A 278,733-nucleotide genomic window follows, 5' to 3' on the forward strand; every position below is an offset into this window, starting at 1 on the left:
TAATCTGGTTCACGGAAACCTGTTTTTTTCCTTGCACGTAAAAATTAAAAAGGTTCAACAAAAAACCCCATGCGCTGAAGTACTGAAGTGATACATTTCGCCAAAAAAATATATCTCTGCATAATTATTACTACTTACAGATTTTTTACAGCAATTTGTAGTTTATCTGTCCCACGCGTCGAATGACGCATTTTAGGTTCACCTTCGTCAACGTTCCTTCAGTTGTTCACCGCTCTGAGGAAAGGTTACGATTCTCTAGGGCAACTTTTAAAAAGGTACAACAACGCATGAATTTTAAAACGATTTTTTGTTTTCAAACGCATGAAAATTGTTAACGCGAGAAAAACCACTTTAACATACCTTCCTTGGTATGTTGTGTTGTTTATGTTTGTCATGCTGTGACGGATGAAGTTGTTTTTTTGGTGCTTGATTGTAACAAACAAGTGAATTTGAATGGGAGTAACAAGAACGTGATACTTTGTCGCGGTTGGGCCATGCAATGAGGTAATAAGTGGTTAATTAGTGTTGTTGTCGCTTGTTGAAGAATTTTATTTCAGTTGAGAATAGAGATTTTTGTGGTTGTTGTAGAGATTTTTTGATCCAAAATCGATATTTTAAGGTAGAAATTAGTACAAAGATTTTTTTATTGAAAATTTGAGGATATTTTTAATTTTATTTTAATTATTTTAATAAAAAACTTTTATTGCATTTGATCTACAAAATTTGAACATGATCATCAAGATTGTCAAATCAGCCTGTTTTAGACCATGGATAATTTAATTAATTATCTTCTTAAAATGTTAAAGGTTCCTTGCTAATTTTAAAATAAATGCTTTTAAAATTTTTATTAACATTATGCTTTGAGCAAATAAATTAATGTGAGGCACACATATCAGTTTTTAATAAGTCACATATCTTAACTTTTCAAGTCAGTCAATATACCTTAGTGTTATTTTTTCCCTTAAAATGAAGCTGTGTGGTTCAAATGAGATCAATTTTTATTCCAAAATTCATTACATTTTTGACAGGAGACAGAGAAGAAAAAAATCAACTTAAGTCACAGGCCAGGAAGATATTACTAATTTTTCTTGTTTTTTGCCGCTCGCATTTCATGAACTAGTAAAAAATAAAAAGAAGCGAGATAAAAACATAAAAATTAGCAAGATGACTTCTGATAACTCAGAAATTATCTAAATTCGACATCTAAGTCGTCAAATTGTATCAGCTTCTCTCCTTCCTGTTCGCTGCTAGTCGTCAAGAAGTACGGTGCGTTTTCGTCGTACTAGTAGTTCGTGCTCATTATTAATTTTTATTAAATTCTTCCTCCTCATCATCGACTGCTTCGACGTCATTTCTAAATTTCATACCAGCAACAAAATATGAAAATTTGACAAGTTGCAAACAACAGCCACAAAAAGGGCTTAGTAATATCTAGCTCGTCTAGATCCGCAGGACTGTTATATTTGTATTTGCAAAAACTTTGCTTTCCCAATCTCTAAAAAATTCGTTACTCTCTTGGATAACCTCTTTGAAGTTATATGAAACAGTAGTCGATCGATATCGGAAGCTTTTCCTAAAGGAAGGTTTTGCAATAATTTTTATGTCATAAGAAGTTTCTTCCAGACTTAATTGATTGAAGTTTTTGTCCCAATTATCAGATAAATGACACTAAAAATTAAAAAAAAATGTACTTAATCTTTTTGAGTTTTTCTTGTTGCTTAAGCAAGTATGTTTGTTTTATACTTTTTAGTTCGTTATTTTTTTTATTTTTTTAATTGTTTTTTTTATTTAATAAAAAAATAAATTTAAATAAAAATTTTATTGAGATTTACTTGATTAATTTCTTCTCATCTAACATTTTAAAATCCAATAACTTTATTTTTTTTAATTATTTTTTAATTTGATGTCTAAGTTTTTTGAATATGTGAAACAAGTTCAAAAATTATCTAAAATTAAAAAAAAAAAAGTATAATTAAATTATTTTAAACCGCACTTGTTAACAGTAGCAAACAGTAGTTACCTCGTGCCACGATGAAAAATTGCCCGTGATTTACTTTTACGTCTACATCAATATTTAATCCAGGTTAACAATATTTTGCCACCATTCCCATTTAAAATGCGATCAATCATAATTTTGCCCATTTATTGTTCGCCTTATCTGAACATTTGTTAAATACACTTTTTTTGTTCGTTCCATAACATGTCCGTAGCATGTTCCAAAAAAGTCACATTTCCTCGAAATTAAAACATTAATGGTGCCAAAAGGTTGATTAGATCAAAAAAACAAATTCGTGACTTTCAACGAAGACAAAAAAAAAACGTCAATCCTTGCATGGTGTGAATGACCGTCGCTCGCCTTCTCCTAACCCAGTATTTGTTTGATTATGTCATACAAAATGTAATAATAAAATAATAAAAAATTAATTGCAACAAATAAAAAAAAAATGAAAAGTTTTAGCAAAGACATTTTAAACGTTGTGAACTACTTTAAATTACTTACCTTTCCCCAAAACAAAAGTTTTTTGTTGCAACGGGTTATGCGGTTCGTTAACAGCTGGCACTTAGACATGCATCAATTGTTCAAAAGTGGATGGATTGGGTAACTTGCATGCGTCATATGATGTCTCCTTTTTTTAATTAATTTGTGTCACTATGCAAAAAAAAAGTCAGCAGTACATTTTTTTTTTCAATTTTAATTTGATGAGAATTCCAAGAAATTTTTTGATTAATTTTTAAAATTGATGGGAATACGATGAAATTTTGATAGACAATTTTTTTTATCAATATTAATTTCCTAAAAAAATAATAATAATGATAAACACAGTCTACTGAACATGAATTTTCACATCAAACGAGATTATGGTAAAATTGACATTGAACACTCCCACTTTGATCGTGGTTCATTGTAGTTCATCTTTTGACTGCATCTTCAAGTCTTTTGTAACAAAATTGTTTTGAATGGAATTTTACCATTTTTATATAAAAATTTGATACTAAACTAAAGCCATAAGTTAATAAAATAATTTCAACAGGTAAAAATTTGACAAAGGTCAAAAGTAATTTTATTAAATTTTTAAACTTTGAACAGTTCTCATATTTTATTTTCATAAATAAAAAAAAAATAAAAAATTTTATAAAATAGCTAATGAAAATTTTTTTAAAATAAATATTAATATTAAAAAAAATTATTAAAATTTTTATTTTTTTTTATTAATTTAAAAAAATGTTTTATAAAGCAATTATTGATTTTAAACTTATACCTAATTAATTATTAAATAAAAAATAATTTAATTTTTTTTCATCCATAATTATATTTGAAAGACGAAAATATTCTTTTTTTATTAAGTTTTAATCAGATTTAATATTTTTTTAAATAAAATAAAAATCTTTAAATCTTTAAATTTATTAAATAAATCTTTTTTGATTAAATCTTATAATTTTTCAAAATAAAATACTAAAATAATTAATATAAATTAAATAATAAAATAATAAAAAAATAAAATAATAAAAAAATAAAATAATAAAAAAATAAAATAATAAAAAAAACTATTTTAAATAAAATAAGTTTAATTTTTAATATAATTAATTTAATTTAAACATAATTTTAAAAATTAAATAATATTTTATTTGATTAAATTAATTTTTTTTATTTAATTAATTTAAATTAATATTTTTTTTATTTTATATTAAAAAAAAATATAAATTAAATTAAAAATTAAAATTAATTAATAAAATTAAATATGAAAAGTATATTTTTTTCAAATTGACAATTTTTTCTTTATTAAATTTACTTTACTAATAATTTTTAAATTGAGACACAATATTCTAACAATAATTCAAATAAACCGCCAAAACTCGTTTTTTATGTAATTTTTACTCATCCGGTTCAAAATTTGTTATTTTCATACTTAATTCATTATCATTCATGATACTTTGTAGAGCAAACATTGTTGAAAAAAGATTTTTAACGTGCACCATAAATTAGCATAAACGTCTCTCAGTACTTATTATCTCATCACAAGTTCTATAAACTTGACATTGAACATAAAATAAACAATCAATATTGAATAGGGCTGTAAATTGACTTAAAAATTCACACTCAAAAGTACAAACCACTCGAAAAAAAAAATCTTAAAAAGGTACAAAATTTTATTGAAATCTTATCGTAAATTTTTTCGACGTATTTAATTCAAAGAAACATATTTTCAATGATTTTTTTGCTTTCAAATTTATTCATTTTATTGAATGCCTTTAGAAAAAACGTTTGAGTAAATTTACACGTGTTACTTCCTCAACAAAAAAATTCTTTACTTTTAAACGAACAAAAAAGTAAATATTAGTTGTCTACATTACTCGTTAGTAATGCTTCACAAAAAAAAAATTGAAATTTATTGACAAGGTTCGAATGCGTCCCGTAATAATTCACCATTCACCAGTTGTGTGATGGATATTGACAAATATCTAACCTGATTTAATTTTGTCGGGCCTTATATGTCACGGGTGACGTACAAAAAATGTGTCAATTCACCCTGAAATGTTTCCATTGTAGTGTACGCGAGAATGGCGCAACAAAGTGCAAGCCAAATCAAATAACGGCCGATCTGTTTCAATCAAATGTTGTTCTAGGGAATCAATATCACGGAAAAATTGGATGGAATCAAATTAGTTTTGTGTAAAAGTTTTTTGTTTGTCTGATTTTTTGTCAAGAGATTTAACACGTTTCGATTTTTTTTTGTGCTAAAATTTGATGGTGAAAATTTTAAAAGGATTTGAAACAAAAGTGGTTTTCTGGTGAATTTTTACGAATGATAGAAATAATTGACAGAACGTTCTCGAAAGCGATTTACGAAGAAAAATTGTCGATGGTTGACAATCCGATTGATGGTTTGTGTCAATTAAAAATCCAGAAAAATTGAAAGGTATAAATGAAGCAAATTCAAAATCAGCTTTACGAGAAAATTCTTCTAATGGAACTTGTGAATGACGTTTTCGTTTCGTTTTTTGTGAAGGAAGTTTTTAATGGTCGAGCTTGATTTTTTGTCTGAATAGAAGGCATCGGTTTGGGGTAAGTTTTTTTTTCCTAATAATTTAAATTATTTTATAACTTTTTTATTTTTCTAAATCATTTTTTTTTTTTGAATTGAATGAATTTTTACTCAAAATTTATAAAAATAAATAAAAAAAAATTAATAAAAAATATAGGTAATATCACTCCTGAGGAATAAAAAACAATATTAGTTGAGAGTTAACTCATTAAAATATTTCATACATCAAAAATTATATTTTATTTTTTTTTGTTCTGAAAATTTTACTAAATTTTTTAAAATTATAAGAAAAAAATTAATTAATTCATTAACTTTTTAAAAATTTGGGAAAATTCTTTAATTTTTGTTAAAAAAAAAATCATCAAAAAATTTAGGGGAAGATGGGGTACATTCAGACAGAAAACTTTGACTGCGTAGAAATCATAGAATTCTATAGATATTCAAACAATTTTTAAAATTCTAAAAACTAAGAATAAGTGGACAAGACCAACTTATGATTCCAATTCACAATTATTTTTTCTTTGAAGTTTTTATATTTTTCCAGTTCATTTTAGTAAAAAGTTGAAAATTTTCAAAAAACCATCAAAAACACTTTTTTTTTAATTTTCTCAATATTTAAAAAAAAAATCAAAATTTGTTTTTGGGAGCTTAAACAGTTAAAAATCTACGTTATGAAAAAATTTTGATTTTTGACCGAAAATTTAATAATTGCTTAAAAATCATGAAAATCGCCAAAAATCGAAGTTGAGGTGAAATTTTTTGAAAAAAAAAATTTTTCACTAGAATTGTTTTTCGTCTCAAGTAGATTAATTTTTCGCCAAGAAACATCTGCTCGCAAACCTACCTTTGTTTCAGAAAAGCCAAAAATATCAATTTTTCTCGTCTCGCACGGTTTTTTACTGTCATTTTGACATTTTTAAATTTTTGGCTGTTTGAACATTATACCATGTCTGAAACTACCCCATCTTCCCCTAATTTTAAAGAAATTTGCTCTTTGGAAAATCGACGTTTTCCAGTTGGAAGGTAAAGGTGGATGAAAGATTTTGAAATTAGGTTTTTTTGAAAGCTTAGGTCCTAACGAGTCTAACGATACCAATTTAAGCCATTTAGCATTCTTTTTGATGAAAAACGTAATTGGAGTGACATCAAGCTCCAAGTTGAGGGTTTACGAAAGAAAAAAATCAAAATTTTCATTTTTAAGTTTTAATAACAACTTTTTTTTTTACAAATTGCCTTTAGCTGCTGTAAAATATTCAAATTTTACTTATTTTTATTGTTAAGAATTTTTAGGAAATGTAACCTTATATTTCAAGTGATAAGAAAATTCATACTTTATAAAATTCCTACTTGTTCAGTTTTTCAAATCCAACCTCTCAGTTCAGAAAAGTTTGTTTGTGAATAGTTATCGAAAAAGCAAAGAATTTGCTTTCAACACTTTTTAGATTGAAATTTTTAATTGAATTTTTCATACAATTTTCTGACAATCGATATTGAATTCTGGAAAACATTTGAAAGCTTTTATTGCCTTTTCCAGTGTAAAAACAGCAGGACATTTTAATTTAAAAGTGTCCAACAATATTTCTTTGATGTAACTCAGTTGTCACTTCATCCTTTTGTAAAATCACAAAAAGTTATTAAGAGAGCCTTTGGTTTCACAAAAGAAGAAATTCATTCGAAATGTTTTCTATCACCTCTCAAATTACGTTACATGCCAAGTACTTTGCATATCTCCAGGCGATTTAAAGGAACTTGTTCAAAAGTTTTGTTGTTTCGTCTGTCTATAAAAGTTGGCAAGTGCCAAACAACAAAACTATGTTTGTAATTGAAACCATAAACTTCAAACTGTTCTTCCAACAAGATTGGCCACAATACCTCAACCTTTTCACAACGAAAATTCCTCAAAACTCTTAAATCACAAAGGAGCAAAATAATACATGAGAACAAGTGCAACATAACACAGGCACTTGTCTGTAATTACACCTCATTGTTTCCCGAAATTGTAGCAAACAAACAAACAGGTACTTTTGCCTTGTTCCCTTAATCTCTCCATCCATCCATTGTTGACACAAAATTTCATCTTACGTACACTTGTTTGCTTATGTATTATTTCCAAACCTTTTTTCTCTCGCTCGTCATCTATGTAAAAGCCCTACGTTACTCACACAAACACACACACACACACGGGCACCTACGGACTTTATGATAATTGATGGTGAAATGGTGTGCAACGCCGTAATAAACATAAAAATTTGTCGAAGAAACAAGAAGAAAGCTGATTACCTTGGTGCGGTACGGTATTTCACAACGAGTAAAAGTACTTTCAATGTCAATGTATTGCGACAGGTTCGTGGCTCCCAAATGCGTTTTATTGCGACGTGATGTCACGGCTAATAACATTTTTTAAGGAGAGATCATCGGGCTATTTAAAACTTCATTAAATGGAATTAGCATGGATTAAATTGTGTGACATTTATTCGCCTTGCTTGCAATTCCACCGCAGTCTGTATATGAGATAATCGTGAATTTCATAATAATTCGCATAGCGGTTTTGTCGTTACAAATTCTACATAAATTCAGCACAAATACATGCAAGAAACACACGCGAATTATAGTTAAAGAGATATGTTCGAGTTTTTTTTTTCGTAAACCAGAAAAAATCTATCAATCAATAATATTTGTCAATTTGAATAATACTTCATCGTTAAATAATATTTATGTACAGGGAGTTTCATTAAAAAAGACTCTTTAATAATAATTTAGTGTCAAAATTTAAAATAAATGTGAAAAATATTAAAAAAAATTGAATAACATCAAGGTAAGTTCTGAAATAACTTTTGGCGGGATATTATAATATTTTCAGAAAAAATGGCGGGAAACTTTATATTCACATTGGTAACCTTATTTAATAAAATTTTTTTTTTATTTTTTAAAAAAAATTTAAATTTCTAGAACGAAGGCCTAATTATTTGTCACAAACTTTCAAAAAATTCAGGTTTTTTTTTTAAAATGCTTATTTAAAATTTTGGTAGTCTTTTTAATTTTTAAAAATTTTTCAATTATTTTTTTTTGTTACCGCATTTCGAAGAAAAAATGCGGTATTAAACTCAATTTTTTTTTGAACAAACTTATTTTGGATTAACTTTTAAAAAAAATTAAGGTTGCAGTATTCGACAAGGTCAAAACTGAATTTCGTACGTGGAAGGAAGAGTACATGAAAAATATAAACAACTTTTTCCATCAGACATTCCAACCAATTTATATCCTATCCAAAGTTCGGTTATTGCGTTTCATTCATAAAACTCAATTCGGACTAACATGTTCATGTTACATGGACTTTTGTTTTGGAAATGATTGGATTTCATAGTAAAAGATTAAAAAACTGAATTCTAGGAGGAATAAATACGTTATTGAACTGGGACTAAGACGTAAATTCGATACAAAAACATAAACTATATGGATCGTTATCAGTTTGCTTAAGAGATTAATTTTAACAGACTCCAGAGATTTATTTCATACCTCAATAGGATAATAATTCTGTCTATCAATAACGATTTGAAATCAGAAAATCTCCAATATGAAAAATTCTAGATTTTTATTAAATTTAGTTGAAAGATTATTTAGTATTTTGAAAATTTCATTATAACAACTTTTAATCATTTGTGCAATTTGTTAAAGTTCTCACTAAAATTTAAATTTTAACTTTATTGCCACTTTAATTAAATTTTTTAAAAAAGTTTAAATTTAATTTATTTTTGAATTTCAATTTTTATTTAAATTTATTCAATTTTAAAATAAATTAATTTTATTAATATTTAATGAAAATTTATATTAAGATTAAAGACCAATTAAAAAATCATTTAATTAAATATTAAATCATAAATTAATTATTTATTAATTTTTAAGTTGATTTTTTTTAATCAATATATTTTCAAAAATAATTTTAAATGTCAAATACCCTGTACTTGACAAAAAAATAATATACAAAACAAGACAAACATTTCATTTATTATATACTCCCGTCCGACTCACTTGACTATACTTACTTATTTTTTTATGTATGTGTATATTTTTTTTTGTTGATTTACGATCATTATTTACTCATACACATCATACACTAACAAGATACCGTACTGGAGATCGCAGTTTACCAAGAGACAGTGAGTAAGAAAGATCGTTCCTCGATTTAATAACAAATAATAATAATAAAAATATTCGCAAAAAAATATTGATAACAATAACCGGCGGAAATTTCAATAAAATAAAATGAAAAATTATCAGATCGACACCGTGAAAAGGACTTCCTAAAAAATAATATTTATGTGAAAATAATGATAACGATTGATGTGAAAATATAAAAAAAAACAACTTCTGTGTGAAAAAATTTTTTCGTGACTTATTTTTAACAACAATTGAATAAATATTGGATTAAATACGTCATGATTTAAAAAAAAATATCAAAAAATAAAGTTGAGAATAAACTAGAATTTTCAATAGAAAATTAACAAGAAAAATGTAAAAAGGATCAAAAATAATAAAAGAACGTAAAAAAAAGAACTGTGTCGACAAAAATATATAAGGATTATATATAACCAGTTAATACGTACTGTACACGAAGATTTCTATAGATACACGAGAGATAACAGAGCTGACTCAATATGATCATAAATAGCAGACATTCAATGCATCTATTACTATTACTAATAGCCTTTACGATGGTAAGTCTCTAAAAATGTCTTCTGCTCAGATATTCTTTCGTGACATACTTACGATTCATTAGATACCACGAACGACGAACGCATTCAACAATAAAAATCAATATTAGACGACAAAAAGTTTAAAGTCACGTTTCGTATTACCAAAGTTTTAATTCTGTTACCGGAGCAAAAAACGAGATTTTCTCTTAAAAATTGAAAGGAACGAGGAAAAAGATAAAGGATGAACTTTAATTCCGGGAAAATAGTCTTGATTAAGTGAAAATTAGAGAAGATTGCACAAAATGTCATTGAGAAAAAAAACGACGATTACGAGTCACGAGAAATTGCGATGTTCCATTTTAGTTTGTAAATTAATATGTCATCTTGTTATATAATGGAGTTAATTTGGAAGTGAAGCCACCCACAAATCGATTGTTGATTTCGTGTTTATTTTTGTGTTTGTACGAGATTCGTAAGAGATGATTTTGAATCGCAAATTGATTTTTTTTATGATTTCGTTGGCGATAAACGTTGAAAAAAGGTGTTTTGGAAATTAGAGCTTGAATGTTTTTAGAGCTTTGAAGGGGTCTCAAAATATTTTTTTAGTTTTCAGAATAAGTTCAAAAAAAAAATAATTTTAATTTTATTAAAAAATATTTTTATCTTTTAAATTAAGACCTTTTAATTATTTTTTTGTTCGTTTTGCGATTTATTTTGATGAAAAAATTAGAATTTTTATCAAAAATTGAAGAAAATTAATTTTTAAGAATTTTTTGGTATTTTTTAAAGATTGGATAAAATATTTATTTTTATTTAAAAAGAGTCTTTACCAAAAATAAATTAATTTGATAAAATTTTAAAAATCAACAATTCAAAAAAATTAACTTTTAATTTGAATCATAAAAGCTTCATAAAAATTAAAATTTTTGATAATTTTTATTTTTTTTCTATTTTATTTTTTAATTAATTTATTTATTTTTTTTTTTTAATTTAATTTAAAATTTCAAAAATAATTATTTTTGAATTTTTTAACGACCTAATTTTCAATTTAATTTAATTTATTTTAATTTTATTATTTTTTACTTCTAAAAGAACTTTTTTGAGTTTTTTTTGAGCTAAAACTCAAATTTTGAGTAAAAACTCATTTTTTTTTACTTCTAAAGAACTTTTTTGAAATTTTTGAGTTAAAACTTAAAAAAGTTCTTTAGTAGTAAAAAAAAAAAATAATAAAATTAAAATTAAAATAAATTAAATTAAATTGAAATAAATTAAAAATTATAGGTCATTAAAAAATTCATAATTAAAAAATAATTATTTTGGAAATTTTAAATTAAATTAAAAAAAAATAAATAAATTAAAGAATAAAATAGAAAAAAAAAATTATAAAAATTTTAATTTTTATGAAGCTTTTATGATTCAAATTAAAAGTAGATTTTTTTTTTGAATTATTGATTTTTAAAATTTTATCAAATAAATTTTTTTTTGGCAAGAGACTCTTTTTAAATAAAAATAAATATTTTATCCAATCTTTAAAAAATATCAAAAAATTCTTAAAAATTAATTTTCTTCAATTTTCGATAAAAATTCTATTTTTTTCATCAAATTAAAGTCGCAAAACGATAAAAAAAATAATTACAAGCCGTTGACCGCTGCTGTCAGACACAACTCATCATTATTTGAAACCAAAGTTGTCACACAGATGTTTCGATAAACGATCCGAGTAAAAATGTATAAAATTTGAATAAATTTACCCTCAATCGCTTCGTTCCTAACCAGATTTAACTGGAAATTCGTTTCTCGCTGAGAAAATTTACATTTTTCGAGTTCTATATCCGCGAGTGGTAACGAACGCTCATCGCATTGCAACCGAATGCACTCTCTCGACGATTAACGGGATTTATTATTCACGTGGATAAATTACCATAAAAATAAAAACGCGAATGACTGATAGGTGATTCCCCAGCTGCTTTCGTCAAAAACAAGTTTTACTTTCAATATTTACATTTTTTTTTACAATGATTGATTGGCTCTCACTCTCATCTCGTGTTTTTTTTTCTTTATTTTTAGTGTCACGCAAAGCCGCAGTTTCTCATCAGTCGTTTCGACGAGACGGCTCGAGAAAAGTTTTATGACGACGTCTCGGATTCAGCGCAAGAGGAAAGCAACGACATTTCCGAGAATCATAAAAATAATCATATTTTGCCGCAAATTTCGTTTCCAGTGAGTAATTTTTGCGATTTTCAGCTTTAAATGGCATGTTAATTATCAATTTTTTGCATTGCAGCTACGTCCGTTGAACGTCACGACGGACATTAAGGGGGAATTTGGTGTGCAAAAGGCACGCAATCGCACCATTCATTCGTTCTTGAAGCTGCCTTTTGCGAATTTGGCGACGCCGCTGATGAAACCGGAGCAAGTTGAGATTATTTCGCGCGACAAAATGGAATTGGGACCGAATGTGCAGACCGAAAATGATGTTGTCGTGATAAAACCCAAAGCGGCGATTACTGAGAGATCCAGTCCTCGAGGTAAGCGAGGTAATATTACATTTCCTATTTTTTCTACAAAAATAAATAAAAAATTTAAAAATAAAATAAATAAATGAGTAAAATATAAATAAAATAAAATAAAAAAAATTAAGTTAATATAATTAAAAATTTATTTTTAATTAATTCAATTAAATTTTATTTAAATAATTTTATTTTTAAAATAATTTAAATAAAATAAAAAAAATAAATTAAATTAAATCAAAAATAAAAATTATTTTAATTAAATTAAAATTTAAAAAATTGACTAAAATTTAATTAAATTTCTAATAATTTTTTAAATTTAATTATATTTATTTTCTATTTAAAAAATCTAAAAATTTAAAAAAAAAATTAGATAAATAATATTATAAAAAAACAATAAAAAAAATAATTAAAAATTTATTTTTTTTAAATCAAATTTTTATTTAATTATTTGATTTTTTTTTAATTTTAATAATTTAAAAATATAAATTAAAATAAGTTAAAAAAAATATTTAATTAAATAAAAATTTAAAAATTTGATTGACAATTAGTTAAATTTAATTTTTTTATTATAATTTAATTTAATTGAAATATATTTTATTTAACTTTTTTTTTTATTAAAAATATAAATTTTTTAATATTAAAAATATTTTTAAAAAATTAAATTAAAATTAAAAAAAAAAAAAAAAATTTAAATTAAAATTTAAAAAACTGATAAAAATTTTCAAATTTTAATTTAATTTTTATTTAATATTTTTTAAATTAAAAAAATAATTTTTTGTTAAAAAAAATAAATAATTAACCTCAAAAATTAACCGTAGAATAATTAAAGTTTTTCGTTTTCCAGACACGGATCGCATAATTTTCCCCTCAGATTTCGAAAACATCGCAAACGGTTATCAAGAATTCCCCGGAAGACAGCCGGAAGTACAACAACAACCAACAATGGATGTTCGTTTCTCCGAAAGTCGGTTTGTGCCGCGCGGATGTCGTGATGGAAGTGTCGTGTGTTCCACGAAGGACGATTATCCGACGGATCACATTAACAAAGTTGTGGCAAAAAATCGTGCGAGGCTCGTTGAATTCTTCGGGGATGATATTGTGCCGCAAGTGGTGCAGCGCGTAGATTATCCGGACGAAGAAACGTTATGTCATTCACGAGAATTGGTTTTATATCCGACAATGGGACAGACAAAGGACAATAAATGGGCTTATATTATCAATAACGGGAATTTCTCGCAAGGTGTTCGGGTGGAGCAATGCATGTAAGTTTTTTTTAAAATTAGGTTTAAGAATTTTGACAGATGACAGGTTGATAGGTGTCAAAATTTGAATTAAAGTAAAGTTTTTTTAAGTTTTTAAGAAAATATTATTTAAATATTATATTATTATTTTAATTATAATATTATTTAAATTAAATATGAAAGAAAATAATTTAAAAAAAATTGAATATAAGAAATTTGGCCTTAAATTAGAAATGTCAATATTGACAGCTGTCAAAACATTTTCGAAATTGTTTTTTTTTACTATTTTCAATTTATTCAATTTAAAAATGAAGTTTTTCGTCTTAAAATTTAATAAAAAATACATAAAATCCGCTTTTATATTAATATTTTTAAAAAACGTCAAATGTCAAAAATGACAGATGTCAAAATTTTTACAAAAATCTCAAATTTTTTAATAATTTTTTTATCTTAAGATCACAAATTTTGCATAAAAATATCAAATAATTAGATAAAAATTGTTTAAATTTGAAATTTCATTTAGTAGAAGTTCAAATTTCAAAATTGACAGCTGTCAAAATTTAGTTACAAAATAAATTTTTTAAAACAGTTTTCAGCAGAAACGCAAAGAATCGATTTTAAAATGTGAAAAAATTAAAAAAATCTATTTTTCATTTGAAATTTTCGGCAGAAAAAGCAAATGCCAAATTGACAGCTGTCAAAAATTTCTCTGAATTCTCCACTTTTTAATATTTTTCTATAAAAAGCTCAGATATTTTAAATTAAAATGTAAAAAAATCGATTAAAACTGCAAATTTGTCCATCAAAAGTCATCAATTAACATCGACAGCTGTCAAAATTTTGCTTTAAATTCTTTTTTGAAACTATTTCAAGCTTTAAAATGAACTATTTTGTATTAAATTGTCAAAAATATTTAAGAAATAAGCTTTTTGCTTTAAGATTTTTGAATAAAAATTAAATGTCAAAATTGACAGCTGTCAAATTCTTTTTTAAAATTTTAATTTGTGAACAATTTAAAGTAATTTTTCGAGATATTTTATTAAATTTTCAAAATATAACCTCAAAAATTATTCAAAACTGAAATTTTAAGATAATTTTTGACATCTGTCACATTCTCAACTGTCAAAAATTATTTTTAAACTTACCGTTAAAAAATTTTCCCGTTCAAAATTTAATTAAAATCTCTTTTCCACAGCAACGAAAACCGTCCATGTGCCTACACCGAAAGCTTTCCGTACGGCTACACCACAGAATGCAAGCAAAAATTCATCTACAGACACCTGTTGGCGTTAGACGAGAATGGCGACACCGTGAAAAATCTCTTCCGTTTACCGGCATGCTGCAAGTGCATCGTTCGCAGCAGTTACGGCGGCAACATTTTTAGTCGGCATGCCTCGCTAAAGCGTGGCGTTACCAATCATCCCGATGTGGAGATGGAAACGACAGAAACAACCACAAAAACAGCAACAACGACCACGAAAACGGAATGAAAAAGCGGCTGAGCCATTTTTTGAACGCCCCGAAATCTCCCCGTATTTTTAGGCGCCTTTTTTTAGAAGACTAAAACAAAATGTGTAACAGGATAAAATGTGATTTTTTAGCATTTAGTATTTTTTAATTAAAATTAAAAATTAAAATTATTTATAAAAAAAAAAATAAAAATTGTACAGCGGACTTTCTCTAGATTTTGTAAGAAAAAAAAATGTAAATATTTAAAAAAAAAATTAAAATAAAGAAATTTTAAACGAAAAAATTGAATTTCCGGTCATTGTTGATCGTGAATGGCTAGTTTTGTGTACAGAATATTCTATGAACGTTATCACTTAATGAACGTCGTTCATCGTCGATCGTCGTTCATGCATTCAGTTCGTCTTCGAAGCTCGATCGGTTCACACGCGATTTTTTTTTCGCTAAAATTCTTTAGATTTCTCATGGAAAAGTGACCTAGAAAAAATAAATTAATCTTGAAGGCGAGTCATTGTCGAGTGATAACCCGGTCAATAATTGATTTAAACAAGAATTAACACAAAATAACAAAAAAATCAAGGAACTCAAGTGAAATTTCTATGATTTTTAATTAAATAAATTTTTTATTAAAAAAAAAACAAGAAAAAAAAATCGAAAATGCTGATAAGAAATCAATTTGCCTGGAGTTGCTGCTGTTTGTTGTTATTTTTAGTGCCAGAGGTGAATTTCAACGTTATTTAATTAAAAATTGTTGACAAATGTTGTAAATAGGGACGGAACTAGTTTTACATCAAATGCGATAGATGTTGGCATTGACAACCTTATGTAACGTGTTTTTATTTAAAATGAAATTTTCAACAAAAAAAAATTTTTTTTAACAAGAAAAACAGAAAATTTTCAACCGACCTTGACAATGACACGAGTGAGACAAAAAAAAAATCGTTTCCGGTACTAAAATCGCAATCAACACTTTTGTTCGTGAATTTAATGATATTTTTCGCAATAAAATAGAAAAAAAATTAATGGTTGGCAATAATTTTTTTTGTGCAATTTTATTGAATTCAAGCCAGAGTGTTAGAAATTTGAAACAAAAGAAAAGGGACATTAACTCGTTTTTTTTTTTGTGAGATTTTTCATGCTTGACAGGCATGGGAGTTTCATAGCAGTTTTTTACTTGATCAGCAAAAAAACAGACGACTCGTGCAATGGTTGGTAATTTTATTTAGCGCACACATGTTAATGTCATATTTCAATAGATTTTTCGTTAGATGGATTGAGTTGTGAGATGAAGTTGTGAAATTCGGTAGTAAATTCTGCTTAACAAGTTCAATCGTATGAAGAAATGCATTTCTTATATAAAAACTTACGAAAATTATAGCTAAATTTTTTTTTCTGAAATTGATTTTTAATTTTTTAAATAATTTGAATGAAGTATTTATTTAGATGTTTATCAAAAATTAAATTTGTTTTAAAAAATTTAATTAATTAATTTAAACTTTTTTTTGTTTTAACAGTCGAAAATATTTTATTAAAAAATTCGTTGATTAAAAATGTTTTTAATATTTTTATCAGATAATAATTTTTTAAAATAATTAACTATTTTTTAAAAATTTAACTAACTTTTTTTAATTTAATATAAATTAAAAGTCACTTAATTTTAAAACTGAAGTCAAATTTAAGTGCTTAATTCTCAAAATTAAAAAAATAAAAATAGAAAATTGATTGAAAAAATAATAATTAACTTCTTGGCCTAGTTTTAAATTGTTTTCAAATTAATAAAAAAATTTTTATTAAAAAATTTAATTTTACCTCACAGAAGTCATTATCTAAGAAAAATTAATTTCCATTCAAAAAATATTTTTTGAAGATAAGTTATTAAAAATTCTAAAACTCCATAAATTTTCCTTGAAAATCAAATTTAAAAAAATTAAATTTCAATTAATTATTTAAGAGTTTAAAAAAAAATCAGTAAAATTGTCTAAAAAATTTTAAACCTCTTTTAATTAACGATTTCTACAAGAAAATGTTTATAAATAATTTTTTGAAATTTTCGACTGTTAAAAGTAAAATAAAAAATTAATTTAAATTTTTTAAAAAATAAATTAAAATATAAAATTAAATTAAAAAAAAAATTGGTAAAAAAGTTAATTAAATATTTAATTCAAATTAATTTTATATTGAAAATTAGATGTTGATTCAGATTTATTTTATTTTTAACATTCGAAAATTAAAAAAAAATCTAAAAAATAAAGAGTTAAAGAAATTCATTAATTTAAAGAATTTTTAATAATTTTGCTGATTTTTAAATTTTTCAAAAATTTATTTAAATAACAAAAATTTTGAAAATTAATAAAATTAAATATATATACATATATTTTTAATTAAATGAATTTTTTTTTTCATTTAATTTTTTAAAATTCAACACAAATTAATAATCGCACTTTTTTCTAATTCAAGAACTTAAATTATAAATTGAAAAAAAGTAGAAATTTTATCAAAAATTTGACCAAAAAATTTTTGATTTTTTTTTATTCAAGTGTAAATAAATCAACAGATAATTCTTTTTTCTCTCAAGTTAAAATTTAAAATATTGAAAAAAAAAATAATAAAATTTAAAAAAATAAAACAAATTTCTTTGGTTTCTAATTTTTAATGAGAATTTTTTTGCCACAATTTTTTTCGCTAAATATTTTAATTTTATTTTTCTATTTAGGAGTCACTGCCCATAAAAATTTAATTTGAATAATTTTAATTAATTTTAATTTTTTTGACGAATAATTTATTAAAAATTCACGAATTCCATAAATTTTCCGTAAAATTAATAAAATTAAAGAAAAATAAAATAAATTTTAAAAAATTTAAATTGAATTTAAAAAAAAAAATAAATTATTTTTTGTTTAATTCTTTTAACTTTTTGATTAAATTTATTTCAAACGATTTCAATTTTATTCAATTTTTTTTATTTTTTATAACTTATACATGGAATTTTGTCGCAATCCCTATCAAAACACGAATTGACAAGTAGACAACCAAAACAAGTAGAAAGCATTGAAAATTTTCCATAAATACCGACTTCAAATTAAATTCAACAGAATTTCTCTTTGTTCCCAACTTGTCTCGAACAAATGTTTCAACGGAACTCTAAAATCTTACGAAACGATAATTATTACTTCAAGTTATGTCGATAGCCATCAACAGCAGATTTCGTAGCTGCAAACCAAGGAAATGCATTTATTTCAAGTGTTCCTGGAATTCGTCTCCTTTTGAAACAACTTTTCACGAGAATATCTCGTTCCGTTCGTCAAAATAAAAAAAATTACGATCGGAAAGAGTTTGACTCACACAAAATTTATGTGTCTAGCATGCCTTACTGAAATTCTTTGCGCACATTAAAAATTCATAAATTGTCACGAAATTCCCCTGTGCGGTTAATGTTCTTTCATGCGCGCACCATAAAATAATGACAAGACATTTAGATTTATTTTTTTGATTAGTTTTTACGCCTCGTTCGTTAATTTTATCTTAAAAACTTTTTTTTCAAAGATTTTTGCAGTTCAGTGTTTGGATCCGCCGCACTGCGAAAATGTCAGGGGATATCCGTTGCAGACGATTCAGACGACGGTGAATCGCGAATTTGACAAATATGCAGCGTTTTTTGGGGAAGATCCGATTTATACGACGCCAATGGTGATAAATCGCTTCAATCCGGGGCCATTTGTGGATCCGAAAAATGCAGTGGTCTCTTCGGATGACTCGCATTTGTGTAATTTTTCGATTTTGACGAAATTTCCGAAATTTGGAACGACAAATACGAATGAGGAATTGTTGATTATTAATGATGGGCAAAATTATCGGCAAGGGGTGAGAGTTGAGTTGTGCCAGTAAGTATTCGGATTTTATTTTAATGGGCACTTTAATTTTTCTTTAAACCTAAAGCACTAAGAAAAAAATAAAATAAAATAAATTAATAAAAAAATAAATAAAAAATTAAAAAAAAATAAAAATAAAATAAATAAAAATAATTTATTTTTAAATATTAAAAAAAAAATTAATTAATTTTTTAAATTAATTTTAACATTAAAAAAATATATTTTTATTTTATTTTATTTTTTTAAATGAAATTTCACGGAAATGATTTTAAAAAAATTATTTCAAAAAATTTAAAAAATTATTTAAATAAAATTTCCTTCTAAAATTCTTATTTTGACTAAAAAATTCATTTTTTTCTTTATTTTTCTAAAAAAAAAAGAAACGACAACAGCAAATGTTTGTACAGCGACAGTTTCCCGAATGGCTATGAATGTACGTGTGAGCAACAATATCATTACCGGTATTTGCTGAGTTATGACAACAATAAAGTGGTGAAAAAAGCTTTCCGGATGCCAAGTTATTGCAAGCCATCGATCAAGACGAAGGATGCCACGAGATATAATTAAAATATTTTCTTTTCTTCTCATATTCTTTTTATAATAAATGTGATATTTTTGAATAAAAAATGAGTTTTATTTTTTTCAGATTTATATTGCGAAAAAAATAGAAAAGGCCAAAAGGTAAACTTTATAAAATTTTTAGTTTTAGTTTTAGTTTAATTTTTTATAAATATATTTTTGTCATTAAAAAAATTAATTTATAAATTTATTTTTTTTAGTTTTGAGTTTTTTGAAAAAATTTATTAAAATCGTAAATTTTTTCTAAATCAATAATAATTTAATTAATTAAAATTTAAATTTATTTAAATTAATTTAAAAAATTTATTAAATTAAAATAAAAAAAAAATAAATTTTGTAAAAAAGTTTAATTAAATAAAATTTTATTTTTATTTTAATTTTAATTTAATTATTATTTTTATTTTAAATGAACACAAAAGTCAAAATTTTTTCAAAAAAATTTTTTAAGATTTAAATTTCATTTTTTTTAAATATTTTTAGGTACAAAGTCAAAATTTAAACATTTAAATAAATTTAGAAAAAAAATCTTTAAGAAAAATAACTTTTAAAAAATAAGCTTTAAAGAAGAAACAATAAATGAAACTGAACATGAAAATGAAACTGAGAGAAACTTGAACAACAAGAGAGAAAATAAAAATAAGTTGAAATTTTCATTGCATGCTTTACGGCAAAAAAAAACTTCAAATATTCAATATTTAAATTTCATATAATAATGAATCGAAAAATAAAAGAAAATTCTTATATACCTGAAAATTCGCTGGATTTTCGACTGAAAACTCCGTTAATAAACAAAAATAAAATAAATTGCCCAAATAAAAAAATAAATTACAAAGTAAAAAAATCGCGCGTAAAAAATAGCGAGTAATTAAAGCAACATACAAAAAAGAAAAATAAACTCACATTGCATAAATTCCGGATCAATTATTTTTATTTTATTACAAAATAAATAAATAAAATATGAATTAAAAAATATTCGTTCATAAATAACTTTATTTACGGAAAACATGTTGTCTCACATTTTTTTTTTCGAATAAATAAATCAATTTGTGGTCGATTTTTAATAAAAAATAATTTTTCACGACACTTTGATTAACAATTTTTTACTTTACTCACCAGAAAAAAAAATCACCATCAGCGAAAAAAAATGATAAATAAATTTGGTAATGAAGTTGGATACTCCAAAGTTGATTTATTGCACATTTCAAAGGTTAATCCGCCTCTTCAATTAAATAATAAAAAAATAAATGGGATTTTTTTATGTTGTACATTTATTTTCAATTACAATTAATTTTTTTTACAACTAACATATTTATTCAATTTTTCATCTCTTTAACAAAACTAATTATTAATTTTTATTTTTCTTATTAATTATTTATAATTTTTTTAAAAATATTCAGTCATAACGGTGATCACTTGCACCACTACTAGAATTTTCGTAAATTTGCGTTGTATTCGAGTTGACGGGCGTGAGAATTTTCTTCTGTTTCGTCTTGTGCTTCAGCTTGGCTTGGCGCATGCCGTTGCAGCCCGCAGAGTTATCACAAATTGACAGGCGACTGTCACCGTTAAAGGTCGTCGTCTGCATTTGGTAATTCTCACGCGCGGTCCCGTATCACCGTAAAACCGTTTCCGCTGATGTATATGGAATCTGTGGAATTTTTAAAAAAATTAATTAAATGTAATTATTTGAAATATTTATAATTAATTAATGTTTTAAAGAATTTCGAAAATTAAATTAATTTATTAAAAAAAAATTTGGTAAAAATAAAATTAAAAATTTTAAATTAAAAATAAATAAAAAAAAAAATATTTTTTTCAGCTAAAATATTAATTATTTAACATTTTATTTAACAAAAAAAAAATTCGCAAAAAAACTTTCAAAAAATTTTGAAAAATAATTTTTTTGAAAAAAAATTAAACGAAGAAAATTCATGTTAAAATACGATTTTTAATACAAAAATTCTAAAAAATTTTTAAAATTTAAAAATTAATTTAAAAAAAAGAATAATTAAATTAAAAAGCTTAAAATTTAAAATTTTTTAAAAAATTTTGTAAAAATCCTTTAAAAAAATATAAAAAAGACCACAAAAAATCAATTTTGATGAATTTTTTAGCTTTTTTTTTAAATAAAATAAAAATTTTAAAAGAAAAATAATTTTTTAGCTTAAAAAAATATTTAAGAAAATTTATTAAATAAGGTAAATCAAAATTTATAATTCAAAAAATAATTTCATTTTAAATAATATTTATTTTTTATCATAAATTTTGTTTTTTTTTTAAATTAAAAACAATTAAATTGAAAATTTTATTTAAAACTAAATTTTATTTTATATTTTACTATTTTATTTTTAAAAATAAAATATGGAAAAAATTAAATTAAAAAAAATAATTAAATAACCTGTCAATTTTTTTAAATGTCATATTTATTTTAAAATAATATTCCAAGAAATTTTATATTTTTTATGAAATTTATTTAAATTTTTTTAAAAAAGATTAAAATTAATTGTCAAAATTCTTTTATAGAATAAAATTGCAAATTAAATTGTTTTTAAATGTAAAAATTAAAAAAATCTTTGTATTTATTTAAGAGATATCAAAAAGGTGAAACTTATATTTTATGAAATTAATTGTACAATAAAATTTTTATTGAAAAAAAAACTCACTTGCGCGTTCGAAGTCTTTGAGATCCTCTTCGTACTGATAAACGTTGTGCATGTGTTGTTCCGGTGCATCTGAGAAACTTCGTCGATCCCTAAAAAAATAAAAAAAAATATTTTTAATTAATTCCAAAAAAAAAAAAATAACTTTCTACAGTCTAATCTAGTCAAAAGCAAATTTAGGTAATACTTAAATGTTCCAGACATTTTTTTTTTTCGAAAATTGAGGGCGAGGCGATTATTATTGAATATTAAATAAAAAACGGTAGATTTCAATATTATGACCAAAATAAAAAAAAAATGACGATGATTAATTTTTTGTGATTTGATGAAGATTTGAAGATTAGCTTGACAGTTGATTGAGGTCGAAAGAGAGGAAAAAAAAACATAAAAGGTCAAATTACTTAATTGTCACTCGAAGAAAGTTCATGGATAAATTTTTTTGATGGGTTATTAAATGTCATGCAACATTTTTTAGGTTTTGATAAAATTAAATTTAAAAAAATAAATTTTGGTGCAAGAAAATAGCATTTTGTGCGTTTTCTAAACTAATATCGAAAAAAAGGACGAAAAAAATGGAAAAATTATGAAAAAACAGGACAAGAGAGCTTAAAGGCACCTAATGCGTATTCTCGATTTCCGTCTAAGAACATCGTCTCGACCAAGCATCTCACCGGTATGTGCGAGGTGTGTTGCATTGCTGCCGCTTCGTTGTCGGGCACTGCATCTCTGGAGGCATCCGCATCGTCCGAGCAGCGGCACCGTGTGCAGAACTGTGATAAAACCGCTGCGGAACCGAGCATTCATGTAGCAATAAATGATGGGATTGTAGCAACTGTGCGACATGGCGAGCCAATGAAATGTGAGCCAAAAGTACGGAAGCAGTTCGCTGTCGCCCCCACTCTCCGCTACAATTATCTGGAAAAATAAAAAAAAAATTAATTCCATTTTTTTATTGTTCTCCAGAGGTGACTTCTTCTTTTTTTTTCTCGGAAGCAACTCGAAAGCCATGCGGAACAGACAAATCATAAATTTTTAACTACTTCTGGCATGACACGAATATTTATTTAATTAAGTTATTATGATGGCACTTTTACAGCCCATTTTATTCGTTTGTGCTTTAAAAGCGGGTCGGTGTTTGGACAAAAGTTTAGAAAATGGACAAACCACAATTTTAGGAGCAACAATATTTTTATTGCAAGTAAAAATTTTATCTCTAACGGATTGAAATGAATGCGGAAAACAAAAACTGTGATAATGCTATTGTATGCTTTAATTAAAATGCAGTACAAGAACAGGTGAGGTTTCTCACATCAAGCCATCCGAACAAGCCATTCAGTAGTTTTATTTATTTTTTTTTTTTGTTACAGGAATGAGAAGTTTTATGTCAAAATTAACTAGAATTTTTTACAAAATTATTTTAATTTTATAAATTTAATAAAATAATTTTTTATTTTTAGTTACTTTTAATTTTCAAATAAAAATTTAAAAAATTATAGTATAAAAAAATCTTAAAAATTTCAAAAATTATTTCAAATTAAAAAAAAAACAAATTTTATTTTTTTTAAATAAAAAAATAGGTCGATCTGAATAAAAATCAATATTAAAAGTCGATGATCCTTTTAAGAATTAACAAAAATAAAAAAAAAATAAATAAAAAATACAAAAAATTAAGAAACTCCTAAAATTATAGCAGAGATTATTAATTTCACTAAATTTTCTAAATAATATTTTAAAAACTGTTTTTGTTGAAAAAAAAACTAGAGTCAAAAAATAAAAAATTAATGAATTAAATTTTTATAAATATAGTCATTATTTAATTTTTTTTGAAGTGATATTTTAATTATTTTTTTTAATTTTATTTAATTTTATCCTTTTTTACTTATTTTTTTTTTTTATATTTTGCCTATTGCCTAACAAAAAAAAAATTTTTTAACATGTTTTAAATTTATTTAAAAAATAATTTAAGTTTATTATTTATTTTTTTTTTTTTAATTTTTACTTAATTAAATTTTCATAATAATATAATTTGTTTTAGGAAAAAAAATAATTTTTTTTAAAATTATAGGATTTAAAAAGTTTTTTAAATAGCAAATTAATTAAAAAAAAATTATTGTAAAATAAAACATAAAAATTTTTTACTTTTATTTTTGAAAGTCGAGAAAGTTTGATTTTCTTAATAAATTTCTCAAGCTACCGTGATTTTTCAAAAAAATTTCAATGATAATTTTTTTATATTTTTTGATATTTTTTTAAACTTTAAAAGTTGAATAAAAAATAAAAAAAAATATTTTGAAAAAAAAAAAATTTTTTTTCGTTTTTAAAAAATCATAACTAAAATTATTTATTTAATTTAAATAAAAGATTAAATCAAATAAAAAAATAAATTAAAATAATTTTTAATTCTTTTAATTTAAATAAAAATCTTCAATATTTGATAATTAATTTTTCCATCAAGCAATAATTTTTATTTAATTTTTTAAATTTTACCTTTTTTTACTGATTTTTTAAAAAATATTTTGTCTTTTATTTTACCTTTAAAATTTTTGAAACCAAAAAAAAACATTTTTTTAAACATGCTTAAAAAAACTTATTTAAAAAAAATCAAAAAAATTTTTATTTAATGTATTTTCTTAATTTAAATTAAACATTAAATCAAATTTAAAATTAAATTAAAATAAATTTAAATTTAAATAAAAATCTTCAATATTTGCTAATTAATTTTTCCTTCAAACAATAATTTATTTTATTTAATTTTTAAAATTTCACAATAAAACTCCCCATTTTATTACAAATACTAAATCAACAGCAAAGAAAGAACAACAAAAGAGAGATAAGGCAAAATCTTAATCGGAATTCATTTTAATTGCAGACGAAACCATTGTGCCCGGATGAAATTCTGCCACACCAACACAATTGTTGTTATGGCAAGGTAAAACTGTTCCAATGAATAAATGAATGAATAAATTTTTATGTCTGTATCAAAGGAAAATACAAAAAAAAAAAACGAAGCGAAAACAATGAAATTCCTCCTTCAGTGAGCTTTACTTACCCCTAGAATATTGAATGGAGCCCAGCACATTGTAAAGACTATCACAACTGTTACCATCATTTTGATCATCTGAAAATTAAAAAAAAAAGAGAAAAAAAACATGAAATTGATTGGTTTGCATTGTACTTGACTTTGAATTGAGAAATTTCCATGGACGAACAAGTTTGATCCTTTTTTAATTGGATTTGAACAAAGAAAGTGCGAACGTCTGGTATTTTGTAATTTTTTTCATCCTTTTGTGCGTTCAGTTGCAAAATTCAAGGAAACACCTGTTACCACACAAAATATGCAAAAAATCAATTTTTACAGACAAAGAGAGAGAAAATTAAGCAGATTTGTCAAAAAATTCTCATGAGTCATCTGTTTTTTTGAAGCAATTTACGGAGGACCGAAAGTTCAATGAAATGTGATTTATTTCCACTATTTGTACTGGATTTACGTTCAAAAAGCAATTTTGGAAAATCTGTTGCGAATATTTCTCTTGCTCAAAAAAAATATTTGAAATGAAAATATTGACATTGATCCATCGAGCTTCGAGCTTCGAAGCAATAAAAAAACGGATTCAATGACATTTCTGACGATGAAAAGATTTATGGCTCGATTGTTTTTTGATTCGTTCATTGATTGATTCTTCAACATGTCATGTTGGCTGTTATTGCGTGAGGAAAATTGATTTCGGAATTGTGTCTCAATGTAGGTTGACAGTCGAAATCTAGTCTCTAGTTTCCATTTGGTTGCTTGGTTGGTTAGTAAACATTATCTTACAATCATCCTTTCTTGTGTTGTTGGTTGTTTTGTTGTCAGCCCATTTTAGCGTAACAAGCACTCTCGTAACTCAGAGAAAGGAATTTTGGGATGGTTACGAGCAAAGATTAAGTGTATCTACACTTTTTGAAGAATATAAAAGAAAGAATGTGAGTGAAAAAGTTTTCATGTTTAAAAATTAACTTTAAAGCGTTTTTCAGATATTTTTAAATTTTTCTAAAAAATTTCTTAATTTTACTTGAAATATTTTTTGAAATTTTTCGATTTAAGATTTAAGGTTTTCCTTTATTTTATTCTCTATTTTACGATTTTTGCAAGATAATTTTTTAATTTATTAATTAATTTTTAATTTTTTTTAAATATTTTTCTAAACTAAAAAAATAAAGAGATTAAATTAATTCAATAAAAAATTTTAAATTATTTTAAAAAATTTAGAAATTTTTTTTTTAAATTCTTTTATTTATTTAAAAAAAAAATTTAAATTTTTTGTAGATTTAAGATATTTTAATAAATTAATACTTTTTAAAAATTGTATAAAAAAATATATTTAATAAAAAATATTAAAAAAATTCATTAATATATTTTTTTAAAGTTTTTCAGATTTTTTTCCAAAACAAAAGTTTTCCAGTTCTCATCTTTCAAAGAAATTTTTACAAAAAAAAATTTTTTTCAATCTTACTTTTTTTTAATTAAATTAATTTTAATTTTTTTAAATTTTTTAAATGTGTTTATTATTATGAGTTTTCTAAGCTTTTCACTAATTTTATTTTATTTTTATTAATTTTTTTTTGTATTCTTAAAGGATTTTATATTTTACTTTTTTATTTTTATTACCTATTTAAAAGTATATTTTTCAAAGTTTTTAAATATTTAAAAATTTTTTAATACTTTCAAAATTTTTTAATTTTTTTAAAAATTACTTTCTTAAGATTTTTTTGACTTTAAATTTTTTTTTCCATGGTTTCCAAAATTTTTCAAATAAGGCAAGTACAATTTCAAAAAATGTTTCACATTATTTTGGACCTCAAAAAGTAAGGAGGTGGGAGTAATCCGATGATAATTTCAAACAATGATATTGATGATTTTTCCATCTTATACACTATTTTTAAAGAGCTTTTACATTAAATTGTGTGCTTTGAAGACATTTTGCATCTTTTGTTTTAAAATTTTAACAAATTTTCGAAAAAAAAAAATTTCAAGAAAAAATTAAAAAAATTTTTAACGACTTTTTTGAAATTTAAAATTTTTTTGGCAAATTCCAAATCATAAATTTTTTAATTTTTTTCTGTGAAAATTAGTCTAACCCTTTGAAAAATTGCAAAATATAACAAAATTTATAGATTTCAACCAATTTTTGATGATTTTTCGTATGTTTTGAAGGTTAAAATATTTCCCTTATTCCATTATTCCCTCCTCGGATTTTCGGAAAAAGTCAGGTGGGTGGACATCTGAAACATTTTTTGAAATTGCACTTGCCTAATTTTAAAATTTTTATGAGAATAAAATTTCAGATTTATCCGAGATTTTTAAACTTGAAAAATTAATTTTAATAAAAATTTTAAAATTTTTTAGAAATTTGATTTTTTTGAAATATCTTTTAATTTTTTTAATGAAATTCTCATAAAAAAAAAATTTGGTCAAAAAATTTTTATTTTTTTTCCAATTTTCAAAGTTCTTTTTTGTTCAAATTCATTTCAAAGACAAACAACCCCATTTTTATGACATAAAATTTTATTTTATTTCTCCATGAAAGAACTATTTATTGTTGTCATTCACCTATTGTCTGAGCAACAAATTCCTCGTCTTTCACAATTTTCTTTTTTTATCTCCTTGAACCCATTCATGCTTTGTTGTCGACCGAATTGAAACACTTGAAACGTCTTGTTAACTCGGTCATACAACCCCATCACATAACCGCACACTTGCTTTTGCTCCGTTGCATTCCAATCAAAGGCACACAAACACGTACGCACCTTGCACGAAATCAAATTAAATCCGAGATGACAAATTTCTTTCCCCGGAACAAACACGCACACAATCAAAATCAATTAGAAGCGGATCGGATTTCTCGTCAACGAAGCAGATAATATTTAACGAATGACGTTTTGTTCTCTCGGTGACGACAGCTAATCGATCGAATCCAAACAAAGGAAAACGCAAGAAAGTGCCACAAATACGCGCGCAAAATGTAAACAAGTTGAGCGGAAACCGCAAATGCGGTTTATATTGTTTTTCGCACCCATTCGATAAACATAAAATTGATTAGAAACATGCATGTGCCCGAAATTCGCTGACGATTGATTATTATTATTATTAATTATTTGTTCGGATTTTCTTGCGTAATGAACTTGTATCACTTTCTATCGTTCTGTGGTGATTCAATATCGAATTAATTGGTCGTCTCATGAAATTGATTAGTTTTATCTCGATTATCAACTGTTGCTGGCAGATTCAGAACATTTTAATGAGTATGCGCTACATAATAATTTATCGTAAATTTGATACTTGTTGAGGCAATTTGGCATTGAAATTGAGTTTGTAATGATTTTCCTATGGATTTAATAGATTTTGCTATTTTTAGCTGAATTTGGTTTATTTTTGTTTGAATATTATGGAAAACAAGAATAAATTATTTTTTTTTTCAAATTTTTTAAAATAAGTATTTAAGTTCAGTTATTTAATTCGTAATTTTTTTAAATTTTTTTTTCAATTTTATAATTTTTAAAAAATTTTTTTTTTTATTTAAAATTTTAATTAAAAAATTAAGATTAAAAATTTAATTAAATAAAAAGCATTAAGCTTAAAAAACTTTAATTTAATTATTAATTTTAATTTTTTTTTTTTAATCCGTTACTTGATATCAAAATTTTTTTATTTGGTTACCACAGGATGAACTACAAAATTTAAACGTCAAAACTTATTGAAACTTATGACTTTTATTTTTTTTAGAAGCTCAAAATTTTTTTACCAGTAAAAGTACAATTTAAATCAAAACTTTTTTTTATGACTTTAAAGCTCAATTAAGTAAAAGTGTAAAAATTTTCAAAATTATATTTTCCCGAAATTTGGTCGAAAAAGCCAAAAAATGATTGATTTGTAACTTAAAACTTATTCTTAAACTTTATCTAAGTAAATTCGGACAAAAAAGTCAAAATGTGCTTTGGGGTGAAATTCCAGAATGTGTATTGGGGCAAAATTTTTGAATGTGCATTGGGGCAAATATTCTGAATATGCATTGGGACAAGTATATTTCATCCCAATGCATATTCTAAAATATTGCTCGAATGTACATCAAATTTTAGCCCAGTACACATTCTGGAATTTTACCCCAAAGCACATTCTAATTTCTTGCCCCAATGTACAATTAATAATAGTCGATTCCTAATTTACCTAAATTTCGGGTATCCAATTTTACAATTTTTGCTTCCTTCTTGATTTAATACCGAAAAAACCCTTTTTCACATTTTTTTCCTCATCTTTAACTCCACGTCATCATCCGATTTTTGTTTAATTTTATTTCCAGCAATAATAGTTACGCAACAAAAAAAAAAGACAAGGCAAAAAAAATCAATTTTCTGAATTATTATAACAAATTGTCCATTAACACGATATCCAATGCTTTTATGGAGTGAAGACTTTAGAGCAACAAAAAGAGATGATGGTATTTCCGATACGCCGCAAGAAAACAACAAAAGCAACAAAAAAAGTTGAAATAAATACCAGAAGGACGTACAATACACATTACGCTACAACGTTATGTTTCTTCTTATGAAACGATTTTATTTCTGGTTAAAAATGATGTCCATTATTTTTTTTAAATTTTTTTAATGACATCGTTGTATGGGTAAATTTCGGGCGAACATCGTAACTTCCTACTATGGTAACAACAAGTACTCTGTCATCGCAGCATAAAATAAAAACAAATTATTTTATGGAATGAAAAAATACTTTTTAAAAATTAAGTGTTTCTTTGTTTTTTAAAAATATTAAAAAAAATCGAATGTTTAAAAAAAAGTTAGTTTGTACCTATTGCCAATATTTATCATTCTAAAAAAACAATTTTTCACCGAATTCCAAAAATTTTTCGAAATTCGAACACGTTAAAAGCAAAATTTTCGAAAATTCAAGCAGCTTCAGTTTCTCAAAGTTTGAGTAAATATTTTAAAAAAATTTTTGAAGAATAAAAACAAATGTTTTTCGAAAATTTGAAGAATTTTAAACTAGTTTTCGAAAATTAAAGCATTATCAAATATAACGAGTTCGAATAGTTTTAAAGCATAATTTCGAAAATTTTATAACTTTCGAAAATTTTAACAATTATTTACCAAATTTTAAACGATTTAAGATTTTTTTTTAATTTTTAAATATTTTTAAAACTAATTTTCGAAATTCGAACAACTTTAAAGCAAAATTTTCGAAAATTCGAACAATATAAGGCAAAATCTTCGAAAGTTTGAATAAAAGTTTTTAATAAATTTAAAATTAATTTTTTTTTTCGAAATACCATGAAATATAAAATTATTTTGGAAAATGTGAACATTTTTAAAACTAAAAAGGTCGTTGAAAGTTCGAAAAAAATTAAATTAAATAATTGAAAAATTAAAAACTTTTCAAAAAATGTAATAAAAAGGTTTTCAAATTTTAACAGTTTTAAGAATTTTTTTCGAAAGTTTGAACATTTTGTAAATAACGAGCTCGAATTTTCGAAATAATCGAAATTTTGATAATTTTTAAAAATAATCGAAATTTTGATAATTTTCGAAATAATCAAAATTTTGAAATATTTCGAAAAAATAACAGATTTACTTATAAATTTTCGAAAAATAAAAAAAAAACTAAACCATATTTCGAATAAAAAATTTTCGAAAATTTTAAACTTAAAACTTAAAACAAAAAAAAAAATACTGAACTCAATAAAAAGCACCGAAAAAAAATAATAACTGGATATGTTTGATCATTAAATGCCATGTTATTACTCATAAAAAAATTTATAATTTTTCAAAAGTTTTTTGGTGCCAACAACATGACGATAATTTACGATTGTCTTAATCTGTAATGGAAAATCTCTGAAGTACTTCATTAAAGCCTGTTCTTGTTATTTTAATTTGCATTATGAGCAGTTGGTTGGCGGCGTCAACAATTTATCTGAAGCAATAATCAACTAATTAAACACAAATAATTAAGCAACTTTCGCAAATTTGAACGCGGCGAAGAAAGGCGAGCCCTTTCCTCAAAAAAAGCAAAAAAAAATCGTTACGTCAACACTTTACATTGTAAAACATGAGAAAATCGGTGTTCACTTCCTACATCAATTACCAAATTAAATAAACTTGAAATGAAGATGATATAAGTTTAATAACATTTTAAAACGATTCAATTTCGCCGTTCAGTCGAGAAAACTGGCATTTCAGGTAAAGTACGAAAACATGTTTCGAAAAGTATTTATTTGTGTAAAAATAAATAAATAAATGTGGAAGATTCATTTTGCCATTGCATCGTACAGCTCTGTACTACAAACAAGTGAAAGGTCGTGAATTGTTCAGTAACGAAAAAAAAAGTGAAGCTGAGTGAGGTTTATGATGATATAAATATTTTGCATGGCCAGCACGAATAACACTTTCACTACACACAACACAGTAGAATCGATTGTTTCGATTTTTATTTTTCGCTCGTTTTCGCGGTACAGCAAAATTGACAAAAGTCGTGCATGGTGCATGCTGCTCAGTATGGATGGAAGTCACACACATGGCTTGATAACTCGAATTTTGCATCCCAGAATTTATTGTTGTTTAAACGATATTGGACATTACTTTCTTTTTCGTTTCATTTCATATTATTATTACAGCTGTAGTTGAAGTAATAAATGGCAAAGTCGGTGGTGGTATGGATGGCATAGTGGAAAATATCGATATGCATTTTAAATACGTGATGATATTTTATTTTGTGCGATGAGTTCCATGGAAAATTGGTAAGAAATTAATTTTTGTTTGAAAAAAATATTTTAAAGGTAATTTTATGAAAAATTGTACTAAAAAGTGTGAAATAAGGGTTTTAAAATTTTTTATCAAATTAAGTTTTTTTACTTTTTTAAAATAATAGAAAATTAAAATAAAAAAATTGTTTAATTTTAAAAAATTTCCAATTAAATTTCTCTAATTAAAATTAAATTTTATTGTTAAATAAAATTTATTGTTAACAAAATTGAATTCAATTTATTTCAATTTTAAATTTATTTTTTTTAATTTTTTTAAATAATTTTAAGCAAATTTATTTAATTTAATTTTTTTTAAATTTAATTTTTTTTTTAATTTTTTCTTTAATAAAAGTACAAAAAACATCTTTGATTAATAAGCAAATTTTTTTTTTTTTGTCCCAAAAAATTTAACTTTTAAAATTTCATCGGAAAAATTTTTTTTATATATTTTTCAAGAAATTAAAAAATAAATATTTTTTTTAAACTTTAATTAATTTTCTTTTTAATTTTTTTTTCGAAAAAAAATAAATTAAATTAATTAAAACTTAAAAATTTGAAAATCGGTTTTTTGTTAATTCAAACTTTAAATTTGAAAATCGCTTTTTTGTTAATTCACACTTTTTAATATTTTTTTATTTAAAAATATTATTTAATTAAAAAAAAAGTTAAAAACTTTTAATAAATTTTGTTCATAACTTGAAAAAAAAAATTGATCGAATTTGTCTTGGAAATCATCAAGCTAACTTTTGCATCAAGAGCAATAGAGAGAGAAAAGAAAAAATGAGAAGTCATTGTTAATTTTCGTTTCAGGCAATCCGATATTCCTCTTCCTCCTCCATATTTTTATATTATTTTCTTTTCTATTGTGTTTGCTTTTTTTCTTAGCTATATGCGCTATATTTGTCCATAAAGATAACCACCAAACAAATATGTAATAAAAAAGAAAGAAAGAAGGCTTAAACCCATAAAAAGTCGTCATTCTTCCGATTTATTGAATACAAAAATGAAACGAAAGATAAATTAATAATAAATCAGACGCGTCGCAGGAAGAAACTTTTGCATGAGATAAAGGCGTTAAACGATCACACGCACACGGCAAAGTAAGTAGCAGACAATGAAACGTAAAACTTTTTATTAAAAGTTATGTAAGGAATCACGACGGAACGACGACGACGACAGGAACAAGTTTTGAGACATACATAAATAAATAAATGAAAGCAGTCAGAAGAAAAGAAGCACAAGAAAAAAAGAAGTTTCGTTATGATGTGAAAGAAAGACAGAAACAGAAGTGATATAACTGGATGCGAAAAAAAATTAAAGAAAGGAATAAAAGGTAAGTAAAATGTTTTTATGCAAAAACGTCACTTTTAAAATTATTTTAACAACTTTGTATCTTTTGTTTTTCAGTTTTGTAATTTTTTCTCAAGTCTTAGTGAAAAAGCTTCTTCTTTTCATTCACTAAGTTAATTCAATTCAGAAAATCTAACAAAGATTATCTTTTCGTTCTACGTTCTGAAGACTGACTTCCGTTTATGAATTCATTAAAATGTGCCTTATGGATCAAAAAAGGATTATTTTTGGATCTCAAGAATAATTGATTAAATTTTTTTCTTCTAAATTAATCTTACGAAGAGTCTTTTTTTAATTTTCCTCTGAAGTATTTATTCAAAAAAAAAAAAAAATTAATTAAAGTTAATCTTTTTCAGGGAAGCTTAAAATCTGGATCGAGGCTGCCCTTAAGATGTAAATCTTCAGGTTCCTCAGAACAAGCTTAGGTGAAATTAAAAATAATGTCACTATGCCTATAAAACGGAAACATTATTCTTAATCTCTTAATATCACTCTTATCAACGAAGAGCAATAATTAACTATAAAAAGCGAAGATATTACGTTCATTAGTCTGGTACACTGATTTTATGATTATGCAAGATGAAGTCAATGAACGAGTAAAAGCTAATGAACATTTGGGACAAAGAACTAAACTTGAATAAAAATCTGAAAAGGTGATAAAAAGACTGTAAAAAAGATCGGCTTTTTAATTTGACAGAGAAATAAGATTGGCAGAGAAGAAGTGAACATGAAAAAGGTTATTAAGTTCTTCAACAGTCTCGATGATTTGAGGAAGAATCAGAGGTACCAAAGGTTGGAAGATAGGAAGGTTGGAAACATAAAAGATCAATTTGGCGTCGAAATGCAAGAGAAAATACTGATTCTTTACAAATCCATGATTTACAAATCGATCGTAAGTCGATTACTGCAGCTCTATTTTAATCTTAAACAATGAGACTGATTTAAATGAATTACAAAAGGTGCAAAATCAACCATTCACATCACCCGATATCAGCATTTCTTCAAAAAATAAATGGTATGAGATTTTTTGATAGTTTTGTATATCTCTTAATATCACTCTTCATAACGAGTAGTTAGGCCTAAAACTGAGGTCCAAAAAAATTTAAATTTTTTGGATCAAAATTCTGGAACGAACCAAATGGATTTTAGATATTTTTTAGTGCATTTGGTTATATTCAAGTACCTCTCAGACATACCCGATCTCACTAAAAATGCATAGAAACACTGAGGTTCGTTCTAGAATTTTAAATTTAGGTTTTTTGGACCAGTTTAGGTCTAACTAATACAAAACCATCAAAAAATCTCATGCCATTTATTTTTCGAAAAAATGCTGATATCGGATGTGATTAAGACTACTGACAAATTTAGCATTGACATTGACTCAAATCAAAAAAAGCAAGCCAAGAGCCAAAAGTTTATAAGCTCCTTAAGTTATTTACTATCTCCCAGTGTCTTAAATAAACTCCATTTAAGACCACAGAGCAATCTTACTAGAAAAATAAATTTACAACAGGATGAAAGGTAAAAATATTTACATGAAACAACTTTTTTTTTCTTGAAGTTGAGGAATTTATGTGGTAAATATTTACACTTTTTTTTCTCGTAACCGCAAGCTGTCTAGAAGAACTTTTACAAAATTGTAAATAAAAATTTACACAAAGATGCCACAAGAAAACATACATTATTGCACTTCGTTTTTTATAAACTGAACAAAAAATTGCAACATCAAAAAATAGCAACCACATTTAAATGCAAAAATTAATCGCATTAAAAATAAATTTGCATCTAGTTTATGTGAAAAACCACCCACACAGAATGTTTTTCCTCACACACACACATAATTTTCATGGTTTATTGTTGTAAAGTTAATTATCGCCATTATTAAAGGATATAAAATGTGTGCCACACCATTGAATCCACCCACCTATTTAGATACGGTTCAGAAATTATATTTTGCTATACTATCTAAAATAATTTCGTTTTTCCAAGCAAATGTCAATTATGGTCATTATTAAAGTATAATTTGGTAAAAATTCGGGGGAGTATTAAACGACCAGGCAAGCAAATGGACAAAGTTTCATAAACAAAACAGTTTGTGCATACAAATTGTTATTAAACTTTTTTCGTTGTTTGTTGTCTGTGAAAAATTTATTTTTAGTGTTCTAACTTTACAGACAACCGTAAATTATTGTGATGTTACTATGTCGTTAGATGTTTTTGAGATAAAAAAAAATGATGAATGAACTTTGTTTTTTGGAATTTTTAATAATGGCAATATAAAGTTTTCATTTAATTAATGAGCTTTTACCAGAAACGAATGAATAAAATTTTAATATTTTTATGAAAAATTAGCAATATTTAGTTAGAAAATTTAAATTTCTTTACCTTTTAAAGACTAGACAATATTCGGCGAATTTTTAAACATTATTATTTTTGTTAGACGTAAAAATATCTTATTTTTTTACTATAATATAATAATTTAATTAAAAAGTTTAGTTTTTGGTTAATTTTTGCAATTATTATTATTAATTAATTGAAAAATTTAAATTTTTTAGGTTTTGATAAAATATAATAGGTATAAAAAAGTTATGCGACACAAAAATATTAATTTTTTTTAATTATTAAAATTATTTCCTTTTTTTTAAATTTAATTATTATAAATTAAGGGCTTATAGATTTTTTTTTATTTTGATTATATATTTTTTAATTGTTTTATGCCACTATTTAATAAGTAATTTTTTAATATTTTAATTTTATATTTTTTTAAAGCTTTTAAAAAATTAAAACAAAAAATATTTAACATATAATAATAAGAAAAAATATAACTTTTGAATAAAATTGTATTAAAAATTTAAATAATGAGTGTGTTAAAAAAATTACAAAAAAAAAAAATTATTGTTGAAATTTATTTGTAAAATATTTTTTTTTATCTCCAGCTTACCATTATTTCCTCACAAAATATAAAAATTACCTTCTTAAGGTCATAAACCACCATTTAACTGTAAAACTTTATGTTACTTTTTGAAAGTTTTATTCCTCGACTTCGAAAGCATGACCTTGCACTCATCTCATTAAAAATTCAACATCGTGGTGATTGCTCGAAAATTGTTTAATTATCCCCAAATTAGGTCTGAATTGCTTCACTTTCCAATTACAAGTCTAATTTCGCAACAAAATCAGCAAAAAAGTTCAACGGAAATAGCCAAATACGCAAATCCTGTCATCGATTTCCTCTTCCAAGCAAGTACCTTTCAACATCATCTGCATCTTACACCTGTCACTTTCAATTGCTTAAGTATGCGCAAGCTCACACACGTAATCCAATTCAAATTAGATCACTTACCGACAACGTCGACGTAACACAAACAAACAAAAAAAAAATTCAGTCATCCATCAATAAACAAGCGATGCGAAATTAATTTTAACATGTCTTATACATGTGTCAAGGCATCAAGACAAGAAGAAGTCGCGCGGTGTTAATCTCGTTTCATTTGTTTAACAAAAAAATGAGAATTAAGAGCATTTGTTGAAATGAATACCTTAACCGCATTTTGAGCTCATTGAAATTTTCGTTTGATTTTTCCAACGTTTAATTTTTTTGAAATAAATATTGAATTCGCCTTCTGCTAATTCATACTTTCTGTCAAATTTGACCTTTAAAAAAATTGCCTTCCATATAGTTAATAATTATTCCACTAAAAAAAGTTTGAATTAGCAAAATGACAAAAAGACACGACATACGGACAAACGGACAGACAAGCGTAACTACGGACACAGTTCCAATTTTTCTCTAAAATAAACTTGAAAAATTGTTCATTTTCGCATGACGTTCGTCGACAGATGCTACATGAGAGCAAACAAAGTCGTTCGATGACACAAAAAAATATCAGAGCAAAAAAAATCGAGAGTAAAGCCATGTCAAACTATTACAACAACAACAACAACAACTGAACAATGGGCATAGGCAATAATTACCTTTTCTTTTGTGTGTCGCTCTTTTTCGCGCTCGACGCTACAAAGTGTAACAACAATTTACAATGCGACAGGTTAGTTTAATAATAATAATTATGAAATATATTTTAATGAGGTTAGTTTTGCATACAATTAAATTGAAGTAACTTCTTCTTCTTCTTCACTTTTTCATCATTAAACTTTTTTTTTACAAATTTTTTATAATTTCAGATTTTTCTCACGTGTCATAAATCAATACGGCTTTACTCTCACTTTTCTTGTCTTTTTATTATTATGAATTTTATAATACTTAAAAAGAGAGGAAAAAAAGAGGAGTTCTTTGTCTGGCAATTATAGATAATTACCGTATTTATATAATACGTCAGACGAAGCGATTTAAATAACATTTCTAGACAGTACAATGGCGTGCGACGGTAAAAGATTTGCCAGATGGTGACAAAATTTATGATATCGCGCGGAATGTGAAAAAATTATAATCTTATCTTTTTTACGTTTTTTTTTTTTGTGTTAAACAACGGAAAATAAATATGTTCAGTTAATTGCGCTGTTTATGTTCTTGAAAATTGTAGTAAAAATTAATTTATTTAAGTAATAAAATAAGTAAATGAATTTTTTATTATGATTTTTATTTTTGGCTTGTTAATTTTTTGATCTTTTGGATAGAAGATGTTTTTAATAATTTGAGAGGAATTTTTATGTTGATTATTAAATTTTCTTTAAAAAAATTATTCAAAAAAAGTAAAAAATATTATTATTAAAAAAATTTAATATAAATTAATTTTTAATTAATTAAATTAAAATAATTAATAAAATTTAAAAAAAAAATAAACATTTTGTAAAATTAAATAAAATTTAGAAAAAATCTTTAATTTTTAAGTTAAATTTTAAATAAAAATTAAATTAAAATAAAATGAAAAAATTAAAATAAAATAAAAAAAAATTTAAAGATTTTGAGCGTTTTATCTTTTTATTTTTTTTTATCTGAGGCAGTGCTGGAAAAAGTGTGAAAACCTGGAAACCTCGTTCCCGGGAAATTTACAAAAATCACAAAGAAATATTGAATTTTTAAGAGAAAAATGGGGAAATTTTATAATTTAAAAATTAAAATTTGTAGAATTACTTAAAAAAAATGTATAAAATTGACTAAATTTAGGATTTTTTTCATTATCTTGGGATAAATATAATTTTGGGAAATGAGTTTGGTTCCCGGGAAAAAATAAACTTTTTCGATGTCTGATCTGAGGTCTTTGTTTAAAATATCTAACAAATTTCGGATTTTTATTTTCATAAATTTTTATAAAGAATTTTTGCATTTAAAAAATGTATTATTATTCAACTAAAATTAAAATTATTTTTATTTTTTTTTAATGAGCTAGAAAGGCAAATAAATAAAATAATAATTTGTAACAAAAAATTTCCATGAAAAAAATTCCTTTTTTTGGGAAACTTTAATTTTTTTCAATAAAAATCTCAAGATATAATGAAAGCCCAAAAATAATTAAAAAAAAATTACTTAAAAAATTAAAATTAAAATAAATCTAAAAAAATTTTACAACTATTACTAAAATTATTATTGTTCGGTTAAAAATGATAATTACGCTTCTCGAAGATCTCAAGAAAAAAAAATCATGATGACCTAAGAGCAATTCAAATAAATAATCCCCACTTGAAAAATCTTTTAAATTATCGAAAATAAAATAATAATCCATCGACCAAAAACTCGAAACCAAAATATCCAATTTTTTTTCTCTCCTCAGATTTCATAACGATAATTAATACATTAAACCATCGAAAAACAATTGAACAAACGCACAAAAAATTGTTACAACGCAAAAATAATATTTAATTAAATTTGAATTACTTTGTGAGGAATTTCACAATAAAAGCACCGCGCATTTAACCCACAATTGCTACTTAAAGTGCAATCATCAATGAAAAATAAAAAAAAACGTAGCAAAATTCATACTCGACTCATAATAATAATAATGATTCAACAATAATAAAAAGACAATCAACTAAACAAACACTTGGCTTTAAAAGTTTTTCCCGTCTATCGTTACTCGTCTCGCGTATTAATGTGACATCGACCAATAACGACCTTTTTTCTTGCGTTTGTCGTGAAAAAGACACAATTTTATTGAATTTTGCCATTCAATTCATTTTTTTTTTTGCATCCATTAGAGCGACCGAAAGGCATCTTTGAGTGCATTTTGATTGTCTTTCAATATATTGCGCATATTTTTATTTTTTTTTACATCATCGTTACAACAACAACAAATATGGTCAACATTTTTTTTAGCGTATCATGATCTTTGGCAACCAGCAACATTCCAACCTGATTCAAACAATGCTCGTCGTAACATGTTCATTTAAATGCGATTTTTCTAAAAAATTACAAAAACAAACTTTTTTATGGCATAAAAGCATCACGACCACACATCGTTCGACTATGATGGACAAACAACAACTAGCATGACATGCAGCGACAATTAATGCACTTTTCGAAAAAATTTAGTGAGTGAGCGTTTTATACGGTTTTTTAATTTATTTATGATTTCGTGACTTTTGACATCGATTAATTGGTGGCCGGCACGCAAACCGCAAGAAGATGCAACAAGAAAAAGAGAGTGGATGAGATGACATAAACGATGACAAGATTAAAATATTTAGTGAAGGATCGTTAAGTCGTCAAGGATGATCCGATGGATAATGCGGGGAGAAAAATGCAATGTCTTCATTGTTAGTTTTTTTTTGGCTTAAAATGGTTTTATAAGCATCACAGGTCATGTTTCATTTTTTTCTTGCATCGAAAGGTATGCGAAACTGTTGTCGTCACCCTCGTACGTGAGTCATAAATTATGATCGTAATCGGCTTTTTGTGATACTAGTGGAATTTAAGAGATTTGCAACAATGTAATGAAAAATCACAGAGCAGAAAATGTTAGATAAAATTAAGTTTTTTTACATGTGCAGAGATTTTTCTTTTAAGGAGTAACAAGGCGTCTCCATTTTTGAGTCCTTTTTTACCGCATTTCGTAGAAAAAATGCGGTATTTGTTAGTTTTTTAAGAAAAAAATTAATTTTTTATCAATTTTCTTAAATTTAGTTTTTTTTAAAATAATAAATATTGAGTTTAAAAAATTCAAAAAGTTTTTAAAACATCCATAAAATATTACAATTTATTTATTCTATTTATTTTAAACTAAATTTTTAAAATTTTAAATATTTAAAAAAAATTCAAAACAAATTGAAAGCATGTTTTTTTCCAGTTTTATTTTACATTTTCCTTAACAAACATAAAAAATTTTAATATTTAGAAAAGTTTAAAAAAAAATTACTGTAAAAATTTGAAATTCGCTAATTCATTAATTTAAAAAAAAAATTATTCTAAAATAAAAAAATTAATTAATTAGTTGAATGAATTAGTTCAAAGATTCCAAAAAATCGTTAATTTTTTTTATTTTTTTAGATATTATCAGATATTATTTTAAAATATAGATTAAAAAGAATTTATTTTTATGTATTTCGTAATTTTAATAAAAAAAAATTTAATAATAAAAATTTGTTAAAAAAATATTTTTCTGAATTCACTCAATAAAATTTAAATAAATGAATTTAAAAAAAAAATTCTTAAAATTTCTATTAAAATAATTTTTAATTTTTAATTTAATTTTCTAATTAATCTTAAATTTAAAATTTATTTTAATAAATTTACCAAAACTTAAAATAAAATTGAAAAATAAAAAAATAATGAATTAAATTTAGGAATTTTTTTTTTTTTTGATCAACTTCAAAAAAAAAAGTTTGACATCCCAATCAAAACAGCACAGCGCCACGCCGTTGAATAAATTAACCCTCCGGGCGGATTCCGACAATAATTGATTACCAATCCTCTTCCTTTCCATACGTTAATGGACGTCATTTGAACAATGATGGGGTCGCGAGATCATTCAACCTGATAACCGTTAAGCACATATTTAATACCAACAACAATTTAAAAAAACTGCAATAACTTGATACCCATTTCAATCAAAAAAGTGAAAAAATTAAATAAATAAAATCCGCAAAAACAATCCCTACTTAATAAAATTTAAACGGTGCTACATGAATAGTAACGCGTCGTTCATTTTTTTTTATTTATATATTAATTGATAATCAACAAAAAAAAAGATCGTAAGCGTTATGTAACAATTCACTTTTGATCATGTAAGAAGATATACCAGAAATTTTGTGAGAGATGTTTCGTTGCATATATCGCCTCTTTATCATACGAACAAGCAACATAATGTAATGATAATTATTAAATTGCGTGTTTCGAGCCGTTTTAGCATAACGGCATGGCACAGCAGCGGTCGTTATGCTGAAAGAGTTAAAGAGTGATAAAAGTGATGGTGCATTATTGAGGAAGAGGATTCCAAGACAGACAATCGTCGTCGTCGTCGTCTGTGCCGCGATGGGATTAAGTAATAATTTGTTATTTTATGGCGCGTTCAATAAAACCGGTCCATAATTTATTAGATGCATTTCTGATACTATTGGAATTCTGCGCCAATATATAATTGTTCATAAATAATCGTTTTTTGACTCGTTTCGTTACATGTTCACCTCTTTGAATTGTTTGTTTCTCGCTGAACAAACATTTTTTTGTTGTTCGTCATGTCGAAGCTCGACGAGAAACAACATTCACCCTCTTTGCTTTTTGACATGGAAAAACATGATTCCACTCTTCAGCTTGTAATGTGTCATGTCGCGTTGTATTTCTCAGCAAAAATAACATTTTTCGAACGACACAACATTTCAACACACACTCGAAATGTCTCCCTTCTCTTTGACGCGTCGCAACATCTCAATTAATGGATTTTTTTTTTCAAAGGTCACGTTGAAGCATCTTTCACTCGGTGCTTTTACTAAATGTGGCGCAAAATGAAACGGATCAAGGCGTGCTTTGTTTTAATGGACTCGAAAATTTTTTATTTGTTTTCATTTCAATCCAATTTTCGGGTTTATTTTAATATGTTAAAGGAGTTTTCAGGTGGAAAATTTGTTTTTTTAGGTCTGTCTGTCAATAAATTAAATTTAAAAAAAAATTTAAACTGTTTTAATAAAAAAAATGCTAAAGAAAATTTTAAATTTAAAACTTAAATTACATTAAGACAAATAATTTTTTTTTTATTTTTTTTTAATTTCTAAATGATTGAAAAATCAAAAATTAATTGACTTATTTTTGAGCTCAAATTCTTGACATTTTTGCTCTGGCTTAAGTCTCATAAATTTTTAAGTTAAGTTTTTTAATTATATTTCTTTAATAAAATTGAAATTTTGTTAAAAAAAATATTTTATTTTTTACTAAAATTAAAGTTAAATTTTTTTGATGAAAAAAATAAAGTAATTAAAATAAGATCAAAAAATTTTTCTGCCTGAATTTTGGAATTTTTAAAAAATCGAATAAAAATAATAAATAAAATAAAATTTAAATAATAAACTTAAAAAATTTTTTTTTAACAATTTAAAAAAAATAATTAAAATAAAATTTAAATAAAAAACTCTAAAAAAATTTTTAAAAATAATTGAAAAAAAAAATAATTTTAAAATATTTAATTTAAAAAAAAATTAAATTTAAAAAAAAATTTTTAATATAATAAATTAAAAATTTTAAAAACTTTCTAAAAATTTGAAAAATAAAAACAATTTTTTTATAATTAAAAATTTTTTGTGAAATTTAAAAAATAAAATAATTAAAAAAATAATTAAAAAAAATTAAAAAAAAAATAAAATTAAAAATTGAATTGACAAAAAAATAAATATTTTAAATTTTATAAAATTTTAAAAAATATCACAAAAAACGAATAAAATGCGCTCAAATATTTAATTCCACATCAAAAGTTTCGCTCAAATTTTAGACAGACATATAAGGATATATTTTCCACTCGGCACGACATGTCATATCGATAACTTTAACTGAGTGGTTGTGTAACCATGGCACTGCTAATGGAATCAGATGGACGTGTGATGGACCAAAAGCAATAAAAATTATCCTTCAACATTCAATCGATGTCATCTCCTTGAAATGATTTGTCAGCCCAACCCACAATTTGATCAGTTTGAACCCACCTGGTGTTAGTGACCTGGTGATGCTTTGATACTTAACGCAACTCCAATCAAACGAGAAAAAAAAACTAACAATAGAAAAAAAAATTAACTCGACCTTACACTTTTATTTCTTTATTTGTTTTTTTTTTTGCGTTATTGAGCCAAGCGAACAATCAAATTGATGATTAATAACGTCGTCCATCGATAAATTGATTAAAATGAAGGTCAATGTTTTAATAAGACCGCATCTCACTCTCTCTCCCTCGTATGGTTTCGGTTTTGTGGCTCATTATGTTCTAAAGAGTGCACGAGCAGCACAGTTGTTGGTCCGTTTGCATTGTTGTCATCGCTTGACGGCTTAATTTAATCAAATTGCTCAAAATGTGAGCGTGCGACTAAATAAATAAATTAATTAATTTCTCTTGTTCAATTTGTGTGTTAGAAAATGAGTTTGAAGCGATTTTATTGGATTTTGCGAGATTGGGAGGTGTGATGACGCGATTCTGTCAATTTATAGTAAATTGTTATGCTTTTGATGTTTTTATTATTTATTTTGAATTTAGTGTTACACAAAAATTGACAAAAATTATGTTCAACTAGTATTTGCTTCTTATTTCATTTTTTTATGAATTAGCGAAAAAGCGACTTTCAAATTTTTCCAGCAAATTTGTTTTTTGAATTTAATTTTTTTTAACTTTGCAAAACAATAAAATTTTGTAAATTAAGGCGAAAAAATTTAATTTCTTCATTTTTTGTGGCATAGGGATTTTCATGAGCGGGGGGGGTAGAAAATGAAAAAATAAATATTTTTTAATTTTTTGTTTGTAATTTTTAACGTTTTTGGATATTAAATGTTGCCTTTTAACATTTCATTAATTTAATATATTATTTTTTTTTAATTTTGGAAGGTTCCAAAATTAAAATTTTTGAAAAATAATTTTTTTGGTCACGTGAATTAAAAAAAAAATTTATCTGTATTTAAAAGAAAAAGTCTTGTTTAAGTGAATTTGGTTTTTTTTGTATATTTTTATTTACACTTTATGATATTTTATTCAAAAAATTCCCAAAAATGTCAAAATAAATTTAATTTTTCCCCCTGAATTTTTTTACAAAATCGGAAGGGGGGCAACAAAAAATTTATATATTATTTAAATTTATTCGTCTAAGTATGTTTAATTTTTTAAAGTAAATTTTGTCTGTAAAGAAAAATATAAAATAAAAATAGACAAAATACATTTTAATTTTTTAAAATATAAGAATTTTTAAAATTTCTTTAAATTTTTAAATTAAAACTCTCAAGTAAATAAATTCAACTAATTAAAATTTTTTAATATTTAAACTTTGTTTATTTTTTTTTAATCAAAAATTTCCTTAAAACTCAGAAAAAAATAAAGAACTTGTCAAAAATGTCAATTCAAAAATAACCGTTAAAAATTTGAAAATCGCCTTTTCGCTAATTCATTAAATTTTTATAGTAAAATGTCAAGAAATAATTAAAAATGTTTAAAAATAAATATCAATCGAATAAAAAAACATTGAAAATCCTTCTAAAAACTTAAAAATCTCATTCAGACAATTTAATGAAGGAATTTTTTGCTATCTAGAACCAATCATTCGTATAAAATTTCTCCTTTTTTATCAATTTATTTCAAGCAAACCTTTTCAAATAAATTTTTTTCAAGTGCTTTTCATCACACACTTTACCACAAATTTATTTGAAACTACATAAAATATTTTTTTCAGTATCGCACATTCAATTTATCTCGATCGTGTGTGTTTTTTTTATTTTATTATTTTTTAAAGAGCTACTTGTTTTAAACACTCCTCGTTTTTTTCTTCTTCTTGTCACTGTTTCAAATAAATTTCTGTCTGCAGCACGTGAAAGAGAAACAGAAGAAGAAAAAAAGTAAAAGTCTTCTTGAATTTTTTTTTTTGACCAGTTCACATGTTCGTTGATGTGACTTGTGGTAATTTTTCAAGTGTCTTGTTTTTGTTCGTCTTCATTTTTTTTTCACTTTCAAACAAAATAGAAAGGCCAGCTGATGATTATATTAGGTCATACGTTATTATTTATTGTTCGAGAGTAAATGGGAATTGAATTTAATTTTCGACTCGTTTATCACTTGCATTATGAAGACTCGCATTGTACGTCGCTCGATCATTATCTCTCGCGGGAGATGAAAAAAAAGTGCTATTAATGCATCGCATTGTCTTCGCAACATCATCAACGCTGGGGCTAGACAAAACGGTAATTTATGAGCTATTAAAACGCATATTAAACAATGCCGAAAAATCTCTTGCAATCGATTAAAAAACCCATCAGTCATCCCTTTTTATTCGATGGCACGTCGATCAAATGAAAAAAAAAATAATCATTTTCGAGCCAAATTAAGTAATCGTCATTTTTCATGAGAGACCGACGACGACGACGAAAATCATTATAAAACCACACAAACAACGTCGAGTCTAACCAAAAAACTCATTATGTGCGCGTCTAAATAAACAACATGATTTTATGTCATTAGGAGAATTGTTGCTGTTGTTGGACCAAATGTCAGTCAGACACAATTTTAAACAATAATTCATCTATTTTATTAAATTTGAGGCAATTTATTTAATTGAATTACGTGTTTTGTAAACTTTTTTCGTCTCGTGGGATTTTTTCTTTAATATTTAAATTCCTCTTTTTAATTTTTTTTTTTAGAAGGGGATTTGTTTGGGGAATTTTGGCGATTTTTGATTGAAATAAATTATTTTTAATTAACCAACGTTTTTTGGTCCGTGAGGCTTTAAAAAGGGAATCCCACCTGATACTTTGAACTTTTGAACGGAAAATTATTTTTCCGCGAATTAGAGGAAGTTTTTATTTGTTTGAGATAGAAAGGTATAATTTGTAAACTTTTAATTGAGTTTTCCTTGAAAATTCATTTAAAGTGGGAAATTTATTAAAATTTTTAAATATTTTTTTAATTTTAATAAAAAAAAATTAATTTAAAATAAAATTTTGATTAAAAAAAATTTGAAAATAAATTTAATTTAATTTTAAATAAAAATATAATTAAAATTAAATTAAAAATAAAAAAAAAAAAAAATTAAATTAAAAATTAAAAAAAAATTGAGCTAAAATAATTATATTTTCTACTTTCAATATTTTTTTTTAAATTTCTTCAAATTCATAATTTATTTTAAAAAATAATTAAATTTTTTTGATTAATTAATTTTTTATTTATGAAATTTTATTTTAAATTTAATTTTTATTTTAAAATGTAATTAGTTTAATGTTTAATAGGTCGATTTTTAACTTTTTAAAATATTCCATTAATTTTATTTTATTTATTCTTTAATTTAAAAATTTTTTATTTAACAAAAATTCAGTAAATTATTTTAAATTTAATAAAAATTCAATTTTTAACTTGTTCGATTTAAAGTTCAAAAATAAAAAGAATCAAATTTAATTTTAAAAAATAAAATAAACTTTGAATTAAAAAAAATAAAACATAAAAAATAAAATAAAAAAAATAAATAAAAAAATTATTTTAAATAAATTTAATAAAAAAATTTCTTTAATTAAATATTAAAGGAAAAATTAATTTTAAAGACAAATTTTTAAATAAAAAAAAAATTAATTTATTTTTAATTTAAAAATTTCTCAAAATTTGAAAATCGCCTTCCCACTAATTCAAACCTAAAAAGTAAATTAAATTCATGCAAGAACATTCCCATACCACGCAAAATAAAACCAGTTAACATCATAAAATCCGTAACAAAGTCATTAAAATTTTCGCAATAGACCTGCAAGCCACATCAATATTTGTTATTAAAACCTTGCAACATTCTAATTTGCGTCATATTGCCAATATTAACTCATAAATGTTTCCAAAAATTTCTCGTTATCAAAAATTTTCCATTCCAATAACCTCCTAAAAACCTCAAAAGCTGTCTGTCTCAGCATAATTGAGTCGCACATCAATCAAACGAATAAAATTTGTCGTCAAATTTGCATAAATCCGCCCATTTATTAGTTTTTGATGCGCTTGAATTTAGTCATTTAGTTAACCGATATTTTGTGAAATATTGCACCTACGGCACGAAAATTTGCATTTTGAGTATGTCATAAAAATGTTTTTTTTTTGCTTTGTGAATTTTAGCGCCGCAAAATTTATGACAAGTTGTTAGGTGTCGTCGTTAACGATGCAAAAATGTCACTTGTCGCTTCCATAAATTTTGATTTGATTTTAATTGTTTTTAGCTCGTAAATTTGCAGTTTTTAATGAGATTTAAGGGGAATTGACCACAAATCAGTTCCTGGTGTGGGAGAAAAAAAAATTAAGCAAAAAATGTTTATTTTAAAATTAAGCGCGCCAAAGGTTAAATGGATCTTCTTCAGCGGCGCATTCATATGATAATTTGAAGAAACATAAATTTTTATTATGAAAGGAAAGACAGCACGCTGTGATATCTTGTTTACGTTTATTTAATTTTTTTTTAAATTTTACTTGAGCGCATTTTTTTATTTTTTTTAATTAAAATTAAAAAATATTTTATTAAATAAAAAATAAAATAAATAAATTAATTAATTTAAAAAAAAAATAAATAATTAAAATTAATAATTAATTTTATTAAAAATTAATTCAAAATAATTTAATTGAAATAAAATTTTTATAAATAATTTTAAGCGCATTTTTTTAAAAAAAATTTTTTTAAAAATAAAATAATAATTAATTAATTATTAGATATTTAATTAAAATTATTAAATTTAAAAAAATTAAATTAATTAATTTTATTTAATTAATTCAAAATAATTTAATTTATTTTTTAAACAATTTTTAATTTTTTTTTTCAAAAAATGCGTTTTATAATTTTTAAAAATTGATTGATTGTCAGTTACGCATATTAAACTTTTTTTCGACAACATTTATTTAAATTATTATTGATTTAGGCATCATTATGTCGTTTTTTTTTGTTCACTTTCAAACAGACACTCTCATTATAATGAGCCAGTGAAAAAGATGAATTTAACTCAATTCGAATGTGAATAATCGTAAAAAATGCAAATTTTTCACACTTTTACGAACGCGCACTTAATTAAAATTAATAAAAACAATTTTTCATGCGTTTGAATGGTAATTAGGGCAAGGACGGTTGCAATCATTTATCACGTTGTTTTTGCGGAATTGGCAACAATGCATATTGTGATGATGATGCGGTTGAATTAAGCACTATTCTGGTGAATTAAATTTTACATGAGCATTGTGGGGAATTTGTATTTCGTAATTTTAAACGATTTTAAAAATTTATTTTTTTTTATTTTAGAGAATTTTTTGAATGATTGAGTTGAAAAAAAAAATTGAAATTAATTGAATTTTAAAAAATAAAAAAAAAATTAAATTAAAAATAAAAAGTTTTTTTTTTAATTTTTGAAAATTATTTTAAATTAAAAAAATTAATTTAATTTACCTAATAAAAGTAAAATTTTAATATAATTAAATTAATTAAAAATTTAATTTAATTAAATTAAAATTTTAAATTTTAATTAATTTTTTTTTTTAAATTATTTAATTGCCTATTTATTATTTTAATTATTTAAATACTCATTTATTTTTGACACCTTTTTACAAAAATATGAAAATGTTAAAAATATATTTTTTGAAACATTTTCCTTCTGAAAAATTTAATTTTTTAATTTAATTATAATTAATTATTAAATAATTTTTTATATTAATTAAATAATGAATTATTTTTTTAAAATATTTGCATAATTAAAATTTTTTAAAAATGGTGCATTCCATTCTAAAAAATACCGAAATCCCGGATTTTAAATTTACCTATAAAAGTACAGATCTTATTACCCTATCTTGATGTCCATCCGAAAATAAGAAACTTTTGCTAAGACAACATTTATTTTCGACTTATTTTAAAAATTTTTATCAATGGTTCAAAATTTTTTAAAAACGCAAAAATATCACATTTTTGGCTTTTCTGACCAAACAGTTCGTTTCCAACCATATGTTCCATAGCAAAAATTTATGTACTCGAGATGACAAACAATCCTGGTGAACAAAAATTTTATAATAATAAAGTTGAAATTTTGACCTTTTTTTCGCTACACGGATTTTGCGATAAAAATTTTTTAAAACTATTATAAAATTTTTAAAAATAAGGGTAAAAAAATTTCGCCAAAGCAAAAATTTCTTCTTTTTTGATGGACATCACGATAAACTATTCAGTTTTTCATTTCTATAACTGTTTTGTGAAGAAATCGGTAAAAATCAAAACCGTGATTTTGGTATTTTTTAGAATGGAATGCACCAAATATGAAAAAAAATTATTGATTTCAAAAATTAATTTTTCTTTTGTTATTTTTCTATTTTATGAATTTTTGTATAAAAATAATTTTTTTTTTTGAAAAACTACTAAAAATATTTTTGAATTAAAAATCTTATGAAAATCCGTCAATAAATTTTTTCCCGAAATTTCTTAATTCAGATACGCAATTATTCACAATGCCTTCAAATTATCGCCCGAGGCATTAATTTTTGTGTTTATTTATTTATTTGAGTATTTCTACAATTCTAAGTAAGTCTCTCTCATCAACAACGAACACAAAACAAAACAAGTGATCATCATTAACTCCCAAAAATCTTCCGTATTTGTTTTTTGTTGCAAGCCAAACAACAAAAAAAAGAATCGTAGGTAACAATCACAAAAATAACAACCACTTGTTACACAATTCTCCAACCATCATCACCATCGGAACAAGTTTCATTGTTAGGGAAGTAATTTGAACGCCCGATTGTCCTTGTTTTGTGTTTCACGACTGAATGATTCTCCCCATGTGGCAAATTGAAACATGAAGCATCGCCAATAACAATTAATCATCTTTTCGTCGGAATCTTCGCTTCCTCGCGCATTCATCAACAACGAGGCAACTACACATTTGGGAAATGTGACAACAACAAAAACTAGGACGACGACAAACTTTTCCCATATTCATAATGATTTGCGTTAAAAGGAGCTCCAAGTAACCGTAAACTAATAAAACCTTTAGAATATTTTAATTATAATTTGTCTTGCAACTGACATGCAAGGCCTCGCGGTGCAGTAAATGATGGAAAGTTTTGCATTCTATGCAGTCGAGAAAGTAAAGTGAATTCTTGTATTTAATAAAATTTGTTGCATAAGTGGGAGAGACATGAGGCTGCACGGGAAAATTTATCGATGAAATTTATAATAAATGAAATTTTCCTCACAATTAAGTTTACGATACCACTTTTCAAGATGGTTTCTGGGAAAAAAGTTGAGAACAATTCATGTAATTTTATTGTCCTTTGTTCCATTTTGCTGCTCTTTGAATTGGAATGAATTAAAAATGTGCATTAAAGTGCATAAGAGAATTTTTGTGATATAGATTGAATTTCAAAACTCAAGGCTCCAGTTGAAGACCTCATGGTGTTTACAGTTTTTATTTCAGACCTCAAGGTTTGAATTAAAGACCTCAAGATTTGAATTGAAGACCTCAAGGTTTGAATTGAAGACCTCAAGGTTTGAATTTATGACCTCAAGGTTTGAATTCAAGACCTCAAGGTTTGAATTGAAGACCTCAAGGTTTGAATTGAAGACCTCAAGGTTTGAATTGAAGACCTCAAGGTTTGAATTTGAGACCTCAAGGTTTGAATTGAAGACCTCAAGGTTTGAATTTGAGACCTCAAGGTTTGAATTGAAGACCTCAAGGTTTTAATTGAAGACCTCAAGGTTTAAATTGAAGACCTCAAGGTTTGAATTGAAGACCTCAAGGTTTGAATTGAAGACCTCAAGGTTTGAATTGAAGACCTCAAGGTTTGAATTGAAGACCTCAAGATTTGAATTGAAGACCTCAAGGTTTGAATTGAAGACCTCAAGGTTTAAATTGAAGACCTCAAGGTTTGAATTGAAGACCTCAAGGTTTGAATTGAAGACCTCAAGGTTTGAATTGAAGACCTCAAGGTTTGAATTGAAGACCTCAAGGTTTAAATTGAAGACCTCAAGGTTTGAATTGAAGACCTCAAGGTTTGAATTGAAGACCTCAAGGTTTGAATTTGAGACCTCGAGGTTTGAAGTTAAAGTCTTAAGGTTCGAAATTGATACCTCGAGGTGTAATTTAAGACCTCGAGGTGTAATTGAAGACCTCAAGGCTTAAATTTCAGACCTCAAGCTTTAAGGACCTCAATTTTTTGTTATTTCCAATTAAAAAAGGACGTTAGTGACAAAATCGTTCATGATTAATTTATTGCCTGACTTTTTCACAAACTTTTTTCCTAACTTGTGCCTTCATGCGAAAGACTTTAATATGATAAAAGGTAATTAAAAAAAAGTCATTGCAAGTCCTTGTTCACAGCAAGCAAAGTTAACAAATTGGTCAATGTTTTTTTGTGTGTTTCAAAAGTTATAAATAACTTTGTAATAAATATATTTTTGTTATTATATTTTAATGGTTTCCATTATTTCTATCGCAGGAACAAGAGGAAGTTTGCTGCACGTTCCTGCCATAACAAAGTTAAAACTTGGTCATTTACCGAAAGCCTTTGCAAACGACATGTAGGCGTGTACGATGTAATTCCGATAAAAACAAGTACAAGGGAGTTCATTTTCATGAAGGTGAAGTGAAAGGATGGCAAAGTGCAAGAAATAGGCCCAGCGGCAGTTTGGACCGAGAGTTGGCACATGTTCTCTTCTAATTTGACCAATTTTATGTTTTTCATTGGTTTCAGGGATCACTTTCAAAGTTATTTGTTTTTTATGGAAATTTTCGATTGAAAATTTGTCTCAAGAGACACTTGACACAGGAAGACCATCCCATAACCTTTTTCTCTTATTTGACTACAACAAAAGTATCTTGTCGCTACAACAGAGTCAAGGTAGAAGCAAATACAAGTAAAATCAATTAAAATCTCAAGTGAGAGAACTTCAAACGAGAAACATGATTGATGAACTCGAATAATGTGCGTCAAGTGGCGGAGATGTCAAAAGTGGTGTGAATGAAGTGTTGATGAAGTGATAATTGGCACGCATAGTTGATACGCATTTGAATAAAATGTGCGTGCGAGACAGTTAAATCGTGGCAAAAACGTGAAGCATTTGAATAATTTTTCGTCGTTAATTTGAGTGTCTCTTGTGAGTATTAGGTTTCACACGGAACTTGTTGAGATTGATTTGTAACAAATTTCAAGTATCCTAATATTAAAATTTATTGAAGTGACAAAATCTTAAGGTTTTGTGACAGTTGAAGTTTTTTTTAAAATTTTGATTTTTATTGAAGTTCAAAGAAATTTATTAATTTTTTTTTTATTTTCAGTCATTAACGGTTTAATTTAATACGAAAAATTATTTAATTAATTTTGACACTTGAAAATTTGACGTTTCATAAAATAACGGTTTTCTGACAAATTTTTAAAAAATTGACAGCTGTCATTAAATAATTTTTTAAAAATATAAATGACACCTCTAAATAAAATTTTTTCAAAGAAATCTATAATTTTTTTATTGTGAGTTTTTTTTTAAATCCATGTATTGAAATTAATTAGTAATGTCAAAAATAAATTTTGACAGTTAAAAAATTTGACAGATGTCAAAATTTATTCTTAATTTATTTAATTAAATTTTTTATAGTTTTTTATTACATAAAATTAAAAAAATTAATTAATAAATTAAATTTAGAACCATCAGAATTTTCGAAGAGAAACTAGGTCAGTCAAAAAATATTTTAATAAAAATACTAAAAAAAAATTTTCAAAAAAAAAAAAAAAACAAAAAAAATTTAAATTATTTATTTCTTTCTTAATAAAAAAAATATTTTTTTAATATTTATTTTATTTTTAGAATTTTTTTTTTAGTAATTAATTTTTTAATTTGATTGTTTAATTTAATTCGATTTAATTTAATTTTAATTTAACTTAATTTAATTAATTATCTAAATTTTTATATTTTTTAATATTTAATAAAACTATTTATTTATTTTAAACAAAAATATGTTTATTCAAAACTTATTTTATTAAAAAATAAATTTTAAAGCCAAAAGCTCAACAACAAAAAAGAAAAAAAAAATCCAACAAAATAAAATAAAGTTTCAAGACTTCCCACACCAATTTTCGAAATATGTAAATAAACAAATTCCAATAATAAAAGTTTAACATATTTAATAGGATTTCCGTCTAATTTTCCTGTTGAACGTTCAAAACAAACAAAATAAAATTTTAGTATGAAAAAAAGTTTTCTTATTTGTCAAACCACTTGTTCAATGCTACCTTCTAATATTCTCCTTCTCTTACCCAATTCTAAACAAATAACAATAAAAAGTTATCTCTTGTTGTTTACCCTTCCATCAATACCATTTCTGCATTTTCCCGACACATTTTCTGTCTTTTAAAGTCAAACAAGAAATCCTAAACGACATATTTGCCAAAGAAGAAAAGTTTTATGCATTTCCGTTCAAACAAATGGTATTTTTCCACTTTGCAGACAAATTTTGCGAATTTTATCTCGATTTAACATCAGATTGGAATGAATTGAATCGAATCGTGAAATATCGCCTTTACATAACGTTTTTCGTCAGAAATTACCGCGCCTGTCTCGTTGTTTGCAATGTTTCCTTCGAAAAGAGAAACAACACAGCATCTAACGAACATAAACAAAACAAGCAACAAGCGTGCGGTCTGAATTTCTAATTAATTAACATCAAGAGGAATTAAGTTCATTTAATTATCACGACAAATATTTTCGAACAAGTCCGTTGTTGTTAGATAACACTGAACGACAAATCTCGTGACTTGTTGCTAAAATTTTTTGATATTTAATTGAAAATTATCGAGGATTGAAAAATTTGCGACACGTAATTGGTAAATTTTTTATTAAAAGAGATTTTAAAATTTTTGAAAGTTTTTTTAAAATTTTTAAATATTCGACTGAATTAAGCTTCTGAGGAAATTTAAAGAAAATTTGATCATTTTTTGTAAAAAAAAAGTAAAAGCAATTTAATTAAATATTTTTATAAATTCATCATTTTTTTAAAAATTATAAATTAATTATTAATAAACTTCTTGGTAATTTTAATGAGATTTTGAGAAAAGCACAAAATGGGAAAAAAAAATAATTAAATAAATTATAATTTTAAAAAATTTTTAATTTAAATTATTTTGTTTTTAAATTAATTAAGGCCGCTCCAAATTTATTTCTCCAAAGCAATTTAACTAAAAATTGAAAAAAATTAAAAAAAAAATTATTAAAAAATATTCTAATATAATAATTCTTGTAAAACCAAAACATTTTCAATACAAAAGGTCAAAAAATTTATTTAATTTTTTTTTTTAAATTACTTTAAAAACTATTAAAATAGGCCAAAAACAGTTATTTTTGATGAAACTTTAAACTGTTTTTTTTTTTATTTTACTCAATTGGCTTTTGAATGGGACATGAGACAAAAAGTTAAAAAAAAAATTTTGTAGTGGCCTAAATATTAAAAAAAAATAAATAAAATATTCTTTACTTTATCAATTAATTTTGAGTTAATTATAATAATATTTTCTTTAAATCTCACACTAAATATTTTCCAAAAAGTAAGTTTTTTAAGAAAATAAACAAATTAAAAAAAAATAATTAAATAATGCAATTTTATTTTTTTTTTTCCAAAAATTGATTAAAAAATAATTTATAAAATAATATAAAATTATTAAATAAAATTAAATAATTGAAAAAAAATAATTCATTAATAATTTTTTATGGAAAATAAATAGGTAAATTAATTCATTAATAAATTAAATTAATATAAATAAATAATAAAATTAATTTATTAAATTTATTTAATAAATTATTTTTATAAAATAATAATAAGTAAATAAAAAATTATATAAAAGTTCTTTTTTTTTACAATTTTTAAATTGTTTCACAAAAAATTATAAAAAATCTCTTCAATAATTAATTTATTAAAGCTTAATTAAGCACAATTACATCAAAAAAAATTTACAAAAATTAATTTCACAACTTTTAAAATTCCTTTTAAATTAAATATGTGATTAAAAATTTGACTCAAGCAAAAAATTAACTTTTGAAAATTTTTGTCCTCTATTATTTCCATTCAATTCCACAAAATATTTAAAATTTGTCAAGAATTTTTGTCGCACAGTATTTTTTTTTTTTTTTTTTTTGTAAAATATGCTCTTTCCAGTGGAAAAATTTAGTGTTCGCGTCAAGTCCGCATTACGTAAGAAAAATATTTTTGTTTTAATTTTGTGTTTAATAATAATAAGGATGTGATGTTACCGCAACAACAGAAGCTACACAAATAAGCTGAAATTAAATAAAAGTCATTCGTACGTATTCGCGGTGTACTGATCATCCCCACTGAAGATTGTTTGTTTTTTTTTTCGTTCGTTTTTAAATAATTATCAGATTTTATACGCGAAAAACAATACAAAAAACCACAACTTCGTGCATGACTCGACCTGAGAGCAAGTCTTTCTTTTCTTCGTCTCTACGTTCCGTAGCGCCATGGACAGCAGCAGCAGCAGCAGCATGGAAGGAAGTACAAGACGTTGTCAAGAGACTCGATGATGATATTACGAACTTTGTGTACGTGAAAGGCAAGTTACATTCAGATTCGGCTGCGGTACCGTGTGGTATAATAAAATGTTGCTATTATTGTTTTTTGTTGTTGTTGTTGTTTCGGTGTAACCCGTGTACGTACGCGAGACGAGTCGAGTGGCTGATGATGATTGTTGCTCCGGCACAGAGTTAAAAGGTAGTGTTGGTAAGTTGTAAGTAAGTAAAAAAAAAAAAAAAAAAAAAGTGAATCTGAATGCAATACGTACAAAATACCTCCGTACACCGTCAATTTTTGGTGTTGGACATCCTCGAGCGCAAGACATATAAATTGAATTGGCTTGAATGAAAGTCGTCAGTCATTCACTAGATACCGTTCCGAACATTACATCCCAAAAAAAAAAGAAAAAAATAATTTTTTATATTTTTTCTTCCAATTTTAATCTCTGTAAAAAAAACAAATTTTGTGTGTTAGAATGAAATTCTTCGTCTTAGCAGCTTGTTTAGCTTTGGCTGCCGCTCGTCCTGAGCCACCAAGCGGTTACTCGTACTCACGCCCCGGTGGATCCGGCGGACACGGAGGTAGCTCAGGCGGATTCTCCGGCGGACACGGAGGCGGCTCGGGAGGCTTCTCCGGAGGCGGCATCTCAGGAGGTGGCTTCGGCGGAGGCAGCTCTTTCGGAGGCGGCAGCTCATTCGGTGGCGGAAGCTCTTTCGGAGGTGTGTTAAAATTCGAAAAAAAAATTAAAAAAGTGAAAAAGTGCCAAAAAAAATTAAAGGATAAATTACGAAAAAAAAAATTATTTAAAAAAAAAATATTTTTACAGTGCAAGGAAACAAAAAAAAATATTAAAAAAATTTAAAATTAAATTTTCCTTGAAAAAAAATTAAAGAGGAAAGAAAAAAATTAAAATTACTCCTTTGAGTGCCATTATTATTACTAAAAGGATATTAAATGCTGCACAAAATTGCTCAGTGACAGACAGTTAAAAGCGATAAAAAATATTAAATTAGATTTTGTCGTGAAAAAAATTATAAAAAATTGGCAACTAGGGAGCTCATTAAGAAAAAAATGCAAAAAAAAATGAAAATTCAACAAAAAATTTAAATTAAATCCATTTTTCAGGAAGTGGATTCGGTGGAAGCTCATTCGGCGGAAGCTCAGGAGGCTTCGGCGGTGGCAGCTCCTTCGGCAGCGGCGGACAAACCGTTGTCCAAAAACACATCTACGTCCATGTTCCTCCTCCAGAGCAAGAAGAAGTCCGTGTTCAACGTCCTCTTCCCGCTCCAGTGAACCAAAAACACTACAAAATTATCTTCATTAAGGTTTGTTTGATTTTTTTGTTATTTTAAGGAAAATATTTTTTGATGAAAAAAAATTATAGGCCCCAAGCCCACCTGCATACCAAGCACCAATCATTCCCCCAGCTGCCCAAAACGAAGAAAAGACCCTCGTCTACGTCTTGGTCAAGAAACCCGAAGAACAACAAGACATCGTTATCCCAACTGCTGCCCCAACACAACCCAGCAAACCCGAAGTTTACTTCATCAAGTACAAGACCCAAAAGGATTCTGGTAAGAAAAAAAAAATTTTTATTTAAAAAAATATTTAAAAAATAAAATTTAATTTTTTAATATAAAAAAATTATTTAAAAATTTTTTATTTAATTTTTTAAAGTTAAAAAAATTAAATTTCATTAAAAAAAATTAAATTAAATTTTTTAAAATAATTTTTTAAATTAAAAATTAAATTTTACTAAAAAAAAATTTTTTAAAATATTTTTCGATAAAAATTAAAAAAAAAATTAATTAAAACTTTAAAATTTCAGGCTCAAGCGGTTCATTCGGAGGCAGCAGCGGCGGATCATTCGGAGGCTCTAGCTCAGGCTCATTCGGCGGATCTGGATCAAGCGGCTCATTCGGAGGTCTTGGCGGAGGTCTCGGCGGTGGATCTTTCGGAGGATCTGGACATGGAGGTTCTGACATCTCTGGTAATTTTTCCTCAAAAACAATTCTCATGAAAAAATTATTTTAACAAAAATCCTCCCAATTTAGCTCCATCCGGTTCATATGGCGCCCCAGCTGCCAGCGGTGGCCCATACAAGAAGAAGTAAATGTTCACAAATGCGTGTTTCCAACGAATTAGAAGAATTCAAACGAAGAGAAGATAAGCAATCAAATGCGACCACAAAAATAAAAACAAGAAAAAGAAGAAGAGCAAAACCAACAACTAGTCTTCAAACACACAACACATATGACTCTCTATGTGCTCATCATTATAGAAATGACTTTTGTAAATATTTTTCATTTCTTCACATTTTCACACATTTCCCAAGTGCTATAATTTCCATAATTTTTCTCACAAATTTTCGAGTCTATCGAACAAGTGCACACTAGGCATCCTAGTTCGTAAGCAACATTTTTGTACGATATAGTTTTTTTTTTACCAAGATAAACATAAAAATAAATACACAATGAATGCTGATGATGAAAGCTGTAATATTGTAGTAAATAAATTGAAAAAAATATGTTATAAAATATTTTTAAATAATAAAAAAATGAAAAAAACAAACGACGGTGACAAATTAAAAAAAATGTTTTTTATTTTTTTTTCCTTTCAAATACTTTAATAAATTTTTTTTTTTACAAAATACTAGAAAAAAAAAATATTTTAATTTTTAAAGTATTTTTTTTTTTTCATAGAAAAATCACAAAAAAAAATTATTCGAGTCGAGTTTTAAATTAATTTAACTAATTAATTATTTTTTTAAATCTTTAGAAAAAAGTAATTTTATTAAATAAAAATTTGAATTTTTTACCAAAAATTTAAAAAAAATTAATTTAATTTAAAATTTAACAAGATTTTATTTTTCGAAAAAATTTAAAAAAAAGTATTTTTATTAAAAAAAATATTAAATTATTAAAAATATTAAATTAAAAAATTAAAAAATATGTTTTTTTACTAAAAATCTACTAAAATCTTAAAAAAAAATATTTTTTTTAAATTAAAAATTCAATATTTTAAAAATTTAAATTTTAATATTTTTTCATTTTTAGTAAAGAATATTTTTTTAAGAAAATTTAATTTTTGATTTTAAAAATTTTTTTAATAAAATTAATATTTTTTCATTTTTAGTAAAGAATATTTTTTTAAACAAAAATTTAATTTTAATTGAGGAAAAAAAATTTTTTTAATAAAATTAAAATTTTTCATCTTTGTGGATCTCAAAAAAAATCACATTTTAGTTAAAATAAAAATATTTTTTTTATCAAAAATCCACAAAAAATATTTTTAATTGAAAAAAAAACACAAAATAAATGAATATTAATTTAAAAAAAATTATCAAAAATTCGCGAAAAATCTGCAATGTCAACGTCCGACGAGACAATAAAACGGAAGAAATTTACACAAACATTCATCACGAATGAACATCAGAAAGTAATTTTTTGTATATTTTTTTTAATTCTCACAATTACCACGTATTGTGCATGAATGTTATTATTACATTCTTCACTTTTACCATTCACCCACAATGTTACATGTTAATTTTTTTTTATAAACATTCATTTACAAGATTTTCAATTTATTTAATTTTTGTGATTTTTTTAATGAAAAAATATTTTTTGTGGTCACGGAATTATTTTAGTCCTTAGAAATTTTCAAGCAAAATTTTAACAAATAAAATAAAATTTAATAAAATATGATATCGTGATCCAAACAAAAATTTATCGCACATAATTTGCTCATCATAATGCTTATCTTGGGGTTTTCTTTGTCTTTCTTGCTGGCCATTTAAGCAGCTAAAAACGTAATAATAAAATAATGATAATTTTTCGTGAAGTGAAAGTAAATATTCAGTTTTTATTATTATTTTGTATTTACTTGTAAATTTATTGTATGCGATTCCGAATGAATGCCAAATGAAAGAGCAGTCGAGAACATAGTTCACAGCTTGACAATCAAGAGATGCTCGTGGTGCTCGTGGTGTTGCTTGCAGGCATATGCGAGACAGCGAAAGAGATGAATTTTGCCACAACATGACTTTTTGTGTGTGAGAAAGAAATTTTTTTGCATGGAAACGGAAAGATATGTGACTCGTGTGTGGTTTATGACTCGTTTTATGTGGAACATGGAAGGAAATGGGAAAAGACGTGAGTGTATTTTGTGGTAAGGATTTGAAATTGCGAGAATGAAACGTGACGATTTTGAGGTAATTTTTTATTTAATTCTACGAAAGTGAAGGAAAAATTGAATTAAATGAGAAAAAAAATTATTTTAGGTCAATTTTTAGTTTTTTTAAGAAATTGAAAATTTGGAGCTAAAAAGAGAGCTGAGAGTTGAACGGATGTTTTTTTTAAGTAAAAATTTTTTTAAAAGATGATTAAACATAATTTGCTCAAGATTTTCCAAAAACTAAAGTTTTTTCTGTGAGAGCTGAAAAAATAGTTTTTTGGCCTGAAAATGTCCTAAAAATTAAATTTTCAGTTATTTTAAAGTTAAAACTATTTTCTTTGGCAAAAATTTAAATTAAAAGAAAAAAAAATTAGTTTTTTTTTAAAGATTTAAGACTTTAACTGCTTAAAGATAAGAGCTGAAAAAGGTTCTTTGCTTTAAATTTGTTCAAAAAACATATTTTCTTGTTTGAATTGTAATATTTTTCAATAAAAATTAAAAATCTGAATTACTATCCAAGAGCTGAAAAAAGTTAGGCCTAAGAGTAAAAAAAATTAATGTTTTAAGAAATTTTAGAAAAACTTGTGGAGCTAAATTTAAAAGCAAATTAATAATTGGATATTATATCCTGAAAATTTTAAGAAAATTTAAATTTACTGCTGTTAAATATTTATTTAAATTTTTTTTTTATCAATTTGCAATGTGTGACATTTTTAATTAATAATTTTTTTAATTTAATTTATTTTTAATGTTTGACATTTTTAAATAATTTAATTTAATTAATTTATAATTAATTATTAATTTTAATATTTTTTTTATAATTTTGCATTAATTCAATTTAATTAATTAATTTTAATTTAATTATTTATTAAAATAATTTAATTTATTTATTTAATTAAAAAAATTGATTTTAGGCATTTTTAGACCCAAAAACTAATTTTTTAGCTCTTACACTAAATTCTTCAGGTTTTAAAAAATAAATAATTTAATTAAAAATTTAATGAATTAAGAAAAATAATTTAAATAAATTTTTAAAAAAAAATAAATTAAATTTAATATTAAATAATATTTAAAAATTTAATTTATTTTAAATAAAACACTTAGAATTAAAGAGCTAAAATTTAGGTTTTAAAGCTGAAAATTCTATTTTCTCCGAACATAAACTGAAAATATTGCCAAAGTTGAATCTTTAAAGTCTGAAAATCGAAAAAAAAAATATTTTCATCCATAAACGCCTTAAAAAGATCAACCACAACAATAAAAGAAATGATTCGGAATACATAAAAAAATAAATTTTATAAAAAAAATAAAATAACAGAAAATGTAATGCATACTGATGTTTTTCATTTCGTTGTACGATGCATGAAAATGATGATGATGATGATGTGCCAGTAATTGACTCAATCACAACAAACGAGAAAAAAAATCAAATGAAAGTAAGAGTGGTCATCATTGCTTAAAGCTTTTTTCATGACATGACTCTCAACTCTTCATTGATGGATAAAAATTTCTCGAAAATTCAGACGACGGACAAAATTTCCAATTTTCGCTCTTCTTTCATTTAAAACACGAGCAATAATTAACCTTTCTGCATCAAAAACTGAAATTTAATAGAAGCGCTTTGTTCGGAAGAATGTCATAATTTTAATAATGATGAACGTTCCTCCCTCATTTTGCAGCGCGCTACCTTGTCATCAGTGTGCCTTCCTTTGTGCCTTCGTTGTTTGATGTCAATCAATTAAAATCACGTTGAGAGAATTTTAATTGCTTTCCTTTTGTGAGCAGCTCGCACTTGAATCACGATGCTGGGTGTGATTTTTTCACATGTTCAAAGCTTCTCTCTCGTGCTCGTTGAAGTGTAATCTAAGCCGACATTTATTGTAATTTTTTGAATAATATTTTCTCATTGTACTCATTGCCTACTGGGCTGTACGGCACGTCGTATACGGAAAGGTGTTGATGAGTTCAACCAGTAATAAAGCAAAGTAAAATTCAAAGTGAATGTTGTTGTGCTTTAAAATATTATGATTATTATTTTTATTATAAATAACTCCACATTCGTAAATTTACGTCGAAGGATCGTTTCATTCTAAAAAATCTGAAAATTCAAGATTTATTAAATTTTGCAATCAAAAATTTATTTAATTTAATTTTAAATTATTTTATAAATAAATATTAAATAAAATTAATTAATTAAATTAAATTAAATTAATAAAATTAATAAATAAAATTAATTTATTTAAATTTTAATTTAATTAAAATTAATTAATTTAATTTAGTATTTATTTATAAAATAATTTAAAATTAAATTAAATAAATTTTATTTAAAAAAATAATTAAATTAAATTTTTTTTAAACAATTTAAATTAATTTATTTATTTAATTAAATTAATCAAAGAATAATTTTTTAAATTTTCATCGAAATTTGCGGAAGGTAAAAAATTATAAAATTATGACGACAAACAATCTTGTTGAAAAAAAAATAAAAAAAAAAAATTTCTGAGTTTGTTTGATTTTTTTTTATTTTTCAACAGATTTGTTTGTCATCTCAAGTTTACAAATTTTCTCCGCATATTTTTTGCAATTTCTAATAAAAAAAAATTATTTAAAATTTTTCCTTTAAAATTTTATTTTTAAAACTTAAATTAATTTTTTTTTCAGATTTAAATTTTTTTTTTTCAAATTAAAAAAAAAATAAAATTTCTTTTTAATTTATTGTATCTATTTTTTCTTTATCAAAAAAATTTTTACAAATTTTTCTTTAAAATTTCATAATTAAATAAATTTTTGTATATTTCAGAACGAAACGACCCATTAACGAGGTGTATTAAAACACATTATCGAGTAAATCCTCTTTTTTGCGTCGTTTCATGTATGAACTCATCTTTTCTTTCGTATATTTTTTTTCCATAAACACACGTAAATAAATGGCTTTAGGTAGCACATCGCACACATGATTACCGATTATTATTACTTTTTTATTATTATTATGTAAGGTCATGTCATATTTTTGCAATAACGGAACTCAATTCGCACAAAAATAAATTACGAAGACGCACGACAACCGCTTCGCAGAAGAAAATGAAGGGGATTAAGTTCCATTGATTTCTCTTGCGTATTTGGCTCACATTTTGTGTCGTTTTGCGAGCAAGGTCGTGTAATTGAAGGGAAAATGAACGAAAACAAAATGTGCGGATGATGAATGAACGTTCGGGTATGAAAGTGACATTAAACTAGATAAGCCACGTTTTTTTTTGCGGTAACAAGGCTCGTGGAAGTGACAGGTGTGACGCGGATTTGCAAGGATCAATAGTAAATATTGGTTTGAAGGATTAACGGGTGTTAACTGATGAGGCGTGACCGACAATTTTTTTGTTTGAGACACAAAGAAGAATGAAATTTGATGAAAATGTTTTCTCTTAAGAATTGCCTTGAATTTTTCTCTTAAGATCTCAAAATTTTATCTTGAGGTATTAAGTTTTTCTCTTAAGGTCCTAAATTTTTCTCTTGAGGTCTAAAATTTTTCTCTTGAGATCTTAAGTTTTTCTCTTGAGGTCTTAAATTTTTCTCTTGAGGTCTAAAATTTTTCTCTTGAGGTCTTAAATTTTTCTCTTGAGGTCTTAAGTTTTTCTCTTGAGGTCCTAAATTTTTCTCTTGAGGTCTTAAATTTTTCTCTTGAGGTCTTAAATTTTTCTCTTGAGGTCTTAAATTTTTCTCTTGAGGTCTTAAATTTTTCTCTTGAGGTCTTAAAATTTTTTCTTGAGGTCTAAAATTTTTCTCTTGAGGTCTTAAATTTTTCTCTTGAGGTCTTAAATTTTTCTCTTGAGGTCTTAAATTTTTCTCTTGAGATCTCAAATTTTTCTCTTGAGGTCTTAAAATTTTCTCTTGAGGTCTTAAATTTTTCTCTTGAGGTCTCAAATTTTTCTCTTGAGGTCTTAAATTTTTCTCTTGAGGTCTTAAATTTTTTTTCTTGAGGTCTTAAATTTTTCTCTTGAGGTCTTAAATTTTTCTCTTAAGGTCTAAAATTTTTCTCTTGAGGTCCTAAATTTTTTTTGAGGTCTAAAATTTTTCTCTTGAGGTCTTAAATTTTTCTCTTGAGGTCTAAAATTTTTCTTCTGAGATCTTAAGTTTTTCTCTTGAGGTCTTAAATTTTTAGGTTTAAAGCTAAAATTTTAACCTCTTGAGAAAAATTTTTCTTTTGAGGTCTTAAATTGAATAAAGTTTAGGAGATAATTTAAATTAAATCAAAGAGAAAAAGAAGAAAATAAAAATTGAGACAATTAAAATCAACTTCTTCCTTTAAAGCTCCAAATTTCATTTCCATCAAAAAAAAAAAGTTAATTTATTCTCTTCCAGACTATTTTTTTTTATAATTTTAATCATCTTATGTCATCTTTATTCCCATTTTCTTCTAATAAAACTCGCAAAAAATAAAAACTTTTTCACTCAAAAGAAATTGATTGCAAAAAGCCACAAAATCACATTTCATCTTGTCTAATTTTTTTTTGTTCCAAGAAAATTTTTCTCTCAAAGAACAAAAAAAAAACTTAATTTAAACTTGAAAGCTTTTGATGTGATTCCTGTCGACGAACCTTATTTCCTATCCAATTTCCTCCGTGTGTGCATGTTTTTGTCTCATCAAAGTCAAGCACATCTAATGAACAAGCAAAATGGATCAAAGTGCAATCAAAATGCATTTTTCACATTTTTCTCTTTTTTTTCAACATTTTATTATACAATTCAGACGAATTTAACACGCAACACGTAATATTAGCCCAGAATTAACACAATTTTTTTTATAATATTACGTGAACGTATGCTAAATTTTATTTTTTTTTCGTCTATGCTGCCATGTAGAAATTCAAGTGTTTCCGCTTATTTTATTTTATGTACCTTCTTTATCGTTTGCTGAGATGCCGTATTGTTATGCTATAATAGTAATAATTTTCAGCCATCACCGCGAATGTAATCAGTGGCAAGCAGTCAAATGCAGCGTGCAGACACAAAATAACAAAACAACGAAAAATATTTATCTAGATTGAATAACATTAAAAAGGTAAGTCCATCTGCCGCTGTCGTTTCAGTTCAGACAAAAGCATGTCATGTCAGAGCAAATTTTTTTCGCACACAAAGCTATGTTTATTTGAATGCGGAGAGGAAAGAAGTCACTTCTTTTTTTGTAATTTTTTTTTTCGATTGTCATGTTGTATGCAAATTATATTTTTTTTATGTTTATTCACAATTGTTGTTCTTATGTAATAAAAAAAAAATAAATAGGACGATCAAATTTTTTTATTTTCAATTTTTATCAAATAATTTTTTTTTTTTTTTTTGGTTAAAAAAATTAAATGAGAATATTTTTATTTTTTTTTTTTCATAAAAAAAATTAAAAAAAAAATTATGAAAATTTAATTTTTTTTAAAACAAGCTGAAATTTCTTAAAATTCAGATGAAAAATGTAGGTCATGTGACTAAAATTAAATTTAAAAAATTGGGATATTTATATTAAATTTTTCTTAAATTAAAAAAAAATATTTAAAAGAAAATAAAATTAAATTAATTAATTAAATTAAAAATAAAAAAAAAATAAAATTAAATTAAAAATTTAAAAAAATAAATAAAAAAAATATTAAAAAAAAAAATAAAAAAAAATTAGCTACAACACGCTAAAAAAATAATTTAAAAAATTAAAAAATAAAAATAAAAAAACAAAAAATTAAAAAATAAAAAAATTAAAAAAAAATAAAATAAAAAATAAAAAAAAAAATATTTAAAAAAATTTTATTAATTTAATTGATTTAATTCCATTAAAAAATAACGAAAAAAATTAAAATATTTATTTTTCTCTCCCTTTTTATTAAAAAAATATTAAAACAAAAAATAAAGCAAAAACAAAACAAATAAAAACAAAACGAAATAATCAAAAAAAAAATGCTGAATGTGAATTTTCTAACATTTTTTTCATATAATTTTTTAGGATTACCTGGCGCCACAAAAAACGGACCACAATTTTATGGATGAACGGATCACTGAACAGCTCATTCTACAAAACGTTAAATAAACCATGACCAAGATTTTTTTTCCAACGAATAATAAATTAATTAATCAAAGTAAACAAAGGACGTTGCGCATCAAACTTTTTCCCACGCTTCAACCGCACGATGAAAGCTATCCATTAAAAACGGAAAATGTGTCAAATAATCAGGAAATTCTTGGTATTTTATGATTTTCTCTTACTTACTTAATACTTTACAAAAATACGAAAAAACAACAAAAAAAAATAATAAGAAAGGAAAACATTGAAAGAATACTTTTATTATTACAGGAAAAAGGTAAAAATTTTCCCTTTTCCTCTTTTATTTTATTTTTTTCGGTAACAAACGGACCGAAACCAACCCAAACCAGAGAAAAGTAAAAAATTGTTACAAGAGATTTTTCTGAAAAGATTTATGGATAGTTCATGTTCAAAGTAATAAATTGCTTGTTTAATAATAAATATGATGTTGGATTTTTTTTATTTTATTATTTTATTGTTATATGAAGTTCGCAAAAATAAAGAAACAACAGTAAATAAATATTTTTTGCATCTACGTGTGAATGAATAAGCACCCATTATTTTTATGGTAATATATTTAAAAGTGAATAATGAATGCAAAAAAAAACATTACCTGTTAATTGTCTTAGTAGAGCAGAGCAAAGTGGATTAATTTTTGTTATGTGTTATAATGTTTGTAATTATTTTATTATTATTAGGCATCGTTAATTTTAAAAGTATTTTTTTGCTTAAAACTTTTTTATTAAATAATTTATTATTTTAAATTAAAATTAAATTTAAATTATCAAAATAAATTTTACATTTTATTTTATTTTATTTAAACTTTTATGTTTTTAGTTAAATATTTTTTGCCATTTTTGTATTAGATTTTATTTAATTTTTTTTTTATTTTTAATTAAGTGATATTTAAATAAAAAATTATTCAAATTATTTACATAAAACAATTAATTAAAATAAATTTATTTAAAAAAAATATTTTGTAATTTATTTTTTTTTATTTATTTTTTTTAAATAAATTAAATAATAATTAATTATTTTTAAAAATCAATATATATCCTGAAAAATAATTAAATTAATTTATAAAAATAAATTACAATTTTTTATTTTATTTTATTTGAATTTTTCTATGTACTTTAATTTTGTATATTTTAATTAAAAATAGTTTTTATTTAATAAAAATTTTTCAAAATTATTTTGATAAAAAAATTGAATTAATTTTTAAAATTAAAAAATATATTTTTAATTTAATTTTTTTTTTTAATTTTTATATTTTTTATAATTATTTGTTTAATTTAAAAAAAAAATTAGTTCAATATACATAAAAAATCAAAGAGCTTGAAGATATTTTGTTTCTTCTTTTTTTTATTTAGTCAAAACATTATGGAATTTTCCTATTTTTTCACTTTCAATAAAAAAAAATATTGTCAGTATCTGTTATAGCGATATTTTTTTGAGTTTGACATGTCATGCTGAGATAATTTAGGCAAAAGGACAGTCATAATATTTAAATATCTGTTTCATTATTTGACAACTTGTCATTCATGTTTGGAAAATTTCTAGAAAAAAATATTATGTTTTTTACTTGTCAATTACACTCATTTTTTTGTAAACAAATTAGGTCCATTTTATGATGATATCCTGTCTTAAAAACATCGAAAAGTGGAATAATAAAAAAAAATGATATAAAATGACAAGAAAGACTTCGGGGACTTTCTTAGGCTTAAAACTTTCGAATTTCTAGTAAAAAGTTATTAATTTTTCCTAAACTTTAATTTGAATATTTTAAATTTCAAATTTCAATAAAAAAAAACCTAAAATAAGTTGATAAAAATATTTTGACAAGTATCTGTTATAGCGATATTTTTTGAGTTTGACATGTCATGCTGAGATAATTTAGGCAAAAGGACAGTCATAATATTTAAATATCTGTTTCATTATTTGACAACTTGTCATTCATGTTTGAAAAATTTCTAGAAAAAAATATTATGTTTTTTACTTGTCAATTACACTCATTTTTTTGTAAACAAATTAGGTCCATTTTATGATGATATCCTGTCTTAAAAACATCGAAAAGTGGAATAATAAAAAAAATGATATAAAATGACAGCAAAGACTTCAGGGATTTTCTTAGGCTCAAAACTTTCGTATTTCTAGTAAAAATATTACTAAATTTGTCCTAAACTTTACATTGAATATTTTAAATTTCAAATTTGAATAAAAAAAAACCTAAAATAAGTTGATAAAAATATTTTGACTTTTTATTTTATTTTATTTTATTTTTTTTTTTTGCTTTTTTGGATTAAAATATTTAAAAATATAAATTTTTTTTGCCAATAGAAATTGTATTTAATTTTTTCTAAAAATTTTGAAATATTAAATATTTTTTTTTGGATTTTTGACCAATTTTTGCAAATAAAATTTTTTTATTTAAGAAAAATTTTATTAAGTTTTTTTTAACTTATTTTTCAGACATAAAAAAATATTTATTTTTAAAGAAAAAAAATTTCTTCAAATTTCTTTTAATGAGAATTTCAATAATATTTTTAAATGGATTAAGAGGAGCAAAAATATAATTTTTTAATGATAAAAAAAATAAAAATTCGACTATCTTCATGATTTTTTTTTATCTTATAACCCTTTAAAAAAAGTGAAAAATAAAAAAAAATAATCCATGGACGGTACTTTGGAAAAATTTCAACTTATCACCTTCTATTTATTTAATATCCCAAAAAATTAATTAAAAATCGAATTTAACAGATTATCTCATAAAAATCTAATAAGATAAAAAAAAATATGGAAAATTTCCAAACAATACTTCTCTGAAGTAACTCTTCATAATCCAACCTTTTTTTTTGCTCAAAAGAGATTACAACCTTTGACTTGAGCACGGTTTGACATGTTATGATGACATGTGAGTTCACGCCTCCACACCTCGTTATTAAAAAGAGATCTTTTAATTTTTAACCCGAAACAAGGTTAAAAGTCTCTTTCATCAAACATAATTCACCAGCTAATGAGCGAATTTCTCAAAAAACATTTTTTTTTATTACTCCACCAAAGCTCTTTAGCATAAATTCCACGATAATTATGAAAACTAATTTAACTAATTACAAACTTTTTGATAATAATCTACGAAAATTTTCATACCTTTCATAACAGATTATTTCATAGCTACGGTTGTAAAATATCTTTTTTATGTCCTTTTGTTCGCAGCAAAATTTTCCTCTTGTTTTATCTCTCATTTCTCATCTTTTGTCTTCGTTTGACGTCATTTCTTGTAGCAACAAGGCTTCGATCATCATCTGACATCTTCATCAAAGTCTTATTATTAATAATAATTTTTTTTTTGCACAAAAAATTGACCAAAGGCCAAAAAAAGACGCACGTGGCAAAATGTAATGACAGAAAATCCGAAAAAAAAAAAAATAACGGACGGCGCTAATAATAAATGTTACGTGACAGTGCGCGATAATTTGACACGGAGAGACACTAAATCAAAACCAAAAGTGGATAAATTAAGAGAAAAACAAATAAATGTCAAGAGTTTTCGAAAACAAAAAAACCTCTTCTGTCCATTTTTACTCCCGTTAATGAATGGAAATTGCTTGATAATCTTTTAATTTATTTTGCTGCTGTTACTGACCTTTGCCTCGTACGCCTTTCAGGCAATTAAATTCAGATTATGTAAAAGTTGATTAATGAACGCCGTGAAGTTGCAAGAAAGCTGCATCTTTCTAAGACGCTTTTTTTGTGTAAATTAGATTTTAATATAAACATAAAAGAGTCGAACAAAGAGAAATGAAGAAGAGAAAAGACAAAAGAAGACAAATGGCAAAAACCATTAAAAGTAAGTAATTTCTCAACAAGACACGATGTTGCTTATTTTTGTCTTATTTTTCGATTTTTATCGCATTCCAAGTCAGTTTGGTGTTTATTTATCCATTTATTTATTTACTTGAGCTACAGTTGCAAAATGCTTAGAAGAAGAAAAATTGTCTGGATGACAAATTACTCCGATGTCTCAAATAACTTTCTTAATGAGATTAAACATGAGCAATAATGATTTAATTGTTTGCCATAATAGATCGTTGATGATTTTTTTGTCCATTAAGAGGTCGTTGACGAATGTCCTTTTATTGGAGTGAAATGGATTGGAAATGTGAATGGAAGTGATGATGATTCGTTTTTGTTGCGAGATAATCATTCATCGGAGTTATAATTTGATTTGTTTTTGGTTAGTGAAGTGTTAAGTGTTGAAAGGGGAAGAGATCAACAGTTGAAAATATTTTTAGCTTAAAGAATTTAAAAAAAATTATTAATTAAAATCATTCATCATTAAGATCATAAAATAATATTTTTTTTATTCGATTTCCTTTTAGTTCATTTTTATTTATTAATTTTTTTAATTTTATTTTATTTTTTTTTTATAAATTTTTATTTTTATAAATTTTTAGGAGTATTGATATTTTCGAATATTTCAAATAAAATAAAAATTATTTTTTTTATCAACATTTTAAATTAATCATGTAAAAATAATTAAAATTTTATTTGAAAAAATTTAGATTTTAAACGATAAGAACAGAGCTAGAAACTAAAAATGTGCATTGGGACAAAAAAAATTAAATATTAACTGGGATAAAAATATTAAATGTGCATTAGGTCATAAATTTTATATGTGCGTTGGTTAAAATCTTTTAAATGTACATTAGGACACACAATATTTTGAAATATGAACTGGGTCAAAAACTTAAATTTGCATTGGGATAATTATTTTAGAATGTCAACTGGGTTTAAAAAAAATAATTGGCATTGGGACAATTTTACTAAAATGTCAACTGGGTCAAAAACTTAAATTTGCATTAGGATAATTATTTTAGAATGCCAACTGGGTTTTAAAAAAATTAATTTGCATTGGGACAATTTTACTTAAATGTCAACTGGGGCAAAAATTAAATTTGCATTACTTAATTATTTTAGCATTGGGACAATTTGGTACAAAATTATCAACTGGGTCAACTGGGGCAAAAATTAAATTTGCATTAGGATAATTATTTTAGAATGCCAACTGGGTTTTAAAAAAATTAATTTGCATTGGGACAATTTTACTAAAATGTCAACTGGGTTAAAAATTAAATTTGCATTTAAAATTCTTTTAAAATGTCAACTGGGTTAAAAAAAATTAATTTGCATTGGGACAATTCTATTAAAATGCTAACTGGGTCAAAAGCTTTTAAACTGGCATTGGGACAATCAACCTAAAATGTCAACTGGGGCAAAAATGTCGAATATACAATGCTACAGAAACTCAAAATATGCAGTGGGACGAAAAATTCAATTTTATTCTTTTTTGATGTTTGCTATTCAGCAATTTTTCAATAGAAGCCGATTACTTAAAGAATCCTTAGAAATTAGACGTAATAAATACAGGAAAGATAAAAAATAAATTTTCTAAGATTTCCTGAATTAATTTTCTAGTCATTCAATAAGATTCTTGATAAACTTTCAAAGTAAAATTTCACAATCCTTTCCATCTGGAAAGACTTATTTCCTTTCGCAATAATTTTAATATAAATTCTTCCGTTATTACTGTAAGTGTGTCATATTACTCTATTTTAAATATCTTACATGACTAAAAATGCTCATTGTTCTATTTTTGGATTGTTATTAATAAATGAAAGAGACACCTAACAACAAGGCAACTGATTAGTAGAAAGAAACTAATTTGTCTAATGGAAATAATGTGTAACATTTTATAATCATAAAATATATGGATCACTATTTTTTTTTGCGACATGTAAGTAAGTGCATGGTGTGAGATTGACACGGAAATTCTAGTTAGTGACGATTGTGTGAGTTTTCTCGGAAACACATTTCATTTCGCATCTAGATGAAACTTTCGTGTTTCGACTTTGAACAATATCAAACATCAAGGTCTTATCTCGAACATTTTGTTACGTGATATATTAGAAAATGTTTATTCGTGTTTGACTTTTGAATATGCCTTTGTTCATATTTCTTTCTTTTTACGCAAAAAAGGTCATCGTGAAATGGTTGTATTCAAATACCAGGAAAAAGAAGTACACGGCATATGTAATCAATATGAATTGCTAAATCATGCCAAAAATATACGGTCGTTATCAATCATATTGTTTCCCTTTGAAGTGGTTCGTACATTTTTGCAACATGAGTTTGGCTAGTGTTGAGGTCTGTCTGATATTTGAGCTCTATGGACGAAAAATGGGTGAGATTGATTCCTTCTAAGAGATCAAATTGACCTCTAAGGATTTAAATTGACCCCTTTGAAGTCAAATTGACCTCCTAAGAGACTCCTTTAAGCTTAAGAAAGGACCAAATTGATCTCTCTTGGAGTTCTGTATCCGCAGAGTCGAAAAACATTAATCCCTTCAAGAGCTTAATTTTATCCCTGAAGTCTTAAGAGGTCAAATTGATCCATTTTCTATTCCTCAAAAAGGATCAAATTGACCTCTCAAGGGATGAAATTGACCTCTTGAAGTGATCTGCGGATAACCAACTTCAAAGGAGATTAAGTTGATCTTTCTAAGGTCAATTTAAGGGGTCAATTTAGCTTTTAAGAAGTCAATTTGAATCCGCAGGAGTCAATTTGAATCCTAAGGGGTCAATTCGACTCCCAAGGGGTCTATTTTGACTCCAAAAGAGACAATTTGAATCCTTTGAGGTCCATTCGACTTCTAAGGGGTCTACTTTGACTTCAAAGGGGTCTCTTTGACTCCAAAGGGGTCAATTTTAAATCTTCTAGGGTCAGTTTGGATCCTCAGGGGTCAATTTGAATCTTCTAGGGTCAGTTTGGATCCTCAGGGGTCAATTTGTATCTTCATGGATCTATTTATAGCTTTTAAGAATTCAATTTGAATCCGCAGGAGTCAACTTGAATCCTAAGGGGTCAATTTGACTCCCAAGGGGTCAATTTGACTTCTAGGGGTCTATTTTGATTCCAAAAGGTTTGAATCCTTTGAGGTCCATTCGACTTCTAAGGGGTCTACTTTGACTCCAAAGGGGTCAATTTTAAATCTTCTAGGGTCAGTTTGGATCCTCAGGGGTCAATTTGAACCTTTAGGGGTCAATTTTTACCTTCATATGTCTATTTGATCTCTTAAGGAACCAATCTAACTCGTTTTTCCGTCAGCAGAAAAACTTAAGAGAAATGCTTTGTAATGGTCGTTCCTTCATGCCAATACAACTTTTTACCAACATTGTATGATGAGGAGGAATAATCGGTGTTCTCTACGCTCGATCACGCTCATAAAACCGTAAAATTCAATTTAGCAGAGTTTTAAAACTTTTTTTTTGTTTCTCTAACTCACTCTATGTGTCTGCCATTTATGCCAAAGCATTAATAGAGCTGTCATTGTGAATATTTAGCCGAGTGACTGACTCAGCGCGTTTCACCACGAGAGAGTTACATCAACGAGTCTAAGCTAAACTTTTTGCACCGCAATGTTGCGGTAAATGCCATATCCAATAACGATCTCGCAGAAAGTCGTAGAAGGAATCGTGCCAAACTCTCTTCTCCGCTTGTACATTGTTTCAATGTTTTGTAACCATCCAAAGAAGGTTCGATTAATAAACAAGACGACCGGTAATGCACACAGACAGTTGTTTCTACGAAGAGTGTAAAGTTGAAAGGAAAAAAAATTGTTGTACAAAAATCGAAAGTTAAGTCACATGCATGCCGAGCCACACACACAGCATGAGCATGAAACGTTGAACATTTTCTTGCGGAAACACATAAATATCTTCACTTACAATTGAATTCACTTTCGATATCATCACAACTTACATATAACAAGTTTTTAAAGCTATAAACAAATCAACTCGTTCTTTTGTGCTTCTTCTTCTTCTTCTGCTTCAACTGAATCGACTTACGTAAGAGACATTGTCGATGTAAGGCAATTTAGCTTGAACTCAAATAAAAACCATCAATTGACAAAGGAATAAAATTTAGGAAGTCAATTTCTTATCGATTTGATAGACTTTCAAGTAGGCACTTTTTTGTATAAATTTTCTTTCTCTGAATAAGTGCCCTTATTCTCCTTGCATTAAGAGTTAAAATGTTTCCCTTCGGCAAACATGCATCTTCTCTTCTTTGTCAAGTAAACAATATTTCAAATGCAACAAATTTAACATGAGACATAAATTGCTTAGACAAGTCTCAGCTTTTGCAGTTGGCATGTTGGTTGGTGCACTATTGGGATGTTATTTTTTTTCAGGTGATGCAAAAAAAAATGCACATAAATAGCTTCTCGTTTCATTCTATGAAAAGGTACTTTGTGAGGATTTTGATGAATTTTTCTCGGGCATTTTTTGTTGGATTTAAAAGTTGCTGTGAAATTTGATCGCATCTCATTTCGTAGGAAATTTCATCAGATTTTTATAAAACGATGTTAAAAAAAATTCAAAAAAAAACTCGTTAAAAATGAAATTTCCTACAAAATTGGATGCGATCAAATTTAACAGAAAATTATATTTTTTTGCTTAACAAAATATTTAAGGCTCAATAATACAAAAAAAAAATTTTTTCAGTATTTTCAATATTTGCTAAAAATTCAGTATTTTAACTTTAGAACGAAGCTTGAATTGAATTTCAAAGAATTTTGAAAAAATCGCTTAAAGATTAGAGCCTGATTTTTTGAAAGTAGAAGACCCAATGCACAAAAATTATCATCAGAATTGCAAGTTTGATTAAAAAAAATTATTTAGACCCCAAAGAACTAAAACAAGACCTCTGAAGATTTTTTTTTACTTTTTTCTAATTTTAATAAAAAATAAATAAAAAATGCTTCAGAGGTCTTTATTTTAACTCAACATTTTTTTCTGGAACTCAGCTTTTTTAAAATGCCCATTTTTTGCCCACATGGGCAACTTTTGCCCTTTTGTTACCCAATTGTTCATCTCATTTGTTAATTTTAATCTTTGAGAACAAATTTTAAGGATATTTGAATCAAAAACTATAATTGCCCATTATTGCCCATTTATTGCCCATTACATTCAAATTTAACCCTAAAAGGGTAATTATCAAGAAATTTTATTCACAATAATAATTTTTGATTTTTATTTCATTTTAGGGTAAATTTTCTTGTTTGAAACAAGTTGTTTCATAAGGTTTTGCATTTTGACTGCCCTTTTTGAATTAAAATTTTTATTTTATTGCCCATCTTTATGGGCAACAAGGGCGGATTCAGAGGGGGGCAATTGCACCCCCCTTTGAAGCTCAAAAAGCACTAAAAATCACAAAAATGACACAAAATTTAACAAAAAAGGTGATTTTATATAGATTTGCACCCCCCTTCGTGGTCCGCTGATAGCCCTCTGGATCCGCCCTTGATGGGCAAGTTTTTGAAATTCTCGGTAAAAAAATATTTTAACTCTTTCAGTGCTCATTTCATTAAATTTTGTTTAAACTTTCGGGGTCTTAAAATTTTTTTCCCCACTTGATATTCTGATGACATTAAAATTTTTGTGCATTGGGTCCATTGTCAAAATGACAGACTCCAAAACGTTTCAAAAGCGATTTTTTTTAAATTCTTTAAAATTTTATAAAAAAATGTTTCTTGTCAAATTCAAGGAACTAACATAAATAAAATGCCAGTCCAATTTGTTGCCATAAGTTGGCAAGATACTTCAAATATGCAACATTAACAACCCTCAAAAGGATTTTAAATGTTTTTCATGACCATGACTGTCAGTTTATTCTCTCTTACTTATTTCCCACACAGATCCTTGTTTTGAATTATTTGAGTGAATAAAGTCACAAAATTCTTCCATTTAGCTTGAAACAACTGCAATAACTTTAAATAAATAAAATTTTCTGTTTCAAGGAAACTCTTTACGGTCCCTTTACGGATCTTGTCTTTGAAGGAAACGTAAAAGTCAGGATATTTCCTTTTTAAAAAATTATGAGATGAAACTTATTGACACAGTAATTTATAGGTAGGCGAAAATTCATCTTACCAAAAGCTTAAACTTTTCGCAGGAAATTACATTGTCGCCTGGTAATAAATTTAGTCCCATTAGTGTCACATAAATTTGTTCCTTATGTGAATCACGGAGAGAGAGAGAGATACGAACAGTCAATTAACGATCATGTAGTGAAAGAAAAAGTGCAAGTTGTGACATCAACACCTCTCCAAACAGTAACAACATCCTGTATAACCACTTTCGATTATCATGACAATTTATTGTCGGAATTTTTGGGCAATTCTTAAAATTTCTCACATGTGAGTGAGAAACTGTAACGCTCGCAATAAAAATTAATAAGTGATGTGAATGAACTGATCATGAAGTGGATTTTTTTTCACTTTTTACTTTTTATTGTTTATTATTATTTCCTCTTTATTCATCCATTCTACCTCGTGTTTTATTTACTACACGAGCGCGCGGGAATAACTGTATCATGTGTAAGTTTTTTTTTTTTTTTTGATCAGAAACTTGTTTCTTTATTTATATTAATTTATTTAATAACAAACTTTTTTTATTTGTTTAACTTCTGCGTCATAGTGAAATTACGTAAGGAACAGAACGCTGCTAGAGACGTGACTCGTTAATATGCTTTGTAATTTTTATTCTGGTAGTAATGGAAGGCGACACGCGGTATGTTAATGGAGAACAAGAATAAAGATGGATTATTTATTGATTGAAAAGCTTTGTCCAAAGACGTGCCGTATATAGCGATGTAGAGGAAAGAAAAATGTTGCGAGTCACGTAACGTTTGTTGTTGGTTAATGCAGTTTTTTATAGCATTTTCGCTTGGATTAGTTGTAAGTTTCTTTTTTCTCTCTCAGCATCGTAATAATGTAAATCTATTGACACTTTGAAGGACGATTTTTTTCTTCGTGGCAAGAAAAAAAAGGAAAGAATGTTTCGTGCAGGAATTTTTTTTAAATTACTCGTTAAACATTGTAAATCTTCGCTCTTTATTTCTAATTGCTTTCTTTGTTTATTCCGGGAATTTTTGCTTTGCTTGCTGTCATCCTGCTCTCTTGTGGCAGCTTAGCAAAGAAAGAATTTAATTTTATCTTTTCAATTAAAATAACTTAAATGGTTTTATCTGTGCAGTAATGCAGTTTAATTTGTAAGTCGGTCGTTTATCTAAAAGGGAAAATGTTATTATTGCAATCCACGGGGATGCCGATGAAAAGTGCTGATACTGATTTAATACGCGGCACGTGGCAGATGTGGGTCAAGACGTTAGATAAGGGGTAACTTTTATTAACTTTTTATTAAAATGAGAAAAGTCAATTTATGTAAATTATTTCACTCAGTGGCTTAAGAGTCTTGAATCCATGAATTTTCGATGGATTTCTACGTAGGGGGAGGGGGGTGAAAAGAAAAATATGACGTCGTATAAATTCTCTATAGTTAAGATTTTTGTTTCAATTTGTCAGAAATAATTAAGCGCTTTAAACTTTTTTGTTCTGTTTTTAAACTTACTGAGTAAACATGTACAATTTTTCACAAATTTCTATTTAAATTTGAGCTAAATTTTAAACAATTTTTCTTAAAAAGGGGGGGGGTATATTTTACTAAAAAGTACGTCGTAAATTAGGGGGAGTCTTAAAATTCCGACAGTTTCCGATTTTAGAGGGGGTGGGGGTCAAAAAAAAGTCCTTTTTTATCCGACGCCGTAAATAAATGACGCCTTAGATAGTTTTGCAATCTGAAATCGCTTCTACTTCGAAGGCCGTAAGGTTGTGCCTCGCCCACTGTTGTTAATATTTCTGTCAAGTATTCCGGGAGCAGATCATTCTTGGCTTTGTCGATAAGTTTCAGAACGTTAAAGTAAACTCTTTGCTTCACGTCAAGTAACTCCGTGTGGTTCAGCATAGTCTCTATATTTTTGTAGAATTCAAAAATCAGGCCCTACATATTTTTATTTATTTTTTTTTACCAACTTTTACTTTTTTTTTGAAAAAATTAAAAAATATTTTTCTCAAAAAAAAACATAAAAATTAGGAAAAATTTCTTTTATAAATTTGGTTAGCTGAATTAATTGATCCTAGACAATTTTTACTACCCGGTTTTCGAGTCCGAAAATTGCGAGTACCCAGATACCCGATTCCGAATATCTCATAAAAAATGACGTTACCACGTAATTACATTACCACAAGCTTCGAAAATGTTTTTTTTTTAATTTTGAGTTTTTTCAATGAAAAATTTGTGGATTTGATAAAAAAAATATTAATGAGAGAAAATTTAAAAATTTTTTACTCAAACCTTTAAAAGCGAAATTTCTAAAATAATGACAAAAACATTAAAATTTTGTTGAAAATAATTTTCCTCAAAAATGTGAAAAATAAGACTTAACAGCCTTAAAATTGAAAAATAATGCTTTGAAAAATTACATTATTTTTACATACTTATAAATTAATTAAAAAATGAAAGAAAAATTTCTTAAAAATTAAAGTTTTTAGCACCGATAATCTTTACAAAAAAGACGTATTGCATCGATTTTGCACAAAAACTTTTGTTAAAATTCTTAAAAACTAAAAATTTTGCAAACAAAAGTTAATTTTTTAAAGTATTTTCCAATTTTTTTCTTAAAAATTACTCGACTTGAGTAATTTGAGTAATACCCGGTTATCGAGTCTTAACAAAATCCGGATACCCGGGTTTCGAGTACCCGGTTCTGGAGTCTCTAATTAATCCACAAGACTTTAAAAAAGTCCTGTTGACCCATTGGGTAAAATAGAGAACCCAAACTGAGAATATGAATCGCCTCCATGATCGCTGAAGCTAATCGCCTTAGGTTGCCTGATGACATCTTTTAACGGAACTAAATAAGACCTTCATTTGACCTTCATGAAGTCAATGTGCGAATTCGTCAATGGATGTTAAACTAATCAACTTTTGTGCAAATTACTTTTGAAATTGACAAAAAAAAACTTTGTTTTAAATTGCAGCACAAGGAATTTTCACTAAGCAATATTTGTCAATTTCACCTCGAATCTTCCACGATTCGATAAAAATAGTTTCACCAATTATCATAACAACACAAATCTTACTAATGGATTTCTTCATCAACCTGTAGAGATAAAACAAAACAAAAACGTTAAACAATGATTTTGCACATTTGTGACATGACACAACGATCTTCGGTAGTAGTTCATTGACTTGATAATATCGCATCATCAACACCATCCAACATGTTTTTATGTTTCCAGTGTGTGTGTGTAACTGGTTACTTCTGCTACTTGGCGAGATAATTGATTACATCTTAATAATAATTTAGTTGGTCATACATCACTGCAATTATTTATCGACAATCGTTATGCATCTTGTATCATATATTTTATTTATTTACAGAGACAACTCTCGCAGACTGCGTTTGAATGAGGTACGTAGACGAAGTTGAAAGTGCAAAAGTGAATGGAAAATCATAATTATATTTTTCGAGTTTTGTCTCTCTTTCTGTCTAGCTTCTATGGCGTACGTTATAATGTGTGGATAAATGATCATGGTCTTCTACGTACAGTTAGAGCATCATCATCAATCTCATCATTAGTTGCATAATTGGTAATGTGATTGTAACTCTGGCTGGCTGGCTAGCTTGTCTTGTTTTGTATATCTACGCAATGTTGTTTCATTTTTTTTTTCAAATAAATATTTTTAAAAATATCTTTTATGACCCTGTTACAGCTGCTTAACTAGAAGGAAGCAAACGATCAGAAGCATCTTCATTTGGTAAGTAAATGATTGTAATTGCTGTGAACTTTTTGTGTCAAATGCAAAAAAAAAACTTTCAAGATTTCAGCCTTGATTCGAATTACAGCACCATCACAGCGGCAGTATACAAAAGGTTATGAAAGAGACGTAACAATGTATCGTAGTAATTTTTATGCAATTATAGTTGCTGCCATTTAATAGAAGACGGAGAAGGTGTCTAGACCAGACAAATTTACTGATCTCCGATATAAAAAAGTTGTTAATGAAAGACACTTGCAAGTAATCCACAAGTAATAACGGTACATTTATTAACTTGTGTAAGAGTTGCAGATTGAAACAAATCTTTGTTTCTTGACATACGATTTAATTTTTTATCATTTGTGTTGACTCTTAGTTGACTGCAGAGACATAAAATGCGTTCAAAAGCAAAAAATGGAACTTGAACAGAATATTTGTCTGTCTGTGAAATTATATTTCATTTCGAATGACAATCAAAGAGGTAAGAAATTTATGCTTCATTTATAATTTTAGAAGTCAATAAAACGGAAATAACCCAAATTAACATAATTACAGGATAATTGGGGTAAACCATAAATCATAAAAAAATCAATGAGTTTCAAGGAATTATTTTCATTTGATACAAAAACATTGTATACGAAAATATATCACAAATAGGACCTGGAGTCAAAAGTACCTGATCTTGACCAAATACTTTGAGCTGCCACGACATTATCGAAGCCCTGATGTTGCTCTTTGTTAATTTTGTGTATTTATTTATGTTTCCGGTGGCCGTCGCAAGAAGGATGACGAAACCTTTACTCTGAGAAGGATGACGAAACACTATGAATAAATGTTTTTTGAAAAGATGGGTTTTTTATGACGGCGGATTCTCCAATGGCTTTTTCGCCCCAAATGAAAATTAGTTTTTATGTAGCCAAGGGTTTTTAAACCTGTTGTTGCAATTCCTTTAAACAATGTCATTATTCCAGTAGAACTACTTAAACCCTATCAACAAATACGCAAAGCATACAAAACGAGGAATACTTTAGTTAAGACCTGCGTAATTAAAAGAATGTAGAGTAAGGACTTCGAATTACAAGTGATAAAATATTTTAAGAATCTTAGAGAGTTAAAAAAAACGAATAAGCATGGACGAAAAATGAAAATGGGTCACAAAATGATTCTTATTTATTTAAGAATATCAAAAACGGAATTGTTTCAAGTAATTGGAGCCTTTTAAAATATAGGAATTTCCGTCGTTTTTATGATTCAAAAAACCAAAGACAAAAATTTATGAATGAAACAAGAGCTGCAAAATTGTGAAAAAAAATGTAAAAGGAACACCTTTTTTATCTCTCTTTATAAAACAATTCAAGATTAAGATTTGGTCAGAACTTGACTTCAAAGAACTAAGTATAATATTTCATTTAAAAGTAGAATTTGTTTTCCACAAACAAACCTGAGTAACCAATCAACTCTATTACTAATGGTTCCACATCAATAAAGCACAATCAAGAACGAGGATCAAATCAACTAAAATCCATTATCAGCAGAATATTACTTATTCATAAAATTAATGAAATTGACACAACGCACTATTTCATTGAATTAACTCCTTGTCAACGTTTCAATAGAGAATTATTAATCACTTTATTGAATGCGCTCTCATCCCTCACTTAGCAGTCTACCGACAAGTTTTCACCTCACAAAAATGACGACAAAGTTTCTTATGGTTTAGTAACTTGAACAAGTATTTATCTATGTACTCATTTCTATGGAAAAAGAAAATAATTTAATTACATTAGCTCATTAATAGCAAAAGTTATCATCGCAGTAAAAGTTGAAAGCTGAGCCAACACAAGCCAAACTGTAATTGGATATAATATTTATAACTTTTGTTATCCTTTCTCGTGTTTTAAAGCAATTTAATGAATACACAGAACTTGTCAAAAAAATAAAACTTTGCTCGAAACTCATTAAAAATGCACAAAAACACAATAGAGAGAATATCAAATGTAGCACTTTAAAACTTGCAACAATGAACCTGCAATTGATACATAAAACATTATATTTATTTACTGGATGATGATTCTTACTTTTTCCAAAGGCACGCCGCCGTCATTATATTATTTCTTTTTATAGAAATATTTCCTGCGAATAATAATGCAGAAATAAAAATCCATAATTTACGACGTAGAAACTCTGTTATCGCGCTGCAAAGTGGCAAACAAGGATTATTGTCATATACGTGCGCCTTTTTTTTTGCAAACAAATAATGAAAACATGATAAATGTATGTCTGCCAAGTTGCACATCAGGTGTAGAGTAAACATCTAATCGTATCTCATAAAAGTCTTTCATTTTTCTACTCACGAGCATGATAATAAATTACATGCTAGACGTTTCGTTTGACTGCAACTTTTATGAGAACGCTCTCACTTGAATGCATTCCAAAGAATTTCGTCTGCACCTCTTCTTAACGAGCTTAATAAAAGTTCACTCGTTAACTTAATTAATGGATCAAAGACGGATTAATTTAAAAAAAAAATTGAAAAATGCGATTAATTTTTTTTTATCAACGAAAACTTTTTCTTTTGGAATCCCTCAGTTAGTAACGTGACACTTGAGGCGGTGGAATGGCACCAATAAAAAATGAATAATCACATTTTTTTTGCCACATAAAAAATATATTGATCAAACATTTTTTATGCGGTCTAGAAAGGACAAAAAAAAGAGTCGTTAATCAATTCGTTACTGTTTTGCTCGCATGATGAACAGAGAAAAAAAAAACTACGAACGATATTTATCTTAATTATTTAATAAAAAGTTTGCAAACGGAGATTATCGTGGCAACGTGCAGTTTTTCCGACAAAAATGCATCATAACACGAAGGCGAGAGCGTGGTAACAGATTACAGCAATTTAAAATATGTCACGATACTAATAACAAGCACCGTATAAATCTTGAGTATAACAATTGTGTCGTGTTGTGTCGTTTGGCAAAAGTGAAAGAATGAGAGTAAGAGGATTACTTTACTTGCTGAGAAGGATATTTATTATTTTGAAACTATATATAAAACTATTTAATGGCGCATTATAAAGAAATTTGTTTGTTTAGTGATAAACAGAAAGACGTAAATCGCTTTTAAAGCTTCTTCTTCTTCATTCTTCTTCCAGTTCATTGTGACAAAAATAACGTTTTTCGCGAAAGAGACAAAATTTTTCATCAGATTTCTGAATTTAATCAAGTTGATGCTCTTAATTTAACGCCTTTTGCCTGTCGCAATTCCCTCTGATGTTCTTTTGCTGTGCTTTTATAAAGTGTTTTTCCGCGAAACACAAAAATTTAAATAAAAATATCATATTTTTGACGTGTTTCTTGCTGCCGACATTTTGCTGTCGACACGACCCCAAGCCATTTCTGCCATTTGTTTTGCGGATTTATTGTTTCAAACTCTGCCTTGGAAATAAAAAAGAGATTTTTTGTCTCATAAAAGTTTAGAGTGGCGATCTCTGAGGTAAATGTCGTCGTTGAAATTAATGACCGATGGAAATCTTCGCTTTTTTCATGCTTCAATTGTGTTGAGCCGAGAAAAGTAAAGCAGGGATTTGAGTAAAAATTCTTTTCATAAAATAATTTAAAGATTTTTTTTCTAAATAAAAAAATTCAGATCACGTGGTTTTAAAAGTTTTTCAAGTCACGTGGTTTGAAAAACATTCATAAGTCACGTGGTTCAAAAAAAATCTCAGGTGACGTGGTTTGATAAATTTCTCAAGTCATGTGATTTGAAAAATTTCTCAAGTCACATTGTTTAAAAAACTCTCAAGTCACGTGGTTTGACGAAATTCTAAAGTCAAGTGGTTTAAAAATCATTTTTAAGCCACGTGGTTTGAAAAACTTATCAAGTCACATGGTTTCAAAAATTTATCAAGACACTTGGTTTGATAAACGTGGTTTGAAAAAACTTTCAAGTCACGTGTTTTGAAAATCATTCTTAAGTCACGTGGTTTGAAAAAATTATCAAGTCACGTGGTTTAAAAAAAACTCTGAAGTCACGTGGTTTGAAAAAAACTTTCAAGTCACGTGTTTTGAAAAAAAATTCTTAAGTTACTTGGTTTCACATATTTCTCAAGTCACGTGGTTTAAAAAAATTATAAGTCACGTGGTTTGAAAAATTGCTCAAGTAATGTGGTTTAAAAAATTTCTCAAGTCACGTGGTTTGAAGAAATTCTAAAGTCACGTGGTTTGAAAAAATTCTCAGAAAAAACTGTCAAATTTGGTTTTGATCATCCAGCAAAATTTTCTGAATTTAAAATTTTAATTAAAAAAAAATTTTTCAGCTTAAAAATCTCGGTCCAGTTACTGATATTCGAAACTGCATGCAAATGACAAAATTAAATACAAAAAACATTAAATGCATTTCTTATCGCACCACTTACGAGACAGCCTCAAGGTGTCTAATGTTATTAAACGCAAGCAAGCAACGTTAAGTCGGATTATTCATTTATGCTATTATATGCACAATTCACATTGTATACGACTTGAAGTTGTTTGGCAAATAGGATCAGAAAGATTTTCTGCATCGTCGTCGTTGTCGTCGAAAAATGGAAAATGAAAGCAAAAGACAATAAAATCTTGATTGTTTTTCTCCTTCTCTGCTTTGAAAAATTCAATAGACTCTAGCAAGAGACAAGAATTCATACAATGCAATTCCATTTTGCTCTATTTTTTAAATTAAAATTAAGTTTCGAGATGATACTTTTTAAACAAGATTTACACAATTCACCATTGCGGATTATCTTGCCATACAATAAAAACCTTTCTTTACGCGGCAAAAATCAACGAAGGGTTGTAATTAATTTAAATTTTCCTTTTTTCTTGTATCACTGTAATCTCTTTCTTTGCTTGTTGCGATATTTTTCATTTTAACTGAATTTCTTCGAATCCCAAGACAGAAAGATAAATTGTCATTATCGCATCTCAATTTGTTATTTCTTCATTATCACTGGGTAATTTATCGTAATTTATTTACTTACCTTCCGCTTTGATTTATGCATTCGCTGGTCGCGGGAGTTTTCTGCTTCGCCAGGCGGACGTTTTCCCCAAACAGCGACCGCGATACGAGTGTAGGTCGATACGAGAACGCACAAGGGAATGATGAACTGAAGGATCATTAGTGCGGTTGTGTAGTAACGGTTTAGTGTGGGATCAGGCCAGTCTTCGCCGCAAATGTATCTGTGGAAAAATGTGAAGAGAAAAAACTTTAATGACATCCGGATTTTTCGTTAAGTGTTTTAAAAATTGCTTAATGATGGTTTATAAGATGCTTATGGGGGATAAAAATGGGTAGGAGTTTTAAAATTTAAAGTTTTTTTCAAAGTTTATAAACTTAGGCTTGAAGTCTTAAAGTCCTAACTTCTAATGTGTTAATTCGCCAATAATAATATAAAACGATCGTAGATATTAAATTGGCATCCCGGGTATCCTCTTCTTCCCGCCCTCAAATTTTACTCGGTGCTCGTAGAATTTAAGTAAAAATTTGAGCTGAAACAGAACCAAAAGAAAATCTGTTGCTCTGAGTCGAAAACAATCGCTCGATCTGCGAATCATCAATGCGGCATCTTAACCAACTTCTCTATATCGGATGAGATTGGTCCTCTTAACCTTGAAAAAAGTTTCCTGATCCCTTAGTTAAGGGATTATTTTAACTTTTTCATTAATCAATCAGAACCTTTAAGGCAATTACTTATGAAGTGTTTGATTTAATTTAAAAATATTAATCACTTTATAAGGGATCTCTTAAGAGCTCAGATTGATTCCTTAAAGGATCAGATGGATTTAAACGATCAATCTTATCCGTTTTTTTATAGATTCTTTATATTCGGTCAGTACCCTATGGGCAAAAAATGGGTCAGATTAATCCCTTGAGGGAATTTTAAAGGGTTTAATCTGATCCCTTCAGGGATCAACCTGAATCCCTTTCGAGTTACTTATTCGCAAACCCAAAAATTTGAATCTTTCAAGAGATCATTTTGATTCCTTAAGAGGTCAATTTGATCCCTTCAAGAGGTCAATTTGATACCTCTAGGAGGTCAATTTAATCTCTTAAATGATCATCTTGAAAGATTCAATTTTTTTGGTCTGCGGATGAGTAATTCGAAAGGGGATCAGGTTGATCCCTTAAAGGATCAGATTAAACCCTTTAAAATCCCCTCAAGGGATCAATCTGATCCGTTTTTCGCCTATAGGGTATCGTCTAGGGTGTATAGACGATAGACTATAGAGTTTCGCCCGACCCTCACGCCTTTCCCTTAACAAATAGAAGGTTAATTTCTTCTACAGGTCATACTTATTTTGCTTCATTTAGGTCCATTTTGTAAAATCAAGGCATGATCCCAATGCACAAAAATTTTTCTCCATATAAGAGTTCGAAATTATAACGAAAAATCAACAGAAAATTCAAATTTAAATCGAATCCCAGTGCAAATTTCAAAAATCTAATGATTCAGTATTGATATTTACTCTGAAATAAATTTTTTATATGCAGATTTTTGTTCTAAAAAAATTTTGTAACTTTATTTACTTGGCAATTTGTGTGACTTTTTAATACAAGGCTCTTGTTTATTCCTTTTTAGTTCGCTTTTTTTATTATATTTATTCGTAAAGAACCTCATTTACGTTTAACAATTCTTATTTTGTAGATCACAGATTTTCACACATAGAATATTTTCAAACCTATTTTCTTTAAAACTCAGAGTACAATATTTTTCAAGACGACAAAAATTTCAAAAGGAAGCTTTTATACAGAGTTTTAATATTTTAAAAGAAAAAGTACCAAGATTCCATTCCAATTACATCGTTATTAAATTTTTCTCCAATCTGTTACATTTTTGCCTCCATTATTGCTTAAGAATTTAATTTACTTGCATTTGTTCATTATTTCATTGTGACTCTTTTTGTACTGAGTAACGGATAAAAGATAACAAAAAAGGCAAAAAAAAAGGAGAAATAATTTTTTAAAATCTTTTTCAAAGATTTGAATCACTGCAAATTAATTTCTCACGATTATCCTTAACGAAAGAAAAAGGACAAAATTAATATTTTGATCCTCGATGAAATACGAAACGATTTAAAGTCTCGATATGACCTTGTGTCACTCTAAAATTACTACTTTTTAGCATGGAAACGACTTCAACTTGATAAATTTGTTATTCCGAGAACGACACGAAAGTCTTTATGGGAAAACATCAAAAGAAAATGTGTCGTCCCTGTAATCTTCGTTCTCGGATGTCTTCGTTCTCTCCTTTTTGCCAAGCAGCACCACGATGAATGTCAATGGAATAATTTCATATCTCGAGGCAGTTTTTCACTTGAATATATATTTTTTTCCTTTTTCATTGCGAGGAGTCTGATTATTATTAATGGATGCCCATACCAGGTTTTTTTCCCCAGATTTTATGTAATACAAGTAAGTACAAGTTTATTGTCCTATTCATTTAATTTTACGTTTGACAAGATTTTTTTCTCTCTTTTGGGTTTCTTTTTCATGCATATTTTTGAGTGATTAATTTCAAGACATTTCCCTTCGTGAATGACGTCCGTCATCCACTTCGTTTAATTTAAAAGATGATATTTAAGTACAAAAACGAAAGCGGCATTTAATAAGGGAGGAAAATACAGAATAATTAAATAGTGGAGAAAATTATCATAATTTCTTTTTAAACACGACGTTTTAACAAGGTAATTTCACCACGTTGAAACCGCGGGATTATTAAATAATCGCACGTTTAGCCGCACTTTCGAGAAAGATTTAAAGAAACGGTTTCGTGTCCGTAAATATTTCTCAAGGGTAAGGTATTCCTTCTTGAAATGCAATCATTTTGTCTCGTTTTTTCTCGGAAAAGCGGATCGTCGTGGATAAGTTTTTATTGTCTACGACTATTTTTTTCTTTCTGAGACATACTTAAAATATTTTGCTAAATAAAAGGACTGTTTCTTGGGAAATTTAAATGTTATTGCTTGAGGATATTTTGTCTCCGACTGTTTCCTATTTTTTTTTCAAATGCAGGACTGCAAAAACTTTTTAAAAATTAAGTTTGTTTGAGATGTGTCATTTATAGCTCGTCGTTAAAAGCATCGAAAAATCGTTTTTTGGCTCTAAAATCAAATTTTCCCAATCCAGGATTTAGAAGTTTGGTTTTTTGAATAGCATTTGGCCTCCCTAACAACTTCCTATACTCAGATTTTCTGGTGGTGGACTTTTAAAAATTTCGTGGTTCTGGCCTACCGTGTTTAGGAACCCTTTGGGACCTTCTTGGGAGAGAACTGAGCGAATTTTGAGGGCGCCTGCTTGGGATGACAGGTAAAAAGCTAAGACCCATTCCTCGGCGTTAACTTAGAAAACTTACGACTTACCCTACCCCTCATTTTTTTTTGAAATTAGTATAAAGATTGAAACTGAAGTGACTTTTTCTCAAACTAAAGTAATCGTTTAAATAGTTTTGACTTAATACGACTTAATGTTTTGCAGCCCTGGTTAAAAACCTTTGTAATGTGTTTTAAAGAAAGGATCGGGAAACTTCCAGGTGACTTAATCTGGGAAATTGACTTCATTGATTTTTTTTGTTTTTTTTTTATCTTATTCATATACAAATTTCGTTGTAACCTTCCGGAAATTAAATTGAAGAGAAAGCCACCTTGGTTAAATGAAGATCAATCTTTCAATTTAAATGAAAAATGGAGAAGCGAATAGATCAATTACTCTGCAATAAATAGCCATCTGGTTTTGGACCCAACAAAAGAATTACCAGGTTTTAGAGAAAGAAGGCACATTTGGACTACTATAAACAGAATAAGGTGCGAAAATGGCAAATGCAATTATTTGTTGTCTAAATGGGGAAAGAGAGAAGATCCCTTTTGCAATTGCAGACAAGTTGACCAAACAATAAAACCCATAGCCGTTAAATGTCCCTAAAACGTCCCTAAACGGGATTTCCTGGATCGATAACTGATATCCATAATGCCAGTAATCAAACAAAGAATTGGATAACGAATTCTAATATTGTTTTATAAGTTTAAATTTAAATTGATTTATATATGTACGATAATAATTCTTATCAATATACAATAAAAAATATTGAAGACCAATGAGCCAATGGTGAAGGTCCAATGAAAAGTGCCTTTCGTTCAATCAATTAAATGTATCAGTGTAAGGTGTGGATTTTGTGAGAGTTTTTGAAGTGCTTGAAAGTAATTCTTTCTCGTATTTTGGGTGGTAATTGATTGTATTTTGCAAGGCCGGTCATTAGTAAATTATTTATTGATTTGATGTATCTTTTGCAGTTGTTCTTTTGCTGCAGTTGATGTTTCTTATCTTCACCTTGAATACCTTTCTGCTTTTTTAATCCTTGTAAAAATGAGCAAAATGATTCAATGTTCTATTGATGGGCTCATTGAAAGTGAACTGGCGGTCATATAATGGGACATATAAAAATTTACTTTGTCTTAAGTTGTACGATATTTCGTGATAAGTTAAACTTTGTATTCTAAAAGTTAATTAAGTCAAAACTAAAATCTTATCTTTTTCGAAGATTTTGTATCCGAAGATTTCTCTGCGTCATTTTTTTTAAACTTTTTTATAATCTCCCAGGAACATAAGAATCTCCATAACACAAAATATCGTGAACACTTGACATTCCAGTACGAGTCCGATTACTCAATGGATCGAGATCAGCAGCTGTTTGAATTCCCTTTTCTACTAAAGCATCATAAATCGAGCTTAATTTAGTGCAAGTAAAGTCATTGTCATTGATGTTAATTAACTTCAAACCAGGTAATGTATCTTTGTACGAATAAACATTCAGTCTCGTCAAACGATTTGATGAAAGATTCAAATAATTCAGTTTTTTCAATCCTCTGAATGCTCTTGCAAAAATACGATGTTCCAACTCATTTCCAGGTAAATGCAACTCCTTTAAATTTTCACAATTGGAAAAAGCTCCGTCTTCAATTTCCGTCACGCCGCTCTTCCACAAGAAAAGTCTCTCCAAATTGGGAAAATTGTTGCAAATTCCTTTGCGAACTTTTGGCAAAGTGGTTTCTCCGCGATAGAAGAAAACATCCACGATAGATGATGGGTTTTCGTCATTCAAAATTAGCTCTTCATTTACCTCGCCGGCTTTGACGTAACAAGTTCCTTCTTTGTGGCCTGACTTGCACCAATGTTCAAGCGCAAAGGCACTTGAGAGGCAGATTGCGATAAAAGTGAGCAAAAATTTGACCATTTCAGTAAGAGAGCTTTTCAGTTACAATGAAGTTTTCACTTCAGTGTTTGAAGAGTAGTTTGCGATAACTGACTTTAGATCGAACTAGACATTGACTTTTATACTAACTGAACTTCCTGTTTTAACGTCTTACTTTTGTAGAATGATTTCCGATTCTGAGAAAGAGTTAAAGCTCAGTTTTTTCCGTGTACGAAGTTTTTTTTTAAGAAATGCAGGAATTTTCAAAAAATAAATTTTATTTATTTTTTGCCATTTTTTTCTAAATAAAAAAAACAAAAATACTAAAAATTAATTTTCTAAAATAAAGTAATTAAAACAAGTTCAAATTAAAAAATGTTAGCTTAAATTTTTTATTTTGACCTAATTTTGTAACTTTAAGAAAATTAATTTGATTAAAAATTAAACTTAAAAAATAAATTAAATTAAAAATTAATTTAAGTTAATTTTTTGTTATTATTTTTTTTACTTAAAAATACCCTATTCAAATATTTAACGTAACAAAAAAAAAATTAAAAAAATATATTTTTTTAAAATTCCCGCATTCTTTACTACGTTAATTCATTTGAAGCTATTATCTATTATTCTAATTTTATTGACTATATTCTAATTTTTAACGATTTTTAACTTGAAAATTGTAAACAAGATAATAAATCTTGTAATTAATGTCTAGTTAATGATCTCATGTCTAATTTTTACTGTCATCAATTTAAAAAAAAAAATTAAATAAAAAATTATTTTAAAAGAGACTCAAAAGAGGCACAAAAATCATAGAATTTTAAATTGGAAAGATTAACACATTCAATTTTAAGTTTTCAATGGTTTTTATAAAAAATTGCTTTAAAAAAATTTCTATCGATGAATGTTTTTTTGAATGAATTCTTGAACAATTTTAATAAGAAATTCAAACTGTGATTTGTGAAAATTTCATCAGTTTTGATTTTTTAGTTTGAATTTTTCATTCAAATTGTTCAAGAATGAAAATTATGTTATAAAAATACGAACACTCATCGTTATGAAACTTTCTAAAGCAATTCCTTATCAAAATAATTGAAAACTCATCTCATCAAGTGCAGCAATAATGGGTGAAATATTGATGAAAAATGCACTTACCTATCACACTGTTCATGCCACGATCCCGGTTGTATCAATTTTGACATGATGGAAATTGGCAGCGCCGTCAGGAATGCAAAGAACCACACAAAAAATATGATACACTTGGCATATCTGCAAGAAAAATGCAAAGATAAATAACAAAATTTCAAAAAAAGAGAAGAAAAGGTAAGAAAAAAAAGTTTAATAGACAGAATGGTACTTGTTGCACCAGTTTATCCCGTCGTAGATAGATGAAAATTTCCAAGTCAAGGCAAAGTTTTTGTCGGTGAAAAGTTACAAAGACACTTCGTCGTTGTCAGTGGAGGAAAAAGGAGGAAGTAAGTAGGTGCGCGTCCCCTTTTTAAAAATGAAAAAGTTATTAAAATATTTTCATATTGGATGTCAAAGGCAAACAGACAAGCGAACAGTTGCAAATTTGCAATCTGAAGATTGAAAAACTTTCCTTTTTTTGTTGACGGGAATTTTAATATCCTCCTTTAGATATTTACATTACTTTTGAAGGAAGTCGGGAAAATTTTCACGGAGGTAAGTTTGTTTGACTTTTATTACGGAGTTGTAAATATTGTGATGCCGTAATAAAGGTTGAAAAGTGACCGTTGTTTATGGAATGCAATAAATTCTACTCACCTCTTTGTTATCCGAGGCCTGAGCGGCCACATAATTGCGATATATCTGGGGGAAGGTAAGAGAAAATTTATTTAAAATTTGTTGTAAAGTCACACTGTGAGACACGAAAGGGTCAATTTGAGTTTTTAATTGGAATTTTACCTAATAATTTAAATTGACTAAAATTAAAAATTCAAAGAGACAAGAACAGGCTTTATATCCTACGAAGTTTTCTACAAGTATTGAAATTTATATTTTATGAAGAAGATATTTTTCTTCGAAAAAATTTTTTACAAGATAAGAAACATTTTTTTCCTTCTTGGGATGTTAAAATTGACTTAAGGAAAAATCTGTAATATTTTCAGATGAATAGTTTGAAATGTTAAATTAACTTCTTTAAAGAATAAAAATTTGATTAAGCTTAAATAAAAGTATTCAATTAGTACCTTTAAGCCGCTCCAATTTTTTTTTTAACTTTTTGTCCCATGCCCCATTTCAAATATCGCAAATCCAATGGGGCAAATTTAAAAAAAGTTAAAAATTTCATCAACATTTACCGTTTTTTGGTCTTTTTTCAAGGATTTTCCCTCAAATTTAAAATAAATATCTCAATTTTCAAGAATTTTTGTTTTAAAAATCGTATTTTAACATGAATTTTCTTCTTTAAATTTTTTTTTTAAAAATTATTTTTCAAAATTTTTCGATAGTTATTTTAACGAAATTTTTTTGTTTAAATTTTTATCTTTTTAGATAAATTTTATATTATCAAATCTGAATGAATAAAATCAACTAAAATATTGATTAATGACAAAAAACTGTTAAAATTTTGTCATTTTGTATGAAAAAGTATTTCAAAATTTGTTTTTTATTTATTAAATATTTATTTTTATTTAATTTATTTTTATTTATCAAATTATTATTTATTTTTTTTGGGGAGCTCTGAAGGGAGGGGGAGCAAAAAAATTAAAAATTGTCTTTTTTGACAATTTTCAGGTCATTTTTGTAAATTTTTGGGTCTTTTTTGTAAATTTTTGGGTATTTTTGTTATTTTTAGTATATTTTGAGCTGAAAAGGGGAGGCAAATGCCTCCTATGCCCCTCCCCTGGATCCGCTTTTGCAAGTAAATTAATATCTTTTAACTTTAAAGAGTTAGGAGTATAATCTCTGCTGAATTCTAACTTGACAATCCACAAAAAAAAACTCAAAATCACATCAGCATTTCATCGAAAAATAATGGCATGAGTATTTTTGATGGTTTTGCATTATTTAGGCCTAAAGTAGTCCAAAAAACCTAAATTTAAAATTCTACAACGAACCAAACGGATTTTAGACATTTTTAGTGCATTTGGGTATATTCAAGTACCTTTTTGACATACCCGATCTCACTGAAAATGCATAGAAACACTTTGGTTCGTTGTAGAATTTTAAATTTAGGTTTTTTGGACTACTTTAGGCCTAAATAACACAAAACCATCAAAAAATCTCATGCCATTTTTTTCGATGAAATGCTGATATCGGGTGATGTGAAATTGATGAGCTGGGAAGGAGATGAACTTGAAATCATCATGTGGCCGACGTAATTTTCTCCTCAATAAATGGCAAATTACACCTTCGCTCAAGGGCGGATCCAGAGGGGGGGCAATTGCACCCTCCTTTGAAACTTAAAAAGGACTAAAAATCATAAAAATGACACAAAATTTAACAAAAAAGGTGATTTTATATGCTATGTGATTGCGGTGAAATACAATATATGCAACATATAGTCGAAAAATGCTCAAATAGAAGGACTTTCAACACTCAAACTTACAAATATAAATTTTGAAAATCCATAAATTTATTGAAAAAAAAATGTCATATAATCTTCTATTAATTAATGTGTTAATTTTCAACACTTGAAAATCTCAAATTGACCATTTTTAAAATCACAGAATTTTTCATATGACTTACCTATCTACACTGATTGCCACAAGAGTATATGCACTCACGAACACCGACACCGCCTGCGAATAGTTGACGACACGACACAAAATAGCCCCAAATGGCCAGTACTGCAGAATGAACATGGAAATAAACGTAAAGGGGACACAAAAGAACGACATGAGGATATCGCCGACAGCCAAGTTGGCAATAAAGTAATTTGTCACTGTTCGCATGCGAGGCGATGATTGAACGATAAAGCAAACGGTGCCGTTGCCCACGAGCGCCAGCAACAAAATTGAAATGTACATGACATAGATGATGACTTGGAATAATGTGGGATTTACGCCCGGCATCTCATAGACTGTGTCACAACTCTCGATTGGCACACTGGCATTGTAAAACGTTGCATTTAGCGCGTCAGTGTCGTCGTTTGTGTTTGTGTGCGAAAAATATCGCGTTGACACGTTCTCGTGATACGGAAAGTTTGGTGCATATGCAGCGGCATTGTTGCCACTGTCATCCGTTGGTTCCACATAAAATTGTGCGGAAAACAGTTTTTCATCGTTTTTGAAGAACATTTTGCTCACTTTTTATTCGTTTTTTTTTTTTTGTGAAAAACTATTTTTATCACATTTATTCACACATTTTGTGCTGTCGCTTTACAAAAAAAATCCTGATTTTTATTATCTGTCGCATAAAGCATTTTTTAAATGCGATATTTGAAGCAAACTGTGTTCTACCATTAATCGCTTCTGTGACATGTGTCACGAACAAAATTCCTGAAACGAGAAAAAAATACATTACATTAGAAAAATTTCAAAGAAAAATTGTAGAAAGGATTTTTTTCAAATAGAAAAGTAACAATCGAGATGGGGATTTTTTTTTCGCACTTTTAACAATTAAAAAATAACTACAGAGCAAATTTATCCTGAACAATAAGCCAAAAAGCCATCACGGCAATTAGAATCCTGAAAATGCTTTTTAACCAAAAATTTACTCTCGACATCAAATAAAAAAATCTGCTTGTCGATATCGACTCTCAGACTCTAGATAGAAAATTCTATAGAAAAGTTTTCTATAGAAAAGAAAACAAATTTTTTTACCAACGCCATCTTGTGCTGATTTTTTTCAATACAAAATGATATTAAGAAAATCAGAAAAATATTTAACTTATTTAATTATAAATTTCATACCAGTGTATATTCAACATTTTTAACCCAGTGCACATATCGAATTTTTGACCCAATGCACATTTAAATTTCTTGACTCATTGCATAAATTAAATTTTTTACCCAAAACACATTCAAAATTTCGTCCCAGTTTACATTCAACATTTTTGGCCCAGTGCACATATCGAATTTTTGACCCAATGCACATTTAAATTTCTTGACTCATTGCATAAATTAAATTTTTTACCCAAAACACATTCAAAATTTCGTCCCAGTTTACATTCAACATTTTTGACCCAGTGCACATATCGAATTTTTGACCCAACGTTATGCCTATACAAAATTTATATTCAGTTATTGTCCCAAAGCACGATTTAAAAAATTTAACCACGTGACCACGTGCTTCGTCAGACAAAAGTCAACCCTTTTTATAACATTTTTTTATGTATTTACAAAAATGCGATAAAAAAAATAAAATCTACATTTTCCCTCTATATTTTAATAACTGTGGGAAAATCCAACATTTCTCATTAAAATTATGGAGGTTTTTCGCATTAGAAAATTCCTGTAATTTAAATAATAAAAATTAATGACGACCGTTCCTTGTTAGTTTTGCGACCAAATCATTAAAAAAAATAATAATCTTTTTTTTTCTAAAAAAAAACTTGTTTTCCCTCTCTTAACATTAACTTTAACAAAACCCATAAATTCAACATAAATTAAATTGGAATTTTTCAAATAAATATTTTTCCCATTAAAAACCTCGCAACAGTAAAAAAAAAGTATATTTTTTTCAGTTAACCTCAAATAAAAACAACTTTTCGTGAAAATGACTAACAATGAACAGATGTTGAGTTTGTTATAATTTTACTATTTTTGTTCGTGTTCGAGGTTTGTACGCTACAAAGAAGAAACAAATACCTAACTAGTTGTTGATTATTATTATATTTATAAAGGAACAAGATGGGAAATTTATCCAACATTTCTCATTAAAATTTATTTTTTTTCCTGAACTAGCAGGCACAAACAAAAAGAATTATAATAAAAATTTAAATAATAAAAATTTATGACGTTGGATCATTTTTTCCTTGATTTTCCGTTGGGTAATAATAGTTTTTTTTTCTAATTAAAAACTCGGTTTCCATTTTTGTTTCATTTATTTTTGTGTCTCCTGAACTAACAGGCCAAACAAGAAAAATTATAATAAAAATGTAAATTGGAATTTTTCAAGATAAATATTTTTCCCAAACAAAGTTTAATTATCATTTTTTCAGAAATTTAATTTTTTTTGTTTAAACTTGAAATAAAAACAACTTTTTTTTTGAAAATGACTTTTACAATGAACAGATGTTGAGTTTGTTATAATTTTACTATTTTTGTTCGTGTTCGAGGTTTGTACGCTACAAAGAAGAAACAAATACCTAACTAGTTGTTGATTATTATTATATTTATAAAGGAACAAGAACGGGGTATTTATCACTCCGTTGGGTATAGTTGACTCGGTTTCCATTTTTGTTTCAATTTATTTTTGTGTCTCCTGAACTAACAGGCACAAACAAGAAAAAGAATTATAATAAAAATGTAAATGAAAAGCAGAGAACAGAAATTTATGACAAACAAAGTTGGATCATTTTTTCCTCATGAAATTTCAATTTTTCGTTGTTTAAACTTGTAAACATAAATAAGAATAACTTTTCAAGAGCAGAAGCATTTTTTTTGTGAATTAAAGGTTTAGATGACAGAAAGTTTTGAAGAAATTTTCTTCTACTTTTTTTTTAAATCATTTAATTTACATTTTTAACAAAAATTATAATCTAAAGAATTTAAAAGAATTAAATTTAATTTAAAAGAAAAGAATTAATTCCCTAATTTTTTGATTGAAAATTGATGAAAATCGTCAAATAGGGGAAGATGGGGCATATTCTGACAGAAAACTTTGACTGCCTGGAAATCATAGAATTCTAAAGATTTTCAAAAAATAAGTTGGCCTTAAAATGCCGTCATTTTGACATTTTTAGATTTTTGATTTTCAATCCGGAACATGGAGAAAATTGCTGTTTGAACATAGCCCCGTGTCTGAAATTACCCCATCTTCTTCTACATTTTTAACAAAAATTATAATCTAAAGGAGTTAAAATGATTAAATTTCATTTAAAAGGAAGGACATAAATTCCCTAATTTTTTGATTGAAAATTTTCTGATTTAAAGAAATCGTCAAATACTTTTAAACTAAACCGACATTTTCTGTCAAAAATCTTTCAAAGAAAATTTTCTTTAAAATAATCAACCAAAACTTTTCTTCGCGCCTGGTTGACTGAATTTCATGCACCAAAAACGCGATAGACAAACTTTCTTAGTTTCAAGTGGTTTTGAAATAAACAAATAGAAATTCGCCAAAATAATGATATCCTTCTCATAGAAATGCATTTTCACATGAATCATCCCAAATAATCAAGATTCAAACTTTTCTACTTCAAGTTGTCGTTATTTTGTTTATTTTGTCGTCTTTTTTGTGTTCAACCGAGACGCAATTTCATTCAATCAGAAAACTTTTTTGTATTTTTTCATTATCCTTAAAAAAAAAATTAATCCAGTACCCCATTCTTAGTGTTTTCTTAGGATGGGATTTTTAAAAACAAATGTATCAGACACATTTTTTTATCTTCGTCGTATTTTGTCTATCCAAGGGACAATTGCCTCGTGGTCATTTATGTAGAAAATCTTATCAGGTTTGACATTTATTTGAGCGATGAACCGTAAAACCGACACAAAGTCAACAACTCATTGGCCTGATAGTCAAATATTTGTCGACCTAAAATTATGTCAATGTTTCTTGCTATCGGCTTAAAGAACTTTTTCGGGTGTGAGACAAAAAAAAACGATATTCGTAGACAACTTTAACATGTTCTTTGCACTAAAAACGATGTTTATGAATATTTCCCCAAATTTTCGTACGAGATACAGACATATGCTCGAAAAACAATGAAATGTAAATAAACTGAGTTTAATTTACCGTGCGAGGTGAGAAAACACGAGATATATACCAGGCGCTTCCATTCGCCATATGTGTTTACTTTACGACTTTAATGAACGTTAGTCACGACGTTTTACACAATTTTTCATTATTAATGTGCCAAAGTACAGGAAACGCTTGGGTTTGATTGAAAACGTGCGGAAAAGACGAACCTTTTGTGGTGGCTTAAAGGAACCTGAATACAAAAAAACCGCAATAACCCAACTAACAACACACACAGAGAAAACGAATATCCTTGATGATAAAAATATTCATAGCCTGCAGCAAAGGAAGTGTTTTGTTATCTTCTTTGTTGTTAGGTTGTGCGTTGTGATTGATTTTCGTAAGTTCATCTTTCGCTCAACATCATCATCATCATCACCATTAAATAGTTTCGCAAGAAGCAACATGTTTTCCCACTTTTTCTTCTCACACACGACAACAAAGGAAGTAAGTAACCGTCTCTCTGAGGCATGATTTGTTTTAAAATTCAAATATGTATATGAAGCACTAATAAGGCATATTTTTTAGCAGAAAATTCGGGTGAACTTTGACCTAATTTTGGAATGCGAAGGGGACAATTAATGGAAATTGGGAAAAGGGTGAAATTTTAATGTGCAAAGAAGTTTGTGATGCTGATCTTTTGCGTATTTTGACGACTTTTTAGTTTGACAAATGTTTGTTACTTATCACCCTTTCTTGAGACATTGTGAAGATTTATGTCTCTCAATACTTTTTTTTGTGCGAGAAGAATTTTTATAGAGCAGGTAAGTGAAACTGATATTTCAATTAACGATAACATTTTTTTATTTTCAGCAATCCCAGAAGTTGAAGAAGAAAATCAACTCTGTTTTTTATTTAAAACACTCAGAGGTTCTAAACCTGGTCTTTTAACTCAAAATTCTAACTTAATATGATTGTTGAGAAATGTCTTTTGCAGAAGAGTTGAACTCGTTAATTTCATATCTGATTCCTCTAATAAGAGTATCATTTGGAGAATCTAGATGGTTACACAGATAAACACAAAAGATTTTGGAACAATGTTCCCGACTTGCCGATCCTGCTTCCATAAATTTAAGGTTATTTTGCAGATTAAGCTAATTTGTAGATAAAGACAGATTCGTTTTAAACTTATTTTTAAATAGCAACCTTTTAAATTTCACAGAAAAAATAGAACATATAGTAGAATTCAAATTGAATCAAAAGAAGTCGAAATCTATCAAATATGTTATATGCAAAAACAAAAAGCATTCAGACATAATCTTACTCTTCCTGAGTTCAAAAATTTTTTCATCAAGCTAATAAAATAGAATATTACAAATACAATTCACTACTTTCAGTCGTGATGCTAGACGATGACCTAAGAAGTCGAAACATGTAGCTCGTAATAAATGTTTTTCATTGAGGAATTAAAAAGGTGTTTTTAAGTGTTCTCTTGTAAGAGAAAAAACCCCTCGAACTCCAACAAGCAAAGTTCTTTTTTACTTCCAAAGTGTACAATACACTACAATATTACAAATCTATGACTCTACAATTATCTCCTAGTAATACATTTTACTGTCTTCTGCCAAGGATGAAAAATATTCCTAAACAATGGACCATATTGCATTCGGATGCCAATTGACTGTCTGTGGTATCACAACCGAAGAGCTGCATAGATGTCTGCTATAATAATAATAATCTGCCAGGGTCTGTTTATAATCTATTCGATAAGAAAACTAAAAGCTGATACGGATAACAATTTACCAACAAAAGGTAAAAGGTTCAGAGAAAAGAGATTTAGAGTACCTGCTCCAAATATCTTTTACCACAGAAATTTAGGTACAACTAACCAATCGAGTCAACAATATATTGCAAATTAATTGAAAATCGATTAAAATTAAATTATATTTTACCATTACCGATTCTGTCAAAACTAAATTTTTGTCTAGAAAAGCATTACTTATGCATCATTTCGTACTCAGATTTCAATCGTACTCCTTTTAAAATCGAACCTAATACATCATTCACGTTGCGACACGTCAATTTTCCACAATGTAGTTAACATTGTCGTCACATAAGTGCAATTTTCTGTTCGTTATCTTTCCGAGTGAAATATACTCGCTCATTATTTATTCCACTTGTGTCACTTTTGTCAATGGATTTGTACTGAACTCGAGAATTTTTATGATACATTTTGCTTTTAAAATCCTCAAGAAATTGAACAAAAAGAATTTGTTACAAATTTCCCTTTGAACATCTCTTAAGCCGACATGAACCCATGTTCCTTTCGTGTCATAAAGACATAAATTTGCACCAAGATCGAAATGGTTGTAAAAAGCATGCAATTCAAGAGTTTTTTATGGGGCACTTCTCTTTGAACTATTTCTATGGCTTTAAAGAGATTTCTTCACACTTTTACCACTTCTTATAATTTTTTATGCATCTATAATTTTTTTTTCTATTTATACGTCAGATTATAAAAAAAACTAAACACTTGACAGAAACAGCACATAATTTATCTCGTTCAAGTTCGACACGAACAATCAGATAAACAAACAAAAGCAAACGAGCGGAATACAATTTTTATAAAAGGTTTTTCTGCAACACGAGTCAAGTTGCGCTGAGAATACGGGGGAAGCAGCAGCAAAAAAAAGCTGTCATGAACACAATAACAAAAGGACGTTCGTAAAAGGGTGACATCTTGTCATATTTTAATGGCGAAAAACGATAAATAATGTAAAATGTTGTGTAAACAGCAAAAAAAAAACGGTCTTGACATAGTATTTATTATTTTTATCCATTTTCAAACAGAATATGTTAATTTTTTGCTTTGTTGACGAATGCCACTTGTCATCACATGGCTTTTTTTTATAAATCTCGTACGTACAAATCAAATTCGATGCAATAAATCAAAGTTGTGATATACGATTTTTTTTGTGCCGTTATTATGAAATTTTTATTGCTTTTCGGTTTATTGGGCCATAAAATTAGAATTGATATCACCTATGGTGCATCATAAAAAATTGACAGTCAGTTGATAGATAAACACATAAAAAGTCTGGAATAAACTCCCTCACAAGTTTTGCGTTGACAGTTGAAACATTTTTTTTTAAATTGAGTTTATGAGATAACGATAAAAGCAAAGAACGAATTATTAGCGTTTCTGAGAAAAATGTTATTTTTTGGTTAAATTCTCGAGTCTCAAGGATATTTTATTGAGATATAACGTGTTCGCTGTGAAAACCCATTAATCAGAATTACTGCCAAAATTTATCGAAAAAAAATTTGGATGTTTCTCTTTAAAAGATATAAATAGATGAAGCAACAATTTTTCACACGATAGGAAGGTCTGTAAAAAATGCGGAAATGATGATTTATGAAAAAAATTAGTTAAATTTAGCTTTTATTTTTTAATATTTTTTCGAGCTTTAAAGTTATTTGAAAACTAGAAAATATTTTCAATTTTTTTTAAATATTAGATAAAATATTAATAATATTAATATTATTTAAATGGAAATTAATTTGAAAAATATATAAGAAATTAATGATTAAAATTTAAAAAAAAAATTAAATTATAAAAAAATTTAAAAATAATTTGTTCTTAAATTAATTAATTAAATTTACCAAATTAAATATCAAAAATTATTTTTTTTTAAATTAACTTTTTTTTCAAAAAAAGAGTAAAAATAAATAAAAACTACAAATAAAAAAATTAATAAAAAAAAATAAAAATACAAATAAAAAAATTAATTAAAAAAATAAATAGATAAATAATTGAAAAAAAAATAATTGAATTTAAAATAATAAAATTAAAAAGTATATTTAAAACGATTTAAAAAAATTAATTTCAATAAAACTTGGATAAAAATTAATTTAATTTTTTTCTACTTTAGTTTAATTTTTTTTTATCTCATTTTAAAGTTATTTTGTTATTAAAAAAATAATTATTTTTAATTAAAAAATTTAAAAAAAAATCCAAAATATTTTTTTATATATTTTTATATGTTAGAGCTTTTAATTAAAAATTTAATTTTAATTTATTCAATTTTTATTTTATTTAATTTTTTGATAATTAATGAAATTTTAAGAATTTTACTTCTAACAAAAAATTTTATTTTTTTTTGTATCTTTAAATATTAAAATTAAATAAATTAAAAATTTAACCCATAAGAAATGCATTTCTTCCAAGTCTTTTTTCCAAATTTTTTAAAATTTTATTTATTTTTTTCTAAAAAGTATGAAGTTTTTTAATTTTTGGTACATTTTTGACCATACTTCTTTTCAAGAAATCAATTTCAATTAAAAAATTAATAAAAAAAATAAAAAAAAATAATTTAAAACGATTTAAAAAAATTAATTGCAATAAAATTTGGATAAAAAATAATTTAATTTCTTTCTACTTCAGTTTTATTTTTTTTTTTGTCTCATTTTAAGGTTATTTTGTAGCTAAGAACTGTTCGAGATATTTCTAAGTTCAAACTCTTGAATAACTTTTAAGTGTAACAAATAAATATTTTATAAGCGATTACGAAAAATCGCATCAAATATCAACAAGTCAAGCCAAAGACCTTATGAAAACCCATGACATAAGTTTTTGAAAATTTCTTTAGAAAAAACGTTATCGTCATATGAAAAAAATTATAAATAGTGGAAAATTAATTTTATCGATTTTCTTGTTTTTTCTTTTCTTTAATTTTTTGTAAATAAGCAAATACAAAATAACGTTTAATCTCTATCGATTTTCGTACATGTACTGTCATTGACTGCTAATTTTTATCGGTTGTCTTATTTATTTTAATTTAATTAGGAGCATTTGTTTGCAGTCCTATAAAAAGGTGCGCAATTGCAGTCTATGGTTTCGTTACCATCAGTCCGTTACACTAACTAACATCTCCTCTAATAATAATCTGTGATAAATAAATTTCAGTTGAGTTGCCCATTATTTATTATAATGAAAAGTGAATAAAATTAAATTAAAAAAAAATAAATAAATTCAATAAAAATGGGTAACGATAAGAAAGACCCAGGAGGGGTAAGAAAATCTTCTTTAGTTACCTGTAAGAAAAAAAAAATAAAATAAAAAAAAATATTTAGCAAGTGAAAATTGATTGCAATTCGCCAGTGCCCGATCTTAATAGCCAAATGGCAGTTCCGAATCTTCCGACTCCGCTAACGTTGGAAGAGAAAAAGTACCTTTTGGCAGTGGAACGTGGTGATCTTTCAAGTGTTCGTCGAATGCTTCAACGTGGATTTCGAAAACGGACAATTGATGTAAATTGCGTGGATTCGTTTGGTCGAGGGGCAATTACTTTGGCAATTGATTCGGAAAATTTGGAGATGGTAGAGTTGTTGGTGGTAATGGGAGTTGAAACTAAAGATGCTTTGTTGCAAGCAATTAATGCGGAATTCGTGGAGGCAGCGGAACTTTTGTTGGAACATGAGGAGTTGATTCATAAAGAAGGAGAACCTTATGTGAGTTACAAATTACTGAGAACTGAGAAAGTTGAAATTTATTCAAATTAAAAGTTTAATTTGTTCAGTTTAAAATAAACTAAAACAGTTTAAAATTTACTATAATTTAATTAAAAAAGTTAAACTGATTTAGTTCAACAATTAAATAAACAAATTTAACTTTTTAAACTGAGTAAATCTAAACTTTTTGTGTTAAAACAGAGCTCTGTGGAATTTTTTTTATGATTTACAGAATTTTACGGACTAAAAAATATTTCGATTTGTCTATAGAACTTAAAAATATATTTTTTATCAAACTCAATTGAACCTGAAATTGACTGTAAAATCGATAAAATAATTTTTAAAAAAATTTAATTTGCTTTCGAGCCTAAAAAATATGATTTTTATTAAAAAACTAAATTTTAAAAAAATTTGACCATAAATTATTTTATTAAAATAAAAAAAAATCCAAAATATTTTTTTATAAATACATTTTTTGATTATTTTATCTTAAAATCATATAAAGATTTTAATTAAAAATTTAATTTTAATTTATTTAATTTTTTTTTTTTTTGATAATTGATGAAATTTTAAGAATACCGTAATGTAAATAATTCTTATGGAAAAAAATAATTCGTTCTATTAACAAAAATATGTTTTAAAATTTGTTCTATTAATATTTTACGTAAAACTTTTGACTTTTTAACCAAATTTCAAAATTTTTCAATATTTTTAACAAAATTTTTACAATGAATTTTTTTTAATAAATTTTTGTTAATTTATTTTTTAATTTTGTGAAAAATAATTTAAAAATTGTCTAAATAATTACTATGAAAATCAAAAAAAATATGAAAAATGTTAATCTATTAACTGCAAAATTGAAGTTCCATTAATTATTATCATTTTTTGAATTTGTAACGGATTTTTTTCCATAAGAATAATTACATTTACATTATATTACAATATTACTTTTAAGCTTTTAACGAAAAATTTTATTTTTTGTCTTTTTTAAAATTAAATTAAATTTAAAAAATTTAAATCATAAAAAATGCCTGCAATTAATAAGACTTGCAATTATTTACAAATTTTTTAATGTATTTTTTACAAAAAGCAGAAGGTTTTTTTAATTTTTGTTACATTTTTGACCATACTTCTTTTCAAGATATTAATTAGAGTTGAAATTTAAAAAAAAAATAATATTTTAAAATTCAATATTAATTTTGGACTTTTTGTCCCATACCAAAAGTCGAAAATCCAATGGGACAAAATAAAAAAAAAGTTTAAAATTTCATCAAAATTGGCCGTTTTTTGGTCTTTTTCATATTTTTTCAAGGTATTTCCCAATTTTTTTTTTTTTTTTTAATTTTTAAGAATTTTCATATTAAAAATCGTATTTTAACATGAATTTTCTTCTTTGAAATTTAAAAAAAAATTTTTGACAGTTTTTTTACGAAAATTTTTTGTTTAAATTTTTATCTTGAAATACCCTGAGATATATTTTAAATTATCAAATCTCAATGTAGATACCATAAAATCAAATAAAATATTGATAAATGACAAAAAATTGTTAAAAATTTGTCATTTTGTATGAGAAAGTATTTCAAAATTTTTTTTTAATTATTTTTTTTACAAAAAGTTCGAAATAAATTTGGAGCGGCCTTACTAATTAAATAATAAATATTTTAATTAATTAAAATAATTAAATTAAAATTCAATATTAATTTAATTATTTTTAAATTTAATAAATTTATAGTGAAAATCTATCAAATTCCAATTTAAAAAATTTTTTAATTAAAAAAAAAATTAAATTAATCAAATAAATAATAATTAATTAAATTAATTAAATGAATAATAATTAATTAAATTAATTAATTAATTAAAATAAAAAAAATTGTACTTTTTGATACAACTTCAGTCTACTAAATTAAAAAAAAAATGATTTTTGTAATTTTATCCACTTAATCCCATTTAGAGTTGGCAACGCGTCGATATTTGCACATCGATTTTCACACCAGAAATTACTCCCTTGATGTTGGCTGCGCATAAAAACAACTACGAAATCTTAAAAATCCTCCTGGATCGTGGCGCTAATCTCCCGATGCCTCACGACATCAAATGTGGCTGCGACGATTGCCTCCGTGACTCATCCGAAGATTCTCTCAGACATTCATTGAGTCGCGTTAACGAATACCGAGCTTTAGCAAGTCCCTCTTTGATCGCTTTGAGTTCAACTGATCCGCTCTTGACAGCCTTTCAACTGTCCTGGCAACTTCGTGAATTAGCTTTCACCGAACAAGAATGCAAAACGCAATATTTGGAACTGCGGAAGCAATGTCAACAATTTGCCGTGGATTTGTTGGATCAAACGCGAACGTCCCAGGAATTGGCAATCATCTTGAATCACGATCCCGATGCTCCGCCTTACATGGATGGCGATCACATGAATCTCGCGCGATTGGAACAAGCGATCAATTACAAGCAGAAGAAATTTGTCGCGCATCCAAATATTCAGCAATTGTTGTCGTCGTTGTGGTACGAAGGTGTTCCGGGATTTCGGAGAAAAACGGGAGCGCAAAAGTTGGGAATTTGTGTAAAGGTTGCTGCGCTGTTTCCGTTCTACTGCTTGATGTACATGTTTTTCCCGCTTTGTGAGTCAGCCAAGTTGATGCGGAAGCCGTTTATGAAGTTTTTGATTCATGCCTCGTCTTATCTCTTTTTCTTGTGTAAGTAAATTTGATTTTTTTTAACGTATTTTGAAGAAAAAACTTAATGGTCACGTGGTTAAAATTTTATTTTGAGACATATTAGTTGCAAACGCAAATTTTAGGAATTGAATCATTTTGAATAACAATCCCGATGCTTTAAATGGATGGCGATCACATGAATCTATCAATTGGAACAAGCGATCAATATCCTTTAAGTCAAAAAGAAATTCAATGAAAATTTTAAATTTTACTGGTCACGTGACTTATTAAAAAACGTGGTTGAAATTTTATTTTGGACATTTGCTTAAATTTTGAACTGCACTTTGATGTAACAAAGCCAAGTTGATGCGGAAATGAACCCAAAAATCTATCAAAAAAGTCAATTTAAAATTCAATGAAAATTTTAAATTTTACTGGTCACGTGACTTATTAAACCACGTGGTTGAAATTTTATTTTGAGACATATTAAGCTTAAATTTTAGAACTGATCATTTTGAATAACAAAATTCTTTAAAATGAACCCAAAAATCTATCAAAAAAGTCAAAAAAAATTTAAAATTCAATGAAAATTTTAAATTTTACTGGTCACGTGACTTATTAAACCACGTGGTTGAAATTTTATTTTGAGACATATTAGGCTTAAATTTTAGAACTGATCATTTTGAATAACAAAATTCTTTAAAATGAACCCAAAAATCTATCAAAAAGTCAAAAAAAATTTAGAATTGAATGAAAATTTTAAATTTTACTGGTCACGTGACTTATTAAACCACGTGGTTAACAAAATTTTGCTTTATTTGGGGTTGCTTTTTTGGTTTAAAGAACAAATTTTTGTAATGGACGAAAATTGAGTGCAGTCAAAAGTTGTAAGTTAAGAATAAAACAAAAGAAAAAAACTTAATTGACCTATTCTTAAGTTGACGTAAGCTCTTAAGTCGATTAAGTCAACTTAAAAAAAAAATTTGTAAAAAAATATTTTTGTTTTCATTATTTTTTTTATAATGATTTTATATTTCAACTAAAAAAATTATCAAAAGCCAAAAACTAGTGACTTAAAAATTAAAAAAAAATTAATTAAAAAAATATAATTATTTAAAATAAATATTTAAAAATAAATAATTAATTTAATTTATTTAAAAAAAATTAAAAATTATTAAAAAAAATTAAATTTAAATTTTGACTGATTTTTTTTTTTAATTTTTTGGCTTTTTTATATTTTTTTCACTAATTATAAATTTTTTTTTCAAAATTTTCTTTCAGTTATTGTAATTTTGGTCTCACAACGAGCGGAAATCCAAGCAGTGTTACTTTTCGGTACGGACGATATGAAACGTGCAGCGCAAGAGCAACTCGCCAAGGCACGTGGCAACGGTCCAACGCCCTTAGAAATACTTCTCGTAATCTATGTCGTGGGTTTTATATGGGAAGAAACGCAGGAAATCTTTCTGGATGGTCTTCGAAGTTATCTGAATAACATGTGGAATTTCATCGATTTTGCACGAAATTCGCTCTATGTTATGGTCATATTTCTCAGGACTTATGCATATGTCACACAAAATATGGAAATAAGTCAGGATCCGGCAAAAGCGTACGTTCCGCGAGAGCAATGGGATGACTTTGATCCGCAACTTATCGCGGAAGGTCTTTTTGCGGCAGGAAATGTCTTTTCGGCATTGAAATTGGTGCACTTGTTCTCGATTAATCCGCATCTTGGACCGTTGCAGATCTCGTTGGGACGAATGGTGATTGATATTGTCAAGTTCTTCTTTATTTATTCGTTGGTTTTGTTTGCGTTTGCTTGTGGTAAGTAACTTAATTTTTTTTATTTTTTAATTAAAAAATCAAATTTTTAGCATTTTTTTATACTGAAAAATTAAAATTCGAAAATTTTGTAAAATAAAATTTAGACTTAGAAATTTAATTTTAAAATAATTCAAAATTTTTTAACAGTTTATGTTTGAAAATTAAAAAATTTGAAAAAAAAATATTTTTTTTAAAAAATCTTTTTCTTTTTCTTTAAAAAATTTTCAAATTATTATTTTAATTTTTTTTTAAATATATAATTTTTAAAATTAAATTAAATTTTAAATTAAAATATTTCAAAATTATTTATTCAAAATTTATTTAATTAATTTTTTTTTAAATTTAAAATTTTTACTTTGAAATTATTAAATAAATATAAAATTATTGAAATTTTGAAATATTTTAATTTTAAATTTAATTAAATTTTTAAAAAATTATATATTTATTTTAATTTAAAAAAAAAATAAAATAATAATTTGGAAATTTTTTTAAAGAAAACGAAAAAGATTTTAAAGGAAAAATTAAAAAAAAAAATTTTCTTCAGTTTTTCTTCAATTTTTTTAATTTTTTTTTTTTATTTTAATTAATTTTAAAGTCTAAATTTGTCTCTTAATTGTTCAAAATTCAACAGGTCTCAACCAGCTTTTATGGTACTTTGCGGATCTCGAAAAAGACAAATGTTACAGTTTACCTGGCGGACTTCCCGATTGGGAAAATCGCGAAGAAGCTTGTATGAAATGGCGTCGATTTGGAAAGTACGACTCTCAAATTTCTCAAAAACTTCAAAATATTAAAATTTTTCTCTATTTTTTCAGCTTATTCGAATCCTCACAATCTCTGTTTTGGGCTAGTTTCGGTATGGTTGGCTTGGAAGCCTTCGAATTGACCGGCATCAAGTCATACACTCGCTTCTGGGGACTTTTGATGTTCGGTTCTTACAGCGTGATCAACGTTATCGTCTTATTGAACCTTCTTATTGCCATGATGTCGAATTCGTACTCGATGATTACGGAACAATCGGATACCGAATGGAAATTTGCAAGAACTAAGCTGTGGTTGAGTTACTTTGAGGAGAGTGGAACTTTGCCACCGCCATTTAATATTTTCCCAACAATGAAGAATTTCCAGAATTTGTGTGGACGGAAGAAGCGTAAGGCGATTAGGAGACAAAATACAATTGTAAGTTTTTTTTTGCAAGTTTATTATTTTTATTTTTTTAAAAATTTTTGAAAAAAGTAATTGATAAAAAAAATAAATTTAAAAAAAAATAAAATTTTTTTTTAAATTAAAAATTTTTAAAAATAAATTAATTCTTCAAAACTTACAGCAAGAAAAAATTTAAAATATTTTGTTTCATAAATAAAATAGTATCTTAATTACTTAATTTTTTTTATTTATTTTTTTCATCCTTTAATTTATTTTAAGAACAGAAATTAAAAAAATTAAAATTAAAAAAAAAATAATTTTTTTTAAATTTAAAATTAAAAAAAATTAAAAATTAAAATTAAAATTAAAATTAAAATTAAAATTAAAATTAAAATTAAAATTAAAATTAAAATAAAAATAAAAATTAAAATTAAAATTAAAATTAAAATTAAAATTAAAATTAAAATTAAAATTAAAATTAAAATTAAAATTAAAATTAAAATTAAAATTAAAATTAAAATTAAAATTAAAATTAAAATTAAAATTAAAATTAAAATTAAAATTAAAATTAAAATTAAAATTAAAATTAAAATTAAAATTAAAATTAAAATTAAAATTAAAATTAAAATTAAAATTAAAATTAAAATTAAAATTAAAATTAAAATTAAAATTAAAATTAAAATTAAAATTAAAATTAAGATTAAAATTAAAATTAAAATTAAAATAAAATTAAAATTAAAATTAAAATTAAAATTAAAATTAAAATTAAAATTAAAATTAAATAAAAATTTAATTAAATTAAAACTTTTTGAAGTTAAAAATACTAAAAATAATTTTTAACAAATTTTAATAAATAATTTCAGCGACGAAAAGTGGAAGAAGAACGCGTAAATCGATACACGGCAGTAATGCGAGCTTTGGTATGGCGTTATGTGGCTGCCATGCATCGTCGATTAGATGACAGCCCAGTAACTGATGACGACATTAACGAAGTTAAGAATGACATTTCAGCGATGAGATGCGAAATGCTCGATATTTTCCAAAGATCTGGCATGGATTGTTCTGGCGTTGATAAACGAGAAAAAAGTAATTTTTTTAAATTATTTTTTTTTAACTTTTTAATATTTTTTTTTTTTAATTTTTTTTAGCTGTTTTGGCCAAGAAAATGAAAGTCTGGGAACGCCGCTTGATGAAAGACTTCCACGTGGCTCCGATTGACGTTGAAAATCCCGACGACGAAGAAATTCCCGAAGGAGAGACATCTATCGCCAGGTTTAAGCGAATTGCTAAGAAAGTTGCTTCGGAAACTACTTCCGGTAGATGGAGTGAGGTGAGTTTAATTTTTTTTTAATTTTTAAAAATATTTTTTAAATAATTTAAATTTTTTTTAGGTTATGCGAGGTGTTGGTATCGAAGATGGATCCCAAATTGGTCGTTGCCGCAACAGACAAAGCTTTAAAAATCAACAAAATCTCCAAAGAGCGATGGAAGAAGCTCGCAGATTGGTGATGCGAAGTCCTTTACCCGGATCTCCCAGTTTTTCGCCCAACATGGATGCCTTAGATCCAACGACGAACACTTTAATGCAGTTATTGCGCAATATTACCGAAGAAGTTGGCGACGACGAACGATTATCAGTGACTGTAAATGACGGAAATGGACCTTCACCCTTGCACCAGCTCGGAGCTCAATTGCAAGCTTTCATCAGCAAGAACCCGTCACCTTATCAAACAACAAATTTGGGAAAACCAACTCCTTGTGGCACGAAAAAGAAGTCTCCTAAGCCCGGAAGTTCACCAAAACTCCCCCCAAAAGAGCCAAAAACCACACTTTCGCCCACAACTCTTTCAATTTCCGGCATAAATTCGCCTCCGCCGAAAACAGACGCTTCTGAAGAATCCGAAGTTGCTGTCGTTCGAAGTCCCACACCGAAATTAATTTCTCCCGTGGCATCGCCCCCGCCTCCAATTCACATCAGTGAGCCATGTGAAGTCCAAATTTCCGATAACACAGACCACTTGGTTGACATTGACCTTGAAATTCAAAAGGAACCTCTTCCCTCAACCGCCAAATCTCCTCCAAAAGTCGTCAAACGAAAAGCTCCCGTGCCATCGGATGCCGTTCAACGTCCCGTTGCTCCCAAAAATGTTGGCAAGCCAGGAATGATTCCGCCGCCGCCATCAAAAGCTGATGAAACTCTTCCCTGTTTGGATATTCCTCTGGTTTCGACGACTCCAGCAACTCCGATTCCAGCGAAAAATGAGGAAACAGAAACGACTTCCATGGAAACAATTAAACCCGAATCGTCAAATAATAAAGAAATTCCGAAAATAACGGAAGAACATGTTGAACCAGCGGTTTGTGGCGTTGGAGTTGATGTAGCGAGTACTAAAGATAGTGGGACTGAGCGATTGATAAACACGCCAAGTCCTGCAGGTGAAAAGCCTCCAGCGTCTCCAATTTGTCTCAGACCATATCGCAAGATAGAGGATGTGAATACGGTTAAAAGACAACCGAAAACTGGTTGGTTGTAAATTTAAAAAAAAAAATATGAGAACATTATTTTTTAAAAGGAAAAAAATCACAAAAAAAAATTAAAAAATTTTGAAAAAATAAAAAAAAAAGTTTTACCTGAATAAAAAATTTATAATTTTCATTAAATTTATTTATTAATTTTTCAATTAGGCCGCTCCAATTTTTTTTTTTTTTTTTTTTTTGAACTTTTTGTCCCATGCCCCATTTCAAAAGTCTAAAATCCATTGGGACAAAAAAAAGTTGAAAATCTCATCAAAATTGACTATTTTTTGGTCTTTTCTCATATTTTTTCAAAAAATATTTAAAAATTTTTAAAAAAATTTCAATTTGAAAATAGTATTTCAACATGAATTTTCTTCTTAAAATTTTTTTTCTAAAAAATTACTTTTCAAAATTTTTTGACGATTATTTTGATGAATTTTGTTGGATATAATTTTTACCTTGGTATTAATCAATTTTATTTGAAAAAATTTCTCCCCATTTTGAAAAAAAGTTCTTGGGACAAAAAGTTCGAAAAAAATTTGGAGCGGCCTTATAATATTTAAATTGTTAAAAAATTGTATTTAAAAAATATTTACAATTTTAATGTCTTCTTTGTGACTTTTTTAATGATGAGATTAGTGAGAATTGGTTTAAAAAATTTTAAGTTTAACCGAATCTAAAAGTGCCTTAATTTTTATTTTTTTTTTTGTTTTCAGAAATTTTTAAAAAATTAAAAAAAAAATTGATAAAAACTTAAAATATTTAGTTGAAAAATTTTTTTTAAAAAAAAAATTTTGGAAGAATTAAAAAACTTTCAAAAATAATCCAAAATTTTATTTTTTATAAAAATTAAACTTTTACATTTTTCTTTTGGGAAATGAAAATTCACTTTTGTGAAAAATGACATATTTTTCAAGCCTCGTTTGAAGCTCATAAATTTTTTTTGAAGATTATCGAATTTTCTAAATTTTTCTGAATTTTTCAAAAATATCGATTTGTAACGTTTCTAACGAAATTCCTACAATTTTTTTTTTAATTTTCACTTTTTTTCGATATTTCTTAAATTTTTCACAAATTTTCCGAGATCTTTTCACAAATTTCAAGAATTTTTCAATTTTAATAAAACTCCGACAAAAATTTTCAATTATTTCAGATGTTTCACCAATTTCCAAAGATTTTTTTTCAAAATTTCTAATTTATCGTTCGAAAACTTTTATTTTGCATTTTTCATCAAACGATCGTATTTAAAGTAGAATATAGAAAACGGATAATGTGATATATGAATGGCGCCAAAATTTGAATTAGTAAAAGCAAATTTACTTATACACGACGGACAAGTAAGTATAGGACACTAAGTAGCTTAAAATCGATTTTTTTTTCTCAAAAAAATTTAGAATTTAAAAAATGTTATGAAATAATAGTCAAAATGCATCGAATTTTCTCACACGTCTTTTAAAAGCCAGTTTAAAAATTTTTATCAAGTAAAAAATCAGCTTTTGAAATATTTTTTCACTGTCCGTTGTTTTGAAAATTAATAAATTTCTAATCCGGGGACAACTATCAACAAGGACAATCTCCGTAAATCTTTAACATCTGGTCACCGTATCAAACAAATCAAAATAAACCCGCTAAAAAAGTAAACAATTTTCCACAAAAAATTTGTTAAAATGGATTCTGACCTCGTCAACAGTATCAACATTGCCAAAGAACTGCTTGAGAACTCGGTAAAGCTCATCGCAGACACAAAAGAACTCACCAACCACGAAGATTACTTGGAAAAATACTCAAAAGTAGCCGAGCACTTGTTAGAAACGGAACGCCGGCTATTTTTGCACAAAACCACATTCCAAAAGACTCGTGGAGCCCAAACTATTCCGGATTTTGACACGCAGTACAAGAACGAGCTGCTCAAAAACTCAAAGCAAGATGTCAAAACTTCCGGTCAATACAAAGAAATGATGGAAATCGCAAATAATTACTTCAATATCGCGGCCGGAGACATTATGACGACAAATTCCACAAATGTCGATGACGATTTAGCGATTGAGGAGAACATTCCAACGGTAGACCCGCTGACAAAGTGTCCTCTGGAGAATCCGGTTAAGAATAAAATTTGTGGACACATTTACGGGAAAAATTCGATGGAAGCAGCAATCAAACAAGGACATATTCGGTGTCCTCAAATGGGTTGCAACAACAAGCAATACGTTCAAATGAGTCATTTGGTGGTCGATAACGTTTTGAAGATGAAACTTGCAGCATTGCGTGCCAAAGAGCAAGCCGAAATGGAACAAGATGAGGATTCTGACTCGTAATTAAGTAAAATTTCCTCGAATATCAATTAAATTAATAAATGTTAAAATTACTGCTGTGAAAATAAACAAACCGTTCTTAAATCAATTAATTAAAATAAAAGTAAAAAGAGAGAAAAATATTTTTTTTTGTTGAAAATAAAAAAATCAACTCAATTAAATTTTTTTGCTTCAAATTTTTCAAGTTTTGATTAACTTTTTCGACAAACGAATTAATTTACAAAGATAGCAAATTAACAAAAAATAATTATTTTTGATAAATAATTTTTTGTGTAGTCAGATAAAAAATTCGAAAAGTAGGCGTATTTCTTTTATTAATTTTTACACCCTGGCACACTCAAAATTCAAATCTATGGGACAACCATCTGATAAAAAAAATTATTAGGCTTAATTTTTGGATCTATAAGGCCTTAGGAGGCTTTTCGTATAAATTTATTAAATTATTTCGATTTTTTTTTGCATTTTTTTACATATTTTAGTCAAAAATTTCCATTTTAATTAAAATAAAAAAAAATACAAAAAAAAAATCGAAAGAATTTTATAAAATGTATACGAAAAGCCTTAATAGATCCTGAAAATTAAGCCTAATAATTTTTTTATCAGATTTTTTATCTCTTGTCCAATGGATTTGAATTCTTAGTGTATCGGAGTGTTATTTATTGGTTGATAAATTATTTGTTTTTTTTTCAAACAAAAACATTAAATTTAATCGCATTTATACATGTGTCATATTTTTAGCGCATATTTTGCGTAATTTGAACATAATATTGCATATTTCTTGCAAAAATTTTATTTTTTGAAAACTTTTAAGCCGAAAAAATATTTTTTTCAAAAAAAAAATCCAAAAATTAAATTTTAGATATAATTTTTGACCGTTTTTCGACAAAGATGAGTAAAACTTAAATAATCAAATTTATATGGGTTCAAAAAATACTGTTTAATTAAGTTTTTGGAAAATTTACCTATTTAACTGTTTGAATCGACTTTTGAATCTTTTAAAAAAATTTTACATTTTAAATATTTTATTTTTTTTCTAAGCCGCAAAATACTTAATTGTTGAATTTTCGATCATGGGTTTCTGGCAAAGTGTTTTGTAAAATTATCATGAGTTTTCCATTTTTTGTTCTTTTTCATTTTTTGACAAAATTTATATTTTTTGCATATTTTCCAATTTTAAATACATATTTTATGCACATAAAACGCTTTTTTAAACGCATATTTTTGCCAAGCTTAGACTCATACATATATGTATTGTATAAAAAGAACACATAAATTTTTGATTTGAGTAAAAAATTTCCCTAAAAAATTTAAAAATTCAATCAAATATTACCAGTTTTTGGTCTTATTTCATATAAATTTAAAAAATATTGTAAAAACTTTTAATATTTTTTTAATTTTTCAAAAATTTTGTATTAAAAAACGTATTTTAGCACGGATTTTCTTCTCTAAAAATATTTTAATTTTTTTGCTGTAATTTAAAAAAAAAAAATTTTGAAAATATTATGATATTCATTTTTTTTAAATTAAATAAAATGTTCTTAAATCCGTTTTAAATTAAGAAATATCAATGCAAAAAATATAAAAATAACACAAAAATATTGATTAACGGTAAAAAATTGTTTGAAATTTGGCATTTTTGTATGAAAAAAAGTATTTCAAATTTTTTTTTAAATTTTTTTTGCAAAATTTTGAAAAATTTGAATACTATTGAAACGATTGAAATTTCGAACTTTTTTTTTATTTTAAAAATAATTTTTTTTTAAAATGGGGCATATTAAATTAAAATCTTAAAAATCATTAAAAAAAAATTTCTTGAACGTTTTCAAAAAATCTTACTTATAAATACCTAAAAATTTAAATTGTCTAGTTTTTTGTTTAGATAACAAAAACTTACAACTTCATTTGAAAATAAAGCTTAAAAACAATCAAATATTTTGGTCAAAATTTTTCAAAATAAAAATCAAATTGTAAAAAAACGTTTTTCCGAAAAGGATTCAAAAATATTTTTAATTTATATGCAAAAATTTTAACTTTAATTATTTTTACACAAAAAACGTTGAATAATCCCATTTTATATTAATTTCACACAAATTTTTCCAATGAATATTTTGTTCAACTAATTTATTCCTCTATTAAATTGCAAAATTTTCATTTTTCATACAAATTTATCCTTTTTCATGCGAATCGAACATTAATCCGATCTTAATTAATTTATTGCAAATTATTACGCCAACAATTTTGTTTACACAATTTTCCACAAATTCCACTATTGACTCATTTTTATTTTAATTCATAAATAAAATTCTCTTGAATAACAATTATTTTCTCACATACAAATAAATAATATTCTAGATCATTTCATTGTTTCATTATATTTATCGAAATATGTCACTACCACACTCCCCTTTCATTGACGATAATTTTTATTGATATCGTTGAATTTTCATTTAATTAATCATTTTATTTATTTATTTACCTGTCTCAATAAATTTATTATTTTAATCACAATCCATTGGGTCAATTTTCGATTAAATCACTTCACAAAAAAATTATTTCTGTGGCACGAGTCTATTTTGTTTGTTTTTTTGACGTAATTACCATTAACGAAATTTCGATTGAAATATTTATTTTTTTTAATAATATTTATTTATTGACCATTAAAGTGTGTTTAATGCTGATAATAAATAAAAATAATTTTACTGATGAAAATTAAAAGTGACGAGACATCGCATTAAACTTTATTTTATAATAAAATGGGGAAACAAGGTGAAACTGAATGGTAATCATTGACTAGAGAAAATACATCGAAGAGATAATAAATTCATCCTTGTCGTCTTTTTCACAATTTCTCGTAATTTCTCGTGTTCTTGTATTTGATATGCTTCAGATCTCACACTTTGATATATATTATTATTTTATTTTATATTAAATTCATTATTCTTCGACAAAGTGTCTAGGTCTTTTGAGACGAGACAAATTTTTTAAATTAATTTTATTTAATTTAAAGTTGGTACAAAATATTTCAATCACTTTGTGCTGAATTTTAATTATGGATGATGTACACTTAATTAAAATTTTTTATTTAATTATTTTATTTTTTGGAATATTTAATTTTGTTTTTCTCACTTTTTGATTTTTCTCCTTTAATTTTTAATTAAATTCATTAATTTTTATTTTTTTACAATTTTAATTTTTCACATTTTTTTCTGCTTCAGTTTTTTTAAATGTTGCTTATAATTATTTAAAAAATCTTTTTATTCAATAAAATATTTTTTTAAAATAAATAAAAATTTATGCATTTATTTTGATATTTTTTCTTATTAAAATTTATTTTATTGTTTTAAATAAATTTTATTTTATTTTATAATTCTTTAATTTTCATCTTTTATATTTTTAAAGATATTTTCAAATATTTTTTCTTTATTTTTTTTTCTCTTAAAAAATATTATTTTTTTTTATTTTAAAAAATAATTTAATTATAAAAATAATTAAAAAATAATTGTGTAATTTTTAAAAAAAAATATTTTTTTAAATTTATGCAATTAATTTTTAAAAAAATTATGAAATTTAATTTTGAATGCTTAATTTTTAAATCACCTTTTTTTTATTTTTTCTCCAAATTTGTTTTATTATTTTTTTAAACTTCTTTTATGTATAAAATATTTTTTTTCAGAATTTTTATTTTATTTTTTTTTTTAATTTTAATTTTTTTTTAATTTTTTTTAAAATTTTTATTTTATTTTATTTTTTTATGTTTTCAGAATTTTTATTTTTTTTATGATTTCAGAATTTTTTTTTCAACTTTTCAGATAAAAAAATCCAACGAAACCGATTTTCTCGCAAGAGACAAGTAAACGTTCTAACGGTTCCCGCTAAACTGATCCAAGAATAACATTGTTGTCCATCTGATACGTTTTCCCTTGAAAATCGAGGTTCGTCGTCGTCGTCGTCGTCGTCATGTACAGAACATAGAACAATTGTCTGTCGTATGTTTCGATTCATGTTATTTCTTTATCACACGCGAATTGAGTGCCTTTTCGTGCATGTCGTGCTGGTGCGTAGTGTTTACAAATTTCCTTGCATGCGCAGTGCGATTGTTTACGAAGCAACACATGGTTTTTGTGGAAATCTCTACGTGAAAATGACTATGCTGAGTGCCGTGTGAGTGAAAATTGCACAATTATCAATGAAAAACGTTATTGAATGGACACGCGTTTTTACAACATGTCCCGTAAAACGGTATAAAATGAGTAGATTTTGTTGAAAATGAAGGAAAAGTTCCGCAAACTGAAGGGAAAGTAATTTGCCGTTAGGACATATTGCTCTTTTTGACATTGGCGCAGCATCAGGAGGAGCTTGCGACGCAATTTTGGTGAGAAACGATACCATGGGACGCTGTACATCAAGTCACAAAGACGGGAATTGCTTTCGTTGATGCGCTCCGAGAGGAAATCGAAGATGAAACGTTGAAAAATGCAAACAGCCAAGTCGAAATTGAAGAGATATTGAACTTTTCCAGCACCTTCCTACAAAAAAAAAGTGATTAATTTTTGTTTTTTTTTTCAAATGTGCATTAGGACAAATTTTCAGAATGTGCAGTGGGTCGAAAATCACAAATGTGCATTGGGTCAAAAGATTTAAAATGTGCAGTAGGTAAAAATTTTTAAATGTGCATCGGGTGAAAAATTTAAAATGTGCAGTAGGTAAAAACTTTTAAATGTGCATCGGGTGAAAAATTTAAAATGTGCAGTGGGTAAAAATTTTTAAATGTGTATTGGGTCAAAAATTTAAAATGTGCATCAGGTCAAAAAATTTAAATTCTGCATTAGGTCAAAAATTGTAGAATGTGCATTAGGTCAAAAATTTTAAAATGTGCATTGGGCCAAAAATTTTAAAATGTGCATTAAATCAAAAAATTTAAATTGTGCATTAGGTCAAAAATTTTAAAATGTGCATCAGGTCAAAAAATTTAAATTTTGCATTAGGTCAAAAATTTTAAAATGTGCATTAGGCCAAAAATTTTAAAATGTGCATCAGGTCAAAAATTTAAAATGTGCAGTAGGTAAAAACTTTTAAATGTGCATCGGGTGAAAAATTTAAAATGTGCAGTGGGTAAAAATTTTTAAATGTGTATTGGGTCAAAAATTTAAAATGTGCATCAGGTCAAAAAATTTAAATTCTGCATTAGGTCAAAAATTGTAGGTGCATTAAAAAATTTTAAAATGTGCATTGGGCCAAAAATTTTAAAATGTGCATTAAATCAAAAAATTTAAATTGTGCATTAGGTCAAAAATTTTAAAATGTGCATCAGGTCAAAAAATTTAAATTTTGCATTAGGTCAAAAATTTTAAAATGTGCATTAGGCCAAAAATTTTTAAATGTGCATCGGGTGAAAAATTTAAAATGTGCAGTAGGTAAAAACTTTTAAATGTGCATCGGGTGAAAAATTTAAAATGTGCAGTAGGTAAAAACTTTTAAATGTGCATCGGGTGAAAAATTTAAAATGTGCAGTGGGTAAAAATTTTTAAATGTGTATTGGGTCAAAAATTTAAAATGTGCATCAGGTCAAAAAATTTAAATTCTGCATTAGGTCAAAAATTGTAAAATGTGCATTAGGTCAAAAATTTTAAAATGTGCATTGGGCCAAAAATTTTAAAATGTGCATTAGGTCAAAAAATTTAAATTGTGCATTAGGTCAAAAATTTTAAAATGTGCATCAGGTCAAAAAATTTAAATTTTGCATTAGGTCAAAAATTTTAAAATGTGCATTAGGCCAAAAATTTTAAAATGTGCATCAGGTCAAAAATTTAAAATGTGCAGTAGGTAGAAACTTTTCATTGTGCATCGGGTGAAAAATTTTAAATGTGCATTAGGTCATAAATTTAAAATTAGTATTGTGGCAAATTTTCAGAATGTGTATTGGGTCAATTAAATAATTTCGCGTCAAATCGTTAAAAACTCACCATGAACGTTGACAATGCGATCGCAACAGCTTGAACAATACACGTCATAGCATCAGATCCCGTTCCAATGGCCAATAAATTAGTGATTTTCCCTACAAAACTGCTTTTAAAAAAAAAATTTAAATTTTAAAATAAAAAAAAAATATTTTACGCAAAACTCACGCAATACTATTGTGATGATAATCGACAAACAAGCGAAATTCCTCGTTAATGCGTTTGTCATCGACACTACCTTCCACAATTTGAGCCACGGACGACGCGTCAATCGTGAGAAATGTGTCGCGAAACACATTTGCTGACACATCGAACAAACTGGCTGCCATCAAAAAGAACAAAATCGACAAATTGACGTACGGACAATAAATTATCAGCATTTCGAACGTCATGGAAATCTGGAAAATGAGATTCGCCCAGTATCCAATGCCTTGCGTATCATCACAGGGACACCACGTGAAATATAAGATGCCAAAGGAATAATAGCCGATTAGCATTAAAATTGTTCCGGCAATCCAGCAAATCAGAAGGTTTAGTTTGGAGATTCGATTTCCGATGAAATGCTGGAAAAAATAATTCTGTCTGTCATTTTTTTTTCATAATGGATTTTTTACGATTTCGATGCATTTTTTAACATCACATGATGTTTTCCGATCATTAAATTTGAACTTGATACATTTGATGGAAAAAAATACAGAAAAAATTCATGACTTTTAATTTTTTATTAGAAAAAACTTACATTTTTTTCAAGGACATTCTTGGCGTCTCCAACACCATTTTTCAACAAAACAACCTGTAGCTCGTGATAGTGTTGCAAAAAATCAAAGAAACGTTTGCGATTGATTATAACGAACAACATTTTAACAAGGCATGTTGATATCATAGTGAGGGCAGAAAGTGCAATAGCAAAGATCTGAAATAAATTTTAAAAAAATCATTATTTTCGATTAATAAAAATCACTATATTTACTTAAAAAAAAATTTGATCATATTCAATTATTTTTAATTTTTTTTAAATGATTCATTTAAATTTATTTAAAAATTTAAAAATTTATAATTAAAAAAATAAAAATTTAATTATAGTTAGATTAATTTTTTTTTATTTAATTTTGATTTAATTAATTTTGATTTAATTAAAAAAAAAATAATTATAATTAGTGATTTTTCTAATTTTTATTTTAATTTCTTAAATTACAAAAAAAAAATCTTAGAAACTAAAACTATCTCAAAAGTAGAAAAGAAACAGAAAAAGTAAGTTAAAATTTAAAAAAATTAAACCGAACACGAATTTAAAAAAAAAAATTTAATTATTGAATATTAAAAAGAAAAACTTAATACCGTAGGGAATGCTAAGAGAAACAAAACCGTTAAAATTCGAATGAAACGAAAAAATGTAGATAAATTAAGAGAAGACTTATTTTGAAAATTAAGAACACAATTTCTCTTAAATTTTTGAATATTTTTTTTTCAAGAATTTTTAATTGTATTTTTAAATGTTTTTGACACAAAATTGATAAGTTTAAAATAAAAATATATAAAAATACAAAATTAGTTAAAATTTCGAAATTTTTAGTTAAAAATTTTCAAAAATTAGAATTTGAACCAAAAAAGTTAAGAGAACGGATTTTGACTTCAATTTTCGTTAAGAGAAGAGTTTTTAAAATTCTCTTAGCATTATTTCAATTACGGTATATAAAAAAATCAGGAGTTTAAAATTACTAAAATATTTATAAAATTATTGAGATAGCATTTTTATATTACTCAAATTTTAAATTAAATAAAAATTGAAAATATTGAAAAATAAAATAAAAATTAAAATTTAATAAGATTCAAATTATTAAAAATACATTTTTTAAATTCAACGATTCAATTTTATTTATTTATTTATTTTTATTTTAAAGTAAGTCGAAATCTGATTTTTAAAGGACTAAAAACTTACCAGCCTATCAATTTTCACCAATTCCGCACTCATTTGAATTATGAGAACAATCGTAGTAACAACCAACACGACAACTTGTGGATTAAAAGATTTTTCCCTAAAAATTCCAACCAGGTTTAATTGCCACAAGCACATTTTTAAGTCACGATTTTTAAGAAACGGATATTTAATAAGAAATTCTTTGCTATATCCCAAATCAAAAAAAGATTTAGCTTTTTTAATCACTTTTGAACTTTTCATTTTTTTTTTTTTGTTAATTCACAATGAAAAGCTTTAAAAAACTACAAATATTTTTTCCAGCTACTCAGTATTTATATCTTCTTGGGAAACATATTTAATTTTTCATTTTCCAATACGTAGCGACTCCTATTTAGCAAAGTACAAATGTAAATTCGTTATATTGGAACCATAGTCGATATACTAAACAGAGAAAAAGTTATTAAAATTATGAATTCGCCCCATTAAACAGTTTTTGATTTCGCCCCAGTGTGTATTTTAAATTTTTACCCAGTGCACATTTAAAATTTTGGTCCCAGTGCATATTTCAAATTTGAGCACAAAGTGTATTTATTGCCCTAATACACATTTCGTAAGTCTGACCCAGTGCATATTTTGACATTTTTAAACAGCGTAAATTTAAATTTTTAGCCCCAATACACATTTTGAACTACATTGTATATAAAAACTACGTTAACTGGAGACGTAATAGCAAAAATAATAAATTAATCAAGTATCATTAAAAAAGATGACAAGAAAAAAAAATAAAACGATACATTTCTAATTATTTATTTATTTCTAAATAAGCAAATAAATAAAAGCTATTTTGTTTAAAAATTAACTTGGACTAGTTCGTACACTACATCTATGATCGAGTGTCTCTATTGTGCATTAAATGTTTGTGTTTTATGTGCAATTATTTGTGTTTCTGTATGTGCAAGTAGATTAACAGCCTTCGCATTTATCGATCACTTTACTTTTTCTTGTGGTATGGGCCATCAGGGAGTCCTCCATTGTGACGAGGATCGACATGTCCATGCAACAAACCTTCGGCAGCGCTAGCGCCAGCAGCAATAGTACCCAAATCAACGGGTCCATGGGATCCGTGGAAGTCATTTCCTCCGTGATGTTGTTGTACCAAAACTTGGGCAGCGGCAGCAGCAGCAGCTTGATTGAAGTCAGCTCCTCCGTGGGAAGCGCCATGGGCGGGGGCACCATAAGCACCTGATGGAGCTTCGTTCTTCTTGGCACGGTACTTGATGAAGTAAACTTCGGGTTTGCTTGGGGTATGAGGGACAACTGGGGCATCGACATTTTCTTGGGCTTCGGGTTTCTTGACCAAAACGTAGACAAGGGTCTTTTCTTCGACTGGAGGTGGCAAGGCAGGCGAGAATTGTTGACCGCCGCCCGATGAGGGAGCCTTAATGAAGATGATTTTGTAGTGCTTTTGGGGAACAACGGGGGCGGGGGCAGGATGGTATTCTTCCTCAGTATCTGGGGGAGGGACATGGACGTAGATGTGTCTAAAAAGAAAATCGTTTAGCACGAAAACCGCTTGGAAAAAAAGGCGGGAAACTCACTTTTGAACGACTTGTGTTTGGTGACCGCCGCCATGTTGTTGATGATGTGAGGGGGGTCCATATGACGAGGAAGGTCCTTGGTTGTGATTGTGATGTTGTTGCAATTGTTGTTGTTGCTGGGGCGTAACCAAGACAGTAATTGGTTGAGATGGTTGGAAACCGCCTCCGTTTCCAGTGGCGCCAAAGCCTCCTGGATTTGTTCTTGGGGGACCATAAGCTAAAAATTGACAAAGAATTTCGTTAGAATCACTCTTCGCCTTTAACAATTTTTCCCGGTAACGAAAGAAATTCCCTTCACACTTGACTAAATTCAATATTTAATAAATCTTCATTGAAATTCCTCGTGTCACTTGTGCGTTCTTTGAACTTTTTTCATCTTCTTTTTTTTTCATTAATAAATAATATGAAACACTTTCTAACCTGATGGTGGCTCTGGTCTAGCAGCAACAGCTGCGATGCAGCACACTGTCAAAACTAAGAATTTCATCGCGTAATCCAAATTTTTTGTTAAAATTATTTTTTGTCACTATTCCAATGAGCGATGTCCTCTGCGCTCAAAACTAAAACTCAAACTGCTTCAAAAAATCAAATTGATATCTTTTTATAGGTTCCAGTGATATTTAGCTGATAAATCTATTCATAAATTCACTTTCGTTGTGTTTTGAGCTTTCTTTCTTTTTTTTCGTTGATATTTTTTTTTTCTTTCGTTTTCTAAACAACATCCGTGCGCGATGGCTCAAATTTTGAATAATTTTTGAATAAATGACGGCGTTTATTAATAAAAATACTATAAAAGTTTGTCTGACACTGCAGTGACGACATATTTATCGTCGGATGAATATTAGATGAACGTCGAAAAGAAATTTCGATATATGTATTTTTTCACTACCGGTTCAATTTAAAGGTTTTTGGGAGAAGATTTGCATAAAACTACGTTAATCACTTTACATCACATTTACATCAGAATTAATTTATTACTTTTGAAATTTTCGAGTTTCACATCGTAAACAAAATAACAAAAAAAAAAATGTTTAAAAAAAAGTCGCAAGAGATTCATATTTTTAATCTATCATTTTTGCATATATTTTCACAAAAGCATTTGATATGGAAAACTCGCTTCATTTTTCAGTTTTTCTCTTTCTCTCTCGTTAAAAGAGCTGATAAAATATTGTTTTAAATTGAATCGAGCATATGATGCGAAAATATTGCCGGAAAGCATGTGTATGTGAATGAACAGAGATAGATTTTTTGTTCTTTATCTCTCTTTTTTATGCAATGTAAATTCAAATGTAATCTTTGTTGTGTTCATTTTCATTTGATATGCAAAATAATCCGAGAATCTTTACATCAAAAAAAAAAACCTTTTTGTGTGTCGAGTCTTTACATCTTTTTATTCAGCTTTAATGATTTTCAGGAAAGTCAAGCAAGCATTTTTTCGTTGCATGATTTGGTCGTTTGAATTTTGGATGTGTTTCATATGGAAAAAAAAATCTGACGCTTGAATGGATGTCTGTCCGTTTGATATAGTCTTAAAGTATAGTAAGTATATTTTATAATGTAATGTCAAGGGAAATCATAACGCTTGAGCACAAACAAATATGTGCCTTTTTTAGCTTTGTACGATACAAAAACGGTCATTTATGGTAGACACTTTGACCTGAATATTATAACATAGCTTTAAAATAATCGTTTCTTGGGTTACATCATAAGTAATATAATTTTAGCACATTTTAATTTGGATGAAAATCAAGCAGTTTGATATAATTTGTTTGGTTTTACGAAAAATTTTAATTAAAAATCATATATTCATTAATTACAATCCATTTGTTTGTCTCAGAATTTTTGTTGGACATTTTCGTAAAAATATTATGTTATTTATTTAGTTAAGACTTGGTTTCTTCAAAGTTCAAATGACTTTTTTAGTTCATAGAATAGAATCTTTAACCATTTGTATCATCATTATCAAACAGTTTTTATTAATTTAATTTGCTTCTTCATAAAATCTTCGAAAAGTTTGATTGAAATACTTTTTAAATTGCAGCTCCATCTTTGATACAAATTACTTTTTGATTTTAATATTTCTAAGTAGCTGAGCGAAATAGAAGTTGATTCCACCGTCAGAGTACAAAAATTTCACGTTGTTTCTTCAATCGCAGAATTTTTAAAGCACATTAGGAAGGATTCTGTGTTAAGAGAGTGTGCGAGTATCGCTCGTGCGGTCATACACGTAAAAATTCATCCCCATCTCTTTTCTATATGTCTTCTCACTGTCACTTAGAAGGGCCTATTTTGTATTAGCTATTAATGCACAATTTAACTTCTACATTAAACATTTCATCAAGAATATATTTTGTCCAACTTCTTGGAGATATTATTTGACTCTTCAACACAAGCTGCTATTACCATAACAGTACATTGGAAGCTTCGATAACATCCATATGACCAATCACCTTGACATTTTGAAGCACCTTAGTTGTTAAATTTTTAAGCGGCTTGCATGACATCTATTGAATCAGATAGAATATTTATAAACATTGATTTGTTGTTCAGTTCAGCTTATTTAGACATGGTAAATACTTACTCTATCACGAAAGTCTCAGCAGGATGGTATTACTATCTGTGGGTCTTACAATTTCATTTCAAAAGGCCGAACTCATAATATTCTAATCAACCTAAAAAATCACACAAAAAAAAATTAAAAATTAAATTAACTTTTATAAAGTTAAACAAATTTAATATTTTTCACTTAAGTTTTAAAAAAAAAATTAGAAATTCAAAAATGCGCTCATGTACTTACCATCTAAATTTTATGATAATTTTCTTGTTCATTCACTCGAATTTTGTCTATGTCAATATTGTCAAACATTAGCTCCAGACTAAAATATTTCCGGTTGAAAATCTCTTTCATTTCGTCATGTATAATAGTCATCTTTTAAGCTTAAAATCTCTGAAACAAAAGAAGCAAAAAAATGTTAGCAAATAAGTCTTCATAATAAATTACTGATGTGAGTTGATTTTCTTCCTTTTTTTTCTCTTCAACAAAATTTTACATGTTTTTACGTACACATTTAAATTATTTACATGTGTGAAAAAATTTCCATTCGCTCGAAAACATAAAAGGTATCATTATCAATTTTCCATGGATTTTGTCTGGTTTGATTTATTTTAAATTGTTTCGTGATTTACCGTAAAAAATCATGTAATGTTGCGCGATGTTGTAACTAAAAAACCCTTTCACAGCCACCTTAGTTACGTTTTTCGATAAATTATTTATCGAATTATGCTGTTTTTAATTATTATTAACCCACTAATGAAACATAAATAATAACTTTACATTAACCCAGAAACATATGAAATTATGCATTGTTTTTACATTTACGGTAAACGGGGGAGACGCCACCACTCTTTGCGGGTTTTATTGTCGCGACAACTTGCTTTAATGAGGCAGACTAATTGGATGGAAATTTACATAATTATAATCACACATATAAAAAATATATTTTTTTACGTCGAATTCACTCGAATTTCGAAAAACTATGTGAAAGTCAGGTTGATTTTGGAAACAAAAGATGACAAATTGATTGAACAATATTGAAAGTTTTTGGAAATCCTTAAAGTTTAACGAACTATTCAGACAATAAAAAGGATTTATAAATATTTATTATTAATTAAAATTAAAATAAAATAAAAATAAAATTAAAATAAAATTAATAAAAAAATTAAATTAAATTAAAAAATAAAATGAAAAAAAATTTATTTTAAAAAATAAATAAATAAACTTAATTAAATTGGAATTTAATTTAATAAAAAAAATTTGAAGCAAAAAATAGTTTTATTTTTAATTTATTAAATTAGAAAAATAAATAAAAAAATAAAAAAAATTACAAAAAAAAATTAAATGGAAAAATTAATTAATATAATTAAAAAAAAAAAAATAAAATTTAATAAAAAAATTTAAAAAAAAATAATAAATCATTAATAAATCTAAATAATGAAAAAAAATTAAAAATCTAACAATAAAAAAAGATATTAATAATAAAACTTAAAAATTTAAAAAAAATAAATGAAAAAAAATAATAAATATTAATTAAATTGGAATTTAATAAAAATTTTTCAAAGCAAAAAAAAATTTTAATTTTTAATATAATAAATTAAATTAAAAAAATTAATTAAATAAAATAAAATTCAATTAAAAATAAATAATATAAATAAAAATTAACAAATTAAAATAAAAAATTAAAAATTATTTAAAAATTAAAATTCGATGAAAAAAAATATAAATTAAATAATAAGTAGGTAAATAAAAAAATTTTAATTATAAAATTTAAATTAAATTTTTATTAAAAATATGATAATTTTCCAATAAAAATTAATTATTTGTAAATAAGTTTCAATTTCTTACAATTTTTTTCTCAAATATTCGACCAAAAAATGTTTCATGGACGCTTTCACTGATTATTCGTAAATTATGATATCGAGTAAACATTACGTTCCAAAAAAAAAAAGAAAGAAAGAAAGAGAGAAAAAAGTTTATATGAATGACCATGACATTGTTTATTATTGTATAAACTTGACTCAAATATGGAAACATACAATAAACAACGAAACGCGAATATATTGAGAAGAATATATGATATCGCTGTGGATAAACACAAAAAAGCGGCATATTATCATAATTATTATAATAATGAAAGTAAAAGCGGTTCTCATGTGAGAGATTCTCTTTTCACGTTTTTGTGAAAAAAAGTCGATTTAATTTTTTTTCTCAAATTTTTGTCACGTGAACGCATTTTAATGGAAATTAATAAATTAAATAAAAGACAGACACAAATTTGGAGCTAAAAAATTAAAAAAATGCGTTAAAAAGTTGAAAAATTGTTCAAAGTTAATAAACGTGAATTTACATAATTTTTGTTGTTTACGTGACTATTTATTCACTTAAAAAAAATACAAGAAAAGTTTTTATCGTTGCATTTTTATTCTACTTTTCTCGAGAGAAACGAAATTCGAAGGAAAATTCATTTCCTCGTGTTTTTCTACAATTCCTGAATGTGACGTCGTCAATTAAATTATTTGAATAGAAGTTGCATGAAAAAAAACCGTTCTACCTTTTTATAATCTTTTAATTCAATTATAAGATTGCAATTCACTTTTTTTATGAATTTTCCTCGTGCAACAAGCAAGGAAGCATGAATATTATGCAAATTGAATTGGAACGTGGTTTTTGTATGAAAGGAACTGGAAGAAAAGCAAATATATGCACTTTTGTACGAATGAATGCAAAAAACCACAAAACTAATAATAGATTATTATTATAACATTTATTCAATTTTTAGATTTCAATAGAATTAATTTTCTGAGGAAAAACATTTTTTTTTCTATTGAAATGTAAGGAAGTGCAGAGTCATGAACTAATAGGATAAAAATAATTTTTTTTCATTTTTTTTAATAATTGTGGATTGAAAATGCATCGAGCGTATTTTAAATTATTTTTAACTTTGTGAAAAATATTTCAAGAAGCAATGAATTAAATAAATATTCATTCTAAAGTCATTGGAATTTAAAAAATTACAAAAAATAAAACATTCTACTCATAAAAAATATTTTTGGAAAGAAAAATCAACATTAAAATTTTAATTTCTTCACAACTTTTTTTTAATTGATTTATAAAATGAATAATAAAAATTATTTAACACAAAATTATATTTTTAATTCAATTTATATTTTGAGTTTTTTTTTCTTTTGCAAAAAAAAAAATTTAGAAATAGAAAAATTTTTTTTACAAAGTAATTTTAAATTTTTTTTTTTCAATTCGTTAATTAATTAATTTTATTTTTATTTTAAATTTTGTTTTTGAAGAATAAAAAAAGTTTTAAAGGGTTTTTTGAATGTTAAATATTCCAAGAGAATTGTAAAGAGTTGAAAAAATACAAAATAGTAAAAAAAAAACCAGAAAGTACAAGTAAAAATATATTTAATTTTTAATGATAAATAAATTAAATAAGAAATTTCAAATAAATAAATTTTTGGCCTTATTTAAATAATAATTTTAATGGTCTTAATTGAAATTTGACATTGAAATAAATTTTTAACAAGAATCATACACCATCATAAAGTTAAAACAAATCGCTCAAATGATTATGAAAAGGAATGCAAATATGTATTTTATATTTTTATAAAACTTTGTGCTCTTATGAGCTTTCCAAAAAAACATAAATAGGTATTTATTGAAGTACTAAAAAAATATTTTCATGCAGTAAAAAATGTCAAATAAATAATAAATAATTTATTACCTAATTTATAAATTAAAATAAAATATTTTACTCTTAGTCTAAAATTTAAAAAAAAAAATTTAAAAAACTCGTTTGGATAAAACTGATTTGTTTTATCTTTAAAAAATGTACCAAAACTCATCTAAGGCAAAATATTAAAAATATATAAATTTTTTTCCAATAATTCTTTAATAAATTACATATATTAATTTTTTTTTGAATTTTGTAATTTTTTGATTGAAATTAAATAATTGCAAAACAATTTTTGGAAAATTATTAAAAAAAAATATTTCTTTAAAAAAAACTCAATAAAATTTAAAAAAAAAAATAAATTTTTATATTAAATTGCCACTTTTTTTAGTTAAGAAAATAATGAAAATAATTTTTTCATTTTCTTGATTTTTTAATTTATTTAGAGCTAAAATTAAATTTCCAATTTTTTTTCTTCATGCATTTTTTATTCCGTCGCCATTGGTTCAACTTCCTCCACGTCAGCGGGCATTTCCAGGGGTTTGGGTCCGTAAATCAAGATATACGCACAATGCCAATCGCCTCCGCCCGACAACCGCAAATATTCCTCGAAAGTCACTTGCGACACGATATCATCGTCAAATTTCGCCCAAACGTCGCCTTTTTGAAGCGCCCAACCGACATAATGCCCCAAACTGCTCGAACGTTCTTGATGCGTCAAAACCGCCTCCAGTTGGGTTTTCTTGAATTTTTCGCGTGCCAGCGTCAATTTTTGCTACAACTCGGGCGAGCAGAGCTCAAAAGCGTCAAATTTTATTGTGAACCTTGAAGAGCATCAAATCCTCGTCCGTATTCACGACGACTCTGTAGTTCTCCTTGTCCCATTTCACTTTGATGTTGTAAGTAGAAATTTTTCTGACTTTTTTTAATTAAAATTTTGTGTATTTCAGCTACGATTTCAGGTATAAAAACAACGACGGCCGAACGAACGATTCAAAATGACATTAATGACAGCGAATGAGGCGAGTGACGGGAATGTTCGTTTCCGAACACCGGTTTTTTCCATTCCGATCACCGATTTTTCCAAGGACGCCAGCGCCATCTCCGCCATTTGATCATCGCTGTTTCTTTTGATCGGTTTTTTTTTCTTGATCCAAATGCTAATTTTTTTTTTTCATCAAATTTTGACCTAAAATGAATAAAATTCAACTTTAGAATGAATATTTTTTTAATTTTAGGTCGAAAATTGACTTGAAAAAAAATCAACCTTTGAACCAATTTTTTTTCGTCGAAAATCTATCAAATATTAACAAAAATGATCAATTTTCAGGCTGTTAACAACTCAGTGCCCACTTTTGTCGTCACTTTTCGCCAGTAATTTCTTCTATTCAAGTGTTAGCAATCAATTTATATGAAAAAAAAACTTAAAAATCTACAAAAAAGATCGAGTTAGGAACTTTTTGAACTAAAAATGAAAAAAAATTACCTTTTTTCAATTAAATTCAATTAAATTTGGATTATTTTCCACCAGTTTAGCCTTGACGAATCACAAAACGTCTTCGGATGTCCTTAAATTCCAAATTTCATAGCAAGCCAAATCCATCAACTCGTTCTGCGGTGTCGGTTCGAATTTTCGGATGTCAACAAAAATGTTTTTCTGGTTGTAAACAAAGAAAAATAAGAAAATTTTATCGTGAATTTTTTGGTCTTTGAATGAAATAAAGGGAAACTTTCTGTTTTGGATTCATAATAACCAGCAGCTGTTAATGAAAACGACCTCCGGCTTTCTCAATAAAATAAAATTCGTTTGAATCTTCCAAAATTGTGATGTAAACTCGTGTCGATCGGCTTAGAGACGACAAATTCAGCAAAAAAAGTAACCTGTGAGAGAAATTTCATTATATTCGGGTGTGACTTTACTGGAAAATTGAAAATTTTTGTTTATTTGACCTAAATTACACGAGCAAGAGCATCCAAAGATGTCATCCGCATTGTTTTTGTTTTTGTTGCAGTCCAGATTTTAACTTTTTTCTTTGTTTTAGATGAATTTTTTGCCGCTTTTTGGCTTTAAATTGCTTTTGTTTTTAATTTATTTTTGTTTTTTGATATTTAATTTAATATTTATCAATTATTTTTTGTTTTTAATTCTGTTTTTCATTGCAGTATAGTCTTAACACCTTAACAATTCGCGAGCAACTGACAAACGGATGCCCAAAAATATCCGGCGTCGCAAAGTGAGGTGATAAAAAAAGTGACAGCAATCGTTCCTTGCGAGATTTTTTTCAAGCCTGAAAACTATCAAGCGTTTTACTTTTCACTTTTTCGCCATGCATCACGCAAATATGCCTACGTCTTCGACTCCTGCAACGTCAAGCCGTGTCCCCGGACCGGCACGACGTGAAAACCAGCCTGGTAAGTGAAGTGTTAGTGATAAAATTAAAGTAATTAATTATTAGTGAATTTGTGATTGATTGTTTTAACTGAAAATTTGTGTTCATTTGTGTTAAACAGCTATTGCAATCAGCATAAAAATTTGAATGAAAATTAATTAAATAAAAAGAAAAAAAAATATTAAAGTAAAAAAATATAAATAAATAAAAATAAATAAAATAAAATAAAAAATATAATAAAACAAATAAAAAATAATAAAATAAAAAAAAATAATAATATAAAAATGAAAAATTAGTGAAAATTATTGGATGAAAAAGAAGATTCAAAAGCGTGATTTATTAAAAAAATATGTGAAATTCCCTTTTAAAATTCAACTTTGTATTGAAGTTGCACTGAAAATTAAAAAACAAAGTCCAAAATTTTTTAAAATAAAATGGTAAGTGGGGCAAAATAATAAAAAAAAATTAAATACTATTTCATACAAAATGACAAAATTTTCACAATTTTTGAATATAAAATAATATTTTTGACAAGTTCGAAAACGAAGTAAATGTAATAAGTCAATACTCAAGGGGGTGCGGCGATTTGAAAAAATGCGCCTTTTTGGTTGTTTTTTTATCAAGAATTTCTTAAATTTTTTGCTTTCAAGTTAAAATTTCTGAACTCAAAATAGAAAAGGCAAATTTGGCGCTCTAAAATAAAATAAAAAGAAGAGAAAAAAATAAAAAATAAATTTGTTTACTACTTTTTTGAAGTTTTTGAACGTTGAAACAGATTAAACTAATTTTTAATATTATTATTTTAAGTTTTTAAGTCAAAATTTTAATAAAATAAAAATTTAAGAAAAAATAAAAAATTTGGTCACGTGACTCAAAAATTTTTTCATCAAATTTTCGATAGATAATGCGTTTTTAAAGCAAGTTAAGTTCATATCTAATATAATTTTAATTTTTACTGGACATTATTATCGTTTTTCAATCAAAAAGTACCAAAAAATGTCAAAAATTTTCCTTTTTTTCTAATTATTTTTATTTTTCCCCTTGAATTTTTTCGGCAAAATCGAAATAATTAAATCGCGAATTAAGGGGGCGAATCACGTTAAATAATTAAATTTAATGGCCTAAAAAAGTCAAAAGTAAAACCTTAAAAAACTCATTTACTTAATCTTCTTAACTTAAGATTAAGTCAACTTATTTTAGTTCCTTTTTCTGAAGTTTCAGATTAAGTCACAAAAAGTAAAAGTCAAAAGTTTTTTGACCCCGATTTTTGATGTTCTTTCAACTCTCTTCTTTTAGAAAATAGATTTCATAATATTTCATATTGAAAATTAAAGAAATAAAATCATAGAAAATAACTGCCAAAAAATTTTGAAAGTTAAATTCAGTAACTTTATGAGAATTATTAATTAAATACGAAATTAAATTTTTTTTAAAGAAAATTTTTGAAAATTCATTGAAAAATTATAAAAAAAAAATACACAAAAAAACGGTAATTTTCGATAAAAAATTTAATTTTTTTATTTTATCCTATCGGATTTTAGACTCTAAAAATGAGAAAAAATCAAGAATTTAAAATGAAAAATACTAAAAAATTGGTTAACAGTCAAAAATTGTTTAAAATTTTGAATTTTGTATGAAAAAATGTATTTCAAAATTTTTTGTTTTTTTTTTGCCACTATTGATTTTCAAAACTTTTGGACCACATTATTAAGTTTCATTTGAAGCAGCCTCAATATTTGTTGTGAACCTTTAATAAATAAAAAATTAAAGCTTTAAATTTATATTTAGCAAAAAACAAGTTCATTACAAAAGGGGAACAGATCAAATTATGATTTTCTCGCTAAGGTCTTCAAACTTTGAAATTAACATAACTTATTTAATTTGTTTAATTTATATTTTAAAAATTTATAAATTTTTTGAAATTATTTTTGAAAATTGAAAATTGTAATTTTTTGTGCTAAAAAAATTAATTGAAACACTAAAAGACGAAAATTTATGGAATTTTATCTTAAAAATTGTTTAAAAATCATTCAAAATATCTTAAATTTGCAAGAAAGAGAATTTAAGAAAATATTATCATGAATATTGTTGAAAAAAATGAAAAATTTCGTGTAATAAAGTTTAGCTATTTCGTTTTGGATTTTTTGTCGAAAATATAATTTTTAAAGTTAGGAAAGGTTCAAAGACCATCTAAACACTAAAAAAATTAATTAAAATATAATTTAATTTAATTAAAAAATCTGTAAAGTTATTATTATTCAAAATTTTAAATATTCTGATAAATTAGCTAAAAAAAAGTTTAAAATTAATGATTTTGACTTCTGAGTACAAACTCTCTTGAAATAAATTAATTTTTCTTGAATTTTGGGCTGTTCAATTTAGGAATAAAAATTCTCTAATTGGAAGCTCATTGGAGATTTCACTGTATATTGGTAATGACAGCACACGTATACTTTGTTAAAATAAATGCTGACAACTTGTTAAAAAATTTTCCAAAAAACTCAAAAACTTTGTTTTTTTTTCTGACTATTTCGTAAATGTGTGTGTGAATACTTTTCAAAAATGTTTATGTTACTTACAATATATTTGTCTTTTTCAGCTGTTGCGAGCTTTCCTTCACCTCCAGAAGGGATTTCGCCTGATGCTCGGTTTTTGTACTCCTGTATTCAGCCGCTGTATCAGGAAGTCGTCACTCTGCGCCAGGAAGTTGCTTTGGCAAATCAACGTTTGTCGGCGATGGAGCAGAACCATCAGGGGCCTGCAGTCATAGAGTCGCCAGGGGTGTCGCCGATTGTGGCCGAACCGTTGTTTGTGGCAGAGCAACCGGAAGCCCAGTCCCGGCACTCCGTAGAGGATATGGCTGTGGAGCCCTCAGCTGTTGATCCAGTTTCGGAGAATACGCTGCCTTCGCTTCGTCGTTCGCAACGTCAACGCCAGAACGCCAACGCTGCAGTGCCTCCACGTCGCCCTGAACCGCAACCATCGACGTCGCGCCAACCTCCTCCTCAACGCCCGGAGCCTGCCATCAGCCCGTCGTCTGTCGAGGATGATGAAGATGTGCCACCGCTTGCTCGCCCGAACCAAGCTCTGGACTACGTTCGTCGTCAATTCCCGATTAATTATCGGATGATCTTTGGCAACGTTAATCGGGACCTGAAGATCACTCAAAGTCAAGAGTGGATGCGGGTGTACGAGCACGTCAACCATGAGACCCGAGACATCACCCCGGCAAGTGACAGAAACTTCGTCTCCAGAGTGTATGGAGCCCTGTTTGGTGAACAGCTTCAAGGAGAAGTGGCTTGGAGACCGCAGAAGGGATCTGGGTATCTCCAGTTCAAGGACTCCCCCTTGTTCAAAGTGGTCGAGGCAGTGGTCGTTGATCGGGGTCTGATGACCGTCAAGGATCATCAAAAGAGATGGAGAGAGCACATCAACCAGATGCGAAGTGCGCTGCGACGTCACCGACCCTAGTTGACAGTAGCCAACTTGACAAGGGTCATCAATAGATGATCTGCTAAATTTGCTTAGTGTTTAAGGCGTCATTCATTAATAACGTTAGAGAAAAAAAAGGCAATTTCTGATTAATGGACGAAGCCTTAAACACTAACCAGTCCCAAGCCTGGATAGAAAATGAGGGGCGGAGAATCTATTGAATTTTGGAACAAATAATTGTTCAAATTAAGCCTTAAAATTCATCAAAAAATGACTTGCAAAAAAAATCAGAGTTTGGATGAATATCGACCCAATATGAACAAAAATCATCTTTAGAATGAATATTTATTCAATTTTAGGCTTAAAAGTGATCAAAAAATGACATGTAAAAAAATCAGCGTTTTTACTTCCAAACGCTGATTTTTTTGTTTCGTCAAATATCGACCCAATATGAACAAAAATCATCTTTAGAATGAATATTTATTCAATTTTAGGCTTAAAACTGGTCAAAAAATGACATGTAAAAAAATCAGCGTTTTTACTTCCAAACGCTGATTTTTTTGTTTCGTCAAATATCGACCCAATATGAACAAAAATCATCTTTAGAATGAATATTTATTCAATTTTAGGCTTAAAACTGGTCAAAAAATGACATGTAAAAAAATCAGCGTTTTTACTTCCAAACGCTGATTTTTTTGTTTCGTCAAATATCGACCCAATATGAACAAAAATCAACTTTAGAATGAATATTTATTCAATTTTAGGCTTAAAACGGGTCAAAAAATGACTTGCAAAAAAAATCAGAGTTTTTACTTCCAAACGCTGATTTTTTTGTTTCGTCAAATATCGACCCAATATGAACAGAAATCATCTCTAGAATGAATATTTATTCAATTTTAGGCTTAAAAGTAATCAAAATATGACTTGCAAAAAAATCAGCGTTTTTACTTCCAAACGCTGATTTTTTTGTTTCGTCAAATATCGACCCAATATGAACAAAAATCAACTTTAGAATGAATATTTATTCAATTTTAGGCTTAAAAGTGATCAAAAAATGACTTGCAAAAAAATCAGAGTTTTTACCTCCAAACTCTGATTTTTTTGTTTCGTCAAATATCGACCCAATATGAACAAAAATCAACTTTAGAATGAATATTTATTCAATTTTAGGCTTAAAAGTGATCAAAAAATGACTTGCAAAAAAATCAGAGTTTTTACCTCCAAACTCTGATTTTTTTGTTTCGTCAAATATCGACCCAATATGAACAAAAATCAACTTTAGAATGAATATTTATTCAATTTTAGGCTTAAAACTGGTCAAAAAATGACTTGCAAAAAAAATCAGAGTTTTTACCTCCAAACTCTGATTTTTTTGTTTCGTCAAATATCGACCCAATATGAACAAAAATCAACTTTAGAATGAATATTTATTCAATTTTAGGCTTAAAAGTGATCAAAAAATGACTTGCAAAAAAATCAGAGTTTTTACCTCCAAACTCTGATTTTTTTGTTTCGTCAAATATCGACCCAATATGAACAAAAATCAACTTTAGAATGAATATTTATTCAATTTTAGGCTTAAAAATGATCAAAAAATGACTTGCAAAAAAAATCAGAGTTTTTACCTCCAAACTCTGATTTTTTTGTTTCGTCAAATATCGACCCAATATGAACAAAAATCAACTTTAGAATGAATATTTATTCAATTTTAGGCTTAAAAGTGATCAAAAAATGACTTGCAAAAAAAATCAGAGTTTTTACCTCCAAACTCTGATTTTTTTGTTTCGTCAAATATCGACCCAATATGAACAAAAATCAACTTTAGAATGAATATTTATTCAATTTTAGGCTTAAAAATGATCAAAAAATGACTTGCAAAAAAAATCAGAGTTTTTACCTCCAAACTCTGATTTTTTTGTTTCGTCAAATATCGACCCAATATGAACAAAAATCAACTTTAGAATGAATATTTATTCAATTTTAGGCTTAAAAGTGATCAAAAAATGACTTGCAAAAAAAATCAGAGTTTTTACCTCCAAACTCTGATTTTTTTGTTTCGTCAAATATCGACCCAATATGAACAAAAATCAACTTTAGAATGAATATTTATTCAATTTTAGGCTTAAAAGTGATCAAAAAATGACTTGCAAAAAAATCAGAGTTTTTACCTCCAAACTCTGATTTTTTTGTTTCGTCAAATATCGACCCAATATGAACAAAAATCAACTTTAGAATGAATATTTATTCAATTTTAGGCTTAAAAATGATCAAAAAATGACTTGCAAAAAAAATCAGAGTTTTTACCTCCAAACTCTGATTTTTTTGTTTCGTCAAATATCGACCCAATATGAACAAAAATCAACTTTAGAATGAATATTTATTCAATTTTAGGCTTAAAACTGATCAAAAAATGACTTGCAAAAAAATCAGAGTTTTTACCTCCAAACTCTGATTTTTTTGTTTCGTCAAATATCGACCCAATATGAACAAAAATCAACTTTAGAATGAATATTTATTCAATTTTAGGCTTAAAACTGATCAAAAAATGACTTGTTAAATTTATCAGAGTTTTATCAGAGTTTTTACCTCCAAACTCTGATTTTTTTGTTTCGTCAAATATCGACCCAATATGAACAAAAATCAACTTTAGAATGAATATTTATTCAATTTTAGGCTTAAAAGTGATCAAAAAATGACTTGCAAAAAAAATCAGAGTTTTTACCTCCAAACTCTGATTTTTTTGTTTCGTCAAATATCGACCCAATATGAACAAAAATCAACTTTAGAATGAATATTTATTCAATTTTAGGCTTAAAAGTGATCAAAAAATGACTTGCAAAAAAAATCAGAGTTTTTACCTCCAAACTCTGATTTTTTTGTTTCGTCAAATATCGACCCAATATGAACAAAAATCAACTTTAGAATGAATATTTATTCAATTTTAGGCTTAAAAGTGATCAAAAAATGACTTGCAAAAAAATCAGAGTTTTTACCTCCAAACTCTGATTTTTTTGTTTCGTCAAAAAATCGACCCAATATGAAAAAAATCAACTTTAGATGAATATTTATTCAATTTTAGGCTTAAAAGTGATCAAAAAATGACGACCCAATATGAACAAAAATCAACTTTAGAATGAATATTTATTCAATTTTAGGCTTAAAAGTGAAAAAATGACAAAAAAAAATCAGACTTCCAAACTCATTTTTTTGTTTCGTCAAAAAAATCAGAAATCAACTTTAGTTTTTACCTCCAAACTCTGATTTTTTTGTTTCGTCAAATATCGACCCAATATGAACAAAAATCAACTTTAGAATGAATATTTATTCAATTTTAGGCTTAAAACTGGTCAAAAAATGACTTGCAAAAAAATTAAGTTTAACTTAAATTTCAATTCAAAAGAACAGATACTAAATTTCATCCGATTTTTTTCCGTAAACATATTTTATTTAATATCAAAGTAAAAAAAATCTAGTTTCGCCAAAAAGTACTCTTAAAGTTAAAAGCTATCGATAAATTCGCCGTGGTAAGAATTAAGCGATATTTGAGATTTTAATGTGATCCGTGGCATGTTGACAGTGACTGTTGCTGTTATTATGGAGCAATTTTGTGTGCGGATGCGGCGGCAAAACATCGATGTTCGCGTCGACAAATTGCTTTGCTTGCACTTCACAAATTCGTTGTTCCGCGAGAATTTTGTGCAATTCCGCTTCTTGACGCTCTTTGAATTGTTTTTGTTCCAGTTTTCTTAGCTCTTCTTGCTCTTTGAGGGCGCGCGCATATTCCTTGGCAGCTTGACGTTGACGCCACTTTTCCGCTCGAACGTGCGCTTTGTGATCGTAGCTGGCACGTTCTTCGGCTACTTTTTTGAATTCCGAGTCTTCCATGGCTTTTTGGAGTTCTCGTTTTTCTTTGATCTGCTTTCGTTGCGTTTCGTAGACCATCTGAAGAGGGAAAATTAAAAAAAAAATAAATCTAGTTAATTTTTTTTAATTAAAAATTTTAAATTAAAGTAATAAAAAAATAATATAAAAAAAAATAATTTTTGCTCCATAATAAGTTTTTTGCCTTGCAAAAAAATCAATTTTTCGTTTTTTTAATTTTTTAAAAACATAAGTATGTTCGAAAATTATTTTCTAATTTTTTTCATTTTTTTTTTTTTATTTTTTAAAAGGGTTATTTTTTTTATTAATTGTAAAAAAGATTTAAAATTTTTTAAATAAATTAAATATTTTAATTTTCTAAATTTTTCACTATTTAATTTTTTTAAAACATACGTTGGAAAATTTAAATTTTAGGTAAATATTTTTTTTTTTATTTTTTTCTAAAAAATATTTTTATTTTTTTTATTGACCAAAAAGTTTTAAAAAAAATATTAATTAAATTTTATATCAAGTAGAATTAAATCTAATTAATGCGATTTTCGAATTAATTAAATTAAAAAAAAATAATTAATAAAAATCAAATTAATTTTAAAAAAATAATAATTATTTTAAAAAATATTTTAAATTATTTGTGAAGAATTTTCTAATTTTCTTTAATAATCTAAAAATTTTTTTTTTAATTTTAAAAAATCAATTTTTCACGGACTTTTCTAAGGTTTTCGACTTTTTTGTTAAAATTAAATTCAAAAATAATTTCCAATTTAATTTTTAACAAATTTTTGACACTTTTAGCAGAAAAATTAAAAATTCCTGAACAAAACCGCATTTTTTCTTCGAAACCCGGTAATAAAATTCCCACTTTACCTCATGAAACGCCCTTTTCTTCGCAATTTCCGCACGACATTTGTCAATATATTCCAATTCTTGCTTAATCCGATAATCGTCCACCAATTTATCCTTTTGCGCTTGTTCCATCAACTTTTCCTTGCGAATTTTCTCCATGTAGTTTAGATAATGCAACGTTTCTTGCTTCCAATTTTCCTTGTGACCCTTCTTCGCGGCAATTTCCTGCTCGATTTCCTTCCGAATTGTGTCGTTAAACAACTTGTTCAGCGCATCTTCGTTCGCTTTTCGGACAATTCGCTCCTTTTCCGCCTGCAAAAGTTGCTCTTTCAGGTCCGCCGCGAGCTGCATCCGTTTCTCGAGCGCCACTTTTTTCTCCAGCAGCGCCAATTCGTTCTCCTTCATCAGACTTTCTTCGTTGCGTTTTTGCTCTTCCGTCATTTCCGCGTATTTTTGCAGGTTATTTTGCTTCTCCAGCATTTGCTCCTTGAGGAATTTCGCGGTGCAGTTGTCGTAAAGCTTGCGGGCGAGACGTTGTTGCTTCTCTTTTTCGTGCAAAGCCTTGTTTGAGCGACTCGCGATCTCCAACCACAAATTTTGCGTTTCCTTGGCGGCTTGTTTTTGTTTGCGATGCTCCTCCATTTGCATGCGTTGGCACGCTTTGCTGTCCACGAGCAGTTGTTTCCGCAAAAATGGCCGGATTTCGTCGCAATTTGCCCTGAAAAGAGGAAATTTCAGCAAAAAACGACAAAAAATGAGGATTTTTCTCACATATATTGCTGAATTTTCTTTTGTTTCAAATAATCGTGGTGCTCCTTCTCCTTCGCCTGCTTCATTGCCAAAATTTTATTCCGTCGATCCAACATTTCCGCCTCGATTTTCGCTGAAAGCTTGTCTTGCGACTCTTTTCGGTAGAAATCATCTTCGACGTTGAACAAATGTTTCAACCTGAAAACGAGAAAAAGTCAAAAATTGTCGAAAAAATTGGAAAAACTCACTTTTCTCGCTTTAAATTGATTTCGCGATCGCGGGCCCGCAACGATTCCTCCACTAATTTGTCAATTTTGTTCTTTAGACAGGCTTTGTCGACGCGTTTTAGTAAATCCATCTTCTTGGCGAGGACTCTAGAATTTTAAAACGGACCGAATGCAAAGGAATGAAAAATCAACAGTCAAACGTTGCTAGGGATTTTGTGGCATTTGTTCCTTAGGGAACGCGTTGCCAGGCGAATTAAACGATATTTGGGTCATAAATGCAAACTGCGTGCACAAATTCAACGTAAATTGCGGTTTTTGTGATTAATTAAAGCTTTGAGAGTTGAGAAATCGATATGACAAAGGCATTTTTTGTTCAAAAGACTTTAAAATGTGGTTTTTAGTTAAAAATTTAAATTTAAATATTTTAATTTTCTAAATTTTTCAAAAAATTTTCGATGTTTTTGTCCCAAAATAATTTTCAAGAAAATGTTTGAAAAATTAAAAAAAAAATTACGAAAATCTAAAGTTTGGATTAAAAATTTTAATTTTTTGACTAAAAATCGACTTTTGAAGCCTTAATTTTAAAAAATTTGACCCTTTAAATAGAACTAAAAGATAGAAAATCCACAGTTTAAGACTAAAAATCAAGCTTTAGAAAAAATTTTTTGAAAAATTTGAATTTTTTAATTTTTTTACGGTATTTTTTTGACCTCTGATGCTAAAAAATGCCCCTATAAGAAAAAACCATGTATATAGATATATCTAATTTTGTGTATAAAGCTATACTAAAAGTTTATGTATATTTAAATTTAAACAAAAGGAATTTTGATATTTTATAAATGATTTCATATTTCATAGTATGGTTTTATACATTTATATACAATGGTTTTGTCTGGATGGTTTTTTGGGCTCCTTTTGCAGGTTTTTTAGGTTTTCATGCAATTTAAATTCGTTTTTCACTTTACTTAAGTTCATTTATTTATACAAAGTTTTTTTAATTTTTTTGAAAATATTTTTGAAATCCTTTCTTAGATTGGGCTGACTCGTCGTTACAATACAATTCATCATAACTTATGCCGGTAACTATATTTGTATAAAAATAACTAAATTTGCAAAAAAAGAAAAAAAAAAAAGTAAAATAAAAATTTAGAAAATATAAAAGTTTACTTACCATACGAGAGCCCGAAGTTTTTCCATTTTTGAATTTTTGAAAAAAATTTGGATAAATTCTTACCTTTTATGTTTGTCCTACAAAACAGGAAATTTCATGATCAGACAATTTTTTAATATTTTCTTTTTTTTTTTTTTCAAAAGTTGCATACCTATTCTTACATTTTTAAAATTTTTTTAAAAACTTTTTTAAACTCAAAAAATTTTTTAATTTCACATTTTTTTATTCAAAAAAAGCTTGTCCTCTCCCTTTGAAAGTTTCCCAAAGACTGTCGGCAATTTGAACAACTCTGTGTATATTACTATGTATATAACTATAGTAATATACATGGATATATTATACACATTATTGTAGTTTTTCAAAGTTTAAATATCCCCGTGTATAAAACTATATCTAAAATATGTATTTATACACCTCGATATTTACGAAAATTTTGGCTCAAAATTACCATGTATAAAACCATATATAAAACTAAATACATTTACACAATGAACTTAGATATATCAATTTGGATTAAAAATTTTTACAAAATTATATTTATACATGAATTTTATAGTCAGTATTTATTTTTACATAGTCCATATTTCCGATGCCTTAAAATGGCTTCTGGATTGTAAATTTAAGATAAGAATTTTTTGAAATTTTATTTTAATATTCAAATCTAAAGTTTAAGATTTTAACAAATTTTATCATAAAATGAACTTTTAAACTTAAACTTTAACTTAAAAAAAATTGTTTGAAAATTTCATACCGAAGCATATTTTTTTAAATTTTTCTAAGAAAATTAAGAACAAAAGACTATTTTATTTATTAAAATTGAGACTAAGTTCGAAAATTTTGTAGTTTTAAAATAAAAATTGGCATTCAAAGCCCAAATTTCTTTGAAATTTTATGAAATTTAGTTTCAAAAACGAGTTTTGAGATAAAAATTTATAATTTTATGACCTAAAATCGACTTTCAGATCTTCATTTATGAAGAAATATCAGTCTTTGAGTAAATGTTTTGTAAGAAAAGTTCTAGAAATTGACTTTAAAAGTTCAAACTATAAAAAAATTCAATAAAAAATTAAATATTTTCACAAAAATTTTGAGCTTCAATATAAAAAATTAATTTTAAGAACATACATTTTAAAAAATTTAAACTTAAAAACGCCAAATTAAGAGAAAAAAATATGTTGATATTAAAAATTGGTTTCAAAAACTTAAAAATTTTAATGATTTAGGGTTAAAATTTGATACTCAATCCAAAAATTTTGTATTGTCAGACCAAGATTTACATACCAACACCTAAAATTTAATAAATTTTATCATAAAAAATTCCAAGTTGAAATTTTTTTTGAAGTTTTTGTCTAAAAGTTGTCTTCTGAAGCCTAAATTGTTATATTTCTGAGCTAAAGATCGAGTTTTGAACTGACATTTCGTATTTTGAAAAATAAAATTTGAGCTCTTAAATTAAAATTTTACAAAAATTCCACCAAAAAATAATATTTTTTAATGAATTTATAAGAATTCATGTCAAATATTGACTTTCTAGGACTAAATTTTTAAGCAAAAGTTAAAATTTTAGAAAAATCTGTACAAAAAAAAAATAAATTTTTTAAATAAATATTTTGAAAATGTTAAAAAATCCTTGAAATTGTTGTAAAAGTTTACTTTATTAATTAATTTCGTTTAAGATTATTGAGAGTAATTGTATAGTAAACTGTCGATAGTTTATAAAAAAGTAAGCCTTATCAAATTAATTAACACCTACAATGTTGACAATAACTTTTAATTTTTAATTAATTTCTGCCTTACATTGAATACGAAACAAAACAAAAAAACGTCAACTTTTACTCTGAATTTTTCTCGTGAATTTCTTATTTCTTGGATTTCTTGCTTTTGTGGTGGTGATGTGACGAGCTTTCCTCGCGCGGGCGCTTCTTGCTGCTGCTGCTGCTCGAATGGTGGTTCGACGACGACGAATGTTTGTGCGAGCTGCTTGAACGGTGCTTGCTCGAACTGCTGCTATGCTTATCGTGACGATGTTTGTCGTTGCGATGCGACTTGCTCGAACTAATATCGACATTTCGTTCACGTTCGCGATCTTCCTCGGCTGCCTCGCGTTCCAAGTCGGACCAATCTTTGCCGGATTCCTCGTCGGAACCGAGTTCGTCGGACTCGTCTTCTTCGTCGCTCTCGGAGGCGTCGGAATATTCCTCGTCTGAGTCTTCCGTGACGTCGGTTTCGGCATCTGTGGGCTCGTACGCGTCGTCCTGCGGGAGATTTGAGAAGTTAATTTAGGAAAAATGTTTTTGTTTTATTTAGATTTTAATAAAGAAATTAAAATATTTTCGGTTTTTAAGATTTTTTGAACATTAAGAAGGATAAAATTGTCAATTTTAAATTTTTTAAATGCTAAGAAATTATTTTTTTTAGAAATTATAAAAATTTTCAGTATTTACACAAAATTTGATTTAAAAAAAATTATTCAAAATTTTAAATTAAAAAAAAAATTAAAAATGTATCAAAATTTGAGCATTTTCTTACTCAATTATTTAAAAAAATATCATCGATTTTCCAAATAAAAATTTAATTTTTTTACGACTATTTCTTAAGTTTTCATAAAAATTTTTGAATTTTTAAGATTTTGAATTTAAAATTGATCTCAGAGAATTAAAAGTTAAAAATTTAAGAAAAAAAAATTTTGAAATAAATTTGAAATTTTGAAAAATTATTTTTTTGAAAATATTTTTAGAGAAGAAAATTCATGATAAACTTAGTTTTCCAATACAAAAATTTTTGAAAATCAAAAATATTTTAGAAAAATTTTGATAATTTCTTGAAAAATTAGAAAAATTTTGTAGATTTCTTGAAAAACTATGAAAAATTTTGAAGATTTCTTGAAAAAATATGAAAAATTTTGAAGATTTCTTGAAAAAATGGTCAATTTTGATGAAATTTTTAACTTTTTTTTTTATTTTACCCCATTGAATTTTCGGATTGGGGCATGGGACAAAAACATACAAAAAATTTGGAGTGGCCTAATTTTTAATTTATAAAATTTAATAATTATTTTTTTTTTTTGAATTTTCAGTTTTTTTCACCCAAATTTCTTTTTGAAAACTTAAAATTAATTTTCATTGAATACATTTAAAATTTTTTATGACAATTTAAAAAAAAATAATTTATTGAAAATGAATTTTTTCGGTCAAAAATTGAAAAAATATGAAAATATTGACTTTTGAACTGATTTTAAATGAAATTCACATCTTTTTTCAAAAAATTTGATCAAAAATTTCTAAAATTTGAACAATTTCTGACATTTAAGGTACGAATTTTTAGAAAAATTTGCAAAAAATTAAATAGGAGAAAATCGAAAATATTTTTGATAATTGTATTAGGCCCAAAAACTCACCTCTTCATCTTCACTATCATCGGCAGCTCCGTTTTCGGCATCAGATTCGGGATCCAAGAAGGACCAACCACCTTTTTAAAGTTAAAAATTCGTTTAAAAAAATTTAAAAAATTAATTTTTCATTAAAAATTTTACCTTGCTCAAAGAATCCTTCGGGATCATCGGTGATAGTCTTCATAATTTTCGCCCAATTCAAGGACTGAATACCTTCGGCATACCGAATATCGCACGAGTTCAGCCATTCCTTCACGTGATCCAACATATTCATCGGGATCGCATTCACTGCCGCCACCTTCTTGCTGTAATCCTTAAAGACAAAAATCATGTCAAAGTTCTTCAGATGGAATTGGACACGTTCAAAGTGCACCAACTCGATGTCTTCGAGCATGACGACGAATGGCGGCCATTCTGTCAAACAAACCAAACTTCCTGAAGTCGGTTGGAGCAAAACGGTGCTGCGGAAGGGCGCTCCCGGGAATCCCAAATCTCTGAAGGGCGTATCGAACTCGAGCAGTTGCTTCGTCATGCCTTCGACCTTTTCGCAGAAACTCTTGAAAGCCGTTTTCAGGCGATGACGGAGTTCGCGTTCACTTTGCTCCGCTGCCAAATCGTCTCGATCGTGCATGTGTTGATGTTTTCCGAGATCTGTCGTGATTTCGCCGACTTCCGTGTAGAATTGCACGTCAATGTGCTTCTTTTTGCCAAACATAATGGCGTGTTTCAAGTGGAAATGGAGCAAAATGATCATTTCGCCGTCGCACGGTTGGAAGAACGCACTCCGGATGTTGTTGTACAAAATGTCGACTTTATCGCCGCGCACCGAGGTGTACCGAAAACCGTTTGTATGCGCTTCCAAGGAGCCCGTCATGCGTTTTTGCACGATATTGGGACGAATGTAAAGATCTTTGAGTTTGGGATTGCCCTTATTTTGTGACAAAACGAGCGTATCTTGCTTCACCAAGTCCTCTTTTTCACGTTCTTCGGCTTCGCGGGTCTTGAAACGCTTTTGAACCTCTTTGATCAAGCGGAAAGCCGTATTAAGATTGGATGACGGAGCTGATAATTCGCCCGGTTCCTTGGTATTCGTGCTGCGATACGTGACTTCTTTGAGGAAAGTGGCATCCGGGTTGTTGTACATGCCAGCTTCGTTGCGTCCCATGGTGGCGCCCGGATGATAAAAGTTAATACGGAGGTAAGTGTAGTCGCCTTCGACACTTTGCGAGATGTTTTTGATGGTGCTGATGTGGAATGGTACTGGTAAGCCGTAAATTGGCATGATGATTGTCTCGTATTTGCGGTCGACGTACAGCTTGAGCTCTTTTACTTCGTCTTCGCGGGGCATTTGATTAATACCTGTGAAAAAAATTTGAAAAAAAATGATTTAAAGTAGAAGTTTTGGTCAAAAGTAAAAAAAAAATGGAAAAAAAATGCAAAATTGAAGTAAAAATTAATAAAAAAAAATTTTTTAACGCAATTATGATTTTTTTTAAGTTTGAAAAATTTTCAGCGATAAAGCGAATTTTTTCAAAAAATATTTTTAACAACTTTTTGAAAACTTCTTGAAAAAAATTATAAAGAATTTACAAAGAATTTTCTTAATTGAATTTAAAATTTAATTCAGTGAGAAATTTTTAAAAAAAATTATTCAAGAAAATAAGATTAAATAAAAAGTAAAAATTTTAAATTAAAAAAAATAAATATTCTGGAAGACGGAAGCCAAAAAAATAAAAATTTTTAAAAATTTTTTCATCTTAAGAAATACTTTTTCATACAAAATAAAAAAATTTTAACAGTTTATTGTCATTAATGAATATTTTAGTTGATTTTTTGGTATCTACATTGAGATTTGATAATTAAAAATATATCTCAGAGTATTTCAAGATAAAAATTATAAAAAAATTAATTAAAAAAAAATTTAATACGAAATAATATTTCTTAAAAATTCAAAAATCTTTTAAAAAATAATTAAAAGCCTATTTTATTTTATTTTTAGGTATTTAAAAAAAAAAACAATTTTCTAAAAGTTTTAAATTTTTAAGAAACTTGTATTTATTAGCAGAAAATTTTGAAAAATAAATTTAAAAAAAAAATATTTTGTTAATAAAAAAATTCAAAAAAAATTTGGAGCGGCCTAAATAAAAAATTTAATTTTTTCTAATTTTTTTTTTGTTTTAAAGTTTTTACTTTGAAACTTGCTAAATTTAAAAAATATAATTCAATTAATTTTAAAGCAAAAAATCTAAAAAAAAAATTATAAAAAAATTTTTTGACTCAATTTGCAAAAAATAAAAAATAAATTTTATCAAATTAAATTAAATTTTGAGCAGAAAATTTGCAAAAATTAATGTTAAAATAATTAAATTTTTTAAATTTCTATTCGAACCATTTAAAAATTTGAAAATCGTTTAAAAAATTTTGTAAAAAAATTTTATTTTATTATTTTATTTTCTTCAAAAACATGTAACCTTTTTGACAAAAAAAAATCAATTTTCTAAAAGTTCGAAAATTTTAAAGAAACTTGGATTTGCCTTGTTTTGTAAATAAAAATTTTAAAAAAAAATCAAAATTGAAAGTTAAAAAATAAATTTTATATAAAATCTTAAAAATTTTAAGAAAAGCTCAAAAAACCAAAAATTTTCATTAAATTTTGAATTTTTTTCTATTTAATTTTTGACTTTTCTAATAAGAAAAAAAATCAAATGAATGAAAATTGAAAACCAAAAAAAAGTGTTGAAATCTACAAAAAGCAAAAATTGAGAATTTGCTACAAATTTGTAAAATATTCGCTTTTTGCCAAAAATACTGGTAAAGAAAATAATTTTTCAGAAAAATATTCTTAAAAAATTAATTAAATTTTAAACATTTTTTTTTCTTTTTTTTTAAATGACAAATTAATTCCACACAAAAAACTTCAATTTGCAAAAATCAATTAAAAAATAATTTAAAAAATTTTTCTCACCTTTATAAGAAACAGTAGACTTGCGAACCTTCTCCGACTCCTTATTGTTACTCTGTTTGGCAAGACGTTCCTTCGCTTCGTCATTCAAACGTTGCGCCAGCTCCTTTTGATGTTGCTTCCGTTTCTCCTCCGAACTATGTTCCGAACGTAATTTCGAGTCCAACACTGCATTCCGACGTCCTCTTCCAATAATTTCCTCCGTTTTCGCCTTATCATTCTGATCTTCTTCCTCTTCCTCATCTTCCTTCAAGAAAATCCCAATATTCTTAATTTTCTTCTTCGAATTGGTCAAAACGCTCGCCGGCGACTCGTCATTCACGAGAACCGTGTCGCCAATGAACAAAGCGTACGTTTTGCCTTCCTTGTCGCTCGCTTCCTTATTTTCGATGCCAGAAATTCCCACGTTGACGTTGAAAATCATGCCTTTTTGCACGATCGCACTGCATTTGGGGCCAATTACGAGCGAATTTTCGCGAAATTCGATGCCCATGCCAAAGCCGTAGGTCTTCGTAAGTTTATCAATGAGCTTCGGTTGTTCCTTTTGTGCAAATTTGTAAGCAGCTTCGTAAATGTCGGATAATTTCTTGCCCGGCACCAAATTTTTGATGATATCCTCTTCCATGTTCAACAGGAAATTGTAGTAATTTTGGATCGTTTCCGACGGATTGACCAAAAGGGTTCGCACGATATTCGAGCAATACGATTTGTAACGCGCGCCCAAGGAACAAACGATCGAACCGAAGTGCAGGACATTTTTGTCGCTCGATGCGTTGAATTTCAAGCTGTAATTGCCGCCGGACTGGATAATTGCCGGATAGCACATGTCCAATTGACTCGTATCGACGCCACTGACGTATTTTTTGTCCGTGAGTGCCGCTTCGACGCCTTCCGCCAACTTTGAGTGCTTCACTTTCTTGTCGGCATCGATAATTTCCATAATTGTGTCCTTCAAATATTTCGTAAAGACATCGACAGTAGCTAAACAGGCTTTTTTCACGGTCAAAACCTCGGCGTCGTCCTTCGAAGCCATCACGAAAGCCAAGGGAGCTGAAACATCGACCGATTCGAAATTGGCTTCCTTCAACGCTTTCTTCCACAAGTCGCAGAAATCGTTGGAAAAACTATCTTTGGCGAAAATTCCGATAGTTTTGCCACTTTTGGAACCTTTGATCGCTTCAATGAGCTTTTCAAAGTTCGCCTTGTCTTTGTCGTCTTTTTGGCGCACGAGCAATTTAATCTCCGGAATGCCTTCTTCCTTGCTTGCCCCCTCAACTGGCTTCAAAAATTCAATTTTTTTCTTGCTCGCGAGGAAAACGATGCAATTTTCGGCAAATATGCTGATTGTGTCGGTGAGCTCGTAGCCGAAAAGCCAAGTTTGCAAAGCGGTACTTTTCGAATAAATCATGTCTTCGTCGTTGCCAACCTGGAAAAATCACAAAAATTAGTGAAAAATTTCGGAATTTAAGTGAAAAATGGCAAAAACTTACGGTTGTCACGATACAATCGACTTTGGACAAAGAATCATCGTGTTTGATACTTTTGCCATCTTTCCAGGCGCTGTAAAGTTGCTTTATCCGGCGATAAAAGACGCTCTTATCCAACTCTATGCTGCCCATTTTGATGCGTGTCTCATCGAAAGTTTTTCACAATTTGCGGATTTTGTGTTACTTTTCACTTTGGCGGCGATAAATGTGTTTTTCAGGTGCCCAAATGAAGCTTTGAGCGGCAAACAACGCAGATTGTGACGTTTCCGACTGTCATAACAATGCGGTGACGTGATGGTTTGGAACGGAATTGGGGACATGCAATTTTTTTGAATTTCGCAAAAATTTGAAATTTTGAATTATGAGAAAAAAGTAAAAATTTTGAGATATTTAAAGAAATTTTAAAAAAGAAAAATTTTAATTTGAAAAAATTTGACGAAAATTTTAAAATTTAGATTTTAAATCACTCGAAACTCTCTCGAATTATAATTTAGTGTTATTGTTTTATCAATTCCGAAAATTAATTATTTTTAGAAATTCTAAAAAAAAAAATTTCAATCATAGGAGGATTTTATTTTATGGCTGCCAAACAGAAACGCATACAGGCAGATCCAAATTACATACATTCTCATATGCTAAACAAAAATGAATAAGAATATCATCATAAAGGAACAATCCAAGAGAATACGATAGAACCTCGAAATTATTGGTCTCTGAAGCAATCTTCTAAAATAATTGATGACTACATCGACACGACAGCGTCATGCTTATGATTATTTTTTATGAAATTCACGGCGTATCGTAATTTTGACATGAATGCACGTTCGTTCAATAAAGGCGCAGTACTTTTTGAGTGAAACAATCTCGCGTTCACCTATTCCGTCAGTGATGTATTTAGCTTTTTTGTCAGTTCCACAAAATTTGCAGCGAAATACGTAGGTGAGCAGTTTTTATGTGATTTGTAGTGAAACCCATCAACCATGAACTTCTTGCATCGAAAAATGTTTGGGTATCTTGCAAATTCTTGGATTTGCCATAAAAGAAATTTCAGAATTGTATTGGATTATTAACTGGAGTTCAAAACATATTCAGATAAATTGCATGCGTTATCGTAGTATATTATGTCTGGCATTCTATTGAAATTAGTAATGAGAACCTCCATTACCTGGCGAGGTGACTCCTCTTTGTTGAAATAACGAATCCAATAATTTTTTCGTGTGCTATACAGTGAAACACTAATAGTCCTGGTCCTTTTTTCCTTTTTCATGAGGAATTTTCGCACAATGTTTTAATTTTTCGCGGTTGGTCTCAATATCGTGAATTTTTCGTTGAAACCTAAAATAAACATATTTTTCTTAAAATAAATTATAAATCATACAGAAATTGAAAAAAAATTGTGGAGTCACTCCTACCTTACATCTTTTTATGAAACTATTTTTAAAAATTTTAATGGATGCTTTTAGATACAAAATTTTTCAGATGTGCTTACAAGACCAAATTTCCGCAAACAAAAAATAAAAATTGGTCGAAATTTTTACCAAAAAGTACAGTATAGTGTACATCTCTTACATTCAAAGCACATTTTACAATAAATGAAGATCTAATTCCTTCTAAATTGTTTCAAATAAATTGTTCGAACAAAATTATGCAATTGAGTAGGAGGAAAAGTATTAAAAAAAACTATTTATTGTAAAAAAATTCGATGTAAATTTCAATTAAAAAAATTAAAAAAAAAACACTTTAATTTAAAAGTAATCAAAACAAAATGTTTCAAAAGTCAGATTTCTTCCAAAATTTATAAAATCTTAACAAAAAAGTTCTATTTCATCATTTAATAGCATTATTATTCATATTTTCATAAATTTAACCAAAATTCACGCAAATTTAAAAAAAAATGTCAAATTTTTCTCCTTTTCTCAAAATAAAAATCAAAAAACCATATGGTCACCGCAACAACGTCAAACATTCCGACACATTCAAACAAAAGGCGGTTTTTAAGTTTGTTCTTGTTTTATTAATGTATATTTTTATTCCGTGAAATCGAATCGTCATAGGAACCTTTCTCAGACAATTTCGAATGTTTGTCCTGATTTTCTTTCTTTTTTCTCTCACTGGGTCCCCCAAACAAATGAAAATATTTTAAAAAATAAAAATTAAGCTGAGCTTATCTCTAAAGTAGGGTTTTTTTTTGTTTTCTCTCTTTCTTCCTGAATAAATTCGAAGCAGATGAGTAAAAAAATTGGGTTTTTTATATATAAATACGATACACGAGCTTAACGCATACGATACTGATTAACTTCGTGAACATCACCGAGCTCCCCGTCAAAGTCCACCTTGATTTTGATATCGAGATCGCGAGTATTTTTCGCGTTTCGCTTAATTTCGAATGTGCCGGAGACGTCTTCGTTCTGCTTGATGGTCAGATAGTCGTCGAGGTAGAAGACGGTTTGTTTCCAGTGCGTATGGTGCGAGTCGGGGGACGTGCTGAAGCCGAGTTTCTTGTGACATTTCGTGAATTCGACCGTGAAAAAGGTGACGAGGGCTTGCATGTAGTCGTTTCGCTTGCAGACAAGTTGAAAATCTGCCTTAAAGTCGAGTTCTTCCTTCTTCACGGTGTACAAATCGATTTCGATGAGTTGCGCGTGACTTGTGACGACCTGTTTGGGATCGACGACATCGACGAGTGGCTCGTGAATTGCCGTATTTCGGATCGCACTCATGTTGAAGCCATAAACATCGTTCCACCAATTGATTTTTTCGTCTTTGTATTGACGATCCTCGATGCCGCAAATGTACAAACTGCACCGATCCGGGAAAAGGAGACCGTCGGGCTTGAGCCACTTGTCGCGCGCATACAAAACCGTATCCAACATCGATTCGTAGAACAGGCAATACCCCATCCACTCACTGATGATGATGTCAACCTTCTCAATGCCCTCCGGCAACTCAACTTCCTCGACTTTTCCCTTCACGAGCGTCACGATGTGGTCCAACTTGTTGTCTTTGACAATTTCCTTCGCGTAATCGATGATCGCCGAACAGTCGACGGCAATTACTTTCGCGGCGCCCGCCTTTGCCGCAAACATCGAGAGAATTCCGGTGCCGCAACCGATGTCGAGCACAATTTTCCCACGGAACAAATGCTTGTTGTGGTAAATCGAGTTCTTGTACGTGCACGTTCGCACCTCGTCCTTCAACATTTCCTCGTGAATCCCGAAATGCGCGTACGAATCGAAGTAATAATCTTTGGAAGTCATGTCTTTGGCGGCAGTGCCATTTGGTGTCGTTCCCTCGTGACCTTGAACGGGCGTACTAACGTCCATTGCGTGACTTTCGCCGTTTTGCTTCAAGTGATCCTCGGAAACATCCTGAAAAATTTCCGCAAAATTAAACAAAAAATCGAAAAAAACGCAAAAACCGGACTCACCATGTTCGTAAAATGCGATTTTTGCTTTGTTTTTGTGTGTAGCGTATGTTCGTTGTCTCGTTCAAAATGTCAACCGGATCAATAATTCGCACAAATTTTGAGGGTATTTCGCTGTTATTCACCGAAATTTGAAATTTTGTGGTGTTAGTACGAGCTAATTGGCATTTCTGGCAGGATTTGAAGGGTTCTCAAGGAGTTTTTGTCTGGCTTTCAATGCGGTTGCGGGTCTCTGTCGAGCGAGTCTGCACCAAAACGTGTGTGGGACTCGTTCACTAATGACGTTTATCGATTCGGATGCGGGGCACGTTCATAAATGACACAAAGTTTGGATTTGGAACTCGAGATTTGATTTTCGAGCTTTTCAAAATTTGAAATTTTTTAACAAAAATTATTGAAAAATTAATTTTTTGAAAAATAATTTTGGATTTTAAGGAAAAAAAAATTATTTCATCCAAAATCGTAAAATTTTTCTCATTTGAAGTTTTTTCGTTTTTAAACTTGTCAAAAATTTATGTTTAAAAAATTTATGAAATTTGATAGCTTAAAATTATTTAAAAAATTATCAAATTTATTGGTTTAAATAAGTTTATTGCCATGATAGTTGAAAATTGACTTTTTGAGGTTAAAAAAAATTTCAAAAAAATTTTTAATTTTTTTTTTTTTTTGAAAAGTCAAAAATCCAATAGGATAAAATGTAAAAAAAAAAATTAACGGTCGTTTTTTAAAAATAATTTTCAAAAATTTTTTTTAAATCAATTTTTAAAACTTTTTAAACCAGAAATTCAATAATGAATTTTTTTTTATAAAAATGTTTTTTTATTTTTTGGAAAATTTTTTTTAACTAAAAAATAAAATTAAATTTTAATTAAATTTCACATAAAATTGATATTTAGGCCGTTCCAAATTTTTTTTCGATGTTTTTGTCCCAAAAGATTTTTTTTTTGAAATGGGGGGTGGGCAAAATAAAAAAAATTTTTGAAATACTTTTTCATACAAAATGAAAAAATTTTAAAAATTTTTGATCATTAAATAATGAATATTTTAGTTATTTAGTTATATGTTTTAGGTATTTACATAAAGATTTAATAATTTAAAATTGATCTCAAAATATTTTAAGTTAAAAATTCAGACAAAAAAATTTCATAAAAGTAACTGTCAAAAAATTTAAAAAAAAATTTTTTTTTTTTTTAAATTAAATATTTAAATAAGAAGAAAATTCATGTAAAATATAATTTTTTAATCGAAAATATTATAAAAATTTTTGAAAATTTCTGGAAAAAATATGGAAAAAGATCAAAAAATGGTCAATTTGGATGAAATTTAATTTTTTTTATTTTGCCCCTTTGGATTTTCGGCTGGGGAAAATGGGGTTGAAATGGGGCAGGGGACAAAAACATAGAAAAAAATTTGGAGCGGCCTTAAATTAAATTAAAATTATTTTTTTTTAAATGTTTTTAATTTAACTTATGACAAAAGCTTAAGCATATAAAACTTATGTGATCTAAACTTAAGTTTAAAAAAATTGACCAATAAAATTTTTGACTTAAGTTTAAGTTTCAAATAAATCAAAAGACATTTTTAGATTTTCAACCAAATTTTTAGACAACTTTTTTTTTTGTAAATTTAAAAAAAGATTTGCAATTCAAGCCAATTAATTATGAACTTAAAAGCAAATAGTTAAGCTTAAGTTATTTATACATTTTAAGTCAAAACTTTTATAATTAATTGGCTTAAATTACGATTTTTTTTTTTGAAAATTTAAAAAAAAATTGTTAAAAATTTGGTCAAAAGTATAAATTTTGATTTTTTCAATTTTTTTTTTAATTTAAAAAAAATCTAATTTTATATTGAGTGTGTTCAATAATAGTAAATTTTGTTAAAAAATGTGAAAATATAAAAAAAAATTGAAAAATTGGAGAAAAATTTAAATATTTTTAAAAAATTGAAAGAAAAATGCTTGAAATGTATAGGAAAATCCCAATATTCAGATTTAAAAAAAAATATAATAAAACGTAAAAATGTCTAATATTAAAAAAGTTCGACGAAGTTATTTTATTAATTAAATTTATGTTTTTTTTTTTTAATTTTTTGACCAAGGAACAAGTTTTAAAGAAATGAAAATTTCAATTTTTAGCACTTTTATTGTGAATTAAAAGACTATTACAAATTTCCGTACATCAATACGTGATTTATCTTAAATTTAAACAAAATGACTGAACACCACCCGACTAAGTTGAAGTTGAAATGTGTAATGCAATGAAGAAGGCTCGTTGTTCGCTGCTTGCTTTTTTTCCTTTTTACAGCAAAATCAGACCAATGTCTTCCGGTACCATGTTCGGACATCGCCAATTGTACAGATAATATTGCAAATTTCCGTCGCCAATGCCAAACTTGAGTTCCTTCAGGAACGTCTTGTTCTCCATGAGGTCCAAGGCATTAAAGACATCAAAGTTCAAATTTTTCGCGGAAATCAGTGCGTCATTGATCAAATCGAGCAGCGACGTTGACGTGGCGACATTATAAAAGGAGTAGGCGGCCTTTAGCTGTTTATGCGTCGGATGGTGCATCACGGTCGACGGAAGGCAGTAATAACTCACCAAATCCGTAATTTCGCCATCCTTGCTTTCGACGACGAAACTATCGATGATGTTGTTTTGCGGCAAGAACCAATGCCCGAACTCGTCTTCGTCGAAAATCGGTCGGAGTTTGTAGCGGGCGAGATATTTGGTGAGCAAGGCGTGTGCCTTGGGGACATCTTTCGCCGTTAATTTACGGAAACCGGGCGTTTTTGGTTGATCAGGTAGTTTATACAGCTTAATAGTACGTTGCATCGTCATGTTGCGCGACAAATGCGAGAATTTGATGTCGATTAGCTTGCGGGGGTTCAAGCTACGATGCCAGTAGCGACATGTAGTGACGGGTTTGGGCAACACCACGCCTGCCGTGTACACCGCTTGAAAGATCCCCGTGACATTAACACGACGCGTAATCTCTCTGATGAGCACGGGCGCCAAACGTTTCGACCGAATTTTCTTGTGAACGCACAAAAAGTTGATTTCGACCATTTTTATCGTTTTATCGATGACAGCCAATGTTCCCGGAATGGCAGAAATGAAACCAACAAGACGTCCCGATTTCACCACGCGAACGCCGCAATGCCATTCCTTCAACCAACCCGGCGGTTGAAGCGCCCACTTGAGAAATTCCGGCTGATAATCGAAACGAAACATCGCGTCGTCGTCCTCCACGTAATTCTCGTTCAGCAACGTGTACAATTCCTTCAGCACAAGCGGCTCGTTCAAGTCGAGCGTTTCCCAGGCGAAACCTTCGGGCAGGGAATACGGTTCGGCACGAATTTCCGACACCGCCTTGTCCGGCTCGATCGCTTCGTTCGTCTCCGGCTTCTCGTCGAGCTGCGGCACGGGCTGCGTCGACCAGAATTTGTGCGAATCTTTCATACTTTACGGTTTTTTCTCTCTCTCTCCACTTGCGAGCCTAAAAAGGAAAAATGGTTCAAGGTACAATCGCGTAAAATCGATAGATTAGAATTCGAATGCAAGTTTGGGCTTACTCGAGTTATGATGCTATCATGCGGTGCCTTTGCGGTAGCAAGAGTGACTTGGACACGCCAAATACGGGTTTCGATGATAAATTTATAGATAAAATGCCGACCAAAGTGCTTTTTATAACAACATCGTGATATTGCTTTTTCACGATATTCACGGATTGAACCAGCAAGTGCTTTGACAGCTACGGAGGCAGGGGCAATTATGGAAAATGTTTCATGTTGGGTCTTGAAATTTTTATGAAAAATTTATTTTTTGAGTGAATTTGAACAAATGTTTCTTAATTTTTAGATTTTTACTCTTTTTAATGGAAATTCAAGGGCTTTTTTGATATTTTTTAATTTTTTTTACGAAAAAAAAATTATTTTTATTGATTTTCTTGTGTCTATTTTTAAAATTAATCGTAAAATATCAAAATTATTTTTTCTAACCTAAAATTCTAAACAATAAAGCATTAAATTCATTAAAAAATTAATCAAACTGGGTCTAATAGCAAATTTTACTATAAATAAAATTTCAGACACATAACGTGACCAAAACCGATTTTTTCATACAATTTTCATTCTAACACTTTTTATCAATTAAAGATCTTTCTTTGATGCAAATTTTCAAAACAAATCGTCAAGATATCAATGTAAATAAGCTTTCAGAAGTTTTTCTTTCATTTTAAGCTTTGCAAATAACTAAAATCCTATTAGATGAGAAAAAAACATTTTTTCACGTATAACCAAATTTAAAAGAAAATTTCAATTTTGAGCAAAACATTTTTCATTTTTTGGCAGTTTTGAGTTAAAAAATGATTAAAAATGATAAATTAGAAAAATTTTTTGCTTTGACAAAGTTTTTTAAAGTTTTGACTTTTGACTTTTTGACACAGTGAAGTTTCAAAAATAATTTTTTTTCAAAAGAAAAATTAAATGATTCAATTTTTATTTTGGAGCAAAATTTGACAAAAATGGCTTTGAAAGATTTTTGAATTTCAAAAACGTTTTAAAACAAAACTATGTCAAAGAAAAAATTTTTTTTCAGTTTAATTTTTTGGCAGTTTTGAGTTATAAAATGATTAAAAATGATAAATTAGAGCCCTCTGACAAATTTTTATCCATTTGGAGCAAGATTTGACAAAAATGGCTTTGACACAGTTTTTGATTTAGTTTTGCTCTTGATTTAGTTTTCAAAACAAAACTATGTCAAAGAAAATTTTTTTTTTCAGTTTCAATTTTTTGGCAGTTTTAAGTTATAAAATGATTAAAAATGATAAATTAGAGTGCTCTAATAAATTTTTATCCATTTGGAGCAAGATTTGACAAAAATGGCTTTGACACAGTTTTTGACACAGTTTTTTTTTTTGGCAGCTCTTGATTTAGTTTTCAAAACAAAACTATGTCAAAGAAAAAATTTTTTTTTTCAGTTTCAATTTTTTGGCAGTTTTGAGTTATAAAATGATTAAAAATGATAAATTAGAGCCCTCTGACAAATTTTTATCCATTTGGAGCAAGATTTGACAAAAATGGCTTTGACACAGTTTTTGATTTAGTTTTGCTCTTGATTTAGTTTTCAAAACAAAAGTATGTCAAAGAAAATTTTTTTTTTCAGTTTCAATTTTTTGGCAGTTTTGAGTTATAAAATGATTAAAAATGATAAATTAGAGCCCTCTGACAAATTTTTATCCATTTATAGCAAGATTTGACAAAAATGGCTTTGACACAGTTTTTGATTTAGTTTTGCTCTTGATTTAGTTTTCAAAACAAAACTATGTCAAAGAAAAAATTTTTTTTCAGTTTCAATTTTTTGGCAGTTTTGAGTTATAATGATTGAAAATGATAAATTAGTATCATTCTGTTAATTTAAACGTAAGTAAAGTTTTTAGTATTTTTACAGTATTTCGTCTTAATTTATTTTGATAAGGAGAATTTTGTTTTTGTATAAATTCCCTATTTTTTTACGATTTTTCATATTTTTCAATTTTCAAGCTTAAGAACCATCAAAAAGACACTTAAACTATTTTTGTTCAATTTCAAGCTTGAGAATCATCAATACAATTATTATGAAATTGTATGCATTCGAAAATTCTTACTTGAATTTTACGAAAAAAATAAAATTTTTTAGAAAATATCAATTTTTTTTTAATTGTGAAATTTTTCACCTTGGATGATTGAAAACTCATTGAAAACAATGAAATATATCAAAAATTTAAGTTTCAGCAAAATTTCAAGAATTTTCATCAATTTTCAACCAAAAAATGTCTAAAAATATATTTTTTGAGAAAAAAATAAAAAATATGATAAACTTTTCAAATTTGCAATGACCTAAATTTTATGTCAATTTTTACATGAATTAGCGAGGTAAATTCATTTATCACTTCAATTCGTCTCAAAGTGTATCGTGGAAAAACCGTAGCAGTATTCCCGCAAAAACAAACCCCTTTCAGCTTCTGTACGAGCAAAGACATCACAAACAACTCTCGGACTCCGTTAGTTTACTCCGCATAGTTATTACTGAAAAACACGCCGTTTCAACTGCATTCCTCGTGAATATTATGCGAAAAATAGCTGGAAAGCCCAGAGACATGGAGAACGGTGACAAGGTAGATGCGGTCGATAGCGAAGCCGAAGAACAGAATGGCGTCGAAGAAGATGGTACGTACACTCTTTTTTTTCCGAGGCAAACGCTTGGGCGTCCATCTTGTTTACTGATAACTTTTTTTTTGTCGTCTCCTCATAGCTGATCCCCTAGCAACGCCCGACGAAAATGGCGAAAACGAGCCGGCCGCGGACGAAAATAACGACAACGCCTCCGACGAGGGCGAGCAAGATGGCGATGACGACGCCGACGACGATGACGAGGAAAAACCCCTGAAAACGACGAAGAAAAAGGCCGCCAAGAAGGAGAAAAAAGAGAAAAAGGCCGCAAAAAAAGCCGCCAAGAAGAAAAAGGAGAAGAAACGTGTCAGCTTGAATGTGCCCGATGACGACGACGATGACGAGGAGGAAGCCGAATATGAGGTCCAGGATATCGTCAGTCACAGATACGTTGGCAAAAAACTCGAGTACAAAATCCGCTGGAAGGGATATTCCGCGAAAGATGACACATGGGAGGCGAAGGCGTCCCTCAATTGTCCCGAAATCATCAAAAAGTACGAGGAGAAGCAAAAGAAGGCACCGGCAAAGGGCGGCAAACGCAAAGCAGGACGTCCTCCAGCGAAAGCGGCGAAGAAATCTCGCAAAAATGCCTCGGATGGCGAGGAAAATGACGACGACGAGGAGGAAGAAGGTGACGAAGATGCCGAATATGAGGTCGCCAAACTCCTGGATGTGCGTACGCGCAAAGGCAAACGCGAATTTTTGGTGCACTGGAAGGGCTGGAGTGCGCGCTACGACAACTGGGAGCCCGAAGACAATCTCAATTGCGACGAATTGATTGCCAAGTTCGACAAGCAGCAGGAGAAGACGAAACATGTGTCGGCGAAAAGTTTGCGCGCCTCCCCCAAATCGACAAAACGCTTGGCAGTCGAGACGAGCAAGGGGGCACGCAGCTCCAAACGTGGCAGCGCAAAGTCCCGCGTGACCTATTACGATGACGAATAAATGGAACCTCCCCCCTTGCCCCTCCCTGAAGTCACGAATAATCATCCAGTAAGCAAAGTTGACGTCAAATTTAAGTTTTAAGAGAGAGAGAGTTTTTTTTTTGTTAGTCAAAAAGTTATTTTATCATTTTTTAGCTAAATTTTTAGCTATTTCGGTTGGATTTTTATTAGCAATAGCAAAAATTTGGACTAAAACGTCAAAATTCAAAGTTTCCCGGAGTTGTAAATGAAAAAATTATCAATTTTCGCGGGAAATTCATTCTTTAAATCTTACTATATTAATTATATTATACAAAATACAAGAGAAAACTAAAATAGATTTGTCAAAATAATAAGTCGAAGGCATTTTCAGTCGGCGTCGTCGTCGCCCGCCAGCGTTTTAAGATGTTCCATGAACGCTTCCATGCTCACTTTCTTCAGTTTGTGCGCCGAACCAAAAAGTCTCTTGATCCGTTTGCGACGCGCCTGCACTTTTTGCTTGTCTTTCGCCAGATGATCCTTAAAATTAATCGCGCGACGGAATTTTGTCGCACTCACGTACGTCACAGCTCGACTTTTCCCATTTTCCTTGGGCTCCTCGAAAATTGTCTCGAGATTCGTGGGCTTCACTTTTGTCAATTTCTTGTTTGTGTAGAGCTTTTCGATCAGTTTTTCGCTCACATCTGACGCGAGCGTCGAGGGATCCAGGCGTCGTGGTTTCGCGATCGTTCGTCTTTTGATTTTGTGGAGTTGAGCGTCGAGAGCTTTTGTGGCGTTGCTCGTTGTGGCACGACTTGAGCGGCGAATGCAATTTTCACGTTTTTCAGTGCCAGCTGGGGAGTGATTGGGCGTTGAGGCGGCCGATGAGGAGGAACTGTTGAGTTTTATGCATTCCATGTCGCTCTGGAGATCGGGCAGGGAATCGTTGGAACTGAAAAAATTAAAATTTGTAAGAAATTTTTAGAGGTAAGTTTTGATGGAATTTACCTGGATTCTGTCAGAAGATCGATGGTTTCGAATGAGGAGTCGGCAGATATGTCCATTTTTGAGGGTTTTAGGCCAGAAAAGGGGCCATGCAACGAGAATTTGTATCAAAAAAGTAGAAAAATGTGAAGTAAGGGCACAGCGAGCAAGTCTTTTGTTGTTTATTTACGTAGTACGGACGGTTTAGTGTTCGGGGATCGTTCATTGATGATGTTAGTTGTTCGATTTTTGTTTCAAAAATATTAATTTTTTAAAATTTTCATAAATTTTTTAAGTTTAAAACAATTTTTATTCAACAAAGTTGATTTTCGATACAAAAATATTGATTTTTCTTGGATTTTTCAGTTAACAGAAGTTTTTTAAGAGTTTATCTGAACGAAATTTGATGAAAGCTGAGACAAACTTCTCGTTAAATCCTCATTTTTTTTGTAGAAAATTTGCAAAAATAAGACTTGAAGTCTTTTACGAGAGAAATTTTACAATTTTCTGTTATTTTTTTGTAAAAAATTTAATTTAATTATTAAAAAATAATTTTTTTCTGAAATAATTCTAAATAATTTTGAAAATCGCTCTATAACTTTTTTAAAATGTAAAAATTTGATAAAAATAATATAACCTATGAATTTTATTTTATTTAAAATATTTATTTATTTAATTAAATTTAAAAATAAATTTAGAAAAAAATTTAAAAACTCATTTTTTTATAAAATATTTTTTTTACAATTTTTACAAAGCCTTAATTTATTTTAAACTTCAAAATTTGTATTCTCGTATTTTTTGATAAAAATTATATTTTTTTTTGTTGATAAAATTTCAATTTTATTTTATTTGAAAAAAGTTTTTAATCAAAAAATTCTTGTAGCTTTTCCTTAATTTTTTTAGTTTAATTTTATTTAAATTATTAGTTTAAATTATTTTACAAAATTACTGAACATATCTTAATTAGGAATATTCAAAAACTGATTTTTTTTTCTAAATTTTAAAAACCTTTTTTTTATTTTTTAAAGTGTATATTTCAAAAAAATTTGTCGGAACAAAAAGATAAAAAAAATTTTTGAGCAAAAATAATTTTAAGTTTATTAAATTAATTTAATTTTTTTTATTACCTAATTTGAATAAGTTAATTCATTTTTAAAAAAGACTCAAAAAATCATGTAGAAAATTATAAAAAATTCTCTTGATTAAAATTTTAAAAAATCTTACATTTCCCCAAAATAAAATTAAAAATAATAAATAAATAAAAAAAATACAAATTCTAAAAAAAATTAAATAAAAAAAAATTCAAAAATAAATTAAATAAAAAAAAAATTAATAAAAAATTATCAAAATTTATCCCAAAAAAATTTACATCATTGACAAAAATTTTTTCGCTCCAATTCCACGTCGTGTCAATGTCATTTTTATCACCTACTATCAGAACATCTATTCACTTTGCATATTAGCTCAAAAATATGTGAATAATTTCACGTACACGACCTACAAATAAAGCGATTTATGCAAAAAAAAAATAAAAACTGTGAATTTCGCTTTCTTCCTTTTCTTTCTTGTTGCAAAACTGCTTAGACTCGAAAACCACAAACAATTTTATTTTCGTTTTGCATTCCTTGTCGATAATTTTGCTTTAATTTAAATAATTCAATAAAAAAAAATGAATGCATCAATCAATATTGCACCCGGTAATTGATTTTCTCTACTTTCAATCGAATTTCAAATAAATTGTACGTCACACGTGTAGACCAAAATAATAGCATTGACCTACATTTCGCGGCGTGTGGAAGAAATGAGAGAGAAAAAAAGCAGAAAATTTCTTTCAAATTACGCACCAATTATTCACATTTTTCTTTGTCATGACTTTTTTTTTGGTGGAAGAACTTTTGATTTCGTTTCGTGTTTTTTTTTTTAATTCAGCAACCATGAGACAACAATAAAAAGAAAGATGTACCGTGAAAAGTACTTGGCGTGAATTAACACACAATAGAAGATTAGATGAAATTAATTATCTGTCATTATTTTCTAATTTTATTAAAAAACATTAAAAAATCTTCTTGTTCCCCGTAAATTTCACTTTTATTACGATTAAAAGTTTTTTTTCTTCTCAGCTCGTTTAGTTGATTAGATTTATTTTAGATTTATTGATTCAATAACTGTAAAGTTAAAAAAAAATAATCAAGAAGTAACGGATCGTCGGTAATTTATGCAAAGTACATATTTCGTAATTAAACATAAAAAATAAATAAATATTTAATTAATTGAATTTTAAAAAGTGTTGAGTGCTGTTTATCTGCGCTTTGTTGAACATTTTTAAATATCTCTCTCGAAAATTTCTTTGCATCACGAAAAGTGAGATATTTGCGAATGTTGTTAAATTAACAAACGAACTTGCACAAAAATTGCTATTTTCTCTCTGAAGAAGAAAAAATCCGTCGTTTTATTCAAGTTTTATGACAAATTAAGCGCTTTTTGTTGCTTTTAGAATTTAAAATAAAAATTTAAATAAGTGTCTAACTTGCTGAATAAAAATTTCTGATTTGCTGAAAAAAAATTTGTAATTTGCTGAACTTCAAAAAATTCGCTGAATTAAAAAAAGTTTTTATTTTACTGAACGCTTTTTGTTATTTTTAGAAATTTTATAAAAATTTAAACAAGTTGCTGAATTCTGAAAAAAATTTGCTGAATAAAAATTTGAAATGTGCTGAATAAAAATTTGTACTTTGCTGAACTTGAAAAAAATTGCTGATTTCGAAGAAAATGAAATTTGCTGAATCTATGATTTTAGCTGAGATTTTGCTGAATTAAAAAAGATTTAAAAATATGAAATGAAATTTAAAAAAAAATTAATAATTTTGCTTAATTTTGAAAAAAAATATATTCAGCCTAAAATAAAAATTAAAATTTTTAAAGAATTTTATTGGAAATTAGTTTTTTAGCAATTTTTTGTAAAATGTACAATATGCTGAATAAGTTGATAATTTGCTGAATTTGAAAAAAAATTAATATACTGATTCCAGAAAAAATAGAAATTCGCTGAATTAAATTTTAGGTTGCATTCTAAAATTTAAAAAAATATTTATTCAGCTGGTACCTAAATGAGTAATTTTTAAATTATTTTATTAAAACTTAAGCTTTTCTTTATTTTTTGCTTAAAATGGTAAATTTGCTGAATTAAAAAGAAAAATTTGCTGAATTTAAATATTTTTGTTCTGCTGAAATACGAAAAAATCAATTTTTAGCAATTCAGCAAATTATTTAAAAAAAAATTTGATTAGCCGTTAAATATAAAAAAAAAAATTAATAAATTTAATTAAATATTAAAAATATTTTTAATCAATTTTTTTACAAAAAAAATCAAAAGACACCCAAAAAACCTCTTAATTGCACATTTTCTTATCTTCTACGAAAAACACTACAAAAGAAATGTTAACATATAACAAAACAATGCTACATGAACAAGTTAACAACACATGAGCGGAGTAGAACATCATCTACCTATCGTCATGTACTTCATACAGAAACCACAAAAAAAAACTCGCGCGCCAGAGAGAAAATACCGTCTCTACGCTTCAAGTAACTTCTTGTACTACAACACTCGTGAAACATAACGCAACTTGGCTTCAAGTCATGTTTAGCACTAATTTGTGAATCAGTTATAAAACGGACAGTAGACGGTCAAGTTCATTGAATTGTAAGAAAATTTTAAAGATTTTTTTTATTAAATTAAAAAAAAAAATTAAAAAAATTATTTGACGGTTGAAAAAAAAATATTATTCAATAAAAAAAAATTGACGATAAAAAAATCGATTTAATAAATAAAACAAACAAAATATAAAATTCATAATAAAGTATGAATTAAATTGACCTACTTCTGAAAGGTTCGTCACTTGTTCAATTGGAAGTGTGTTAAAGTCTTTTGTCGCGAAAAGTACTTATGAAAGTTAACAATTGTTTAAATTAAAGCGGATCCGCAATTTCTTAAGGTGTGAATTTTGCAAAAAAAAAAAATGATTCATCGTTACTTTATGGAAAACAATAAAAAAAAGATTAAAATAAAGAAATTTATTGATTTTGGATAAGTTTTTAAATTCCAAGAAATTTAATGCATTATAAAAAATTTCTGTTTTTTTATTGAAAAAAAATTAATAAATGATGCAATTTTGTGTGAATAAAATCAAATATTTTTTCAAGTAAAAATATTATTTTCGAAATAATTTTTGTAAAGATTTTATATTAATTAAAAATTTTAAAAAATTAATTTAAAAAAAAATTAAAATTTTATGATAATTTTTTTTTTAATTATTATAAATATCTTTGGGAAAAATTTCCTAATTTTTAAAATTTTTTCTTGGATAAAAATATTAAAATAAAATTAAATAAAAAAATAATTTTATGTTAGTTAAAGTTATAAAAAATTATAATTCAAGTATAATTTTTATTATTAAAAAAATTAAAAAAAAATAAAAAAAAAATTTAATTAAAAAAAAAAAATAATAATCAAAATAAATATAATAAAAAATAATTAACAGTAAAAAATTTTGAAATCAATAAAAAAAAATATTTATTTTTTTTAAACAATTAAATCAATTATTGAAATTTTAATTTAATTAATTAATAATTATGAATTTTAATTCAAATTAAATTTTATTTTTTTAAGAAAATCTATTAAAATATTTTTTTTTAATTGATACTAAAATATTTTATTTTAAAAAATAATATTAATTATAAACTATTATTATTTTTTTAGAATTTTGACTCATAAAATTTAACTTTTTTATGAGTTTTTAATCAAAATATGAAAAAAATATAAACGAAGGAACATAGAACAATTTTTATCAAATCAAGGTCAACATATTTTCAAAAAATCCACAATTTTTACCACAAATTATCAAATTCCCATAATTTTGTCTGCCATTCAAAACAACTTTTTATCGAGTTAATTGCGAATTAATTCATCTTTGTACATAAAAATTACACGAAAAAGTACAAAAACATGCAACAATTTAACTTTTACCACACATAGATTAACCTAGAAACGATTCAAAAGACACTTTTTCATGTCATGAAATAGCAAAATGCATAAAATCAGCCGTCAAATTATTTTTTAAAAAAGTTAATTTAATACACACGACATTAATAAATTTTCTTCTTCTTCATTTTTTTTTGTTCAACGCAATTTATTAAAGCCGATCAGAATATAATTTGCATAAAAAATTATATTGAGCGCAAGTGAAGAATACAAAACGGTGGTTTATTGGATTATAATTTTCTGTTTTTAGCGGCACACAAAAAGTAGAACGATGAAGATTTCGTTTTTACTTGAAATACTGTTAATTCTGGCGTTGGTCGCATATGCAGCACAAGCGAGAATAATTAATGGAAACGGTAAGTTTTTTTTCGTTCGTTCGATTTCCTGCATTAAATCGATTTGTTTGAGTTTTTTATTTTATTAATTTAAATTTTTAATTTTTTTTTTTCAAAATATTCATTTTAAATTAATCAATTTTTATTTTTTAAAAATAATTTTAATTAATAAATATTTTTGAATAATTTTTTAATAATTTTTTTAAATAATTTTTTATTAATTTTTTTAAATAAATTTTAAAAATTTTTTTAAAAAATATTTTGAATTTTTTTTTAAATTTTAATTTTTTGAATAATTTTTTAATAAATTTTCACAAAAAGTTAAATTTTTAAATTATGAATTTATTATGATTTTTAATTTATTTTTTTTATTATTTTTTTTAATATAATTTTTTTATTTTTTTTTTCAAAGTTTAATTTTTTTTAAATTAATTTTATTTTTTTTTAATTTATTTTTTTTTTTTTTAATTTTATTTTATCAAATTATTTAAATTTTTTTTATTAATTTTTTTCAAAAAAATTTTTTTTTTTTTTTTTATTTAAATATTTTTTTTAATATTTTTTAATCATTACCGTTACAGAATCCCGCAAAATCAGTCGTCGTCCCCCGTTGCGTCAAACACAAACTTCCGGATCGGCATCTGGCTCCACGGAAGACATTGACCATCTTGTCGTAGTCGAGCCCGATCTCTTTGACGAGACAAATTTGGAAGATGCCTCGACGGTGATTGCTGATTCGGCCTCCATCGAAGCCACAACAGTCGAAAATACCGATGACCAGAGCACAATTAATCGTTATTGCAAGTGCACGAGTTACGAGTGCAATTGTTGTCGGGAGTTCCGTTTGCCAATTGCGGGCATCGGAAGCAGCGGATGTGCCACCGTGAATTATTTGAGTGGCGAACGGATGTCGGTTGGTCTCAAATTTGGCGATCGATTGGTTGCTAGTCGCGTCATTTCAAGTAAGTACCAAGAAAGGGTCAAGGTTGGAATTCTCTCACGGTGTTGTTGACGTTTTTTGTTTTGTTTTATTTTTAAACACGCGAGATACGAATCTTCGGAGGAGAGAAAGTAGTCACGCAACTATTTTTGTCTATCGTTAGTTCCCATTTTGAATAATTAAAAAAAGACAAAAATTCTTCTCATTAAAGTGTCATTAGGAAAAATATGCATTTTTGAAACATATGCTCGGAAAAATAGTGAAAAAAAAATATTTGAATAAAATAATAAAAAATCTGGTAATAAAAATTGTTCAAAAATTTTTTTTGATCATTTTTTTTCGCGCTAAAATGCGTTAAGTCATAAGAATCATTTTTTCCAAAACATATGCTCGGAAACGCATAGTTTTGGCGCTAACCCGTCATCATTTTTGAATTTTTATAAATCTGGTAAAAATAATTTTAACTAATAATTAATTTTGAATAATTTTTTAATATTTTAAAATATTTTTTTTTTATTTTTTAAATAATTTTTTTTTATTTTTTAATAATTTTTTTTAAATTTTTTTTTTAATTTTTTAAATTAATTAAATATTTATTATGATTTTTATGAAAAGTTATTTTTTTAATATTTTTTCTTATTTTTATATATTTTTTAAATTTTTATTTAAAATTAAATTTTTAATATATTTGTTTTTTTTAATCAATTTAATTTATTTATTAATTTTATTTTGATTTTTCAAAATATTTTTTTTTTAAATTGTATATTTAATTGTTTTAATTTATTTTTATGAATTTTTTTAAAAATATTTTTATTAAATTTATTTTTTTGGATATTTATTTTTTTTTAAATTTTAAAATTATTTTATTTATTATTTTAAATAATTTTTTTTTTTAAATAAACTTTTTACATTTTTCTTTTATTTTTTTAAATTAATAAATTAATTAATATTTAATTTAATTTTTAACAAAATTCATTTTTTTTTTATTTTTGATTTATTTTTAATTTTTTAAAATAATTTTTTAATTAATTTAAATTTTTACCATTCCAGAATCCCGCAAAATCAGTCGTCGCCCTCCGTTGCGTCAAACACAAACTTCCGGATCGGCATCTGGCTCCACGGAAGACATTGACCATCTTGTCGTAGTCGAGCCCGATCTCTTTGACGAGACAAATTTGGAAGATGCCTCGACGGTGATTGCTGATTCGGCCTCCATCGAAGCCACAACAGTCGAAAATACCGATGATCAGAGCACAATTAATCGTTATTGCAAGTGCACGAGTTACGAGTGCAATTGTTGTCGGGAGTTCCGTTTGCCAATTGCGGGCATCGGAAGCAGCGGATGTGCCACCGTGAATTATTTGAGTGGCGAACGGATGTCGGTTGGTCTCAAATTTGGTGATCGATTGGTTGCTAGTCGCGTCATTTCAAGTAAGTACCAAGAAAGGGTCAAGGTTGAAATTCTCTCACGGTGTTGTTGACGTTTTTTGTTTTGTTTTATTTTTAAACACGCGAGATACGAATCTTCGGAGGAGAGAAAGTAGTCACGCAACTATTTTTGTCTATCGTTAGCTCCCATTTTGAATAATTAATAATTAAAAAAAAAAAGACAAAAATTCTTTCTCATTAAAGTGTCATTAGGAAAAATATGCATTTTTGAAAAAAAATATAAATTAAATAAAAAATAAAAATTGTTCAAAAATATGACTAAGAAGCATGAAAAAATTAAGAATTAAATTAAAAATGAAGTCGAAAATTGATTTTTTTAAAATTTAAGTCAACTCTTAAGCTTGATTTTTTTTTGTAATTTTTTAACCTTAAAAATTTTTTAAATATTTTCGAATTATGTTTTTACTAAATTTTAGATTTTTGACTTAAACTTAAGAATAAAGCGACATACAAAAGTCAAATACTAAAAAAATTTGAATAATTTTTAAAATTAAAAAAAAAAATAATTTTTAACATAAAAATGGTCGAAAAGACTTCTTAAGTTTTAAGTCAGTTCTAAAGTCAAAATATTTTTATGACTTTACTCAAACTTAAACTTAAGTTACATAATATTTTTATTTTTTTATGAAATTTCAGTTTTGACCCTCGAAGAAAATATTTGAAAATTAGGAGATTTTAAAATCTTTTTTTGAAGTTTTCTAAAATTTTTTAAGTCAAAATTAATTGAATTTCAATTAAGACGATTGAAAAAAACTATAATTGATATTTTTTTTTAATTTTTCAAAAAAAAAAATTTTTACTAAAAAATTGGTTGAAAATCCAAAAAAATTAATGTTCAAATCTTAAATTTGAGCTTAAGTCAAAAGTTTTAAGTCGCTTAAGTTTTTTTAAGTTTAAATTTTTGTTCTTTAAGCCTAAAATGGGTTTTTAAAGTTCAGATAATTTTTTTTCTCGGCACAAAATTGATTTTAATTGACAATTTTTTACTCGTAAAGAGCTTAAAAATCAAGAAAAATTTTTATCACCAAATTTTACAGCTCAAAAAAGTGAAAAAACTTAAAATCGTAATTTAAAATTTTTCAAAAACTGCACATTTTCGATTAATTCTAATAAAATTTCATCTCTTCCGTTAACAGGTCGCAAACCAACTCCCATTTGCCTGCCCTTGCCCGGTGGTTTCTCCCGTTTCTGCGGTCGCATCTACGGAATTCAACGTCGTGCCGATGACTTCCAGGCTTGTCTTGGTTTGGAGCTCCGTGCCGATGACGAAGTTGAAGCAGCTCTTCGGGTTTCTTGCTTCAAATTCGGACCTCAGGGACTCAAAATGACCGAAGCTCAACCATTGCCGCCCGTCGAAGCTGATTCCGATGAAGAGGACGACGACGATATCTTCGGAGGACTCTTCGGGGACGACGACAGTGAAGAAGAGAATGATGACGATGCCGAATATGGACTTATTGATCCAGCGGCAGAGTTTGATGATGACGATACAGCAGCTAAAAAGACACCGTCGCGAGATGTGGCAGCTGTGAATGTCACGGATTTGGCTTCGGCAGCAACGACAGCGTTGAATGGAACGAAAGTGGAGACGAGCACGAAGAAGAATAAGGGAGACGATGACAGTGATGAGGATGATGATGATGACGAGGACGACGTTTTTGACATTGTGGAGACCATTGTTGGGAGTCAAACGAGTGTAAGTTGATTTTTTAAACATTTTTAGGCTTTTTGAGTCAAAATTTTGTTTTTCTAAGGGAAACTTTACATTTTTTGGGTTCAAAAGACATATTTTTGAATTACTTTTTGATAATTTTTTGTCTAAATTTAATTTTAATGTTTTAAATGACAAATTTTAGACTTTTTTTAATAATTTTTCCATTCCCAGAGGTGAATTTTTAAAGAAAATCTTCTAAAATGGGTAAATTTCCTTAAATTTCAAAAAATCCGTTAATTTTTTTGAAAACACGTCAAATTTTTATATTTTTTTCCAAGAAATTTCTTTTGAAGCCCATTTAAATCATTTTTTTTTTACAAAATTAGGAGCTGGAAATTGACAACATTTAAAAAAAAAATTCGTTCAAAGGACCAAATTTTGTCAGATTTAATAAAAAAATTCAAATTAAGGATCAAGCCAGTGCTAATTTTTGAGCATTTTTAACAGTTTTGGTTCGAAATTTTAATTTTATAAAAGAGACTTTAAAACTTGAGCTGGAAATGGAAAAAAATACCTCATTGAACCAAATTTTTACCATTATGTGCCTTAAAGCTTTCTCAAATTAATTAATTGGTCAAGTTCTATGTAAAAATTCAAGCTAAAGAAAGTCCGTGTTGATTTTTTGGCATTTTTAACAGAAAAATTTTGATCATCAAAAAAAAATGTGCAAATTTTTAAAGTGTGCAATTAAAAATTGTGGTAAATTTTAATTTTTTTAGGCTCTAAAAAATCATTTTCAGTCCAATTTCACATAAAATTTCTAAAAATTTTCAAATTAAAGGACAATGTTTCAACAAATTTTTATTTTTAGATGTGAAAAATAATTTTGAGATCAAATTTTCAACTAAATTCATTAAAAATGTCATGAAGGTCTTTTAAAAATTAAAAACTTAAAATTCAAGTTTGACTTTTGATCCGAATTTTACTAAAATTCCTTATTTTTGATAATTTTCCGCAATTTCCAACAAATTTTCGCAAATTTTCGTAATTCTGATAAAAAATTTTATTGAATTCCCTAAACAAAAAAATTACCATTTTAATAAAAAAAAATTATTCAATTTTTTAATAAAATCCCTTTAAAATCAAATTTTATTAACATTTTCTTCACATTTTTAGTCAGATGACGACGACGACAACGAAGTCGACGAAGAAAGCGAAGAAGATGACGAGGAAAAAGATGCTGTAACTGAAAAAACTGACACCGACAAGAAAAAGAAAAAGGACCCCTCAAAGAAAAAGAAGGAAGAGACAGCCACAAGTATCTTTTCGAAGCTCTACCGATTCCTGTCGGCGCGAAAATTGAACTAAATCTCACTTCAAAACCCTAAAATTCATCGAAAAAACAGCATTTAAGCCTAATTTATTTATTTTTAGCAATTAACGATGTACATATCTCACTCCGGTCCATAAAACTTTATTTATTTAAGATATTTATTTATTTATTTTTTTCAATAAAAAAATTACTTTTTAACAAAAATGTCACAGTCTCGAAGATGTTCGACGTACAAAAAAATAATTTTATGTAAATTTTTTCGATGGGAGGCAACGTCGTTTCCGCTCAACTTTCATGAGAAATGTCGCAAAAGGGCTGCCACGACAGGTTTGCCATACAAACATCTCTCTTTCCTACCTGTGGCCCATTATTGCGCACTTCCATGCCATCCATAGACAAGATAATAATAAAAAGGGTTGCGCGTAATAATTATACTTGTTGCATATTAATCTTCATTTTTCATCGAGATCCTTCAAATTTCTCATTCAGTGTTCGTCGTTCCTCGAGTGCGGATCAAAAAAAAAAAAATTTTTTTTAATTTTAATTTTTTTTTTGTTATTTAAATTCTAAAAAAATGTTAAAAATGTCCTTCAAACCGATTGAATTACGAAAAATTCGCAAGCCGTTGATGGAAAAGAAGCGTCGAGCGCGCATCAACGACTCCTTAAACACTTTGAAGCAGATTTTGCTGCAAAATACCGTGGCAATTCCGACATCCGGTGGTCGCATTGCGAAATTGGAAAAGGCTGACATTCTCGAGATGACGGTTCGTTATGTGAAAAATCTCCATCGGCGACTTGGAGTGCCCGTGGACCCCATGGATACGGTTTCTTCCACTTCCGAGAGCACTGATGAAGAGTCTTTTGTGGTAAATCGTGAGATTTATAAAAATTTATTGAATGAAATTGATCGACCGGTGGGTTTGAGTCACTTGGCACGAGAAAATGTGCCGAAAATTCGAAAAAATTTAAAATTGCCGAGATTTGAGATACGCGAAGATTTGCAAGATAAGGAAAATTTGGTGCCAGAAAAGGAAAAAATGAAGAAGGAGCAGAAAGGAAATGAGAATAAAGGATTTAAAAGTGAAAATGAACTTCATTGGCGACCATGGTGAAGGCAAAATTTTGTTATTTTTAAGTTTTTAATTGATTTTAATTTAATTAATAATTTTAAATATTTTTTTTTTAATTATTTTAAATTTATTAATTTTTTAATTTATGAAATTAATTAAATATTTTAATAATTTTAATTAATTAATAAATTTAAAAAATAATTAATTTAATTATTTTTAATTCAGTTAATTATTTGAATAATTTTTAAAATTATTTTTAATTAATTAAATAATTAAATAATTAATTAAAATTATTTTAAATAATTTAATTTTTTAATTAATTAATTGTTATTTTTTAAAATTAATAATTATTATTTTTTTAAAAATTATTTTAATTAATAATTTGTTAAAGTTAGACAAAAAAATTACGAGTTAAGTTTATTAAGTTATTTATTTTTTTTATGTTCAATTTTTATTTTTCTCTTTTTTTGTTAAAAAAAAATCGTTCGTTACAATTAAATAATGTCAATAAATATTTTTTTCTGAATTAAATAATTTCTTTTATTAGGATTTTATAAAAAAATGGCTCAAATTTCAATTTTTCTCACAAAAAAAATATAAAAAAATTAAAGTTCATTGCACTTTCGTTATTGATCTATATTCTGCACTCATTCATACAAAAAAAAAAAACAAAAAAAATTCTCACATAAAAAAGGATACCTGAGAACAGGCGGAAGTAAGTAGTTCAATACACATTCAATAGACGTGTGATTGATAATATCTTTTAAATAATAAAAAAATTGAACAAAAAAAAAATTTTTTTTAAAAAGGATAAAAAAACTAATTTCAATAAGTGAACGTTCGTTCGTTAAAATGAACATTGCGCCAAAGAAGTAGGTCAATCCTTTCTCTCGTGCTTTGTTTAAGATTTTTTTTTGTCTAAGAAAAGATGAAAAAAATATATCCGCCTTCTTTTGCTTTGTGCGCGATTAGAATCCTTTTCCTGCTTTTTGCACCAAATTGTGTCAATTGGAGATGCGATCGATGATATCAAGATTAATAAAAAAAATTATAAAAAAAGAAACTTTAAAAATTGAAAGGATATTGAGAAGAAGGAAGAATGCAAGAGACAGAAAGTCTGGTTTTTTATGAGTTTTTTATGGACTTAAGAATTTTTTTTAACAAAGTTGTTTTTTTTCTTGAGTCAGTTTTTTAAATTCTTTTTTAAGTTTTTTGTTAGCACTTTTTTTTGGAGAAAGTTATTTTCACTGTTTTTTGTAGATAAAAAAGTTTAAAAAAGATAAAAAAATATTTTTTTAAATTTTTTTTTCATTAATTTATCAAAAATTGCAATAAATTGAACTAAAATTATGATTTTTAAGTTTAATTAAATATTTTAATAAATTAAATTTTAAATAAGAAAATTAAATTAAATTTTAATTAATGCAAATTTTTACAAAATAAAATTAAAATTTGTATTGAAATACATTTAATTAATTATTTAATTGTTTCAAAAATTTTACAAAATTTTACCGAAATTTTAATTAATTTATTTTCACTATTTTTAAGTGAAAATTTTTGATGAAAAATAAAAAAAAGCACAAGAAAAACTATAAAACTAAAACAAATTACATTAAAATTTATAAGAGAATAAATTTGAAGAGTTTTCAGTAAAAATAGTAATAATTTTTGAAAATATGGCATGAATAAAAATGGCTAAAATAAATAAATTGGGCAAATAAAAAATCAAATCACCACATGAAAATTACTTTCTGGCAAATGGAAAAAATCAAAAATCTATAATGAAAAATAAATTTGGCAAATATAAAATGCAAAAAATTTTCAAAACTGATTTTTTTTTGAATCTGATTTTGATATTTGATTTGATTTTAAACTAGATTTAAATTTTTGAATTTTTTTTTTTGATTTGATTTGAATTAATTGAATCAATTTTCAATCAATTAAATCAAATCAAAAAATAAAAAAAAAATCAGTTTTGAAAAATTTTGCAAATGAAAATCAAATCAAAATTCAAAACATTATTTGATTTGTCTCTTAAAAAAATTAGATCATTTTTTTATTTTTTGATTCTTGATTTTGATTTAAATCATAAAAGTCTGTTAAATATTTAATAATTTTTTTAAGGAATATTCCGATAAAAATTAAACAATACCTGAATTTTAAAAAAATATACTTGGATACCTATATTAAAAAAATATTTAATATTATTTTTAAAAATTTAAAAATTTCACCAATTATTTAAAATTAAGAAAATTACTGTTTAAATTTTATTTTTTTTTATAATTTTAAATAAAAAGTTTTTTTTTTGTAAATTTTTTATTCGAATATTCGTTTATTTTATTATATATTTTTTTTATTTTATATTTTTTCCTTCTTTTTATTTTTTATTGAATTTTTTTATTTTATTTGTTTTATGATGAAATTTTTTAATGTTTAACAAACTGTTAAATTTTTTTAGGCAAAAAATGCGGTAAAAGTCAACATAATTCAAAGCAAATTACATAAGGCGACATTGAAATGCAATTTCTCTATAAAAATTTAATTCTTTCCCATTACAACATTAATTTCAAAATTTTATTCTCATGAATCATCATCGACACTGAACGCCGAAACACGTCACTCGTCCTTCTTTTGTCTCGCTTTCGTCGCTCCATTTTTAGCGTGCACGTGAAAAGAGCGCGCTTTCAAGTATGATAAATAATTTTTTTTCAATAAATTACAACAAACACGTGTGAGAGCGTTCAAGTATTCAAAAAAATACTTACCGGAAACGAAATTTGTTCCCTTCTCACTTACGAGTACGATGACACAACTCGCTCCGTACATTGTCAAAAAAATCTTTTTTTTCTTTATTCAAATAGGTGGCTTAACAATCGTGTGTCTGTTTCTCTTAAAAATTAACGAACTTACAAACCTAACAATAGGTGAACCCGTTCCCGGAATCGCGAAAAATTATTTATCTCGCAAAAGTTGCGGCGTTGCTCGAGTTTGTCTTGTTTGAATTTCATCCATTCCAGTTTGTTGTTCAAGGCTTTGGGGCCCCATTTGGGCGACGGTTTCAATCCAGCGAGGTACGTTTCGAACAAATCGTTCTCGTAGCGGTGTGCCAGGAGGTAGAAGAACCACACGGGAACTTGAATTATGCCGATGAGGAACAGGCACCAACCGATAACTGCGGATTTTGAGGAATTTTAGATTTGATTTTACGCAAAAAAAAAATATTAAAAACTCACCATAATACTCGTCAGGGAACAATTTATCGGCATAAGTGGGATTTTCATATTTGATCAGAGCATAGACGAAGAGGAAAATCATGCAAAGAGGTGTAATGATGCCCCAACAAATGCGCCAATAGAAGCCGATGCGACGTTTCGTCATAAATTCAATGTCCAAACAGATGTTTTCCAAGCCGTAAATCCACATTATTGTCACAATTTCGAAAATGGCAAGTCCTAAGACGAGAAAAACGCTGCCGTATTCATCCACGAGAGTGAGCATCCATTGGCCGCCCTATAAAAGATATGAAAAAAAATTTTAAAAAATTATTTCATGAACTACAAAATTTTTTTTTCAATTTGAATGATTTTTTTTAAAGCTTTTTTTATTTAATTTCTTTTTATTTTAATTTCTTATGTTAATTTCGAGTTAATTTAAAAAAAAATATTGAATTAAAAAAAAAATTTTTTAGGAACAAAATCCAAACAAGATATTTTTTAATATTTATATTAAAATAAATAATATTTTTTTCGAACTCAAAATATAAATAAAATTTTTTAAAATTTATTAATTGATTTTAATAAAATTCCAAATTAAAAAATTAAAAATTATTAATTTATTTTAAAAAAATTAATATTTTTTAGAAAAATATTTAAATTAAAATTATTTTAAATAATTTTTTTTACTAATTTTGATTTAAAAAAAGGGAAATTTAAAATTAAATTAATTCAAATTAAATTTATCATTTTTTTATCAATTTAAAATAATTATAATTAATTAAAAAATTAATAAAAGTCTTGAATTAAATTTACATAAATAAATTAATTAATTTTAATTAAATTCGTTAAAATAAAATTTAAATTTTTGTTGACTAATTTATTTTTTTTAATTTAAAAACTTTATTTTCAAATTTTTAAATATAAATAAAAAAAAATTAATAAAATAAATATTTTGATAAATAAAATTTAAATTTAATCAATAATTAATTTATTTTAATTTAAATTTAAATAAATTTAATTAATTAATATAAAAATTATTTTACTTGAAAAATTTAAAAAAAATAATTTTTAAAAAATTAAAAAAAATTTTTTTTATTTGAAAATTTTTAAGTTTAAAAATATTATTAGAACCATTTAGGAATTTAAACAAAAAACGACTAAAATTAAAAACTTACCGGCGTAACGTACACCAATCCCGACAAAAATCCAATAATACATCCTCCCAACGCGAATTTCCAGTACTTTTGTTTCGGATAATGGTCCCAAACTGCTGTCACCGCTGCGGCATGCATTCCCACGCAACTCCCGATACCCAAAGTGAGCAACATCACAAAAAACAGCACGGAGAAAAATTGCGGCACATGTTCAAACTTGGCAATTGCATCCGGATACGAGATAAAAGCCAATCCAGCTCCATCTTTAATGACATTTTTAATTTCTTTTCCCGTCGTCGCCGCCAAGGAGCCCAAAATCCCAAAAACTGTGATGCCCGCCAAAAGACTCGTGAAGGTATCCATGATAGAAACGATCGCTGCATCGCGATAAATGTTGTGATCGAAGCGATTGTACGAGGAAAACATGAAAATCGGTCCAAGTGCGACAGATAACGAGAAGAAACACTGTTCAACTGCCTTGCGCCATACCCTTGGCTCTACTAATTGGTCCCACTGAGGTGTCAAGAAGAATTTAATGCCGTCCCAGGCACCGTCGAGAGTGATTGCCTTCGCAAGTAACGTAAAAAGAATCACGTACGGGAACAATGCGAGGAAATATGACGCTTTTCCGGATGATTTGACGCCTTTTACCATCACGAGGAACACCAGCGTCCACGAAATGAAGAGATAAAAAGTCAACGAGAGACTCGGCAAGCCAATTCCATCCACAATCGAGTCTTTTTCGTGCAAAACTTCCCGATTAAAGTACAATTCCGAGCTCGAAACGCGATCATCTGTCGCATTAGTCGTCAATGCATCAAGCGCCATCGTGGATTTGTTCACGACAGAGTCCACACAGTTCGAGCCCCACTCCGGAAGACACGTGGCCCATGGCAAAGTTGTCGAAAATGACGCCACCAAGTAATGAAAGGCAATCGCAAGGATGACGGCGTAGTACGAAACGATAAAACACAAACAAATCGTCTGTCCAATGCCGATTCCCTTCATAAAAGGCGCCAATTCCCAGATTTTGACGTGACCTTTACTCACAAATTGCCCAATCGCCATCTCGAGATAGTACATGGGACGTCCGATCACCACGAGGACAATCAAATAAGGAATAACGAACGCACCGCCGCCATTTTCGTACGCCGTGAAGGGAAATCGCCAGATATTTCCGATGCCGACACTCAAGGAAATGCAGGACATCTAAAAAAAAAATTTTTTTTTTTAATAAAGAAAAAGTTAAAAATCCGAGAATTACCAGAAATTCCACGCCATTACCCCACGTGGGTCGTTTGTGGTCCTTTGTGTGTTTCTCAATCTCTGAAATGTCGTGAGCGGGAGTTTCGGTGGCATTGACATCGTTATTTACTTCAACACGAGCAACTCCTTTCTCAACGTCAATCGTTATGATTTTCTGCGAAATGAGATAAAAATAAAAAAAAAGTTGAAATTATTTTTATTTAATGCAAAAGTGTCAATTAAAACCCTTTCAATTACAACTACGAGTATGCTAATGAAGTGTGTAAGTAGTATTTATTAATCAAATCACTCATCAGACACATGTCTTTTCTCAATAAAGAGTAAGTACAGTGGGTTTTTTCTTTAAAATTTAATTCAATTAATTTAATTATTTAATTAAATAATTTAATTTAATTAAATAATTATTTAAATTATTTTTTTAAATAAAATAAAAAAATTTAAAAAAAATAATTTTATGGATAAATTTCATCGAAATTTGGTTCAAAATTAAATTTTTAAATAAATAATAAATATTAAAAAAAAAACCAAAAAAATTAAATAAAATTTTCTTTTTACACAAAAAAAATAAAATTAATTCGTAAAATCTAAATTTTGTTTTTGAAGAAAAAAACATTAAATTAAAAAATTAAATGATTCTTTAAATATTTTATCATTTATTTATTTTTTTTTTTTTTGACAAACATTTTTTACTTGAGAAATTAGAAATTTTTCAAAAAATATTAAAAACGATTGAAATACGTTAGAAAATAATATTTTTTAACTTTAAAAATAAAAAAAAACTTTTTATAAAAAAAACTTCACCATTATGAAAATTAATGAAAAAAATATAATTTTTTCTTAAAAATATTTAAAAAAAGGCAAAGTAACATCTAAGTAACAAGAATTTTAATTATTTTTACCGCATTTCAAAGAAAAAATGCGGTATTAAAACTTTCGTCTGTGTGAGAGTGTGTGTGTCATGTAAGATTTTTTTTTGTAAATCTTTGATATTTGGAAAATAAAAACTGTGGGCATTCCTTGGGTTTTGAATGGAATTATTTTTTTAAAAAATTGAAAAACAAAATTAAAAATTTAATATGGATAAATTTTTTTTTCAAAATATTTTTTTAAAATAAATAAAAAATATTAAAATCTAAAAAAAAATAAAAAATAAAAAAATCTTTGTAATTGATAAATTTTATTTTTGATTAATTAAAAAAAAAAATTTAAGTTTATGAAAAATTAAATTTTTTTTTAAATTTTTAAAAAAATATTAAATTAAAAATTAAAATTTTAAAATTTTAAAATTTATTAATTTAAAATTTTTTTAATTGAAAAATGGTTTAAAAAATCTAAATTTGGTTAAAAAATACATTTTTTCATTATCTAATTTTTTTTTTTGCATTTTTTATAAACTTTATAAAAAAATTAATGAAAAAAATAAACATCTACTTTAATTAAAAAAATTAATTTTTTAATTAAAAATTAATAATAAAATTGTTAAATATCAATTTTAATTATTTTTTTTAATTTGTAAAAAAATTGTAAAATTTTTCGTAAATTTATATCAAAAATTAATAAATTTTATTTTTGATTAATTTTTAAAAAAATTAAGTTCATGAGAAATTAATATATATTTTTTTTCATATTTTTAAATAAAAATTTATTAATTTAGAAAAAACAGTACATTTTTAAAATTCAAAAATAAATAAAAAATCATTAAATGGGTAAATAATTGAAAAATGATTCAAAAAATCTAAATTTGGTTAAAAATTTAATTTTTTCATTATTTAATTTTTTTTTTGCAGTTTTTGATAAACTTCATAAAAAATTTAATAAAAAATGAACTTTTAAAAGTCTTTAAAACTTTAATTAAAATCTTTAATTTATTTATTTAATTAAAAATAAAACAAATCTTAATGAATTGTTTATATCAAAAAATTTATCGACAAAAGTATAAAAAAATTGTAATATTTTGTAAAAAAAATAATCTAAAAAGAATAATTTTTTCCTTTAAATAATTTGATTAGATACTAAAATGAATAAAACAAAAAAAAATACTAAATACTGTAAAGATTTAATAATTTTAAATAAATTTTAATTTATAATATTAATTTTTTTACTGTTTAAAAATTGACGAAATCACTAAAGATTCGTAGGCATTAAAAAATTTGACAAACAAAAAATTAAAAATTATTTTCGAAATTTTTTAATTGATTTTATTTATATTTTGTTTTTTTATTTATTGTTTTGTTTTAATTTAATTTAAAGAAACTAAAATTAAATAAAAAATCTATTTAAATAAAAATATTAATTAATTTTCAATTCATTTTTTTTTTCAAGATATAATTGAATCTCAAATATTGATATTTTTTTCTTGAATATTTTTTTAAATAAGAATCTTTTTTAATAAATAATTCTTTAATTAATTCTAAATTTAATTTAATAATTAAAAAAAACAATTTTAATTTAAAAGTAAAAATTAGGTTTTATAAAATATATTTCTCCAATTTTATTACATTTTTTAATTAGAACCCCCTGTACTTCAAAAATTATTCAACAAGCAATTAATCCCATTTAAACTTGTGTTCAAACAATTTGTAAGTTGTATTAATTTGCACTTAGCTAAATCGGAAATACCTTCGAAACTTTCCATTGTGACAACTTTTATGACAATTTGTCTGTCTGTCGTCTGCTAAAATCCTACTCTAAAAATAGAACGGAACCTACGTCAATACCAAAACCATAACGAACCGGTCAAATTTCTAATCGACCAGACACTAAATGAATTCACATTCACGAAAAAAATCGAAAGACATAAATAAACAAAAACACAGAAAAAAAACTCAACCAGGAAGGAAAGTTGTCGATCAAGTTGCGCTCTCAGGAACTTAAAGGCGCATTTTTTATGGAAATATTTTAAGAAAATCCAGCTGGTTGTGTAGTGAATGTCCTTGTAAAAGATCAACAATTGAGCAACAGGTTTGCAATAACTGTACATGCGTCTTTTGCATGGACGGTTTTTTTTTATGTGGTTTACCACATCGCGCGATTTTTTTTTGTGATCGTTGATTTATTGTGCGAAATTTACATACAAAAAAAAAATTGTTAGAAATCCCCGAGAAGTCAATCAATAAAATGAAATAATTGAAAAAAGGGGAATTTTAATGAAAAAAAAATTATTTACATGTGATAGAAATCCATCAAAATTATTTGAAGGTGGATAATGTTCATTAATGATAATTTTCAAGTTGAAGGACGTCGTTAATCGATTTTGTTATGCTTATTGTGTTGAATCTGCGATTTTTTTCCGCTGTTCTTTCAATTTGAAATAAATTGTTGTTTTATGCATCGGCGCTTTTAATATTTGTTATTGACATTAACTCTCAAGCGCTGAAGTGACTGACTGGCTAATCAACTACTTTTTTTCTCTCTCTCATTAATTATTATGAAGTTATGAATTAATCGATTTTTTGTGCTGTTTTTGTGCGTTCTTCTTTTGTGTTTGGACTTCCAAGGCCTCTCGAGAATTTCACGAAAAGAAAGCAGTTAGTTGAGTCGTAAATAAAACGAGTTTTTGCATCGAAAAAAATTTCAAGTTTTAGCCGAAAAAAAGTGAACGGTCAAAGTGATGATGAGAAAAAGAGGCTTCAAAGTCGAAAAACTAACCGAGAAAAAATTATGAATTCATCATCTTTTGTTACAAATTAAACACAATCAATTTGCGCCGGTATATCGCGTGCTCACAATTGTGTAAATAAATGTTTTTTTGAGGGAATTTTTTAAATGAACAATATGGAAATTTTAAATTAATATAAACCTTGGCATTGTTATCGGGTTTGTTCTGATGGAATTCCTCGTCAGTGGTCTCGTAAGCGGGGTTATAGTTGCCTTGGATGTCACCGTTATGGGCATCGTTATCACTTTTTACTTGTTTTTTAAATACCATTTTTTGTTTATTTTTTTATTTAATTTTTTTTTTACATAAAATCGATAATTTTTATTTTTTTTTATTAAAATCACATAAAATCATTAGTTAGCACAAGTTATTTTTTAAAAATATTTTTTTTATTCAAAAAGTACAAATTATCATGATTTATTTTGTCTTGTTTATATTTTCACTATTTTCTATGTATATTTTTTAAAAATTTAAATTTCAGAAGATCCGCAACTGTTGGTTGTCGAGCTCCAACTGAAGAGTTTATAATTTACTTCGGATATATTTAAAAATTTTTTTTTGCAATAATATTACCTACTAACAACAATCACATTGTAGTGATCGAGACAAACTACAGGTCTATCGTGTAGCAGCATATCGTATCGCCATGTAGCGATAGTATAGAGGATAGAATGAGGCACCTGTTTGTGTGTGATTAGGGGCTGGTTTGATATTTCGTGACCCTGAGATTTGCATGTTGTTGGTACATAAAGCGAGCAAAAAAAAGTAAGAGTGAACGATTTTGTGTAGTAAAAGGATTGGATGGTAAGATATTATTATCTGATAGTAAGAGGAAGAAAACGAAAAATTTGGGTTCCTTTAATCTATAGAATAAATTAATGGTTTGATCGAGGGAACTTGTTCTTCTTTATGTTTAAAATATAGTTCGAAAACTAATAAAATTTGTTCAAAACTTGCAAAATTACTTAATGATATATTTGTTTACAAACTTAGGAATGTGATAACTGCTTAATTTAGTGAAAAATCGTTATAGTTTATTTCCATGTAGGCATTTTGTAAAAATCTGAGATCCAACGAAATGTTTCTTTTTAGCGCCATGTTCATTTAAAATTGTTTAACTTTGGAAATGTAGAAATGGTAAATTCATCTATGTATTTTTTGTTAGTTGTTATTCGCAATGATGATCCAGTAACTTTAAATTCCATTAACGTTTTTATCATATACTGCCTGGTTGTTAATGCATTCTATGGCCTTCATTACTAAGTTTGTGTTTTGTGGTTTTTCAGAGAAACGTTCGTCCAGCTCGAAATCAGGATGAGTTTATCTTTTTTTTACCACACAGGTTCATTTGAGAGTGGTTCTTTTAGTTTTGTTGGATTTGTTTGGTTTCAAAAGTTGTTCGTAATAAGTAAAATACTTGAAAGTTCAGTCACATCTATAATAAAGTATACTTACCTACCTGTAGATCAAGTAATGAAAGGAATTAAAAGTCATCATCATGATGCAAAAATTTTATAATTACCAGAATTCACAAAACCCTTTGTTCTGAAATAAAATTATGGGAACCTGTTCTGAAATATGAAAGAATTGACGTCAGAGAACATCTTTGATGCAGATTAAGCCGAAAAATATTGAGATAGGACAAAAAAGTTGTTTTGTTTGGGTTTTGTTGATATTTTTGTATAGTAAATCACAATGACATAAGAAACTTACCAGATATTGAGAAAGGTCAAATTCATTCATAAAAAATATACAAAGCTTCTACTATGGAAAAATACCAAGTATTTAGTTAGAACGTTATGAAATCCTCAACTCTTCCCTTATAATACTCAATATTCATAACGCAGTTTGGAATATATTTATCAATTAAACGGGAAAATACCTCTGTTGTGGTTTCGTATAGAACTTTTTGGTTTTCTGTGTTCACATTTAAATTAGCTTTCATCACCGTATGACTTAATAGTTTTTTTGTATGATAAAAACAGCTGTAATTATTCAATATAAACAATAGTTAAGTGACGTCATAGTTAACTGTTTTGTGATGATATTACTAATTATTACTTACACTGAGCGTCTCTTTGTCTGATATTTCTCTCTTTTTATGAGAAAAAAATATTTTGATTTCTAATTATTCATTTTTTTTAATTGAATATCAAATATATAAAAGAATAAATGCATCTCTAATACTAAAAATCACTAAAACCTACAAAAGGGTTCTGCTAATTTTTGTTTATGAATCACCTTCTAGTATATAATATCTTGAGAATACACAATTTTTCTGCTATTCTTTGCAAGCATGATCTAAGAATAGTTTGATACAAAGTTCTTTTGATATTTTCCCAAGAAAATATTCAAAACTTTCCTCCACATTGAATGATTCTGCTCATAGGTTTCTTGATGACGATGTTTAATGATTTCATCCTTGAAACGCAACCATTCCGTTTTGATTTTAGGACTTTTGGGTCCCCACATTTTGTTCGGGTGGAAAGATTTCTTCAGGGCTGCCAAGAAACCGAGTTTACGACTTCTGTAGATGCGCAAGGCAGCAAATGCCGGAACGAAAAATACGCCAACTGCGAAGATCATCCAACCACAAACTGGAAAATTATTCATTTAATTAAAGTTCATGAAAGCTTTTTAAATGTTCTTACATAAAATAACGAATGGATATTCTCCTTTTCCATGTTTCGGGTTTTCCAAAAGCACCAAGTAGTAGATGAAGATTACCAACATGAGAAGCGGTGTCAACAATACCCACGTGAATCTCCAGTAGAACGAAACTGTCTTACGGATCATAAATTGCAAGTCAATTGTCAAGTTCTCGATGCCATAAATCCAGAAAATGGCTCCGATCTCGAGAATAACAAGAGCGAATATCAAGAAAGTACCTCCGAAGTGATCAACCAAGTCAAGGATCCACTGACCTCCAGGCGTGATATAGAAAAGTCCAATAAGGAATCCCGCAGTACTAACACTGCCCGCGACTTTCCAGTATTTCACGTGATTCATTTGATCCCAAATCACAGTATTGATGGCACTTTGCAAAGCTACGGCACTTCCGACGCCCAAAACGAAAAGCATGAAGAAAAATAGCACTGAAAATAGTTGTGGCATCCAATCGAACTTGGCAATGGCATCTGGATACGAAATAAAAGCCAAACCAGTGCCTTTTTTAACAACATCCTTAATGTCCTTAACTCCCAGATTGTGAGCCAAATTACCGAGAATCGCAAAAATTGTTGTTCCAGCAAGAATACTGGTGAAAGTGTCCATTAGAGTAACGATAAAGCAGTCCCTGTTCAAGTTTGAAAAGCAAAAAAAGCGTTAAACTAGAGTTTTTTCTAAAAGAACCAAAAAAAAACGCTAACATTGAACGTGCAACATTCTAATCTAATCTGCAAACTATCAGCAATATCAACTCAACGTATCAAAGCACAACAGCCTCTTACCTCGAAATATCATGAGTAAATTGATTGTAAGATGAGAACATAATAATACTCCCACAGCCAATACTTAAACTGAAAAAGGCTTGAACAGCAGCTTCAAACCAAATCTGAGATAGAAAATATTTGTATAAAGCAAAAAGGTTTGTAAAGAGCTTTATGTACAATAATGAGGTGAATTGAAGTGTGCGATAGTTCCCCTTAAACCGTTGGCCAACACAGAATATACGAAACCCTTATAGCACTCACCTACTGATATTATGCGAAAATTTGTTGAACGACGCAAATGCAATCGTACAACAAAGCCCACAATTTAGACTGAAAAAGCACTGTGAGGCCGCTGCAAACCATACCTTTAAAATTTTTGGTTTTTATCAATTTTTTTTTGTAAAGAGGGAATGAACCTTTTACCATCAAGAGAAGAAGCAACGTTACAGAAAGCGATAAAAATTTAAATCATAAAAAAATATATTGCCGAATTATGGCTTTCTGTAAACTTACCTCGTTATATTGTGATTAAACTTATTGAATGAGGAGAACATGATGATCGTACCCATGCCAATATTCAAACTAAAACACGCCTGTGTAGTTGCTGAATACCATACCTTGGTGTGTTTGTGTTTTAAGGATTAAAAAGGGAAATTTGTGTGAAATGATTGGAAAAGGAAGTAGTGCAGGGGAAAGGTTTGGGGTTTGGCAAATGAGCTTATGAGAGTCAAGTGGAAAAAGACTCACCTTTGGATTCAATAATTCTCCCCATTGGGGCTTAAAAAAGTAAATAATTCCATCGATAGATCCCTCGAGTGTACAGGCACGGACACTGTTTTGAAAAAAAGGTTTTCATTAAAAAATCTGGATTTGAAAAGTTTGAAAAAAAACTTACAGCAGAATAAATAAAACCAAATATGGAAACAGGGCCAAAAAGTAGGAAGCTTTTCCTGAACTACGAACGCCACGAACGATAATCAGGAAAATGACGACCCAGGCAATGAACAGGTAGATGGCAAGGACCCAGCTTGGGTAGCCGATACCATCGGTGAGGTCTTCTTTTTCTTTAACGACGACGTTCCTGTTGAGAAAAATTAATTATAATTGAATTATTCAAAATTTCCTTAAACTATCAAATTTTTTGAGCTTTTTGGGTTATTTTAAAGAATTTTGTTCTACAGAATGATCGGGGTCTAAAACGTCAACTCTATAAGCCTACAGCTGTAAATCTATAGCTATCTATAGTAAATCTTTAAACCTATAGCTGTAAATCTGACACTGTTCACATGGCTCGATTTTAACATTATATCAGAAAAAATGTGGCATGAATTTTTTTGATATTCTTGTGATATAGTTTGATCTATGGCTGCAAACAAGCCGGTGCTACGTAGTATAGTTTTCTACGTAGCAACGGGCTAAATGCGGCAAACTACCGAAATTTAGCACAACTATGCTATCAAAATACAAACTGAACTACGTAGTACGGGATAAATGCGTCTTGTGCTCATACTAAGTTTTATTTTCACGAAATTTGATAGAAATTTAGAATTTTATGAAGTTTGTTGAAGTAAAAGGCTCAAATCTGAGCTTAATGAATCAAATTCGATAAAAATTTCAAACTTTTTCAGGAAAAAATTAAATGTTGAAATCTAAATTTTTAGTCAGGTATGCTAAAAACAATCGATAGTAGCATACGGCTTAATGCCAAAATAAAATTTAGTAACATTACTACGTAGCACCGGCTTGTTTGCAGCCTATGATATTCATTTAAAATTCAATTCAGAATCCTGCAATGAGCTTCTGAATTTCTAGACATTTTTAATGAGTTTAAGAATGTTAACTGCATGAAGAAAGGTATCTTTAAATTTACTAAAAAATGTCTAAAATCTTAGAAGCTCATTGCAATATTTTGTATTCACTTGTATACTACAGAAGATCAAACTAACACAAGAATATTATGAAAAAGATTCATGCCACATTTTTTTATGAAATGCTGAAATTGAGTGATATAATACTTCAGAAATGGGTCCTATACACATTTTTACGATCATTCAAGACGATTGTTTAAAATTAGAACTTCTTAAAGAGACATTTTAAGTATCAACTATAAGTTTTTATCTGATATAACTAGTTTTGTCTTAAAATAAAATTTTGTCTTTACCTTAACATTGAAAGTACTTAAAATGATAAGAAAGTACTTGAGGTACGATTAAATTGATTATAAAAAACTACTGATTTATAGCAAAATTTCGATACTTACAAGAAATAATACTCAGAACTGCTCATTCGTGTAACATTGCTCGTAATATTTTCACGATCAGCAGCTGTGAGTGTCGAGTCCACGCAATTCTCCCATCCTGGTTGACATCTTGCCCATGGCAGCTCCGACGAGAAAGACGATACCATGTAATGTAACGTAATGGCGATCAACGAGGCGTAGTAAGTGACAACACATCTGTTCAAAAATCAATCTTAATAAAAATGTCTTAACCAAAAATTTGAAAAAAAACTTACGTTGTCGCCAAAATTTGTCCCACGCCAATTCCACGCAAAATCGGAATCACATCCCACATTTTAACCGCTCCATTTGACGAAAATTGTCCCATTGTCATTTCCAAATAGTACATCGGCTTACCGATAACCAACAAAACAATTATGTACGGAATAAGGAATGCTCCGCCGCCATTTTCGAATGCCGTAAAGGGAAAACGCCAGATATTCCCGAGACCGACACTCATCGAAATGCAGGACAAGAGGAACTCGATGCTGTTGCCCCACGTGGGACGATCATGTCCACGTTCAACAGCAGTTCCCTTTTCCAACTCAGCTTTGCCGGTAGCTTGACCGTTACTTGTTGGTTTGGCGCCAAATGACGCGGTTTTCGGTTTTACTCCATTTGAAAGGGAATCGCTCTGCAAAAATAGAAACGGCGGAACAAAAGATTAAAATTTCTTTGTTGAAAGTATCGATGATAACACAGACGATAAGATTAAATGAAATTTTCGAAATTTGTCAAACAATAACAGACAATGTCTTATCTAATCTATACGAAAATTTTTCCCGGTTTATCATAGAATTAATTTATCGTAGTTTTTTACGTACGATCACTTCCTTAAAGGGGTTACAAGAGAAAAAAGTACTTGACAAAAGTTGTCCTAGTTTGTCTTATCTTGTTTACACCAATTTAGCAAAGCTTGTTTGTTTAATTTTTAAATTTCTCTGAACTAGAAATCGTAACGTGACAAATCACGAATTAGCGCAGAAATTGTTCCGAAGGTCTTTTATTTGTTTATTTTTTCTATTGAGACACGTTTCTCATAAAAAAATTCTTGGAGATAAAAAAAAAGTAAAAAAATGCAATAAATCACACAAATATTTTAATAAGTTGCAAATCCAGGAACTCATTATCGATGGGCTCCGAAGCACTTTTTTGTTCAATTATTTATTTAAAGACTTCATTTACGCGTTCAGCGAATCATAAACTTAACATGTCTGTCACATTTTTGTGTATTATTTGACAAAAAAAAGTACTGATGGATTCATTAATTCATTTAATTTTGCTTGAAATTAAGTCTTTAAATAAATTTGTCATTTTTTTTCTGAGAATTAAAGTTTATAATGGTTTCGTTCTTTTCAATAATTTTCATTATGTAGATGTGTGACAAATATTAAAGTTACAAAAAAGTAAAAAAAAAATTGAAAAAAATGAAAAGTAAAAATGAAAAATATTTTTTGGTAAATTTTATAGTGAAAACTAAAAAATTTAGAAAAATTCAAAGAATTAAATTAATTTAATTTAGAATTAAAAAAAAAAAATATTATTTTTGAATAAGTATAAATTTTCATATTTTTTTTTTTCAATAATATTTAGAAAAATTAATATACTAAATTGAAAAATTTTTTAAATTTTATTTTTTATATAATTTTAATATTTTAAATCTGAGTTTAGAAATCTAAAATCTGAGAAAAAATAAAAAGATGAAGACAAATTGAAAAATAATCGGTAATTAAAAATCGTAAAAATATTCTTTAGCAAAAAAAATCAGAAAAAAAAAATTAAATTTGAAGAATCTTTTTTTTAGCTATTTTTTTTTTGTTTTTTGAAAAGTTTTAATCTAGTAAATACTTTTTTATTATTTTTTTTACAGATGTGATAGTTGAAAAAATCATAAAAAGACACTAATTTTTTAAAATTTTATTTTAGGTACTCACCAAATCCCCTTCTGTATTCTCAAATGCGACATTCACCTCTCCCCCGTGCCTGTTACTCATTTTCATACAGGATCAGTAAGTAAACTAAAAATTCTTTAAAACTTATTCTGATTCTTAATTTTGTCACTTAAACTTTTTTTTTGGCTTTAAAGGTTTTGTCACAGATAACTTTTTTTTGCTTAAATTTAATTTTTAGTAACTTTTTTTTCGTCTCCTTCGACGCTTTCGTAAAAGTCTGAAATCTTTGTGCACACGTTTAAGCCTTATATAGAATGACTCCGTAGTAATGATACATTGATAACAGCTAGTTGGAATAGTTGGTGATGCAAAAAATATTCATAAAATCCGGCTTTGTCGCGGCTTGACGATGAACCCTGCAAAGAAAAGTTAAAAAAGGTTAAGTAAATATTTGAATTTCTTTTTTATCTTTTGTCTAGATTTTTGAAAGTCTGTCGTCTGACCTTTGGAAGGCTGGCTCACTAGCTTAGCAAAAATGTAAGTTTTTTTTTATCACACTTTCTTATCGCTTCTATTGTTTCAGAGAATTTTTAAAGTAATCTTTTTCGTGACAAGTGAACCTTTCAGCCGAACGAATTTTCACAAACTAACTGTCTTGTCACTTGCACGCCACTTCTTATATATAAACGAAGCTCCGATAAAGTTAAAAAATTAGCTTTAATTGGCGCAAATATCGTACAAATATACACTTTGTACGAAATCGAGACACATTCCTTAAATATATATCTCTCTTTAGATAGAGACCTAGACTAGCTACGACATGGAAAAAGACAAGTGCAATTTGCTCATTCATTTCTGTGGAAGTCTTTCTACAAAACATCTTTTTGTATTTTGTTGTTATTATTGACATTTTTTTGTGTTTTTGATATCATTTTCCAAACAAAATATAAAGATAACACCTCACTAGTGATGCATTCATTAATGAGCATTATCTTTATTAGTCGACAAAGAGGCTAGCTTTGCATAATTTGGCGAAAAAGTAACAAGGCGTCTCCATTGTTTACTTAAAAACAACAAGAAAAGGTCAAAAAGTCGATTTGTTGATACACACACTTCAATTAAGTCATTTAAGACAACCACAACTTAATTGAATGTCGATCGTATAGCGCGCGAAAAAAAACCAGTTTATTGATACTTTTCCAACATATGTACGAATATGAATTCCGTTTTGTTCTGACTCAATTTATATGCAATATTTCACGAGACATTTGAGTGCTCGAGATGAGGAAATTGACCGATTTGTACTCTCGACGGTTATTTTTAAAACACATGTTTTTGTCGCTGTTAAAAAAGTCACTTGGCATAGAATTTGGTTTGATCTTTGTTGACAATTTGTCATCATCATCATGGGACATCGGAATCGACTTCAATTCTGCGTAATTTGCAATCAATTCAATATATATTTTTTTTTTGAGAAGATTAATTGTTCTTGTTAGACGCTTTTAAGTGATGCACATGTTTTGTCAAAGGCAATTGTTTATTTCGTGTCAAAGCTGAAACGTGATCTAAATAAAAATACTTTCTTCTATGATTGATGGTGATTTGAACTATTTTATGTTGAAGAAAGGAAGTAAGAAGACTTAAGCGCAAATTTGTTCTTAAGTTTAATTTTAACTTTTTTTCATTTCAGGTTAGAATCACAAGAACTTGATGAACATCAACTTGTAGGAATCTGAGTTTTTTCATGAGATTGGATCAAAGTTCTTATGAACTTATTTATGACATTTGGTAAGTTCAAAACCTCTTTCTTATTTTTGAATCAACTGACCTTAACGCCTTTCTTTTCGCGCCATTTCGTGGGTTACCATGAAAGCCAGCGTCTGGCTCTTATCAACAGCTATCTTTACTTTCTAATCTTCGAGAAAATGTATGAATGAATGATTGAACGAACTGAATCACATCACAAGTTGTGTGGAGAATTTGGAATCACGAGGGAGGAATGTCACAGAGAGTTTTTAAGCCAGAGATTAAATAAAATTGTCACTCCACTTGAGAGGCTTCATAAGCCACTGTTGGTTACTCACTCTTTTTGTAATTGTTAAAAAAAATCTGTTTCAAAAGTCATCAACATCTACTTCCTCACCAACTTGAACATCATCTTTAATCATGGAAGCCTGAATTAGCAGCTATTGGCTGAAAAGAACTTCTTTCTGAATTATTCTTGACTGATTTTCAAAACTGAACTCATTTCTTCAATAAAGTATAATTCAAGGGATGAATCTCGATAAAGACACAGGAAGTTAGCTTAGTCCCGTTGTCAGCGATTTGAACTTAAAATGATGAAAAATCTCTTCAATGCCTCTTGGGAGATCTAAGTAAATTCTATCAATAGAACAAGTGACCAAAGGATATCCTGATCAACTAAAAAATCAACGAAAATATCTAAGAAAGTTTATTTCATGACTCGAAAGAAGAAAATGCTTGATAAAGAAACGAAAATACTATTGTACTCAAAAACCTCATATTTAAACCTCAAACTGCATTTCGATACTGATGCTAATGAACGAAGAAAACTTGAGACCAAATGACGCACAAAAACTGAAATTTCACCAATCATTGGATCAATGATTGAAGATATCCCAAAAAACGCAATAAATGTATAAAATTCAAATCTTATCTAACGATCCGTCAGAGATTTTATGGTTTTAAGACCAATATAAAAGGTATGTACAGTACATATCGTAATTATATGGTAGTATTGAAAAGTCATTCCACTTTTTTCAAGCCATTAAAACGACATTGACAGATGCAAGACAAACACAAAGTCAAAAAAAAATGTTATTCATAAAGTTACGACGTTATATAAGTAGCTAAAAATCACAAAATTTTTATTACCAATGTTTACGTCAAGAATTTCTTTTAAAAACTTGATTTTGATCTTGACAAACTTTGAAAACTATAAAAAAAACTTGAAAATATTTTTTTTTTCAAATTTAAAGTTGACTGAGCTTAAAATTTTAACTTTTGTAAAATTTTAATATTTGAAAGAATTTTTTTTAAACTTTTAAACCCGATTTTAAAATTTGAATAAATCTCCTTATTTTATTTCAAAGGAAGTTTTTTTAACAGACAGACTTCACTTTTGTAAAGTTTTCGTTCACAAGAATCACGAGAGAATTTCTAAAACGTGTAAATATTTTTTACGAGTTATGCACTGATTTTTATAGTTTCATTACAACTTTTTATTATTTGTTTGTGGGGAAATACCTTTGGTAATTTATTTTCATAAATATAATTAATATTTAGCTGACCTTCACATAAATCTCTTCTAATTAATTTACACTTTATTCTTTTGACGTCTTTTACCTTATTCCGTTTTTTAAATCTCTTTTAGAACAAATGTATTTTTAAACGATTTATTAATAAATTGTAGATTTTTTTCCGTTTAACTCAGTTAATGTTGAACCGCCAAAATTCAAATAACAACTAAAGAGTTTTCCTCGTACAAGGTCTCTTTTAAGAAGATCATACCTATTTGGCTTTTACAATGCAACAGACTCGTTTCGTCACTCAAGAGAGATATCATCGCGTTCTTATTTGCTTAGCGAATCCATTTATTGCCCAAATAATAACACTCTCTTACATAGAAGTATTTATAGACGGAACGATAAGAAATAAAAAAGGTCTGCTGTTTCTGTGTCTGGCGTGCCAAAATCACGCCAAAATTCAGACCATGTGTTCGCGCGAGAGAAACCCTTTCAAGATCAGGGACGACAGACAATTCATCACGAGATGCAAAAGTGAGCATGAGCAATACTTGGCCAAGTCACACGAGAGGGTATTCACACCGATTCAATGCGATTCGTAGAAAAATTTCAGATTTTATCATTGAATGTCTTTCACCAGATTACGAGACACCTGTCTTATCGTACATTTTTAGCACTTATCATAAAGTTACTCACTAACACTTAAAAAGAGGATAATTTCGGAAGAAAAAAAAATCTCAATTTTTAAATGTAAATGACCTAGAAAGTGTCAATTAAATTTTATTGAAGTGATAAATGACTTGGAAAGCCACTTGAACTTTTTATTTGTGAAATGTTCGTCAATCACTGGGTGACAAAGGTTTGTTGACAATTTTCTTGGCCGGTGTCTATAAAGATAACAAAGTCACACGTCAACGACGATGCGCAAGAACGTCAAACAACAATTATGTTCAGATGTAAGTTTTAATTTTAAAATGAAGGTCAGTGGATTATTTTTAACTAAATTATGTATTTTTGGTGTAAAAATAATTAATTCGTTATTTTATATTAAATACTCAAAGAATTTTTCTCTTACAGGATTAATTTGTATTTTATGTTAAAATCGGTTAAAATGTTTTAATTTTAGGAAAAGAAATTTTCATTTGTAATTTCAGTCTTTGTATGTATTTACATAAATCTGGGCGCAAAAAAGTAATAACGGAATATGCAATAAATATTACTTATGAAATTGTATATTTTGCCGTTATTCAAATTCAAATTGAAATATAAAATTGAAGGTAAGGTTTAAGTAAGTTTTAATATTTTATTTATTTAATTTTATTTTTTTTTCAGAAACCCAATTTTTTTTGATTAATAGGATCAAATAATCTGGGGAAATTTAAAAATTTTATGAAAATTATCGAAATTTGGAAAAAAATAAATTGCAAGTATAATTTGTTGCATTAATGCAAAAACTAAACCAAAAATTTAAAAAATCAATATTTTTAATAATATGGCGAAAATGGTTTGGAAATGTTCATGGTTAATAAATATCAATCAAGCGATTAGTTAAATCTTCTTCATCGCTCTCAAAAACGTACATCTTAAAAAAGCGAAAAATTATGGTCCTCCAGCAAAAAAACATAAACCGATCGAAGAAATACCAGACATGCTTTGAGAAACCATAAACTTTAACGAATACATACTTCGAGCCATAAACAATGATCGAGAAAATTTGTTGTTTCCTTTGATGAATTTACAAAAGAAGGGAAAAGAACAAATTTAAAATGAGTAGCCCTCGATTCCATGTTTACAAACCGAAATGGAGTAAAAATTTATCGCTGTTGTACATTCCTAAATAAAGGCGTTAAAAATGGCACTAACAAACACTCGCAACAAGTATCGTAGTTTTTAAAGGAAAAATCAAAATGTTTTAAACAAATTAAAACAAACAAAAATTTTATAAAAACATTAAACATCGAGAATCCAATTCAGCCATAAAAAAAATTGATGATGATCTTATAACTTGTAGAAAAATATTTAAGTAAAATTATTTTTCACGTATACAAACCTTTTTTTCAAAAATCACAAAAAAACCCAGAGAAGCAAAATAAAAACAATCATAATTTTTTTTACAATATTTTAAAATTTTTATTTGATTTTTTTATGTATTTTTATTCAATTTTTATAATTTATATTTTTCTTGCAATGTTATGTCCTATGTAATCAATTGTTTGTATATCATATATAATAATAATATAATAGTAATTATAATATGTACTTTTTTTAAATTTTTTTTTTGTTTGTTTTATTAATTTCAACTTTTATTTAATTTTTTTCTTAGTTTTTTTCCTTCTTTATTATTAATATATCAAAAATACACTAGTAAATCAACTTCAATAATCATCATTATTATTGTTTGTAGGTAAACATTTTTTAAACTTTATTTATTATTTTTTTTGTAGGATTTTATAAATTCATATAATTATCATTTTTTTTTTGTTTGTTTTTGTATCAAGAATTAATAAAAAATAATAATAGTAATAAAATATTTGATAAAATCAAAATTATGCATGTAATAACTGTATCTTGCTTTGTTTTCTTTGTATCTTGTAGTAATATAATTATTTATTATATATATTTAATAAGTGTTGTTGTGTAATGTTCTCTAGATAATGTTTGTGTTTATTCATATATGTTTATATGTTTTTATTAAAAAAATGTATTTTTTTCTTAATTTTACTTTATTTTTTTCTTCTAAGGAAGTGTTTATGCATGCAATTTATCCCTTTTTCATATTTTTTATTCAATATTATCATTTTATATGATTTTTTAATGTCACAAGATTAAGTAATTTTTTTTTGTTTTTTTTTGGGGTTTTTATAAATATTTACAATGTTTACTTTTTATCAAGTGGATTAATTTGTAACCTTAGAATTTGTATCATTGCTGCATCATTACACGACAAACATCATTAAAAACTACTCGTCTACAGTCTCGTTAACATAAAAAGGTCAAAAGAAAAGTTTAAAAAAATAAAAAAAAACAAGTGAGCGTCAACATTAAAAAAATATATAATTAAAAAAAATTATTTATAAAAAAAGGTCAAGTCGGATTTTTTTTTCCTAATATTTACATGTCGTCAAAGTTCTTTTTTTTTCTTAATATGTTTGTATATAAGTGTGTATGTATGTTTATGATAGTATGTGAAAGTAGATATTCTAATATTTATTTTTTTCTAAAAAATTTAATCACAGAGCAATTAGTAGGTATACAACATTTAATTTTTTAGTGAGTTTTTTAAAGAAAAATTTTCTAGAAATTAAAAATTTAAAATTTTTTATTAATAAAAAATAAAGTGTGGGATTGTCAAATATTTTGCTCTGTATTCAATTTAAAAAGATAAAAACACAAAATTGTGCATTATTAATTATTTATTTATTTACTTATTTAAAACAAAAAGTGAATTGAATACTAATTGTTTGTAACTTTCCTAACAAAATTTCAGTCTCAGTGGACCAAAGACAGTCCAAAAATACAATTTGCTACGTAAAAAAAAAATATTTAATTAAAAAAAAATTAAATGGCCTGTGTGATAGTTTAAAAAGGTGTCAAAAGTAAATTTATTTATATTTCAAGAAAATTTATTCAATTTCTAATTATTAATACATATTTTCACAAATTATTTAAATTTAATTACAATTCTTTCGATATTTTTTTCTAAGGAAAAAAAAGTTATTTCAAATAAATTGTCAAGTAATAATATAATATATAATAAATTATTTCAAGGTATAATGTTGTTCAATGAATGTCAAAAAATTTTGTTGGATTGCTTTTCTTTGAAAATGCAGAATGGCAGTCAATGTCCGGTTCTGCGGGTAATTAATTAAATAAAAAAAAATTGAAAAATAACTAATAATAGTACAAGGGATATTCTTGCATTACTGGGTAAGTAGATGCTCAGTTCAAAAAAATAATAAGTTTAAATATCTGAAGCGGTAATGAGGCATTTAGGGCATTTTTTTACAATTTGTAGGCAGTTACTTCCTTTTTTCTCGCTGATGATTCTTGTACAAAAAAAAAAGAAAAGAAAACGTTTATACTTAGACAACATCTTGTTGTTGTTGTGTTGGTACCCATTCTGCGAGTCCACGAGCAACTAATTCTTGGTTAATAAAGACTACGTTCTGTGGGGAGAGAGAAAAAAATTGTATTAGTATTTTTTTGACTAATTTTTTTCATTTAATTTTTAAAAAATAATTTTAAAAAAATTAAAAGAAAAATTAAAAAAATAATATTTTCTACAAAATTTTACATAAAAAAGAAATTAAAAAACATTTAAATTATTTTTAAATATTTTTGAATATTTTTAAAAATTTAAAATAAAAAATATTAGAGAAATAGGTAGAAATTAATATTTTTATGAAATTTATAATAAACATAAATAAAATAAAAAATAAATTTAAAATAATATTAGAAAGATTTTGAATTTAATTTTTTCACGAATATCAAAAAAATAAAATTTAAAAAATAGAAATAAAAATAAAATCTAAATAAACTTATAATTTTTCAAGAAATTTTAAAAGAAAAAAATTAATAGAAAAATTATTTAAAAATTTTAAATAAATAATTTTCTAGTGAATTTCAAATGAAATTATAAAAAATTTAGTAAAACAAAATTTTTGATTTAAATTTTGTTTTTTTAAATATGTATTTAAAAAAAACAAGTTAAAGAAATTAGTAAAAAATATCTCAAAATTTTAATTTAAATTAATTTTTTTAATAAATATTTTGCTCTTATATTCTCAAAAATATTCAAAAAAATCAATTTCAATAAAAATTTAGATATTTTTGAATTTTTAAAATTATTTAATTCATAAAAAAAACTTACATCCTTAGCGAAACAAGCATATAAATACACTTCTGGAAGTCCATCCTGGGAATATCCAGCGACTTGTGCTTGTAACACAATACCTGATGTTAAACTATAAAGTACTTCACTTGCTTCAGGTACCCATTCCAAACCTAAAAATTTAAGGAAAAAATATAATAATTTATTTTTTTTAAACAAAATTAAATAAATAATTTATTTAAAATAATTAATAAAAAATTAATTTTTAAATTAATTTTTAAATAAATTATTTTTTTTTTTAATTTATAAAACTTTTTTTTATTATTTTTTTAATAAAAAAAAAAAACTAAAAAAAAATATTTTAGGAAATATTTATTTTCCGAGAAAAATATTTAAAAATATTTATAATTTTTTTTTTATTCTGTGTAAAAAAAAAATTTTTAAAATATTTTTAAAAACAAATTAAATTTTAAATAAACATATTTTAAGAAAAAAAATTAACAACAAGAAAATAATTTTTTAATATTTTTCTAGAATTTTTTTAAATTAAATTTTTTGATTTGAGAAAAAAAATTCTTACCAGTTGGTTTGATATTTGACAAGAGACATTCGGTTGCTTGAAACGGTACCGTCATGAAATCAGTTCTAATTTGTCTTAAATCTTTAGCATATACACTAACATAGCCGCCATAATCTAAATATTTTACAAGACATGTCTCCGTCTCCGGATTATGTGAAATAATTTGTACACGATACCAGTTTGTGGTGTTGTCGGGTGCGAGAATGGGCGCGGCACACACCGCATCTTCCACAATATTTTGCAGTAAGTTTGGTGTCTCAATCACTGAGTAGCTTTGATTCATGCACATTTGCAGGACATTTAGTTGCGGGTACGACGGATGCAGCGGCTGCTGGAGGAACACGTGCCCGCCCGACATGATGCTACTGATGACGACGTCGTTGTTGATGCCCTCGATGAGGTGCATGTGCAACAAGCTCGTATCGATGGCAGGCAAGGGGATGACACTGTTGGGGTGCGACAAGAAGACCCGTTCCAACGTCACTGTGGGATATCGTTTTTCCGGCAACTTGGCACGAATCATCTTCAGTGCGGCATCAATTTCCTTTTGCGTGCCTTCGAGGGAGCAAATTTTCTGCTTGTTAATTGTGGGATGTTTTTTCACGATCAAATTGACACCTGTCTTGCTTTTCAGTTGGTTCACGTAGTTGCCCTTGCGTCCAATGAGCTGCGGCACGGCATTAACTGGCACAACGAATTCGTAGATGGAGGTTACGGCACCGCCGTCGCCCTCAGAGTGGGGAGGCGAAGATCCTTTGCCCGAATCGGTCGATCGGATGCTGCACAAGGACAAGGGGGGACTTGCCACAGGGGTGTTGCGTGCCTCATTTTCATCGTGATGATCCTCTTCGACGCCAATTTTCTCGTCTTTGTTGGCATTTACGTCGACGGGACTGTCGTTGCGCACGATTCCGTTGTTATTGGACTCGGCGAAACTGCCTTTGGGCGAAACTTTGGCTGTCATGCTGGCTTTTATGACGACCGGTTGTTCGGGACCGTTGGCGTTGAACGAAGTTTGATAGCGGCGACGACGTTCAATCGTTCCTGGCAAATCTACAGGCGACTCAGTATCGGAATCGTCCTCTAATTCCTTGATCGCGAGCAAATTTTTGTAATCTGACTCTTCCAACTTGAGTTTTAGAATCTCGCTATCGAGTTGCGTCTCCGTAACTTTAATAGGGGGACTGCGCGGATTGGGGGCGATCGCAATTGGAGCCGATTTTCCGGTTACCCGATCGGCAGAGTCACGTGAGGGGGATCCCTGGGGGGCGCAAGGCAACGATTGACTACGTTTGAGGTCTTGTGCGTGAATTTCCTCCTCGAAAACCTCTTCGCGGATGCCCTGTAACTTGTTGGGGGAGGCTAATTTGGCAGTTTTGTTGTTGTTAGATGGTGCAGCGATGCTGTCCTTTAAACGTCCCTTGTTATTATTTCCACCGGTGTCACAATGTACACCAGATTTCTTGCGTCTTAGCCAGACAAAGCCCAAGATCAACGCTAAACTCGGTAGAGTAACCAGTAAAATTGATCGATTTGGAACCATATCGTGCCAGATTGATTATTTCTGCAAGTGGAAAGAAAAAAAAAATGCATTAGTTAAATTTTTTTTTTGAACGAAGGTAGGTCATGTATCATGATGTGGCACGCAAAAAAACATTTAAAATAGCGCATTGCGAATTTTCGCTCTCTTTGACATTCCGATCAAAGACATTCACTCGCGACATTAATCAAAAAGTTATTAATAAAGATCGGCGATTTTTATAAATTGCACGGAAACCCGTAAAAAAAATAATTTTTCACCTCCAAGTGATAACCTCAACAACGCACGCAAGCAACCTAACATCAACTGCACACACTGACAAAACAAAAATATTTTTTTTAATATGATTTGCCACATAAACACCTTTCAGTTTTAATTTTTTGCATTTTTTTTGTTCGTATCTATTTACTAACAAGCCGTCGATCCAGTAGGTAATCATAGACAATGCACGAAAAAAAGAGACGATACCGGCATCGAAAAGGCGCTTCAAGCATGCACAAAAATAAAAATTCAAGAAACCATAAAACTGTGAAAGGTTATTAAATGTTGTTGTTAAGAAAAAATCTATGGAAGCAACTTATGGACATGGATGATGATAATTATAACGAGCAGTCATATATGACACAGAGTCGACGTCAAGTTTTCGAAGAAATAAATGAAGAATGTTCGAAAAAAAAAAAATAAATAAATAAAAAGAAAACACAGAATAAGAGCGAAGAAAAAGGTTCACAACGAAGTGAAAAAAAAATTGAGAAGAAGTGGTAGAACAACTTTCAAATTTTTTTTTGTTACTTTTCGCGTTGCTTGTTACACAGATTATTCATTCATTTACTTCTTCTTCTGTTTTTTTTTTTGTTTTACAGCGTTTTGTTATAAAAAAGACGCTTTTTAGGTGGATCCGGGATGGTTGCGATAAAATTTAATTTAAAAAATTAAGAAAAAAATCTTTAATTTAAAAAAAATAATTTAAAAAAAAATAATTTTATTTTATTTAAAAATTATTTATTTAAGAAATTATTTAATTTATTTATAAATTTAATTAAAAAAAAAATATTTAATATTTTAAAAAATTTATTTTTTTTTGTTCTTGAAAAATTTTAAAACTTCATTTAATTAAAAAAAATTAAATTAATTCATTTAAACAACTTTAATTAAAAAAAATATTTTTTTAAAAAATTTTAATTTTATTTTATTTAAAAAATTATTTAATTTTTTTTGTAGAAGAAATTAATTTAATTTTTTAGTTTAATTTAAAAAAAAATTATTTAATTTTAAAAACATTTCTAAAATTTCATACAATTAAAAAAATTTATTTAATTTTTTTCTTCTTCGAATTTTATATTAAAACCTGACAAAAAATTATTTTTAAACCTTTTTTTTTAATTAAAAAAATATTTTATTTGTTTTTTTTTTTTAATTTTCAATAATTTTTGATCATTTTATTTTTTTTATTTATTTAAATATTGATGAAATATTGAATAAAATTGAGAAATTTAACCAAATTTTTTTACAACCGGCAAAAACTCAAATCGTTATTATTAATAAATTAAATTATTTCAAACCTTTTTTAATTTGCAAAATAAAAAAAAATATTTAAAAAATTTATTTGGATTAATTTTTTAATTTTTCTGTGAAAAAAAATTTAAAAAAATTATTTAAATGAAAAAAAAAATTAAATTTTAAATAAATAAAAAAATTAAAATTTTAAACTTTAAAATAAATTTTATTTAAAAATTATAAAAAGTGAAATAAATGCAAAAATTCGTAAAAAAAACTGAAAGCGCTCTCGTTCTTCACAAAAAAATTAACGAAGTGACTTTTTCTTTTACTGATTATTTTTTTTCCAAAGGGCGTTATTACACGATCGTCTGTAGGTAAATAACTCTACATTATTTTTTAAAAAATATTTGGCAAATCACTCAACATTTACGTGTCTTTCTTTAATTTTATTTTTTTAAACATGGCAGTTGTGCAACTCCTATCGACCTGATCGACCCATATCAAAAAAATGTATCAACTTTCGGGCAACTTGAGCTGCAACTTTTTTTTTCAAGGAAATTTGGTCAAATCATTAAAATCGCATAAAACCAAAAAAAACGAAACCTTCAAAAAACTTCCTAATAATAATTTTTAATGCCATTTAAATCTCGTTTCGAATCAAAATGTAGCAAAAAAAAAATCAAATTTTTATCACCTCATTCGATCAAGCATCACTAATTTTTGTGTTATCGCGCGCGCTAGTTTGCCTCTGAAACGTGACATTGACGATGAGAACACAAGCCAAGTTTTTGTCAAGTGACATTTTTAGTCGTTCTTAGCAATTTTTCGTGTTCCGTACTTGATAACGTGATAAGATGTTACAATCAAAAAAACATGTCCATCACACGTAAATGTTTTTCTTGGAAAAACAAAAAAGGCAAATAATGGACAAATATTTGATCAAATGTTCTTTTATGATGAAAAAAAAATTTAAAAAGTATCACAGGAAATTGATGCTTTTGATAAAATTTATTGTGACGTGTTAAAAAAATCAATTTTTTAAAGAACTTTTAAAAATTTGGTTTAAAAAAATAATTTTTTTTTGAGATTTGAATTTATTTCTAATTTCTTTAAATATTTTCATTTTTAAATAATTCATTTAGGAGTTTTAACAAAAAAAAAAAAATAAATAAATTAAATTATTTTTTAATAAATTAATAAATAATTAATTAATTTAATAAATTAATAAATTTTTAATAAATTTTTAAATATTTTTTTTTTTACAATTTTCGTTAATTTAATTAATTAATTTTATTTTATTATAAATTAATTAATTTTTTTTTTATGTAAAAGTTAATTTTATTTTTTAATAAAAATTAATAAAATACAAAACTTATTCGTTAGACAAAAAAATTAAATAATAAAGAATTAATTCCTTTTTTTTATTCGTTAAAAAAAATATATAAAATTTAACTTATACAAAAATTAAAATTGAAAAAAAAAAATTAAAATTAAAAAATTATTAAAATTAAAAGAAATTAAATAAAAATAATTATTAAAAAATGCTAATAATAAAAAAAATTTGGATGGAAATTTATCAAAATATTTTTTTTTAAATTCAAAGAATTTCTTTTAATAATCCCTTTTTAAGAAAATTTATTTTATAAAAATTTTTTAATTTTTTTTCTGTTAAAAATTACTCAAAACTTCAATCTTTAACATTTTACGCTCAATTTGACCAAATAATTTCACAAAATTATCATTAAAATTCATTCCAAAAAAATAATTTCCTTTAAAAAATTTCCAACTGTCAAAAATTTATATTCTAAATACGCACTTAATCCCCATAAAATAGTCGTCACTGCTGAATGCATAAATAATAATGTGATGGGGATGACCGGTTTTTGTCAAAATTACATTTCTTTCATTCAAAGAACGAAGAATTTTTTGTCCGATAGACGCACTTTGCTTTCGTCATCGAAATTTCGTCGTTTTTTAATGACACAAATTTATTCTGTGTTTCGAGACTTTTAAACTTCTTCAAGGGTAGACACGTTCAAAACTCAAAAATATTTACCACGTGGACAACAACAAAATTACAAAAATCCACACAATTTTTTTTTATTTACGTATTAATTTTATCTGGTACTTTTCCGAAGGTCGAATCTTGTATTAGATTGAAGAGAAAAAAATGAAATTGTTAAAAAAAAAACTTACAAAAAGCCATTGTGGTTGCTTTGTTAGTAAAACAACAACAACACACAAAAAACATTTAGTGACATAATCTTCTTATCAGTGTTCTAGAAGTTTTTTTTTGTTTTAGAGAAACCTCTGAATTTCCAATCAATCCAATTTTTGTGATATTTATCCGTTGTCTCAATGATGATGTGTCAAAACTTGTTTTTCTTTATCTTTTTTAGTTGAATTTTTACATGTAATCAACTCTTCTCGAAGGAAAAAAAAGAAGAGTAGCGAAGGTTTAGTGAACCGTTAATGTAAAACAAAAAATGTAAAAATAGTTTTTTTGATTCAATGTCTTGTAAAAATTTGTCTAAATTCACGTACGTTCAGTGTACGTTTTTATTTTGATTTTATTATTTTTGTTATTATTAAACTACGCGTACAGGCACACGATTATTCTGATGTGTCGTGTCGTCGTCGATGATTTTATAACTTATTTATAAAGAGTTCTCGTTTTTTTAATTGTTAATTTTTGAATTTTTTTCGTTCGTGATTACACGCCGACGGTCAAAATGTGACTGAGACCGCATGTGAGCACAATAATAAATGAATTAGCGTGATGGCGAGTTGTGGTACGTGTACGTATGTGGCGTACTGGGTGTAGTAGTAAGGTGACCAGGTGTAAAGGATTTATGGAGAGGTAAGAAATGTTATTAAAATTTTAATTTTTGTAAATTTTTTTTTATTTTTACTAATTTTCAGCCATTTTTAATTTAATTATAATTAAATTAACTAAATTGAAATTAATTATAAAATAATTAAGTAATTAATAATTATAATAATTAAATATTTTAATATTAATATTAATTAATATCAGAATAATTAAATATTTTAATTAAATTATTGTAATAATTAATTTTAATAAAAATTAATATTTTTTTATTTCATGAAATATATTATTTGCAAAAATTCAGCAAAGAATTTAATTTTAGAGAGATAATAGTGGATTTCACATATTTGAGTTAATATCCCACGAAGGAGGTATAAAAATCATGAATTTAGTGGTCAGTGGATTATTTCTCTTTATAACGAAAGTAAATTTTCTAGGTCAAATAGGATTGTTCTCTACTTTAGAAATTTAGATAAGGACAAGTGTGAATTCAAGCATTGCATATGATAATGAAACACTAATCGACCTTTAAAGTTAATGAACGAGAAGATTAGCCACTTTGATGAACTCTTAAGTGCTTTAAAGTTTTTCACAAAAATACAGAGTTGATTACAATAATTTATTTTGCTAAAAGCGTTGCCTCTGTTTAAAAAAATCAACTATGTGATACATGGGACACCATATTAAAAGATCTTCATTGCGGTCCTTCAAGTATAAAATTAACAACTTCTAGAATATTTTCTTAATAAAAGGTTTAGAGTAAGTCTTAACGTTGGTTTGTTATACCAGCAAAAATCAACCAAAAACTCACTACAATTAAAATATTAGAAGGAAATCAATTTAGCTCTTAGAATTTCTAGTAATTTACCAACTTTGGTAAAAATACTAATTTTGTAATTATGAGTTCAAAAAGTCATAGTATTAATACTAACACTTCAATTTCAGTGGCTCCTATCATGAAAATATTTGGTGGAATCACCTTTAGATTCGCCACTAGTGGTTAGACACTTAATTGACATTTAAACACACGAACGATTGTCATATGTGGCTTAATTCTGAGTTTGATAAAAAGATTCGGCAAAGAGGTCATAAGCATCCAAACTGTTAAAGTACTTCACCTTTTGGTGGCCCTTTGCTTTTTTCTTCAAACATTTGATTGAATTAAATTAATCTTTATTAGACGAGGATTAAAAAAAAGCTTGACCTAAGTTTTAAAACTTCTAAAAAGCTGCAATCGATTTTTTTTTCTTTTTGAAAATATATTTAAATTTTTCTATCATTTATTAATATTTGATTAAAATTTTGGTTAATTTCACTCAAATATGTACCTTAAAATATGTCAAGTAATATTCTTTAAAAAATATCATGTCCCCGGTTCATATCGAGAATTTATGGTTACCATAATGTAACAACGTAACCTCACCCGTAAGCTATTCACCAAAAATTTGTCTTCGGGTTACCGGCTTTTTAACGTGAATTACCTCAACGGCAATTTTGAACTTTCGGTAATTTTCGGAGGTTATCGGCTCAAAATTCCATCAAAATATTATTTATTAATTAGACAATCTTTTATATTTTTTTCGTAAAGTGTCTTGTTATGTATACTAAAATAGGTCAAAAATGATAAGATTGCGAAAAAAGAAGCTGACAGCAATGAATTTTTCGTTATGGTTGTATTTGTTGTCGATCGTAAAATGTCTTCAATAACCTTGAAATGCGCGCTACAATGTTGTTTGACGTTACGACGAAATGCACGTGCATTTGTTCGAACATTCCAGTAGTAAAAACCGGCATTCGTAGGCAATAAATAGAGAATGTACCAGAATGCGAAGAAGAAAATAAAAAGCAGAAGAGAAAAGTTTGTAAAATGATCTCGTGTCTACTTTGTTATCTTTTAATTTTATTACGTGTGTGCAATTTTTCTGTAACATTGCATAATAATTTAACAATTTAATTGTTTGTGCTGCAATGTACTGATAACCCAATTAGGGCATTAATCCAAAACGGTCACCTTTCTTTTGGCAATCATTTGACAACAATGAGTAGACAAAATATTTAATAAAACATTTTTTTTTTTTGATTACTCAAACGGAAAAAACACGAAAATTATACATTTTTTGTTTAAGTTTTTTTTAAAAAATTTTTTGCAAGCAAATTTGTCAATTCACCAATTTTTCAAATGAAACACGAGTTGATAATCGGTGCATTTTTTGATAAAGACAGGAAATGGTTGTTGAATAAAAAAGATTTGAATTTAGACATAAAAAAGTGAAAACGTGTTTATGATGATTTTTTGCTGTCAGTTTTTTTTCAAGATTTGAAGGATATTTTTGGCAATTCAGAGGTTTTTAAGTCTTTTTTTATTTAAGATTTTAAAGGTTTGAAGGCTTTTAGGTCATCAGGAGCTTTTGAGAGCCTTAAAAGGGCTTTCAAAATTTTTGGGACCTAAATTTAAATTTTTTAATAAAAACTTTTAATGAGACTTACCTCAAATTTTGAAATTTTTAGAATGATTTTTCAATAATTCTTAAAATCATTCTAAATAAAAATTAAAGATTTTGTGTCTTGAGCTTTTTAATTCAATCGTTTTGAGGCTTATTTTTCATTTTAACGACTTTCTGGCAAATTTTTTATTTAAATTTACGTTTTTCGAAAACTCTTTGGTCGAAAAACTCAATTCAAATAATTTTTTTCACTCAAGCTTGTGGGTTTTGTCACTTTTTTTAAGATTTTGATCACAAAAAGCTTTTCAAATATTTTTTTTAAATTTTGAAACGCTTTTGAGATCAAAATCTAACGGCTTTCTGTCATCATCCGCTAATATTTGAGACATTTTTAAGCCTCAAGATCTTTTATTAGAGCTCAAAAGTACAAAAATGTGTTCGTTACCTTTATCAAACACATTTTTGCTGCTTCTTAAGCAACCGACCATTCCACAAATGCTCGATAAAATTTTATTAAGCCTACACTTGAAGAGCTCTTCAAAACCACTCAAATCCGGATTACAAATTCCTGTTTTAATTTAAAACACCGGCTGCCTCTGTTCTGACCCACTTCAGTATTTATCTCCTGCCAACACAATTCTGTCCACATAAAATGCAAATTTTATTCCTTTTTCTCATCATTATTGCATAAGAATTCTGATATAACTTTAATTTGCACCAGAATTTATTTATTTTTTTATTTCTTATGTCATTTGAGTCAATAACAAAAACATCATAACTTTTGTCGTTCTCTCTTTCTTTATCTCTCGTTTCTTCGGATAAAATCATCTCTCGAAACAGGTTTTTTTAAAAAGTGACAAAAAAAATATCAAGATTCATTGGCCTTTGCTAGTTTCTTTTTCGTATCATTTTTTTTGGTTCATTTGAATAATCATTTAATGAAACAAAAAATCGATAGAAAAAAATTATTTATTTATTAATTCTTTCTACGCATCTCTCGTAGTATCATGTGGTTGGGAAGAGAATTCTAACTTGGTAGCAAAGTACCAAACCTGTTCTCTCCAAAATATTAAAAAGAAAATGTTGTTTTGGTTGTTGACTCTCGTTTTTATCTAATTTCGGCTGATGCAATGAGAGAAAATGTTTCACATGAAAATTTTTAAAAAAAAAATTTTTTTTTTTTTTAATTAACAAAAAAGCGATTTTCAAATTTTTAATAGAATTTTTTCGGAGCTTTATGAAATTTAATTTTTTATAATTTTTGTTCATGTGAATTTCTGATTTAAATAAAAAATTAGAAAAAAATAATAATTTAATTTAAAGATAAAATTTTAAATTTTTATTTTATTGAATTAGCAAGAAGGCAATCTCCAAATTTTTATTTAAATTTTTTAAAGCTTTAAAATTTCAGAATTTTCGGTTTAAAATTAAAATTTAGAAGTAGAAAATTAATATTTTCCGATTTTTGAATAATTTAAAGTTAAAATTTTCAATTCTCATTTGATTGAATTAGCAAGAAGGCAATCTTCAAATTTTTATTTGAATTTTAAAAGCTTTGAAATTTCAGAATTTTTGGTTTAAAATTGAAATTTAATTAATTTAATTAATTAATTAAAAATAAATAAATTTAGATTTTTTTATGATAAACGAATCAAAATTTTTCAAATAATAATTTTTTTAAAATTTTATATTCAGAATTTAATTCAAATTTCATTATTTTTTTTTTGCAAAATAAAAATTTAAAAAAATAATTTTAACAAATTTTCATTAATTTTTAATTAAAAATTTCTAAGGTTCAAAATAAACTTTATTTAAAAAAAAATTTGTAAAATTTTTGAAAAACTTTAGGCTATTTAGACATTTTTAAAAATCAACATTGAAAATTTTATTCGAGACTTCGTCATAAAATTGAAAAAAAAAATAAAAAAATTGAGTAAAATTTAAATTTTTGAAAATAAAGACATAAAAAGTTAATAAAATTAATTTGAAACATTTTCACTCCTTGCATCCGCCTAACTTCTTTATTTTTGCGCCAAGTTCGTATGCGAAAATGGACACGCACACCGGCTACCTTCATTCTTGCCTTCGTGCCGTTGCGAAATCATGTAATAATAAGTGCGAGTAACTGAGTGACATACGCTAGACGGCGTTCAACGTAGAAAAAAAAATAAAAACAATAGAAAACTCCGTCAAAACATCACATGAACGATTTCACAATAATTTCATAAATAAATATTACGTGGCGTTGTCTCGGTACGTTCGACGATAATTCAATTTATTATTTTTTTATTTATTGTGAATCGGAAACCAAAAGACTTGGTTTGTGCCAATCATTAAGCTGCGAGAGAGGAAAAAAAAATAAATCGCTTCGATAAGTAATCAGAAAGCCGTAAAATAATCTCTCAATGGACTTATCTGGCGTCTTGTTTGTGTCTGAAACTTCAAAGAGAGTAAGGTTGAGTGGTTTGGAGATAAAATTTTTCTGTTGCTTGTAAATGCGTTGGACAATTATTGTGCGTGGGTGACTTATTGTTTAGGTTTAGGAGGCAATGCCATGACCTTTTGTCGTGGTTTAAGTCTAGCTTTTGTGAGTTTTTTAAGATTTTTGATTACTTTCACACGCTTTGACTTGATTTTGAGGCAGAAGTGGGCCGGTGTTGGCATGAAATCGGAATTTTTTGAGGATTTTCAGGCATTTTTGAATAAAAAAGTGCTTTTTTGTGATCATTTCGATGTTCAGAGGTCTTTTTGAACATCTTTTGAGGTGATTTTAAGGAACCCTTGAGACTTGAAGGACATGTGAGGCAGTCATTTATGAATTTTTTATAGCTTCAAGTGGCTTTAAGTTCATCGGAGACTCATAAAAACAATTTTAAGGCGAGTTTTTCTGAGCTCAAATGAAATTTTCTACTAAATTTTCAGGTAATTTCAACATTTTTATTAAATTTTTACGAATTTTTTTATTTTTTTAAATTTTCTGAGTTAAAAAAATTTAATTTTTGTATGTTTTCTTTAAATTTTTAATAATTTTTATTTTTTTTAGCAATAGTTTTGTGAGTTTGATAACGAAAATTTTGAAAAATTCATCAATTTTGATAAAAATCTTTGAAAAAATCGCTCAAAATATTATTTATCACCAATAAAAATCATAAATTTGTATAAAAAAGACCAAATTTAAATTTTTTTATTGACTTTAAGTGTCCTTCACTCAATTATTAATATTTTATGGAGTATCTTTAGCACTTTTTTGCTAATTTTTATTTCATTTTTCGATCAAATCACAGCCATGAGAGTTATTTTGAAGGAAAAAAATTAGCTCACTCGGTAAACCACGGAAGTATCAAAGACGTCAGCAGCATTTATCTATTAAAAAAACTCTGAATAGGCGCTTTTGATAACCACTACATTTAAATATTTTTATCAGATCAGATTGCAGAAATTACTGTTATTAATTTTTTTGTGTGTTTGTTTATTTATTTTTATGAAACGCAAATAAAAATATTTTTTTTAAAGAAGAGTTCTTTAGAAAATTATGAGCGCTTTTTGATAATTTTTAAAGAATTTTTTTGGATTTTGTGATTTTTAGTTCGAAATTTCAATTTTGGAAATTTTTAATTATTTTTTTTTCAAATAAGTTTTTACATGTAAAATAAATAAAAAATTTAATTAAAAAATATATAATTTTTTAAATTTTTTTAAATTAATTTTTAAAATTAAAAAATTCTTAAAAATTAAATTATTTAATTTGTTAAATTTTTCAAGCCACTAAAAAATTTTCAAAAATTTTAATTTCATTAAAATTAAAATTTGAAATTATTTTTTAAAAAAAAAATAAATAAATAATTTTAATTTAATTTTTTTAAAAAAAAAAATTATTTAAAAATTATTTTAAAAAAATATTTTTTTTTAATTTTAAGAAATTTAATTTAAATTTAATTTTATTTTTAATTTTTTTCTATTTTTTTGAATGAGTTTTTGTTAAAAATTTCATGATTTTTTATAGTTTTAATATTTTGAAGCCTAAAATTTTGCTCAATTTCAGGCTTTTTCAGTCAGTTAAATTAATTATTAAATTAATCAATATTAAAAATATTTTTTTTTATTAAAATTTTGAATTTTAAAATATTTTTAAAAAAATAAATTTTAAAATATTTTAAATTTTTTTTTTATTTTGAAAATTGATCAAAAAATTTTTTTTCATCAAAAAATATTTTTTTTTAAATGTCAAATTAATTTTTTCTTTAATTTTAATCAAATTTCTCATGAAACTTTCACACCGGACCGACAGACCAAATGACGCCTTTTATCCTCAATGACATGCAAAAATTTGTCACCTCACACTCGGCAGCGTGGAAAAAGGTAAACAAACGAACATTTTGTTTCTGTCACAGAAAAAGAAAAAAAAATAAATAAATAAAATCATATTGCGCAATTTCATGACCTTTATTGCCGGTTCGGTCGGTCGGCGCGGCACGATGATCGTTCATGTAGAATCGATGGAAATTTTCTCATTTGATTACGTTTAATGACACGGCACACACAATTAACGAAGGAAAATTGATTTTTATTGTCCGTGAGTCATTCTTCAAGAAGTCCAAAAATTGATTTATTGACACGGCACGACACGTGTCTGTGATAATTTTATTCTGTGACCTCACACGAGAGTGATTCAAAAATTTTTCGGCCATCGGCAGTCGGTCAGGTGTTCTTCGTGCATCGTGCGTCGTCTTCGTGAACATTTTTCAAGACAAGAAAATTATTTTTAGCACTTCTATTATTATTTTTGGTTGTTGTTGTTGCTTTTTGATGCGTGTGTGTGAGAACTCGTGAAGGAAAAACTTCTACGCATTCTTTAAAAAGAAATTTAAAGAAAAAAAATTTAAACGATGAGTGTTTGACCCAAAATATCATCACAACTACACATCTAATGTCGCATTACGTGCGAGATGTGCACATAGGAAAAGATTTTTCGTCTCTGTTTATATAAAACGATGGCGGAGAGACGTGCCGAGGGGTGCTTTATGTTTGTTACACGCCACGCAAGTGGGCAGAAATGACCTAATTTGCCATTTTTCACACGTTTATGTTAGAAAAAATCTTTTAAAATGTCAGTTTTTTAATTTTTCCGGGTTCATCGTCACTTTTTTAAGTCTCAAAATGGCCTGAAATTATTTAAATTTTAGAAAAAAAAATATTTTTCTCCTTTTCTTTACGAAAAATCTTTAAAAAATAATTTTTGAGTTAAAATATAGACCAAGATTTGTTAAAAAAATAATTTTTTTGAGAAAAAATTAAATATTTTAGACTTAAAATTTTTTGAATTGTTTTATGTAAAAAAAAATTAATTTTGGGGCTCAATTCGAAAAATTTTCATTAAGATCTTCAAAAAAATTATTTTTTTAGGTCCATAAGTAGTTAATTTCATTAAAATTTGTAAAAAAAAATCAATTTTGGCCTGAAACTTGATTAATTTGCTAAAATTTTAAGAAAATTGAATTTTTTAAATTAAAAACTGCCTAAAATAAATAAAAATTTTTGAAAAAATTAAATTTTTCAGCCACAATTCTTTAAATTTGTTAATTTTTGTGACTCAAAAATGCCTAATTTACTAAATTTTATGAAAAAATTTACAATTTTAAACCAAAAATAGGTAAATTTGCATTAAAAACTTCAAAAATTTAATTTAATGCAACTTAAAATTGCCTGATTTGACTGAAATTCGTTGAATAAAATAAACTTTTAGTCTTAAACTCTTAATTATTAAATTTCAATAAAATTATGGCCTAAATTCGGTTAAATTGCGAAAAATTTATCAAAAATTCAAAATTTTTAGAATAAAATATTTTTAACTTGACTTAAAATTGTAAAAAAAATCAAATTTTTGGTCGAAAACTCGAATTCTTCAATAATAAAAAAAAAATTTTTTTGAGACTCAAAACAGTCTAAAACCATTAAAATTAATAAAATGTTAACCAAAATTCGGTTAATTTGCGAAAAAATTATTTAAATTTAAAATTTTTAGACTTAAAAAAATTTTGATTTGACTGAAATTTATGAAAAAAAAATCAAATTTTTGATCGAAAATTCAAATAATTAATTAAAAATCTCGAAAAAAATTAATTTTCGAGACTCAAATCACTTCAAAACGTAAAAAAATCACATTTTTGGGCGCAAATCCGGTTCACTTTGCCATGTCGTCATCAAACATATTCGCACGGTAGTCTAACCAACTCCGCATTAGCAACAACTTTATATTCACGACGTCAAGAGACAATCGGAAGTGAGTGACCCTCAGACACCGGCTTTCATGCGCGTGTTTTTCCTATCGTTACGTGCACGCAAGAAATCCTGTATGAACCGCATGACTGCCTCAACACATGTCCTTTTGTCTTTTTTTTTTTTGGGTTCCATTGTCGTGCCATACTTTCTTCTTCTCTTCTAAATAATTCAAAAAAAGGTAAATAATTTTTTTTTTTAATTTTTTTCAGAAAAAGGAAGAGACGAGAAGAAAAAATGGAGGCCATACTTGAAAAAATTCCTTGATTTTTTTTTATGAAATTATTTTCGTGATGATTTCACGAATTACAACAACAACAAAAACATTTTTTTGGCACTTGGACTCACTCTCGCTGCTTTCTACGCCACGAACGCGACATTCATGTGTCGTCGTTGTCGTAAAATGGCCACAAATTGCGTGCACAACACTTATTTTTTCACGTCTAGAATCACATTTTTCCGCAAATTATCACCTCACGATCACTTTTTTGCCCGAAATCTTATCACTTCTGTCTCGTAGCACTTTTTTCATGTAGCGTCTCTGCCGTTTTTTCGCCGAATTTTGCGGATTTTTGCGAAAATATGATGCCAGCATGGACTTTGCATGAATTTTTTCCTTATTTTTCTACGTATAGCGAGTCGCGGCATCGAAATATATAAAAAAAAACACATACACACACGCGCTTCTTGCCGATTTCATGCCGTGTGCTACGATTGCATATGTATTAATGAGGTATGTGTGGCAGGAAAAAAATTTTTTTTTTTTGGTTAATTATTTTTGTGCATTTTTACCTTGTTAATTTATCAAAGGAAATTGATTTTTTTCTTGTTCTGTTGAATTTTTCACTTGCGGATGATTTTTTGGTATTTTTAACGAATTTTCTCCGGGTTTTTCACAGGATTTTCCTGCCGATTGGCAAAGCACATGTACCAAAATCTGCGAAAATTGTAGAATTCTGTCAAGTTGTGGCTGTCAAATGCACAGAACACGTGCAGCATACGAGCGGCGGGCCAGTGCGTAAATTACGGTGCCGGTAATTTGTGACGTAGGACCAAAAATGAGCCAATCAGAGGTTTTTGAGAGATAAGAAATGGACCAATCAGCGAAGAGGCTTCGATTGAAAGCCATAAAATGTGAAAAGGGCTCGAATCCTAAGGCACACTAATGAGATTTTGATGAATTTGAACGAAATTTCCGTTAATGGCTTCGGATTTAGGCATTTTTTGACCATTCTGAGCCTTTTTGAGGCTTTAAAAGCCTAAAATTAAATTTAAAAAATATTTTTTAAATTAAATTTTCAGGTAAAATCCATTTTTTAGGGAATTTCGTATCGATTTTTACATGTGGCACAAAATATTCTGTGGTTCCAGTCATTAGCAAGACAGTTGCGGGCAGGGCCGTTGCTAGAAAAAATTTTTTAAAGCCCCGTTGGATCTGAAAAAAATTAATTTTTAATTAAAAATGTAAGTTTTTGTCATTTTTTCGTTAAAAAAATAATTTAAAAATTAAAAAAAAATTTTTTTAGATCGAAAATTGCCTTTTTTCCGTAAAATCCCGTGTCACACCCCTGAAAGTAGAAAAATAAAAAACAATAATCGAGAAAAGAAGCTTCCAAATCAATTAAATTCTTCATTTTTTACGTAAAAGACGCAATCAGCCACTTATCCAGCGTTTCTTCCGTGCATCTGGCCAACAGTCATGGCAGAAATGGGTGACGCGAACCTTTTTTCGCTCAAATGGAATAATTTTAGTAAAATTGTCTCGACGCAATACGAGTTGCTGCGGGATGCCAAATCGCTTACGGACGTGACTTTCATCTGTGACGGCTCCCCGAAGCGCATTGAGGCCCATAAGCTCGTCCTGTATGCGTGTTCGCCTTATTTCAAGGGCTTAATTGAGGAAGATTTGAACACGAAGCATCTGGTTTTGTTCTTCAGCGATGTTAAATACGACATTATGAAGGCACTGTTGGAGTACATGTACTTGGGCGAGGTGAATATCCGCAACGAAGACCTGAAAGAGTTCATTCGGGTAGCGGAAAAGTTAAAAGTTCGCGGTTTGGACTCGTCTACAGACGAAGAGGACAGCATGGAACAACTGGCAAAGTCAGCGGAACAGAAAAATTCGATGGAAATGGCGGAAAAGAAACGACAAATGGCGAATTTGGAGGGAAATCCCATGAAAAGGGTCTGTTCCGAGGATGCGGCGATCATGACAGATCACGAAATGACAAGTTCGAATGTGGTATCGATGGATGGCGAGACAACGACGGACAAAATTTGTACTTTATTGGCGAGTAAGACGATCACAGGGCACGAAATTCAAAGTATTGAAGTTGGTGAGTTGACAATTTTTTACAATTTTTTCAAAAAATGAAAAAAAAATGTTTTTAGATTATTCACATCAAAATCAAGGATTGCAAATGGCGAATGAGTTCAAGACAGAAGACGCCTGGATGGATGACCAAATGCAAAGTCCGATGCCGCAAAGTCAACATAACCAGCAAAATGACGACAAAAGCCCAAAATCGGGAAAAATTTCGGCACACAATAAACGATTATCGCAATGCATGACACCAACGGCTTGTCAATTGTGCAGTCGAGTGTATTCGAATGTCTCGAATCTGAGACAACACATGAGGCTTATTCATAATCCGGCTCCTGTTATCTGTCCAGTTTGTAAGTTTTTAAAAATTTTAATGAAAAATGTTTCACATTTCAAGAGATTTTGGTAAAATTTGATAAAAATTTGCTGGTTTTCTAAAAAAAAAATTATTTTTTTTAAAATTTACTCAAAAAATATTTTTTAAATTTTAACGGAATTTTTTTAAATTGACGTTTATGAAATTTTTTAGCAAATTTTATTATTTTTTTTTGAGATTTTTCATAATTTTTAAATGAAAAAATTTTTTTTTTTTTTTGAAAATTGACATTTTCAATTTTTTTTGCAAATTTTTAATTTTTGGATATTTTTTTTCATAATTTTTAAATGAAAAAAATTTTTTTTTTGAAAATTGACATTTTCAAATTTTTTAATTTTTGGATGATTTTTTTTTCATAATTTTGAATTTAAAAAATTTTTTTTTCACTTTTAACTGTCAAATTTCAAATTGACGTTTTCAAAATTTTTTTATCTAAATTATTGAATTTATCAAATTTTTAAATAAATTCAAAGTTTTAATTATTTTTTATATCAATTTAGATCAAAAAATTGCTTTTAAAGTATTTAAATATTTTTTTAAATCAAATCCAGATTAAATCGGATTTTAAATTTTTAACGGTTAATTTTTTAAATTGACATTTACGAAATTTTTAATAATTTTTTAATTAAATTCAACATTTTCTTTTTTCACAAGTTTTCATTAATTTTGAGTTTTTTTTTTATAAAACATTTATGAAAAAAATTTATGAAAATTTTTTTTTAAAAAATTTTTAAAATTTATTTTCAAATTATTTTTTTTAAAGAAAATTTATTCTTTTTTGCCAAAATTTTTGAAATTTAATTTTTATGATATTAATAAATTTTATAAATTTTTGAAAATTAAATTAAAAATTTTTTTTAATTTAAAAATTAAAAAAAAAACAGAAAAATTAATAAATTTAAAAAAAAATTATTATAACGGTAATTTTTTTTGAATTGACATTTACGAATTTTTCATCTGTCAAATTAAAAAAAATTGATTTTTTGAACAAATTTTAGTAAAAAACCCTTAATTTTTAAAATTATTCGAAATATTATTTTTTTTTTTTGAAAATTGAAAACACTTGAAATGTGAAACATTTTTCCTCATTAAATCAGTTTAATTCAAAATTTTCCTTCTTTCCAACAGGCAAAAAGCATTTCAGTTCGAATCTCTATCTCAAACGGCATTACAGCTCGATTCATGGCGGCGGAACGGGAAACAGTAGCGGCGACGAAGGACTCTCAAAGCCGGATAACGCTCCCACTAGTCACAGTGATTGGCACATTTACGATACCACAAAGCAGTAATTTATTGCATTTTACTGATGAAATTCTCTCTCAAGAAGTTTTTTTCGAACAATTTCTTTAAAAAATCTCATAAATTAACATTAACGTATAAATAATACTACCTAGGTGAATTGAATTAAAATTATACTTAAAAAATAAAAAAAAACCTTCCAGTACAGCAACGACAACGAGTCGCACGAGATTTTTCGTACTGCAAAAATTGGTTTTCCTCCGTATTTTAAGCGATAAGTTATCCATTAAGAACCAAAAAAGCAAAAAAAAAATGAAAATAAAAAGTTAAGGAATGCAATTAATCGCGAAGTTTTTGTTCTGGCTGGATAAAACCCATCATTTTGCCCTTGATGAGTCCTTTGATGAATTCCCCGATGGACAGCGGTTCGTTTTGGTTGATTTCTTGTTGGGCATCGAAGAGACTGGAGCGCCATGGTGTCGATGATTTTGGCTCGATCGAGAGCACGGTGACGCAATTTTTGGTACTTTTGTCTGCTTTGAGGGCGTAAGTTTCGAGAACGTTGAGTTCCATGCAATCGGGGCACGCGTAACGACCACGAATCCACTTGATGAAATTGTAAATCGGTAAAACGATTATTTTCTTGCGGAACACCATGAGGAGGTAAGTGATGCAATAAATGCCGAAACGGAGCTGGAATGGGAAAATTTTTGGTTAAAAAATTTTTTTCAGGTAAATTTTTTTTTGAAGGGAATTCTTCGAATTTCCGGTCTAAATTTGGTTTTTATTTTCATAAAAAAATTTTTTGAAAGAAATTTTTCGAATTTGAAAATTTTATCTTAAAAATTGGTCTAAAATTTGATTTTTAAATATTTTTTGAATTTATTGGAATGAAAAAAAATTAAAAACAAAAATTTATCAAAAATGGTTAATTTCAAAAATCTTTTTAAAAAATATTTTAATTTAAAATTTAATGTTTTTATTTAAAATTCTGCCAAAAAGGTTCAATTTATTTAAATAAATTAATTAATTAATAAAATAAATAAAAATATATAAATAATTTTTAAATAAACTAAATTCAATAAAATTTTGATGAATTATTGCGAATTTTTACGATTTTTGGTATTTAAAAAGGATTTTGGCGAACTTTTATTTAAAAGAGGTTTAAATCCAAGTTAAAATTTGAGTAAAAATATTTAAATTTCTAAGAAAACTTGAATAAAATCTGATAAAAATTGTCAAAATTGAACTAAAATAAAAATTTTCAGTTATTGAAAAGTCATTTTTTAGACTAATTTAATTTTTTGTATGTCTAAAATTATCAAACTTGACAAAAATTTTTAGTTTTTGATGAAAATTGATTAATTTATGATGAAATTTTTTTAAAGATTTAAGAAAACGATCCAAATTTTAGACAAATTTCGATCATTAAAAAGCAAAATCGATTAAAAATATGAATTATTTTTTTTATTGCAATTCACGTTTTTAATAAAAATTTACGAATTTGTTATCAAAATGTTCCAATATTAAATAAAAATTAGTAAAAAAAATTGATTTAAAAAAAAAATATTTTTCGAATAAATTTACATCAGTTTTAGTTGAAAAAAAAAAGAAACTTGAATCAAATTTGGAACTTTTTAACAAATTTTTAAATTAAAAAATATTATTTTTATGTCAAAAAAATGTTAAAATTGACAAAAAAATTTAATTTTCAAAAATGTTTTAAGCCAAAATTAATTTTAAAAAATTAAAATCTGAGGCAAAAAAAAATTAAATTGAAAAAAACTAATTTTCACTTAAAAACAGTAAAAAAAAATTTAATAAATTTTAAAACTGACCAAAAATTTAATTTTTGAAAAAAAAAGCCAAAAAACGACAAAATTAATTTTAAAAAATTAGAATTTTGAGACAAAAAAATTTAAGTTTTTAAAAAAAATAATAATTTTCACTTACAAACAAAAATAATTAATAAAATTTCAAAAAACTCACCGAAGCAAAGACAATATAATACACGAGAACCGTCGGCGACAAGAACAACAAACTGGCAAAAATCATCGTTGCCAGAAACAATTGTCGCGACATGTACTCGTGACTTTCCACACGATTCCGCAGGACATTTTTCCTCCTGCCCAAAACGACGCGCCACAACGCCTGAATCCCAATGACCTCAATTTTGTACAAAACTGCCGCATAAATGTAGAAACAATGCGCATGCAACGTGATTATTGTCAAAATATCGCTCAGCAATGCCAGCTGGAACGAAACTCCGAGCAAGCCCAAAGCCGCCAACGGATACGAGAGATACTGAATTGCCGGTGCCATGACGACTAAAAAGGTCCACCAAAGGTCCACGTGATAAATAAAGCAGTCGAGAAAGAAGTTATTTAGCAGAACGTTGAGTTTCAAGCCCACCGGAGATCCCTTTAGGGCGATCAAAAGTGCTCGAAGGTTGTTGATGATGAATTTCGTGAATTGCATGAGATATTCTCCCAAGTTTCCGAGCTTCAGCAAGAGTCCCAGGAGCAAAATCCCAGCTGACATGTCGAAAATCAGCGTCCAAGCCTTGCCATTGTCGAATCCGTAGTTCCGAACGCAGACAATCCAGTCGGAAAAATGCCGAAAAATTGCCGTATGCTTCAAAACTGGCTTCAATGGCGACATAATCCACGACAAAAAGTTAAAAACCAACATAAAATAGAATTTCAACAGTTGCCGCAGCTTCACGGAACATTCCTGGAACAAAGTTTCGCGATTGCGGTGTGTCAGGTCCAGCAGAGTCGAGAGGTAGATGATGTCATAACGTTGATCGTCGCTCAACGAGCCCGTTTTAAATTTCGAATCGATATTTTCCAAGCCGTCGTACGTCGTGAGGTAGATACTGTTGAGTTCACCAATCGCCAATCCATTCAAAATTATTTCTTTGACTTTTAATTTTCCATCTGCTGGATCTTTGGTGAGTTTGACGACATTTTCCGCGAAATCTTCGCAATCCACGGCACCGATATTGTCCAAGTTTTGGTGTTCGACGCGAGAAACGATGAAAAATTTGATTGTTTTCTCATGTTGAATGCATTTTCCGTACAAAAGACCGGCTTCGGGAGTTGCGAAATATTTTTTGGGAATGAAAATTGTGATATTCTCTACGGGAAAATTATCGATCGAAGTCATGTCGTCACTTTTTGATGAATTTTTTCAACTTTCCGATATTTAATTCAAGATTTCTTGGCACTAACTACGATGATTAAGGAACTTTTGAGCAATTCATGATGATTAAGAGGACTAAAGATGCGGAAAATGATGAAAATTCAAAGAAATCCGATGACTGTAGTGCGATTTGTTTTGATTTTTTTTATCGCATTCCCGGATTTTATTTACGAAAAAAATGCGGTATTGTGCGGTGAAGGGTGTCTGTCCGTTTATTCGTAAGACGCCCTCTATAGTTTTAATTTTTAAGTTTATGATTGGTTATCGGACCACAAAAAGACGAATTTTTATTAAGAGTTAAAGTTAAAATTTTTTTCCTAAAAAATTAAAGAATTCTTGAACTTTTTTTGTGAAAAATTATAAAATTTTAGAATTTCCCATAATTTTTTCACCTGAATTTTTCTAATGATTTTATAAAATGTGTTAAAATTTTTTCTTAATGATTCTTAGTGGAAACTCTTGTAAAATTTAAGGAAAGTTTGAAAATCTTTTAATGTTTTTGAGGTTTGTCTTTAAAAGTCATGGATAAACCAGAGAAAAACCGGAAAATTGTGAAAACATCAAAGTCTCTTAATTTAAATCCTTGATTCAAAACCTTAATTTAAATAATCAAATTATCAGTTTTCGAATAGTTTAACAAAAAGTCAACTCAAAAGTAAAAATAAAATAATATTTTGACTTGAAAGGATTCTTAAGTTCAAACTAAAGCAAAAGTCAATTAAAATTTGGCGGATGGTGCAAAATCGAAAACAAACAATTGAAGATTCCTTATTTTGACAAAATCTATCGTTCATTTCAACCACTTTTGAAGCTTTAATATTTTGAAAAAAATATAAAATTTTTGCAAAACGATTTCTTTCAGGTAGTTTAGCATTTTTTGATCATATCGACTACCATTTGTAATTTTTATGAATGAAGATTGAAGAACATATAAAAAGTAAAATAAAATTTTGTAAGGAAAGAATCAGGAAATTTTTAAAAATGAAATATATTTAAATCAAGTCCAAATCTGGAATAAAATGTATGAACCCATGTTTTTAAGTATTCAAGATTTTTTAATTTCACAAAATCATATGCTTGCAATGCCTGCTTTTCTTTTTGACAATTATTGAATCATCAACCTGATAAAAATTTTGTAAAATTCTTATCATGAATTGAAGTTAAGCTAGCACAGCCGATTTGAAAAACTATTCAATTTTTGTGGAAATCGTTACTTGCATAATCCTTTTATCCACGACCACGACCAAATCCTTTTATCAATTAAGCAGAGGTCAATAATGTTTTTAAGATAAAATTTTTAAATTTTCAACAGATTTTGACGAAAAGGGGAGCGAGGTAAACCGCAAAGTTCGATGTAAAATGTTTTTGACACAGTTTAAAAATAGATCTTAACATGGTTTTCATAAAAAAAACTAAATTAGGCGAATAAATTTATTATATACATTTTTTGTCTCCCCCCCCCTCGGATTTTATCGAAAAAATTCAGGGGGAAAAATAAAAATTAAATATAGAATACAAATATTTTTGACATATTTTGGAATTTTTATTTTTAAAAATCATGAAAAATTACTGTTAATGGTAAAATCTTAAAAAAAATTTAAAGAAATTTGCTTAATTACGACATTTTCTATAATGTCGAAAAACAATTTTTTGAAAGTCACGTGACCAAATTTTTTTTTTTTCAAAAATTTTTATTTTGGGAGAATTTGTTGTTTTTTCTTTACTTTTATGTTCAAATTTTAAAATAATATAAACTAAAATTAAATAAATTTTAAGAATCAACGTTTAACGTCTAAAAACGTTAAAAAATTACAAACAAAAAATTCAAAAATATTTATTTTTTTATTTCCCCCCCCCCTCGAGAAAATCCTAAATCTTCCCCCCTCGAAAATATTAAATTTATTCGCCTTAGAGGGATTTTTAGTTCTTCTGTTCAGTTTTTGTTTTTTCGTAATTTTAAGCTTAAAGCTTAAAATATGACAAAAATAATTTTCTGAATTCATAGATATTATATTAACAATAAATTAAATATTTTCAGATATTTTTGGGAATAAATTTTATGTTTTTTCGACTTTTAAAACTATTTCAAATAATTTTTTTACATTTATTCAAAAAAAAACCCACTTTGCTTTAAAAAACTTAAAAATGCGCTTAAGCTTCCGTCAACGAATACTTTTAATTTATTTTTTGCGATTGCGCCATGGGTCACTCGGTCCAGTACGCATTCCCGGTTCAACTGTCAATTCCCTTTGACAACTCGTTCGGATCTGCACGTGGATTACGCTTTCAAAGATGGTAATTTAATATTAAATCCTCTTAAATTCCTACAAAATTACGCTCAAAATGTTCCGAAAGTGCCACATTTTCACTAAAACATAAAATTCCGGAACATTTTGTCGTAATTCAAGGCAAAAATTGTAAATTAATTTTTCTCTCTTTACACGTCGCTCGTCCATACAGAGTACTCTATACACCTACCCGAAGAATTTCCGTGCCTACAAGGCCTTGATTGCTGCCCAATATTCCGGCTCCAAGGTCACCGTTGCCGCTGACTTTGTCTTTGGCGAGACAAACAAAACCGAGGGCTTCTTGAAAAAGTTCCCAAATGGAAAGGTGAGTGTTGCGGCGACGTCACACGTTGAGGTTATTCGAGTTCAAGTGATGACGTGCGATGCACTTTTGCCAAAAAAAAAAATTTTTATGTAATTTCTTTGTTTTCTTCAGGTTCCAGCTTTGCAAACGGCCGACGGAAAATTCTTGTTTGAGAGCAACGCGATCGCTTATTACTTGTCGAACGCCCAGCTGAAAGGCGCCAGTGACTTTGAGAAAGCCGAAGTCTTGCAATGGCTCGAATTCGCGGAAAATGAACTTTTGCCCGCTGCCTGCGCCCTCGTCTTCCCCAGCATCAGCATCATGCAATACAACAAGAACAACTTTGAAGCAGCCAAGGAAGACCTGAAACGTGCGTTGGGCGTTTTGAATGCGCGTCTCCTCGAAAAGACATATTTGGTCGGTGAACGTGTGACGCTCGCCGATGTCGTGTGTTTCTGCAACTTGCTCAACTTGTACGAGCACGTTTTGGATCCGGCCTTCCGTGCGACAGTCGTCAACGTCAATCGTTGGTTCCTCACGATCCTGAATCAGCCGCAAGTGAAGGCCGTTGTCAAGGATTTCACGTTGTGCACAAAGCCGTCGCAGTTCGATGCCAAGAAATTCGCCGAATATCAAGGCAAAGCCACCGGTGGACAACAACAACAACAACCCAAGGAAAAGAAGGAAAAACCCGCGAAAAAGGAGCAACCGAAGAAGGAAAAGGAGCCAGAAGAGGAAATGGATGCCGCCGAAGCTGCATTGTCGTTGGAGCCGAAGACAAAGGATCCCTTCGATGCCATGCCCAAAGGCACTTTCAACTTTGACGACTTCAAACGTTGCTATTCCAACGAGGACGAAGCCAAGTCCATTCCCTACTTTTGGGAGAAATTCGATCCGGAGCACTATTCCATCTGGTACGGCGAATACAAATATCCCGAGGAACTCACCAAGGTCTTTATGAGCTGCAACTTGATTACCGGCATGTTCCAGCGTCTCGACAAGATGCGCAAACAGGCCTTTGCCAGCGTTTGTCTCTTCGGCGAGGACAACAACAGCACCATTTCCGGCGTGTGGGTTTGGCGCGGACAAGATTTGGCCTTCACCTTGTCGCCCGACTGGCAAGTTGACTACGAGGTCTACGACTGGAAGAAATTGGATGCCAAGTCCGAGGAAACGAAGAAACTTGTTGCGCAATATTTCTCCTGGACCGGCACCGATAAGGCAGGACGCAAATTCAATCAAGGAAAAATCTTCAAATAAACTCTTTTTTTTTATCGAGATTCAATTCTACAGTGTTAAGTTTAAATGTTTTGAGCCCACATAACATCCGATCAGATTAAGAACGACTAACAGTGGCATCCTGTGTACTTTCAGTTTTTTCCCTGGAAATGATTTATTAATAAAAAAAAAATAATTAAAAAAAATTTTTTTTTTCACATCTTTAAAAGTCCTTTAAGGCCGCTCCAAATTTTTTTTGAACTTTTTGTCCCATGCCCCATTTTAAAAGTCGAAAATCCAATGGGGCAAAATAAAAAAAAAGTTAAAAATTTCATCAAAAATGACCGTTTTTTTGTGTATTTTCATAATTTTTCAGGATATTTAAAAAATTTTTTTTTTTTAATTTTTCAAATTTCAAAAAAATTTTAAAAGAATTTTCAATTTTTACTAATTTTTGTGTTGAAACCATATTTTATCATAATTTTCTTCTCTAAAAATATTTTTCATCAAATGAAACTTGACAGTTATTTTTTATGTAATTTTTTATATGAAATATACTTTTTTTTAAATAAAAAATTTCAAAGTAAGGCAAATGCAATTTCAAAAAATGTTTCACATGTCCTCCCAATACTAACTTTTTCCGAAAATCCAAAAATTGGTTGAAATCTATAAATTTTGTTATATTTTGCAATTTTTTAAAGGATTAGACTAATTTTCACAGAAAAAATTAAAAAAATTACAATTTGGAATTTGCCAAAAAAATTTTAAATTTTAAAAAAATCGTTAAATTTTTTTTTAAAAATTAAAAAAATTTTTTTTGTTTCGAAAATGAATCAATTGTTAAAATAAAAGATCTAAAATGTCTTTACAATTGAGTATTAAAACTTTTTTAAATTGAAAAATTTGCAATAAATCATTGATATTATTGTTTTTCTTGATTTTTGCAAAATTCCCACCTCCTTAAAATTTGAGGTCACCAAATAATGTGAAACATCGGTATTTTTAAATTTTTTTTGCCCCATTGGAAATTAAAAAAACATCAAAAATATTATTTAACGATCAAAAATTGATAAAATTTTGTCATTTGGTATAAAAATAGTATTTCAAAATTTTTTTTTATTTCTGAATTTTAAAATTTTTTATTATGGATTATTAATTGTATGAATTAATTTTATATTCTTAATTTTAATATGTAATTATTTTGAAATTATTTTAAAAAATTTGTCAATAAGATAATTTTCATTTGGAAAAATTTTTACGAAAAAAATTTTTTTTTTTTTTATTCATTTTGTAAAGAAAATTAAATTTGAAATTTTTCAAGTCAAGTTTTAATCAACTTTTGATGGATTTCAAAGCTAAAATTGAATAAATATTCATTCTAAAGATGATTTTCATCAAAATCTCCTTGATTTTTGAAGAAATAAAAAAAAAAAAATTTTCAAGACCGTTTTTTCGAAAAAGAAGAAAAACGGTCATGAAATTTTTCAAGTCAAGTTTTAATCAACTTTTGATGGATTTTAAAGCTAAAATTGAATAAATATGCATTCTAAAGATAATTTCTATGCATATCCCCTCGATTTTTGATGAAAAAAATTTTTTTTTTTTGGAAATTAAATTTTTTAATTTTTATCAATTTCTCACATAAAAAAAATTGAAATTTATGATAAATGAATTTATTTAATATTAAATATATTTTTTTTAATTACACATGACAACATAAAATTACAAGCAAAAAAAAAATTAAACAAAAAAATAGAAAAATTCTCGGAATGTGACTTTTCAATCCTCGTGCTGAATAAGATTTGGATTCATTTCCATATCTAGCATGGGATTACTGCTTGACGAGCGTCTTCCGAGTGCCGCCATCAGATAAATCACAAAAACGAAGAACAAAACGCCCGCTATCACCTTGAACGATGTGCGCTTGTAGAAGGGACGCGATGCGGGAGCGTAAAATCGTCGTGACCATCGGGAAAAAATTTCGCGCGGCGTCCTTCGTTGATATTTGTTGTCATCGCGATCCGACGAACCGATTGGCGGTTCACGGGCGAGCAGTGGTCGACGACTTTCTCCTAAAAAAATTAAAAAAAAGGTAAAAAAAGATTTATTTTTTTTTAATCGAAAAACGGGACTTACGGATATCACTTTCGATATTCAAAATACTATGTGAGACTTCGGGTCGCGGAATTGCCTCGCTGCCGACGATAAAGTCACTCTTTCGACTTTGAGCCGCGCTTTCTTTTGGCATTGGCGGCGTAAAAGATGCCGTTAGTTTCTCGTGTGAGAGCTAAAATGCAAAAAATCAACAAAAAATGTCAAAATTTCGACGAAAAAACGTCTTACCAAAGGCAATCCGAGCTCATTTCGTCCCCAATTGACCTGAGAAAGTCTATTTCGCAGCGCCTCACACACGGGCGACACGAGATTTGGCGGCGGAAATATCGGATCCGAGCACATGGGGCATTTCCGACCTGACGGCGCCGTATTTGAGGGCAGCGAAAGCTGAAATTGGTTCAGGCAGTCCCAATGAAAAACATCTAAAAGCAAAAAAAATTAAAATTTGCCCGAAATTTGGGTGTGGAAAGGTCTCACGATAGCAAATTAGTCGAACGCAATCCTGTTCGTTGTCTTCCGCTTGCAACGCATTCCCGCAAAGTTTGCACGAGCTATCATAGTCACTGTCTTTGAGCCATTGCAGGTAGGATTGAATGATGCACTGATAAAAAAAACGTCGAAAGTAAGTAAACAATCGAAGAAATTGACGAGAAATTCTCTTACCTTGTTGTGCTGCCGGACCATGCAGTGCTCGCAGACATTTACGCGATGCTCGAAGCAGAACTGGTTAGTCACTTGTCGCTTTGGACACTTGCAAAGACCCATTTCTGTTGGAAATTCAATTAAATTTGTGCAGAAATTTCAGGATGATACCCGTGAAATTTTTCTACAGACACATCATCATTAGGGTTCGGAATGGATGACAGGTATTTGTCAAATATTTTAGAAAAATTTAATTTTTTTTGTAAATATTTGGATTTTTTCAAGCGGTTTTTTGAGAATATTTTATGAAATTCTTTAAAATTTATTAAAAATTGAAAATTTATTGATTTTTCATACAAAATTTTAATTTTTGGTGAAAAAAATTTTTACTCTGAACCCTATTTTTTTTGAAAAATCAGCTGTTAATAACAGTTACTCAGATAAATTTTGACGTTTAATTTCTTTTATTTTATTTAGAAGACCTGTTAAGAACTCAAAATTATTCAAAAATAAAAATTTTCTTCTGAAAAACTGAATAAAATTGAAGAATATAAAAAATTAAAAAATTATTTAAATTTTATTTTTTTCAAATTTCTTAATTTTTATTTTAATTTTATTAAAAATTTAAGGTTCATTATAAAGAATAAAAAAAAAATTAGAAAAAAATTAAAAATTTTCAAAATTGAATAACAAAATTCCAAATTAATTTTTTTTAATTTAAAATTTTAATTTTTTATTTAAATTTTAATTTATGTCAACATTTTTAATTAAATTTTAATTTTGATTTTAATTTTTTTAATTAAATTTTTAAAAGTAAAAACTTTAAATCTAAATGTTTAAAATAAAATAATTTAAATAAATATAATTTTCATTTTAAATTTAATTTTTCATTTAAAAATGTATTTTTTTTTTGTTTTTGAAAATTTTGTTTATGAAAAGAGTAAAGAAGAAATTTTTTTAAAAATTTAATAGAATTTTTCTTTTTAGTTTCTTATTTTAGTGAAACTCTAAAGTTTTTTAAAACCTTTTTTTAATTTTTTTTAAGTTTTTGAATTTGAAGATAAAAAATAAAATTTTGGTAGAATTTGACTAAAAAAAATAATTTTTTTAATTTTTTTCGTTATAGATGTGTTCTTTTAGAAAATTTTATTTTCATTAAAAATTTATTTCTATTTTTTTTTAATTTGGAAAAAATTTTTTTTTCAAAAAAATCAAAAATGGATTTTTAAATAAAAAAAAGTTTAAAGTTTTTAAATAAAACATTATTATTCAAAAATTTTATCAAATATTTGGATTTTACAAAAAAATTGTATTTTTTTTTTTATTTTGATTTTATACAAGTAATCATCAAATATTTTACATAAATTTTTACGTCTAGAATTAAGAAAAATTAAGCAATATTTAGCGATTTTATTAAAAATTAATAAGGCTGCTCCAAATTTATTTCGAACTTTTTGTCCCAAAAACTTTTTTTTTCAAAATAAGGGGGAGGGGGTAGAATAAAAAATTTTTTTTGAAATACTTATTTTCATACAAAATGACAAAATTTTAGCAAATAAAAAATTATTATTCAAAAATTTAATCAAATATTTGAATTTTACAAAAAAATTGTAAATTTTTTTTTTATTTTAATTTTATACAAGTAATTTTACGTCTAAATATATTTTTACGTCTAAAATTAAGAAAAATTAATAAGGCTGCTCCAAATTTATTTCGAACTTTTTGTCCCAAAGACTTTTTTTTCAAAATAAGGGGGAGGGGGCATAATAAAAAAAAAATTTTTGAAAAAAAAATTAAAAAAAAAAAAATAATTTTTGAAAATTTGAAAAAAAAAATAATTTTTATAAAAAAAATTTTATAAAAATAACTGTTAAAAAATTTTTAAAAATAATTTTTTTGAAAAAAAAATTAAAGAAGAAAATTTATGTTATTTATATTTACGATTTTTAATAAAAAAATTCTTAAAAATTATGAAAATACAACAAAAAACGATCAATTTTGATGAAATTTCTAACCTTTTTTTTATTTTTCCACATTGGATTTTCGACTTTTGAAATGGGGCATGGGACAAAAAGTCCAAAAAAAAATTTGAAGCGGTCTAAAAATTTCGTTAGCCCCAAAAAGCCCTTTTTTGTGTGCTTAGGTGGGTCACTATATAATCATCATCATCAAAAATTTCGTAAAAATATTTAATTTTTTTTGATGGTTTGATAAAAATTTTGAATTTATTTCAAACAAAAATTTTATTCTGAACCCTAATTTGTCCAAAAAACAGCTGTCATTTAAAGTTTTTTTTTAATTTTTAAAATTTTTCGAATGTAAGAAAATTTTAGGTGAAAAATAACCAAAAATCAATAAAAAACCACAAATTCTCATTAAAACTTTGAAAAATTTTATTTGATTTTAGTCCTAAAAATTAACTTAAATTAATTCTAATTGCCCTTAAACATGCTCAAAAGTGCCTGTTTCTCCTTTTCCTTCTTCTTCACGACATCGATGCTCCGATTCCGCCACGTACTTTTCCTCAACTTAATCGGGCGACTTCCCACATACCGTCCATCCATCTCTTTCATGGCTTTGATAAAGTCCTGCGGATCCTTAAAACTCACGAAACCGTATCCCTTACTTTTGCTCGTCCTCTTATCGCGAATCACCTTCGCCCGCTGGAACGACGGATATTTATTAAAAGTTCGCGTCAGCAGCTCGTCGTTCACGTCATTCCCCAAATCGCCGCAAAAAATCCTGAAATCATCGTCAGGCCAGTCGCTCAACGAGTGATCCTCCCACGTTTGTCCGCCGGCAACGCGAACAGTTTTCCGGTCCTTTGCCGAACGTTTGTCTTTTCCGAAAGATTGCAGCGCCGACGACGCTTTCGCCGCTTTGATAATTTCCTCCGCAATGGGATTCGGGCCCGAATTTTGCTGCTGCTGCTTTTCGGCTTTTAATTTTTTGAGTTTTTGCGTCGCCTCGAATTGCAGCTTGGAGATGTCGAACATCGGTTGTTTCGGTTCCTCGGGCTCGGCGGGCGGCATGGAGTTGTTGATGTTGACGGTGGGCGTGGCGCGATACAATTTCGGAGCGCTGCTGACGATAGCGGGACTCGGCACGGAGGAGTACGAGCGCGGTTGGAGAAATGCGGGAATTGAGGGCGGCGGCGGGATAACAACGGGCGCTGCTTGTTTTGGGGCTGACGAAGCGAGTTTTTGTTGCACTTGGTTGAAGGTGTTGGAGCCGATGGCGGGACGAGCGATCTGCGATGGGACGAACATGTTCGTTGAGGAGCTGGCTTTGGAGATTTCAGCTTCAAATCTGGTAAGAAAAATAATTTTTTAGTGATTTTTCGGGGAATTTTAATTTTTTTAAGGTTACCTGGACATCTCGTCTTCCATATTTTTACGTTTTGAACCCATTTTGGGCTTTTTTTCCCTGGAAACTTCGAGAAAATGCAAGAAATTCACGGAAATCGTTTGAAAATGTTTTGTTTTTGTCCCGATTTGACACTTTCAAAACTTGAATTAGCAAAAAAAAATTGTTTTTGACACTTGACAGCGCCGTCAAACAGCAATTACTTGCGAGAGCCTTTAAAAATCATTTCAAATCGGAGTAAAAAGGCATCTTCTACCCCCACAGCCGCATTATTTTAGTTATTTTCCGTTCACTGGGCCTTTCGGGAGAGCGCAACGCTTGAAATGTCGTCCGTCACGCAGACCAAAACCTCGGAAACGCCAAAAGTGCAGCCGCGTGCATACGGAAAAATAGTTTTGACCTTAGAAAATTGCATTTTGCCCGATTTGGACAAGCCCACGCCATCGGAGGCAGATGGATTGGATCGCGAAACGGAAACGGACTTGCGAATATTGGGATGCGAGTTGATCCAGACAGCGGGAATCTTGCTGAAACTGCCACAGGTGAGATTTCTCTTTCGCGCAGTAAACGTTTATAAACGCCATATTGAAATTAGTGCTGGTTGTTGTTGTTGTAGCTGAGCGAGTAGTAAATATTAATCCTTTTTTTGTCACTTTTTCGGAAAATGTTGTCTGATTTTGTGTTATCGACGGCCCTGGAAACACGAATGATTCGCGATTCGAGGAGATTTTCACAAATTTCATAAAATCAAGAGAAAATTAAAGATTTTATGGGGAAAAATTTGAAATATTCTTAGATTTTTTTCTCAAAAATTTTCAAAAATTGGATTTTCAGTTACAAATTGGAAAACTCTTAAACTCTTCTTAGATTTTTTTGTCAAAAATTGTCAAAAATTATTTTTTAACAAAAAATCTTAAATTTTTTTTTCCAAAAGATGTTTAAAATAATTGATTTTAATTAAAAAAAATGTAAAAATTTTAATTTTTTTAATTTTTCTCCAAAAAATGTTCAATATGTTGCAATTTTTTTACAATTTTAAGTGGGAAATTTTTAATTTTTTTCAAAAATTTTCGAAAAAAATTATTTTAGGTAAAAAAAATTAAAAATTTCTTTGGTTTTTCGCAAAAATTTTTCAAAATATTGGATTTTAAGTCAGAAAAATGGAAAATTTTTGAATTTTCTCTCAAAAAATGTTAAAAAAATTAATTTAGGAGAAAAAATTTCGAGATTTTAAAATTTTTACATACAAAATTTTAAAAATATTGGGTTTGAATGAGGAAAAAATTGGGAAATTCTTAAATTTTTACTACCCTGCTCTGAGATTTTTTTAAAATTTTTGTATCTATTTGTCAAAAAAAAATTGCACCAAAAAAATTTTTTCATTCATAAAATTATTTCAAAATTTTTTTTATATTTTATGATAAATTGTAAAAAATAAAAAAAAAATAATTTTCCCAATTTTTTAATGGAGCCAATTACAAAAAGTAGAAGAAAAAAAAATCAAAATTTTAAAAAATGTTTAAAATAAAAAAATTTTAAAAAATCTAAAATTTTTACAATTTTTGTCAAAAATATGTTTAAAAAATTATTTTAAAAATTAAATTTTTAATGAAAAAAATTTAGAATTAATTTTTGGGAAATTAAAATTTCACTTGTGAAAAATCAAAAATTTTCCAGGTTCAACATCTGTACCCCGAAAATTTAAGAATTTAATTTTTCTGTAGTTCTGAATGATTTTTTTTTAATTTTTAACTTTTTGCTTAATTTAATTTAAAAAAAATATTTTTTTTTTCATTCCCACAGGTCGCCATGGCAACAGGTCAAGTTCTATTCCAGCGCTTCTTCTATTCCAAGTCCTTTGTGCGTCACAGCATGGAAGCCACAGCAATGAGTTGCATCTGCCTCGCCTCCAAAATCGAAGAAGCCCCCCGACGAGTTCGTGATGTCATCAACGTTTTTCATCACATCAAACAAGTGCGCGCCCAAAAGTAAGTAAAATTTTTTTTTTGGATGAGAAATTTTTTATGAGATTTCTTATCGCGTTTTGTGCTGGAACACAAAAATTAATCTCTTTTCACTATCAGTTTTGTAGGTAAGACGCATGATTTGACAAAAAAAAATGTGTGTCCTCAAAGATGTGAGTGGGGGCTAAGTTTAAGCGCCTCAACCAAGAATTCTATTTAATTAAAAATAAAAAAGTGTTTGTTGAAAAATGAATTGAAAAAAAAATCCCCGACGTAGTTTCTCGTGTATGGAGCCTAAAAGAAACGGGAGTCGTGCCAGAATTTGCAGGTAACTCAATTTTTGCGCTTCTTTTACGCTCGATACATGGGACGTAAGTATTTTTTTCTAACGAAGGGGGTCTTAAATTTTAATTTTTACTTTAATTTAAACGAAATCTAAACTTTTTGAGACATTTTTTAGCATTTCGATTGTGTGGCAGACCGGAAGCGGCGACGCCGTCGACTTCAGATCCGCAAATGCTCGTCAGCAACTCGTCGTTCGTGGTTGTTTTGGCACTTTTTTGAACTGAGACCCCATATTGAGACATCACACATCGCTCGTCATGTCGTCGTCGTTGACTTTTTTGCATCTCTAATTTTTTTTTCGCATGATTTTTCGTTGCAGACCGCTGACGCCCGTCATCCTGGACCAAGCGTACATAAATTTGAAGTCGCAAGTGATCAAGGCGGAACGTCGTGTCTTGAAGGAACTCGGATTTTGTGTGCATGTCAAGCATCCCCACAAGCTGATTGTGATGTACTTGAAGTATTTGGAGTTTGAGCAGCATCAACAGATGATGCAAATGGCCTGGAATTACATGAACGACTCATTCCGGACCGACGTTTTTATTCGATTCCAACCCGAGAAGATCGCCTGTGCCTGTATTTATCTCACGGCACGCACTTTGGGCATCCCCCTGCCCAATAATCCGCCGTGGTATGGCGTTTTCATGACAACCGAGGCCGAAATCATCGATATTTGTTTCCGGATATTGGCGTTGTATCGTCGCAAGAAGCCCTCGATCGAAAAACTGGAAAAAGCAGTGGAAGAACTGAAAGATGCGTATCAGGAGCAACGGAAAAAAGACAAACCGGGGCAAAGTACGCCGCCTGCTGTGGTGATGGTGGATCGCACGAACGGGTCGCATAATGCGTGGGGCGGATTTATATCGAGAGCGTTGCCCGTGACCACAACCGATGACAATGACAAGGAAAAAAGTCCATCGAAGAAACAATCATCTAAGAGTAGGAGTCGCAGTAGGAGTAGAAACAGTAGATCGACGTCACGAAGCCCACCGGATGACAAATATCATCATCGACGCGGCAGGAGGAGCAGGACACGGAGCAGGAGTCGTTCGAGGACGCCGTCGCATAAGAAGAACAAGAAGAGGAATTATTCGAGGTCGAGTTCGCCGTCGCCGATTCGGTCGAAACATAAGAAAAGGTGAGATTTTTACAATTTTTTTTTTAATTTATGTAATGAGCGAAAGTGTTTTACCCTCGGTTTTACCTTAAAAATGAAATTTTTTTAAAATTTAAAAAAAAATTCAAAAATATTTCTGAATTTTACCAAAATGTTCAAAAAATTAAAAATATTTGTTTGAAATTTTTTTATTTTTTAAAAATTAATTAATACTATTCATTTTAAATACAACTCTGAAATCAGACCAAAAGTCGAAAAATAAATGAAAATTTATAAATTGTTGAATATTAGGTTTTAAAAATATAAAAAAAAATTCCTGAAAATAAAATTAATAAAAAAAATAAATTCTTCGTATAAAATTAAATTTTTTTTCCCAAAAATTTATAAAAAAAAAATTTCAAAAAATATTAAAACTTATGCAAAAAAATAATTTAATCAATTTTTCACTGATTTTTTATCAAAAATATATAAGAAACGGGTTAAACAAAATTTTGAAAACATTTTTTTCCACACAAAAAGAAAAATTTTAAATAATTTTTTTTGTAGATTATTTTTTTTTTCAATTTTAAAATTAATTTTAAAAAGTATAAATTCATAAAAAAATTAAAACAAAAAATAAATATTTTTAGAGAAGGAGAGAAGATGATAAAATAATTTAAATAAGTTTAAGTTTTTTAATTTCTTGAAAATTTTTGAACTAGAAAATTTTAACTTTTTTAAACTACTCTCTTTTGGATTCTAAAATTAGGTATCGGATTTTATTTATTTAAAATTTAAATTTTTTATTTAATTTTTTTTTTTATTTATCTAGAGCTCTCAGTTTTTGAATAAAAAAGCTTAAAAATGACAAACACAATTTTAAACAATTTTTATTTTTAAATGTAACCCAAATGACTATGAAAACTCAATTAATTAGGCCAAAACAATAAATCTAAATGTTTCAGGTTTCCTCCCACCTAATTTTTTCTGAAAATCATAGGTTTCTGAGAAAATTCAAATTTTAGTACATTTTTGACCTAAATTCTTTTGAAAATGATCAAAATTTCCGTTAAAATCAGTTGAAAATTAGATATTTTCATACATTTTCAAATTTTTAGTGAAAAATGATCAGTTTTGTAAAGAAAAATATTCATCCCTCCTAATTTTCAAAATTTATGTTAAAAAACATGTAAGCTTCTTGACAATTATAGAGAAAAGTGAACGTTTTTACACTAAAAGATACTCGATACTCGATATACATCCTACCTAATGTTCAGAAGGTCTATGAAACGTGAAACATTTGAGTATCTTGTTTTGGCCTTAATTAAACAATCGCTTTATTCTTCCAAAATTATCCAGAATATCGCCAGCACGTCTATCTTTTTTTCTCTCTGCCACTTTTTATTTTTATTTTAAAAATAATTTTTTTTCGGAAAAACCATTAAAAATTTTATAAAAACTATTTTAAAATATTTCAAAATTTCTGAAGTTTTTCAAAACATAAAAATTTTAAGATAAAATTTAAATTTCTAACAATATTCTAACTAAAAAAATCTAAATTCAGAAACACTTATTCCCAATAAAATTTTTACTCAAAATATAATTTTATTTAAATTTTAAGATAAATATTTTTTTTGAAAAAAAAAACCAAATTATAAAATATTTAAAATTTTATTTTCATATTTAATTTAAGTAGGTATTTAATGAATTAATCAATAAAATTAACGATACTTTTAATACTTTTATACTTTAATACTTTAATACTTTAATACTTTTAAAATAAAAATAAAAAAAAAATATTTTTCAAAAATTTGGATAATTTGAAAAACTAATTTAATTATTTTTTTAAAACTGGAACATTTTTCTCATTAAAATTTTTAATCAAATATTTCATCTAATAAAAAATCTAATCAAAAATTTTTTTTAATTTTTTTCAGTGATAAAAAATACGACAGACGTTCCCGTTCCAACGACCGCTACACAAACGGCGACAAACGTGATCGTTCCCGGGACCGCTACGACTACGACTACGATCGCTACGAGCGAGATCGCGACCGAGACCGTTACGATTCCAAAAGTTACTCCAAAAGTCGGCGATCTCGCGAAAAGGATCGCAGCAACGGCAAGGACAAGTATCGCAGTGACCATCATTCGTCGAGCAAGTATCGCGACAGATCACGAGACCGAAGGAGATAAATTTATTAAAAAAAATTGTTAAATATTGATATCTAGTTCGTAAGTAGTTAAATCGTGAGATACAAAAGAGAAACTATTTTATACAATTTAAAACAAGAAAAAAATAGATTTTAATACAAATAACGAGAAAAGACAAAAAAAACTTTGATTTTCGGTGTAATTACGGTCTCGTCTCAGGTTTTCATGAAAAATCGGCAACTTTAAAATGAAAGAAAAAAAAATTAAGAAAAAAATGTTAAAAAGAGGCCATTAGACTTACCTACTTTTAGCAAAAAATAAGAAAAATGTTAAAATAAAAAATAAAAAGTTCAAATTTTTCGTTTTTTTCGATCTCGAACTTGTCAAATCTGTCATTTTGTAAATAAAAAATGGATCACTCCGTTCCATCTTCCTCCAAATCCGGATTTTCCAAGAATTTTCACACGGAAATCAATCAAGGGTACGACGAAGAGTGGCGTCAAGTGCTTCCCGACCTGGAAACCGACCAAACCAGCTCATTTTCGTTCTTTTTGAACCTTTCGACGTCATTTGACTTCCTTTCAACGCTTTGTCAACAATTAAATTTGTCCACTGAGACCGAATTTATCGCCTTTGACTGTCTCGAAAATTTATTGGAAGCGTTTTTGCAACACTTGACAGTCTCAATTGACGAAGAAGCGGCCGGCGATGTTGAGAAAAAGGAAATTTTCTGGCAGGAAACGCACAAAAGCTTCGAAAATGACGTTCCTTTCGTGCTTTTTTTGACTCTCAGTATCGCAGCAAAGTACGTGGATGCCGGAACCACCTTCGATTTGCATAAAGTTCAAGAATTGGTGCAAAAAGTCACGGAAAATGAGTTTTCCTTGCAAGATTTGAACGAACGCGAGGCAGTTTTGTTCGAAATGATGCATTTCAAGGTCAATCGACCGGTGGCGCTGCATTCCGTGGAGCAAATGATGAAGATGATCTACGACCGGAACGTGGTTGGGATGAAATTGAGCCAATTTTTGGATGTTGGGACCGAGACTTTGCGATTTGCGTATCTGGAAAAGCATAAAATTTATCAAAAAGTCAAGGGAGACTTGCCGGACGAGTCACTTTTTAAGAAATTAACTGGAGATAAGGTCTTGTTGGCAGCAGCAACGGTCTTTGCAAGTAAGATTTTCCACAAATTTAAAGAAAAAATATTTTTTTTCTTGAAATTTTTGATTTTTTCCTTAGGTTGCAACATCACAAACTGCCCCGACGCGTGGATTAAGCAAATTCTCCTGCAATTAAGTGACACGTGTTTGTACAAAGAGGACGATATCGTCAAATTAGGCACCGCAATCCTCCAAGAATTAGAAGATTAAGTCACTCATTCGTTCGTTTTTCTCTTGTTTTCTCGGAAATTTCAATAAAAACTTCCTCCGTTGAGTGATTAGCACAAGAGTCACCCTACTTAATTCTCGTGTATGTTTTCATTGATTAGCCAGCGACATGAGGAGATGCGGTTTGACAAGTTTCTGATTATTTGTTCATTTTTTTATTTTCGTTTGCCGCCCTCCGATGTGAAATGCCGGTGCAAATCGACGTGCAATGCGATGTAATGCCCTGCAGGGAAACGGAAAATACGGAAAAAATTAAGGGAAAAAGGGGAATGCACGTTATTATTATGTAAAGTTTTGTGTTTTTGTTGAGTAGAAATATTTTTGGGGTGACTTGTGTTAGGGAGGGACACTTAGCGATAAGAAATAATTTTTATGAATTTTTGATGTTTTTGACTGAATTTGGATTTTTTAAATATTTTCGGTAGAATTTTATTGATTTTTAGTTGTTTCGTGATATTTTTTTCCTAAAATTAATTCTTTTGAATCACAATTTATTTTTAAATTTGTAATTTCAATTAAAAATTCGTCAATTTCGGGCATTTTTGATTGAACTTCATCGATTTTTCGAAATTTTTTTACTCCTGAGTACAAATTTGAATTTTTTTTTGTTGTTTTTATCAAAATTTTTCAAGTTTAGTAATTTTTTAATAAAATTTAAAAAAATTCTGGAAATGAAAAAAATAAAATGAAGTAAGTTCTGAAATTTTTCGTAAAAATAACTCGTAAATAATAAAAAAAAATTTGAAAGTTTTTAAGTAAAAATCAAATTAAAAAAACAATTTTTGAAATTTTTGATTAAAATAAAAATTTTACATTTTTTTTCGATAATTTTCTGATTTAAAACAATAAATTTTTGCGAAATATTGTATTTTAATCATTTAAAACTTGTCAATTTGGGTAATATTTGATTTAAAAATTTCAATTTTGATATTTTTGGTTGAAAATTTGAAAAAAAATCCAATTTTAATTCTGTTTTAATAACTTTTTTTTAAAGAAATTGGTTAATTTTCAATTTTTTTTACTTCAAATTTGATAATTTTTGTCATTTTTAATTAATATTTTTCAAAAAAAAAAAAAATAATAAATAAAATAAATTCTTGAAAATTTTTGAAAATTATTTTATAAAAATCTAAAAACTTTTAATAAAAATCAGCTAGTTCTTCGAATTTTTATTTTATTCAAAAATTTATTGTTAATAATTTTTCAATAAATTCATTAAATTTTTATTTTAAATCAATTATTTTTTTTATAAAAATTTTTTCAAATTTAATTTTTTTGTTGGTTGGAACTTTGTAAATTTTTTTAAGTTTTTTATTTTAAATTTTTGAATTCTTATAATTTTTATCAGGGTCGAAAAAACTTTCGACTTTTACTTTTGACTTTTTACTTTTTAAGGCTTAAACTTTGTCTTGAGTAAAAGTAAAAAATATTTAGACTTAATAGGCTTTTTCCTTAAGCTCAAGTTGAAGAACGAGTAAAAAGTCAATTACTTTTTGACTTTTTGCTCAAATTTTTGAAAAAAAAAATTTTTTTTTGGAAAAATTTTCCGAATTAATCAAATGAATTGACTTGAGTCAAATTAAAATTGACTTTTACTAAAGCTTAAAGTTTTATCGATCCTGATTTTTATACAAATTTAGTCAACTTTGATTTAATTTAGAAAAAAAATTCAAAGTTAAAAACTTGAAATAAAAATTTAATTTTAATTAGATTTTTTAAAAAATAGTTTGAATTTAATTTAATATTAACTTTAAAAATAATTTTAATTTATTTGAATTTTTTTAAAATTGTGCGTCAAAATTCAAAATAATTCTTAAAAACCACTCCTGCCTACTTGATAAAAAAAACATTAATGCACCCTCAACTAAAATTCCTGCTCTACGCAAAACTTCGTTCAAAGGTCCTTTTATTGATAATAATTTTCCTCAATTTTCCTCTCTTTCTCTCGCTTTGCGCTCTTTTTCGTTCTCTTTTGTGTCGAAACAAAATTCACTCACACACACACACAAACGCAAGGAAAAACTTTTCCGATCAAATTCTATGATAAATTGTGAAAGTAAGCGGGAGTCCTTTTACATGCCGTTTGTCTTTGTCGTGGTGCGGCGCGCGTTCGTATATATCTCATCTGATTTTCCCGTATGTATCTACGCGCCGCCATGCGACAGACAACCCCCCTTAATGCACATTGTGTGAGTGTGTGTTTGTGTGCGTTCGGCATTTTCGTTTGTTGTTGTCACGGAGGAGCGCATACTGTGGAAATTATTGTAGCAGTAGCCTTTATAATAAATACGAACTTTGTGTTATTGTGACACGGTGTAATAGTTTGTCTAAGGATATTTTTCTACATTTATTCGGTTCGCCTCGAATTTTGACGAAAATTCTAATCGGAAAAAGTGTGTTTCATTCAGTTATTTCGCAGCAAAAGTCTCGTTAGTTCTTCGTTATCGGTAACGCTGATCGGTGGCTCGTAACTACTACCACTAGAGGTCAAACAAAAGTGAAGCAAAAAAAAATACTTTTTTTAGTTGGATTTTGTGTTCGAAACAAAGACGAATTTTCGCGTTTTTCGGTTCGTTTTAGTTCTTCCATTTTTCTGCGTTCGAGACTTTTTTTTCGAGTAGTTGTGCCTTTTCTGCCATTTCTACTGGATTCGGAGCTTCTCATCGACTTTTCAACAGATTTTAGCCAAAAGAAATTACGTAAAAAGACAATCTTGATAAAAAAAAGGGAAAAAAAGTGAAGAGACACGTTCGCAACATTTAGAAAAAATATTACATTAAATATTAATGGTGTAACATTCATTGCGAATATTGAACCAGACACGGAGGGGTTGAGTGATACATCTCTCAATAATTTTAAAAAATAAAGTAAAAGTGAAACGATAAGAAATTCAAAGAAAAAGTGCTTTCTCAAAGTGTCAATTTTTAAAATAGCTAAAAAAGTGCATTTCTGTGTCTCTACATCTATAGAAAAAAAGTAGGAATTTAGCAAAAATCTACACTTTACACTACAGGGAATCATCGTTTCATTAGGTAAGCAATCCATTTTCGACGATTTATTTCATCAATGTGCTATAATCGTTATTGGCTATAGACGTGAGGCGGGAGCAATTAATGAATTTGTTTCACTTTTTGTGAAATTTTTCGATGTGAAAATGTTGAGTTAGTGCTTTTGATTAAAAATAAGTCAAAATTAGTTTAAATTTAAAGATAAAAGCTTAGTAAAAGTTGAAAAAAATCCAAAAGAGGAATTAAGTGGAAAACTGTAGAACCTTTAGGTAAATTTAATCGATCAGTGGTACAAATTTCAAGAATTTTATTTCATCTAAATCTTTCAAAAGGCAAATAAAGAACCATCCAGCACTAAAGAGTAATGGGATGATATGAAAATTGCTTATGCAAAAGTTATGATATTCGCATTGAGTAAACATTATCTCGCCATCAGTTGTTTCTCGAAAGTCCTGGGTCATTTGAAGCGGCAGTAAATTTTAGCGAAGCAGACCGAATTCTTTTGAAGTATCTTAAGGAAATTTATGTAGGATACCTTCTTTGATTAGTAAACAAGTGCATGGTGATCACTCCTAAGGGCAAGAATGTTCAGATCCCGCCTATTTGTGTCAATGAAAAACAAATTGAACGATTCCTTTGAGTATCTTGGGCTCACTTTAAATGAGCATCTTTTATGGAATGATTACTTTAGGTGCCTTAAGTCGAGGTTGTTTCCAATACTGGCTATGCTGAGAAAGTCCGCTCCATAGAAGCATTGGAAAAGACAAAATTGAGTGTTTATTATGCACACTTTCACACACACTTGACATACATGTCCGATATTTGGGGATCTGCGCTACAAAGTCCCCTCTCTAAGTTGGCAAGGCTTCAAAACAAGGCGATACGATATGTTTTCTGGAAGGAATACAGGAACGATGGCTTGTCTACTGATCAGATATACAGGAAATACGGCATTCCGAAACTGAAATCAGTTATAGACATGAGCTTCGTAATGACTGCACACAAAATCAGGAACTCTCTTGCCAGGCTCCCTATTTCAATGACAACTGCGTCTCAAATTCACGACAGGGAGACAAGGAGAATGTCTCTCCTGAGGATACCGGCCTCGAAAACCAACTACCTTCGAAATAGCTTCCTCCATAAAGGTATTAACCTCTACAATGATCTCCCATCTTTTTGTAACCTCAACAGATTGCGAACTACACACGAATGCTGCAACTATCGACTTCAAAAATGGAATTATGTTGAAAGTCCTGCTTGCCCTTGTGGAGTCGTCACACAAACAACATAACACATAATGATGGAATGTCCTTTGCTTAAATTCGATGGCGATGTTCAAGATTTAAAAGATTTGAGCCCTGAATCTATCAATTGGCTTATGAATTTGAAACTTTAAAAATGAACTGTTTCCTCTAAATGATACAATTTTTGAAATCATACGATAAATAAATAAATAAGAATTGTCATATCGATTGTCCAATAAAATACCGAAATCTTTCTTTGCAAATTTTTGTTTGTAGAGTTCCAGATTCCAACGGATAAATTGCTGCCAGTCTCTGTAATGAATCTCTCCTTCGGAGATCTTCACATTCACAAGCAACAACTACTCATTAAGTAACTCTTGGGTTTTCTTAAAGATCTGCATGGTACAAATGAATTCACATGACTTGATAGATTTCTTCCATCATCTTCCCAATATCTCGTGGCTTCAACGATGGGCTAAAAGTACTTTCTGCTAAAACCAAAAGTAAAGTTTGGAACTGATCATCAAAACTTACCATTAATCAGCTTTCGTTGAAGTATAACAGGAAACATTCTCCCTCGTTGCATCACCCTAAATTATATTTATTGATAACTCACCTCAACCAATTTCCAATTCACGTTGTAGTCCAGAGCAGTGAGCGAATGAATGATTTAATTTTGCCATGCACGTTCGTTCGGAATTTTTTAACCATGCAACGTGTATTCCGAAAAATGAAAAGAGAGTTTAGTTAAATAAACGTAAATAACGCAAATATCGATTTTATTCATACTCACTGCTTCTGCTGCTGCTGCTACTGCTCTTCGGCACTCGGGTGTATGTCTGTGTTATGGTAACTGAAACTGATTGATATTCATAAATTCATGCGATATTGATTGGAACCGAATCGTTGATTGGAGAGGCAAGGCACAACTGAGAAATTAGTGAACACAAATACACCAAAAAAATTTTCGTGTGTTGGTAAATAAATAAATTCGGGAATATTTGAGTGACACAGGAAGCAAATCAGGTCACATGTAACTAATTTAACTGCACTTAAGGAGTTAAATATTAATGAACGGATGCGAAAGAATTGGCAGGTAGTTGTTATTGTCGTCATTTGTTGTTCGTGCAAGAGAGGAAAATAATCATAACAATAAAAATAGATATCCTGATTTTTTTTGTATTTAATGGTAAGGATGTCGATGCATATTGACATAAATTGAAGGAATGGCCTTTAAATTAACGAAGAACGGAAATTAACGCTAATGGCAAAATACAATTGTTGAAGATATTTTAAACCAAACAACGGATATTTGCGACAAAATTAAAAAAAAAGAAAATTTAGAGAGCTGATAAAAGAGTAAATGACTGATAAGGTTATATATTTGAATCGTGACCTACTTTATTTCGTGGCTTAGTAAAATGCTGAATAATTGTGCATTTTTTTTTGCTCTTGTTTGTTTTATAAAGAAAGACATTTATCGCGCGCTGATAAATTAGGGCGCCATCCATTTACGGCGTCGTATAAAAAGGGAGGTTTTTTGACCCCCACCCCCCCTATAATCGGAAACCGTCGGAATTTAAAGACCCCCCCTAATTTACGACGTACTTTTTAGAAAAAATCTCCCCCCCCCTTTTTCAAGAAAAATTGTTAAAAATTAGCTCAAATTTATATGGGAATTTGTGAAAAATTGTACATATGTACTCAGTAAGTTGAAAAACAGATCAAAAAATTTTGAAGCACTTAAATATTTTTTAAAAATTGAAACAAAAAATCTTAACTATAGAAATTTATGCGACGTGTATTTTTTTTGCTTTTTGTCCCCCTTCGTCGAAATCCACGGAAACTTAGACGCAAACTTCCGATAAATGGATGGCGCCTAGATTAAATTGCTATATTTCCATACATCGCAATTTTACTTTCTTCATTTATCCCATTTTTTTTTATCTTTTTAAAATTATTTGTTTTTTTTTTAAGATTGCAAGCCTTTGTTTCAAAAGTATCTGTCTCAAAAATCTGAGAGTATAAAAAGATGATCATCTTAGTTTTTTACTTATTCTTGGCTCAGAGTCAGACTTGAAAATGTTAAATTTTTTGATAATTATTTTTCTTGCTACGGAAGTAGCAAGTAGTCCAACTAATACATCTGATTTCAAAGATCGTCGTATTATCGGGTAAGAATGAAGCATTTCAAATTTTTTTATAAACTCAAAAGCTGTAAAATTTCAATAGTGGTCAGGAAGTCAACATTAAGGATCGACCGTTTCAAGCTGGACTATTGTATATCAAAAATGGAGTCTTTACCCAAATATGTGGAGCTGTGGTAATACATGTGCTTTACGCTTTGACGGCAGCTCACTGTATTGAACTACCAGAAGAACATTGGCATTACGCAGTTCATGTTGGATCTACACACCGTGACAAAGGTGGAGTAACTACTGCTGCGTGGTGGATAGAAATTCACCCGAATTATAATCCACGCACACATCAAAATGATGTCGCTCTAATACATGGGCATATGTATGACTCTGGTAGACTCAATGTTGGATGCATACCACTAGCTGACTCGTACTTTATTATTCCGGATTATGCACAAGCAGTCGTTAGTGGATGGGGTCGAACGATACCTGGAGTTCCGTCGTCGGCACCTCAAAACTTACGACAAGTCACTGTCAATATTATACCAAATAATAAGTGTCGTTCACCAAAAAGGATATTTTACAATATGATTTGTGCATGGGCATTAGGGAAGGATTCGTGTCAGGGAGATTCTGGCGGTCCATTGACGTATAACGGAAAACTAATAGGTATTGTGTCATTTGGTGCAGAATGTGCATCTCCCATTTATCCAGGAGTTTACACAAGAGTTTCAGCAATCCGTGGATTTGTTGCTGAATACGTAAATCTGACATGTAAGCCATCGTGACATTTTATACTTTTTGTGTATTCATTGTTGAATAAACTGAAGAATTAATTTGAATTCATCTAAAATATTTTCGTGAGACACTCCATAGATTGATCTTTGAATTGAGGATCTTGAATTTGCTTAACAACAGATATTTTTTTCTGCTTCAACGTCAAAGATTCTTTTTCCAGAATTTATACTTCCAAGGTCGAAAATACTTTCAAACGAAAAAAAAAAGAAAACTAAAAACTTTTGATTAAGTAAGTATCAAAATTAAAAACTTTATTTTTCTAAAAATCACAATGAAAAAATGTTATTTTTGGAAAAATTAAGCTTTTAATTTTGACTTCAATCTTTACTTGAGTAAAAGCTTTTAGTTCTCTTTTTTTTCGACTGAAAGTATTTGTGACCTTGCTCATCACAAACCGCATCAACGACCATCTAAACCGCATCGCAATCGTAGGATCGCCAAAGTGCGACTGCGGAAGGAGCTACGAAACGATCGATCATATTCTTTGGGACTGTCACTGATAAGAAACCTGGCATCCAAACTACAACAAGTAGGAATCGACAAAAACATCCCCATATGTAACATCCTTGGATGCAAGAAGCTCGACGCCCTTCCGATAATTGCCAGTTTTTTGAAGGAGAACAGAAAAATTATTTAAATGTCGTCCCTAAAATTTTTTTTGTATCTGTCCTTTTACTGGACCAAGTATGCCATAAGCGATAGGTCAAATTGAAGTACAATATCCTTGTTTTGTAACTAGAAATGGGCGAAAAACGGTTCAGATTGATCCCTTAAGAGATCAGGTTGACCCCTCATGAGTCAATTTGATCCCTTGAAGAATCAACCTGATCCTCTTTTGAGTTGCTCATCCGCAGATCCTGAAAATTGAGTCTTTCAAGTGATCAATATGAACCCTTAAGAGGTCAATTTGATCCCTTTCAGAGGTCAATTTATTTCTAGGGATCATATTGACCTCTTAAGGGACCAAAATGACCTTTTGAAAGATCAACTCGAAAGGCGATCAGGTTGATCCCTTAAGAGATCACCGGATCCCTTAAGGAATCAATCTGACCAGTTTTTCGCCCATAGGGTAAAGCAGAGTAAAAAAATTTCGACCCTGTCTTTGTCTCAAAAAATGATAAGTCAATATTCAGAAGAATGAAATCAGTTCTTTAATCAATGTCCAATCTTGATAAATTTTTGCATGCATGAAACGATCAACTTCGTCATTTACAACATTTAACTTCATTACCCGAGACGATGGTCATTTAACGTCATTCTATCAATTGCTATTCCAATTCTGTCTCCATTATCGATGTCTTTATTATCTCTTTTGCCATCTCTTTTGTCTATTCTGCTTGCAATAACAATAATGATCATCGTCATTTCATGCTCCTGTTTCGCCATTTTCTCGACACAAAATAGGCTGAACCTCTTTCTCTTGTTTCTCATGTTCAACAAGTCCTTGTTGTGCTCGGTAGAACCTCATCCCAATTTAATACTTTTTTTTTTTATCTTTTTTTGTCATGTCGCTTTCTTTCATTATTTATGCATGATGTCATTCTCGTTGCCTGCCATTGTTTCGCATATCTCTCTCGTTGGTTATTTAATACCAGCTGAATTCTCTTTTTTCCGATTTCATGTTGATGTTCATTGAGAGAAATTTAATTTGAGTAACAAGATTTCCCGAAAAACACGGAAATAAAAAGTTTTGGAAGGTCATTAAACTTGTGACGTGCCAATGAGTGTAATAAAAATGAAAATCTATGGAAATGAATGAATATTTAATCCGGTGAATGAGTTGATAAATGATGTTTTTCTTTGTAACAATTTACATACGACATACTATGAAACCTTTTAGGATTGATTAATTTCGTTCTGCGCATTTTTTTTTGTCATGGCGATTCTGGTTTTTAATTAATCTGAAGGATTTCCTTTTGTTTTCTACTTAATTTTGGTGCATTTCGAAGAAAAAATGTCTAGATTGGCGGTCAAGGTAGAAAATTGAAATAAACCACGTGGTTTGAAATGTCAAGGTTACTTATTTAACCACGTGGTATTTTGTTTTTTTTTTGTTAAACCATGTGGTTATTAAGGTAGCATTTTTAAAACAAAGTTAGGTAACTTAATTAACCACGTGGTTTAAAAAACAAACACGTGGTCGGTTTAAAAATTAAAGAACCCACGTGGTTTGCAAAAAATTAATAAATTGTGTCAAACCACGTGGTTTAAAAAGTCTCGTATTTTGAATAACCAAATTCAGAAACCACGTGGTTAAAAATATAAGCTGCTTAAATAACCACGTGGTTTGAAAAATTAAAGAACCACGTGGTTAAAGTAATTGAAAAGCGGTTTCATCCTTTTTTATCCTGATTGACAAATTTTTATATTTTTCTTTGTTCTTTAGAAAAAAAGAAAACTAACTAGACATATTTTTTTGTTTCTTTTCAGACTCATTGTCACTAAAAAAAATTAAAAACCTAGCCAAGAAGAATCTCCAGTCATTTATCATCAAACAATAATATTTTAGTGAAAACTTTGTCGTCTCATCCTCTTCTCGTCCACTCAAAAAAAAAAACAAAAACGTCGTCTTTTGATACATTTTTTCTAGCAAATGCTATGTTGCTCGGTTTCCGAAAGCAAGATGAATCGACGAGCGGACTATAAAGTTGCGGCACAAGACGACGTAGAACTTGAACCGCTAGGCGTCAAGGATACTCCCGAGCATAAACCTAATGGAAACAGTAAATTTGGTAAGTAACGAAAAAAAAAACTCTGCTTTGTCAAAACTTTTCGTGCCCTTCCTCATATTAACACCCCCACTTAGTTGCCTGTACAAAAAAAATGTTTAAACCCGACATATGCACTGTTCTAGTATCGCTATTGTCTGTCGTTGTCGACGACGACGACTCGACATTGAAATAAAAAATTGCATCTCTCAGGCACATAAAAACACGACTAGGATGAACCACGCCACAGTCTCGCATTAGTCTAGCGGTAGAATTTCTTTTGTCAGCGATGGCAAAGTCCTTGATATTGAGAGAAATTTGTAGACTTGTGCACGTAGCAACAACATAGAGCCTCATATCGTAGAAGCAATAACAATATAGACGTTTCGCAGATAAAATAAAATTTTCAACAATTTTCTTATTGTATTAGTGCTCGTCTCTTTCGTGTGTTTATATGCGGTTGCCAACAATACGCGATGGCTTTCGGTGCAATAAAAACAAAAATAAAGCGATAAATGGAAATTTCGTTCTGCTACTCGTTGCTACTTGATGACGAACAGCAGATGGTCGAATGCTCTTTTTGCAAATGCAACTGCAGTTTGGAGAGCAGTTTTCAATGAATAATTCATGAGCGAACCTTGGTGTATCATTAGTTTATGGCGGAGTTATGACGTGTGAAGTTTTGTGAAAAATTTTTTTTTGTGGAATGGAAAGTTTATCATGAAAGTGGTTTTTGTGGAATGGAAAGTTTATCATGAAAGTGGTTTTTAAACAAAATTAGCTAAAGTTGACAGTTTTAAGCTTTTAAAAAATCTTCAGCTCTTAAAAGATTTTCAGCTCTTAGAAAATCTTCAGCTCTTAAAAGATTTTCAGCTCTTAGAAAATCTTCAGCTCTTAAAAGATTTTCAGCTCTTAGAAAATCTTCAGCTCTTAAAAGATTTTCAGCTCTTAGAAAATCTTCAGCTCTTAAAAGATTTTCAGCTCTTAGAAAATCTTCAGCTCTTAAAAGATTTTCAGCTTTTAGAAAATCTTCAGCTCTTCATAGATTTCAGTTTTTAGAAAATCTTCATTTTTTTTTTAAATTTTCAGCTCTTAGAAAATCTTCAGCTCTTAAAAGATTTTCAGCTCTTAGAAAATCTTCAGTTTTTAAAAGATTTTCAGCTCTTAGAAAATCTTCAGCTCTTAAAAGATTTTCAGCTTTTAGAAAATCTTTAGCTCTTAAAAGATTTTCAGCTCTTAGAAAATCTTTAGCTTTTTTTTAGCCTTCAAAAAAATATTCAGCTCTTCAAAGATTTTCAGCTTTTAGAAAATCTTCAGCTCTTAAAAGATTTTCAGCTCTTATAAAATCTTCAGCTCTTAAAAGATTTTCAGCTTTTAGATAATCTTCAGCTCTTAAAAGATTTTCAGCTCTTAGAAAATCTTCAGTTTTTAAAAGATTTTCAGCTCTTAGAAAATCTTCAGCTCTTAAAAGATTTTCAGCTCTTAGAAAATCTTCAGCTCTTAAAAGATTTTCAGCTCTTAGAAAATCTTCAGCTCTTAAAAGATTTTCAGCTTTTAGATAATCTTCAGCTCTTAAAACATTTTCAGCTCTTAGAAAATCTTCAGCTCTTCGCTTTAAAATTAGACAGACTCTTTAACTTCCAATATCGCACTTCAGCTTTATAAAAATTCATCAAAAAAGGTCATAAACGTCCCTTTTGCGACACGATTAGTCTCTTGCTAAAACTTTTAGCATCGCCCAATGTCCTCTAAAAAGGACACAAACTTTTTGACATCCATAATTAACGAAATTACCTTCAAATGACACGTAAAAAAGTTTCAAAAGCACCCTCGGGTGACTTAAATTCTTACTGAGGAAAAATTAAATAAAGCGAAAGTAAAAAAAAAAATGTAAGAGACACTTTAATGAGTGCCTTTAAATCATACGCGTTAATGACACATAGGAACGTGCTTTTCTGCATGTCTTTTGATTTTCGCACTCAATATTTGCAGCATATTTTTCATATTTTTTCCCACATGTTTTCCCTTTCATCGTGTTATAATAGACTTTGTGTGTCATTGTTTCGTCACCGCTTTACACATGTCGCATGTTCGTAACGCAAATACAATTCAGCAAAGTAAATACCATAAAAATCTGCATAAGTGTCCCTTTGAAAGTCGTTAAAAAAAAGAGACAAAGACACGCAAAAATTTAGGTCGGTAAGTTATTGAGTCAACCACTTGTTTCCACACAGAAAAATTAAATTCTAACAAGAAAAATGCACTTTTTGCAATTATTTTAATGACACTTTTCGCACCGGATGAGTCATACATTTTTTTTTGTGAACGGGAACATCTGTGTTTATGTCAAAAGTAAAGAAAACGTCTAATCTCATAACTTTCCGTCAACGTAATTTCCTTCTATAAACACGATGCGACATGGTAAACTTTCCATTCACCGATGTTTTCTGTGATAAGGAGGAGGGTAGACGCACGCACACAAGTAACCAAAGCACACAAAACTACCGAAATATAAACCGATGGGGAGAAGTTTTTGTTAGAAAACTCCATCCATGTTTGTTTAGAACAGCATCCTGAGAGTTCGTTTTTTTTGTTTGAATCATAAAATCATCACTTTGTACGAAAAATTTTCCCTATGGATAAAAAACGGGCGAGATTGGTCCCTTGAGGAAGTAGGTTGGGTTGACCACTTCAACGATTTTGATGATCCCTTGAGTATTGAAGGATAAAGCTTCAGGCATTAAGGGATCATAAAGTTCGTTTAAGGGGTCAATCTGACCCATAAGAAATTTACTTAATCTCTTTTGGAGTTGGTCATCCAAAAACAATATTACTTCAAGAGGTTTATTTCATCCTTTAAGAAATAAATTTGATCCTTTATGAAACGAGATTCCCCAAAAAGGATCAAATTTATCTCTTTAAGGATGAAATGAACCTTTTGAATTTTTTGAGTTTGCGGATGACTATCTCCAAAGAAGTCTGTTTTGGAGTATAATAGACTTCTTAGGAGCCAATATGACCTTGACTTGACCTTAAATAGACTTTTTAAGAGAAAAATTGACTCCTTAAGGAATTAAATTAACATCTAAAAGGATTTAGGGTCAATTTGACTCCTAAGGAGTCAATTAGATTCTTAAAGGGTCAATTTAGCACTTAAGAGGTCCATTTAAGGTCAAGTCAAGGTCATGTTGTCTCCTAAGGGGTCTATTTTATTCCAAAGAGGTCAACTTGCCTCCTAAGGGGTCAAATAAATTCCTTAAGGGTCAATTTCGCGCTTAAGAGGTCTACTCAAGGTCAATTCAAGGTCATATTGACTTCTAAAAGGTTAATCTGATCCCTTATTAAGCCTCAAGAAGAGTTCAATCTCATCCATTTTCCATCCGTAAGGTTCCTAAACGACAATGCGCAGAATAGGAATCGCACTATGAGGAAAAGGAAATAAAAGGGGGAGACTCGTGTGTACACCAAATACCGGCAGTAGAATCTTGCAAAGGCATTTTTAATGTGCCAGAGAGTGTTTTATGGTAGTTTTTCCCATCTTATATTTTATTTTATTTTTAAGATTTCTTCCCGATGACGACGACGACAACTCGTCGTTAGGTAAGAGGGGGAAGTGATACTCGCTATCATTATTTTGAACATAAATTTGATGCGATTATTGGACTTTTATGCTCGCATGCAGTTTATAGTGTATTGAAAAATCATTTATGAACTAGTGGAATGTTAAATAATGAAGAAGATATCTCGAAAAAGGTCCTTGGAGGGAAATTTTTGTCATAAATTTCTAATGAAATGACGTTAATTGCGCTCTAATGTGGAGAAATTATGCAAATTTACAAATGATGATGATGATAGACGCTAATTCGCTTGAAAATTGTAATTATGTTGTTACTGTATTTATCTTTTTACACACACGCGAATTTGAAGATGTCAAGGGAGAAAAGTTTAAAAGTCTCTGAAGAACAGAGAGATATTAAGAAATTGCTGGTTGTGACATAAACGAAAATGAGATCGTAAACTTGAATTGGTTATTGAGTTAATTTCAATTTTATTTCGTTGGAATACTAATTTTTGTGAGGCAATAAATAAAAATGAAGAATTATTGCAAAATTTTAGCAATTTTGAAACAAAAAATAATAATAGAAAAAATTCAAAAATTTACAGAATTCTTGAAAAACCTAAGAAAAAATTCTAAGAAAAAGTCAAAAATTATTTAAAAATGGAAATAACGAAACAGAACGAAAATTTTTTCAAAATCTACATAAACTTAACTTAAATAAAAATTTTAAATTTTTTTATAAATGAGAAAAATTAAATAAAAAATTTGAGTTTTTAAAATGAAATAAATAAAATATTATTATTAAATAATTAAAATGATAAATTTTATTTTAAATAATTTAAATTTAAAAAAAAATTAATTAAAATTTTTAAATATTTTTCTTTTTTTAGTAAAATAATCTGAAAAATTAAAAAAAGTTATTATTATTTTTAATTCAAAAAATTTTAATTATTATTTAATTTTAAATTAAAATAAATTAATTTGTTTAGTTAAAAAATTAATTTTTAATTTTTAAAATTTTTTTAAAATTTATAAATTTTTGTTTGGAAGAAAATAAAATTTAAATATTAAAAATTTAAAAACTTTCGAAAAATTAAAAAAAAACTGTTAAAAGATTTCTGAAAATAATAAATACCTAATTATTTAAAAATTTTTAAAATTATTTAAAAAAATTAAAAATTTTATAAAAATACGCTCACTTTTCGAAAATTTCTTATTTAGGTATAAATTAATTTTTTTAATTAAATAATTAATTTTTAAAAATAAATTTTAAAAAATTCTTAAAATGTATAAATTTTTTAAAAAAATTTCAAAGGAATATTTTGAATAAATTTAAATTTTAAAATAAAAAGAAAAATCGAAAAAAATTAAAAATTTTCGAAAAATCTACAAAGCTAAAAAAAATAAAATTTTTTAAAAATATTTCAAAAAAATCAAAAATTTAATAAAAATACGCTCACTTTTCGTCAATTCCCCATTTATTTGATTTATCTCTTCCACTTCACGTCAATAACCATCACGACAAAACTTTTTCTGTTGTTGCGAAGAAGATTTTAATATTCCAGTCAAGCGTCTCTTTTCATTCCAATTTCTAGTTCAATATCGCTCCCTTAAATCACCGATTGTGACAAGGCCATGGCCGGTTAACTCTCATCCATCACAAAAAAAGTACGGCACCCTCTCTCTTTCCGGAAACGGGAAAAATGCCGCTATACTCTTTTAAGCGGCCAAAAAACAACTTTTTCCATGGAACCCCGAAACTCGCACATTAAAAATGCCGTTTGTGTTGTTATTCATCATTTTCGCTGCTTCCTACGATAAAAAAAATCTATCTCTCTTTAAAAGTGTTTTTTTTTATGAACGACAACAAAATATAGGGGAGACCCTGTTTACGCATGTGCACCCCCCTAAATCACATGCATCATGGAAGTGTCGTAGGAGCATCGACAGCGCCGTACGGAAGATTAGCGAGGTTACCATGCCGAAATGCTCCATTTAATGTTCCGTAGGAAGTTTTTCCACTGCAAACATTCAGTCCGTCCGTGAGAATTCAATAAAACTGAACATTCTTGCGTCCTTCTGAGAAAGAAAAAAACACAAATACTGTGAAAAAAGTTGAAATTTGGCAGTTTTTGTCGCGAAAAACAGGGAAATCGCCGAAAATTGGCGAGAAAAATGCGAAAAAGTTGTGTTTGCTTACCTTGTTATACGAAAAACTTGTAAAGTTTTGTGTTAAAGTGCGTTAAAGCAGTGATAAAACGATAAATTTTTCCTACGTACACACACACATACACGTACGTACGTGCAGAATACAAAGGATATCATGGAATTTTCATTTTTTTCGCATTTTTAGTTGAAACGCTTTAAAAAAGACTCAAAAACGAGTCACCGAAGCAATTAAAACGAAACAAAAAATATTACATTGTGAAAAATCGTACAAAAAAAAATTGAATCGTTAAACAAGGATACCATCATCATCATCTAACAATCTAACACGTACAGTAGCATATCATCAACGCACCTCGATAGTGTGGGAATTGTCAACAATACGACAGTCGTCATAAATTTTGTGGTTATTTTTTTTTTGCTGTGTGTTGTCGTACCTTCTTCCTCCTTCTTCATCGAAAGTGAAAATTATTTTTTTTTCGCCTAAAAATTGTACAAAAAAATTAAATTCATCCAAAATTCCGTTCCAAGTGAAATTAAAAAAAAATTTAAACCCTCCAAAAAATAAAAAAAATAATTTAAAAAAAAAATTTTGTGAAAATTAAAAAAAAATACAAAAAAAAAATAAAAGCAGACAGACAGACAAGCAACATCTGTTCCGTTCCGTGCAAAATTAATAAATCTTGCATGGGTTAATAAATTATTGTTATTATAATATATTGTTTGGGTAAATATTGGACAAGATGCGTGCGAAAGCGTTATAAACATGCTTCTGGCTTCGCAAATTACAGCAACAACAACGACGACGACGACGATAACAAAAGCGTAGTTATTTGCCATTGTTAATGAATATGAAATGTGAATTTATCAAAAGGGATTCGCTTTAAAAAGGCCAGAAATAAATATTTGAGTAATGCTGATGACGAAGATGGTCTTATCACGATCTTTGATGGAAGTGTAATTTATAAGAAAATGGCTTTCTTGGAAAAATATTTTATTAGGAGAGGTTAAGGGTGGATTTCGTCTGAAAAGAAGATTTTAAATTTTAATTTAATTTAATTAAAAAAAAAATTCTGATGACGAAACTCGTCATTTAAAATTTAAAAAATAAAATTTTTGAGTTTTTTTCTAATTCAAAAATTAAAAAAAATGTGAAAATTTTTTAAAATCATTGAATGAAAAATTTTTTAAAAATTAAAATTTTTTAAAAATTAAAATTTTTAAATTTTTATAAAAAAATAATAATTACTACCTAATTAATTAAATACTTAAAAAATAATTTCTTAATTTTTTATTTAACTTTAAAATTTTTCAATAAATAAAAATAATATTTTTTTTTTTAAATAATTAATATATTAAGAAGTTTTATCAAATTTTTTATAAAAAAATAATAATTACCTAATTAATTTAATACCTACTTTAAAAAAAAATTCTTAATTTTCTGAATTATTTTATTTAACTTTAAAATTTTTTGGATATTAAATTACGAATAATTTTATAATTTAATTAAATTTGGTCGAGACACGTTAAAAATTAAAAAAAAATCCTAAAATATTTATTAAATTGTTTAAAATTAATTTTTAATTTTGTGATGATTCCAAAAAAACAAAATGGAACCTGATTTAACGTAGAAATAATTTTAGAATTTAATGTTGAAGTCACAGAATTTCTTGTCTTTTCATGTACCTTAATTTTAAATCTTAATATTTAATTATGTTCTTTAAATAAATAATTATTATTTAATCCTCACCTATTTTTGAGAAATAGAAAAAATACCTGAAAAATACGTCTTGATTTGTCTGTTGTTTCTCTAAGTGAGGAACTCTCGCTCAAATTGTGACTTTTTAACATTATTAAAATTCTCTAAATGCTACTAGGGAAAATTTAAATTTTTAAGCGGGTATTTCTTGTTCACTATTTTTACACTTCACAAAGAAAATTTGAATAAAAAAAACTTATAATTATTTTTTCTTCTGTTAAAATTTTGCATTTAAATTTTAAAAAATTTATTTAAAAAAAATAATTATTTCGGAAGTTTTTAATTTAAAAAAATAAATTATTAATTTTTATAAAACTTCAAAAAAATACCTTAAAAATTGTTAAAAATTAAAAAATCTAAAGTCAAATTATTAATATTTGCTTTCTTAAATTGTATTTTGCTTTAAAAAAGTCTCTAGAATAAAATCTTAAAAATTTTTATTAACTAATTTAATTTAAATAAACTTTAAAAGAAAACTTAATTTTCCACCTAAACCATCATCTTGTTACTCAAATTACTTTAAAAACACCTGAAACTGAACATTACCTTCATCAACTGACGTCATTTTTGTTCAAACAAAGGTCAACTAAACTTCAAAAGTTCACGCCTGGTCATTTATTAATTTTTCAATTCCCTTTTGATCACCCTCAGTGCGAAACAAATATCGGGCTGTAGTAACAACAAAGAAAGGTCCATTAATTAATTTTGTAATGTTTACTTTCGTAATGAAAAGAAAATAAAGAGAGCAGGTCCCTTGACAGGTCAAAAACATGTTTATAACGCATCGTGCATCGCTTTGCTTAGCAACATTCACTCGAACTCGATTTTCTAACATTTTTGCAGAATCAGCGAATTCCGATGGGAAAAATTACAAAAAAAAAACTAAACGAGCTCAAGTTCAAGCAATATTAGACCTACTTAAATAAATAAATAAAAAAAAAGTTTACAAAGAAATTTAATCTAAAAACAAACGAAAGTGATCTATTGAATTAATTAAAAAAAAATTGATAATGGAAATTTTTGCTCCGAAGACGAGACCACGAGTAAACATTGTTGTGTTATAAATAAACCGCAAAATTGGTCTGCATGACGAAAATTGTAGAACGAAGTGTAATTATTTTAAACTAAAAGCGAAAAGTCAGCGCGGAAAATATAACCTAGTTACAAATTTCAAATTATGAGGACAATTGTTGTTGTTACCACCTGTGTGTAACAATTTTATTGATAAAATAAAATTTAAAAAGTGACTAAACTAGTTTCGGTGCCGTTGCAGACTAAGTTGTTTCCATTCATATTCCGCATTTAATTTTTCATTCAAAAAATTTTCGTGGGTGGCGAAAATTTCATCACAAAAAAATAAATTTTTCTAATAACTCGACGATTTGGCAGGCAATCGACGAGGAAACGAGGGCCCCGTTAAGTTATCTGTGGTCGGTGGCGGAGGCCCTGGCTCATCAATTTGGCGACGAGAACGTATAGTTATGGGGGATGCTGACTTAGATGATGTTGCCTTTCTCACAGGTAGAAAATTATCACGTACGTATCACTTCGAAGCGAGTCAGTCAGCAAAAAGGGCTTAAAAATTTTTTTACTAAATTTATTTAAATTGCGTGATAAAAACTTTTTTCCTCGCTTTTTTCACTAAAAGTAGTTGCATTGCTTCTTTTTTCTTTATTTTTGAACATTAATTTTTATTAGCACGATTAGAGGTAAAAAGTTAGAAGCAAAAAAAGAAAGCACAGTAGTTAGTTGCATTGTTGTTCGACTTGCTTTTAAAAGTTATCGATTGCGTGCGATGGTGATAGTACTTAGTAGTTCAAGGTCGTGCTCGGCAATAAATTGTATCGATGTCTCGACCTTATGAGACATTTGACCTCCGTGAGTTTTTCTTTGAGGTTTTTGGAGCTTTTTCTAGTTTTTAGGTTTCAAGCTTTTGATTTACTTCACTTCATCTCAGCCTCATTGCTTTTTAAAATTTTCAGATGTTTTTTTTTTAAATTTGTTAATATTTTTCAATTTGTATTCGAGAAATTCAGTTGGATTAATTTGTTCGTCAATTTAGTTTAAAAAAAATTGGATTTTTGCTCTTTTAATTTAAGCAGGGTCGAAAAAATATTTTAAGTAAAAAGAAAATTTTATGTTTTTGGTTGAAAATAAGTCAAAATTAAATTAAATTTTGGCGTAAATGTAAAAGCTGAACAAGGTAAAATTAAAAACTTAAAAAAAAATTTTTTAAATATTTTTTTTATAAAGATTTTTTAAATGAATTTTTATTTTTGCCTAAAAGATTATTTTTGGCGATTTTTTAATGAAAAAAAAAAATCTTTAGGAAAACTTAAGTTTTTAATTTTGACATAAGAAAAACCATATAAGCTTTTATGTTTAGCCAATGTTCAACTTAATTTTGATCTTTTTAAATATTAAAACTTCTTAAAGGTTGATATCAAGATCAATAAGGTACTTCTTTGTTCGATTTGACAAATTATGTAACTCTTTATAGCTTCCTTCGAAGAATCTCTTTGGGCAAAACATAATGATGTGTGCAATCGTTTGCTCGGTTGCACCAAAATCACATTTCGGGTCAGAAGTTACTTTCCATTTGAAGAGACATAGTAGTTACATTTACTTTAATTGGTTCTTATTCGTTTTAATTTATAATGAGTATACTTACTAGTTTTAATTTTAATTAATTTAACTGATGATTTCACTATTTTTGACAATTTTTTTAAAGAAAAATAAGATATTCTTCAATTTTTTGTACATTTTAATAATTTCCAATTTTTTAGATAAGTTTTAAATAAGCTTGGCAAAAATATGCGTTTAAAAAAGCGTTTTATGCACCTAAAATATGCGATTTTGGTTTAAAATAAATAATTTTTTCCATTAATTTGTTTTCAAAAATCAAAATTTGAGCATCTTGAAATTTTAAAATTGAACTTATGTAACCAATTTATTCTACAAATGATTTAATATAGACAGAAAATCATAAAACGAATTTTTTTTTATAATTATTTATTTTTTTTAATGCAGATTTTCGAAAAAATTTTATCTTTTAAAAAATTCCAAAATTTTAAATGCCAAGAAATCGGTCAAAAATTACACAAAAAATTTTAAAAATTAAAAAAAAATTTTTTTTGGCAAAAATATGCCTAAATTATGAATTTATTGACAAAATATGTAATATATGCGCTAAAAGTCAAAATATACAAAACATGCAAAATCAAGTTGGTCTCAAAAGACTCGAAATTGCATGAAACGAAAGAAAAAAAGTATGCATTTACATAATTTTGCCAAGCTTAGTAAAAAAACTGTTAAGTTAAAACAATTTGGCTTTTCTTTAAGTCAAAAATTAATCGACTTAATTCAAAATATATTTTTCTTTAATTTAAACTTAAACCATAAGCCTTTTAAGTCAAAACTTTTTTTTTACTTTTACTAAAGTTAAACTTAAGCCTTTAAGTTTTTAAACCTAGACAAAGTTTAAAGATTTAAGCCAAAAAAAAAAATTTCGACTCTAAATGTGACTTTTTATTTTCATGCAATTTTTGATGCTAGAGTAAAAATTATAAAAAAATGTTTTTGAATTATTTTTTTCAACAAAAAAAATCAAATGATTTTAAATTTTTTCACTGAATTCAAACTGTAAAAATTTATAAAATTTTCTCACCTTAAGTCTCATTTATTCAAACAAAAATTAACCAATTCCTTGTCATGACATTAAAAAAATTACCCACTCCTTAATTTCCATCAATTTCGCGTCACCATTCGTCCATTTTTCATGTCAAAACATTCAAATGAGGAGCGAATGTGTCTCACATCCACCCACATTCCGCAACATTATGTTTTCCGAAAGTCGTTTTTCGCAACCTTGAACTTTACACCATCGTCATAGCTTGACTAATCGCTAGATTTTTATTGCTTATAAACCATATATTATTTTTACCTGTTTACATAAAGTTTTTTTTTTTTGTATTTTTATCATGAATATTCTAACTTTTTTACGTGTGTTACCTTTCGTGGATGTAACTTTGTCGATTTTACTAATTTTTTTCCACTGTATTTATTTGCAGGAAACGACAGCACTAGTGGTCGACCGCAACGTGAAGGCGTGGCAGTTTGCTCACAGAAACGGGCACTTTGTGTAACGGCAATTGTCTTGGGCGCACTTTTAGCGAGTGCAATAATAATTGCCTATGCTGGACCACAAAGTGGTAACTTTTGTATGGACTCATTTTTATATACCCTCTTTCTGTCTAGATTTGTGATTTGTAACTCTGTTTGATTGATTGTGAAACAAAAAAAAAATCTGAAACAGCGATTTAATTTTTAATTTTTATTTAATTTAAAAGACGGCTTTTTTGCGTGTTTGTGAACTCAAATACCCTCGAAGGAGCAATCAAATCACATTACATAACACACGTCGTTAAACCTCGACTGACCTTCATATATGGGGACGCAATATTTGCACTTGAATTCCATTTAATGGCGATATCAACTTTTGTCACGACATGCCAATTGTCGACAAGGGGCACCAAATATTGCGTACGTGCTTACTTTTCTTCACACTATTATGAAAAATCAATGCCTTGTGAGTCAAAAAATCTGCGAGATTTGAAAATCAGGTAGAATAACAAAAAGATTGTACACTGGGGCAAGATTTTAAAAATATGAATTGGGCCAAAGTTTAGAATTGTAAATTTAGGCAAGATTTCAAATTGTACATTGGGACTTTACTTTAAAATTAATTCTAAAATTTTGCCCCGATGCACATTTTGAAATATTTTCCCATTGCACATTCTATCGTCTCATAGAGACATAGACCCCAACTCATTTCGAATTTAAATTGGCGACTATGGAACAATAGAATGTGCAATGGGAAAAAATTACAAAATGTGCATCGGGGCAAAATTTTAGAATGGACAGTTTCTAAATTTTACCCCAATGCACAATCTAAAATTTTGTCCCAATGTACAATTTGAAATCTTGCCTCAATTAAACATTCAAAACTTTGCCCCAATTCACATTTTAAAATTTTGCCCCAGTGTACAATCTTTTAATTGCTTGGTATTTAATCTACCTAATTTTCTTACCTCGCAATTTTTTTGGCTCAAGAAACATTGATTTTTCATAGTTTCCCGATGATGATAATAAGCAAGCGTTACCTGTTGACCCATATCGATGTCGAGGAAGAAAATACTAATTGAAACCCTTTTTTTTCTTCATGGCACGAAAATCACACGCAAACGATGCCGAACGACATCAAGTACTTTGACAATGGAACTACTTACGAGAAGGTTGTCGTGTTTCACTTTTCATGTAAATAATTTTACTTTAACTGCAAAGGCGTGCACGTTCCAAAAGGGTTAGCTGTAATTATTTCGTCGTCGTCGTCACAGGAAAAAAATATGAAAAATTGCACGATTTTCCACTTGACAAGATTAAACTTTGTCATTATATTTACCTTCGTTCGTTCATTTGCTACATGCTACGAATGCGTTTATGTTACGACGACGATGCAATTATATCCTCTTAGCTTTTTGATGTGATGTAATATATTTGAAGAACAAAAAAAAAATATACATGGAAAAAAACTGTGTCAATAGTTCTGAGTCAATAGAAAAAAAAATATATGGGGAATGTTGATTTTTTTATAAGAATGAGTGAGCTATTTTTTTTTTGCTACAAAAATAAAGTCACATATGGAAAAAAAAAGAATTCACAGACGGAAAAAATTTAATATAAAATGGAAACGAGGAACGACAAGCTGTCCTTAGATGATGATGATTGACGAAAAACGGAGTTGATAGTCGGGTGTAGTTTTGATGCACAGCGAGAGGAAATGTTTTCAGGGAAGGTCCTTGGGGATAAAGTAACTCATATAAGTTTGATAGAGGCAATTTTGTTTTGCACTTAAGTTATGATAAATTAGGGAACAGGAGCTTTATAAAATTTATATATAAATTAGTTATTTTCCCATTTTAGTTACTTTTTAATATCAGAAGTCTCTAGATTTAGATCAAAGTGGATAAGATGACTTTTTCTTAGTACCTTTTAATTATTCGAGCTTCATTTGAGGCTTAACTAAGCTTATTGGAAAATGAGGTCCTAAAATTGATAAGAAAGCTAAATACTTAACAAGGTTACTTTCGATTAAAATTCAAAAGTTTTGGTTCTCGAGAAGTTTGCTATTTAGGCCTCTATTTAAGACTAGAACAAAATAAGCTTAAATAAATTGACTAAATGGACGAAAAATGTTGAGATTGAATACTTAAGGAAATAAAATTACCCCTTGGGAGTCAAATTGACCATTTAAAAGAATTTTCTTATCTTTGTAGAATCCTTAAATGGTTAATTTCAAACCCAAGGGGTCATTAGACTTCCTTAAAGTTTCAATCTCATCCTTTTTCGTACATTAAGTCGATTAATTTAAGCTGATTTTGTTTTAGTCTCAGATAGAACTCGAATAAGTAAACTTGTTAAGAAAAACAAAACTTTTGAATTTTAGTCGAAATTAGGATTTTTAAGTATTTTTCTTTCTCATTAGTATGAGGACCTAATTTTACGTTAAGCTTAATCAAATTCATAACATGCTCTTTTAAACGTCTCATAAGAAGCTTATCAAATTTTTAGTTCTCTCATCATTGTTGAGATCTAATCAAAAATTTAGAAAATTTTAACTTGTTTTTAGGATCTTCAAAATTAATCTGTAAAAGAAAAAAACTAAAAAATTCAAAAGAAAGAATCGTTAGTCTCCTTAGGAAGTCGAAAGTTAGATTTATCTTTAAGTAAATTTGAGAGCTCTAAGTAAATTCTAAGAACGATTAGAGTCAGGAAAGTTTTTCATGATTTTGACTCTCAAACACTTTACGGATTGAAAAGTGTTGAAATTAATCCCTTAAGGTGTTAAATTAATCCCTTATTTCGTAAAAGGGATTAATCTAATACCTTAAGGTAATTAATTTAACCTCCTTTGGAATTGGTCAAGAACAACCCTCAAAAAATTAATCTCTTTAAGGGGTTAATTAAATACCTTGATTGATTAATTTAATCCCTTTGAGAGGTTAAAATAATCCCTTCAAGTTTTTAATTTAGTCCCTTAAGCAATTAAATTAATTCCTTTTAAAAATTAATCGATTTCGCGGAAACCATCAAAAGGTATTAATTTAATCACTTAAGGATGTTAAATTAAACACTTGAAGGTTCAACAACAGCCCAAAAACAAATAAAATAATCAAGTGATTAATATAATTTCTTAAGATTATTTTAACCTCTCAAGGGATTAAATTATCACTCAAGGTATTAAATTAACCCCTTAAAATATCAAAGTAAACTCTTTGTTTCACATCCAGTAGATCAGTATCTCTCAGCATTGATCCTACAAAAGGACTTCCTCGTAAAAAAATGAATTTTTACCTGAAAAAATAAAGATGTTTAATAAAATTTAGTTGAAAACCTTGAAAAAATTTCCTCAGGTGGAAAAATTAATCTTAAGAGTTAAAACTTTTACCCAAAAGTACTTTTTTTATTTCCACTAACATTTCCCTTGAACTCTCCTCTCACCATGCACCATGACAATAAGCTTTCCTTTGATAGATTTCTCTACCCTCGTCATGCTCACCCAGCATGGATTATGCAACACAGTTTGCAAAAATAATTCTACTCGAATTTTCCTCTAAATTTTCCTTTCAGATTTCTATCGCAATCCAATTCCATCTAATTTATTTCTTGATCCATTTTCGGTGCGTTGTTGAGACATCGTTGTTCTAACAGTTGTTGCCTTTTTCTCCATCTTCCACACATCTTATAGATCAAGATACGGCATGTCTGTTTCCTGGTAACGAGAAATCGATTATTTTATGATGATGTGAGATTTTTTTGTTTGTTTCTTACCACAAAAAGAAATTCGTAAAAAGTAATGTTAAATTCATGAAATGAGTTTGTGGCCCATTTTTCGGTAGAGATTTTTTTCAACGTTCTTAACAAGTGTTACTTACCTGAAAAAATGAATGAAATACAAAAAAAAAAGAAGAAGGAAAAAATCATTAAAAAGTATGTCAAGTGTTTCAGAGTTGAATAACCGCTGGAAAACGTCAAACATACGAAAGGAAAATGAGGAATGACGAGAACAATGAATGAAATAAACAAGAGAAGAGCAGCATTTTTCTCTATTGTTAAATGTTTTTTTTAAACTCGATGCATTCAATTCCCTGGGAGAATGAAATTGAAACTTGCATGACTTTTGAAGTAAATTGCTTCTCGAAAAATGTTTCTTAGGGAGATGTTAGTCGAGTGCATTGTTGAAAAAAAAGCGCGCATATTTTTTCTAGTCTTTCATTATTCACTTTTCGTTCTTTCTCGACGTTCTAGAAAAATGAGTCATCGTCAATTGAAAAAAATAACCTTTTTTGACCTCTTTGTAACTGTTGCGTCTCTCCCTTTAGATGGAAAGCCATTGAAAAAACAAACTGCGATATCCCCAATAATAATAATTACGTTATTATGCCGAGACACTCAACGATCTAGAACGATGGCAGAGAACAAAAGTCGTTTGTCTGTTGCATCATCGAGCGAGAGAGGTACCTCTCGTCACATTCACTCTTGTTGATTAATCGTGACATTTTACAGCAAAACACGAGGACAAGGATGTCGTTTGATAATTAAATTATCATTAATATAATCATGAGGGGGCTGTTTTCGGTATTATTTATGATTGGTTGTTGTCTCGTCTTTTGTTCTCTCTCTCGATGAAAAGCACTTAAAATAAGAAGCTTTGGAAAATTGGCAAATATTGAAAAAAGACGACTAGACACGATGTCTGATGAGGTGTGTACGGAACTTGTCGCATAATCTTATTTCCTGTTGTTTGAAAACATTTCAAGTACATCACATGAATGGATGTGAGGAGTGAAAAGAGGAAATTTCCTCTTCAGTCGAGGCGGCTTGAGTTTCAGTCAGGTCCGTAGTGTTGTTTTAAGGGTAAAATAGGGCAATCGACGACCAAAAACAATATTTTCTGAACTCAGTAAGCAATCTGATTCTTCTTTAAGGCTTTCGGGTCTTAAGAGCTTCTTATTTTGAAAAGACAAATTTTTTAATTTTCTTGAACAAAAAAAAAAAAATTAAATTTCTCTTCCGGGCAAAAAACGGGTCAGATTGATCTCCTTAAGGGAGTTTTTTGATCCCTTAAGGAAATTTTTTGATCCCTAAAGAGGTCAATTTGATCTCTTAAGGCATCATATTGACCTCTTAAGGGATAAAAAAATTCTCTTAAGGGATCAATTTAACTCCTAAGGAGTCAACCTGATCCTTTAAGGGATCAATCTGACCCGTTTTTTGCCCATAAGGCAATCTTTTTCTGAATTTTTAAAAAATTTTCAATCAATTTTCTTAAAAACTTTGAAGTTTTCAAAGAAAAATTCTCAATGATTTTTTTTGATCAAATTTAATTTTAGGTTTCTAAAATTTTTTGAACTTTTAAAGTTTTAAAAATTTTTTTTTGGAAAATTTCGATTTGCTCGAAACTTTTTGTCATTTTTTGCCCTTGAAAATCGATCTTAAAAATTTTATTAATAAAAATCCCTTCAAAAAGTCCCTTAGTCATGTCCCTGTTTTAATCACCGCCTAACAGAAAACAGATTCAAATTACAAACGAGCGTGCATTGCACAACAACGTCATCATCAGAGCTAAAGCAATTATAAGTGCTTTAAACAGATTACGTTCATAACATTATTTGCTCCGTAGTCCCATCGTCAAAGCATCGACAGTCGTCTGGATTGCTTAATTTTTCGGATTCATTTTACAAATTACAGTCATTTCATCCCGAAAAATTTTATCTCAACTAACCAAACCCATACTCGACCGACACCGATGAATTGAAATTAATGAGAACGGATTAAATTTTGCGACTAGGAAAAGCTGCATCTGCCAAAATGTTTGTGCACTTGTGTCTCATTCCACACACATTGCATTGGAATGGAAAAGCCATTCACAAAAATAAAATAAATAAAAGAGGAAGCCAGTCCCATATGAATGAGCTATTAAAATATTTTAAGGGTGGTGATAGAAAATTTGCATTTAAATGTGTTTGTTTCATATTGCGTTTCGGTCTTGTACCTCTACTAGTCGTCTTCCGTTAGACTTATTTATGTCAGTCTCGTATAAATTTATGAAACCAGCAAAAGAAATATTCGATAATTGAATTTTTCGGGTGAAAATATTTTTTGTGACATGAATATTTTTATGGGCTTTTTCGGTACTTGTTTCAATGGTAATGAGATGCGGTAAGAACAAGACGAAGAATTTTTATGACAATTTCTTTAAATAATTAGATTAAAAAGTTAGTTATGGTTGAAGAAACTTGTGAGCACTTGAAATTCTTTTAAAGATTCTTAAAGTTTATGTATGAAAACGGAGAAATCAGTCTTAGAGACTGAATTATAGCCTTTCCCACAGAAATTTTAACTATTTCTAAACATTTATATATCGTTAACGAAAATCAAATAAAAATTAAGCTACGTTAGAAAGCAAGTCAATTAGATTATGAATGAATTGATGACGAACATATGTTACTCAATATGTTTGGATTGAGCCACAGCTCAAAGTGAAAATTTTTTCTCTCCTCTATATTTACTTAGAACAAGGATCTTTTTTATCAATTTGATCTGTCGCTCATGGCATACTTGGTCTACTGAAAGGTCGGGGAAAATTTAAAATTTTTAGGGACGACATTTAAATAATTTTTCTGTTCTCCTTCAAAAAACTGGCGATTATCGGGAGGGCGTCGAACTTCTTGCAGAGTATGGGGATATTTTTGTCGATTTCTGCTTGTTAAAGTTCGGATGCCAGATTTTCCATCAGCAGGTGACAGTCTCAAAGAATATGATCGATCGTTTCGTAGCTTCTTCCGCATTTAAAGTGAGCATTTGTGAAGAATGTATTACTCAGGAAGTATGAAATCTGTTACAGCTCTAGTGTAAGGTTCAAAGAAGAGCTTCAATTTTTTCTTGAAGCTAATCTTTGGTAATTTAATGTCACTCATATCACAGGTTGAAGTAAAGATGCTGAAGCAACACAGGTTGGGCCCATTCAAGATGGAAATTTCTTCTTAAAGCTAATCTTTGGTAATTCAATGTCACTCATATCACAGGTTCTCTTCGGTTTACAAAATTGTTGTTTTCTTAAGTTTTAGGTCATAGGGCGTAATTCAAAAGCATTGCAAATATGACTAGAATTAATTCTATCGTTTAGGACATCATGAACGAACATACAACAGTTAGACACTTGACGGTCTCTCACAGTCAGCATATCAATCAAATTCAGGCGATGCTTATAGGAAGGCAGTTGGTTCTTTTTCCAGCCCAGATTTCGGAGACAAAAAATGAGGAACTGTTTTTGGACAGATTCTAGTCGTTTGATGTTTGTTTGTTGAAAAGGCATCCAAATCAAGCTTCCGTAGTCAATGACTGAGAGAACAAGAGAAACAAAGAGCGATTTGATTGCTAAAATGTCTTCAAACTCTTTGCCAAATCGCTTGATGAGTCCGAAGGTTGAATTTGCCTTACTGACGATAATGTCAACATGTTTGCTAAAGGTCAATTTCTCGATTAAAATTGACATCTTAGAGCCTTATGGGCTTTTAAGCCAGTTGAACGGTAGCAATAACATTCTTAACTGCTATTTCAAACGATGAGTTTTATTTATAAACGATTTTAGATTTAGACTGTTTTCGATAAATGAACGATTGATTATACTCCAAAATTCCGTTTTTGCATTTAATAGTTTGAACCTAAAATAAAAAAAAAATGTTAGTCGCTTTTAAATTTTTTTTCTATAAATTCATAAAAAAATAATTTCTTTCCTTGTTTAAGAGCATTTTCCGCATAATCTGCCGGCCATGTTGAATTCTTTCTTCGCAAATTCCTGAAAGTATAAAAATTCTTCATAAATTCTTACTTTATTATGACAAAAAGCGTGCAAATTTAATTATTTCTTTCTAAAGCTAGACAAGTCCATAAATTCATGCATCATAATCAGAATTAATAACTCACCGCCACCTTTCTCTAGACTTACCTAGGAGTTTAAAGAAACCGCCGCCGTGGCACAGGAAAAAGTAAATTTTATTGTGTGTCAAGAATGCTCTTCATTATGTGATATTTTTTTTTCGTTTTGTACAAAACACTTATTCACTCTTTAATATTAAAAGAGGAAAAAGACGGCGGCGCGGTGCTCATAACAATAATAATAATAACGAAATGTATGAACTTCAGTTTTCCCTCTTTTGTACAACATAATTTGTTATGTGTTTGTGTATTTGTGTGCAAAAATCGCAGTAAGAGAGACTTTATTTCTTTTATTCTGCATAAATGTGTATCTGAGGCATACGCGTTGGGTGGATAGAAAAGAAGAATGGTAATTGAGTTCACTTGTTACACGTCGTCGTCGTCCTTTTTATTTTTTTTTTGTTTGGTTTCCTTTTATGATAATTTTTATTAGACTGTTGTTAACATGTGTTTATTCTTTTCCTTCTGTTGTTTCTTTTATTTATTTAATGAAGAACATAAATATCAATAATTAAATCGTCAAATTGGTCAAAATTAAAAACGAAGAAGAAGAAGAGGGTATTTCAAATGGGAAATTTTTTCCATTTTTTCATCATTTTGGCCGTTACGACGCTTTGCACTTCATTTTTGATACGAAATTTTGACTAAAATCGCATTTTTCATATTGAAAAACTTTTTTTTTTGTTCGATTCTGATTGAATTGCTTCAAACTTTTTGCATTGTTTGTATTTTTTTTTGTTTTTAATTAAATTGGCTGTTCAAATATTGTTGTGAATTGTTCAAGTAATTATTTAACGTAATTTGTTTGATTTGCGTTGAATAATGAAAAAAAATGTTGAATTTTTTAAATCACTGCTCGTCCGTTTTTTTTTTTGCACCAACATACAAAAAAAAATTTTTTGTCGTCATTTGTTTTTTCATGATTTTTTTTCCGCATTAATTAATTAAAATTTTTGCTGTTTGTGTTCGTTAGTCTGCCCATGTGCCGGAAAAATACCGCCTGGATATGTACCTGAGGGGGTCAACAGTACGGAACCATTTCAGCCGATTGCATCAAACGGACAGCCATTCCCGTGGCTGCAACCATACTTACCTAGTCACATTAGGCCTATACGATATACACTGACGATACATCCGAATCTAACAACATTAGATGTTAAGGGTACGTTGATTAATCGGTAGAGTTTAGGAATTGCGGGAAATCTGAAAAAAATTAATTTGTTTAATTTTAAATTTTTTTTCTTTGTTTTTGAACTTCTAAAGAAAATTAATTTATTTTCATTCTTTATGTTATGAAATAAGCTTAAAACAAAAAAAGTCTATAAATTTAAAAAAAATCAATAAAAATTAATTTTAATATTATTCTGCTACTGAAAAAATCTAAAATTTTCAAAATTTCTCACATCACGCGAATTTATCGAAAAAAAAATGTGACATGAGATTTTTTTATGGTTTTGTGTTAGTTAGATCTATAGAAGTCTCAAAATTTCATTTCAAGATTTAAAATTTTCTCCTATTTTAGGCCTAACTAATACAAAACCATAAAAAATCTCATGCCACATTTTTTTCTGATGAAATGAAGAAATCAGGTGATGTGAGTTTCTAATTTTTTTTAGAAAGTTCAAAAACTTCAAGAAGTTTTAAAAATTCAGGATTTTTTCAGAAGTCATATTGAAATGCAGTTTTAATTTTTATAATAGTTTTTCTTATCATTTTATCAATTATATTGTTAATAGTTTCTTAAATTTCTGAATTTTCTTAAAAATTGCAAAAAATATCTAAATTTTTTCAAAAGAAGATAACTGATAAAAGTAATAAGAAAAATTATTATAAAAATTAAAAGTTTTCCTCTACTAGATAATTTCAATGAAGATTAACCTTTTTGTTTAAAATTTTCGATTCCGAAGAAAATCTTAAGTTTTCTAAGCTTAAAGAAGGTCATAAAGTTTCAAAAAATTCTAAAATTTTTCTAAAAAATTATTTTTAATGATTTTTATAAAATTTTATAATGAGGGAAAACTCAAAGCTATTTGACTTTAAAATTAAAAAAAAAAAAATTTTTTTTAAATTTGGTTGAAAATCAAAAGTATATTCAACTTTTGACTTAAGTCATAATAAATAATTAAATTTCCTTAATATTTTGAATTAAAAAAAATAATTAACAAAAAAATTGAAAAAAATTCATATTTTTTAAAATTCCCGCACCATTTTCTGAGACTCTCAGTACATAATTTCATTTCATCTCATTTTTGTTTTTGCAGGACAAGTAACGATAGAACTCCATGTAGACAAGGAAACAAATTTTATTGTGTTACATGCACAAGACTTGAACATAACAGAAAAGGTAAGACGAAAAAAAAAAAAATTGGATGTCCAATAAAATAAATGAGCGTAATTTACGTGAAACGTTTTCTTTTTAGGCAATTGTTGGACCGAAAGGCTACCAACTGAAGATAGTTAAACTCCTAGAATATCCACCTAGACAACAGATTTATATAGAGTTAAAGGATAGATTAAGGAAGAAATCAAATTATACACTTAGCATTCGGTGGTATTCGCGACTCGTGCACGAGCCAGAAGGATTTTACGTGGACGAGTACGACACGAGTGGATTTCAACGGTGAGTTGTTTTGTACTTTTTAGCACTCCATTTATGGCACTTTGGTCATTTTGTATGCATAGCAAGTTATGTGAAGAGTCGCTTTTACGAGTTTCGTCATAAAATGGCGAGAAAAAAAGGAGAAAGTATTCTCTGGCGACTTTTACTTGACTGCTTAAGATGTTAAAGTGCATTAAAGGATTTTTTTGTCATTTTTATCGTATTTTGAAGAATTTTTACGATGTGTGAGTCGACTTTTGGAATTTTTTTATAAGATTTTTTTTATACGTTAAACGTTAAATTTTACGTCATTTTTGGTAAAAATTTTTAATTTCTTGGAGATAATTTCTAAATGAAAAAAAAAATAAAAAAAAGATTTCAAAAAAATTAAAAGACTCTCAATTTTTGAGAAAATTCTTGATCATTACGATATTTGAAGATTTTTTTTTACAAAATTTTTAAAAGTAAAAATTTGAAATTTTGATATTTTACTTAATTTTTTATTTAATTTTTTTTTTTTATTAAAATTTTATTTTTTTAACAATGCAAAAAAATTTTTTGAAGAGATTATTTAATAATTTTTTTTTTATTTTAACAAAAAATTTAAATATTTTTAATCTAAAAATTTTTATAAAGAAAACGGAAGCAAATAATTTTTTAAAAATACTAAAATGTGATTTTTTTTTGAATTTCACTTCTATTTTTTTAATTTTTAAAATTAAAAATGTAAAGAAAACAATTGTTTTTCTTTAATTTAAAAAAATATTTTTCTTAACATTTTAATTTTTTTTTATTAAAAAAATGGAAATTCCTAGAATTTTAAAAAAATCACATTTTAGTAAGTTTTTTAAATTTATTTGCTTCCATTTTGTTTAAAAAAAATTATGTTGGAAAATTTTACAGTTTTAATTAAAATAAATAAAAAAAAAAAAAAAAAAATTTTAATTAATTAAAAATTTATTAAAAAAGACGTAAAATTTAATAAATATTTTTGAATTTAAAATTAAAAAAAAAAAAAAAATTAAAATTAAAATAAAAAAAATAAAATTAAAAAAGGTAAATAAAAAATTAAAAAAAAATAATAATAAATAAATATTAATTTAAAAATAAAAAAAGTCGACCCCTTACTATATTTTTTGTTATATAAAATTTAAAAATAATTATTTTAAAAAAATAAGTAAAAATTATATATTATTTAATTATTTAATTTATAAACTTTTAAAATAATTTTTTAAAAATATTTTTATAAATTTATTTTTTTTTTTATTTTATAATATGTAGAAAAAAAATAAAAAAAAGATTGATTTGAAAAAAATAATTTTTTTAATACTCACCTGTTGAAAATTTGAATCAAAATTCTCGTAATTTTGTCACTTTTACTAAATTTTTTTTTTAATTTTTTCCAGATTACTAGCTGCAACAGTATTAGGACCAGGAACTGCTCGCAAGGCATTCCCATGCTTCGACGAGCCCCACTTGCGGGCTCCCTTCAAAATATCACTTTTTAGAGATAGATTCCACATCGGGTTATCCAACTCCCTTGTACATACAACTGACGACGTTGGCTTTTACATGGGCACGGGTCTGGTAAGTGATTTCTCGTGTTTTGCCTAAAAACTTAATGACTAATTAAAATTTCATTCAAATAGTTACGTGACGACTTTAATGACACGCCACCGCTGCCTGCCGACGCGATATCCTGGGTCGTGAGTGATTTTCGTCGCGAAATTCTCGAGCCCTCATCCACATATCAGACGACACGTGCGCCCGTCGTTACCTCGATGACGCCAAAGCAGCTGAGTGCCCCAACGACCGCCAAATCGCTCACGGACAACCTCGCGAAGGCAAATGGCGACAAGAAACTCGTGCGCAACATCACGGCAATCTTGCGGGAAGGTCTTGTGGTGCAAGTGCCGCATGCAATTCAATCGCACGACGCCAAACACGCAACCACCACGTCGGAAAATTTGACTGTGGAAAAAAATTCGACGAGTAAAAATGGAAATGGGCAGTTTGAGGTGACAAAAGCGCCGTCGTACACTTTTTATGCGGCCAATGACACACTGCCGAAGACGAAATTTATTTTGCACACAAGTCGGGATGTCCTCGAGCATCTTCAAGTGTGGCTCGGAGTGCATTATCCCTTGGATAAACTCGATTTTGTGGCTTTGCCGTCGCTAAATGACGAACTTGTGAGCTCGCTGGGCCTCATTTCGTGCCGTTCGTCGTTCTTGCGGGACGAAAATACGATCACGACGAAGGAATTCCACAAATCCGCCCTCGAAATCTCAGAGGCAATTGTGAAGCAATATTTTGGCGGAGTTGTTTCGCCGAAAATTTGGAAGCACGCTTGGCTCTGGGAGGGTCTCATCAAGTATTTGTCCCGGATTATCCTGGCGCCGCTCCAACCTTTATGGCCGATGGACGAATTGCACCTGATGGAGACTGTCGTCAAGGCTTTGGACAACGATGCGGTTCAAGGATGGGAAAGTATCTTGCTTGGCACGAGCGAAACCGGCAACAACGAGGATTTTTATGTGGAAAAATCGGCGGGACTTTTGTCGATGTTGCACGCGGCAATGGGAGAGAACGATTTCCGGGCGTGTCTCGGAACTTTTATCAGCGCGTTTAAGTTCAACACGGCAGAACCGATAGATTTGTGGGCAATTTGCAAGAAAAAAGTGAACGGAACGAAAAATATCAAGGAAATGATGAATTTGTGGACGACGTTGCCCGGGTTTCCGTTGCTGAATGTCACAAAATCGGGACAAAATGTGACGATTAAGCAGAAACCGTTTATGGCGGCAGAGTTTTTGACAATTTTGGAAGATCCGTCGTTCGATAATGAGACGGAGGAGGGATCGACGACAACGAGCATGCCAACGACGACGACAACGTTGTCGCCGAGGGAGATGCGGAAGAGGAAGCAGGAGAAATGGATTTTCCCAGTGAATTATATCACGAATACCGAACAGATTGCTGATAGTTTTTGGTTTAATACTTCGGAACGTAAGTTTTTTTTTTAATTTTTCATATCGCTCGAATTTTAGATTTTATAAAAAAAAAATTGGAATGAGATTTTTTGATGTTTTTGTGTTAATTGGACATTGAAATTGTCTAAAAACTAAATTTAAAATCCTGAAATGAGCTTTTTAGCCTTTTATTGAAATATTAAATTTAATTTAAAAAATAATTTTTAATTAATTCAACATTAAATATTAAAAATTTACAAAAAAAAAATTAAAAAAAAAAAAAAAAAAATTAATTTTTTTTTTAAAGATTAAATTTTTGCTTTTTGCAAAATTAATTTTTAACACAAATACAATTTTTGAAAATTGATTTTTTTAAATTTTAGAATTTTTTTTTCATAATTTATGAAAATAGATGAAAAAAAACGGCTTTTAGCTTTTTATTAATTTTGCCCTATTAAAATTTAATTATAAAAATGAAAAAAAAAATGTAAAAAAAAATTTTTTTTTTGCACAAAAAAAAAAATAATTTTTACGCAAGTCGCAGTGCGAAATAATCCAAAAATTCGTAAGAATTTAAAATAATTTTTCTTTGAGTCGAAAATCTTACATTAATTTTTTAAATAAAATTTTAAATTCGAGTGATAAATTTTCAAAATTATGAAAATTCGAGAAACCCGACTTAAAATTCAAAAAAAAAAAATATTTTATTGTTGAAAACATTTTTTTATTTATTTTAATTTATTTTTTTAAATTATTTTTTTCTTTTACGTTGAGTGCCGTTATAAAAAAAAATTAAACAATTAGCCAAAGGTCAAAATATGAAGATTTTACGACATTTTCGAATTAAAGTAGAAATTAATAAAAATCGAAGATCTCCAGAATTCTCCAAATTTTGACCCTTGGTTCCTTAGTAACTCTAAAAATTTTCACAATTTGAGTCTCGTAACTAATAAAAATTAGAAAAAAATTACAAACATATTTTTTTTCATTAAATAGTAAAAATTCTCGAATTTTTCAGTTGAATATTTTCAAATTTAAAATAAATTTTTTACAAATTTTCTTTAATTTTTAGTCGATTTCACGATAAACTACGACGTAAAATGGATCAAAATCAACGCTGGTCAACACGGCTACTACCGAGTTTTGTACGACGAGGCTAATTGGAATGCCTTGATTGAACAATTAAAAATCAGACATGATGTTTTCTCAGCCAAGGTAAGATTTTTCATAAATTTTATTCCAAATTCGATCGAATTTTGCTAAATTTCATTCATTTTAGGATCGAATTGGTTTGGTATCCGATGCATTCACGCTATGCCATGCGAACTTAATGTCTTGCCAAATCACGATGAATCTCATATCATATCTACCGAAGGAACGGGACTGGGGACCAATGACGATTGCCCTGCGACATCTCGAAAGATGGCGAAAAATCTTGAAATATTCCGAGTGTTACTTGCTTCTGGCGGAATATGTGAAAAATGTGCTCGCCAAGTCCGTGATGGAGGTGACGTGGGAAGATAAGGACACGGATGAGGTTCGTTTGCAGCGTCCCGAAGTGCTGATGGCAACGGTTTTGTGGGAAGAACCCGAGGGCATCAGACAAGCGAAGGAGTTGTTGCATAATCACATCGTCAATGGCACCGTTATTCCACCTAATTTGAGATCGGTGAGTAAAAAATTATTTTTAGGCTATTTTTTTTAATCAAATTAGAAAGTTTTGCCTTGAATTTTTGAAAACAAAACATTTTATAAATAGAAACGTTGATAAAAATTTAAAAAAATTGAACTTTTTAAATAAATTTTTTTTTTAATTTTTAATTAATTTTAATTTTTAAACTTTTTTAAAGCAATTTTTTTAATTCTCAATAAAATCCTCAGTCTTTATTTTATATTTTTTTTAAATTATTTTTTTTTTTTTTTTTTTTATTTATTAATTTTTTTTTTCAAAATCCCCAAATTTATGTGCTTTAGAAAATTAAATTTCATTAAAATTTAATTTACCTAATTTTAAAATTTTATTAAAAAAAATATTTTTAAAATAAAAAAAATAATAATAGGTATTTTTAATTTATTTTTGAATTTCATTAAATTTAATTATTATTAATTAAATATTAATTTAAAATTCAATTAAAAAAAAAAACACTTAAAATTGAAATAGAAAATATTTTTTTTAAAGCTGATAAAAATATTGATTATTATTAAAAAAAAAAAAAAATTAAAAGTAAAAATGTTTTTTTTCCTATGCTTCAATTCTATGATTCAATAAATAAATTAATTTATTTTTAAATTTTCTCAAGGAAAAAAATATTTTTTTTTATTTATTTAAATTTTGATCGTCTTTATATTATTTTATAATTTTTTTAAATTTAATTTTTAATTTTTTTTTAATTTATTTTTTTTCACGTAAAATTTAAATTTTCGAAATTATTTTTAACTTAGATTTTAAATTTATTTTTTTTTATTAAATATTTAATTTTTTTTTATTAATATTTTTAATTTTTAGAAATTCGAAAGATTTTTTTTAATTTAAAAAAATAAAAATATTTATGAAATAATTAAATTAAATTTCAATTTTTATTTAATTTAAGATATCAATTTTTTTTATATAACTTAATTTTTTTAAAATTATTTTATTTTTAAATTCACCATTCAGAAAATTAAATATAAAAAAATTAATTAAAATACAAAAGAAAATATTTTTTTTTAATATGAAGACTGATAAAATAAATATTTTTTTTTTAGATTTTAAAACTAATATTTCGACTCGATTTCGAACAAATTTAAATGAAAAATTATTAAAAACTCATAAAAATCTTCCTTAGGTCGCCTACATCGGTGCCGTTCTATCGGGCGAGTTCCTCTACTGGCAATTCTGCTGGGACCGTTACACGACATTGCGAAAAGACAAGGACCGCCAAGATGAGCGGTACGAACTTTTGCGCGCCCTGGGCGTCACGAAAGACGCCTGGCTGCAAAATCGCCTTCTCACACACGTCTCATCACTGCCACCAAACGAAATTGCCGCAGTATTAGAAGCCATTGCCGGAACGCCAACGGGCGGCGCGATGGCCTGCCGTTTCCTCCAGGCAAAGTGGTTCAGTTTGCAATCGAAACTGGGCAAGGGAACAATTAACTTTGCGCGTGCCATATCAGCAATCACACAATATGGAGCATCGAGATTCGATTACGACGAGGTTTGAACTTTTTTTTTTCATGAATTCTGAATTAAATAACAAACAAAAATTTTTTTCAGCTCAAATCCCTCGTGGAACGCTTCGGCGAAGGACCTGGCGTGCGTGCCCTTAATATGACCTTGAAAACTGTCGCTGGAAATGTCGAATGGGTCACGCGATCACAAAGCTCCATCTACACCTGGGTCGAAAGTAACTATCATTTAGTCTAAAAATCCCGAAAAAATCACAGCTTTATTAATTTTTGAGCATATTTACCATCAACTTACACCTTAAGTTTTCACCAAAAACCACCTGCTTTGAAAATTTATCAGTTGCCCGCCTCTTTAAACTTATAATTTACAACAAATGACAAAATTTTTAGATAGAAACAAACTATTGGCAAGTCATGATGATACAAAATTATTTTTGTCAATCATCTTCTTTTGCTTACAAAACTTTCTGCTTCCATCGAATGTCGCTTGAACCGAAAAATTTCACGTTTCAAGGACGTTCAAATTATTTTCCAACATTTTTCATGCAAAAAATGTTCGATTTTTTGTCAATTTGCACAAATTTTTTCGAAATTTCTGCAATTTCAGTTAATCTTGACCACATTTAACTGAAAGAGACGGTCGTAATCAACACAGAATCAACTCCTTCTACTACAATTTCTACAACTAGAGCCACGCCTGTCTTTTGTTAAACGATATCAATGTCTTTCCTACAAAAAAATAAAAAAAAGAAATTAAAAAATATTTTCTACAAAGACTTTTCTAGACCTTAAAAATTTAGAAAATAAAGGAAAGTACATAAAATAAACTATCAGGTTCAAAAAAAAAATTAAAAATGGAATACTGTTTAGAATAGACGCCAAACAAAAAAAAAAAAGAGAAAAATCAATATTTTTTCATAAAACACTGAAATAATATCGAATGTAAAAATTTCAAAAGAATCTGTAAAAAAAACAATTTTTACCCTGAATTTAGTAAATATTTAGACACTAAAAAAATAGAAATTTGTAGGGACAAGAACTATTCCATCCTAAAAAAAATGACAGTAAAATACGTAAAATATTTAAATTTTTATTTTTTTACTGTCAACCTTTCTACTTTAATTTTTTTTAATTTTTGGACAACTATTCAAATGCTTGCTAATAGTTTCTTAGAATTTTTTTCAGTAGAATTAAAATATTTAAATTAAGAAATGAAATAAAAAATCGTCCTTGAGTCCCATTAACATATGGCACAATCCAATCAATCATATTCTTGAAACAAAAAAAAAGTTAACTCTATAAAAATAATTATAAAAAAATAATTAATCCGTTTTGCCATTTTTAATGTGAGTAGTTTATTACATATAAAAAAAAAATTATTAACAGAAACGCATTTGTAAAAAAAAATTAAATTAAATGACTAAAGGTAAGTCCGGTACTACTTAGAGCACTTGTTTTTTGTGTAATAAACACTCATCATCACTTCACATTTTTTTTATAATTTTTTTTCACCTAAAATTTAGTTATTATTTATTTATTATTATAAAGAAATGAATTTTTGTGATTCTAGTTGATAAGAGTTTGCGCTAGTTTGTAAAATATGCTAGATTAAAATAGGTAATGATATAGATTGAAAGATTGAAGATTAAGAGCAAGAATGAAAAAAAAGTAATTAAAAAGAATCAAATTTTATTTTTTTCTGATTTTTTCTCCCTTTTTTGCTATTTCTAACTCATTCTAGGGAACTACCGAAGATAGAAATAGATAGAAAAAATTGGCATCCCAAATATTCGAAAAAATTAAAATGTAATGAAAAATACCTCACACAATCTACCACTACTACTCACATCCGTTCCAATCAGGATTCATTCTATCTTTAAAAATTTTTATTTTTAATAAATTTTAGATTTTAGAAATAAAAAAAATTAAAACAGGAAAAAAACGTCATCAGTTCCATATCTCTTAAAAAAATATCTCTTTGTTGTACCTATTTATTAATAAAAAAAATAATTATTTTCGTTGTTTAGTTTAAATTTATTAATTAGTCTAATTTTAAATGCATTTTTATTGAATTATTTTTGAATTAATTTTTCTTTAATTTTTATTCTAATAATTAATTAAATAATTAATTAAAAAGTAAAATTTAGTGAAAAAAAATTTCGTATAGATGAATACTAAAATTAATTATTAAAAAAAATAATATACAACCTATTAATATACTGTGGTAAAAAAAAGTAAATAAAATACTCTAGACATACAAAATAGATTATTTTTTCTATGTAAAAATTAAATTTAAAATATACCGAAAAAAAATTAACTAATAAAAAAAACTAACCTTAAGCTGATTTATTGTAACTTTAACAATGATAAATTAAATTAAATAAAATTGTAATTTAAATTGATATTTATTACAAAAAAAAAATAATGATTAACTAAGTAATAACGTCTATCATGTAATAAGAGAAAATTCTGTAAACTATAATGAAGGAAACATAGATCAATAAAAATGACTTTCTTGTAAATTTTTGGAGGCTTTTTTTGTATAAAAAAAATCGGTAATGTAGGTATCTAAAAAAATTTTATTGCTAGAAATTCAGAACAGAATTTTTTTTTTTAATTTTTTTTGAAAACTATTGAAAAAATTTGTTTCTTGCTATAATATTTTTTAAATATTTACTTGAACTTAAAAAAAATATTGTCAATTTTTATTTGATTCTTCGTTTCAATAAAATTGTCCAAAATTTTTCTAATAAAATTAGGGAAAAATGGAAAAAAATAAAAAAAAAAGTTTTAAAATACTTTTTTCATTTTTACCAAAACTTTTAAATTTTTAACAAAATTTCATTTTTCAATTTTTTGAAGTTAAAATAATACAATTTTATATTAACTTTTTTTGACTAAAAAATAATTAAAAATTTGTGTAAAAAATTGGTAAAAAAATCCAAAAATTAATGGAAAAATATTGTTCTATTAACTTCAAAAT

The 278,733-nt window shown here is 27.7% G+C and overlaps 27 protein-coding genes and 1 long non-coding RNA gene across 36 annotated transcripts; 13 read left to right on the forward strand and 15 right to left on the reverse strand.

Moving 5' to 3' along the window:
- The first annotated feature begins 9,522 nt into the window (after positions 1-9,522).
- Positions 9,523-15,173, forward strand: LOC134834456 (protein spaetzle-like). Of its 4 annotated transcripts, none has more exons than XM_063849147.1 (5): positions 9,523-9,760; positions 11,807-11,959; positions 12,024-12,276; positions 13,082-13,514; positions 14,689-15,173. In XM_063849147.1, the coding sequence occupies exons 1-5, from the start codon at positions 9,701-9,703 to the stop codon at positions 14,981-14,983; spliced, it is 1,194 nt and encodes a 397-aa protein (XP_063705217.1). In that variant the 5' UTR covers positions 9,523-9,700; the 3' UTR covers positions 14,984-15,173. The 4 variants fall into 4 exon arrangements, with proteins under 4 accessions (XP_063705217.1, XP_063705219.1, XP_063705218.1 ...); XM_063849149.1 differs by having other exon boundaries at positions 13,097-13,514; XM_063849148.1 differs by having other exon boundaries at positions 12,024-12,267.
- Positions 15,174-15,375: 202 nt separating this feature from the next.
- LOC134834867 (protein spaetzle-like) lies at positions 15,376-19,451 on the forward strand. The gene is made up of 3 exons (XM_063849665.1): positions 15,376-15,680; positions 18,504-18,841; positions 19,210-19,451. The coding sequence occupies exons 1-3, from the start codon at positions 15,618-15,620 to the stop codon at positions 19,394-19,396; spliced, it is 588 nt and encodes a 195-aa protein (XP_063705735.1). The 5' UTR covers positions 15,376-15,617; the 3' UTR covers positions 19,397-19,451.
- Positions 19,452-20,738: 1,287 nt separating this feature from the next.
- On the reverse strand, positions 20,739-94,282 carry LOC134834421 (RYamide receptor). The gene is made up of 8 exons (XM_063849069.1): positions 93,717-94,282; positions 91,791-91,835; positions 91,161-91,274; positions 84,804-85,002; positions 25,118-25,186; positions 22,740-22,983; positions 22,072-22,160; positions 20,739-21,056 (listed from the first exon to the last, which is right to left on the reverse strand). The coding sequence occupies exons 1-8, from the start codon at positions 94,265-94,267 to the stop codon at positions 21,021-21,023; spliced, it is 1,347 nt and encodes a 448-aa protein (XP_063705139.1). The 5' UTR covers positions 94,268-94,282; the 3' UTR covers positions 20,739-21,020.
- Positions 56,315-57,873, forward strand: LOC134833336 (serine, glycine and glutamine-rich protein). Its single transcript, XM_063847629.1, has 4 exons — positions 56,315-56,558; positions 56,965-57,164; positions 57,224-57,413; positions 57,668-57,873. Exons 1-4 carry the CDS (start codon positions 56,315-56,317, stop codon positions 57,871-57,873), a joined length of 840 nt encoding a protein of 279 aa, XP_063703699.1.
- An 8,433-nt stretch (positions 94,283-102,715) lies between the features above and the next one.
- On the forward strand, positions 102,716-111,623 carry LOC134836109 (transient-receptor-potential-like protein). The gene is made up of 9 exons (XM_063851312.1): positions 102,716-102,885; positions 102,948-103,325; positions 105,277-106,027; positions 107,270-107,812; positions 108,444-108,567; positions 108,628-108,991; positions 109,822-110,044; positions 110,107-110,288; positions 110,350-111,623. The coding sequence occupies exons 1-9, from the start codon at positions 102,856-102,858 to the stop codon at positions 111,490-111,492; spliced, it is 3,738 nt and encodes a 1,245-aa protein (XP_063707382.1). The 5' UTR covers positions 102,716-102,855; the 3' UTR covers positions 111,493-111,623.
- A 1,465-nt stretch (positions 111,624-113,088) lies between these two features.
- LOC134834507 (E3 SUMO-protein ligase NSE2-like) lies at positions 113,089-113,910 on the forward strand. The gene has a single exon (XM_063849214.1). The coding sequence runs from the start codon at positions 113,143-113,145 to the stop codon at positions 113,788-113,790; it is 648 nt and encodes a 215-aa protein (XP_063705284.1). The 5' UTR covers positions 113,089-113,142; the 3' UTR covers positions 113,791-113,910.
- A 4,094-nt stretch (positions 113,911-118,004) lies between these two features.
- On the reverse strand, positions 118,005-121,818 carry LOC134835242 (odorant receptor Or2-like). The gene is made up of 5 exons (XM_063850113.1): positions 121,684-121,818; positions 120,484-120,657; positions 119,913-120,307; positions 119,751-119,850; positions 118,005-118,313 (listed from the first exon to the last, which is right to left on the reverse strand). The coding sequence occupies exons 1-5, from the start codon at positions 121,816-121,818 to the stop codon at positions 118,005-118,007; spliced, it is 1,113 nt and encodes a 370-aa protein (XP_063706183.1).
- Positions 121,819-122,653: 835 nt separating this feature from the next.
- Positions 122,654-123,747, reverse strand: LOC134835243 (uncharacterized). Its single transcript, XM_063850114.1, has 4 exons — positions 123,681-123,747; positions 123,448-123,477; positions 123,261-123,336; positions 122,654-123,203 (listed from the first exon to the last, which is right to left on the reverse strand). Exons 1-4 carry the CDS (start codon positions 123,745-123,747, stop codon positions 122,654-122,656), a joined length of 723 nt encoding a protein of 240 aa, XP_063706184.1.
- A 7,262-nt stretch (positions 123,748-131,009) lies between these two features.
- On the reverse strand, positions 131,010-131,593 carry LOC134835700 (uncharacterized). The gene is made up of 3 exons (XR_010162217.1): positions 131,453-131,593; positions 131,257-131,383; positions 131,010-131,159 (listed from the first exon to the last, which is right to left on the reverse strand). It is a non-coding gene; the product is annotated as an uncharacterized LOC134835700 (long non-coding RNA).
- Positions 131,594-138,855: 7,262 nt separating this feature from the next.
- Positions 138,856-141,157, reverse strand: LOC134835244 (golgin subfamily A member 6-like protein 22). Its single transcript, XM_063850115.1, has 4 exons — positions 141,048-141,157; positions 140,821-140,997; positions 140,071-140,767; positions 138,856-139,266 (listed from the first exon to the last, which is right to left on the reverse strand). The coding sequence occupies exons 1-4, from the start codon at positions 141,155-141,157 to the stop codon at positions 138,856-138,858; spliced, it is 1,395 nt and encodes a 464-aa protein (XP_063706185.1).
- Positions 141,158-143,951: 2,794 nt separating this feature from the next.
- On the reverse strand, positions 143,952-150,284 carry LOC134833675 (FACT complex subunit spt16). The gene is made up of 5 exons (XM_063848082.1): positions 150,041-150,284; positions 148,554-149,976; positions 145,730-146,947; positions 145,595-145,665; positions 143,952-144,452 (listed from the first exon to the last, which is right to left on the reverse strand). The coding sequence occupies exons 1-5, from the start codon at positions 150,167-150,169 to the stop codon at positions 144,057-144,059; spliced, it is 3,237 nt and encodes a 1,078-aa protein (XP_063704152.1). The 5' UTR covers positions 150,170-150,284; the 3' UTR covers positions 143,952-144,056.
- A 1,632-nt stretch (positions 150,285-151,916) lies between these two features.
- LOC134836076 (protein arginine N-methyltransferase 1) lies at positions 151,917-153,723 on the reverse strand. The gene is made up of 2 exons (XM_063851259.1): positions 153,465-153,723; positions 151,917-153,405 (listed from the first exon to the last, which is right to left on the reverse strand). The coding sequence occupies exons 1-2, from the start codon at positions 153,465-153,467 to the stop codon at positions 152,311-152,313; spliced, it is 1,098 nt and encodes a 365-aa protein (XP_063707329.1). The 5' UTR covers positions 153,468-153,723; the 3' UTR covers positions 151,917-152,310.
- A 1,847-nt stretch (positions 153,724-155,570) lies between these two features.
- LOC134834596 (glycylpeptide N-tetradecanoyltransferase) lies at positions 155,571-157,203 on the reverse strand. The gene is made up of 2 exons (XM_063849326.1): positions 157,036-157,203; positions 155,571-156,959 (listed from the first exon to the last, which is right to left on the reverse strand). The coding sequence occupies exon 2, from the start codon at positions 156,920-156,922 to the stop codon at positions 155,762-155,764; it is 1,161 nt and encodes a 386-aa protein (XP_063705396.1). The 5' UTR covers positions 156,923-156,959; positions 157,036-157,203; the 3' UTR covers positions 155,571-155,761.
- On the forward strand, positions 156,973-160,617 carry LOC134835245 (AT-rich interactive domain-containing protein 4A). The gene is made up of 3 exons (XM_063850116.1): positions 156,973-156,992; positions 159,410-159,669; positions 159,755-160,617. Exons 1-3 carry the CDS (start codon positions 156,973-156,975, stop codon positions 160,615-160,617), a joined length of 1,143 nt encoding a protein of 380 aa, XP_063706186.1.
- A 250-nt stretch (positions 160,618-160,867) lies between these two features.
- Positions 160,868-161,733, reverse strand: LOC134836077 (protein tantalus). Its single transcript, XM_063851260.1, has 2 exons — positions 161,583-161,733; positions 160,868-161,526 (listed from the first exon to the last, which is right to left on the reverse strand). The coding sequence occupies exons 1-2, from the start codon at positions 161,636-161,638 to the stop codon at positions 160,965-160,967; spliced, it is 618 nt and encodes a 205-aa protein (XP_063707330.1). The 5' UTR covers positions 161,639-161,733; the 3' UTR covers positions 160,868-160,964.
- Positions 161,734-172,893: 11,160 nt separating this feature from the next.
- LOC134835246 (transcription factor HES-1-A-like) lies at positions 172,894-173,424 on the forward strand. Its single transcript, XM_063850117.1, has one exon. The coding sequence runs from the start codon at positions 172,894-172,896 to the stop codon at positions 173,422-173,424; it is 531 nt and encodes a 176-aa protein (XP_063706187.1).
- A 2,779-nt stretch (positions 173,425-176,203) lies between these two features.
- On the reverse strand, positions 176,204-183,268 carry LOC134833655 (sodium-dependent nutrient amino acid transporter 1-like). The gene is made up of 5 exons (XM_063848054.1): positions 182,817-183,268; positions 179,016-179,171; positions 177,773-178,960; positions 176,616-176,892; positions 176,204-176,554 (listed from the first exon to the last, which is right to left on the reverse strand). The coding sequence occupies exons 1-5, from the start codon at positions 182,943-182,945 to the stop codon at positions 176,289-176,291; spliced, it is 2,016 nt and encodes a 671-aa protein (XP_063704124.1). The 5' UTR covers positions 182,946-183,268; the 3' UTR covers positions 176,204-176,288.
- Positions 183,269-184,798: 1,530 nt separating this feature from the next.
- Positions 184,799-193,752, reverse strand: LOC134834009 (sodium-dependent nutrient amino acid transporter 1-like). 5 transcript variants are annotated; one of them, XM_063848523.1, is made up of 9 exons: positions 193,643-193,752; positions 190,319-190,692; positions 188,621-189,018; positions 188,367-188,561; positions 187,002-187,187; positions 186,854-186,938; positions 186,620-186,723; positions 185,327-185,970; positions 184,799-185,272 (listed from the first exon to the last, which is right to left on the reverse strand). In XM_063848523.1, the coding sequence occupies exons 2-9, from the start codon at positions 190,382-190,384 to the stop codon at positions 184,977-184,979; spliced, it is 1,974 nt and encodes a 657-aa protein (XP_063704593.1). In that variant the 5' UTR covers positions 190,385-190,692; positions 193,643-193,752; the 3' UTR covers positions 184,799-184,976. The 5 variants fall into 5 exon arrangements, with proteins under 5 accessions (XP_063704593.1, XP_063704594.1, XP_063704592.1 ...); XM_063848524.1 differs by having other exon boundaries at positions 193,588-193,707; XM_063848522.1 differs by lacking the exons at positions 186,620-186,723; positions 193,643-193,752 and adding exons at positions 186,125-186,228; positions 190,780-190,919.
- Positions 193,753-197,565: 3,813 nt separating this feature from the next.
- LOC134835989 (A-kinase anchor protein 1, mitochondrial) lies at positions 197,566-214,507 on the reverse strand. Of its 2 annotated transcripts, none has more exons than XM_063851074.1 (4): positions 214,336-214,507; positions 198,954-200,517; positions 198,413-198,546; positions 197,566-197,708 (listed from the first exon to the last, which is right to left on the reverse strand). In XM_063851074.1, exons 2-4 carry the CDS (start codon positions 200,494-200,496, stop codon positions 197,625-197,627), a joined length of 1,761 nt encoding a protein of 586 aa, XP_063707144.1. In that variant the 5' UTR covers positions 200,497-200,517; positions 214,336-214,507; the 3' UTR covers positions 197,566-197,624. The 2 variants fall into 2 exon arrangements, with proteins under 2 accessions (XP_063707144.1, XP_063707145.1); XM_063851075.1 differs by lacking the exon at positions 214,336-214,507 and adding an exon at positions 204,190-204,714.
- Positions 214,508-215,125: 618 nt separating this feature from the next.
- Positions 215,126-217,579, forward strand: LOC134835106 (protein tramtrack, alpha isoform-like). Its single transcript, XM_063849971.1, has 3 exons — positions 215,126-215,882; positions 215,938-216,222; positions 217,374-217,579. Exons 1-3 carry the CDS (start codon positions 215,243-215,245, stop codon positions 217,532-217,534), a joined length of 1,086 nt encoding a protein of 361 aa, XP_063706041.1. The 5' UTR covers positions 215,126-215,242; the 3' UTR covers positions 217,535-217,579.
- A 234-nt stretch (positions 217,580-217,813) lies between these two features.
- Positions 217,814-220,827, reverse strand: LOC134833156 (uncharacterized). The gene is made up of 2 exons (XM_063847385.1): positions 219,474-220,827; positions 217,814-218,177 (listed from the first exon to the last, which is right to left on the reverse strand). The coding sequence occupies exons 1-2, from the start codon at positions 220,650-220,652 to the stop codon at positions 217,824-217,826; spliced, it is 1,533 nt and encodes a 510-aa protein (XP_063703455.1). The 5' UTR covers positions 220,653-220,827; the 3' UTR covers positions 217,814-217,823.
- A 2,097-nt stretch (positions 220,828-222,924) lies between these two features.
- LOC134836151 (elongation factor 1-gamma) lies at positions 222,925-224,560 on the forward strand. The gene is made up of 3 exons (XM_063851389.1): positions 222,925-222,983; positions 223,149-223,301; positions 223,413-224,560. Exons 1-3 carry the CDS (start codon positions 222,981-222,983, stop codon positions 224,538-224,540), a joined length of 1,284 nt encoding a protein of 427 aa, XP_063707459.1. The 5' UTR covers positions 222,925-222,980; the 3' UTR covers positions 224,541-224,560.
- Positions 224,561-226,161: 1,601 nt separating this feature from the next.
- Positions 226,162-227,454, reverse strand: LOC134834564 (zinc finger protein-like 1 homolog). The gene is made up of 5 exons (XM_063849288.1): positions 227,277-227,454; positions 227,091-227,214; positions 226,842-227,035; positions 226,635-226,785; positions 226,162-226,570 (listed from the first exon to the last, which is right to left on the reverse strand). The coding sequence occupies exons 1-5, from the start codon at positions 227,376-227,378 to the stop codon at positions 226,278-226,280; spliced, it is 864 nt and encodes a 287-aa protein (XP_063705358.1). The 5' UTR covers positions 227,379-227,454; the 3' UTR covers positions 226,162-226,277.
- A 2,177-nt stretch (positions 227,455-229,631) lies between these two features.
- LOC134834400 (RNA-binding protein 42) lies at positions 229,632-230,749 on the reverse strand. Its single transcript, XM_063849048.1, has 2 exons — positions 230,625-230,749; positions 229,632-230,564 (listed from the first exon to the last, which is right to left on the reverse strand). Exons 1-2 carry the CDS (start codon positions 230,663-230,665, stop codon positions 229,688-229,690), a joined length of 918 nt encoding a protein of 305 aa, XP_063705118.1. The 5' UTR covers positions 230,666-230,749; the 3' UTR covers positions 229,632-229,687.
- An 86-nt stretch (positions 230,750-230,835) lies between these two features.
- Positions 230,836-236,487, forward strand: LOC134833827 (cyclin-L1). Its single transcript, XM_063848284.1, has 4 exons — positions 230,836-231,163; positions 232,425-232,609; positions 233,250-234,068; positions 235,964-236,487. The coding sequence occupies exons 1-4, from the start codon at positions 230,945-230,947 to the stop codon at positions 236,220-236,222; spliced, it is 1,482 nt and encodes a 493-aa protein (XP_063704354.1). The 5' UTR covers positions 230,836-230,944; the 3' UTR covers positions 236,223-236,487.
- Positions 236,488-236,590: 103 nt separating this feature from the next.
- LOC134835248 (uncharacterized) lies at positions 236,591-237,560 on the forward strand. Its single transcript, XM_063850118.1, has 2 exons — positions 236,591-237,356; positions 237,423-237,560. The coding sequence occupies exons 1-2, from the start codon at positions 236,591-236,593 to the stop codon at positions 237,551-237,553; spliced, it is 897 nt and encodes a 298-aa protein (XP_063706188.1). The 3' UTR covers positions 237,554-237,560.
- Positions 237,561-243,905: 6,345 nt separating this feature from the next.
- Positions 243,906-247,962, forward strand: LOC134835249 (hypodermin-A-like). Its single transcript, XM_063850119.1, has 4 exons — positions 243,906-243,997; positions 244,056-244,722; positions 247,350-247,491; positions 247,898-247,962. Exons 1-4 carry the CDS (start codon positions 243,906-243,908, stop codon positions 247,960-247,962), a joined length of 966 nt encoding a protein of 321 aa, XP_063706189.1.
- An 8,384-nt stretch (positions 247,963-256,346) lies between these two features.
- On the forward strand, positions 256,347-276,464 carry LOC134834302 (endoplasmic reticulum aminopeptidase 2). Its single transcript, XM_063848923.1, has 12 exons — positions 256,347-256,487; positions 259,022-259,162; positions 267,985-268,173; positions 269,273-269,355; positions 269,432-269,631; positions 271,017-271,197; positions 271,260-272,619; positions 273,655-273,797; positions 273,862-274,251; positions 275,408-275,779; positions 275,839-275,968; positions 276,358-276,464. The coding sequence occupies exons 1-12, from the start codon at positions 256,433-256,435 to the stop codon at positions 276,375-276,377; spliced, it is 3,264 nt and encodes a 1,087-aa protein (XP_063704993.1). The 5' UTR covers positions 256,347-256,432; the 3' UTR covers positions 276,378-276,464.
- The last annotated feature ends 2,269 nt before the right edge of the window (positions 276,465-278,733 follow it).

This window comes from Culicoides brevitarsis, chromosome 3, assembly GCF_036172545.1.
Source record: "Culicoides brevitarsis isolate CSIRO-B50_1 chromosome 3, AGI_CSIRO_Cbre_v1, whole genome shotgun sequence".
Classification (NCBI taxonomy): Eukaryota; Metazoa; Arthropoda; class Insecta; order Diptera; family Ceratopogonidae; genus Culicoides; species Culicoides brevitarsis.

Coding starts and splice junctions, on each gene's coding strand:
- LOC134835244 (XM_063850115.1), bottom strand. CDS start 141,157: ATGGATTTACTAAAACGCGTCGACAAAGCCTGTCTAAAGAACAAAATT. Junction 140,998..141,047: donor ATCAATTTAAAGCGAGAAAA/GTGAGTTTTTCC, acceptor TCTCGTTTTCAG/GTTGAAACATTTGTTCAACG. Junction 140,768..140,820: donor AAGAAAATTCAGCAATATAT/GTGAGAAAAATC, acceptor TCCTCTTTTCAG/GGCAAATTGCGACGAAATCC.
- LOC134833655 (XM_063848054.1), bottom strand. CDS start 182,945: ATGGTATTTAAAAAACAAGTAAAAAGTGATAACGATGCCCATAACGGT. Junction 179,172..182,816: donor AACCCGATAACAATGCCAAG/GTTTATATTAAT, acceptor CTCATTTCGCAG/AAAATCATAACGATTGACGT. Junction 176,555..176,615: donor GTTCCCTGACGAGTATTATG/GTGAGTTTTTAA, acceptor CAAAATCCGCAG/TTATCGGTTGGTGCCTGTTC.
- LOC134834302 (XM_063848923.1), top strand. CDS start 256,433: ATGGGGGATGCTGACTTAGATGATGTTGCCTTTCTCACAGGTAGAAAA. Junction 256,488..259,021: donor CACAGGTAGAAAATTATCAC/GTACGTATCACT, acceptor ATTTATTTGCAG/GAAACGACAGCACTAGTGGT. Junction 275,969..276,357: donor CATCTACACCTGGGTCGAAA/GTAACTATCATT, acceptor CTGCAATTTCAG/TTAATCTTGACCACATTTAA.
- LOC134835245 (XM_063850116.1), top strand. CDS start 156,973: ATGGTTCAAGGTACAATCGC. Junction 156,993..159,409: donor ATGGTTCAAGGTACAATCGC/GTAAAATCGATA, acceptor TTCGTCTCAAAG/TGTATCGTGGAAAAACCGTA. Junction 159,670..159,754: donor GAATGGCGTCGAAGAAGATG/GTACGTACACTC, acceptor GTCTCCTCATAG/CTGATCCCCTAGCAACGCCC.
- LOC134833675 (XM_063848082.1), bottom strand. CDS start 150,169: ATGGGCAGCATAGAGTTGGATAAGAGCGTCTTTTATCGCCGGATAAAG. Junction 146,948..148,553: donor GTCTACTGTTTCTTATAAAG/GTGAGAAAAATT, acceptor TTTTTTTCACAG/GTATTAATCAAATGCCCCGC. Junction 144,453..145,594: donor ATGATAGTGAAGATGAAGAG/GTGAGTTTTTGG, acceptor AATCTCCCGCAG/GACGACGCGTACGAGCCCAC.
- LOC134834456 (XM_063849147.1), top strand. CDS start 9,701: ATGATCATAAATAGCAGACATTCAATGCATCTATTACTATTACTAATA. Junction 9,761..11,806: donor TACTAATAGCCTTTACGATG/GTAAGTCTCTAA, acceptor CTTTATTTTTAG/TGTCACGCAAAGCCGCAGTT. Junction 11,960..12,023: donor TGCCGCAAATTTCGTTTCCA/GTGAGTAATTTT, acceptor TTTGCATTGCAG/CTACGTCCGTTGAACGTCAC.
- LOC134835249 (XM_063850119.1), top strand. CDS start 243,906: ATGTTAAATTTTTTGATAATTATTTTTCTTGCTACGGAAGTAGCAAGT. Junction 243,998..244,055: donor AAAGATCGTCGTATTATCGG/GTAAGAATGAAG, acceptor AAATTTCAATAG/TGGTCAGGAAGTCAACATTA. Junction 244,723..247,349: donor GTGGATTTGTTGCTGAATAC/GTAAATCTGACA, acceptor CATTTTTTCTAG/CAAATGCTATGTTGCTCGGT.
- LOC134836151 (XM_063851389.1), top strand. Junction 223,302..223,412: donor AAAAGTTCCCAAATGGAAAG/GTGAGTGTTGCG, acceptor TGTTTTCTTCAG/GTTCCAGCTTTGCAAACGGC.
- LOC134834867 (XM_063849665.1), top strand. CDS start 15,618: ATGCTGATAAGAAATCAATTTGCCTGGAGTTGCTGCTGTTTGTTGTTA. Junction 15,681..18,503: donor TGTTATTTTTAGTGCCAGAG/GTGAATTTCAAC, acceptor TTTTTTTCAAAG/ATTTTTGCAGTTCAGTGTTT. Junction 18,842..19,209: donor GTGAGAGTTGAGTTGTGCCA/GTAAGTATTCGG, acceptor TAAAAAAAAAAG/AAACGACAACAGCAAATGTT.
- LOC134835989 (XM_063851074.1), bottom strand. CDS start 200,496: ATGGTTCCAAATCGATCAATTTTACTGGTTACTCTACCGAGTTTAGCG. Junction 198,547..198,953: donor GTCAAATATCAAACCAACTG/GTAAGAATTTTT, acceptor TTAAATTTTTAG/GTTTGGAATGGGTACCTGAA. Junction 197,709..198,412: donor ATGCTTGTTTCGCTAAGGAT/GTAAGTTTTTTT, acceptor CTCTCCCCACAG/AACGTAGTCTTTATTAACCA.
- LOC134834596 (XM_063849326.1), bottom strand. CDS start 156,922: ATGAAAGATTCGCACAAATTCTGGTCGACGCAGCCCGTGCCGCAGCTC.
- LOC134835242 (XM_063850113.1), bottom strand. CDS start 121,818: ATGTGCTTGTGGCAATTAAACCTGGTTGGAATTTTTAGGGAAAAATCT. Junction 119,851..119,912: donor TATCATCACAATAGTATTGC/GTGAGTTTTGCG, acceptor TTTTAAAAGCAG/TTTTGTAGGGAAAATCACTA. Junction 118,314..119,750: donor TCGCATTGTCAACGTTCATG/GTGAGTTTTTAA, acceptor TTTTTTTTGTAG/GAAGGTGCTGGAAAAGTTCA.
- LOC134834564 (XM_063849288.1), bottom strand. CDS start 227,378: ATGGGTCTTTGCAAGTGTCCAAAGCGACAAGTGACTAACCAGTTCTGC. Junction 227,215..227,276: donor TGGTCCGGCAGCACAACAAG/GTAAGAGAATTT, acceptor TTTTTTTATCAG/TGCATCATTCAATCCTACCT. Junction 227,036..227,090: donor CGTTCGACTAATTTGCTATC/GTGAGACCTTTC, acceptor TTTTGCTTTTAG/ATGTTTTTCATTGGGACTGC.
- LOC134835243 (XM_063850114.1), bottom strand. CDS start 123,747: ATGAAATTCTTAGTTTTGACAGTGTGCTGCATCGCAGCTGTTGCTGCT. Junction 123,478..123,680: donor TAGACCAGAGCCACCATCAG/GTTAGAAAGTGT, acceptor GTCAATTTTTAG/CTTATGGTCCCCCAAGAACA. Junction 123,337..123,447: donor CCCAAGAACAAATCCAGGAG/GCTTTGGCGCCA, acceptor ATCACAACCAAG/GACCTTCCTCGTCATATGGA.
- LOC134836109 (XM_063851312.1), top strand. CDS start 102,856: ATGGGTAACGATAAGAAAGACCCAGGAGGG. Junction 106,028..107,269: donor GTCTTATCTCTTTTTCTTGT/GTAAGTAAATTT, acceptor ATTTTCTTTCAG/TTATTGTAATTTTGGTCTCA. Junction 108,992..109,821: donor TTAGGAGACAAAATACAATT/GTAAGTTTTTTT, acceptor AAATAATTTCAG/CGACGAAAAGTGGAAGAAGA.
- LOC134833156 (XM_063847385.1), bottom strand. CDS start 220,652: ATGACTTCGATCGATAATTTTCCCGTAGAGAATATCACAATTTTCATT. Junction 218,178..219,473: donor ATTATATTGTCTTTGCTTCG/GTGAGTTTTTTG, acceptor TTCCCATTCCAG/CTCCGTTTCGGCATTTATTG.
- LOC134833827 (XM_063848284.1), top strand. CDS start 230,945: ATGTCGTCCGTCACGCAGACCAAAACCTCGGAAACGCCAAAAGTGCAG. Junction 231,164..232,424: donor TCTTGCTGAAACTGCCACAG/GTGAGATTTCTC, acceptor TCATTCCCACAG/GTCGCCATGGCAACAGGTCA. Junction 234,069..235,963: donor CGGTCGAAACATAAGAAAAG/GTGAGATTTTTA, acceptor AATTTTTTTCAG/TGATAAAAAATACGACAGAC.
- LOC134836077 (XM_063851260.1), bottom strand. CDS start 161,638: ATGGACATATCTGCCGACTCCTCATTCGAAACCATCGATCTTCTGACA. Junction 161,527..161,582: donor GATCTTCTGACAGAATCCAG/GTAAATTCCATC, acceptor TAATTTTTTCAG/TTCCAACGATTCCCTGCCCG.
- LOC134835248 (XM_063850118.1), top strand. CDS start 236,591: ATGGATCACTCCGTTCCATCTTCCTCCAAATCCGGATTTTCCAAGAAT. Junction 237,357..237,422: donor AGCAGCAACGGTCTTTGCAA/GTAAGATTTTCC, acceptor TTTTTTCCTTAG/GTTGCAACATCACAAACTGC.
- LOC134834421 (XM_063849069.1), bottom strand. CDS start 94,267: ATGTTCTTCAAAAACGATGAAAAACTGTTTTCCGCACAATTTTATGTG. Junction 91,275..91,790: donor AGGCCTCGGATAACAAAGAG/GTGAGTAGAATT, acceptor TTTTTCTTGCAG/ATATGCCAAGTGTATCATAT. Junction 22,984..25,117: donor CTCCATTCAATATTCTAGGG/GTAAGTAAAGCT, acceptor TTATTTTTCCAG/ATAATTGTAGCGGAGAGTGG.
- LOC134834009 (XM_063848523.1), bottom strand. CDS start 190,384: ATGAAAATGAGTAACAGGCACGGGGGAGAGGTGAATGTCGCATTTGAG. Junction 186,939..187,001: donor TTGGTTTTATTTATTCTGCT/GTAAGTTTTTTT, acceptor TTTTCAAAACAG/TGTCCGTGCCTGTACACTCG. Junction 186,724..186,853: donor GAGAATTATTGAATCCAAAG/GTGAGTCTTTTT, acceptor AAACACACCAAG/GTATGGTATTCAGCAACTAC.
- LOC134835106 (XM_063849971.1), top strand. CDS start 215,243: ATGGCAGAAATGGGTGACGCGAACCTTTTTTCGCTCAAATGGAATAAT. Junction 215,883..215,937: donor AATTCAAAGTATTGAAGTTG/GTGAGTTGACAA, acceptor AAATGTTTTTAG/ATTATTCACATCAAAATCAA. Junction 216,223..217,373: donor TCCTGTTATCTGTCCAGTTT/GTAAGTTTTTAA, acceptor TCTTTCCAACAG/GCAAAAAGCATTTCAGTTCG.
- LOC134834507 (XM_063849214.1), top strand. CDS start 113,143: ATGGATTCTGACCTCGTCAACAGTATCAACATTGCCAAAGAACTGCTT.
- LOC134833336 (XM_063847629.1), top strand. CDS start 56,315: ATGAAATTCTTCGTCTTAGCAGCTTGTTTAGCTTTGGCTGCCGCTCGT. Junction 56,559..56,964: donor TGGCGGAAGCTCTTTCGGAG/GTGTGTTAAAAT, acceptor TCCATTTTTCAG/GAAGTGGATTCGGTGGAAGC. Junction 57,165..57,223: donor ACAAAATTATCTTCATTAAG/GTTTGTTTGATT, acceptor AAAAAATTATAG/GCCCCAAGCCCACCTGCATA.
- LOC134835246 (XM_063850117.1), top strand. CDS start 172,894: ATGTCCTTCAAACCGATTGAATTACGAAAAATTCGCAAGCCGTTGATG.
- LOC134834400 (XM_063849048.1), bottom strand. CDS start 230,665: ATGGGTTCAAAACGTAAAAATATGGAAGACGAGATGTCCAG. Junction 230,565..230,624: donor ATGGAAGACGAGATGTCCAG/GTAACCTTAAAA, acceptor TTTTCTTACCAG/ATTTGAAGCTGAAATCTCCA.